General features: G+C 44.4%; 3 protein-coding genes and 1 long non-coding RNA gene across 4 annotated transcripts; 3 read left to right on the top strand and 1 right to left on the bottom strand.

Annotated features, from left to right (window-relative positions):
- The first annotated feature begins 67,816 nt into the window (after nt 1-67,816).
- LOC308256081 (urea transporter 2-like) lies at nt 67,817-215,472 on the top strand. The gene is made up of 11 exons (XM_080684078.1): nt 67,817-67,922; nt 74,529-74,620; nt 197,181-197,365; nt 200,073-200,253; nt 201,241-201,430; nt 203,854-203,982; nt 207,864-208,056; nt 210,756-210,903; nt 212,229-212,363; nt 213,983-214,032; nt 214,931-215,472. Exons 3-11 carry the CDS (start codon nt 197,192-197,194, stop codon nt 215,111-215,113), a joined length of 1,383 nt encoding a protein of 460 aa, XP_080540204.1. The 5' UTR covers nt 67,817-67,922; nt 74,529-74,620; nt 197,181-197,191; the 3' UTR covers nt 215,114-215,472.
- Nucleotides 215,473-221,305: 5,833 nt separating this feature from the next.
- On the bottom strand, nt 221,306-253,659 carry LOC308256084. Its single transcript, XR_013961406.1, has 3 exons — nt 253,554-253,659; nt 231,509-231,636; nt 221,306-221,549 (listed from the first exon to the last, which is right to left on the bottom strand). It is a non-coding gene; the product is annotated as an uncharacterized lncRNA (long non-coding RNA).
- LOC308256082 (urea transporter 2) lies at nt 231,935-243,474 on the top strand. Its single transcript, XM_080684079.1, has 9 exons — nt 231,935-232,011; nt 233,098-233,257; nt 234,325-234,514; nt 234,827-234,955; nt 235,882-236,074; nt 237,960-238,107; nt 238,751-238,885; nt 240,368-240,417; nt 242,408-243,474. Exons 2-9 carry the CDS (start codon nt 233,110-233,112, stop codon nt 242,606-242,608), a joined length of 1,194 nt encoding a protein of 397 aa, XP_080540205.1. The 5' UTR covers nt 231,935-232,011; nt 233,098-233,109; the 3' UTR covers nt 242,609-243,474.
- Nucleotides 253,660-258,718: 5,059 nt separating the features above from the next.
- SLC14A1 (solute carrier family 14 member 1 (Kidd blood group)) lies at nt 258,719-285,414 on the top strand. The gene is made up of 10 exons (XM_080684080.1): nt 258,719-258,786; nt 259,385-259,448; nt 265,326-265,482; nt 266,686-266,875; nt 270,865-270,993; nt 273,009-273,201; nt 275,169-275,316; nt 275,489-275,623; nt 280,930-280,979; nt 282,888-285,414. Exons 3-10 carry the CDS (start codon nt 265,347-265,349, stop codon nt 283,059-283,061), a joined length of 1,155 nt encoding a protein of 384 aa, XP_080540206.1. The 5' UTR covers nt 258,719-258,786; nt 259,385-259,448; nt 265,326-265,346; the 3' UTR covers nt 283,062-285,414.
- The last annotated feature ends 2,944 nt before the right edge of the window (nt 285,415-288,358 follow it).

Raw genomic sequence — 288,358 nt, 5'->3', positions numbered from 1 at the left:
CAGTCTATCCAGCCTCATGGCAGGAATGGTGCTCCATTGTGCTCTGTCCACATCCTTATAGGCCAATTTATTCATTCCTCATGGGCCAATTCATTCATTCCTCATGTGCCAATTCATTCATTCCTCATGGGCCAATTCATCATTAAACAAAAGTTCCCTGAATACCTAATAAATGCCAGGGACTTTCCTAGTAATGAACAAAGAGATAAAAATCTTATTCTAATGGAGCTTGCATTGTATTATCTGACAGAGATAAGAAAAGGGGTGCACAAATAGAATGGGCTGTATATAGAATGTTGAGGAAAGGGGTTAGGAGGAGAGTGTGTATGAGGGCCATGATTTTAGTTGGGGTGATCAGGTAAGTAATGTCAATTGCTACCTGTCATGAATGGCCACTGGGGCCAGGCATTGTGCTGAGCACCTTTGAACTTTCACAATAACCCCTGATGACACTCAACATTGCTAAGGTCCATTTCACAGATGAGGGAAGCAACATTCAGAGAGGTTAAATACACTATCCTAGGACACACAGAAAGGAGCAAAAGCAGGATCCAAATCTGGGAATCCGAATCACTGTGCTGCATCACCAACTGGGAATAGGCAAGGTCACACAAGGATATCTGGGCCCCTCGAGAATCTCAGGACATGCTCTTGCCAACAACCTCCCTGCCCCCAGCACACACACTTTTCACCTATCCTTGCTGGTTTTGTACTTTTTATCTAAGGGTTTAATTATATTTGATTTATGTGAATTCTTGTTACTAAATGTTTAGAAGGAGCAGAATTGAAAAAAACACAGTTGGCTGGTCCCAGGTAAAGGCTGGTGGGCCAATGAAAGTCTCGGCGCTTCACAGCACAGCATGGTATCAACGTGCCCAATGTTGACCGGAGTTCACCATAAAATGTTAGAGTGCATTGAATAGCTCTGTTTAAGGTGGACCAGAGTAGAATAACATATTTTTAAAGAATTTCATTGAAACAGTTATTGTATACAGTATTTGCTTTAATTGGCACATACCATGCTTGCATAAAGAATTCACTTACCTAAAATGCTGAAGTAGGGTATCATTTTGTGTGACTATACATGTTATATCTGAATCTTTGAACATATGTCCATGGATTTATATGCAAATATGTATGCATATAGTTTTCTATCTCATGTTGAAATAAAAATACACAGACAATTAGAAAGTTCCATTTTTATTTAAATTGAGATTAAATTTGTTTGGTTTTTTTTCAAGAGTACATTTGCTTTCTTATAATGTGCATCAACTTATTTTCTTTCTTAAGCAGTAAATTCTTAGTAAATGAAAATGGGGCATGATAGAGTTTTCTTTATTGGCTCCTTCAGCATTCTCTCTATAAAAACACTTGACTGGAAATCCTCTCCTCTCTCAGTGTCTCCCCTATACCTATGTGATGATATTGCTAAATATTAATTTGATATGTTGATAACATTTTAAAGCTATTTAATATTCATATTATCTTAACCTATATTTGAAATAACATAAAAAGGTCTAAGAAGACCCCCAAAACCTAAACATGCATTGCCCCCTTCTGTCTATCCATGCCTGAAATTTTGCCCATAGTTGATGACTTGCTTGATGGAAGCCTTGTCATCTGGCAGCATACACTTGTAAAAGGTATTCATCCCTCGAAGATATGACACATAAGTTGCTTTAATGGAAAATCAAGTGCCAGTTCATTTTTGTCCACAGAAAAAGTTGTCTCTGTGCATCATGGAAATTTAAGGTCTGGAACAAGCAACTCAGAAAACTTTGAAGGTCTGCTAGTCCTAGAGGGTGGGAGAAAACTTGATGCTCTTGAGAGCAATAATGCAAGCCCTAGGAGTAGACCCAACTCATCCACTCTCACTTGGCCTCTTCCAAGTTGTCTGAGGGAACACCCAACTTGCTCTCTTCCCCACCCTGTTTTGCATAGCTCTGTTTTGTAGGCTGGATGGACAATACCCATCATTTTTCTACCAGTTTTCCTTATCAGAGCAGCAGCCAACACTCACTGAGTTCACACTATAGGACATGCACCTTACAAGCATTATGATCCCATTGAATCCTCCCAAAGCTCTCTATGGTATCATCATTCCAACTTTAAGAAGAGAGAATGGAGACCAAGGTCTCACCTTAGCAAGTGATGGGTTGGGATCCAGATGCAGGTGTAAATGGCTCCAGGCTCTTAGCTCCTCCTCACCCTATCTTTCAGATGCTCTTAATTCATTCAAGTTTGCCTAATTAGAGCAACTCAGCAGTTTATGATTTGCCTCCTAAAAGAAGCCGTAAACATTATGCACATTACATACTATATTGTGATGCAATGATACTTTCACTAGTCCAAGATTATGGGGCCAATAAACTTAATTAAAAATGCTTTGTCTACTTCTTCTCATTGTTCTGTTGTGTACCAGGATGTCAGGAGTCATTTTGTACTGTCGTCAGTTTGCTGCTTTGGACATCCCCACTCCTCTTCATTGATTTAATATACTAGTAATATGTTAGGGTGCTGGAAATCAAAGAATCAGACTGTAAAACTGTGTTTAAATAGAAAGTAAAGACACACTGAATCAAGTCCTCTGGCTTCACTACAAGTAAAATATATATGAGATTCGTAGGATCCTTTGCAACTCACAGTGTTTGGGTTATTTTAAATTTAGAATCACAGATTGTCAAAATAGAAATTACTTTTAAGACATTATTTTTTTATAATGGTAATCCTATATATATGATATATGTCTCATTATGGTTTTGATTTGCATTTCCCTAATGACTAGTGATGTTGAGCATGTTTTCATATACCAATGGCCATTATATGTTTCTTTGGGAAAATGTCTGTTAAAGTCCTTTGCCCATTTTTGGGGTTATTTGTTTTTTGTTTGTTTTTTCTTTTGTTCTTGAGTTGTAGGAGTTCCTTATATATTTTGGGTCTAAACTCCTTACCAGTTATATGACTTTCAAATATTCTCTCCCATTCCATAGGCTGCCTTTTTACTCTATTGATCATCCTCTTCCACACAAATGCTAGTTTGTTTAGGCCCTTTTTCAAATAGTGTTCCCAGCACTGAACACATTGTTTTAGATGTGATCAAACCTATGCAATGGTCCCCATCTTCATCTGAGTACTCCACAAATTGCAGGGCCTAAGGGAACATTCGATGTTTGTCAAGCATATCCCACAACTGGAGCATGAAGTGTTTCTGGCCAAATAAATCATTCTTAATCTTTTTTCACTTAACTCCTGGCAAGTCAGTTCACCTACATTCCAATTGTGTAGTTGTTTATTTTTTTTAACCTGAGTTTAAATCTTTATATTTATCTTTACTAAAATTTGTGTTCTGTATTCTTCATCTATATCATATGCAGAGAACTTTTAATCATCTAGTAGCTCTCTTTCCCAGAACCATGTGATTTTATGACCCTTCCTTCTATCCTTTATACAAGCCATTGATAAAATAAAACAGCTGACATGTCAAGGCAGAGTCCTGAATAACTCTACTAGATAAACTTATCTCCATCTCTATGTTGGTCCATTATCCAATACCCTTGAGGTCAACTCAGTAAATACTCAGATACATATTCATGCAATACTATCATCCTTATTGCTTCCCCAATCAACTTACATCCAATGCTCCAGTGATGTCTTTTATAGAAAAGGGGACCCATCAAGGATGTTGAGTTACACCAAGTTATTTTATCTTTCTAGTTTCCCTGACCTGGAACAGTCCTTCAGTCTTTTCTTGTGTCTCATGCTCTTGAACTTTTTGAAGAATACAGGACAGTCATTTTGCAGGATGCCCTTTAACTTGGGTTGGTCGAATCCTTCCTCATGATAAGACCCAGGTTACACATTATTTGGTAAGAAATTCCAAAATCAACATTGTATACTTTTCATTGGCATTCTTTCAGGTGGTGTGCAATGTTAGCTTATCCCATTCATGTTGATGTAATGATCACTTGACTAGATAATGTTGTCCATGTTTCTCCACTATAAAGTTACTTTATCCCTTTTATACTTAATAAGTATTTCATGTGGAGAGACTTTGAGACAATGTAAAGATCTCTTTCATTAGCGCACTCTCAACCACTAGTTTTAACATCATGTTTCTTGCCTTAGTTCATTGTTACTATGATGATCACCAAATGGAAATTTACTAATTCCATCATTAATTCTACATTTATTAGTTGGAATTCTCCAGTAATGAAGAGCTTTATTTTCTCCCCATATTTTATTCACTTATTTATTTATATCATGTTGACTCATGGATTTCTATTTTATTCAATGGGTCATTCTCTGAGAAATTAATTTGAATTATACTTTCCCTGCCCAGCTCTGGAGTCAGAGATTTCTCCAAGGATGCCTAGTTATTTTTAGTGAAGAATGGGCTGAGAGCTTAGGTCTGGGTACTAGGTGTGCTCAGACTTACTGGGTTTTCTCTTCTCTGAAGACCGTCAGTAGACAGAGCTCACTCCCCACCTCCCTCAGGTCTTTACTCAAATATCATCTTCATGGGCCTTCGCCAGCCTACCCTATTGAAAATTGCAACCCCTGACCCCATTCCTAGCCACAGTTCAACACTCTCCCCTGACTTCATTTCCCCCTACCATTTTTTATCATATAATACTATGTGATTTTACATATTTACTTTATTATGCACCTCAATAAAACATTGGCTCCATGAAGGTAAGCACTAATCTAGGTAACCAAAACAGGGGAAAAAATCCTTGTTTTCATTAATAAATATGAAAGATATAGAGAAATTACCCAGGAACAAAAGTCAAGGCAGAGTATATACAATGGCCCTAAGCTCAGGAGAGCCAGCCACACCATACAGGAAATGGCAGGAGGCTTGGACTGCTAGTCAAGGAAGGAAGAATAGGATAACTTGCTGCAGAGTGGCCAGCTGAGCTACACTAGCCAGGGCTATGTGGTTCAGTAAAATAATTTGGTATATTTCCTACATGCAGCAGGAAGTCCCTGTAGGGTTTTAAATACAGGAATGTCCTAATCTACCTTATATCTTTCAAAGAGTCACCAGTTACTTATGGAGGAAGAATTACATGGGGGCAAGATTTTTAGCAGAGATACTTAGAGGGAGGTTTGTTGTAGTGGCCCAAGAGAGATGATGGTGTAGGGTGATGGAAGTAGATGTAATGGTAGAAATACAGGGAATATTTTGAAGACTGTCTCCCTAAGACTACAGGTGATTAATTAGGTGTGATGGGTAAGGAAGAAGAAAATGTCAGTAATGATCCCCAGGTTATAGTTTCAAGAAGAAGGAACTGAATCTGGACCTGCCTGGCTTCAAAGCCTGCCATCATAACTACCTTGGCATCCCCAGATGGCTAGAGACAGAGGATGAAGCTTCACAGGTGAATATCTGGATCAAGACTTGCTTTATAAAACTTGTCCTCACTTCCTTTCTTGCCAGGGAGCCAAATCCTCTTCTGGTCACAGAAATGATGATGTAGGCCCTCTACACCTATGGTAGAGGCTTTTGAGGTCTTAACACAGACCCAGGAGCTGGCAAAGGAAACCCCAGGAAAGCCCAGGAACCAGGAATCACATTCCAGCCTTCTCACTCAACACCCCTCCCTTCCTTTCCTCCCACAGAAATGTTTCTCTTTGTAATTGTCTATAAAAGATTATTGTCTGCATTTTATTTAATTATTCCGTATGAAGTAATTATGAGAGAATAATCAGCCAGTTTGCCGATAATAGATGTTTCATGAAAGAACACAAAAGACGCTAATAAAAGGCAGAGCCAGCCCTCATCGCTGTCATTATTAGTTTCTCTACATCTTTAATTTTCCTACATTTTTATTGTTTGCCTGAAATTAATTGTCCATTTCTTTTCCGAATCAGGTTTATTGCAAGTGGGCCACTTCTAGATAGCTGTGCCATTGGTGTGTTCATCTGGTGAATGTCCCAATAGGTCTTGTCAATATTGAAATATCTATGTAGAAAGCTAAAAAGAAAACAATCACAAAATCATTGTGTCATGGTAGGCTACAGGACCTTGTAAGAATTTAGCCACTCCCACCCCCTCACTCCCACCAAGCATCCTCTTTTCGTAAACAAGGAATTGGAATCGCTGAGAAAAGTTTGCACAGCTTGCTGCTGGCAGTGCTGAGCCCAAAACCCGAGTCTCTGGGTTGTCTCTAGAACAGTGAAGAGCTCTATCAGGATTTAACCAGCCTCACCTGAAAGCTCACTTTCATCCTCGGAAGCACTTCAGAGGATGGTGTGTGAGCTTCACCACCCCTGTGCACAATGTTTACAAGGTTCTTAACCCTCAATGCTGATTTCCTAAAAATAAATGTTTGTTATGAATAAGACATTTGAATATCACCTAACAGGATGTATTAGTCTGCTAGGGCTGCCATAGCAAAATACCATGGACTGGGTGTATTAAACAACAGGAATGTATTTTCTCACAGTTCTGGATGTTGGAAGTCCAAGATCAAGGTCAAGGTTTGGTTTCTGTGAGGCCTATCTCCTCAATTTAAAGATGGTCACCTTCTCTCTCTGTGTCTTCATATGACCGTTTTTCTGTGTGTGGAGAGGGAGGGTGGGAATGAGAAAGGGAGAAAGAGAGAGAGAGAGAGAGAGAGAGAGAGAGAGAGAGAGAGAGAGAGAGAGAACTGTATTATCTATTATCTCTGGTGTCTCTTCCTCTTCCTATTAAATTAGAGCCCCACCCTTATGGCCTTATTTAACTTTAGTTACCTCCTTAAAGGCCCTATCTCCAAATACAATCACTGGGATTAAGGCTTTAGGATATAAATTTGGGCTGGGTAGGAATGAAGAAAAGAGCAAACAATTCAGTCCATAACACAGGATAATAATTTAATTCTATCACAGAATCTCTCTCTCTCTCTCTCTCTCTCTCTCTCTCTCTCTCTCTCTCTCTCTTTAACTTTTAAGCTAGAAACTATAATTGCTTAGAGGTAACAATGGTGCTCTATAGCTGTAGGCCATAGACAAAAGATTTCTCAAACCCTTGAGAGGGGTTACCCCTGAGCCCTTTGCATTCCTGTTTATTCCTCGTGTTCACAGGCTGGAGGGCCTGTGTAATGTGTACAGACTAGGCATGAAGCAGGCGGGGACTCACGGGACACACCGCAGCTTAGTTCACAGCCTCAGCCTTACTCACCCCACTCTCTGGGTAGAGACCATGCTTTATCTGTTCTTCTTTGTATCCCAGTATCAAAAACGGGTTCTGGCACAGAGTAACCACTCAGTCAGAGAAGAATGAATGAATGCATGAATGAATGAATGAGGGATTCTCTCTATGAGTTGGATTTGATCACTAAACTCCTCCACTTAAAATGCTGCAGTGGCTCCCCAGCACCTGGAATGTGAAGGCCGTTGTGGACTTCCATGGCTGGACCATATGCCCCTCCAGCCTCAGCACTTCCCACTTTGGCACCGGCCCCTTTCTCCCTGTATCTCCGTAGGCTAAGCTTCCTGAAGTTTTCAGAATAGCTGAAGCTCTTCTACACATCTATGCCTTTGCTCATGCTGCCTGGAAGGATCCCTCCTTTGGCCGGCTGGCTGAGTTCGCCTTCAGGACTCCCTCACTTCTTCCCAGTTTGGGCGGTTCTCCCATTCTCTGGGTTCTCATGGCTTTCCATCTGAACCCTTACTCCGATGTTATGTGTGTCCTTTAACGTGTGTGTCTCCCTCTTTTAGGTATGAGGTAACTCTTTAATCTGTGTTTTTTTAATGTTTAGCACAATGCCTGATACACCAGAGATCAATTAGCCTAATGAATTATGATATTAAATTTTGCATTATGTAATAAGAAGACTAAGTTTCTAATTAATCAAAAACCAGTACAGTACACACTTATGTAAGAAAGTTTATGATCTCGGGAGTGCAGGGAATTTGGCTGACTCCTGATTTCCCTCCTTCCCTTCCTTCTTTCTTCCCATCAGTGGGGAGGTGTCTCCCTTATGTTGCTTCATTCCTGCTGGAAGGGGAAACTTGAATACAATAGGCTTGATGTAGTAATTCCCAAACCTGTCAGAATCTCATGGGAAACATGAATACATATCCCCAGGCCATGGTCCCCATGTCTAGTGAATTAGTCTCTGGAGGAGGAGCCCATGTGTTTCTGTGATCAGCCAAGTGGTAACCACTGGGAAATGGAAAGGAAACTGAAGTTGGAGTTTCTAACTGGTCTGGCCACTGATGAGCTGAGTCTCCTTGATAAAGTCATTCATCTCTTTAGATTTTAACCTTGCTGTCTATGCATGGAAAGAGCGAGATTGGATTAGTATTTGTCAATTTTTTTTAGCAATGGAAAAAATCTTGCACAAAACATAAGCCTGAAAATAAAGCAGGTTGTAATGATTGAAGATGAAGAGGAATTCCCACTTAGCCTCATTCTCAGTTCCTCTAACATTGTCCTGAAAAGTCCACAAGAGGCTTCCATGTGGGAATTCCAGGACACTCTAGCATATAAACTGATAAATCCTGGACCAGAAGATCTATGTCTCTGTCAATAGCAGCATTTTGTGACTCCATGGTAACAGTGTGCTTACTTGGAGATAAACCCTCAGGTCACTTTCTAGACAGTCTGGGAAGTTGCAGAACATCCCTAGGGCAGAAGAGCAGCCTGACAATGTACAGGGAACATCTCCAAGCAAGCAAACAAACAAACAAAGAAAAAGTACAGAAGGACACCTGGGACCAGCTCTGGAGCTCTGAGATGCAAAAGTACCTGGAGAAAAACATGGGTGAGCAGAACATGTCAGTGAGATCCAAAGCCAAAGGGCTGAAGTATAAGAATCCAAAGCATCCAAGAAGAATGCTTATAAATCTTAGTAAGAAATCAAGTTGTGCCTATTACTGAAACAGATGTCAATATCAGGGTTTATCCCAACTAATTCTTCTACATGGAGACACATATAATCTTAATAAGTTCTTAGGACCCATATGATTCTGTTTTAGGACAGTGTCATATTCAAAGAAATAAAATTAATGACCAAAGCCAGTTTTAAAAATCTAGTCTTATTGGTATCTTTGAAGTCCAAACCATAACACAACAATACTTTTTTAAAACCCCCTTTTCTCACCTCTCCAATTCTTTTCCATCTCCACTGTTAGAATCTTTCCTTTCTGGACGTTCCTCATTTTCTGCTCTACTGACTTCGCCCAGCACTCAGATGAAAACTTCCTTGTCTGGCAAGGATCCTGAGCAGTTTTTAAACATGTGTATCTCCACCTCATCACTCCATGCTTATGCCTAACTCAGGCTCATTCCTGAATTTCTTTCCTTTCCGTTGAACCCACCCAGTAATTTTAACCCAGTTACTCATTCAGAAGAGATGTTTTTGAATGCTGTCTCCAGCACAGACATCTTTCTTGATGCTGAGCTTCACTATTGCACTCTGCTTGGTTTGACTCTCCCCCTTCCTCCCATCTCCATCCACCCTTTCACCTTGTCTCCTGTTCTGACACTAAACAGACCCACCCACGCTGGAAGAGAATTCCTGATCAATTAGGCTTAAGAGGGGCAGACCCTGAGGAGCCAGGTGATCCCTACCTGTCACTCCACAGACTCTCCTTATAAAGACCGTCTCCACAGTGTCGCAACCACTAAGCAAAACAGTTGCCCTCATCTGGGACACTAGCAACACTTACTTGCCTGTTCTCAACATTCAAAATCCTGAGTTCTGTAGCTGGTGCAAGACATAGCCCTGACCCTGATGTTGGGTGGCACTCTCCACTGATGTCTCAAACAACACATCATGTGCATCTGCTGGCCTTCCAATAGGGCAGCTGCAGCTCTAATCCATGGGCTGCTTAGAGGAATCCTGCCACAGAGCCAGATCTCAGCATTTCAGCTCACATAATAAGCCACTGCAATTATGAACCTCCCCACGTGCTTGCCTAATTATTACCTAGGTCAGGTTGAAATACACTTGGTGGAAGTTGAGCTGCCTTTCTTTGAGCTGAGGCACAAAGGCTTCACTCTTCACTGTAATATCATTGTTAGGGAAGTCAAGCTGGCATATGTTTTCAGGAACCACCACTGAGATCATTTTTCTCTCTCTGGGGTAATTCTGGGAAAGAAAAGCATTCAAAATATTATATATGCCATCCCTTTGCACATTCATGTCATGTAGCACCTACAATTAATGAGTGGTACCTGTGATGATGTGAGTCATTACAGCAAAGCATTTAATTCTATTCTTCTCCTATGTGCTGATTTAATCCGTCCTGAGTTAAACAGGAGCTGTACTGTGCTTCCCTGAATAGAGCTCCATGCGATAACATGGTGTGTCCGAATGACAGCAATTTTGCACATGTACATAGTAGCTTCCAGGCTAGGATCTCTAAGAGTTGCTTCACACATGGTAATTGATGGCACCTCTAAGCGTTACATTAAACATTTAATTGAACAGTTAAATGTGGATTAATGAGGCCATTCAATAATATAGCAGGGAAGTCTGTAATTCTTATCTGTGGACCACAGAGAAGATTTCCCCACACCATGTATTTGAAACTCCATCACAAAAATTCAAAATTGTGAGGAAAAAAGAGTGTAATGGTGATAGAAATAGCATAAGGCCAGTAGGAAGGAGACTCAGAATTTAGAGACATGAGTTCAAGACCAAGCTCTACTGCTAAGAAGCTGTATGACTTTGTGTAAAATACTTTACCTTTCTAGGACTTGGTTTTCTTCACTGAAAAAATAAGGAATGTACAACATTGTCCCTAAGATTTCTTTCATTTAACCAATCCTGAGTCTGTGAATTTAACCAAATGGAATCTGAGAGTAGATCCACTTGCTCAGCTATTGACTCCTGTCCATCAAACATTTGGCTCAGAGCTCCAGCCCTTCCAGTTACAGCCTACGTGAGGCAGGTGGAGCAGCACTGGACTTGGAGTCCTAAATCCCACTTTCCATTCTGCTGCTCCAGGTGATGTTTCAGAAGCCAATAAATGCCCTCAGTTCTCCACTTCTCATTTTTAAAATGCAGATATAATAATCTACTACAAAGATCATGTTAAGTACTTTATATGTGAACCAAAAAGTATAATACATATGTGAGCTACTATTTTTTATTATCATCACCCACTGAGAGCTGGTTCTGGGAGTCATATCAGTGCCTATGGCTGCTCCTTCATCTCTCTACTTCCCTTCTTCTCCCCCTAACTTAATGTTCATTCTCAAGTTTCTATTTTTCTAAATATAGAGCAAACTAGCCCTAACCGGTTTGGCTCAGTGGATAGAGCGTTGGCCTGCGGACTAAAGGGTCCCAGGTTCGATTCCAGTCAAGGGCATGTACCTTGGTTGCGGGCATATCCCCAGTGGGGGAGTGTGCAGGAGGCAGCTGATCGATGTTTCTCATTGATGTTTCTAACTCTCTATCCCTCTCCCTTCCTCTCTGTAAAAAATCAATAAAATATATATTTAAAAAATAAATAAATAAATATAGAGCAAACTATCAAGCCTTTGGTAGCCATAGTTCAATAAACAATTATCAAACCCTTTATGGTAATGAAAATGAAACAGAAAGAAAATCTGAAGTTCCACATGGAGGCATTAACTCTTCCAAAGTAAACCCAGCCCACTGAGCTTCGAGGCAAGCTTTCCTTCCGTCCACCCCTTTTCCACAAGAGTGCTTTCAGGATTTTTCTTAGATGGAAATGAAATAACAAATGTATTAAGTATTGTTTGTAGGGTTTTTTCCCCCATATGAAGATCATTATACACAGTAGCTTATCTAATGTTATCTACAGAGAATGAGTGTTGGAAAGTCTTTTAGGCAATTTTGTGGAGAATTCTTATCCTTTAGTAACAAGAAACTCAACTGTTTCTTCCCCCAGAAAAGGAAGCTTCTTCTGCCAATAGGGCCTCTTGGGTGAGCTTGTAGAGTTGCACACTTGCTTGTAGAATTGTGTTGCAATATGGAAAGAAGTCACATACATGCCTGAGTTAAAATGCTTAAACAACAGCACTATTCTAGCATTCTTCAGCTTCCTTTCCTTTTTTCTTTTGTCTTATCTGGACTCAGGCCCAAGTTCCTGACTTCCAGAAAGTCATTCTTTCCTCTCCTTGCTTAAGAAAGAGTAATCAGAATTTTAAGGTAATAGCAACATTTTTGTTTTAAAATTTGAAAGCATTTACAACATGTGGCTACTTTTTCACCAATATTGTCATTTGGCAAATTGATCAGAGATTCATTATTTCTGCCAGTGCTGGCCCATAGCAGTTGATATGTGGGATCCCAGAGTGATAGTTCTGGACCCCATTAACTTCTCATAGTAGCTGTGTATCTTTGGACAAGGTGCTTAACTTGGTCCCAAGCCACAGTTGTCTAATCCTAATATATAAAAAGCCAGGGGCTGTCATGACCAAAACAACCAGACAGATGATCAAACACAGGCTGCATGGGGCAACAAGGCCAGCAAGGGGGTGGGGGCGCAGTGGTTAGTGAGGGACAACCAAACAACTGAACAGCAGGCTGCATGGGGTGACCAGGCCGGCAGGGGGGTTAGTGAGGAATGACCAAACAACTGAACAGCAGGCTGTGTGGGGCAACCAGGCTGGCAGGGGGGGCAATGAGGGGAGACCAGGATGGCAGAGGGGGAAAATTAGGGGCAATCAGGCAGGCAGGCAGGCAGGCGAGCCTTTAGGAGCCAGCAGTCCTGGATTGTGAGAGGGATCCTGGATTGAAGAGGGTGTAGGCTGGGCTGAGGGGACCCCCTTGCCCCCACGCACAAATTTCGTGCACCAAGCCTCTAGTATATAAATAAGCTAATGTTAGTGCCTATTTCTAGAATGCTTTGTGGGAGTCAAATGAGATCATACATGTAACTTTATATGAGTGAAAAACCCTACAAGTAATCTAACAGAGTGTGGAAAAAAAGATCATGTGTAGGTCTATATGTGCCTGGCACAAAGAAGTGCTCAACTAAAAAGAGTTAATACCATTATCAAATAAGGGCATGAATGCCTCTTTGCTATGGAGTATTGTGAGAATAAGGATACATCTGCATAATTTCCAAACTAAGTGCAAGTGGAGAGAGTTAGTCTAGGCAAACTCACATTTAGTATCATGTGAGTGGTGTAATGGTTTGGCCTGGCCAATGGAAAAGTGTGCACTCAAACCATTGGTTTAGGCCTAGCACTCAGCATTGCAGGACTGAGTTTAGGTACCATGCATGGAACCCAACCCCAGAACACACAGGGGGGAGTGCTCAGTTGGAAAGTGGCCATCATTAAATAATAAGCAATGAAACACTCAGAATTTTTCAAGTTATTTGGAATTCTAAGATAATGATTGGGTACTAAGTCTTCTGGGAGAACCCAACAATATAAGAGGAAGGAAATTTCTTCTTTCTTTCTCTCTTCACTCTCTTCATTCTACCTATCTATTCATATATCCAGTGGGAAATGAATTGGAACATTTGGGCACATATGCAATTAACGTTTTTAGAGGAAAGTGTGTCTTCTGCAAAATTATATAATTGCATCAAATCCTCTAGAATACAATGGGCCTTTCCATGTTCCAAGCACTGTGCTAGGCATTTAAGATATAATAATTGAAAAATATAGTCCATATCCTCAAAGATCTCATAGCCTTGGAGATAAGATTCTCTTTGCAAAGCCCCAGACTTCCCTTTTCTCTTTTAGTGTTCCTCCCATCCTAAGTGCCCCATGTGTTCACTTGCTCTCAGCAAAGAGTCTGATAAACTTCTTTGCATCAAAGTCTGCTTGGCTACACTACACTAAAGTCTACATATTCAACCTCTTCAAATCACAAGGGGGTCTGCTTTGGATAAGATGATATGTCTTAAACCAAAAAAAGTTATCTCAAATGACGGAATTTTAAGCATTCTTGGGAAGGTATGTGGAGTGAACATTTACATATTGGTATATGCTTGCTTACTCTGAAATGAGCTAGCTATTTGGCTAATGAATATAGCTTGGTCAGGATCAGCCTTGGTCTTTGCATAGGCTTAGTCAGCAAGCCACATACCTTGTAGGTACCCTATCACAGACTAGTGAAGAAACTTAAGTTTTGAGTCAGAATTGAGGCCCAGGGGCAGAGGCTGTTTTTCTCTAATTTTATACAACTGAGCACATCTAAGTGTTGCCCGGAATACCCCATATGTTTGTAAACTCTGAGACTTGACCACATATCGAATTTGCTCATCAAAGCTCTCTAATTGAGCTATCTCCAGTGTTAGATGGCATAAGTCAAATATTAGTCTTAATTTGAACTAGACCATTAACATATCAGACTTCTCTGTCATTCTAGACAACTTCAGAGCCAATTGCTCTCACATTCCAAAGTGTTAAAAAATTTCCACTTCAAAGGGTTCAACTCTTCCCCAATTTTTATTTAGAAAACTGATAATGGTTGAAATAAACCACAGGGGGTCAAAGAGCCAGGTGGCCAGGGAGCTTATACTCAGATGAGAAAAGCTTTGCTGCCTGCTGGTTTAATAGGCTGCCTTATTTCTAATGGGGCTTGAGTGAGCTGAAATCGAGGCCGAGAGAGCATATCAGAGCGATCTTAACATTGAACCACCTGACATTGGATCTGTGGGGGATATTTCATCATTGTCTGCTTGACCTTTGGCTCCTTAGACTTACAACCCATCATTTCTAGGACTAAACAAGCCATTTGTTCCCCATCAAACGTACCTGTCCTGATGTGCTGTCAACAGCTGTTTGCATTGCTATCTGTGCCAAGGGAAAACATTTGATGACGACAAACTCGAATTTCTAACCACCTCTTTTATTTTTGTCACTCCTGGTGCTAATGATGACCTATATTCTCTACCATAATGATTATCTTAAAAGTCTTTTTGGCTTTGAAGAGAGTGTTTGAGTGCTAAGTGCCCGTATTTTGAAAGAATATAATATGGAGAGGTCTATTATCTTAGAATTCATTTGCCCATTTCTTTTCTTTTTCTCTTTTTTTTTTTTCTGAAGCGGTGCTGTAAATTAAACTGCTTGAGTTGGCTTTGTAGGTCTCTTTTTTCTTTCCCCTTCTTCTTCTTTTTTTTTTTTTTTTTTTTTTTTGCATACACAGCAAGGATAACTACACCTCAGATTTATGAGCATTGTGAACAGGTTGCCATAGCAACCACTCTGGCTGCTCTACACCAAATAACCTTGTCATGTGAGCGTTTATCACAGGAACATCAAGGACTGGATTGCACTGTACGCTCTTTGGCTAAACAGCAGGATTTTTCTGAATAATAATTGGTCGTGGCCTTTTATTCCACGAGTCAGAGTTAATCATCCTCGGAATCTGAAATTAACCATAATGGATTCAAGGCATAGAGTGCAGCCATTCAAAAATTCATCTTTGGAGGAAGAAAACTTTCCAATGGTCTTTGCTCTTTGTTGTATCTAACCACTGTTGTTATTGTTGTTGTCATTATTATTATTGGGAAGGCTTAAGGAGAGGATGAGAATTTAGAAATGGCATATAGAACTCATGAGCATGATATAAGTAAAATGGGCATCTTAGCTAGCCTATTATTTATGAGAAGTAAAGATTTTTGAAATGGCCATCAGAACCAGTAGTCCTTTTTCCCTCTCAAATTAACTTTACAGGACATTTCATCATTTGAATGGATTTTACTGTTAAATTATTTTCCATAAATTCATGTTTTACTACGCACCCAGAAATTTCAATGTGCTTCTGATGTATCATATTAGGAGGAAAAATGAATGGGGTGTCAAGGATCAGCGAGCTGTCTCCATGCCTACACAGGATGTGAGTGTGTGCACACAGACACGTGGTACTTGTGTGCATGTGCACAAACCCACAGGATGAACCCCAGAAAGAAAATAATTACATCACAGAATACATCTGGCTCTCTGTCACAGGCAATTATGTTAGATCTGGGAGTGGGTAGGTTTTAAAAATGTCAGATTGTGATTATTCATCAGCAGAGAGGTTTTCTGGTCCATGAAGAGTTACCACTTAAAATTCTGCTAAGGATGGGGCCAAACTTCAGAAAATTCACCAAATTGTAGTTTCCTTGAATACTTCCTGTTTTTAGTGACCCTCTCTTCTACACCTTCTTTTTGCACTTCTCTAGTCCCAGAATCTCATATCTTACTGGTCTTCTGTCATTGTTATTGTTAATAATCTTCACACATTAAGTGTGGCCTCTCCCAAGGATAGTTACATTAAAAATTAAACATTGAATCTCAAATGGAAGAATTTTAAAAATATGTAAAGAATAGTTTTTTAAAAAGATGAATTGAAGGAGAAAAGGACATTTTTTAAAATCCCATTAAATTATACCTCCTGGGTAGTCACGAACTTCACCACCTACTACGAGAAAGATGCAGTCAGTCCAATAAAATGAAGTTAAATGATTGGATTTGGAAATGAAAAGTAGCTGCATGGGCAGTTGTTGGATAAAGCTCTTCAGGGAAATGACACTGTTCATCCTAAGTCACATCCCTACTCTTGTCTTTTTTAGGTTCTCCCTTAGAAATAAATGTATATATGAGATAGGCAGTAAGCTGAGCTTTGGAAAAGCAAGAACACAGTAGTGGGAACACAGTAATTCATTTATTCACCAACTATATATTAAGCTCCTTATGAATGCCAAGGTCAATACTAGGTACTGTGAGGAAACAGCAACAAATGAGACTCTATTCCCATTCTCTAGGCACTTACTGGCTCGGAGATGAAATAAAATACTTATAGAACCTCTATGAAAACTGCACTATTGAATGAGAAAGCAACCTCTTGTGAGTGGCATAAAAGTCTGGAGGTGGCAACAGTCACTGGATTATCATGGGTGGGGTCCTGTTGTGTGTGGTATTGGAACTGCTGTGCTCCAGTGATGCATGGAAGGCTGGTGGCTGGGAAGTGAGCATTCCAGGGCGAGAGGATGGCCAGAGTGAAAGCTAACGGCACAGAAGTGCTTGATGTGTCCTGAGAATGATCAGCATTTGTTGGGCTCCTGGTTCACATCCATGAGTTGTGAGTAGAGATAAAACTGGAAAGTACCTTGAGGCTAGATTTGAAGCAAGAGTCACTTAAGTGTCATCCTAAGATGCTTGGACATTTGTTTGGATGGCATTAAAGAATCATTTCAGATTCTTAAGCAGAAAGATATTGATCGGATTCAAGCTGCAGGGAAATTTAATGAGTCTGGGTGAGGAGTAGAAAGAAGATATTTTAGAAGTTTTTTCATCACTTGGAGAGATGTATTTACGTTAAGTCTCTGTTGAATGAAGCTTTTCTTTTATTTTATGTTTGGGGATAGAGAAGAGGTATTTCTTTTTTGATGGTGGTTTTGAGGTGCTGTTAGCTTTGGGCAGACAGCCCCCCCTCCCACTCCTGGTGAAAACATCAGATCCATGGCTTAGCAATTGGGTAGGAGAATCATTAGGAAAATGCAACTGGTCATATTTAGGCTGGTCAGGCTGAAGCACCAAAGACACAGCCAATTTGATTTCTTAAGTTTTAACGGGAGGTTTGTGAAGAGGGAAGAAGTGATCAATATTGTTGTCCAGTGCTCAGTAAGCTATGACCAATCTGCCAATGAGCATTGCTGCTCACAGCCCATGAGTGCTGGGGTTCGATACTAACAAGAAAATCACATTCACACTGCGTGGCAGAAAACCTTCACAGAATTGTGTCTGAAGCGCAGGGCTCGAGAAGCACACCTTGACCTGGGTTCCTAGTGGCTTCTTCTGACTCTTTTAGAGGGTATGATATGTGTACTAGTAGTTCAGGTTTAAAGTGTGAATAAAATGAAAAATGAGTCCCTCTGTGGTTCCCCTTTACCCTGCCTTGCTCTTGACCATGGAACGATTGAGCAGATTTGTTACGTGTTGTGGCTCTATCCTAGAAACTGTTATAAATGATTTTTTTTTCCTTTCTCCTTTATCATTTATAAGCTCCATGAGGACAAAAAACATGCTGTCCTTTGTACTCTCAGAAGAGTGGGCATTCTTCCTGCTATTAATGCTCAGCATTGGGTTCTTCCTGGTGTAAAACAGCAGCTCTGTGTGAGCAATGGTGTGTTATCTGAAGCTGCATAGCAAAGTGCTCCAAAACATAATGGCTTACAGCAATAATAATAATTTAATATCTCTCTGTTTCAGAAGGTCATAAATTCAGGAGCAGCCGTGGCTAGGCTGTTCTGGCTTGGGGTCTTTCATGAATTTTCAGTCAAATATCAGGGAGGGTTACTATCATCTGAAGATGTGACTAGGGCTAGAAGGCACACAAGCAAGGTGACTCACTCGCATGGCTGGCAAGGTGGTGTTGGCTGCTGTTGAGCGTCTTCATTTCTTCACCACAAGGGTCTCTCCACAGGACTGCTTGAGTGTCCTCACAGCATGGTGGTTGACTTCCCCCAGTGTGAGTGAGGTACTGAGCTGGAAGCTCTTATTGCCAGTCACACACCATGGCTTCTGATCTACTCTATGGATCTCGTAGAACAGCGGGATTAAACAGGGTGTTACTCCAGGAGGTAAAGATCATTAGGAGGCTTCTTGGAGGCTACCTACCACAGAAGTGCTGTATCTTGTACCTCATCAGTGGAGTGTGAGGTTCTAGTCTAGTATTCAAAAGGTAAATTGCCTTGTTTCTGCTAAAAAAAATCTGGGGAAATTTTTACTCCTGTGCTGAAGTTGAGCGGTGTTCACTAGAGCACTGCTTTAATCTGACAGTCTGGAATAATGGTTGATAGTGGACCAAATTATTATAAGCATACACATAAAAATAGTAAACTTCTTTATTTTACCTGAAACATAAATGCATGTTCATGTACCAATTCTTTCATATAGAACCAATAATTTTTCTTTGAACAAGAGTCTTCTAATTAAAACTCTACATCATCTTTCCCCAAAAACCATTCCCAGAATACATAATTCACATTATCTAGTTTTGGTTTTTTAAAGTAAAACAAGAGCCCGAAATGTATTTTTAAGCAACCTGAATGCAGAGTTCATCAAGACCTTTCTGATCTTGGCTAATTTCTTTTTTTTTTTTTTTTTTTTTTTTTTTTTTTTTTTTTTCAAATTTTTATTAAGGTATTATATGTGTACATATCTTATCATTGCCCCCGACCCCCACCCCACTCCCATATATGCCCTCACCCCCCAATGTTTTGCATCCGTTGGTTACTCTTATATACATGCATATAAGTCCTTCAGTTGATCTCTTATTTCCCCCACCTCTCCCTAACCTTACCACTGTAATTTGACAGTCTCTTTGATGCTTTACTGCCTCTGTAACTATCTTTTTGTTCATCAGTTTATAATGTTTTTCATTATCCCCAAATGAGTGGGATCATGTGGTATTTTTCTTTCATTGACTGGCTTATTTCACTTAGCATAATGTTCTCTAATTCCATCCAAGTGCCTACAAATGGTAGTAATTCCTTCTTTTTTACGGCAGCATAGTATTCCATTGTGTAGATGTACCATAGTTTTCTGATCCAGTCATCTGCTGATGGGCACCTAGGCTGTTTCCAAATCTTAGCTATTGTAAATTGTGCTGCTATGAACATAGGGGTGCATATATCCTTTCTGATTGGTGTTTCTGGTTTCTTAGGATATATTCCTAGGAGTGGGATTACTGGGTCAAATGGGAGTTCCATTTTCAGTTTTTTGAGGAAACTCCATACTGTTCTCCACAGTGGCTGTACCAGTCTGCATTCCCACCAGCAGTGCACGAGGGTTCCTTTTTCTCCGCATCCTCGCCAACACTTGTCGTTTGTTGATTTGTTGATGATAGCCATTCTGACAGGTGTGAGATGGTATCGCATTGTTGTTTTGATTTGCATCTCTCGGATAATTAGTGACTTTGAGCATGTTTTCATGTGTCTCTTGGCCTTCCTTCTGTCTTCTTTCGAAAAGCTTCTATTTAGGTCCGTTGCCCATTTTTTTATTGGATCATTTATCTTCCTTTTATTAAGTTGTATAAGCTGCCTGTAGATGTTGGAAATTAAACCTTTATCAGTGATACCATTTGCAAATATGTTCTCCCATACAGTGGGGTTTCTTGTTGTTTTGTTGATGGTTTCTTTTGCTGTGCAAAAGCTTTTTATTTTGATGTAGTCCCATTTGTTTATTTTCTGTTTGGCTTCCATTACCCTAGGGGCAGTATCACTGAAAAAGTTCTTTTGGCATATGTCTGAGATTTTGCTGCCTGTGGATTCCTCTAGTATTTTTATGGTTTCCCGTCTTATATTTAAGTCCTGTACCCATTTTGAGTTTATTTTTGTGTATGGTGTAAGTTGGTGATCTAGTTTCATTTTTTTGCATGTATCTGTCCAATTTTCCCAACACCATTTATTAAAGAGACTGTCTTGACTCCATTGTATGCTCATGCCTCCTTTGTCAAATATTAAATGCGCATATTGGTTTGGGTCGATATCTGGATTCTCTATTCTGTTCCATTGATCTATATGTCTGTTCTTGTGCCAGTACCAGGCTGTTTTGATGACAGTGGCTTTGTAATACAGCTTGAAATCTGGTATTGAGATCCCTCCTACTTTATTCTTCTTTCTCAGGATTGCTGTGGCTATTCGGGGTCTTTTTTTATTCCAGATGAATTTTTGGAGAGTTCTTTCTAGGTCTGTGAAATACGCCATTGGTATTTTAATGGGGAGTGCATTGAATCTATAGATTGCTTTGGGTAGTATGGACATTTTAATGATGTTGATTCTCCCAATCCATGAACATGGTATGTTCTTCCATCTGTTTACATCTTCCTCTATCTCTTTTTTCAGTGTCCTGTAGTTTTCCGCATATAGGTCTTTTACCTCCTTGGTTAGGTTTATTCCTAAGTATCTTAATTTTTTTGGTGCGATGGAAAATGGGATTGCTTTTTTAGTCTCTCTTTCTGTAAGTTCATTGTTGGTGTATAGAAATGCCATAGATTTCTTGGTGTTAATTTTGTATCCTGCTACATTGCCGAATTCATTTATTAAGTCTGTTAGTTTTTTGATGGAGTCTTTCGGGTTTTTTATGTACAATATCATGTCATCTGCAAATAAGGACAGCTTTACTTCTTCTTTTCCAATTTGGATGCCTTTTATTTCTTCTTCTTGTCTAATTGCAGTGGCTAATACTTCCAGTACTATGTCAAACAGGAGTGGTGAGAGTGGGCATCCCTGTCTTGTTCCTGTTCTTAGGGGAAATGGTTTTAGTTTTTGCCCATTGAGTATGATGTTAGCTGTGGGTTTATCATATATAGCTTTTATGATGTTGAGGTATGATCCTTCTATTCCCACCTTGTTGAGAGTTTTTATCAAGAAAGGGTGTTGGATTTTGTCAAATGCTTTTTCTGCATCAATTGATATGACTATGTGATTTTTATCTCTCAATTTGTTTATGTGATGTATCACATTTATTGATTTGCGGATATTGAACCATCCTTGCATTCCTGGGATAAATCCTACTTGGTCATGGTGTATGATCTTTCTGATGTACTGCTGGATCCTATTTGCTAGAATTTTATTGAGGATTTTGGCATCTACATTCATGAGGGATATTGGCCTGTAATTCTCCTTCATTGTGTTGTCTTTATCTGGTTTTTGTATTAGGGTGATGCTGGCTTCATAGAAGGAGCTGGGAAGTGTTCCTTCCTCTTGAATTTTTTGGAATAGTCTGAGGAGGATAGGTTTTAGTTCTTCCTTGAATGTTTGGTAGAACTCTCCTGTGAAGCCGTCTGGCCCCGGGCTTTTGTTTGTGATCTTGGCTAATTTCTTAGAGTTGTCTCACCCACACTCAATTCATCACCAGTTCTTTTTTTCAACTTCTCATATTGACTTGTTCCAAAGCAATCAACTTGGTTTTTATCAAAACAACAACTCTCTTTGCATTCATATCTAACAGTTTTGCATAATATTTAAATAAATTACATAATTTTAACTAAAACTAGCATTAAAGGGTTTAGGAACACACACAATTGATTCTTAGGAAGCATACAGCATAACAAGTAGGAGTGGAGTGCACTGGGCTCCTAGAGAGGAGTGTAGCCCTGAAGGTTCATCAGGATGACTTGAACATAGAGTGAACAGCATCAATTAAGTGGTCATGGACTAAGACAATGTTTGTAGTTAATATTTTAATTTACTTGAATTTCCTTAAAAGTATGCTTTGGAATGACTGATCTTTGTGCTCCTTCCTCAAAAATCAAATCTGTGCAAATAATTGAACTTCCCATGCAGCTGATCATAGTCATAGATGTCAATTAACCCTCAATGCTCTCCTCACCAAGCATGTAGGAGAGACCTGATGAAAAAAAAAAGAATAGGAAGATTAATGCTTAAAAATTAATTATGTTTGACCCCAAACTTTAAGGTGACAAAGCAGATCAGCTTTTAATTCAGTGATAAATGGCAATACCTAGGCAATAAGTGCATCAACACCAGGCTCAATAGTTGGGGCAGGAAAGAGTGAGGAAAGAGTCTTGACTTTGTCCTTAAATAGGATATGAAACATCCACTCAGATAAGAGATTATACCAAAGGAGTGAGAATGAGTGGGGACAATAAGAGTACTCATGGAAACAGCAAGGAGAACATGAAGAGAACCTGAAAATGTGATCTCTCAGGGAAGATAGGGCCATAGAGACCTAGGAGTTTTGATTCACTGTTGGAAATAGAGAGTCATGGCAAGTTTCTGAGCAAGGGAATAAATAGCATGACTAATGGAGTAGTTGAGGACTAGCAGACTGGCAAGAAGACATTGGGTAGATTCAAGTGGGAAGAAGCTGGAACCAGGGCCAGTTTGCAGGGGCTGTTAGAGTGAATTAGGAATAATGTGTAGGAAGGTCCTAACAACTGTAGTTTTGGGGTACAGAGATTTCACTAGGAAAAAAAAAAACACTGAATTTGTGAGCCCTACAAACTGGGAGATAAGTAGAAGAAATGGAAGTTTGAGTCTAGGGAGATATGAGAAATCATTGGTGCTAGTTGGTACCATTGATAATAGAATGAAAGTTTGGGAAGGGGAGCCAGTGTGAGTAAGGAAATGATGAATGAAGATTTAGGCTGAATAGGAAGTGACAGTTGCAGTGGGAAGAGGGATGGAGGGAGGTGGAAGACACAGGAGGTCTGGACCCAGGGAGGAGAAACAGAAACCAAGGGGTAGATTCAGGAATTATCTACAGAGAAGCCTGTCAGAGACCCCAAAAATGGGCAGGTCAAACCTCCAGGGAGGGTCCTGCAGGGAGAGGGAAAACTAATGTCAGAACTGATCTTTAGCCAAAATCCCTGCTCCATCCACTGAGCCAGAGCTTTTTATGACAGAAGTGGGGGCTAGAGGTGCTGCTCTCTATGATCTCACAGCCTAAGCTTCCTGCTTTTCATTCTTCATTGTATCCCTTTGGGAGTTTTGTCCTCTGTCTTTCCTTTCTGGGTCTCCATTTAGACAATAGGCAGTTAGACTCTGTAAAAGCATGTGCATAGGTTCAATCCAATTTTATTTACTGTTATGTGTAGACTGATTTTGGTTTTCCCCTCCCCGCCCCCCCACCCTCCCCGCCAACAGCCTCTCATTTCTGCCCTTTCTTTCCTCTCCCCTCCTAACTTTTCTACTGATTCTATTACCTTAAATTTCTCCCTTGTTAAGGATGGGAAGCCCTTCATTAGGACCCACACTCCATTATGTCACACATCATTTAAATTTCTTTATCATTTTCCCACTGGGAAAAGCAGTAATTGATGGTATTTCCATTTGTCTTCACTTTCTATGCTCCATCTGGGGAAAAGATGAGGGTTTTAAATAGCTCATTATTTATTTTTCACCAGGCTCAAGTTGAATTCCAGCACCATCCTTATAGGGACCCAGACTTCCCACTATCCCATAATGTTTTATGAGCAGTTTTACAATCCAGACACTGTATTATCATGTCCTTCTGAAAGATGGTTATGTGAATTGTCAGCAAACAGGAGCTGAAAGACAGGGTAATCTGCCCCTGCTTGACAGTTTCTTCACAGTCCGCCCTGGTGAGAGCCCTTTGCTCTGGAGTGCTGTGTGGAGGGGCCTCTGCAGTGGGGCAGGGTGACCACTCTTGTCTAAAATGCTTTCAACCCAGGCTGGTTTGGCTCCGTGGTTAGAGCATAGGCTCGCAGACTGAAGGGTCCTGGGTTCGATTCCTGATCAAGGGCATGTACCTTGGTTGCAGGCTCAATCCCTGGCCCTGGTTGGGCATGTGAAGGAGGCAATAAATTAATGTGTCTCTCTCATATCAATGTCTCTCTCTCTCTCTCTCTCTCCTCTGTCCCTCCCTTCCACTCTCTCTAAAAATCAATAGAAAAAAATATCCTCAGGTGATGATTTAAAAATAAATAAATAAATAAAAGGCTCTCAAGTTCAATGACAGTATGCATATGCTGAGATGCTGCCTTGGAACATTCTCACTGCAGAATTCCTTAGTGAGCATCTAGGCTTTCCCATCTATTTCATGGATGAAGAAACTGGAAACTGGGGAACTAGGATCATGACACACATACAATGACAAGCTCAGGACTGGAAACCAAGCTCTGACAATAAAAAAAAAATCTTATTAAACAAATTGTTTTGCTAAATACATCACAAATATAATATTCAGCAGGTTTATTCAACTGTCCTCAGTAGAAACAAAAACCCACACGTGAGGACATGCAGTAATTTGAATTCGCTGTTTTATGTTGAGAAAACAAAGTGAGCCGAGGCCTAGCAATTGGCCTGCTTTGTCTCATCCCCAGAGTTGGGGCTCAAGTGATACATTTTTTATTTACCTTGTCAGACGGCATCATTTCACTCGAGATTTATGGAGTTGAGGTGGAGTTTTTTGTATTCCTTATTCAACTCCCTTTTGCTTTTCTACAAGAGAGAGAAATAACTGGAGCTGAGTGGGATAGTTTATCCCCATTATTTTGGGAACGTGCTAATCAAGGCCATTCTTGGGGCTGGCTTTCAGAGATATGCCTGAGATGGGTAGAGGGAGTGAGGGCACAGACTTACAGATTTACAGATTTCACAGGACAGCATCAATTAGGAGTCCAAGCTGCACCCTGGGAAGATGGGATTTCCTGTAATAAAATGGGGTTGGGAAGTACAATGTTTAAAAGGCCTGAGATGACATGCAATAACAAGAATACTAGACTTGCACACAGGTTCTGGTTCTGACTTTGCAACCAAACAGCTTCATCACCTTTCTGCGTCTCCGTATTCTCACGTATATGATAAGGGAGATGGTTTTGTAGATGCAGAGAGCCCGTCCAGCTCTAACATTCCAGGATTCTATGGAGACTTTGCATCCGGGCGATGGTGAGCAGTGATTGCAAGGAGCATGGGCCGGAAGGGGAATGCAAAGCAAAGACTAATAGAAAACACATGGTGTGGATGACTAGAGGCAGGAAGCTATGGGGTAGGATCAGCAGGCCCAGGGGCTCCCATAAAGGCTTTACTTCTCCAGGGGAAGACTGTTTCCAAACTCACAGCTGAGCATAGGCATGACGAGTTGAACACCCATAATTTACTTTTTCATTGCTCATCAGAGAAGAGCAATTCATAATCATCTCTGTTGACTTTCAAAACACCGCTTTGAAGCAAACAGATTCTATTATCCTGAGTTTACATATGAGATAACTGAGACTCCAGGAAGGTAGGACACTGCTCAAGATTTATTGTTTATGGGCTGACTTGGATAAGACCCAAAGTTTTCTAGGTCCTACTCACTTTCCTTTTCCAACTCAGTTTGTTATAGCAACCACTTGTATTTTTGTAGAATCTCTTACTTTTAAAGTGTGTTAAAAAAAAAAAACACACGATTACCTCACTTTTATCCTACCATCAGCCTGTCAATTGGAAGTCCTAGGGGCTATTTTTCTTGTTTTAGAGATGAGAAAAACAGACCCAGAGAAATTAAGTGATTTTTCCTGTGTTCCCCTTTTTTCTTCTTATTGATTTATTTATTTGTTATTATTATTTTTTAGAGGGAGAAGAAGAAAGAGGGATAGAGAGATAGAAATATTGATAAAAAGGAGCATCATCTATCAGCTGCCTCCTGCACGCCCCCCCTATTGGAGATCAAGCCCACAACCCGGATATGTGCCCCAACTGGGAGTCAAACTAGTGACCTCTTGGATCCTGGGTTGAAGCTCGATGCCTGGGCTTGATTTGTTGAAATAGTCAAAGCATGTACCAATGCTTTCCAACTTCTCAATGCTGTCTTTTCTCTACCTTCTCAACACCACGATACCATTGTTTCCTCCATCCTAGATCTGTATCCTTGGTTCAGTCCTGTCTAATCCCCACTGTTGGATTGCCAGTGCATCAATGGAATAAGCTATAGAAGAACAGAGGCTAGATGGCCAACCTGTAGAGATGGCTGGAGAATAGATATCTGCCCGGGGAGAGGGCACTGAGATTCTCTCCATCTTTAAGGACATACAAAATGTACTCACTGGAAGGTATTACAATTACCTTCTAATTATGTGGCTTCTCCTTGAATATGGCTCTTCAGTCAGACCCTCAAATATATTAAGTTGTTCAGAACTTTCCAGTTGACAAGCATTAACTTTCAACCAATCCTCAAAGCAGTTTCCACATTTTCCTTCAAGTCTTTTCTGTAGGTAGGTAACACAGCCATGGTGTATTTTTTTTAATTGGGAAAGGAAGATTTTATTAGTCTGAAAAACTGTGTGCTACTCCTGTACTTTATAAATGGTGCTTCTTGTCTATTATCAGGATGCACTTTGAGCCTCTCGAAGTGGAGTCAAGTTCATCCTGAGGCACTCACACTCCCTTGCATACAAGATTTGTGATTACAAGAGGGCACATCCCTGGGAACATAAGAGCAGTCTGTGTCTAGTAAAGTGAGCCAAGTAAACTCTCCTTCTTCCTCCTCCTTCACCTCTCTTCATGCCCTTGGCACCACCGCCCTGATGACCCTTTCTATCCCACAGCAATCCAGCACTCAAGACCTAGCTCAAGTCCCACCCCTCCTCTGATCCTTTGTGGACCATCCCATTCCTCTTGGACCTCTCCCTTTCCTGTGCTACCACAGCCAATCTTCCTATCCTTCACTGAGAGCCACTCATCATAATTATCCTCGAATTGCTCACTGACTTGTAAGCATGACTTTTCAACTGGAGTTTAGGCTCCCTGAAGGCAGATGACATACTTTTAACCTCTACACTAGCTAGTCACATGGAATATGTTAGTTGATTTAAAAATGACTTCCAACTGGAACACACATTAATTTAGCCCTGGCAACACAGACCAGAGCTGACTGAATGAGCATATATATATATACTCAGTTGAATAACAGCCCTTGAACAAGATTGAACATTTTCTAAGGAAAGCATTGTGCTGTCCCAGAGTCCTGGCTCGGTCATAGGGAACTAGCATTGGTCACACATGCCTGTGTGAGGAAGCCCTTTCTTTGCTGATTCTGGACCACCCATCACAACAGCAGGAAATCTATCCATCTGCTATCCTCCCTCAGGGAATGACTGCATTGCAACCATCTCCTTCACCTAGTAAGATGCCAAATGTATTCATTATTCAACACAGAGTTGAAGAAATATTAGTATTGGCTGAGTTGAGATTGTGGGTCATTTTACCCAGCTGAGAGTGACCGAGTTATTCCAAAATACCTACTATTTTGAGGGACATAAGTAGCATGGAAATGGATACCCGACCCCTGTCACTGGAAGAGTGTGAGAGGGATTCTTTACATTTGTCATGGGGAAAACCAAACCCCTGAGCTGACATTCACTTCATTTTTCTTCATGGTAAAAGCTATTGACTTCTCCTATTAGTGGGATTAGAAAAAGAAGCACTGGCCTGGAAATCAGGAGGCCTGACTTCTCACCCTGGCTCATGCCCAACACCTCCTTCCCCTGATTCTTTCCATGAGACCACACCACTTGCACACCTGCCTGTCACTGAGTACCAAGTGATGGGTTCATTTGGGTGGCATGTTTCCTTGAAGACCACCCAGAAGTTCCTGCTGACATGCATGCTTTCTACTTAACATTATTGGCAGCAGGGAGACCAACCTCCGAGGTACACAGTGTGTGTGTGTGCAGGAAGGTGTCAAAGTTCCATCTAGAGAGCCTGGGAACCAAGTTCTCTCCCACCTCAGCCACTAATCCATGTGTGACCAGGAAAACTTCTTAAGTCTCTGGGCTTATTTCTCTGTCTGTAGGTTGAAAATAATAATAATGATAACCCCTACCCAAGGTTTCCTCTGGGACTCTTGTGAGAATTAAATGGGATTAGAAATATGACCATATTTTAGAAGCAAAATGATGTGGAGAACCAGATGTTTGTCAGAGAATCATGTGTGTAGTCAAGAGGACAGTCCAAGCAGGAGAAGAAGCATCTGGTTCTAGCTTGGCCAAGAACTAGGTGACCTTAGGCAAACCATAAGATCTATCTGGGCCTTATTTTTCTCATCTGTCAAATGGGGATGAAGCTAACTGCCCTATCTTTCGAACAAGGGTGCAGTGAAGATCTGAAATAATGTGTATGAAAGAGCATTGACAAGTATATAACAGTGTTTTCAATTAAGAAAGAGTGCATTGTTTTTAGCAAGTCTATCTGGATTAAAGTCCATTCATTCAGTGTAAGAAACCCATCCTCCTAAGAGGGAGTCCCAGAGGTAGAGATATGTAAATTACCCCGTTACTATACTTGCATTACTTCTGGAAGATGTGTCATTCAATAGAAGCTCCAGCCTGGGAATTAAAGATACAAGATAGACATTTATAAGGAAAACTCACAACACAGCCAGTCCCTTGGGATAGCATATATCTTAGCAGTATTATATCCAACTCAAATAAAACAACACCTTTCAAGGGCACAGTGTAACTTCTTCGGATTGTTGGATAGAAATGATCCATGTTTAAGAAGCTATAAAATGGCAACCACAGACCATAACTTTAACATAAAAAACCTGCTTTGTAGAACTGTAACTGCAGAAATTGTACACAATATTGGATGTGTGGATGAGAGATGGTGCTAACATGAATATAAAGCAGAAAACAGCACTGTGTGGGTGCCACAGAATCACGGGAGAGGGAGATTCCTGAGGGCTGGGCAGGTAACCATCCCTATGAGCTGAAGGTCATGGGAGCCCCCAGGGCACATGGTACCTAAGTTGGTCCTGAAACATGGGTTATAATGGGAAAAGCCGAGGGGAAGGGAAAGATGTCGAGGTGACATGGAGGGGGTGGGTGGCGTTTAGGTAGAAAGGTAAGCAGAAGAGAATAGCAGGTTTAATGGCAGAGTGGGCCAATCCCTCAGACTGCACTTACCAAAGACCCTGCCCTCCCTCACCACCCCAAGTCAAAAGAAGAAAAACTAAAGAAAACTTCCATTGGGTTCTGTTTAATAAATACAAGACACATAGAAGTTCAGCTTCTCTGAAGTCATTTAGGATGATGACTGGTGGTGCTTGATGAATAGGGTTCATCTTTGGCAATGAACTGGTGATGACCAGTTCCTTGCCTCCCAACTTGTCCCCTCCTGTTAGTTCTAGATTTCTGAGATGAGATGGGCATCTGCTGCTCTCATGGGAGGAATCCACATCCTTTTCCTGCAAGCACAGACACTATTCCCTCACAGAACCTGATGGATAAAAGGACTGAGTAGCAGGTGCTTACTGAACAGAGATAAGAGAATCTAGGAGCCAAAGGCAAAATTTACTCTTTTATACATTTGGAGAAACAATTGTCCTGACCATGAATGCAGTTATTTAATGGAGGACAAGGACAAAGATATTAGAGTTCTGAACTTATTGTCATGAAGAGATGTTCTACATGTATCATTAAATTTAAAATCCCTTATAAAATAATATATACAGTATGTTTTATTTTTTAGAAGAAAAAATACACTTATTAGATGAATAAGCACAAAATTTTAAAGGCTAAATCCATCAAGCCAGGAGTCTGGGGAGCTCATGTTTCTAGCAAGACCCTGCCTGTGACAGAAGGAGCGCCATGCCTAATCTTAGACTAGAATTAACTCATGTATTTCAGCCTCACAAATAGAACCTAGTCTGAAAAAAGGCCAGAGGTAAAGGAAGACAGAGTGCTGGAGTTTGATCCTCCAAGTCAAGCTACCTCCTGGGGCAACTGGAAGTCTCCTTCTGTGGCTCCCCTGGAGTCACTGAGTTCTGGTTTCCCTGGTGAGAGGACCTGCCATTTTAACCAGGTCTAATTAAGGTCTGAGCTTGAGGACCAGATCCTCTTCCCTCCAGAAGATTTTTTAGTCCCTTTCTAAAGAATCAGAGGTGCTCACTGAAAGAAGACCAAGTTGATTGGGCCCAGTGATTTTTAAGCCTCTAGGAAACTCAGTAATCCACCTTAATTAACTGGCCATGCTTTCTCCCACTCCTTCATTCGTGTATTTCTCACCCATTTTCAGAATACTTGTACATTAAGTGATTTGAGTTTAGGGTGAGCCTTTCTTTGCAACTTTCTCTCTCTGCAAATGTTTAATCAGTTCACAAAAGTAGAGTTGCAACTTTGCAGAGTCAAACACCATCATTTTTGCAGGTGGAGAAAACAGTCTTTGAGAGTTAAATAACTTTCCCCAAATCATAATAGCTGGTTAATAGCAGAACTGGAACAAAAGACAGGTTTCCAAATTACTAATTCAATATTATTTCTACTGTTTTATTTTAACAGTTGTATTTATTGGGCACTTGCTACAGGGGGTAAGAGAAAAGTGTACGATATGGCCTCTACCCTCAAGGCTATAAATCAAATTGAATAGACAAAAACTACATGAGAGAGGTACTTGAATAATTATGTAACACTGACGAAAGGATTTCAGAGAAGAGCAGTGTGGATGGGAGTCACTGGACTGGCTCCCCCTGTGGAAGGCAACTAGAGCATCAGGAAGACAATGAATAGGGAAGCTTCAGGAGGCTGATTGGAAAGTAACTTAACCTGGACACAGAGGACTTGCCCAGGCGGGTGGGCTTCAGATGGTAGTAAGAAGGGATCCACTCACTGCCCACCAAGACAGCAAGATTCATGGATCCACTCACTGCCCACCAAGACAGCAAGATTCATGGATCAATGGAGCTGACAGGTGGAATGGGCACTCAGAGAGAGTTGTGAGCTTTTGCCCAGTGAGAAACCTATTCTACCACTGGGTATGGATGACTTTTCAGAAGGTGGAGGAAACAAGGAGGGAGTTTAGGACCTAGGCGTGGGATATGAAGGATTTGGAGAAGGATAAAATGAAGGTAGAGCTCTTACATAATCTACTTTAGATCTTTTACCTTGTATTTGGGTTGATAAATGGACAAGGCTTAATATGGACTAGGCACAGGGAATAGCTTTCTATACGGTATTATTTGTGCTAAAGCCTGACAATGACCAGTAGATGCTCTTCTTATGGGATTTCTGGAGACAGTATATTTTAAAAGAATTAAGAATATACATGCCTAGCAAGTGAATGAGTGTATACTGTGTGTGTGTGTGTGTGTGTGTGCCATGTCTGATTAGTGAATGAACCCTGGCTCATCCCTAACTAGTTCAGTTACCTTGGATAATTTAGTAGACCTCCATGTGCCTTAGTTTCTTTACATAGTTTATTTTATCTTTATAAAGATAATAACGTACCTTGCAGGATTATGAAAAGAAGTAAATAAGATAAAAACAGCTCACATAGTGCCTACCATATAGTATGCACCCAAATAATAGTTCTCTTTTTCCACTTTCCTGGCTATAATAACCTGGCAAAGAGTAACACTTGAGGGGAATTGGGCTTGGGAGCCAGAAGGCTGGAGGGTAGGATGCTTCGTTGGCACAGTTAGAAACTATTAGAAACTGGAAGTCATTGACAAACAAGGGAGGAATAATGTGTGTGCCATGTGCTTTAGGGAGAAAAAAAGAACAGTACCCATGGATCAGTGACTATGAATTAGAGCTGATGACCTGCCTTCGTCAGTCAATCTTCAGTGCCCAGGACTGGGCTTTGCAAGGGGCCCAGGTAATCAGGTGAGGTGTAGAGTCCTTCAACAAGAGGAAGGAAAGTAGGACGCTAGGGAGAGGAAGAAACACACTGCCCTGGGTGGGACCCTGAGCCCTTGGAGGGTTCTTGTCATTCTAACAGAGTCTCTTTTGTTAGGTTGCTTGACAATGGAAGACAGTACATCTAATAAATGAGTCCACACAACCCCTGATTAATGCAAAGAGGGAGATAAAAACTGAGCACAAAGCTTCGCTGTAGAATATCATTCCCCCAGCAAGACAATGCCTCATTTGATTATTTATTCCTAGTCACTATTTGTTTTTATTCTGAGCAGCCATTAACCTCCTACTATGTCTCCATCTTTTATAATAAAAATAGCAATGTTAGAAAAGATAACAACACTCCCAGCATGACACCCTCCCCATGCAGTGTTCTGCGTGGCAACGGGAAGAATGAAAATGACAGGCACTCCTGTGCCAAACGGTGAGACCACAGAGGCCAGCAAGACCCAGGCGACTATTTGAATGAAGCTTCTAGTGTTGCTTTTAGGAAGTTACCATTGCAAAACCTTCCTCCAAGGAAAGTAGCTAGAAGAATAAAGGGGTGATTAACTAATAAGTGACCCAGAATATTCAGTCACTGATCAGACCCTCACTCAAAATACATAGATTTTTGTAACCCAGGAGTTAGCAGGGCACATGCATCCTAACCCAGGGGGCTGATTTCCATGCTGGAAAATAGCCAACATGATCCAAGAGAAGTCACCAACTCCTGTTTCTGTGCTGCACCCTAACACCCTGGTCCTGACCTTCAATCCTGAATTTGGCTGAGTTGGCTGTGATGTGTTCATGACTCTTACACTGCTCTTTGCAATGGATTGCATCTACCCAGCATTTTAATCTCCACAGACCAGGGTCTTTTAGGTCCTCAGTACAGCCTGTGGAGGTGTATAATGCTAAAATGGGATTTGATGACATAGCCTCAATAACCAAGTGTCTGCTGGGTTGACCTTGACCCATCAAGTCCTGCCTTAGGCATAAGAGTTTGCCTAGGATTTTGATTCCCTTATATTAGCAAATCAATCTTTTCTGCACATTTCTCAAAGACCCTCTTTTATCACCACAGTGGATTTTCTAAACAATCTCTCTTCTTCCTCTTCTCCTAACCCCTCCTCATCCTCCTTTCTCTCTCTCTGGGATGTGCTCCATCAACTTTTCTCTTTTACCTCCTAAGAATAAAGATTTACCTCCCATGTATTGTATCTTTCTCAATATAGCTGAGATAAACATGGGCCTGAGTCCTGACTTCAACATTTATCAGCCAAAGGACCACAAGCAGGATCATTAACCTAATCAAGCCTCAGTTTCCCCAGCATACACTGAGTGGCTAGATTATTATGATCTCTGAACGCATAATAATCTGGCCACTCAGTGTGTGTGTATGTATATATATATATTATTATATTATATAATATATATAATATATAATATATATAATATATATAATATAATAATATATATGATATATATGATATATATGATATATATGATATATATGATATATATGATATATATGATATATATGATATATATATTAGAGGCCCGGTGCATGAATTCATGCATGGGTGGGGTCCGGCCAGCCTGGCCAGGAGGAGGGAACATGGGCGGTTGGCCGGCCTGCCTGCTAGTCAAACTCCTGGTCTAGGGGACAATTTGCATATTAGCCTTTTATTATATAGGATATACACTGAGTGGCCAGATTATTATGCATTCAGAGATCATAATAATCTGGCCACTCAGTGTATATTCCCCTCTAAGTGCTGATGTGAGGGTTAAATAAAATAATGCCTTCAAAGTGAATATGTGGGGTCCAGAACAGAGAGCATGTCATAGATATCTATATATATAAAAGCCTAAGTGACTATCCGACCATTCAACCATTTGACCGGTAGCTATGACACGCACTGATCACCAGGGGGAAGACACTCAATGCACAGGCATGGAAACATGGAACAGACTGATGAATCTCAGGGGGAAGGGGGGGGGGAGAGATTAACCAAAGATCTTATATGCATATTAGAGGCCCAGTACACGTGTTCATGCACTGGTGAGGTCCCTCAGCCTGGCCTGTGGGGATCGGGCCAAAACCAGCAGTCCAACATCCCCCAAGGGATCTCGGATTGCAAGAGGGTGCAGGCCAGGCTGAGGGACCCCACCAGTGCACAAATCCATGCACCAGGCCTCTAATTCTTTTATAATTAATAAAACTAGAGCCCCGGTGCATGAAATTTGTGCACTGGGGGGGGGGGGGGGGTGTGTCCCTCAGCACAACCTGCACCCTCTCCAATCTGGGACCCCTCGGGGGATGTCCGACTGCCCGATACCACAGGGATCGGGCCTAAACAGGCAGTCAGACATCCCTTTCACAATCCGGGACTGCTGGCTCCCAACTGCTCGCCTGCCTGTCTGATTGCCCCTAACCGCTTCTGCCTCCCAGCCTGATCATCCCCTAACCACTCCACTGCCAGCCTGATCGATGTCTAACTGCTCCCCTGCTAGCCCAATCATCCCCAACTGCCTTCCCCTGACAACCCAGTCACCCCCAAATGCCCTCTCCTGCATATTCCCTCTTTATTAGATAGGGTTTTTTCTTTAACATATTAGACAGCCCTAACTGGTTTGGCTCAGTGGATAGAGTGTCGCCCTGCAGACTCAAGGGTCCCAGGTTCTATTCCGGTCAAGGGCATGTACCTTGGTTGGGGGCACATACCCAATGGGGAGTGTGCAGGAGGCAGCTGATCAATGTTTCTCTCTCATAGATGTTTCTAGCTCTCTATCCCTTTCCCTTCCTCTCTGTAAAAAATCAATAAAATATATTTTTTTAAAAATAAAGAAACATTTAAGATTCCTCGATATCTGCCTGGCTGGTGTGATTCAGTGGTTGAGACCCCAGGCTGCCGCCGCTGGGAGGGGTATCACGCTGTGGGGGTGTGCACCCCTCCCAGGCTGAGACCCCAGCCCAGGCTGCCGCCGCTGGGAGGGGATCATGCCATGGGGAGTGAATTTCTTTTTGTTTTTTATAAAGGGTCAGGAGGGCCTCTGGGCAGCATTCCGCCAGGCCACTTACTCTGCCGGCTCTCATCGGTAGCCCTCCCTAAGACTGGGGGACTCCGGTGGGGCTGAGAGGACTGGGCTTCACCATCTTGTGGCTATGGGCGCTGCCATTTTGTCATGGAGTGATGGTTAATTTGCATATTACTCTTTTATTAGATAGGATTATATTGCCAATATAGTTAGCCAAACAGAAACATTTGCTTTTCCTTGAATGTAATCTCAGCCTGCCTATGTTCATGCCTTTGTCTTCACTATTCCCTTATCTTCCTAGATATTCTTCTATGATGAATACAAAAGCCTCAGTCATTTTTAAAAGTTATCTGAAATGCATATAACTTCCTCTGATTCTCTAAATGGACATGCTCATTTTGTCTCTGCACTTTATAGCATTCTTGTGGCACGTACCTTATTCTATCACTTTTCCCTATCTTGAACCTGCCACTAGGTTAAAAGGATCTGGAAGGCTAGGAATAATATACAATGGCCAGCCCCTGATATGAGATCAATAAATATTTGTTGAGCTGCATTATCTTAAAGTATCCTGATATCTGTATCTGAGGATGTACATGCTATTCAAGGTCACAGGACATTCAAATTCTGAGGAATAATGAGAGCAAGGATATGGAATGAACATGAGTGGGCATCAGTAACCATATTTTTTTAAAAAAAGTGTGGCTTTTCCTCCTCTGGTAGGGGAATGGTGGAGGGGACAGGAGTCAGTCTGGCCAACTTCTCACTGCCTTTGGTTCACTCCATGCTCATAATACTTATTCCTCAACACCAGATGGTCCTCTCCACCTCACAGATCTTCATCTCCATCTCTGAGGGGCTTTCCTGGGTTTTGGTGACCACTCTTTATGCACTTATTTCTTCCATCTCTGAATCACAGGTGATTCCATAGTCTGAACCTCCCCCCTTAGCTTTATAGATTGTTTCATACTGTTTTCTCTCTAAAGCATGAGCCCTCAGGGGCAGACACCATGCCTTCACTGCCTTTACTTGATCCATAGCCAGCCAGTGTGGGTCCTTAAGACCACTGGACTGACAGCCCTGCTTAGAAATGGAGGTTGTCTGTCCTCCATGGTGTGGAGAGGCTTTTTAGTCTGCCAAGACTCTGAGATGTTAAGTGTTACCAAGTAAAGGAAAATGTTGTAAGACCTATTTTTTATTTCATGACCTAAAAAGGCTGAAAGTGTAATTCAGTTTAATCAGAAAAGTGTTATTGTTGTTGTTTGTACGAGTTTAAATAAGTTTAGTCCATTAACTGATGGAAATCTGGGTTTTCTTGGACAGAATCAAGAGCAGGGAAAAGCCACGAGCCAGGGCAGTCCTCAGAATCACTGCATTGTGAGTGGGTTTGCTAACTGGCAGCCGGGAAGCAATCTATTTTATTAAGAGATTGAAAAATAGTTTAAAAAAAACCAGCATGTGAAGATTTCCATCAGAAATAGATGGGCACTTTTTAGACTGCAATTGGTTTCTAAAGAATGGGCAAGATAAGAATTGATAGAGGTGAATAGCTATCAAAACGTGGGATGAAAAAAAGAAGCAAATTGCTACCTACTTGAAGTGAATAGCTCTTGTAATGTGATGGCTTTTAAACTTTAAAATTGTTTTGTATTATGACAAATGTAACAGTGGAAATCTGGGTTGAGAGTGTGTATTGGTGTGTTTTTTTTCCAATGGAAGATTGCCTGTTTGGTATTTGAATAATAATCTCCATATAAAAATATGGTAATGTAATTATGCTAACTAGTATTTTCTATAATTTGAGACTCTGTTTATAATAATGTATCATATTTTGCAGACAGATAAGAATCTATTTCTCCCCTCCACCTGGGCCTGGGGATAGGAAGAGGAACTTTAATATATAGTTTTCTCCAACCTGGTCCTCTCTAGAGTTAGCATTTCCTGAAGGTGATACAATAAATCTTACCAGGAATACCTTCACTTAACACATGCTGCCAAGGGGAGATGAAGCTGATTCTTCAAAATTTTGCAGATAAACTTATATTGACCAAACTCACAGAGGTAAACATGCTAGTGTGACAATATTATTCAAACTCAGAAGCAAAGGAAATAAGAAAGTGTTTAAAATTACTTTGGAGAAAATAGAATGGGTTAATTACATGTGTTATTCACGGTGTGTTATCATTGAGAAATTTGTATATGAAAAATACTCCATCAGCTAGTATAACCATATCATCCACATCAGAAAACGCAAATTGCAAAGTTGTAGATGGTTTTGCACTTGGTTGAGTCCTCTTTTAATTTGGCATCGTACTAAGACAATTTGCACAGGGTTAGGTGGTTGTTCTCATATTTATACTGAAAATATTAACAGTGGTGGAGCCACTAGAACTTCCCAGAAAGGAGTTTGCCTTTGACTGGGAAAACTAATTCTGAAAATACTGAATAATGAAGTAAGAGCAACCCATTGGATAGGGTCTGGTGGCTTGTCCCAGGGTCCTGCATCAACCCTGCTCAGGTTTATAGCCTCCTTAACTAGGATGAGCCTACAGAAAGCTACAGTTTTAAGTAAAAGTGGTAAATATATTGGGAGGTATATAGCAATGTAAATTGGTCTCCATGGCTAATAAGATGGGCCAAATTTAACCTGTTAAAATTTACAAGACTAAATATAAATTCCTACCTGTAGGTTTCTTAAAAAGTCACAACTAATGAATCACATTATAAGGAAAAGGTAGCTAAGCAGCAGCATATTACATGCCAAAAAATGCTTTAAAAGCATTTGGGCTCCATTAATAGTAATAGCATGCCCAGAAAGAGGGAGGTGATTACTCCTCACTAAACATGGCACACTTGGAATTTTGTGTTAAATTTGAGGGTTTTACCTCTTAAAAAATAAGTTAATAAATAGGAGTAAATGCCCAGATTGGTGAATAAGGAATGGTTGAAAAAAATAAGGCCTTTAATGTTGAAAAAAGCAGTCTGCTTTCAAATATGTTTTGGGCAATCAGGTGAATGTGAAAATGGACTTATTCCAAGTGACTGCAGAAAGCAGATGTGGTTCCTGAAACAGCTGGATCTACAGACCACCTTCTTCTCATGATTACGCCCAAGCCCCTTGTTATTGTTTTTCAGGTTTATTCGTGTATAATTGACAAAAATTTACCCTCAAGCACTTTGTATATCTATGCATCCTCAGAGCATCTCTATAGAAGAAATAGCCAGGGCAGCAATGATGATGCTCCCTCTGCAGACAGGAGAGAGCTGGGAAGGAAGTACACGAGCAATGATGATGCTTCCTCTACAGACAGGAGAGAGCTGGGAAGGAGGCACATGTAGGGAAAGATTAGGCAAACGTTGCAAGTCAATCTTTATAGGAACAGAGACAAGCCCTTCCAAAGAGTCTTCATTCCATTCCCTCCATCACTCTTTTTCTCTTCTTCCCTTCCCCCAGAGCTTACCCCTACAATCTTTTTCTTCACATGTGGGAACCTCAAACATAATGACCTGACCAGGAGAAGTGTGTTGATTCAAACCTCTTGCAACATCCTGATTACCTTTCTATGTTTGGTCAATTGTAGTGACAGGTGATTTGAGTTGATGATAGATCTATGCATTTAAAGCCTTGACTGCCTGGATAAATAGGTTGGATGGCTTCCATAATTGGATAATTAAAGCAAAACGGAGATGCCAGGAGGCCAGGCACTGAGAAAACCAGGGTGGATGGAGATTTTCTTTAGGAAAAGTTAGAACCCATAACTGGAGTAGTAGACCAGGTAAAACCAGAAGGTGCATATTCACAGCAAAAATGGCCTCAGGGAAGGAGGGGGCTTGATTGAATTGAACTGAAATAAAAATGGAAAGGAAAGACACACTTGAACTTTTTTGCATGTTTTCTACCTAAGCATGTTGATCCCCTTCTCAGGATTCCAGGTTGGGCCAGGGAGGAGACAGCAGGGGGTGGAGTCCTCCTCCCAGTAAGTGCTTTCCACTATCAGACCCTCTCTCCCTAGCCATGTTCAGGGCGCAAGCATACGCACACACACACATTCCTCTGCTTTGCCCTTTCTTTTCATCTTCTTCCCATTCTCATTGCCCTTTAGCATGCTCCATGAGAACCATAGTCCAAATCCAAAAATCTGTAAGAAGTCGCCAGAGAGGGCATCTACTAAGACACAGCTGATGCCATCCAACCCCAAGGCAGCAGAAAGGAGAGCAGAGCCATAGGGCTGGTACCTCTTTGTTTCCAGGTGGTAAAAACCCATCTCAAGGAGATAGAGCCATTTATCCAGGACCCCATTGCCAAACAAGGAAGTTATTTTCTTCCCCTGCTGATAGTCCAATGTTCTCCTCTCCAGGAGCCAGACATGCCCACCATCACTGGGACACCTCAAGGGCCCCACCTCAGTCAAGCCTCTCCTCTGGGAGCTGGCATATCTACTTTGGCTCCTAGCCACTCCCGTCTCACATGGCCCTGTCTGATTTTTTCCCCATGCATACCACCCTGCACTGTAGGTCATTAATGCTCACCGTGCAGATAGAGTTTAACCACCGTCCCCCCAACTCCACCAGCAGCAGCACAGGAGTTATACTTATATGTTGAGCACTCATATGTAAGACACTGTGCTAAGCACATCATCAATAGCTCAGCCCCAGAAATCACCCCATCATTTCCCATTTTGTTGATGAGGAGATTGAGATTTGAAAAGGATAATTCACTTCTTAGCAGATATAACTCACAGAAGGGGAATTCACATTCATACTTGAGAACAAAACCCATACATATGTGAACCACGTTCCGAGGGCCTGAAAATCTTAAGTTATAAATACTCTTACACTCCTGACTTCCTATTGCCCTTCTGTCTTCAGTCATACACCCAACAACACATTTATTGGGCAGATACTATATAGAAGAGTCTGTGCTAGGCACTGAAACTATAGAAGTGAACAGCAGCATGGCACCTTCAAGGACACAGAGAGACAAAAATAAAGACTTCCAGTAAGCATATGACATAGTAACTTCCTTGCCTATGCTAGGCACTTAATGTATATCCTATATAATAAAACTTTAATATGCAAATCGACTGAACAGTGGGATGACCAGTCACTATGACACACACTGACCACCAGGGGGCAGATGCTCAATGCAGGACTGCCCCCTGGTGGTCAGTACGTTCCCACAGTGGGAGCGCTGCTCAGCCAGAAGCCAGGCTCACGGCTGGCGAGCACAACAGCGGTGGAGGGAGCTCTCCTGCCTCCGCTGCAGCACTAAGAACCCCTCAGGGGGATGTCCGACTGCCAGCTTAGGCCCGCTTCCTATGGTGAATGGGCCTAAGCCAGCAGGCAGGCATCCCCTGAGGGGTCCCAGACTGCAAGAGGGCACAGGCTGGGCTGAGGGTTCCCCCCGCCCCAAGTGCACAAATGTCATGCACTGGACCTCTAGTTTGATTAAATAAAATCACTTGAATTAAACCTCCCAAATTCACTTCTCTGAAAGTAAGAAGCAAATCAGCATTTCTCTGCTTGACTGACTGAGGAGAGTGGGGGGTCTATTACTACTGAAATCATATGGCTGCCTGAAAAACACAAAGAAATATGTATGACCCCACAGCTAAGAGAACTCACTTCCTGTTATCTGTAGCTACAAATACGAACTGGTTTGACAGAGTTCAGGTACAAGTTTAAAGAAAGGCTCTGTGTGTGAGCACATGTGTGTATTCATGCATGTGTGTGTGTGAGAAAGAGAGTTTTGGTATAAGACTCTGATTATCTAAGTTGATTTATAATAGCCAAGGCAACTCTTTAAAGCAAACCATCCTGCTGGAAGCTAAACCATACCATTTCTGTTCAAACTAGTTATGCATAGCATCCCTCAGATTGGAAACCAAGAGTAAAAATATCTTAATGATCTAGCAATAAAGGTAAAGGTTTATGTCTGTCCTATGGTAGGAAAATGGCCCGGAAGACCAGCTTCTGATGCCTGGAAGGTAATCCAATGACAACCAAGTTACCTGACTAAGAATTCAGCATGAAGCTATGAGAGACATACCTGTAGTTCATTATTGCCCATACCAGACACTGGGTACTTTCTGTACAATGTCTTCTTTAATCTTTCCTTGGTGACCCTGTATAACCCAATTTTATCTAGGACCTCTAGCATTTCAAGATTGGGTAAAGGTGCCTGGTTTCCTTGTCGGATTCCAGCATGTCATTAAGTTGAGTTAGAATAAGGGATTTGGTATTCATCAAAATGTTCAGTAAACAAACCAAAGAGCCCTGGCTGGATAGCTCAGTTGGTTAGAACAATGGTCGGCAAACTCATTAGTCAACAGAGCCAAATATCAATAGTACAACGATTGAAATTTCTTTAGAGAGCCAAATTTTTAAAACTTATACTTCTTCTAATGCCACTTCTTCAAAATAGACTCGCCCAGGCCATGGTATTTTGTGGAAGAGCCACACTCAAGGGGCCAAAGAGCTGCATGTGGCTTGCGAGCTGTGGTTTGCCAACCACTGGGTTAGAACATCCTCCCAATACACCAAGGCTGCAGGTTTGATCCCCAGCCAGGACACATAAAAGAATCAACCAATAAATGCATAAATAAGTGAACAACAAATCAATGTTTCTTTCTCTGTCTTTTTCAAATTAATAAATAAATTTTTAAAATTTTTAAAAACTGAAGTAAAGAAACTACTGATTCTCATGCTGTCTGTATTTTCTGGGATATTTTCCCTTGTTTTTCTCTTTGAAAATTGTCAATGAGCAGCTATTCCTGGAGCATCTACAACATGCTTGGTCCTGTGGTCAGTTCTGGGATGCAGGGATGAACAGGGTCAACCTGGTTCTTGTTCTTATGATTCTTGGAGTCTAACAATGAAGAGATGCCAAGGACTTGTAAAATTACCTCAGACATGTAATTAGCAAAATCATTACAGACTGATCTCTGCTCTACCGTGCTAAGGAAAAACACAGACAAGAGCTGTCTAGTTTTAAAGAAGATGGCACCATGTCCACACTAGTGAGTGTTGGGTTCATGGGAAGCTAGAGAGAGACCTTTGTAAGTTGATCAGATCATAGGAATCACAGTGTGGGGGAACCCAGAAGAGAAGAGACCACTCCGGGGACAGAAGTGGTGCCAGCTCACCCTTCCTACCCGAAGAGTCTCCCCCCCAGACTCTGCCCTGCATATTTCATTCCTAGGAAACTCTGTGCTTTGTTCTCATAGGCAAGGCCACTCCCTTACAAGGCAGCAATTCAATTTTGGAAAGCTGGTTTCAGTGCTCAGCAACTAGTTTAACTGAGTGTTTTTCTTCTCAATGAATTGCTGTTGGCATTATTTAAGCTCAGTCATAATATTGTGGTTCACAGGAAGCTAAAGAGTGACCTTTGTACGTTGATCAAATCATAAAACTAATGAAAATGGATGGCTGGGGCTTCCAGGGGCATGAATATAGGCCTCCTCTAGGCAGCTTAGCCCAAGCTCCTCCATGGAAGCACAGCTCTAAAGAATTTTTTTTTCAAAGCCTTTCTTTTCTTTCTCTGAGCCATTAATTTATGCCAGCCTGAACTAAATCCAGAAGTGTTTCTCTATAGCTTTTGCTGACACATACATACACTGCTTGTATGGCTGTCCTCTGACACTCTATCCACCCCAGCCAGGTCTGTCAACAGGCACTCGTTCCAAGACCATAACAGCAGAGTTGAGTAGCCTGAGATTCCATCATCCAATCTGAACCTGGTTTCCTCTCACTCCTCACCAGAAGAACTATTCCAGATTCTTGAAAATGAAAATGGTTTGCTGGATGCCAAACCACATGGTCACATCAGCAGTTAAGTGGGCAGTGAGCCTCATAATCCTAGTAAGTGGGAGGTGAGTCTACAAGAGGACAGGATCTGAGACCACAGCCTAGAACTAGAAAGTGCTTTCCCTATGTGGCGGGCAGAATTCTAAGAGAGAGACATGCCTAAATGGAGTCCAGGCACTATCACTTACGAGTTGTGGAATATTTGGCTGATTTGACTGTGGAATCCTCTGCTTTGGCATCTATAAATGAGAAGAGTAATGGAAACTGCATCGAAGATAAAGCCCTTGGCTCAGCCCAGGACACAGAGACATTGTGCAATTAAAACAAAAACAAACAAACAAAAATCCAGCAGCTGTTGTTATTGTTACTTTGAGTCCTAGATGAGAATCTGCCTCGAGTGGAGAACTATAGACACCTTGAGTCCTTGGGCCCCCTGCTGGCTTTGCCTGGGTCGCCTCTCTCTGGGAGAAGAAACAGCTTCCTGTGTGAGGAGTACCAAGGCTGTTTTGTTGGTGCTGCATTGTTTTCGTCTGGTATCTACCTACTTCCCTTCTTTTGGTCTCTTGCTTGGCCTGGCCTCAAGGTTGGACTCTTGGTTTGCAACTGTCTGTCCTACTTTTGCTGCTCCTGGGCTGTCTCTGATAGACAGTGGTGCCTTCTCCTCTTCCATGTTGGCTGTCTCTGTCTGCATCCTAGTCAGGCCAATGTTCCAGCCCAATGGATTGGAAAAATAACAGCATCCTCTTTCCTAACATAGTTTTGCATAGTTTCTCAGCTTGGGACATGCTGAGCAGAGGCCCTTTCTTGCAGAGATTCCAAGGATAAGTCTGCAAGTACCCTCCTGCTGAGGAGTACTAAATTCCAGGGATTTGGAAATGGAATCAAATCCAAGCAAGCAGCCATTGTGCTGCCCTGGGCTCTCCTTTTCTCCACCCAGTTAAATCCCTGATACAGGGGTTCCCATCACTGCGAAGGCTGGACCACCATGGATTTTGGCTTCAGGACAGGTGGTGGGAGAAGGCTTCTAAGGGTGGGACCACTAGTGCTTAGTGCTGGATGGACAGTAAGATGAGGAGGCCCCAGAGGAATCTGGTCTGTTTGGCCTCAGTAAAAGAGCCAAGTTAACTTTTAGGTAGGTATGTGTATTTGAAGGCTGCATGGATGGATACCAGGCAATGAGAGGGCCCTCTGACCACAGAGACCAGGAATAAGGGAGCATTTTGTTTTAAATGTACCTTTCCTTCTTACTCCTGGTAAATTTAGGAATTAACTCTCTCAGAGACTGTATAAAAGTATATACTGTATTTGTGGGTCTCCAATACATTCCCATGGATAAATAAATACAATAAAATGAAATAAAATGAGAAGACTGAAGTGAGAAAGTTTACTTTCTAATGCTAGCTCTAGGCATTTGATTTGGGGTCCTGTTAATTTCTTAAAAAAGGGATGTGGGGGAAAAGGGTACATCTCAGGGTTATGAGTTAGTGATGGGGGTGTAGAATAGGAGATCTGGCTGCCCTGTCCCAGGCTGAGAGAGAAGGTATGTCACAGCTGGCTTATAATAGAGGAAAATTGGTCTTTTCTATATTCCACCTGCACAGACCCTCAAATAAAAGCAGCAGAGCATGCAGAACTAGGTTTAAATCCTGTCTCTGCCCCTTTCCAGCTGTGTAGCATTAGGTGAGTTGTTTAATCTCTCTGAGCCCCTGCTTCTTTGTAAAATGAGGAACAGTGCTCAACATCTTTGTATTGGCTTGCTAGGGCTGTGTAACAAAGTACTACAGATTTAGCAATTTAAACAGATATTTATTTTCTTATAGTCTGGAGGCTAGAAATCTGACATCAAAGGGTTAGCAGGTTTGGTTCCTTTGAGTCTGTAAAGAAACATCTGTCTCATGCCTCTCCCTAGAGTCTGTGGTCTGCTGGTAATCTTAGGAAGGCCTTTGCATGTAGATGCATAGCCCAGATCTCTACCTCAACTTCACATGGTGTTCTCCATGTGTGTGTGTCTGTGTGCCCAAGTTTCCCCTTTTTATAAGGATGACAGTCATATTGGACTAGGGGTTCACCCTATTCCAGTATGACCTCATCTTAACTAGTTACATTGGCAGCAACACATTCTGAGATAGTAAAGGTTAGGACTTCAGCATGTGAATTTTTTCCAGGAGGGAGAGGGGACACGCAATTCAACCCATAAGAGGATTATTGAAAAAAAGTGTGGCATGTACATAAAGTTCTTTATAGAGACCCCATTACAAAGGGTTCAGTAAAGGGCGCTATTGCTATTGTTCTTTTTTTGTTTTGTTTTTGTTTTGCTAAACCTTCATTTACTAGAGATTTATCTTTAGTTGAGCCAGATGACTAGGAAAAAAATCACCTCCACTATGCATGAACTGTGTCATCTCAGTTTACCCAGGCCACGTGGTGCAGGGGAAGTGTGGTGCTAGACTGTAGAAACTTTGAGGCTATGCCTACACAATGTCAATATATGGGCCAGGCATACTGGCAGATGTCTGGTTATGGATGTGTGTATTTTGAAAATTTTACTAAAGGGAAAATCTCTTTGCTTCAAAATCTAAACCCCTGAAATGCAACCATGAGATTCATCCTGGCTTAGTTGCCACTCACAGACCTCATTTTGAAAGATGGTAGATGGCATTCCTCCTCTTTGCTTGAAATGTAGGACTGGGGAAGGAGGAAGACAAGGTCATCCCAAAGCCTAAGCTCGGTGGAGACAAAACAGGTTTGGTTAACCATGGGAAATTCCTGGGAGCATGCCTGGGAGGGGGTTCCCCTGCAAAGTCAAAGGGATCCACAGGAGGAACTGAAAGCACAACAGAGTGACCGTCATCAAGTCTGCAAATTTGCTTCTATTATAAACAAAGAGAGTTTGGCTCCTCTGTGAAGCTGTCAGCCATTTACCTGAAGGCAGACTTCTGTGCATGGGCTGGGTGACCCCAACCCCTATTCCAGTGTTTTCTGTGGTGATGAGACAAATTGAGAACAGTATCTGGGAATCCGGAGGCTGAGGAGCCACAGCTTGCTCTGTAGCATCCTTACTGCGTGACCTTGGACAAGATTCTTTTCCTCTCCAGGCCTCGGTGGCCTCATCTGTAAAATGAGTGGTTGGACCACCTTCTCTCCACACACCCTGCTACATTCTTTGATATTCTGATCCTGGCTCCGGCCCAGCCCCAAAGTCACTTAGGAAGAAATTCTGCGACACCTGAGTGTGAGGGATAAAGCTGTTCTCAGCTTCGGTTTCTTTCTGGCTGGACTGCTGCTGTGCTTTGGCTGTGCCCCTGGAGCAGGCTTTCGGAAGGGAGAGAAAAGAAGGAAAAATCACCTGCCTGTGTTAAAAAAGGAGAGAGAGCAAAGTGCCATGTGATGGGAAGCGTGGATCAGGCTTGCTCATTCCCACCTCTGAAGCTTGAAAAGGCACTTTCCCTGAATAGTGTGAGTGAATATGATGAATGAGGCTATTTGACTAAGCAGAATGAAACTGGCGAGCCAGCGTTCTCTGTATTTTATTTTACCTAATGGCTGTAATCAGAAATCACACCATCATCTTTGAAAAGTGGGAGCCAGTGGTGTGGCGACGCTCACAGGTAATTGTGTGTCTGCAGCTCTTTTGAAGACCCCACGTCTCCCCTGGAGCCTCCAAGAGATTGAGAACATGGAGGGGGGTCTCCAAGAAAGTCCCAGCCAACAGCAAAATAACCGGATCCCTTTGTCAATGCAGTTACAGGGTCTTGCTTCAACTTCCTTTTGTAGATTTAGATGAGATTGTCAGTACCTAGTGCAGTGGCTGGCACCAGGCGGTAGGCTTCAAACATATTTATTAAATGAACTAATCAATGAGGGAATAGAGCCATAAGGAGATGAAACTGTGGATAATAGATGGGAACCTCATAGGTGAGGAGGTAAAACATGCACAGATGACTTTTTAGCTCTTTGTGTTGAATTGACACAGGCTATGACAGCACACAAGAGACGTGTGTGATTTATTCCTTCATGATAAAAACAAAGATGCCTACTTTTGAGCCGTAAGTGTCTCCTTCACTTACTGGGTAAAGCTTAGCAAAGCTGTTCAACCTACCCATGCTTCAGTTTTCTATTCTCTAAAATGAGGGTAATGACAATACCAACCTAGCTCATAGGCATGGTGGGAGGACAGAATGAAATAATATGTGTGAACACTATTGTGGCCCAACACGCTACACATTAGGTTATATGAGCATGGAGTCAGCCCAATGGAGGCACTACAGATGCACAAGGCAGTTGCTTTTATAAAGGCATGATTTCAAAAGGCTGATGAGGCTCTTCTCTTCTGAATATCATTCCACTGACCTGTGCTGTGCCTAACATTCCTACTCTTAGAATTCTCTATAGGCTAAAGAAATGCCCAGAGAAGTCCCATTAGTGACATAAGTTATGTGAGAAGGTGAAGACATTCAGCTATTAACCACTTGTTGTTTCCCAAACTTTAATCTACCTTCAAAGACAGGGCAGTATGCATAGGCATCAAAGCCTGGGCTTTAGAGTCACTCGGATTAAATCTGAGCTATGCAGTTTACTAGCTGTGTGACCTTAGGCAAATCACTTAACTTCTCTGAATCCTAGTGTTCTTGATTGCAAATGGCTAATGATATGTACTTGTTGGTGTTACTGTGGAGATAATATGAGATAATGTACATAAAACTCTGCATACATCACTCATGCTCAATTAAAGGGAATGATTATCATTCATACAAATTTTCTCTCATTGAAAATGTTCATAAAAACATTGTTATGGACTGAATGTTTCCTCTCCCCAAAATGTATATATTGTCCCCCTAAAGTTGTATGTTGAAGCACTAATCCCCAATGGGGTGGTATGAGGAGGCAGGGCCACTGGGAGGTAATCGGGTATAGATGAGATCACAATGGTGAAAAGTCTTTATAAAAAGAGGAAGAAACCAGAGCACGCTCTCTCTTCATCATGTATGGACATATTGAGAAGATGGTCATTTACAAGCCAGGAAGACACCCCTCACCAAGAACCCATCCATGCTGGCACCCAGATCTCAGGTTTTGATCTCCCAGAACTATGGGAAATAAATGTCTGTTATTAACACCACCCAGACGACAATATTTTGTTATAGCAGCCCAAGCTAATACAATGAAAGGCAGTTCTCAAAGATTTTCAACAATATTTAGAGCCATAGCAGCATTATTGAAACAAGTTTCAGCTCCCAAAGTGACCACTTTGAAGGATACCCTCATCTTGACGCAACCCCTTCTCACGTTATACAATCAGTGTACCACGGACCAGTCCATCCTAAAAGCAAACACTGCTGGAATGCACAGAGGACTAGGGAAGGTCAAGTGAAAGAGGTAGTGCCTGACCGGGTGGCTCAGTTGGTTGGAATATCTGTACATAAAAAAGGGTTGCAGTTTCGATTCCCAGTCAGAGCACATACCTAGGTTATGGGTTCGATCCCCAGTTGGGGCGCATACAAAAGGCAACCACTTGATGTTTCTCTCTCACATAGATGTTTCTTTCTCTCTTTCTCCCTTCCTCTCTCTCTAAAATCAATAAACATCCTCGGGTGAGGATTTTTAAAAAAATAGGTAGTCTCTAAAAAGAGTTTACCATTTGCAACAGCATGGATGGAACTGGAGAGCATTATGCTAAGTGAAATAAGCCAGTCAGAGAAAGATGAATATCACATGAGCTCACTCATATGTAGGATATAATGGTCAACATAATTTGATGAACAAGGATAGATCCAGAGACAAAGGGTGGGGAGGGGGGGTTAGAGAGCAACCAAAGGACTTGTATGCATGCATATTAGCATAACCAATGAACCCAGACACTGAGGCAGTGGGGGCTTGCCCCGGGTGGGAATGGCTGGGGTGCAGGGGTCAGTTGGGGGAAAAGGAGACATATGTAAAACTTTAGACAATAAAATAAAATAAAAGAGTTTAGAACGCTGGGAAATGGAGAGAGAGATCATTCTTGCTTCCTGAAATTGTCACTATTTTCATGAGCCCCTGGCTTCCTGATTCCCCCTTTTCTGGCTCCCCTCCTTGCTCCCATTCCCCACCCTCATCTTGTGCCAAAGCGAGCCAAGGAGAGAGATTTCTCCCCCTCCTTCCGAAACCTCTGTTTTCAGTTTATTCCTTTTCCCCCAGCATTTTGTAGCTCACAAAGCTGGGAGGTTGCTTTACATGTCTTGTTCACCAGCTGTCACACCCAGGGTCAGTCACTCCCCATTCTCTTTTGACTGGAACCTTGCCTTGCCTCTTTGCCACAAGATAGAATTGAAGATTCCACAAGGTCTGCATATCCCACTATTCCACCTTCAGTCTTCCAGGGGGAAGTGGGGGTCAGAGAGGAGCAGGGAAGGAAACATACAAAACAACTCAAGGTAGTACCATAGTTGGGTTGCAGCAAAGAAAAGGGTTAAACAGAGATTTCCTCCTCTTATCTTATTGAGATCATTTTATGGCTCTGATCTCAAGGGAAAATGAGCAGTTTGCACATTTACCGTTTCCTATCAGTCGACCATCTGTAGGCACCACCTTTCACAAAGAGCTTATACATTAACTGGTCACTTTATCTTCGTAATATATTTGGAAAATCAAAAACCAGCTGTTAGAAAGCTATAAACTGGAGACTTTATTGCATATTCTTTATCATTACTTTAGTATTTGGGGCTTCGTAATGCATGGACTTGGATATCTATCTGTATTGCCAAGGAGGCCAAAGTTTATTTCCCTAATAATATGCAAATGGGGCCTTTATACCAGATAATGAATAATCACTTTAGATTAAAGGCTGAATTTTCTTTTACTGATACTGGCAGTGCAGCCTTTTGCATGCAGTTAATAATTAATTTAAAGAATTACCACTTCAGTGAGCTCTGCTTACATTATTTATTAAGTGTAATTAAAGTATTTATTAGTCAAGTAATAAATGAGGGACAATCCCCAGCACCTTAACAGTGTTGTAAAATAATCAGACCATGTTTATCTGCAAAGCAAGACTGAGTGTGGCTCAAGTGTGTTAATAGATTATTCATGATCAACTGAGTGTTAGCAGCTACCTCGACAATGGGCGTGGTTTTGAGGTGCCCAGCTGCTCCACTGCTTGGTTCATTCTACAGAACATGAGTGCCTTGGCTTTTCTCATTGTTGATTTGCATTGTGTTTGTTGATTTGGAAGCAATAAAAGGGGGATTTATTGGTTCAAGCTAACACCCCCTGTCTGCCCTGTTGCTTGTGGCTCAATATGGCTGGTCCAATATTGCCATCTTGGCATTTCTTGAAGGGCTGCTGAAAGTATTACCTATAATCATGATGTAATTCACTGTCCAAACCAGGAGACAATGTTGAAAACAAAAGAGGATGTTATTAATAATAATATGTAAATTGAGAGGGTTCTAGCCAAAGTAGGACAGAACCTCTGAAAATTAACAAGGGTTGTATCCACCTAACTGGGTTGCTTTTATCTGGCTGTGAATATGAGAATCAGCTTCTACTCCTGACTGCCACTCACCACATAAGATTTCAGGTAAAACCCTGGCCCTCTGCCTTCCCTCAATTTCAGGCAACGTTGGGCTGTCCATAGTTTTCCTCAGGAAAGCTTGCCTGGTTCCTCCAATCACAAATGGTCACACCCTCCTCTAACTCCTACCACACCACTTATACCTCTGTTGGAACATATCTCATTGGCTTGCAGCATCTTCGTTTATGTACTTATTTTTAAATCCACTCCATGAAGAGACTGCAAACTCTGAGGAAAGAGAGAGACTGTACTTACAGATTTTTAGTTCTCCCAAAATTCCTACTTTGGCACCTCACTAATAGTAGGCACGTAATTAACATTTACTAAATAGATTTTATAATTGGGGAGCCCCATTGCTTGTCTTTATAATCAGAGAGGGTAAATTTTTAGTCCAGGATCACTGACCATAACTGACCAGATGGGCCTGTGGAGTGACCATAAGCAGAGGAAAAATGGTCAGCAAGTGATTATCCCAAGGGACATTCAGGTCTACCATGGAAATCACTTGAGAGTAGAATTACTCACAAACCAATGAACTAAGTCTCAAGGTCCACTCTAGTTAGAGCAGGGCTTTATTGGCCCTTTAGTATCATGCCCAGCCTTTGTCCTCTAAGTTCTTAATCTGCAATGTTCTCCATCCTATGCTTTCTGTACAACAAGGATAAAACCTAACGAAGTGTATACAGGTTAAGAGACAACTAAGGTTGCCCAGGTGACTGGAGGGTCTCTGTGAATCCTGTGTTTTCATCTATATGAATCCCACCTACCTCACATTCTACCTCTTCTCTGAAGACTTCCTCCGACCACCTCTCTAACCATTTGAAAATCCACGTTGTCCATACCACTCATTTTAACCTTTACATCCTTGGGTTGCACTGCTTCATACACATTAACCTCTGGCTCTCCAGGAAGGGGTGTTGCAGTCTCCTTTTCCTACATTACCCCACAGTGCTGGGCACACCAGAAGTGCTCGGCCAGTGGAGAAAGGAGAACCAGATCTCACCCAGTTTTCCCTAAACACTTCCCTCTCCTATCTGTCTGCCTGCACCCTCACTCACTTCCCAGAATCCCACCGGAAGGGCATTGTCACTTATCAAAGAATATGACCATATTAAAAAGGAAAGGAGGTGATGTGAAGTCAAAGGTAAAGGGGTTGAGTGGCATTTGAGAAAGCAAACCCAATGAATCAAATTTCATGTTTAATAATAGCCAACATAACAGGGCCCAAACTTGTGGGCTTATAAATTGATTTGTCTTCAAACCCCTTTACAAAGCTGTTTCTAGGCGACCGACAGGTTGGCCGTATATCATGTGTGCTCCGGCCTCGTGCTGTGGCAGCCTGCTCCTGACCTCTTAATCAAGCAGAGTGCTGGGGCACAGAGAGGATATACGCGATCACTTATGGAAACACCCAGCTGGCGTCATTCCCACAAACCATCTGCCTGTCTCACTATGGTCAGACTGACTGTCTGCTAATGCCCCCTTCTCTGATGAGCCATTTATGTATTTCCCCAGCCTTTTTTTTTTTTTTTTTTTTTTTTTAGTGGAAAACAAATAGTATTATTGGATGTGCTCTGCTTGGCTGCAGCTGTGAATCACAATGTTGGAAATCACTCCAAGACAGAGTCAGACAGCACATGCTCTGCTTGGTTGGGGAAGAGGTCCAAACTGCTGATGTAGCCTCATGTGATCTTTGATGTTTTATTTATCTATAAACTTGACATGGCCCTGTTAGGAAACATCTTACTGTTGTGCATTTTCCCATCCTTTTTGCGTTTTCAAATGGAAGGGGCCTCTGCTTTAGTCGTAACCCAGGGTCAACACCTTCGCTTGTCCTTGTCAAGAGGTAATCAGTGTGAAGATAATACAACTTGGGGATTATATGCAGCTGGTAGCAGCAGGGATGGCAGAGGGATAATAGATATCTGACATAATTCTGCTTATCTCTTCACTACCTACCAAAGTCAATAATGGATCAGAAATACAGAGAAGTGAACATCATCAGGTGAACCAAAGGTGGAATCCTTGCCCATCATTATTGTTCCATTCAACCAGGATTGATTAGTACCACTGGGAGGAAGGCATCATGCCCTCTAATAGAAAATACACAATCCCTATGTCATAAGGCAACACTCTGACAGTCAGTTAGTCATCCAATCAACAAGTCAATGTTGACTGTATCCTCTGTGGCATCTTAGTGCTTGGGTCTAGCTGAGACTTTAGACTCAGAGAAACCTGATTTGAATCCCAGGCCTGTCATTTTACCAACTTTGTGACTTTGGGCAATTTGACCCTTGTAGGCCTCAGTTGGTTTATCTCTGAGTTGCAGGTAATATCATCTACTGCTAGAGTTGTTGTCGGGATAAAGTTAAAAGGGACAGTGCCTGTAAAGTATGTAGCCCAGGGTCCTGACACACTAACAATCCACCGTATAATGATGATGAAAATGAAATGCATTAAAAAAAAAATACATCAAGTGCATTTTTGCTGTCATCAAAGAGTCAATACTCTTCTTCTAGTTTCAGCACTTCCTTGTCATTTGATTTTACATACTACATACTAAAACTATTGTATTAGTTCACACCAAGTGTGAGTGAGATGGGAATTTGGTATTTCTGTCCAGGTACCTTGCATTTTAATCCATACATACATTTTAAGTTAGAACAAAACAATGTGACAGAAAATGGATCAAAGTTTAGGTTAATAATATAGAAAAAAGGTTTTTTTAATTGACATAAATGTCATGTATTGATCATTTTTCTTATCATTTACATTTTTCTCTTCAACACCATAAACTAGAAAAACACCATGCTTCCTTATGAGGGTTGTTCCTGGGACAGCTGCTCTGTGGTACTAGCAGCCAGGTCACAAGTCAAGACCATGAGGGACTGACTCTGGCAAGACAAGGGCAAGGTCAGACATGTGAAAAATGGCTATAGGGCAAGAGGTAAGAACTATGAAGCTAGCTAAGGTCCAAAATGGGTCTGAAGCATTCTTCCAGCAGCATTAGACATCATCAGAGACCAGGTCTCGAATGAAGGGCAGCATCTCTCTCCTTTGTAGTGGTCAAGAGAAGCCTTCGCAGCAATTGCTTGGAGGGCTACCTGACCATGTACTCATAGCCAATCTGGATAGTTCAAAGAGCAAGTAGAGGAATTATTATTATTTTCTCCTGTTTATTGAGTTTATTGGGGTGACACTGGTTAACAAAGTTACACAGGTTTCAGGTGTACAATTCCACAACACATCATCTGTACCAGACATGCCCCTTGCTCTGTAGGTCCCCCATTTCAGGCTGCACCTCTGGTGAGGAGAGTGAGGCATCGCCTCAAGCCCAGCATTAAAGGAGGTGACTAAAAGTTCAGAAAGCAAGACAAATCATATTTCAATACGTTTTTAAAAATCAAAATTCATACCAAAAAATCAACATGAGCAAAATACTTAAACTGTAAATGAAGACTGTGCAGTGCTGTGCTGAGCTCTACTGAAGCCTGAAGTACAGGAAAACCAGTAGCAGTGATCGCATCTTTAGTCAAGATCCTGATGTTTCACTCATTATGGGTTTTTGCCTTAATCTTTATTTTTTAAAAAATATTGCATTAAAATGCTATTTATCTTGATGACTGAGGTTTTGGGCACCTCCTTCAATTTTGTGCCTAAGGCTAGTACCTCATTTGCCTCACCCTAATCCTGGCCCTGACTCTACATAAATAACAAAAGCTACCACTTACTGGGTAGTTGGTGGGAACATGGCCTTGGACTAAGTGTTTTCTTGTTTAATGCATACACTATCCACAGTAAGTAAACACTCCATCCTAGACACTCTGCCTTCACCATGCTCCCTCACTTAAGCCTCCTGTTAGTCATTCACAATTCCCAAGCTTCACTTTCTTATAGACTAAAAAAAGCCTAAAACTAAAAAGACCCATGGAAACATTCTAATCCTCAGATTTCTTTTTTTTTATGTAAGAACTAGAGGCCCAGTGCACGAATTTGTGCATGGGTGAAGTCCTGCCAGCCTGGCCCCAATTGGCAGATCAGGGCCAGGCCTGTCAGGAGGAGGAGACAGTGGGAGGTTGGCCAGCCTGCCCACCCCGATCAGGCCTGATCAGGGCAGGGTCGGCCATGGGGAGGGGCTGCGGTTGATTGGGCCAACCGGCCCCACCCCTAAATGGGGTTGGGGTGCTGATCAGGGGCAGAGCTCACTGGGTGGGAGGGGCCACAGGCCGATCAGGATGGTGGGGGCTGATATGGGGTAGGGCCGACTGTGGGGAAAGGCTGTGGGCAGTGGGCTGGCTGCCCCGCCCCTGAATAGGGTGGGGGGGCAATTAGGGTCCAGCGACCTAGGGGAGGGGCAATGGGTGGTTGGCCTGCCAGCCCTGCCCCTGATCAGAGTGGGGGGGCCGATCAGGGGCAGAGCTGGCTAGTGGGAGGGGCTGTGGGCCGATCGGGGTGGTTGGGGCCCATTGCGGGCAGGGCCAACTCGGGGATGGGGCTGCAGGAGGTTGGCCAGCCAGCCCCACTCCCTGATCAGGCTGGTTTGCTGGCCACAGTGGGTGTCATAGCGACCGGTCATTCTGGTTGCTGGCTTTTTATATAGATAGATCCTAATGCATATTAGTGTGGTCAAGTTATACAGCTGGTACAGGGTTACACAGCTGCTTGGGACTAGCATCTATTCATCAACTCACTAAATGTTTATTGAGCATCTACTTTTGCCTCTGTTGTACACATTGGGACTAGAGTAGGGAACAAAAGAGACAATATTCCTGCTGTCATCGAGCTTACATTCTAGTGGGGGAAGGCAATTAATAAACAAACGCAGATACACACGTACATATATAGATAAGAATAAGAGCTATGAAAAAGAAAGGAATCACGGTGATGGGAAAAAGAATGGTTGGGTGAGATATGGGGCTTTTATTGTATCTAAGACAGGCATGTAAGGGATTTCTGATAAGGTGGCTCTGAGCAAACATCTAATAAATGAAGGAAAGAGGAAGCTATGTGGAGGAGACACGGGTGATGGGAGCTAGTCCTAAGCAGGGTTTCCCCACTTTGGAACTATTGACATTTGGTACTGGAAAATTCTTTATTTTGGGCGGGGGATTGGTGTGGGATGGGGGGTTAACCTGCACATTGTAAGATGTTTAGCAGCATCCTTGGTCTCTACTTACTTGATACCAGCAGTACCCCTTCTAAGTTGTAACAACCAAAAACATCCCAGAATTACCAATTATCCCATGGCAGATAAAATTGTCCCCAGTTAGGACCTTGGCTCTAGGCACAGTCAGAGGCAGGTGCCAAGGCTGTGAGTAAGTCAGACTTCCCACAGCTCAGAGCAGTGCCATCTCCAGCCCATCAGCTCCAGCCAGCCCTGAGCACACATCACCTGCAGAGTCAGCATCCTTAGACACACTGCTTGTTTCTGATTCATTTCACCCTGGCCATTGGCTTCCTTTCACCCACAAAAATCAAAAGCTCCCTGAGAGCAAGTGTCCAGCCTTCACTCCTCTGTATCCCACAAAGGCCTGGGTTCTGTGCTTGGTGGCTGTGTGTGCACACTCCATCTGCTCCTCCCTGCTGGGGACGCTGTCCACGCACACTGTCCCTGAGCTGCAGTCAGCCCATTCTCCCGTGAGTTGCCCTCTCCACATATTTAAAGGTGTGCAGCTTTCACAAAGGGACAGCATGTGATGAAAGTTCACCTTCCACTCAATTAACCTTGAGAGAGAAGCGTTGTTGTTGTTTTTTTTCTTTTCTTCCCCAAGAGACTTTTTTTTTATGACCTTTTGAAGCATCTTATTTTCTGGGCATAAAGCCAAATGATACACTCTCTTCCCAGCTGCAGGGCTGTTGCAGATTTTCAAAGCTGAGGTAAAGACAGACTTGGAATAAATGCAAGGTGGGCAGTGGGGTTGGGGGATGTGAGGAAATGCCTTATTATTTCAGCCAAGATGTGCCTGAAGGGATGGAGCCTTTGTGGAGCATGAGCCTGCAGGGCCAATGAGATGCAGGGACTAGAGACAGGGCTGCCAGGCGCTCCCCCCAATTAGAGAACGCACATGAATACACATTTTAAAAAATCAATTCTACTTTGGGTGAAAGTTGAATATTAATAAGTCATAACAAAACACATCTTGCACAGTACTTTGCAATAACCAGAGAGGTCTCTCCCCCCACATATGTAATCATTTCAAATCTCAGATTCAACTATCAAATAAGATTGGATGTTGTTTAAACCTGGATCAGTAGAGTACAATAAAGAGCAATAGTCTCTTTTCAATGGATTTGTTGGACAGTGGTACCCAAACGCCTCCCTGCGCCATCAGAGAGGTGCAGCTTCCCTGATGGTGGGTTTAGAGGGGAACAGCCCATGCCTCCTCCATCCCTACCCTATGTCAACTGCATATATGTGCAGAGTGGAAAAGAAGAGAAAGCACCCCAGCCAGCCAGCTCTATTTCTTCCTGGGACTTCAACATTGGCCGCTCTGGTAGCAAATGGAGTATAATGAAACTGGCCTTGTTTGCTTCCCATCTCCCTTTTGGGAAACTTCTAGAATCCTTGGAGTATTATGTAAAAGCAGCAGGCTGGAGAGAGTCCCTGGGTAGTGGTTTGCTGCTGGGGACCAGGAGATTGTGATTGGGAGAAGAGCCACATGGTCAAGAGCACAGTCCGAGGAGCTGGACCACCTGGGTTCCGACTCTGGCTTTGACACTTACTGTCTGCATGCCATTGGCCAAGTCATTGTACTTCACCGTGCCTCCATTTCCCCATCTGCTACATGGAGATGATGAAAGTAGCTACCCTCTAGAGGTGGGAGGAGACAGAGTGTTCTCCAATGGGGAACTGAGTACTAAGAATTGGAAGTCGCCAAGAGAGGTGGCAGGGAAGTGAGGACGTGCATGTACAAGCTCTCCTGAGAAAGGAGTATGGAGAGAAGGGCCAAAGAGCTGATATGATATTGGGGGTTTGCTCTGGATGTGAGAGAGCTAGAAAGAGTCTACTCTAGGGACTTAGGGTTTCAGCCATGAAGGGAGAGAGATATGGAAGAAATTCCTGCTGCCAATCATCTGCCCTCCTGCAGCCTCCAAGTGAGGCCCTTGGACCAGAAACTGAGTCCCCCAAAGGAGCTTTCTGGAACAAATATTCAGCCATGGGCACCAATGCAAAGGCATCTCTTAAGTCCCTGTTTCTATTATTCATCTCCATTTGCTGTCATAGGATGAAGGACCAGTGATTTCTGTTCCATAAAATGTCCTTCCCAGAACATTAGGAAAGGGGAATTGGCATCCTAGCAAAACCCAGAGTGTCCCTGCAGCTTCTGGGCAGGCAATCACACTCCAGGGGTGACACAGGAAGCGCTATGGGAGCCCCACACCCCCAAATGTCTTCATCCCCCTCCCCAGCAAAATAATCCTCTTTTCTTCTTGACATTGTGTTTGAAATGACCTACTGGCCATGCATTGAATTCAACAACACCTGCTGGCCCTTCACTGGTCCCACATTGGTTAAAACTAGAAATAAGCTTAGAATATTTCTAGTCCAGCCTCCTTTTTATTCAGAATAACAAGCTTTGACTCAGAGGGATGTTTGACTTGCTCAAGAGCATATTTACTTACCTTGGGACAGTCTCTGAGCCCGGGTCCTCATAGGCTTGTGGAGCTGTGATGGCAGAATGAGGGTAAAGTAGTGTCACCTGATGCATGGGTGGTGTGTGAAGTGACACTGTCTCATGACCTTTCATGAATCTGGTAAAGTTAGAAAACCTACAAAATGTTCAGTGCAAGTGAATAAACTAATGTACAGAATACTCTACTTTAGGCTACATATGACTGTAAAATAGAAGGATTATAACGAGGTGTTCTCTATACAGTGGGGGAATCCGAGATGGGAGGATCGTGTGTGGACACTGGTTCTGGGCAGGGATTGGCTTTTAGAGATCCCTCACTTTGTCAGTGCAGCATGTCAGCTAAGTGATTCTATAGAAGTAATTGTCAAATCCAAACTCTGTCCAGCAATGAAAAGAGCCCCATCTCAGGTAGGAAAAGCTAGCCTGCCATTCACCTCCCCAGGGTGCCCCTCTCTCAAGCTCCAAGCAAATGAGTGTCTTTGGGTGGGGACTGAGAGGGCCATGTTGTCAGCTCTGGAGATGCCACTTGTGACCGGCATTCTCTGAGCTCCATCTACACGTTCACAAGACTTCAGTGTATTTGACCTCCAGGTGCTCTAAAGAGGGATAAATACTGTCCTCCTGGTGTCCTCACCTTCCTTCTTCAGAGAAATTTTGTTTCCCTTTTGGAGAGCTTCCCACTTGGCCATACTGGGGGCTGTCTTGTGATACCCACTGTGTCTTCTCCAACTCAAAAAAGCAGTGTGACATTGAGTGTGTCACCTCCCAGCTGGGCCTCATGTCCCTCAACTGTGAAAAAAGCTAAACTGAAAGCACATGGAAGGCCAGGACTGCAACTTGAAACCTTCTATTCCCTGGACTCACCCAGTACCTGGTACATGATGCTGCTCAGAAACATTCAAGAATCCAGGGAATATACAGCCCCTTCCATTTCTGACACCTGGGGGCTAGATTTGGAAGCTAGAAGCTCTCATGCAAGGACCTCTCTCATTTCGGTGGGTGGCTTTGATCCTAGCTTTGAAGGAAGAGCTTCCCATTAGAGCCTATAAACATGTGGTGAAGGCCTCCCCTGACCCAGCCATTAGGTAACTGAACTTGAAGAATTCATCAGAGACCTGGAGATGGTTGCATTCATCCCCTGGCATCTTCAGCCTCCCCTTCACTGCATCTCCTTCCTCACATCCTTAGCTGTTTCCCACCTGCACTCAGGGCCCATATATGTTCCCACCCAAGTCTACCCTATTTGGTCAATAATTCAGGATTCCATATTCTATATTCTTCCAATTTCTTTAATACTCAAAACTGCTCTCTTAGAGCCATTGGGTTCTGCAAAATTGGGAGGCCATTTTCATGAAGATGTCAGTGATCTATTACCTTCTCAAGCATCTTCTCATTGGACAGGAAATAATGCTACCTTAAACCAATGATGATCCCACCTAGTGCATTTCAAGCAGCCACCAAAGTCAAGTATAGAATAGAAGGCGAAGGCTGAAAATCCTCATTGAGGGCTCTCCACAAATCACACACTGACTTTTCTCCTGCTTTCTGACCACCACCTCCATGCTATACCCTCCTACTGAAGTCTCCCTATTGGGATGCTGTCCCCACCTGTACACACCAGGGTTGCCCACTCCACCTTGGGGTAGGGCCAGCACAGAATTTGTGATTCAGGAGACCTTCCTGACTCTTCCTGAAACCCCTCCATGATAGGAGAATAAGGGGAAATAGAATTGGAAAGTCCCAGGGGTGGGCAAACTTTTTGACTCGAGGGCCACAATGGGTTCTTAAACTGGACCGGAGGGCCGGAACAAAAGCATGGATGGAGTGTTTGTGTGAACTAATATAAATTCAAAGTAAAAGAGCGGAGGGGAGAACAAGAGAACTGGATAGAACAGCCGGATCCTGCCTGCGGGCCGTAGTTTGCCCACGGCTGGCTAGGCTATAGAAAAGCTAAGACAGCCCTAAGGAAGTTGACTCAAGCTAACAACCAAGACTATGCACTGAATAAAGAAAATATTAATAGCACTTCACGTATCTTAAATTAGTAATAGTGGTTACTAATGAGTTCTGTGCTATTAATTCCATTTACCATCCTTCCCTCCCTAGAAACTTTCCACAGTCTCCCTCCCCTGCAGCTTTAATGAGGTACTTGTAAATTCATGTTGCTTTGTTACAGAATATACTCATCCTAAGAAGCATTTGGAATGTGTGGGCTTGATCCTTGGGTGTCTTTAAGATTTTATTGGCTCCTGCCTCCTGGGTCTTGCTGTGTGATTTGGAAACTGGAGAGAGGAAAGACTTCAACTCGCTTTTATGGAATTTATTTGGAAGCCAGATGAATATTTTTCAAACCCTTTCCCAATACCTAGTGTTATAGGCCCTGGGCACCTGTTGCAATCCTTCCTACTAGATTTCACCTCCCACTTTCCTCACAAAGGCCATATGAGGCCAACATTATTTTCCCCAACTCATCTTTCCTGCCCCCAAAAGCTCACCCCTCTCTTCCACCCACTTTGCCCTTATTTTCTATTTTCTACTCCACCCTTCCCAAGTTCTTGTGTTTCTTATTATTCCTGACACTGACAACCTGCTGGTCCCAGTGGCTCTTGGTTGCAGAGCAGACATGCAGAGGTAAATCATAGTTTGTTAGAAGTTTTTATTAAATTGGGGAACTTTCACGGGGGAGGGGATTACTGCGGTCACTTCTCAGAGATGCTTCTTTGCATTAATTAAGGGACATTGGAGAATGTGAGAGTGAATCTGAGTAATAGGGTCATCTCCAGGAGCCACCTAGCTTGGGTGTAATGGAGCAATTTATAATGAGAATTGCCTTTCTCTTTCCTCCTCCCCTGCTAGGAGCAGCATCTCAGCCATCCTTCTGTAGCACCAGAGTAATCTTTTTCTTTTTCTTTTTAGAACTTAGTCTAATGTATTTTTGACCCTGGGACCTCTCCTTCAACTTTGCTAGGAAGCCTTACAGAGATATTTGAGATCAAAGGCTCCCAAATAATGTTGGCTCTGTAAAGAGGTAATTATGAAGCAAAACCCACGTTTGTAGTCAGAGCCAGCCTTGTGTTTAGGCAGAGCCTACCAATGCCTGTGTTACAACATGAAGGGCAACTGAAAGACCTTCGAATTCTACCCAAACTCACTTACATGTGCCTAAAATTACATTACTTGAGAGTAAGGATATACTTGGTCAGGTAGCAATCAGTCATCTTTAGCATTTTATAAAAGACAAAAATCCAAAATGAATTGTGATCCACCAACTTTCTATAATGGGTATGAATGAATGCTAGATAGCTCCCCTCCCTGGGACAGTCTGCAGGGGCATGGAACACTGGGATCACTGAAGGTGAGAATTAAAAAGGGACCATGGGGTGTGAGGGGTGCAGAGTGGGAAGGAGAAAGTGGGAGAAATAAACTTTCCAATTTCCCCAGGCACCAGGCTTACCTGTAAGACTTGTGGCCCTCTCAAAGCACTAGAAAACATCAAGTTATCGTTAAAAGAGTGACAAACCCCAAGCAAAACAAATCAATGTTTCTGTTTTCATAAATCTGTAGAAAACAACATTTCCTTTTCCCTCTTCAGCAGTTTCAAACACAGGGCAAATATTTTCACACTACTCTATAAATCTGGAGTCTGTTGAACTGTAGGGAATTTCCTCTTCAACTGTCCCTCATAATGACATCAAGAGGGAAAATAAAACCTCAGTACCAAAGGCATAGGCTTTTAGAGCCCACAGACTCGCTGGAATAGGTCCTGGTTTCCATGGAGTCCTCGGCAGGTCGTGGCCTGCATCCTGAGCAGTCGAGGGTTTGCAGGCTGTCTAGTGGGGCAGTAAATCCCCCAGTTTTAGGGCCCCCTTGTGAAGCTCCAGGCAGGAGGTGTGTATCATCTACTAGAACCTGAGTGTTGGAGGTAGAGGATTTGAAACAGAGCCAAGGTAGAGGATAGTCAGGGCAGTGGTTCTGCCTCTGTGGCTATTCCAGGCACTTGAAATGTATCCCTTTAAGGACTGGGAGCATTCTGAAGTTTTAATTATTTAGGCGGAAAGCTTTGGAAATGGTAGTGTGTACTTTCTTGAGAGCAATGTGGTGGAGAAGCTTTAGAGGCTAGTGGCTTAACATTTGAATCCCAGTCCTACACTTAAAATGTGAATAAGCCTGAATGCAACACCTGCCTCCTCACCCGGCAGCCGTGTGGCCTCCCTGAGCCTCAGTCAGGGAAACAGGAGGCAATGATGGTCCTAACTGCGGTATCAGAGGACTAAAGGGGACAAGGCACGCAAAGACTCCAACAGTGTCTGGTGCAGGGTAGGTGCTCAACAAATGACAGCTTTTATTATTTTTAAACATATTTTTTATTGATTTCAGAGAGGAAGAGAGAGGGAAAGAGAGATAGAAACATCAATGATGAGAGAGACCATTGATTGGCTGCCTCCTGCATGCCCTCTACTGGGGATTGAGCCCATAATCTGTGCATCTGCCCTTAAACAGAATCAAACCCAGAACCCTCCAGTCCACAGGCTGATGTGCTCTATCAACTGAGCCAAACCAGCTAGGGCACAGCTTTTATTATAGGGGCATTTTATTATTAAAGACCATAGGAAACAACCAAGGCCATTCAATCTGCAACTTTACACTTGACCCAATGGTGAGGCATGATTTGGTCATAGCCAGGTTTCTAGGGAGTCTTTCCTTTCTGCCTACTTCAGTCATCCTTTCTGCCTACTTCCATTTCCTCTGCGGTTTTCTTCATGTTGGGTGAGGTGGCCCCACAGTGCATACAGGCAAATTCCTATTATGAGGCTGGTGGCCAGCAAGTCAATAATCCCTGGGTCACGAAGGTTTCTGAGGGAGAGAATGTGGGATGTAGAAGCATGCACTCAGCAGGTAGGGGGTGCCCTGGCACATAATGGACCCATGCCACACAGGCAGCCCTCAGCCAAAGGCTGATTGAACATGAGTAAGCACATGTGACACAGTAAGAGCCTCCAAGCTCAGAACTAGCTGAAAAGTCTCAAATCGGCCCAAAGGGATTAGCCTTTCCCGCCCTTTTCTCAATTTCTCTGATTACCAGGATGCTTCAGGAGGTAATTGACTGGCTGAAGGGACATATTCTTAGATGAATGAGATTTGGGAAGACATTGGAACTCTTACAATGAATAACCGAGTGACCTGGGCAGAAAGTTGTGTCTCCTCCTGGGAGACGGGTATCCTCCCCTATTAAAGGAGAAGGACTCCACCCTGCCTGCCAGCAGGGGCTCTGCAGTGCCCCTCATCTGGGGCCTGGAAACCTGAGTCCATGTCGGGCCTTTCCTACCAACTAACTGGCTGACTTTGGGTAACTTTCTCAGCCTCTCAGGGCCTCAGATTTCCCAACTGCAAAATGATGGCCTTGGTATACTAAATAGCCTCTCAAGTCTCTTTCAGCTCTGAAACCCCATCAGCTTGAGAGAGAAAGAGAGAGGAGGGGGGAGGGGGCACTGTCAACTTGCAACAAAGTTGTGTGGATGAATTAGTTATATTTCAAATAAGGTAGATTCAAATGCTACCTTTAAAGATAATAAATTAAAAATGGTATGCAATATTAAGGTGTGTGTGTGTGTGTGTGTGTGTGTGTGTGTGTGTGTGTGTTGGGGTGCTGGTGTAGTTTACAATTTCTGTTTTCCACTGCTCCTTCTTCACTCTGTGAAATGCTAGAAAGTCTGGAGGGATGATGGCAAGTCTGCCCAATGTCAATTCCACTCACAGAGCAGTCCGTCTTCTTTGGAGTGTGTGTGACCTTTGCAGGTTGTCACATCCTGGGCACGGCACCAAGCAGTCCTCCAAGGGGGCTGGCGTGAAGGAGCAGGCCCTGAGCCATGGGGCGGTGCAAGCGGCAGTTTCCGGGCCCCGTGCCAACCTCCAGATAATTGCCAGCAGCGGGAGAGAAGTGGTCGAGGTTGGCGGAGCCTGTCACTGACAGATAGACGGCCCCTGCAGCATCATGGCCGGGAGAGGGATGCTGGGAGCCACAGTGCAGAGGGAGGAGGGGTAAAAGCAGAGGGCATGAGAGGGAAGGGAGAGTCAGAATGGGAGAGACAGACAGACACAGACAATGAAGAGATAGCTAGAGAAATGACAGGAAAGAAAGGGATGGGGATCACAGAGCTAGCTATCAGTTAAAGAGAAAGACAGATTTGTGGAATGAGACAGATGGAGGGAGAGTAAGAGACAGGGAGAAATGGGAACACAATGGGAGAGGAAGAGATGTGCTCTCTGTCTTAGAGCTTTGGCCCAGCATTAACCTCTGGAGCTATTTTGGGGTTTGGTTTGGTTCAGCAAGAGAGGCAGCCCCTCCAGATCCCACTGAATATGTGTGCAGAGGGGAAATAGAAGAAAGCCCCAAACCAGCTTCATTTCTTCATGAGCCTCATTGTTGGCTTCTCTGGTGGCAAAGGATGTTCAATGAGTGTGGCCAGGCTTTCCTCCCTCCTTGTTTTGTCCCATCTACATCAGTCCCCGGCAGGGCAGTGAGAGGGTGCTGAGTCCTTCCCTCCTCCACTGGCCCAGGAGGTGGGGCAACCGTGGTGAGGGGAGGACCACAACAGCCCCTGGGCTGGTTGGCAAGGGAGATGGCTTTACAGGGAGGACCCTTGAAGGGAGTAGATGTGTGGGAAGCCACACAAGGTATGAAATGAAGGTGATTGTCAGGTTGTAAATATCAGAAGCCTCACTGGAGGGAACCAGAAAGAACAATGTCCTCTTGGCTATCTAGGCACCTAAGATCCATCAATAACAAGCACCATGACCATTTCCTGAGCACCTACTTTTGTGCCAGGATTTGGGCCCAGCCCTTTGCATGAGCCATGTGTTTTACCAGCCACAACTCAATGAAGCCTATAGTTTATTAGCCCCACTTTGCAGGAAAGCCATGCAAGCTGATTCCATGGCTTGTCTAGTCAGGCCAGAGTTTACTGTTTGGTACCCATGTGCAGATGGAGTCACGTGTGATGATATTAGGCGGACATCCACTTTGTGTGATACTGTGCTAGCACCTGGTTAGTGGAAAGTGTGGTGGGGGTGAAGAAGAGGGAGTCAGAAGTAAAAGATGATGGACAAAGATAAAGAGAGACAGGACGCTGCATGCAAGGAGCCTGGAGTCGCCTGGGGGAGGAATGGGATGTGCCGTCAGTAGCTTTTACTAATGCAATGGCAGAAGGTGAAGGCTGAAAGTGCTCTGAGGGTCCACCAGAGCCTGAGAGTCATTCTGAATGGGAGGGCAGGCCAGCCACATGGCATGAGTTCAACATGCGCAATTGAAGCGCAGAGAGAAGGTGCCTTCCACATGGACTGAATCGCCCAAGCAAAGGCACGGAGGCTGCAGAAGTAGGCCATGGTCAGGCTAACATATCTCCTATTGCACAGTAGGAGGTTCTTTGTGCAGATAGGGAGCAGTAAGGGACGAGGTTAGATGGATAGGTTGAGGTTGGACTGAGGGGAGGGTTAAATTCAGGATGTAATGAGCAATGACTAAAGATGTCCAAGCAAAAACAGATAGGCATCTCAGCCCTCTGCATGGCGCTGTGAATGGATGAATGAATGGCCATATTCACTGATTCTTTCATTCAACAAATATTCATCATGCATCCACTATGTGCCTAGCCCTGTCCAGACAGATGGGCACAACAGTGAACAAAGCAGGCAGAGTTCCCTGCCTCATGGAGCTCTAATTCTTTCAGGGACACATGCATTTTATGCTTTGTCTACCAATGATGAGGCACTATCCATATGGGTGGAACTTTTAGCGTTCAAGAGCAAGCAGGAATCATCCCCCTGGAGATCTCCAGGGCTGCTGTGTAAAAGCATCTGGTTTGGTGCAGCCGAGGGACAAGTACAGGGGCCTCCGGGACCTGTGATGGGAGAAGTCACAGACAGAAAGGTCATATTAGAAAGGACTCTCTTAGTTGCAATTAGCAAATTAAACTGGCTGAAGCACTAAAAGGTGATTTATAGGCATATGTAGCCAAACTTTTGAAAAACGGGAATGGAACTGGCCTCAGAAATAACCAGAATTAGGGATTTTCATGCTATCCCTCCCTCAATCTTCAATGACGTTTTTTTCAGATGCTGTGTCATTTCCTCAGATGGGCTGCTGCTGAGCATTCCCCATCCACCACCATAGCTTCATATCCTGACAGTTCAATGGCCAGATGGGAGAGGTGGCCTCCCCTATCCAGCTGCTTTTGGAAACTCTTAGGAAAGACACTGGCTGGCCTAGATCATCCCACCCCTTGGGCCAATCTGACAGCCCAGGAGATGAGTTTCCAGGATGCACCCAGGCTGAGTTACCTATTTCCCTTTATGTCTAGTGGAGACAGAGAGGGACAAAACTAATAGACATCTGCAGCTAGGATTGTGACAATTTAAACTCCACTTAATGGAAAATTATGCTGAGTGGTGCCCCATCATTCCTCCAAAATACATAATAAAAGGTCACTCCTGCTCAATGATGTCTGGGGCCTAGATATTACTCTCTGCACCCCACCCCACACATTATAAAGTGATACCACTGAGCAATTTAGAGAAAGAAAACACACACTATGAATGAGCTCTCCTGGAGGCAGGTAAGTGGATTCTTTGAAAGATACAGTGTTGGCGTTGAGGAGAGCTGGGCCATTTGAAACAAAACAGGTACCATGAGTTCCAGGGCTCAGCAGAGGCAGGACTGTCACTTCCTCTCCCAGCTGCTACCCCCACCTCCCAGCAGGGCTGGAAACTTGGTCAGGAACAGTGCCTCCAGCTAGAGGCTCTTCATTAGCTGGGAAGGCCGGCCCTGCAGGAAATCCCGAGCGGAGAACAGGAACAATTTGAAAGGAGGCAGGAGGCATTCAGCCAGAATGGTTCTCCAGGGGGTGGAGGGCTAAGTGGAAGCTCAAGCGAAGAGAACCCAAGGGGGACCGAGTGGGGCCATCATTCAGGAAAGAAAAAGAATGCTGACCACCAGGGGAGAGGGCAGGATCTTCCCTGGGAATGAGAAATCAAAAGCAAAACACAGAGAAATTTTAACCAAAAAAAAAAAAAATCAATGTTTTAAAAACACACCTCTATGCTTCCAGAGAGTTCTAGAAACTTGGGGAAGAGACAGCCTGCTCTGGTGTGAAGAACATTGGGCTAGAAATGGAAGCTGCAGGTCTGGCCTCACTTATATCAGTGACACACTGACTTTATTTCCCCATTTGTAAAATGAACTGACAATCCCCACCTCGCACACAATACAGTATCAGGTGAGGGTCCACTGAGAAGATGAATAGAAACGCAGTTTTTAAAATACGAAGCCACTCTCTGGTAATTAATTAGGTTAGGTGAATAATTAGAAAATGACAGAAATTGGGTCATTATAACCCTGGGAGGGAGGATGCAGTGAAAGAGGCTGTTTAAGATTCAGGACTCAGGTGAGCTGGTGTCCTGCTAAATGACACAAATGGAAGCAAAGTAGTCTATATTTTTAAATGTTTATATGTGGCCCAGCTGGCATGGCTCAGTAGTTGAGTGTCGACCTATGAACCAGGAGGTCACAGTTCAATTCCTGGTCAGGGCACATGCAGGCTCGATCCCCAGTGTGGGGTGAGCAGGAGGCAGCTGATCAATGATTCTCTCTCCTCATTGATATTTCCATCTCTCCCTCTCCCTTCCTCTCTGAAAGGTTACATCCACCTGGTGTCAGAGGGAGTAAAGAGCATACAGAGAGAGGAAACAGCTTCAGACAAGGCAAAGGAGGTGTAGAAAGAGGTGTAGAAAAGAGAACCCCCAGTGGTGGGATGACTCTGAAGACATGTGGAATGGGAGAAGGCTGGAGGACTAGGCAGGGGCCGGATCACCCAGGAACTTGAACTTTATGCACAGGTATGCGGAGCTATAGAAGGCTTTACAGCAAGGGTGAGACACTGTCAGATTTTTTTGTAGCTGTTTGTACAATACAAGGAGTTGAAAAGTATTGATAATCCCAAAATGAAGTGTAATATGACTCTGGAAGCATTCTCTGATTACTTTAAACTGAGGAAGCTGTATTAGTCTCTTACTATTCATATGACTCTGGCTTTATTTTTATATGCACTGCCTTTCAGCTTAATAAATGTTACTGCTCTATTTTTGGTGCATAAATGCTCATCGTATTTATAGTATCATTGTAGATTTCAATTGAGTTCCCATCTTCGTGTCATTTACTGTTTTGTGCCCTGAATTCAACCTTGTCTGATATTAAAATCGGGCTTGATCTCTTGTTTTTTTTTTTGTTTGTTTGTTTGCTAGTTTTGTTTCCTGGTTCAGCCTTTGTATATCCTTTTATTTTCAATTTTCCAGTTACTTTGTTTTGTGTCTCTTGTACACAGCATATAATTTGGGGGGTTGTTTTCTTGTTTTGCTTTGTAATTTAAACTGAGATTCTATTTCTTTTGATTAATATATTTTTACTTTTATAGTTTTTGAGCTGATAGATATGCTTGGACTTAGTTTTAACATCATATGATATCTGCTTTTATTTCACTTTATGGTCTGTGCTTTCTTTTGTTTTTAAATTTGGTATATGTGGGGTTCTTTGGGAGAGTATAGAAAGTTTTAATATTTTTCATTCTTGAAGTGGTTACCTTCATAATACTAAATATAATATACTTAATCCTCTATATTCTTAGTAGCTGTTGACTGTCAACTCTGCAATGATAAATTGTATATACTTCTCCTACCTCTCATTTTCTTATTTTACTCAATTTTAATTGATGGTCCTGAAGATGATGGTGGTGATGATGATGATGATGATGGTGATAGGATGATAATACTTCTGCTAATCTTAACTTTATAATTTTTAATACACTTTTCTTTTTTTCATTTCTCTGTTCATTATCCCTAAGTGTAACTTTTGACTCTTGGCTACCTCCCACCTTCTCTCTCTCATCTTCTGAATTCTACTTGTTTCAGTGTTTTTAATGTTTTAATAGTTTATTACAATTTATATTATTTTCTCTAACCGTAATTGCAATAGGGTTTTTTTCTTAATCCTAAAATAAATGGTTAAAAACTCAGCATCTCTCTGTCTGTCATAGTTTCTATATTCTCCATAGGCTGGTTAAAATTCAGCCTCCACTTTATTCCAGACCAGATCCTGGTAACCACATTTTCTGGATTATTCAATGTTTAGTGCAGCATTAGTACATAAACAAAAGTTTAAGCACAAAATGTTTAAATGTTTTTCATTTAATTCTCAATGAGGTTTTGCAAGCATGCTTCCACTGTCTTCTGGCATAACATGTTCCTGTGGAAAACTATGAAACCAACCTAATTTTTCTCCTTAGAAAAGTAACTTTGATTTTGATTTGTATTGTTTATTTCGGTTTTTTGTTTGTTTGAATGGTAAAAGAATCTTTCTCTACCTTTTGGATTGATAGTTCTGCATCAACTTTTTCTGAGACAGTTTATGTTTTGGTTTTGCTTTGTATGTAGACTTAAATATCTTATTTCTGGAAAATGCCTTGTAATTATATTTCTCCAAATACATCTTCTATTTTTTTCATTACTCTTTGTCAAATATGGCTTGGTCTATTTGTGCATATACATATGTCTATCAAATCTATTTCATTTCCATAGCTATCATGTTCTTTTTCTAATTCTTTTAAAGTGTTAATTCCCATTTCGTTTTGTTCACTTTATCAATCGTGTTCTTAAGCCCACTTTTTTTTCATTTTGAGTAGAGTTTGTTTAACTTTTTGTTGCCTCTAATGGCCCCCTAATTTCTGTGATAACAATATGTTTCTCCCCCACTTCATTCCTGAGCTCTTTCAGTTGTCTTGACATTTCTTCCTTGAGCTCTTCTTTTATATAAGTGATCTTTATCATTAAGTTTTGTTGCTGTTATTATTTGTCTTTTCTCATTTGCTTGGCAGTTTCCTTGAGCTCTATGGGAACACAATCTGTTATGTGTTCTTTGTCTATTTGTTTTCTCTAATCATTACCCCCTTTTCTTGCAGTATCTTTGTAGAACTCTTCTGACTGTTTCTTTTTTATTCTGACTCATATTTGTGACAAGCTTGTTCTTAACCAGCTATTTTGCAGAATGTTTATGGTGCTGGGACCAGGCCATGATGCCATCCAGCAGAGAGTCTCTTTCACTTACAGGGTGCACCTTATGACACACATGCATATGTGTATATGTTGATTTAACCCTGACTTCTTCCCTGAAGAAAGAAGAGATTGGCAGTTGCAAGACTGATTGGTATTGAACCTATCTGCTCCAATCTGCCTTCCCATTAGGCTGCTTCCTGCAGAGATGGCTCTCCCCTGCTTCTAGATGGAGCCCACGAGGATCCAGGGATGCTCTCACAGTCAGTCCATTCTCCATAGACCAGTTGTTCCCCCAAAGATGGTGTTGGATCTGCCCTCTTTGATCTTCTCTGCCAGCCTTGTTTGAGGTCTTCAGCAGCATACATCTTTCAACAACTATCTGTCCCTGGTTGAAATGTCATTGCATTTAGAAGCCCTTCCTCAACAAACATAAAGTTTGCATTTCTGCTTCTCATTTTCCTTGGCATTTTGGAATGAATTCAGAAAGAAGTGGGAAGGCCTGTCTTAACACTGCCATCTTAAAGGCAGAAGTCCCTTAAAAGCCCTGTCTCCCTCCCTCTGAATCTCCTGTACCTAATACCTGGGGAAAGGAAGATACTCAATAAATACTTATTCAATGGAATGATGAGTAAAAGAATGATCAATTCTCAAATGTAATAGCTGAGACATAACTACATTTAAAGCCTCTTTTCAAAAGAGCTTCAACAACTAATCCTCCTGGTTTTGCCTTGCAACAGCACAAGGTAGATTTCCCATGGTGTTTCTCATGGTTCAAAGATCTCCTGCTCACTTTTCTCACATCTTTCATTATATTTTCTTAGAATCCTGCTGTCACTCACTATCTGAGCCGAGTCAGAGCACCTGGTACATGTGAAATAGTGAATTCTATGAGAAAACTTTATATAGAGTTTTGTTTTTCTTTCTGGTCTGGTATTTGGCTTTAGTTTTTATGGATGCATTTTGAATTTGTTTCTCCTTGGCCTCCTTCTAACATTGGAAAACTTCTGTATCTTCTTTACCATGAATCATCAGAAAGATAAAGGCAGAATGATTCCATTCTGCACCCGTTTTGATAAGGAATGTAGATAATTGTTCGCATTTCCCTCAGCAACAGGCCCCCAGGTCCCACAAGGGTCGGGGCTCTGTCCAGATGCAGCCAGGAGGAAGGAACCTTTGAGAAGGGGAACAACAAAGATATAAACACTCATTTCAGTCTTTGTGAATTCCACCAGGGTCTTCACCATGGGTGTGACCCAAGAAAAGATCAGTTTGGCTCAGTCAGAACAGCTGTAGAGTCCAGGTTTCTTTCAGAGCCTTTGACTCAGGAATGTACTCCTAAGTCCCTTCAGTGAGAACCAGCAATATGTCACAGATTATTCCTTTGCCTTCCATATGGAACATAACAGGCACTTGAGAAGTATTGTGTTAATTTCTTATTTTCCTTAGGTTAAAACAAAAAACTGTCCTACTCTCTCAAAACACTTCCGTGTCTAACCCCAGACAAGATTCCTCATTCCTTTTAGAGACCTTCAAGGATGGTTTCCTTTCTTTTTTCCCTTTGTCTTGAGTCTTTTAAACTCCTCCAACTTGTTCATGCTATGTACCCTTCTCATTGCTATGCTGCACATGTCAACAGACATGAAGTCCACAGACAAGTCAATGGCCCGTAGAGTGCCCATGCTGGCCGGCAAGATTTAGAAGGTAGGACAGTAGAAAGAGGCAAACTACAGTCCATATTAGTATTCCTAACAAAATCACAATCACTAGATCTTTCTGCCCATAGCCAGGAGTATTAATGCTCTTTCATCTGGATATTCATTGATATTACCCTACAGCCCATATCACCAAAACAGAACTCCCTTTTATGTGCCTGAAAATCTATGTTCATTCTTACTCTAGCCCTATGTGAGTTTTTCATTGGGGGCACCAAGCATCCTGGTCTGTCCAGAACAGTCCCAGTTTGTCTGGTGTCCTGTCCAGTTAAGCATTTGTCCCTGTCAAAAGTGCTTTTTGTATGATAAATTATATGCTCTCCTTAGTTTAATTTAATGCTTAATTTTCAAAAAGCAGGATGAACCAGATTGCCTATGGTTATAAGAAATGTTTTTCTTCCTACCTTTGTAGAAGAAGATTAGGACTCACCAAGACAATGAGACAGGCAGGGACCTGAAGTCCAGGCACACAAATGACCTCGGGCAGGTGGTCAGGGAAAAGTTGACACCACCAGGGTGGCCAGACAGGCTCAGAAAAGTTTTGCAAGAGTCTTGAGAGAAAAATCTATCCCAAAGATTAGGGGGGAGGGGCAGGTCTCCAGGCTCAAGGGAGATATTTTGGGGTAATACAATCCCAAGGTCAGAAAGAAGAGCATTTTTTAAGGGGGAGCATTTTGCATGGCCCTCTTTCCTCCCTCTTTGCTCCTGAACATTTGGCCAGTGATGTCTCTCTATTTCATTTATGGCAATAACTTCAGGTCTTGTGTGTGGTCATAATGGTGATCTATGTATGCCATCTACAGTGGGCATGGATAATGAATCCTATTTTATTTCTTAATTAAGAAATTGAAAGTGCCGCAAATTACTGCAATTAACATGGATTTTCTTCCTCATTTATTTACTTATTTAAATGCCTGAAATTGTACCCTTAGCTTAAACCAACCACAGGGTTCAGAGCCTATTAAAATATATAGCAATCATTAAAATATTTATTCTTCTCCAACAGTGAACTTGCAATTTGGAAATGGTGGTGATATCTTTGTATGTGAAATCCTTCCCCCAAAATATATATCTATTGAATTCAAACCATTCAGCTTGGTAATTTTAAAAGTTGAATTTATTGTCATTCTTTGTGTGACTGAAATAAGCTAAGATTTTCAAAAGGCCCTGTGTTATGTTGACCTTAACCAGTATTGTTGTTTTCCTTGTAAGTCCTTGGGGATATGAGCATCACCATGTTTTCAGAAGTTCAACATTCACTGAAAGATAATAATTACAATATGAGGGTGGTTGAAGCCATCTAACTGTTTCAAAACAATTGTATTTTAAATAAACTATTTAGCTTCAAATTATCTAGTACTTTTGAAGATTCAACCTTGGTCTTCATTCTTGGGTTTTTGTATTTGTATTTGGTTTTGTTTCTAACTGGTTTGCATGGAGACAGAGCTCAAGACACAGTGGTGGAAATTAACCAAAAATATGCTTCAGAAACACAAACCCTTTGGTGTGGGTCAGCAGCCATGGGAAGCTACACCCAGCAGGGGTGTAAATGGGTATGGTTTTACCAGAAAGCAACTGGGAAATAGCATCTCAAAAACCTTAAAAGACACAAACCCTTTGAAGTTCAGCTATTCCACTTCAAGGATTTAGAAAAAATTAAGATTGTACCAAGATTTAGCTAACAATTACATTCATGGCAGCCCTGTTTATAACAAATAAAATAGGTAAAATAAAATACCAAAATATGCAGCAATAAAAAGGATTGAGTAAATTATAGTACAACCTTACATTGGAATAATAAACAGCTATTAAAAACTAAGTGGTTTGTATTAGTTATCGATGGCAACATTACTCCAAAACTTATCAGTTTAAAACAACAAACATATATCTTCTAACAGTTTCTGTGGGTCAGAAATCTATAAGCAATGGCTGAGCTGGGTCCCATGACTCACAGCCTCTCAGAATCTATAGTCAAGGTGTTTGAATCATCTCTAGGCTTAACTTGGAGAGGATCCACTTTCAGGCTCACTCAAGTGGTTGTTGGTAGGATTCGGTTCCTCTGGCCTGTTGGTTGAAGGTCTCCCTCAGTTCCTTGCCTCGGTTTCACTGCCCTATTTTCTAGAGAGCAGCCCATGATGTAGCAGTTGGCTTCATCACAGAAATCAGACCAGAGCTGACATCCCATCACTCTTGTTATGTTCTATTGGTTGGGAATAAATCAGAAGTCCAGCTCACACTCCAGGGGAGCAGATTATACAATGTGAGGATATGAGAGGGCAGGGATCATTGGGGACATCTTAGAAATCATCTACCACAAGCTGAAGTTTATTTATGACAAAAGATTTTCATAATGTCTTATTTGATGAAAGAAAAGCAGGTCACAAAGTAGTATGTGCAGTATGGTCCCAGTTTTGTAAATTAAAAACAGTAGGAAAACATATATCAATATATATACATAAATGTTCATGAAATAATCTGTAAGGGTTTCATGGGTTAATGGTGGTTATTCCTGGGTGGTGGTATGACAGATAAGTTTTATGTCCTATTTCCTAAACTGTATTTTCTGGTGTTTTCTAAAACAAGCATGTATTGTTTACAATTTTAAAAAGATTAAATATTAAAAAACAAAGCAATTAAATACTCTAGACTTCATGTTTCTGACCTCCATTTATGTCTATCTTTACAGCACTACTTCTTGCTTACTATCTGAAGTCAACCAAATAGAAGTTCACAGGACCCTTCATAGAATCCATTGATCGCACCGTGACCAAGGACATTGTGAGTACATTCTAGAACTTATTGCTGTGTTTGTGTCTTCTAAAACAATTATTATCACCAAAAATACTACCAGGGAAAACAAATTATTTTTCCCTCTGAGGTCACTAGGACCACAACTATGATTGACATTAGAGAAGTGAGTCCTCCCCTTAAGCCAGTGTCATCCCAATTCAATTCTGGTTGCTTCCAGACCACAAGCTAGCATGACCCATGGCCACCTTCCCTGTAGAATTCCAAAAGGATAGTTTCTATTTGTGTGTCAAAAATAGATGAGCAGATCTGGCACTGCTGAACATATTTGTAAATTTGAAAAAGAAGAGGGGATGGGTGAGTGAGAAGATAAATTCATTTATAATCCCCACACTTCATTAGTTTTCTGTGCAATGCCACCAGGAGGGCCTGAGTTGGGATGCCACTGGTTCAGGGTGGGAATAACTTCTCTAGCAATGTAAATGGTATTTTAAGGTTGTTTACTTATGAAACTACTGTTTTTCCAAACATAGATTTTTGGTTGTTTGACGAGTAGACAGCTGATTTATGCCAATATAGAACACAATGAAAGCTGCTTAGGATAGGTGAGCTGGTATTAATGGGGAAGGCAATGGTTTCCAAGATGGCAGGGGATAAAAACCATGTCTGAAATACTGGTGGATCTTTTTCCATTGTGATCTATGGTACAATAGCTGGTCTGAAAGATAACACTTGGTGGTTTAATATTACCAAACCGAAAAGTGTCTGCCTACTGGACACAAGGCAGAGCCAAACACAGAACACTGAGTATTGCAGAAGTGAAATTCAAGAAATTCATTTGCAGTGCCAAGCTTGAAGGATGGTGAGCTAGTGATCAAATCTGAACTCCTCAATGGTTTGTAATCAATGGTTTTAAAAGCAGAGCTTGAGGATTAGGGCTTAGGGGTCAAGGGCAAAGCTGATTGGTTAACTCTTGTGTAAGCTTCAGTGGTTTTCTTTGGTCTGATTAATTCAGTTCCTGATGTCATCTTGTCTGATGCCTTTGTTGCTGTGGTCAGGTGATCTAACCAAGTTGAGGAACCAAGAGCCTGCAGAATATCTCATAATTGTGTGTCAGTGATGTTCTGTCTAAAGCAAAGGCAGCAACTAGACGTCTAGTGACCTTTGTTATTGTTTTAAGTTATCATTATTTTGTGTTTAACTACGGTAGCTATGTTTTTTTTTTATTATTGCAAGCAAAGTGTACATTAAAACATATTTTCTGGGACTTGTTCACAGGCAGGCCTATGACTAACATACTTTCTTAATCTTTAACTATAAGCTACATGACAACCAAAGCAATTGAAACGTTTAGTTAAAGGCTACGCCTATATCTCTGGACTCTTGATCTAATACCTAAACATACTTACTGTTAGCTGCTGATTTCACTAACAATAGAGCACATTTCCCTCATATAAGTCCCAAATGGGTGTTTGTCTAAGTGGTGATCAGCAATCCAGGTGCCTCCTATCTTGTGGCTTCACTGTCTTCTAAAGCCTCTGAGTTTTATGCCAGATCTTCTGCATCGCTTGGTTTACAAGAAAGGAGAGAGTAAAGATGCCACACCCACTTCCTATCACCCTGGTCTACAGCCAACACACATCACATTTCATTGGAGAGAGCTAGTCACGTGGGCCTCACTTTGATGAAAGAGGCCTTGGGTTAGTCATTGGCTGGCAGTAATTTCCCAACAACTCCCCTCTGTGGCAGGGGAAAATACATCATGGGCTCTGTCAGGAAATGTCATAGTGTTAAAAAGTTCTTGCTGAGAAAATTCTTAGTGGGCATTCATACATTGATCGTAGAGCAGGGATTAGTTGACTTACCAATTACTCTGACAATGAATCTTTCTGCCCCACATGAAGGAATTTCTAATACCAATCTCTCATGCCTAAGGCAACAGCCACTGATAATAGGGCTTTAAAGACTCAAGGTGGTTCTACACTGAAAGTGCCAGGTGTGCCTGCCAATGCCGAAAATCCACCACTGCCACTGGACTCTCAAGATGTCAGCCTTCAAACGTGTCTCTCTCTAAGCCTTAGTTTCTTGTTATTATACAGAATGACAAGAATAGGATCTACCTCACAGTGTTAATGTGAAGCCCCAAATAAATAATCACAGTATGCATTAGCAACACATGAGAGACTTCTCCAGTAGGTATCCTCATATGACGATTAATCTCAGAAATGCCTGCCTTACCAACACTATAACAATTGCTGGTTCTTGTAATATCATTTTTACTATAAGCTACAATTATGATGATTAGCACTACCACAAATAATAAAAATCACTTCTCTACATTGATTTATATTTAAGTATTTGACTCTCATCTCATGACACCACCATAAAGTGGAAAACAGACTCATTATTATCATACCCATTTCATAGGTTCGAGAACTGAGCATCATGGAGGATCAGTGTTAATGACCAATATCCCATTATAGCTCAGTCAGAGTTGCCATTTGACTCTTAAACCCACATCTTTTAAGTCAAGATGATACTACTACACCAAATTTAAACTGAGACCTTGTGGGGAAAATTGAATCATTGAGGAGGTGTAGTCTCAACCCCTCACTGTTCAGATGAAATGGGGATGCCTTTGAGGATTTTTCTTTTTTATACCACTGGTCTCAGGTTGTCTTGTCTCCTTTAAGATTAGTCAGTCTAATTGCACCTCAGTCAGGGGTGGGGAGGAAGGGCAAGTAGTGATGGTGTTGGTAATGTCATTTTACATAAGCCATAAAATGTACAGGGTTCATGGACATTACTCCAAGAGACATGAGTTTCTTGGGGCCCCAGAAGGAGGAAAAGTGGGCACTTTTTCTCTACTCTGGCATATTGGAGACATCACTGGTCAGCATCCCCAACCTTAGGGAGGCGAGTGATAGACTGGAATCCACATCTAGGTTTCTTAGGGTTTTGGGTTGTTTTTTTTGTCTTACATTCAACTTGTTGGCCTTTCCCTGATAACTTTAATGACAAATTCTTTAGTGACTTTATTCTTTCTATTGAGAGAAAAAACAATTTCTGGTAGCCTTGTGTTTGTAATATAAGGTCTTTGGAGACCATGTTTGACCCTGTGTTGGGTGATTCCAACTGCCAGTAGCAATGAGCTATAATGGACATGGGTCTTAATGTAGAGAGCAGCGCTCAGGCCCAGACCTGCTGCTGACTATTGTGTTATCATGAGGGTCCTTTAGATTCTATAGGCCACGGATCTGTAAAATCAGGTAGATGATGCGCACCCTAGTCACCTCCCCCACTTTCTTATGGAAATACTGGGTTCAAACAAGGAAATAGAAAGTGCTTGGAGAAGCATAACATGCTAGATAAATGCAGCAGAGAGTCATCATTATCACTGTGCTATTGCCATTATTATTTTGTGGTCAGCTCAGCTTTTCTTAACACGGAGCAGTTAAAGAAGTGGCAACTGTATTGGTTTTCCACTAGGAGGGAGAAGGGGCCAAATAAGGCTCTATTTTTATCCCATTTTAGTGTCCAGTTGTGTTTTCTTTGTCATAACAGCTATGTCTAATCTGTTTGTAAGTACTTTAATTACAGTGGAATTTCATTATACTTACCCCTAACAAAAAATAGGCTAAGTAAAAAAAAAATTTTAAATCCTAAAAATGGTAGATTTCCCTAAAGGCTGAGTTAACTTTCACCAGCAACCGGAATACTACTACCTTTGATTCCACCTCTAAACTTGGTACCTATAATTTTTAATAAATTATTTAACAAATTTAAACAATTGTAATTGTACCTGCAAGTCCACTAATAGAGAGAAAATGACAAAATCCATTAGTCATCAGGCTTTGGTTCATAAATTGTTCATCAGCTGAAATACATTTTTCCCATGGCCATGAGGAGTTATGGAAATAGGAAATTTAAAAATCAATATTGGCAGACTGGGAGAGCTATACAAAGAAATATAATATGTCACCTCTAACCCTGGAATGTGGCCATTCTGTTGCTTCCTGCAGCATCTCAATACGCTTGCCTCAGTATAATCATCAAATAGACAGGTGGACACCTCCCTCATTCAAAGGACAAGATAAATGTTGCAAAGTAGGGAAGTTGGAAGGGGTTTTGCAAACTTATATCCCAAAGTTACCATTTTACAGATAAGAAAACTAAGTCTCACACAGGCATATCCAAGGTCATACAAATGAGCATGTATTAAGATGATACCTAAGGGGTGTATATTAGTCATATATTGTTGTTGTAACAAATTACCACCATTTTAGTGGCTTAAAGCAACATAAATTTACTATCTTACAGTTCTGTGATCTGAAGCCTTATATAGGTCTCATTGGCCTAAAATTAAAGAATTGATGGTTTTGAACTCTCTTCTGGAGACTATGGAAGAATCCATTTTCTAGCCCTTTCCAGCTTTTAGAAATGCCTACATTCCTTAGCTTGTGGCCCCTTCCTCCATCTTCAAAGCTAATAATGTTGCCTCTCTCTGATCTTTTTTCTGAAGTCACATCTTTAACCACAGCCCCAACAGGGAATTGATCACCAGTAGGGGGCATTCAGGAGGCAGCCAATCAATGATTCTCTTATCATTGATGTTTCTATCTCTCTCTCCCTCTCCCTTCCTCTCTGAAATCAATTAAAAATATATATTTAAAAAACAATAAATGAAATAAATGTCATTTGGCCTAAGCCCAAATCTGATTTTGGCACAGGAACAAAAGATGTTCCAGTCATCTGAATAGCAAGGATGAAAAAGATGCCAGGCATTGTCGTATGTTCACTCCTAGGGAAGTCCTGTCACAGAACTTCAGGGCTGACCTTAATGTTCATCTTAATGGAAAGGTATCTGCAAGGAGGGTACAATGACTCATTTGTTTCCACCTTTGAACTCTCTTTCCTCCCAACCTCCCAAAGGCTCTCTCTCTTGAGTCACTGCTGAGCCCAGCCTCTGTACTAGAATAGCTCTGATTGTCCAAACAGACATCAGGGACTCCAAACCACCTTCATTTCTCCATATGTCCAGCTGCAATGTCTAAAAGAAATGGTATTTAACAAAGGGACTTCCTATATCTCGTAGAAGACTGTGTAGACACTGTATTAGGTCAGCCATAGTTGTAGAAAAAATGGGTTTGATTCTCCTGCATGCCTTGATTCAAGTGGTGAGAGTGAAGCACTTCAACACAGTAAACATCATTGCCTTCCCATAAGTCCTTTCAGCAAGAACATAATATTAACGCCTTCTGATTCTTGTAAGGCTTCACATTTTACCAAGCACTTCCATCTCTGTTATTTCTTACAAATTTCAAAATATTTCTTGGGGAGGAAATTATGTAAAGAAGAATAGAGATTCAAAGAGTGACTTACCTTAAGTCACAAAGCTAGAGTGTGAAATTGGACCCAAGTCTTTTGAACACAAGTTGTCTCTATTACATTATCCCGAAAAGTCTACCCTGATAAAAGACCTTTGTGTCCCACAACCCTGGAAGTTTGGGGACAAAAGAGAACCAGGAAGGGTAAAGAAAGCAGAAAGCTGAGTGAAAAATAATCTGAATTTCACATTTTGTCTCAGGTCAGTCCTGAGGTTACTGGTTTTTAACTCTTTCTTACTTTACCTCAGTGTTTTGAACTCTCCAAAAATACTCTCATGTCCTTATCTCATTTGGTCAGCTCAGCAACACTGTGAGATAGGCAGAGCAGATCTGACAGATGAGGAAACCAAAGAGAAGTTAGATTCTCACCCAAAAGTAGATGGCCACTGGGTGGCAGAGTTAGACCTGGAACCCAAATCTTTGGGATAGGAATGGGGCAGGAGAAAAGTACCCACTGAAAGAGGTAGGAAGGAAACATTTCATTAACAGATTAATCAAAATTCATATACATTTCACAACAGATCTAAGTTAAACGATTATGCTGTATGCCTTAAACTTATACAATGATGTATGTCAATTATATATCAATAAAACTGGTAAAAATATATTTAAAAATTCATATAAAAATAAAAAGGTATGAGAATAGCCAAAAGAATTTTGAGATAGAATACAAAGAAAAAGGACTTATACCACAGATATCAAAATACATGATAAAAGAGTATGATTGAGGCATAGGGATATAGAGACCAATGGAATATATTCAAAAGTCCAGAAAGAAATTCATGCATTTTTGGAAATTTGGTACCTGACAAGGGTGATAACAAATAAATCAGCAAAGTACAAACTATTTGTTATATAGTATTACAACAATTGTCTCTCTTTACTGGAAAATTAATATTAGAGCTGTATTTCATACACAAAGTATTGCAAATAAACTCCAAATTGATTTAAGGCTAAAAGTTCTTCTAAAATGTTTAGCCCTGGCTGATATGGCTCAGTGGTTGGAGCGTTGGCCCTTGGACCCAAGAATTGCAGGTTTGATTCCTGGTCAAGGGCACATAGCTGGGTTGTAGGTTCAATCCCCAGCCCTGGTTGGGCACATGTGTAAAGCAACCAATAGATGGGTCTCTCTCAGATTGATGTTTCTCTCCCCCACCCCTTTCTTCTCCCTTCCACTCTTTCTGAAAATCAATGGAAAAAATATCCTCAGGTGAGGATTAACCAAAAAACACCAAAAAAAACTTAAACTATTAGAAGAAAATTCAGTAAGACGTTTTTATATCTAATCAGGAAAAGATTTCTCAAGATTCGAAAAAAAGAACAAAAGAAAAAATGAATAAATTAGATTTCATTAAAACTGAAGACTTCTATATGACCAAAGACACCTTGAACAAAGCCAAAAGACAGGTGAGAGATTTGCAAGAGGAGTTTACAATGCATTTGATCAACACAGAATTCATATTTACAATATTGGGGGGTACAATAGATAAAAGCCAAACAACACAATAGAAACAAAGACAAAACATAAAAATGGACAGTCCACAGAAATGTAAATCAAAATGGTCTATAAAAATATGAAAAGATGTCCTACCTCTTTAATAATCAAGGAGCTGCCAATTAAAGCTAAGAGATGCCATGTAGCACCCACCAACTGTCAAAACCAAAATGGTTTAACAATACCAAGTTTTTTGTGGGAAATGGGCACTGTGTTCTGGAGGGGGTGCAAATTGTGTTAACCTCCTCAGAGAGCAATTTGGAAATACCTTGTAAGCGTGAAAAAAAATGTATCTCTATGACAACTAGTTTTATATCTAGATATATGCCCTAGAAAAACTCACTCCTATGTGGAACAGGACATGTAAGAGGCTGTTTGTTATTTCATTCTTTGCAAGATTGAAAATTAGGGAACAATCTCAATGCCCATCTGTAGGACAATGGAGAGGCAGTGTACATTCCAGAGCAGTGAGCCCTGGTGAGCTGGAGGATGTGTCAAGAGGATAATTCTGAAAAACCCAAGCTGAGTTTAAAGAATCAAATCGTATTAATATACCATTCACTTTCTTGTTTAAACATAGAAAGTAATATTGTCTCTCACTTATGGATTCAAACATGTATGTGGCTTCTCAGAAGAAGCAGGAAAAGAGGCTCAATGACCATTCCTAGAGGGTTGAGCTGAACCTATAATGTGTTATTTCTTTAATTACAAATAAACTAAAACAAATTTAGCAAGATGTTAACATTATAACACTCTGTGCTGTGGCCATTGTGTTGGATAGTGTAAACAATTGAGGAAAGAAAGTAATTCACCAGCCACCTCTTTGTCCTCTGATGGAAATGAGAAGGCAGTGGGGAGCATAAGTCTGCAGGACACAAGCTGACAGCTTTGATATTATTGTGGCTTTGGATTTCAGCTCATATACAAACACTGAGACAGTTCCACACACGGGAGGGGGCGGGTCAAGAAAGAAGCACTGCCAAGCATGATAGTCAAGGCACACAGGGGGCCCAGCCAGCCCTGGCTCTGCCAGGGCATCAAAAACAGCATCTTCTGGCTAGGACTAGGGCCCACGAATAACAATGGCTTAAATACAATAGGAGAGGATTTCAGAGGTAGGCAGTTCAGATTTCAGGGGCTAATATGGTGGCGGCACAATGTCCAGGACTCAGGATCTTTTCATCTTTCTGCTGTGTCATCCTTAGGTGTTTGAGTTCCATCTCCAAGGTCACGTCATTATCTGAGATGGTCACCATCCATGCATGAAGCAGGAAGGAGGGGGCGGGGTATGGCAAAATGATGAAATCAAAATGCCACGCAGTCACTTGGTGACCTACAGAACAGAGTGAGCTAAAGCCTTGAAGACAGGTCAGAGGAGCAGTGACCAAAGTCAAGGCTGAGTCTCAGCTTCAACCTTGGGCATTTCTGCTGGGATAGGGGTCACCTTGCCGTCATACTAAAGAGCCATTTCCACTTCTTCCCTGGTCTTCGCCATGACATCCAGGGAAAGACACACTCGTGAATAACTTGTCTCTGACTCTTGAGGGAATTTGATCACTTATGTATGATGATTCACAAGAGATGCCAATCAAATATCATCAGTGTGGCAGCCGAGAGTCCAGAGAAAAGAGAGAAAAGGGCATCAATGTCTCTGATGTGAGACCAAGCCTACTCTCCCAGAACCTGGGACGCTCCAGCCCACAAGTCTCACCAGCTTGCTGTGGTCTCGAAGGCCATCACAGGGACTTTAGCAGTGGATATGAGCAAAGGCTGGGTGAGATTCCTGTGGGAACACAAGTTTCCTGAAGGGCTGTACTTCATGCCCTCTAATGTGGTGATCTATTTCCAAACCAGACAGTTGAAGTGGGAAAATGATTGAGCAGGGGTTATTCCCATCCCTGAGACCAACCTAATAGTAGCACCCAATTCTTCACACTCACAATTTATTCATTGCACACAACCCTCTCTGAAAGAAGTATTACCCTTATTTTTCAAAAAGGTTGGGAACTCAAAAAAGTTAAGTGACATTCCCAAGGTCACCAAGTTGGTGTCAAAGCCAGAACATAAACCCACCCCAAATATCAACACACCCCATATCCTCTCCTACACTTTTCTTCCTTTCAAAAATCTAAAGAATTTCAGTGTATAACAGGCTTCATGGGCTAGCTCACCTTACAGGTGGTGGGAGTAAGGCACATGGAGGCTGATGACAGAGATGAAGGTGAACCTCCATTTCTTGGCTCCCAGTTCAACTCTTTCCTCACTATGACTCACTGTGTCCATGACCTGACCACCACATTCATTCAAAAATTGATTTAACAAATATGTATTGAGCTCTTACCAAGGGCCAGGCACTGGGGACACAGCAGGTTGAAAACAGAAAGCATCTCTGTTCTCATGGAGCTCACATTCAACTGAAAAGATAAATATATACAAAACAGTTCATCAGATGAGAGTAGTAAAGCAGGGTGAGAGGGGCAAAAGAAAGGATATGCTTTTTTAAAGGATGGCCAAGAATGATACCTGGCTATGAGCTTCCCCAGCAAAATCCTTTCCAAAATCTTTGTATCCACAGTGTGGTGTTGGGCCGACAATGAGCAGGTTAGACACAAAACGGTAGGCATGGGATCCCCAAAGAAGAAGGGGAATTCAAAAGGGATCCCAGCACTGCCATAGTCTGGCCAGGGGACAATCCTCACGGTAGGGTGGATGGCCACCATTTAGCATAATACCAAAGGAAATGGCCCAATGAGTTAGGATCTTAAGGAAGATACCCTCACAATCTGGTAATAGACAGCCTTCGAAAGCCTCTGAACACGCTTTATGAGAAAGGGAAATTGAAGATGAATACCTGGAGAATTTCAGTGGTAGGAAAGAAGCCTTCAGACATGCTTCAGGATCTTATTGAAAAGGTTGCCTTCATAGACTTAAGAGGTTATATCTCTAGGACAGGTCCTAAAAGTAAAATAGTAAGAAGACCCTGATTGCACCTTAGAAACAATATGGAAATTCATTCCTGTCCAAGACCCAGAGAAAAGGCTTTATGCAAAAATTGCCACACGTCATCTATTTTATACCCATAAAGTGGTATATCTGTACATTGATTGTGTAAAGCAAGTTTTCTAAAAGGCTTAGCAATCAAATCAATTAACAACAGAGAAAACCATGGCCCAAATACATGTCTGTATTTTACTATTGAAATCGCCCCCAGGAGAATTCTGTGAAGCTGGGGGTTCAAGGAGAGGCCATAAGGAACAGCTGGAGAAGCCTCAGGACAGGGTCCGTGCCAGCCTGGGAAATGGAAAGGCTCAGAGAAAGCTAGGAAGGGCAGTGCCCAGAGCTAAGGGACTGTGTGCCTGGAGGTGACAGGAACAGCCCGCCTGGATGGTGTAGCTTGCTGCCTGCTCCAAGTGCCATAAGTAATGTTGTAGATGAAGTTGGCAGGAAATGTGCAAAAAGTTAACACTTTCTCTATATTCTCACGTCTCTCTCCCCCATCACCACTGCTGCTTCAGGAAAGTCTCAAATCTATTCTAAAGTTAACTCTCCATCTCAGCTGAGGATTCACCCCTTACTGTCCCCCAATTAGGCTCCTTGATTCTCTCCTAGTCCCTCCCTTTCAATTAGTTTCTTTCTTGATAAACATGTGACCTTCCATTTTTGAGGGGAATAAAAAAAGAAAAGGAAAGAACTTTCTTTGGCCCTGCTTTCCCCACAAGTTTGCATTCCATCCCTCCACGTAATTGCCAGACTAAAGAAGTCCTTTCATACTCACTGTCTTCCCTTCCTCATGTTCTGCTTTCTGCTCCCACAATTCCACAGAAACTTCTCTAACTGCCAGATACAGCAACCTGTCCAAGCCTTTGGTCTCAGTGGCATTTGTCACTGTATAACCATTGCATGGACCCAATATCTTAAAACATTTGCCTCCTTCAGCCTACATGACCCTATTCCACTGGTCTCTCCTGAAACTTCTCACCTCTTTCCCAGTCCCAAGACCCACCCACCATCACCACCACCACTTTAGTCCTTAACTGGGGAGAAGAGACAGGAATCATCTAAATCACTAGATGGAGTCGCACACTTTTTTAGAAAATCTGATAGAAGTTTTAAAGAATCTCCCCCAAATATTGTTTATATATACGCATACATGCATATGCATATATAAATAAATATTATTTCAGAGGAAGATGACAAACTCCCTAAATTAAGAGTCTCTGTCCCAGAGAATAGCCTTTTGTATAAAATGGAATTCTGATGCCATGTGGCTGTTCCCTGCTCCTTTTAAACCACATATTCTTAGGAAGTTCTTAGTTTCCATGGGGTGCTCTAACGAAGCAAAGCCATTTATCAGAAGGCAGGAGCCCAGGGTTGTCAGCCTAGGTTTCACATCTAAAAGACTTGAACCAAAATTGATACCTCTGTAAAAATAGGTATTATAATTTCTTCCCTATCACACAGAAGATTGGGAGTTTGAAAACATTTTGGAAATTTCAGAGTACTGCAGAATTGATTACCATTAAAACCATTGATTAACATCTTTAGAGATGCACCCACCAGCAGGTGTCAACATGGGTTTGATTCCTGTCTTTGACAGCATGTTATAACTTGACATGGGTTCATTTCCCAATTTGTAAACTGGAGATGATGATAGCTATTCTAGCCACATCGTAGAGCTGGTGGGAATATCAAATGAAATAATGAATATGGAAGGACCCTACAACCCAACAAGACTCAGGTGCCTGCCATTTCCCATCCTTTCTTTGTCCCTCTCCATGTGCATTAATTGAGCTTTGTGAGCTCAATAGAATGATGATGAACTCTCAAACGTCCCATCATGCCCAACAATAGAGCATTCCTACAAAATAATTTGAGTCAAATTAGACTCCAATGAGTTAATCATGGGTAATGTAATGATAAGAAGCAGCAAATAAATTGATAATAATTGGATACTTATTCTTTTTTTTTAAAGCGGGATATAGAGAGAAAGAATATAGTGTGTGAGAAAGATTATCTTTTGTAGAAATAATCACTCCTTCTGGCCACTTGGCCCATATTTGAACCCACCCCAGGAACACTGTTGTTTCTCTGGTATTCTGGGTTTCATAAAATACTCCCTGGCCTAAAGTCCTGGCTTTACCCTGATATGTGTGTTCAGACCTCTAGTAGTATGCACAGGTTTCCAGCTCCCCAAGAAAGACCTTGGCATCTGGACTTATTATGCCTTCGTGTTTCCAGCCCTTCCTTCTGTGCTCCACTGTGCTGAGCTGACATCCAGGGTGGTAGGGGTCAGGGAATGATGCAGACAAACTGGCAAGCTTAAAGTTGATCTATCTCTTCCTTTGCACCAGGTTCTACCTAGTTTCATAAAGAGGTAGGATTTCCATGCTGCTGTACAAAGGGAGGGATTAACTACTATCTGGCGAAGACAAGCCAAGTCGCTGTCAAAATCAGATAACACAGCAAGAAGAATTTCTCAACAGTCTCTAGGACCTGGGAGGGATGAAACGGACCCTTCCTTGAAGAAGTGAGAAGGACCAAGTATCTGGGGCTCCTTGTGCAGGAGGTTGAGGAAATGGAAGGGAGGCTAACATTTATTGATCCAAGGATATTACTTACATTACTTCTTTAATCTACTCAACAATACCCCTGGCACAGATGTATTTTCCATCTTACCAACAATGAACCTTAAAATCAGGCTAAAACTTGAGAACTTCACTGAGCTGCAGGAGTGACAGGAAGTGAAGTGACCATTCCTGGTGACCTGCAGAAATGTCATAGACTGGAGAGTGGGAGGTTACCAAGGAGGCTGAGCACCCAGGGGACTCACCAGCTCCATAGCCGGATTCTGAATAGGGCAGGATGGATCATCACCAGCCAGGGACTAGTCCATATCAGGTGCTTCACAAGGAAGAGGATAATTCAGAATCATTATAGAGCAACCATCAACTTCAAACCCAGCACCATAGACCCTGCAGACTGTTCCTTCAGCATCAGCACTCGAAACTGGCTTTTCTCTTCCACCTTAGAGTAGTGTTACTGTCAAAGTGCCTATGATACAAAAGTTCGCAGGGCATATTAAACAGGCATATCCCAAGTCCCACTCCTAGAGATTCAGATTCATAAAACAGGAGTGGAGCAGAAATGTGCCTTGAGCAAACTTCCCAGTTTTTTCCAATGCAGGTGAACTTGGAAGAAAAATTGAGAAACCAACCCTCTGATAGTCTATTGTTTCATATACCATCTTGTACTGTAGACTCTTAGGTCTAACCCCCAACACTGGATTATAAGCTTCTCCGGGGCAGGAACTGTGCCTTCTCATCTTTGTACCCCAGAGTCTAACAGAGTACCTGGCACTTGTTTGGTTGGGGTCACCAGATGTGGAGGGTGAACCATAAAACACATCTCATTCCCATAGGAACAGCTTCATATAAAGGATTTGTGTTGTTGACAAGGGTCACTACACCCCAAATATCATCAGTATGGGCAACAATATTGACCCATGGATGCTAGAGTGATAGGGCTGAGAAGTACCCAAATTCATTCTGCAACATCCATAAAGCAAGGGCACCACTCTGGATCTCTGTGGTCACTCTGATCTGTTAGATTATGCTCCATGCAATGCTTTACTAGAGATTCTCTGATCAATGGAATCCAGTGTAACTTACAGTCACTTTGTAACTGAGGGAACTGAGGCCTAGAGACACATTCAAGGTTGCACCACGAATCAGTATCAGACCAGGTCTGGATTTTCTGGACGGTGCTTCCTTAAAACCACAGATTCAAAGAAGGACCCATATTTGGGTTTTGTATTTTCTTTAAAAATGATCAGCAACTTTTTTTTCTTTTTTTAATGCCTCCACTGCTTGCTACAGGGACATTTATCACAAGAAGAATGCTTCATTTTAAAGTTCCCTGTACAGCTCTTACCAGGGCCCTGGGCCATGGAAAGTCTTCTTCTGAGCTCCTCTGAATTCTAAGAGAGAAACAAAATTAGAGTTTAATTGAATGTGTGATTCCTATTGATTGTGGCAAGCATGCTTCTTACAGGTCAGATTACAATGCAGAGGCATGATAGTGTTTATGACACATACCGGTATTGTGTGTGATTTTAGGATGCTGGCCCCTTTTCTCAGCCCTGGGATTATAACCTAGAGGCAGGTTTTATAGGATTGGGGTATGGGCTGCAGGGGATTTCACAGAACAAGCTCTACAAGGGCGTCCCCACGCTCCACATGTTAACCAGTACGGAATTGTCGATGCCCTGCACTCATTGAGAGCCACATCCCTTTCCAGCCAAATGCCTAGCGAATCAAGGAACTAACTCATGGAACTAACTCAATGTCTGGTTCTAAGGTGTCCTCCTTCTCTTTCCTATTCCTTCTATTTTTGGTTGTTTGTCAATGTCACCCTCCTGTCTTAATGTTCTTATGACTCCTCAGGTATTCCTGCTACTATGTCAGAGCCCCTGTGAGGCGCATTCCTGTTGATTCTCAGGCCTGATCTTCCCTTTTTCCCCCTTACCCAAAGTCCCACACACTAAATTACAGAGGATGGCAGACCCCCATTGGTAGTAGATCCAATGAGTGAGGCTGGGCCCTTTCTTCTTTATCTACCTGTGCTAATGATCCTATCTAATAAAGAGGGAATATGCTAATTAACCATCACTCTGTCACAAAGATGGCTGCATCCACAGCTGAGGCCAAGTTCCCATAAGGAGCCTTAACAAGCAATCAGCAGGGACCTGAGGCTACACCCTCCCCCGCCCCCGTGGGGCTTGACAGGGGACCTCAGGCAGGCAGGGCTTGACAGGGGATCTCAGACCGCACCCTCCACCTGGCAGGGCTTGACAGGGGACCTCAGGCCACCTTCCACACCTGGCAGGGCTTGATAGGGGACCTCAAGATGCGCTTCCCATCCTGGTGCTGGGCTAGGGGACCTCAGGCTGCTCCCTCGGCCCCATCTCCAGGCCAGGGAACCTCAGGCCACACCCCCCACCAGGTGGGGCTTGACAGGGGACTTCAGGCTGCGTCCCCCACCCTGGCACCAGACCGGGGGACCTCAGGCCACATCCCTCGCCCCAGCACTGAGCCAGGGGACCTGAGGCTGTGCCCCCCTGCCTGGCGGCGCTTGACAGGGGACCTCAAGGTGCACCCCCAGTGCTGGGTCAGGGGAACTCAGGCTGCGCCCCCTGCCCAGGGGGGACCTGAGGCTGCACCCCCCTGCCAATGGGGCTTGATAGGGGACCTGAGGCTGTTTTCCCCTCCCAGTGCTGGGCTGGGGGACCTGAGGCTGCACCCCTCCTGCCTGGTGGGGCTTGACGGGGGACCTCAGGCCATGTCCCACACCTGGCGGGGCTTGATGGGGGGCTCAAAGCACGCCCCACCATCCTGATTTGGGCTGGGGGACCTCAGGCCATGCCCCCCATCCTGGCACTGGGCCAGGGGACCTGAGGCTACATTCCCTGCCCGGCGGGGCTTGACAAGGGTGGGACTAGCCAGGTCTGGATCTATCCCAATGAGGGGGTGGGGCAGCCGGGTCTGGGTCTCACGCGATTTTGAGGTGCATGTGGGTGGGCAGGGACTTGACTCTGGGTCCTGTGGTGTGCCCCAGACTGACAGGAGGAACATTTTCATATACATTTTACTAATTTTCTTTCATCGCTGACACTTCTATTATAGAGAAAGAGCAAATAGCAATATTAATTTATTTCCTCTAATTAATCCCCTTTTAATGTGCATGAATTTCGTGCACTGGGCCACTAGTTTGAAAATAAATTTCTCTGATACAGATCATCTGCTGATCTAATACAGCGTAATCAGCCTCATGATTTTCCGTCAAAGAACCTTCTCTTGTGATGCCCCCCACGCCACTGGGAAGTGGGTAAGAGAGAGAATTGTGTCCATTTTGCAGGGTTCTGAAGCTAAGGATCGAGAGTCAAGCTGACTTACCCAAATTAGTAAGAGAGCCCCTTCAAGAACCAATGCTTCCTACGTCCTGATCTATAAGGGTGTTTCTTTCTCCCCAATCACATTCTTGCTGTAGCTAAAATGTGCTCACAGATTGGCTGGTGTGTCCTCAGTAGGATGGAAGGGACAGAGGAGGAAATCTCTGTTTTTATGTCCTGGAATGTTCCAATGGTTCCAGCTGTGGCTACAGTTCATGACAGCGGGGACTTTTTGCTTGTTTATTTTCTTTTGAAAGATCCTATCTCAATTCCAGCAAACTTTCCAGCAAACAGTACTTTGAGGCAGCTGGGGAAGGAAGGGCTGTTTCTTCCCTGTCATATGTCCTTAAAATAACACGATGGGAGAGGCAAGCCCTCAGGGTCCCCTTGAGGTACCAAGGACAGCATAATGAACTGGCTAATCATACACCATTCACTCCCGAGTTCCAACCGATATGGTAATGAATTGCCAAGGAGCCATTCGCCAGACTGCAGCCATATGGTGAGGGAAGGGACTCTGGCACATGGTAGCCTCACCGGTGGGCTTGTCTGTGTAATTGTTCCCATCCAGGACCTTCCCATCTCTATAGCTGCTAATTAACGTCCTGTTTAAGCTGCTGTTGTCAAAACGAATCATTTGTTTGTTTGCTTTTGTGGCTAGGTATTTCCCTTATCTGGTTAGTAATAGTGACCATTAAGAAATGAAAATGGGAATTTACATAAAAATATTTGAGTTGCACATCTTGCATTACTCAGTAGGTACCCAGACCTAGCAGCACTGGCCTATGGTAGCAACTCCATCCAGTAGCTTATTAAACCCAACAAATTATCATCTTTCCATACAGAAACGCAAATAAGGACTCAGTTCATTAATTTCTCCATTGTTCTTTCTGTCTGTGGACATTACTCTAGTTGGATCTTGAGCTATAAAATGTGGATTTTATTAGAATAGTGATGATAATAAAATAATTGGAAGGAGATTTTATTTATCAGAATTATTCCTGTTGGTTCAAGGGGATGGGGAAATTTTGGGGAAAACAATGTTGGTTTTCTTTCTGCTTCTCTGCTGTTTCTTTGCCTCTTTCATTGGTTTTCTATTTCTTTAAATATATTTTTATTGATTTCAGAGAGGAAGGGAGAGGGAGAGAGATAGAAACATCAATGATGAGAGAGAATCATTTATTAACTGCCTCCTGCATGCCCCACACTTTTATACAATGTTGAATACAAAGAAATTGAGCCCACAACCCAGGCATGTGCCCTGACTGGGAATCAAACCATGACCTCATGGTTCATAGGTCGATACCCAACCACTGAGCTACGCCAGTCTAGCTGTTACACAATTGAAGCTGGAAAGAGTTTGCAGAAAAGCACAACAAAACAGAGCTACTCTGGAGGACAAGGGGATGATGACCCATTACCAGTAAACAGTGAAGCCAATTTGAAAGGAATAACTTTATTAAGGATTTGGGAGAACAGCAGAGAGGGGGAAGCTAGGACCCTGTGTTCTGCTTACATCATCCAGGGTGTGTCCAGTGTCTTAAGTCCCCTTGAATATCACCACTAAGGCACAAAGAGGGGAGTGGCCCTTTGTTCCCTAAACACACCCTTCTGACAGCCTTTTCCCTCTAAAATTTCCTGTTATTAATCTAAACTGATATCCTTTTATACAATGTTGAATACAAAGAAATGGAGGCAAAGAGGACAGAAAACTGAGGTGAGGTGCCCATGGGATGATACTACTCCCTGAGCCTTCTCCTGGGTCCCTTGCTTCCTACAAGACACAGCGGGAGCAATCTCTCTGTCTCCCCACTTCTTGATTTTTCCTGCATCCATAATCCACACCCCAGAAACAGCCAATGTTTTCATTGTGAGAGCAAGATAGTGTCTTAGGTGGCATCTGCGACGTGGTGTAATGCACACAGATTTCCATATGTGGTCCCTTCCAGTAGTCCTCAGCCCCGAGCACCCAAAGCACATGAGAACACAGAGTCTCAGGAGATGCTGACATTTTAATTGGAAGCATCTGTTGCCTTCTCTGTTATTTTTGGCCATGTTTGGTTTATTTGTATGAGCTGATGTTTGTTTACAGACCCGCCTACGTGTTTCATGGGAGGTGGCGCAAAGCCTGGCTTTGCCTCCCTCTCATCGTCCTCTCAAGGAGCCAACTGGGACATGTGATGGGGCCACTCACTTTCTCCCCAGCCTGTTCACTGCTGGGTTTCTCCCCACAGAACTGGGGGTGAGGTGGGCCACGCTGAGAACAGAAAATCACCTTCCTGGGCCCTAGCTGGTTTTGCTCAGTGGATAGAGTGTTGGCCTTCGGACTGAAGGGTCCCAGGCTGAATTCTGGTCAAGGGCACATGCCTGGTTGGGGGCTCAATCCCCAGTAGGGGGCATGCAGGAGGCAGCCGATCAATGATTCTCTCTTATCATTGATGTTTCTATCTCTCTCTCTCTCTCCCTCTCCCTTCCTCTCTGAAACCAATAAAAAAAAAATAGCTATCTATATAATAGAGGAATATACAAATTAGCTAGGACACCATAACATCACAACCAAATAACAGGGACCTGAGGCTGCATGGCGCCTGGCCGGGGCAAGGGACGTCAGGCTGCGCCCCAGCCCAGTGGGGCTTGACAGGGACCCCAGATTGCGCCCCTCGCCCCAGCACCAGGTTGCAGGACCTCAGGCCATGTCCCCCACCCGAGGGGCTTGACAGGGGACCTGAGACTGTGCCCCCCACCTGGCACCAGGCTGGGGGACCTGAGGCTGTGCCCCCCCCCCCCGCCTGGAGGGGCTTGATGGGGGTGGGGCCGGCCGGGTCTGGGTCTCACCCAATGGGGGTGGGGCCAGCCGGGTCTGGGTCTCCTGTGTTTTCAAAGCGAATGCAGGTGGTGGGCGGAGAGTTGACTCTAGGTCCCGCAGCGTGCCCCAGACTCTGACAGGAGGGAGATTTTCATATACATTTTACTAATTTCCTTTCATCTCTGACACTTCTATTATAGATAAAGGGAAAATAGCAATATTAAAATATTTCCTCTAATTAATTCCCATTTAATGTGCATGAATTTTGTGCACTGGGCCACCAGTACTTAAAAAAAAAAAAAGAAAAGAAAATCACCTTCCTGGGAAAATAGACATTTGGGAGAGAAACACTCACCTCTCCCTACTTCCAGCAAAAGAAGGTGGTAGGCCTCCCTGGAGGGCCCACACAGTGGCAGAGCCACTCTGAGACACACACACACACACACACACACACACACACACACACACACACACGAGCTAAGGCCACCGTCCTCAAGTCTCCCACAAGCCTTGTTCCCACCAGCCTCTGAGTCCTGCCCTTCACTTTCTCCTCTATCAGAAAACCCACCCTTCTCTCCATCAAAGCCCAATTGCCTCCCTATAGTCATCTGACTGGCCTGATCATATACCCATCAGTGCTCCTATCGATCAATAATCAATGTGTACTATGTCTTTGCTGTATTCTAAGCTATAGTGGGTTGAACAATGGCACAAAGATCAAGGTTTAAAAGAAGGGGAAAAGACATTTCCAGGAAAGCCGAGAAAAGATTGTGACTGCATTTCAGGTCATTGAGGCGACAGAGAAGGGGGAAGAAAACAGAATGGAAAAGTTAAGACCAGGAAGGACAGGTCGTGTTGGGTTGGCAATCGCTGCTCTAATGGCTGCGGCTCTGCATTCAGTGGGTCCTCACCCTGCCTCTTTGTTCTCAAAAGAGGTGTCGAGGCTGAAAGCCTTTAAGATAAATTCTCTTTGTAGAGCTGCTTGGAGTGGGAGCCACGTAGTTGCTTCTCCTGGAACACAGAGTATTGTGGGGTCAAGGCCTGGGTGGCTGCCGCACCAAGAAATGGATGATGCTCCTTCAGGGTCAGGACTGGAGGACGCCTTAGAGAGGACCTAATCTGTCCTCCACTTTCCAGAGAAACAGCCTGAAGCTTGAGAAGTGAGGGTGTCCAAACCTCCCCACTAGTGCAAGGCAGAGCTGAGCACAGAGCATTTCTCCCTCACCTCTTTCTGTATTTCTCTGGCACCACCGCACTCACATCTTTGATGGGTGACTTTGGTGATACCCTCTTTGAGCCTCAGGGTTCTTTTCTGTAAGACTAAGGAGGACAGAAGAGAACATTTTTGAGGGCTTCTTATAGAATATCAAGTGTTGGTTACAATTATTCTCACATCTAAACCTGACATAGTTCTGTGTTTTACAGTAGTCATTAAAATCCCTGTGTTATAGGGGAGAAAAAAGTCTCTGTGAGCTTAACTAAGCTCTTTAAGATCATAAAGCTCGTGGAGTTGGAATTTGAATCCTGATCGCAATGGTTTCTCCAGTGCCCCCAGCTGTCCTCAGAGGAAAGTGAGAGAGCATGGAACTACTGATCAAGCTCCCCACTTGCCCAGGCCCCTTCATGCTGTTCCTGCCAGTGGAGGTAGGGAGCTGGCCACTGCCCCCAGACCTTGCCACCAATGGAGGGCAGAAGCAGTTACCATGCTCACAAGAGAGCAACCTGGCCCACTCTTTCATGGAGTATCACAATGTCACATTTCCTTTTGCCTGCTGGTCATGGTGCTACCTCTAGAAAGTGACCCAGGCCAGTCCTCTAACCAGCTACAGGATAAGTAGCATTCAGCCACACTCCCCACACTCGGGTGTCTGCCCCACCTAGAGAGAGGCATCGAGATGCCCAGAGTGCCTCTCAGAACAGCCAGAGAGGATAGGTCACTAGCTGGTTCTCATCCACCTGCACAGCAGGCAGCCTGCCCCGCTGCCATTTGCAAAGTCTATTCCCACACTTTGGATTCAGAACACTTCCCCACCAACCTGTGCTCAAAGCAGCTGCACTGTCAGACATTTCTTTGGATGCTCACTCACATGCATGCACACCAAGTCCTGTTATTTTTAATAAGACTGCTTTCCCCACACTGTCCGGCGTTCTCAGTGGTTAGAAAGCCAGTCCACGCACCAAAGGGTCATGGGTTCAATATGGGTTCAATTCCTGGTCAAGGGCATGTACCTGGGTTGCAGGTTTGATCCCTGGCCCCAGTCAGGGAGTAGGAGGGAGGCAACCAATTGATGTGTCTCTCTCTCACGTCAATGTTTTCCTCTCTCTCCCCTCTCTCATCCCCTCCCTTCTACTCTCTCTCAAAATCAATGGGGGGGGGGGGTGGGGGAAGAGAAATCCTATCTAATAAAGAGGGAATATGCTAATTAACCATCACTCCATCACAAAGATGGCTGCACCCACAGCTGAGGCCAAGTTCCCATAAGGAGACTTAACAAGCAATCAGCAGGAACCTGAGGCTACACCCTCCCCCACCCCCGTGGGGCTTGACAGGGGACCTCAGGCTGCCTTCCACACCTGGCAGGGCTTGACAGGGGACCTCAAGGTGCACTTCCCGTCCTGGTGCTGGGCTAGGGGACCTCAGGCTGCTCCCCCCGCCCCAGTGCCAGGGGACCTCAGGCCACGCCCCCCACCAGGTGGGGCTTGACAGGGGACTTCAGGCCACACCCCCCACCCGGCAAGGCTTGACAGGGGACCTCAAGGTGCACTTTCCCATCCTGGTGCTGGGCTAGGGGACCTCAGGCTGCTCCCTCCACCCCAGCGCCAGGCCGGGGACCTCAGGTCACGCCCCCCACCTTGCAGGGCTTGACAGGGGACCTCAAGCCATGCCCCCCACCCAGCGAGCTTGACGGGAGACCTCAAGGTGTGCTTCCCGTCCTGGTGCTGGGCTAGGGGATCTCAGGCTGCTCCCCCGGCCCCAGCGCCAGGCCGAGGGACCTCAGGCCATGCCTCCCACCCCAGCACCGAGCCAGGGAACCTGAGGCTGCACCCCCCTGCCTGGCGGGGTTTGACAGGGGACCTGAGGCTGTTCCCCCCTCCTGGTGCCAGGCTGGGGACCTAAGGCTGTGCCACCCCTGCCTGGCGGGGCTTAACGGGGGACCTCAGGCCATGCTCCCCACCCAGCTGGGCTTGACAGGGGATCTCAGGCCATGTCCCACACCTGGCGGGGCTTATGGAGGACCTCAAGGCACATCCCCCATCCCGGTCTGGGCTGGGGGACCTCAGGCCACACCCCCCGTCCTGGTGCTGGGCCAGGGGACCTGAGGCTATGTTCCCTGCCTGGCAGGGATTGACAGGGGGGTGACTAGCCAGGTCTGGATCTATCCCAATGGGAGGGGGGCCGGCCGGGTCTGGGTCTCATGCGATTTTGAAGCGCATGTGGGTGGGCGGGGACTTGACTCTGGGTCCCGTGGTGTGCCCCAGACTCTTACAGGAGGAAGGTTTTCACATACAATTTACTAATTTTCTTTCATCTCTGACACTTCTATTATAGAGAAAGGGCAAATAGCAATATTAAATTATTTCCTCTAATTAACTCCCTTTTAATGTGCACAAATTTCGTGCACCGGGTCACTAGTATATATATATATATATATATATATATATATATATATATATATATATATATATATATAAAGACTTATTTTCCCTTCTCTCCTGGAAATTCTCTAGATCCCTCTGCAGAACAGAGGCCAAGAAGACAGCCACCCATGCCATATGATTTTACAGACAGCAGAAAGGTCCCTATTCCTAGCTCATGTGGTAACTCCCCTTTCATTGTTTACTGGGGCACTCAAGCCAACAGCCTCGCTCTTTTTCTGGCCTTCTCAGGGGGCATTACGTGGCCCAGTTTGGCACTTGACATATCCTTGGTTCTTGTTCATATCCAAAGTAGCACCTTATAATGCATAGCCTTGCATTCTTATTTAACTGTTTACTATGTGAGGAACTTTTCTCAACTGCAATGTAGCTAAGGTAGGGCAGGGACTGTATTGGGGGCAGTGGATCTCTGAAACACTACCATTTATGTAGCAACTTAAAAACTCTTTCAAACTCTCATATACCACTCATAGCCATGGGCCCTTCCAGGGTAACTCTTCCTGGAAGACCTTTGTCCACCAAATTGACACCCACCCCTCTTTTAAGGTCCACTTTAAGTATTTTCTTTGTGAGGTCCTTGGCCCCATGCCCTATTCCACGTGGCATCAGTAACCCCCTTCCTGTGTCCACTCCCTTGGCTCTTTATACACCTCTACTATTGTCTGATCACAGTGGTTCCTATTTATTTACCTGTCACATACCTGGATGTCTCTCAATCCAGAAGGTAAGAACCAGGTGGGAAGTGCCAAAACCAGAAAGAGCTTGCAGGACAAGGGGGAATCTTAGAATTATGTGCTGGGAGAGAAGGAAGTTGGAACTAAGCAGGAAAGGAAGTGGAGACTAATCCAAGTGTCCAAAATTCTCTCACGCATGTCCAGTGCTGCCCTGGAAGGATCTCTCAGAAAAAGCATGGCCTTGCAAGATAGAGAGCCCAAGGTGCGTTATGTGTCACACTGGAGTCAGACCTCTGGCTATATGTCAAAAGATCGGGTTTTAGGCAGATATCCGGGAAACACACAGTGTTTGAAGACAGCTAGGCTGTGGCATCAAGGTATTAAGTCATCAGCCTACTCATGGCAGGGTCTTCATAGGAAGAGGGATGTAGAGAAACAGGCTCTAGCTCTTGGGGGAGGAGCTTAGCAAGAACCCAGCCAAGCAGACTGAAGTTTGAAACCCTCTTTCTAGGCCAAAGAGGAATAAGGGGACTGAGCAGGTAAACCAAGGCAGGAGCCCAGATGCATGTAGGGAGCACATTTCAAGGGAAAGAGATGGTTGGAGACTATATAACAGGCCCACGGAGCATCCCAGGGTACCCCCACCAGATAATGGAGGTGAGGCTTCCATATGAGTTCTTGTCCTGGTCAGGTGTGGCTCAGGAGTTAGGGTGAACTAGGCTGGCAAGGAAAGAGTGGAGGGAAAAAAGAAGCAAAGGCAGATGGGGTGGTTCCCCAGCCAGGGGGAAGGGTCCTTTCTTATTTTACATTCCCCACATCCAGCAAACTATCTGATCCATACCAAACAGTCAAGAGAAATTTTCTGCAGTACATTTTAGGAGTGAGAGAGGTTTCCAGACACCTTTCCATCATTTTGGCAGGTAACTTTCAGCATTCCTTGCCAGGCCTTCTTACTGGAACCCTGTGTCCAGTTCCATGGAGAAAATGCAATTGCCCCTCTGCAATATTGCTCATTACCAAGAAAAATGATGGCTTGATAGTCTTCCAGCAAGAGAGGATGATCTATTTTATTTGGAAGTTTGGTAATTGATTAGGGCAATAGATTTTCTTCAGGGCAGCCTCCCTGGGAGAGTCTGGCCAGGGCATGAGATTTACATGCATCAGGCTCACTCTGCCTTCAAAATGTGTCTCAGAGGATGAGATCACAAGGCCATTACTGGAGTGGATGGTGGGCTGGAAGGGTGGGAAGGCAGAGTGGAATTCCCAGACATCATTTCTCAACAAGGAGCCCTGTGTCTAGTTCAGAATGCTTTCAAGTGCTTTTCTGTCAGTAACCTTTAGGTAAATCCATTGCCAAGGATCTGTATGCTCTGGGCTATGATCAGAGCATGTGCTTCTTTGCGGGTGTCTGCCGACCAAGCCTCATTATAGATGAGCCCTGGAAACTTACTACTGGCTGGTGTGGTGCCCAGTCATGGCTGCACAAGCCTATGGCTGCCCTACAGCCTCAGTGAAGTGATATCCTGGGAGTGCACAGTAAGTCCTCACTTAACATCATCGATAGATTCTGTGACTTTAAAGGAAATGACATTTAATGACACCAATATTGCTAATTGATATAAACAAGAATTAAGTTCCTACAGCATCTCATCAATGTTAGAACAAAATGACATTGAACAAACCAATGTTATTCAAAGACCTGCTGTAAATCATGAGGCCATAGTAGAAGTTAATGGCCCAGCTCTTAGCAAACACATGGTCTCTATCACAAACATCTGAGGCACATCCTATCATATAGCCCCCAACTTTACATCTAACTCTGTGTGTGTCTCTGGGTCAAAACCTGCTCTAGGAAAAACTTTCCGACCTGCCATTTACCCAACCACACACACACCCAATGTTCATATAAATCATTGTGTTCTCTTTCCCAGAGGAATCTTCACTTTAAGGCTTACCACTAACACTCTGGTAAGGAAATTTCTAGCACCTTGCATTGATAAGATGGAGGGGTATTGGGGCGGGGGTAGGTGGGGCATGCATACCCCAGACAAAGCACATTTTGTAATGTTTTCGTGTAATGCTACTGCCTTTCATTGAATCACAAACCATCCTCTAAATTAGTTAGGGCCTATAGGACTCAAATACAAAGTCGAATGTGATACATTAATTATAATAACAGCATTTTGAATTTAACCCCAAATGCAAAGGTTGAAGGGTAAACGTGTTTAGCTCTTGTCTACATGCATGTAAAGAATTGATGGATGACCTGAGCCTATATTACTGTGCCCCAGATGTCTGAGCATCCTCAATAAGAGTCAGGGCAGCTCAGTCAAGACTGTATCTCACAAGGGGGCCCAAAGGCACATCTCTGGGAAGGTCTAAAAGAATGAGATACTCGTCTGGTCTGTGCCATTCTCACTCTACTTACTCAAACCCATGAGGGAAGAAGTTTCTCCCTTGACCAGCTAGACCCAAGTTCCACAGGGCCCCCACAGACTAAGAGAGCATCTCCACCCCTTTTCTACCCATACACAGTGGTGTGCCTGGGATGGTGAAAACTGGCACCCTTCATGCCCCTCTTTGGGTAGGGTTCTACCCCTCTACACTGCAGCTCCTAGTTTCATGTCTATAATTAAAAAGGTGGCCCTAAATAGACTAGTAGCACCAGCAACAGATGGAGGGGAGGGGGATTTTCCTCAAGGATGACACCATGGAGGTAAACATCTACTCTGATAAAATGTAAATCTGGCCTCATAGATGAACTTGCCTTGTTAGAAAAGTGTAGATGCCTTATGGGAGAGTCCTAAGGTGGGCCTCACCTATATTACTTGCCAAGCAAATAGTGATATTGGAAAGCATACCAATCAATCAGTAAATGTCATTGCACATCTATGATGTACAAGACTAGATTCTATGAGGGATACAAAGATGAATAAAGCCCCAACCCAGGCTCTTAAGATTTAAGTGGGAACTCACCCATGAAGTAATTACTGCAAAATCCCTATTGCTTACAGGGCCCTGAGGTGGCTATTAATATATCAACTAATACCCATTAAATTGTTAATTGGTATATTAATAAATGGATTTATTCCTGCCCATTCTGGCTACCTTCTTTTCCCTATTCACCAATGTATCAAAAATAGAAATTCAAGCACCAGATTCAGTGATTCTCTTGAAACCCAATAAAAAACTATAAGAACCCCATTGAGCATCATGGTGCCTTTCTCCCAGGACAGGCTGAGGGGAACTCATTGGCCGAACTCTGTTCAGATGTGTTAAAGTACCTTGTGATGTGTGCCTGGCACCACAAGTGTCTGCCACTCAGTAACTGTCAATTAATATTTGTTCAATGAATCAATGATTGATTGAAAATGGAAGAGTTTTCAAGCACTCTTAATACAACTACCGGTTCTAGATGTTATGATTTAAAAGTAACTGCCTTGTTATACTAACTCGCATCACTGAGTTAAATCAGTTTTAAGGAGTGATTATGGAGAGTGTGGACAGAATGTAAATTTGGTATTTAAAGACCATGGGTGCTAAGCTTGATTGGTACTAACCAGCCTGGTTGGCCTTGGGAAGATACTTTAATCTTTCTGATCCTGTTTCCTGATGAAATAGACTGGGAGAGGGGGTACAAGCAGAACCCAGAGGGGGTACAGAGGAAGAGACACAGCAGAAGCATCCCACCCAACACTTGGACACCCTCCACAGCTCACCCCAATGGATGGCTGCTGACACATGGGGCTTGGAAGGTCATGGGGATTGAAAAACTGCACTTCACAGGAAACGGGATCCAGAGTAAGCAGTACGGACATTAAGACAGACTGTTCCCAGAAATGAAGCAGGGCACGTTCTGCATTCCTCTCCTTTAAGATGATCTAAGGATGCGTAGCCTGGCACATAGCCTCGCAGACCACCCTGGTGACTGAAGGAGCTCCTCATCTCAATTTCAAAGGTGATGGGCAGTGTGCAACCTTAATGTTGATAAGTCATTGAACTAATCATTGATATTCTCCCCTAAGTCCTCTTTCTAAAGATTTTCTCTACAAAACATAATATTTGGACTTTGGGGGACACATGGAATCTCCTGTACCAAGTATGGGGTCAGAGAGAACATGAAATTGAATTTTCCTTTTTTCTTCTTTATTTCCTTTCCCTCGTCTACTACTTTTCTTCCTTCTTTTCTTCCTCCCTCTTTCTTTCAGCCAAAAATCCAGCAATATAAAATGGAAGGTTACTGGGATAATACTTTGGAAATGTTGGTTCTACTCCCAAAATTGCCACTAAATAAGTGTCAATCTGGAAACGTCACTTTATTTCTCTAGCCCTGAGTATCCTCACTTCTAAATGATGGTCTGCAGAGATCAGTAATTTTCAAATGCTGCCTCAGGGAGCAGAGAAAGGGAAGAAAGATCAGAGTTAGGTTCCAGCTCTCTGTATGTTCCTCAGTGATGAGACTTTTATCTCCTTTACAGAGAGGAAGGGACTCCATCATAGTTCATTTGAAAAGAACAAAATGTGCCCTTTGCTTTTTTAAATATGTTTTTATTGATTTCAGAGAGGAATGGAGAAGGAGAAAGGGATAGAAATATCAATGATAAGAGAGAATCATTGGTTAGCTGCCTTCTGCATTCCCACACTGGGAATCAAGCCCGCAACCTTGGCATGTCCTGACTGGGAATCAAACCATGTCCTCCTGGTTCAACACTCAACCACTGAGTCATGCAGGCTGGGCTGCCCTTTGCTTTTAAACACAAAATAATATAAACCCACTGGGCTAGTTGATCTCAAAGGTCCTTTCCCACGCTAGGGTTGTAGATTTCTACTGTTTATCAAGCTTCTGTCTTATGAAATACCTTGTGCTCGATGCTCAAAGTAAAAAAAGGACAAGGGTCCTAGATGAACCATGGAGGTTAAATTAGTGTTGGGGGCACAGGGAACGTGGTGCTCTGAAAAGGAGGAGATTGGGAAGAACTGTAGTGAGTAGAGAAAGCATCACAAAGAGATGGACTGGAGTCAAGCTTTGAAAGACAGGGATGTTTAGAAGAGAAGGGAGAACATATCGCAGAAAAGGAGGCCTGTCCTCTCTATACTGTCCTCAGACATGCTATCTGAGCTGGTACAGGGACACAGAGGTAAAAGAGACAGGCAAAGTGGACACCTCACCAGAGGACACAGAGGTCTCAGGGACCAGTTCCATTTGGTGGGCTTGATGGTGACAGCAGAGCTTTTCCCACAAGTTCTTCTGACTCCAGTGAGCTTGGAGCAGGCCACCTGAGTCAGCAGGAGGGCAGACAAAATGACCTCACAAAGTAACTTCCCATGAGACACGGCCCTGGCTGATTCAGCTTGGCTGTGATTCTGAGACATTCCAATATCTGCCCAAAGGGCAGGCCCTCACCCCAGCCAAACTGGCCTCAGCCTGCCTCTCCCAGTAGATAATTACAGCTCAGGTCTCCAAAGCAGCCCCCATGTGGGTAGCCCTTGGAAGTGACATGCTGTTTTCTGATGGGAATTAAAGGAGGTGAAGTAGCCAAAAGGCTTCTCAGCTCGAGAGTTTATTATTCTTTTAACTGTGGCATTAAACCTCAGGCTAGCATTACATGGACATCCATGCTGCTGTCCAACTTGTCCAGCAATAGGCTTCATCATGGCCAGGCCCAGTCTGACCTGGAAAAGGCAGCCACCAGTTCTTGGCCAGGAGTTGTCAGTCCTAGAACTCGAGGAACTTCATGCGCTGACCTTCTCTCCCAGAGCGTTCTTGCCTTTTGAAGATGCCAGACATTCTACCTTTGGGATTTGGGGTGTTCTCCTGAAGACTTTATACTCTTCTCCCAGGAAGGGAATCTTAGGTATGTTAATAGAGTGCAAAATTAGAAGTTCCTGGTTACAGAGAACAGTTAGAGAGTAAGCAGCTTACTCAACAGGACAGCTGCTATAAGAGTTTTATGCTTTATGGTTGAACTGGAGTGTCCAAATTAGTACTGTCTTTGACATCTTCAATGAGATGTGTTAACTCTAAGCTAATAACAATAATGATAATAATAAACAACATCTAGATTCAATCTGCTTTATACTCTATCATATAGAATAAGGAATAAGATGCATAATGTATTGTCCCAATCGCAATCCCGTGCTTTAAAGAGCTGTTACCTGCCAAAGCACAGGTCACAGCTCTGGCTTATTACTGCATTTCTGAGACATCTTTGAGAGACGCCGTCTCATTTCATAGCTGATACAAATTAGATCCTGTTCACTGTGGGCTACACACTTCAGCTTTCACACTTTATCAAATACTGTAATTTTTAAAAAATAAATAATTTTTTTAAAAATTATACATCCATTCTTTGCATGTACCCAGTGTTAAACTCCAGCATAACTCCTCTATGATAGCATTGTATCTCATCATTTGGTCATTCATTCGATCTGTTTAGCAACTGTTAAGTATAATCTAACCTTCGGGATTACTGGTGGAAAGCCCACATTTACAGTCTGGAGGTGAAATAGACATTAGTCAGGAAAACAGCACTGTAACTGCTGGGATCAGAGGAAAGGATTCTAACTTCCTGGGGCCCCAGGAAAGCTTCACAGATGAGTGGTCATAGTTGATGCTGTCTGAACTCAGCCCCTGATAGCCAGGGATTAAGACATTGTGACCAGAGCCCACCTTCCTTTGTGTTTTCACAAAAGGTGGGTAGTCTAGAGCAGTGGTAGCCAACCTTTTGGACCTCACGGACCACCAGAGGTCCACAGATCACTAGTTGGCGACCGCTGGTCTAGAGGACTAGAGTTAAAATTTTTTTCTAGTCCTTTTCTTACCAAAAAAGAAAAAAAGAACAGGCAGATCTCAAAGTTTTGGACATGTCTTCAATAGAGTGCCACCTTAGTTCTTTCTCCCTAGAAAGCAAAGCCAAAGGCAGGCAAGCTGGTTTGCACAGGTGTCAGGAAAATGAGATGTGTCCACTGTGCTTCTGGCAAGCTGAGAGCCAAGAGCCCCCACTGGCTGAGGGCCAGCCCAGTGGCATGCAAGCAGCATAATACACAATCTAAATGCAAACGTTTAGGGCCTGATTGGGGAATCAATTAACAATAAGCATTTACATCCATTTACAAAATAGCAGTGTGCTACAGTATACCTACATTGTAATTGGAAACTAAAATAATACCAGGAGGAATAATTGTTAAAAACTCTTTTCTAAAAAGACAAGCATAATATTAAGAAAATAAAAAATGTTGTCCATCTGCAGAGTTACATCCTCAGGGAGGCACCACAGAACACACTAACAAGCAACTGAATCCATGTATAAATGAGCTGAAGTCCACGAAGGCGAGGAGAGGCGCGGTGGGGCACGGACTAGAATAATCTCCCTTGCAGATGAGCTGCCCCTAAACCAGACATAGTTCCATGTGATCACTTCTTATAGGAGCTGGGATGCTCAGAGGCTGGGCACGACCCTCAGGGGAAATTATCTGCTCATTCACGGAGTCCCCAGTGTTAGTTCTAAACCTGGATCCTCCTCTCCACTTGCACACGCCCCCTGCCCACACGTGAGCACGTGCGAGCACACACATTTCACTGGCTCACCCACCTAGGGGAATCCCAGACACATCACTCACTGTCAGCTCCTAGCTGAGGGACAGTCCCTGGAAGGGACTAACTGGGGTAAGGGGACAAAGAAGGTGAAAAAAGTAGTTCTTGGCATTCAGGAAGGTGCCAAGCTAAATATCTTCTGGCTAATGACTAAGAAATTAATCTGAAAGTTCAGAGAAACCCACTGTGCCCTGGATCCTGGCCCTGCGGCTCTGAGAACACTTTGATTCTACTCTAAACTTTGTTCTCTGAGTAAAGCCAGAGTCAGGTGCAGTCCTGAGTTAGGAACTAACAGGCTGCTGCTACCAGGCACTTGGCAGTGATATCAAGCTACTCGCCCAGCTCCTCTGGGTGTTAGCAGACTTTGCATACATGGATAGGAGGTGGCCACTCCTTCTACCTGCACACACTGGAAACCACACCTGTGGCATGCTCACGGATCATGGGTCTGAGGGCCAATGAGCATGCTTTGTACATACTACTTGATTTAAATTCCCAAAGGGTGGGGACTATATTTGATATGACCATGGAGACTAAAATTATGCTTTAGCCATAATCCTGGAATGAGCCATTCTACCTGCTGGACTCTGCCTAACACCACTTCCTCCATTGGTGAGTGTGGATAATCGAGACATGGTTGTTGCAGAAGCAAAGCCCATCACCAGAGAAGCATTGAGTCCCTACCAGGTGTAAAGCTCAAACTAAACTCCCTTCAGAAATATGAACATATTACCTGGCCATTGTGGCTCAGTGGTTGAGCATCAACCCAGGAACCAGAAGGTCACAGTTAGATTCCTGGTGAGGGCACATACCCTGATTACTGACTCAATCCCCAGTAGGGGGTGTGCAGGAGGCAACCAATCAATGATTCCCTCTCATCATTGATGTTCTCTCTCTCTCTCTCTCTCTCTCTCTCTCTCTCTCTCTCTCTCTCTCTCTCTCTCCCTTCCTCTGTCTGAAATCAATAAAAACATTTTTTTAAATATGAATGTACTACACATGATTGTTGACAGAGTACATGATGGAGAGCTAAGGTGACAGGTAGTGCTGGTCATGGGTCAGTGTGAATACCTTGAACTTACCCTGTGTTCCCTACAGAGCCTGGCACAGTGCTTTCACATAGCACCAAGGACAACATTAACACCTTTTGAATGACTGATTAAATGTATTTAAAATTGCATTTCTTTCTGGATTTTAATTAAAATTTATGAAATAAACTCAGCATGTAAAGGGAGTTAGTCAGATCTTTATGGAAAAGTGTTTCTCTGGGAGTTGACAACCATGGGGCTAGAAGCAATGTGGCGCCCTAAGGAGAGCGTGAAATTTCAGCATCAGGAAACCTGGTGCTGCTACCTCTAGCTGTGTGACCTGGGGCAATTTACTTAATCTCTGGGACTGCCATTTCCTCCTCCCTGAGCACAGAGGTAACAATTTGCCTAATTTGTAGGTGATTGTGCAAAGATCAGGAAAAAAGACTTAGCAATTGGCAAAGCCCTAAGCAAATATAAACTGTTATTACATTCCATTCTTTTGAATGACAAGGATGATTTTCCCCATGCTGGCAGGAATAGGGACTTTGAGTACTTCTTCCAGCAGCTGGGATGGTGTGCACACCTTCTCCCCACCTGCTCTGAGATCCTGTGGGATCTGAACTGCTGGTTCAGAAGACAGTGATGTCTAGGACCAACCAACAGGCCCACATGTGGAAGGACCCACCCTGCCCCTCCCATCACCCCAGTTCTTGATCAGGTGATCCATTAACTATCATGTTTAGTTCACCCATATATTTGAACCCACATATTTTTTTATTAATATACTAGAGGCCCGGTGCACGAAATTCATGCACAGGGGTGGTATCCCTCAACCCAGTCTGCACCCTCTCCAATCTGGGACCCCTTGAGGGATGTCCGACTGCCTGTTTAGGCCCGATCCCTAAACAGGCAGTCGGACATCCCTCTCACAATCCAGGACTGCTGGCTCCCAACTACTCACCTGCCTCTGCCTAATTGCCCCTAAGCACTTCTGCCTGCCAGCCTGATCACCCCTTAATCACTCCTCTGCCAGCCTGATAACGCCTAACTGCTTCCCGGCTGGCCCGATTGCCCCTAACTGCCCTCTGCTGCCGGCCCAGTCACCCCCAACTGCCCTCCCCTGCTAGCCTGGTCTCCCCTAACTGCCCTCCTCTGCCGACCCAGTCACCCCTAACTGCCTTCCTCTGCTGGCCCAGTCACCCCTAATTGCCCTCCCTGAAGGCCTGGTCCCCACCAACTGCCCTCCCCTGCAGGCCTGGGTCCCCCCCTCAACTGTCCTCCTCTGCTGGCCTGGTAACCCCCAACTGCTTTCCTCTGCTGGCCTGGTCACCCCTAACTGCCCTCCCCTGCAGGCCATCTTGTGGCAGCCATCTTGTGTCCACATGGGGCAGCCATCTTTGACCACATGAGGGCAGCCATCTTGTGTCTTGGAGTGACAGTCAATTTGCATATTACTCTTTTATTAGATAGGATAACATTATATTAGTTTCAGAATCATTCAATACTTGTTTGCAAAATGATCACCACAATAAGTCCAGTTAACATCCATCTGCATACAGAGTTACAAGAATTCTTTTTTTTTGTGATGAAGACTTTTAAGATGTGCTCTCTTAGCAACTTTCAAATATATAATACACTATTCACTACAGCTACCATGCTCTACATTACCTCCTCAGGACATTCATTTTATAAGTTGAGGTTTATACCTTTGACCCCTTCATGCCTGTTACCCACACCCTCCTCCTCTGGCAACCACCAATCTGTTCTCTGTATCAATGAGCTGGTTTTTGTTTGTTTGTTTAGATTCCACATATAAGAAAGCTCATATATATTTGTCTTTCTCTGTCTGACTTCACTCAGCATAGTGCACTCAAAGTTCATCCATGTTGTCACAAATGGCAAGATTTTGTTCTTTTTATGGCTAAGTAGTATTCCATTGTATACACTAGTATATTTATACATATATGCATGTGGACATATATAAAAACATCTTTATTCATCTATCAATGGACACTTGGGTTGTTTTTATTCCTTTACTCATAAATAATGTTGCAATAAACATAGAGATGCATATATCTTTTTTAATTAGTGTTTTGTTTTCTTCAAGTAAATACCCAGACATGAAATTGTTGGATCATATGGTAGTTCTAGTTTCAACCTTTGAAAGAAACTCCAAGCTGTTTTCCGTAGTGGCTGCACCAGTTCCCATTCCTACCAACAGTGTATGAGGGTTCCCTTTTCTCTGCATCCTCATCAACACTTGTTATTTCTAAGTCCCCATATTTTTGAGAGAGTTTTGAGGTTGTAGTCTGGAAGGAACTCGCTGCCTGTTTGATGATGGTCTTTGCTTCTGCATTTTCTGGATTATCCACAGTGGAAAGAGTAGTGCTAAGCAGAGTCCAATAGAGTTGAATGGCTCATTCCAAGATGATGGTTAGAACATCTTTCCCAGCTTTGTCTTATGCATTGTACCAAGGACTCTTGGGGACACAGAAGACTCACCCTTAGAAAGTGTCCAGGGTAGGGACTGAGAACCACAAAGGCAAACCCATAGTGACTACCTAGTGAGATAAGTGTGATACGACTCAGGGACCAGAAGCAGGTAAAGGGTCAGAAAAGCTTGGAAGTTTGGGAGGTGCAGGAAAGAAGAGGGGACATTTAAGACAGGAATAGCAGCCTTGGAAAAGACCACCAAGGAGGAAGTCTGTTCTTTTTTTTCCTTTTTTTTTTTTTCCTTCTTTTTGACTTACCTTTTGAGGGGAACAGATTTATTTACATGTGAGTTTATGTCTGGCTCCAGGAATCTTCAGAATTCATTGTATTCCCTGAACCATTAAGTTGCAAAGTCAAACGTGCACCAGAACCCATGGGTGTGTGTGTCAAAACTGTAGATTCCTACAGAATCAGAATCTTTGGGGTTAGACCCCAAATCTGCATTTATACCAAACAGCCTGATTCTGAAGACTCAAGTTGAGGGAGACAGGAGGGGGTGTGAGCATGCCGATGATAAGGGTTGGGGAACATCACTAGAAGGCAAGAACATTTACGCAGAGCCACGGGGAAATGGGCCTCAAGTTCACTCACTGAGCAAAAGTCTTATTTGTGAGCAACTTGTCATGGAAGAAAGAGTGCTGGGCTGGGAGTCAGGAGATACGGTTCTAATCATGCCTTGACTATTTGCCTCTGAGTAATGTTAAAATAGTCATGCACCTTTTCTGGCCCTCTGTTTGCACAGCTTATGACCAGAGTAACAATCTCCCTCACTGGGTTATTGTGGATTTCAAATGAGAGCATGAATGCTAACGCACCTTCAGAAATATAAAGTGTTATGGGCAAGCTGCACTCTGAAAAGGAAGCATTTCTTAGTGTTCACCCAAAGCAGCTAAACCATAGAAGCATGACCACTAAGAACCCATGAGGAAGCATCTAGCTTACAGTGATAAACTCGAGCAGTCTGCCCTGGCAGGCTTGCCCTTAACCTTTCAGGCCACGGGGAATTTCAACCCTGCCCTCTGAGGCCCAGCAGCTTCCCAGCTGCATCTCTCAGCCCCCATCTCTCCTTCTGCTTCAGATGGCCCCAGCTCGGGGCAGGAACAGCCCTACATAACTCACTGCCCAGAATGGAAAGGCCACCAAGCACACTTAATTCTGTGCTGACATTTCCTGGGAAACAAGCCTAGTTCTCCATCGTCCTCTGAAAGAAGCTGATGGTTTTAGTAATAGGGCTTTCTTCAGGAAATGCCATTCATGCATTCATTCATTCATTCATTCTAGACAACAAATATTTATTGATTTTTTTTTCATTGCACTTGTTGTTGCTGCTGCTGTTGTCGTTTACTGTGTGAAGATGTCGTTTGCTTGCTTTCCTCGGGCTCTCATCTGATTTCTCAGTTCTCACCAACATGTGGGCCATTGAAAAATCGTATTACCCAACAGCGACACCCCATTACCTTGGGCAATGGAAGTCAGAGGACATTTTTAAGGACACCTAGTTTAGACAATCTGGATTGCTTGGGGTTCCCATTATTTCTAAATTGCTATGCACAGCATATCACAGCTTTGTGTATGTACAGCCAGAAAAACTGGTCTATTTAGAGTTCAAGTTAAGAGCAGTCCATGTGTCTTATCAGAACCCATAGATGGTCTACAGCAGGCTGGAGTCTCACCCATCACTAGGTAATAGAAACTCAGGGGTCTCCGCTTTGAAAACTGGAAAAAGAGAAAGAGAGAGAATACTTCCTTATTATTAGATGAAATGGCATAAAGTATCCTTCCTTCTTCCCCTGCCCATCCTTTTAACTCTCCTTTACACATACCTGGGGGTTCTTTAACTGTGGTTTCTATTGATGATGAAGCAAGCAAAATAAGTTGCAGATAATCATAGAAATAAGCAAATGAGATAAGGATTGACTTTATTGGATCAGCCCTAGTATCCCATTTCCCCATCTCTCTCTCTCAGGAAGGGTCAGGTGGATTGTGCTTGCTATAAATGGTTGATTATAGTGCCACTGGTTCAGTCTACCTTGCATGTCTTAAGAAATGTCCCTTCTCCAACCAGTTCCAGGCCCCCTAGGGATATTCCTTGGCTCCATTTCCCTTTATTACTAGCCATTAACTCCTTTGACTTGCACTGAACATGTGCCAAAGCCATTGGCACGGACACAGGAATCACTTTTATTAAACACTAGTGATGAAAAGATGCTTATATCACTCATGATAATTTCAAACGCTCACAAACTTAACTGGCTGTACATTCCAATTAGTATTTTATAAATCTACTCAAGAATTATTTTCATATTTTTATAAGATTCGTAAGACCAGGAGTATATATTCTGATAGTGTCCTAGATAAACTGTGGCCCATGACCACACCCAATACACTGGCAACTCTAAATTTCCAATTATACAAACTCAAGTTGATGACAGACACGCCATTTTTGACACAGTTGGTGGCAGCCATTTGTTTGTAAGTGTTTGCTGGTGCATCTTGGGTCTCTTTAATATCACACAAGTCTCATCAGAATCAACCCACTAGTTCAAAGGATATTTGTAAAGGGGGAATAAAAAAATGATAAATGGTCAACAAAAGTTTCATTTTATTTGGTTAAATGAAGAAAAAATGCATATGGTATTGAAATGTTCTTTCCTATCTGAGAAACAGTTTCAGAGAAAATAAAACTGATATTGCACATGTAAGTATTTGGTTTATGCAGGGAGGGTCTTCGGTGTAGCAAATTTTAGCCTATACAACCATTCTTTTCCCAACAGTGACCCCTCATGGTTTATAGTCACTGGGATTTCCTATCCAGCTGAAGTGAATTTAAAAAAAAAAATTCTCTTGCCCAGCCAGCATAGCTCAGTGGTTGAGGGTCAACTCACATGAACCAGGAGGTCACAGTTTGATTCCCAGTCAGGGCACATGCCCCGGTTGCAGGCTCAATCCCCAGTAGGGGGTGTGCAGGAGGCAGCCGATGGATGATTCCCTCTCATCATTGATGTTTCTGTCTCTCTCTCCCTCTCCCTTCCTCTCTGAAATCAATAAAAATATTTTTTTTCTAACTCCTCTTTGTTGGTGTAATCTGAGGGTACCATGTGTGACAAGACTAGCAGTCATTGTCAGGATGCTTTGACATTGCAACAAAATGTCAGTTTCTAATTCTGGTGCCTAATTGGGAGGTGGGCTCTTCTAACCAATATGTTGACACTATCAGACATTCCTACCAAGGCACTGTGAGGGCATAGAGGAAAGTATCACCTGATACTGAGTCAAGTAGCTTGTAATTTGCTTGGGAAGATAAAGAAACTAACCAGAAAATCCAGTAAATGAAAAAAACTAGGGCCAAACTAGTGCTTCAGATAAGAAGCAATATTGAAGTAAACTTGAGAGGTCAACAAAGAGTCATAGGTGGATAATATTAGAGAACTGATCCATGAAGAGGAGGAGGTGGGTAGAATATCTGATTTAGCTGTAACAGAAAATTCGTGCAGAAGAAGGAGGGAAAATAAATGCATTGTGGACAGGCAGAATGGAGCGAGATTGCACAGGCCTTATAGGCCAGGTTAAAGGGGTGGGTTTTAACTTTCCCTATCTTTTATGATTATCTGGAACAGGAACTTTACAGGCAAGGAGAGAATTGCTATAAAGTTTGCCATGACCCCACACAGAACACAAATAGAGGAAATGTAATTAAAGGAGGAGGTATTGGACAGGAAGAAGATTCTTGAAATCAGAATAATAGATGCAGGGTGGATAACAATGGAAAGTTATAAACATAAAATGTCAGAGCTGCAAGATTCTGAGGGATAATCTACCAAAGCCTTCATTTTATAGATCAGGAAGGTAAGGCCCAGAGAGAGGCATGTCTTGTCCAAGCTCAGGCAGCTGGTGAATGGCAGAGCTGAGATCAGCTAGTATCTGTTCCCAAGAATCCTCCAAGAAAAGACAGCTTGCCTCTGTTCCAGGATGGCAGCTTTGCCCATGTTCTGATGGACAATAGGATCCTGAGTCCTTACATGGCACCTCTCAGTGTTGAAGAGACAACACAGGCAAATACAAGAGGAGATGATGAGGGGAAAAGTCACCTTGATGGTCTCATTTTTCATCTCTTAAAATCTTAACAGCATATCCCCTTCGATGTATTCCTTGTTATAGATGATGTTGTTGAAATAGCTTACGAGAAAAACAAGAGGACAAGTTCCCACCTAAAACTAATAGCAGCAAAAAAATTACATAAATTACCCAATTAATTTATTCAATTTTTTGCAAGAAAAAAGAGAGAAGTATATATATATGTAGAAAAATATATGTAGATCGGTGTATTTTCTACCAAGTTCCTTGAGACCTGCCCTAATATAATGTTATTCTATTGGCCCTAAAGAGTTTTTCTTTTTCATCTCACCTTACCAGGTTCATCTTTTCCTAATACTAATGGCTGTCCTACCCACTCTCAGTTCTAAGTCTCCATATCTAACCTTCTCTAAGCCTTAACAACTATCTATGATTAAACATGTTGGAATTATTTGTTGAATGAGAGTTAATAAAGTGCTGCATGAGAGCCTAAGGAGAACGGAAAGAACAGGGCTTTGCTTACAATAAATTCTGTGGGGAGCTATTTTAGTTGTTTGGAAGATTTTTGCACATGGGGTCCAAGGTCCAAGTTGCTACTAGTCTGGCCTCTGAATAAATGAGGTACTAAAATAATAATAGTAAAGAAGTGCACTCCTAAAACAATAGTATGTCGAGTCTCAAAGGAACTTTAGAGTTTATCTGGTCTGACTCTCACATTTTATAGCTACTTGTTCAGGGTCAAACAAGGGATAAGTTGGGCTTTCATGGTGGCTGTGGGACTTTTGCAAAGGGTTAAAAATGGAGCAGGAATATATAAAATAATAGATGTAGGAAACTCAGAGGTCATTACTCCTACCTTGCATTAGATGAAGGGTAACCCTGAGATTACACAGGGAAACTGACCAGTTCCTGGTCAGTTATCGGTAGAGTTGGGTCCTAAATCCTAATACCATTTTTCAGCCTAATATGCTATTCATTGCATCACAGGACATCCTGGCAGCCATTGATGGAAAGAAAAAACTACCCTTCAAATATTAGCATTTTGTAAAATCTGAGTTCACTGGGACTCTCGGGAAATAAAGCATTCTGGTTAAATGAATTAGCCAGTTAGTGAGACCCAAGGTTTGCTTCTTGTCTGTAATTCTAGTCCACTCTCCCATCTGCTATGATATCTGATTCTCACAAAGAGGCAACCAGAAAGCGCCTCCTGTTTATGATCTGTTTTTTTATTTTTTTGGAAACAGTTCCAAAATGTCAGATTTCCATTTCCTTTTTATTCTCAGTCTAGTCTAGTGAACATCACGGGGCCTTTGTTTGCTGATGAAGGATCTCGCTAGCACTGTGTAACGCTTGCTATTAATGACAAGGTTGAGATAGATTACTTTTCACACTTCTATTATTTCTGACAACTTTTCCAACTTGAGCTGAATGTGACAAATAGACAAAGATTTTGTTGAAAATATAATTTATTTCTACCTTTTTCTAGTCTGGAGTATGTGATGGGAATAAAAGTTAAGACATTAGGTTTCTTGAGATGCCACAGTACACAGGCTCAGTTCCTCAGTGACATTCTTTGAGATCTGTACTTCCATCCTTGCTTCTCAGATAAGGAATCTGAGGCTAGGGGAGGTTAAATAACTTGCCTATGATTATATAAATAGTGATGGGTCTGGGATTTTAACCTCGCTCTGAGTCTGTAGTCAGCAATGACTATGCAAGGACTGGGGATATATTCCCAACTATTTGAGTTTGAATGAAAGCCTCAGTGCTAACAATTCTATATGGAGGCAAAATAGAAATGTTTGGTAGTTCTTTATCTTTTGGGGGTCACTCTTCCTGTCTGGGCTTCAGTTTCTTCATCTATAAAATAAGAAAAGGAGTGAACCAGCCCCCTACTTACTAAACCATTCTTATCCAGCAGCACGAGTCTGTTTTCTTTAGCACAGTTGAACTTGGAGCTATAGGCATTGAAAGAAACAGACCTGCTTTTTGTCATCTGAGGAGATTTAATCAGAGAGACAATATGGCCATGAATGAGCAAGTCAAGAACAAATTAATAAAATAGACTTTCTACATTTTCTTAAGCCAATAGATTACACACTAAATGTGAGTAAAGAAGCCAGGTGTTCCAGACTTTGACCTTCAAATACAGGGCTGCTAAGACCATTGACTTCCTACTTTTTAAACTGTCCCAGAGGGCTTCTTGGAGGACATGAGATTCATTTTATTGTGTGTAAGAAGGAAAACACCTTTGAAAGAGCCAAAGATGCTGTATCCTAATAGTTTGTTAATGCTGAGAGAAGGCTCTGAGGCACAAGTGGGATGGTCTTGAATTTGAATGCACAAAATGTGTTAGTTTCCTGGGGCTGCTATAACAAAGTACCACCAACTAAGTGGCTGCAAACAATAGAAATGTATTTTTTCATAGTTTGGAAGATAAGTGCTTGAAATTAAGGTGTTGGCAGGGTTGGTTCCTCCTCAGAGCACTGAGAGAATTCAACCCGTGCCTTTCTCCTAGCTTCTGGTGATGGCTAGCAATCGTTGTCATTCCTTGACTTGTAGATGTATATCTTCAATCTTTGCCTCTGTCCTTATATATTATTTCTCTCTGTGTGTCTCTGTCTTCTTGAGAGGACAGTCTAATTGGATTAAGGGCCCACCCTTCTCCAGTATGACCTCATCTTAACTTAATTAGGTTTGCTACAATCCTATTTCCAAATAAGGTCACATTCTAAGGTACTGAGCAGTTGAGATTTCAACAGATCTTTTGGGGAGACACAATTCAGCCTATGACAAAGTGTAAAAAGCAGAGTGACTGGATGTGAATAGCAGCAAAACACACACACAACAACAACAACAACAACAACAACCCCTCATAAGTAAGATGATCCAGGTTTGCTGGATTGTGAGAACAGTGAAGCTAAGGGATTCCTGGGCGGGCAAAGTCATAGCAGCAAATGCATTCCCTGAGTCCTGGCCTTAGCAGGGCCCGTCACTGGATGCTGCATAGAAAATAGACTGCAGTAGCCACGGGAGGGGACAGAAAGCACATAGGAGGCTATAGCTGGCATCCAGGTAAGTGTTGCCACCAACTGAAATGAGAGAATGATCAGGAGTTCAGTTTGGGATGTAGGACAGAGATTGAAAGGAGGCAGTTGGATATACAATTCTGGAGTTTAACAGAGAGTTCTGAGTTAGAAATAAAAATTTGGTGTCCATCAACATATAGATGGCATTTGTTATCTATAACTGTGGAGTACATTATTCCAAAACTTAGCAACCTAAAATACTCATTTATTCACACAGTTTCAAAGGGCAGAAATCTGGGAGCAGCTCAATGAGTCTGCAGTCATTGCTAGGCTCACCTGGAGCTGGAGAATCCACTTCCAAGTCCATCACCTGATTGTCAGGCCTCAGTTTCTGGCTGGCTGTTGGCCAGAGGCTTCAGTTCCCTGACCTGTGGGCCTCCCTGCAGGGCTGCTCACACAGCATGGCAGCTTGCTTCCCCAGAGCAAATAATTCAAGATAGAAGGAGAGAGGAAAGAATGACAGAGGCTGCAGTCTTTTTTATAACCTAATCTCAAAAGTGGCATGCCGTATTTCTGCCATATGCTGTTAGTCACAAATACCAACCCTGGCACAATGTGGCAGGTACACAATATGAATACCAGGAGGTGGAGATCATTGGGGTTCATCTTGGAATTTGGTTTTTACATTATTTAAACCATGAAATAGAATGAGATCACCAAAGATCCCTTCCTTCCTTCCTTCCTTCCTTCCTTCCTCCCTCCCTCCCTCCCTCCCTCCCTCCCTCCCTTCCTTCCTTCTTTCCTTCCTTCCTTCCTTCCTTTTTTCTTACCTTTCTTTCTTCTTTCCCTTTGTCTTTTTTTGCTTGTTTGTTTCTTTTCTCTTTTTTATCATCTATCTCCTCCTTCCTGTTACATAGCTGCTGACTACCTACTATGCAACAGGCCTTTGTAAGGTCGCTGAGGTCAGAGACAACTTAAACATAGTGCTTGTCCCTGGGAAGTTCTCAGGGATGGTGAGGCAGCCAAGTAAGCAAATAACCATACCCAGCACCATCTCATGTTCCCAAACTGGACAGACCAGGTGCCCTGGGAGCCCAAAGAGGGAAGCAGTGAACTCTGGGTGGATATGGGGATTCCAGGAAACCTCATAGCAAAATATGGAGCCATTTAAAAGCTGCCATGGGGGCCTAGAACATTCAGAAACAGCTTCAGGGAGAAAGTTGGAGACCAAGAATAAGAGAACCATTGTACTGTGAAGACCCCTCCTGTCTTCCTCCTGGCTTTGGGCTCAGCTTGTGGGGTGGGCTTCTAGAAACCCTCCCTCCAGGGCATGGGTGCTCACTGCCATCAGAGATGGCACCTCAGCAGGCCAGGCTGAAGAAGCTTGTTAGGCCAAGGGCTGGGTGCGCCTCCGCAGGTGGGAAATGTAATGGTGTGGCCTCAGAGCTGAGTATCAGATCAAATCCAGACCCTGCCTCTATCCCCAGACAGCCCGCCCTGCTGGAGCCCAGCCCAGCAGCCCCATTGATCCCAGACCATGCAGGAGAGCCTTTGAAATACGGCTGCCTCTTCCTGGGCCTGCTCCCTGTGCCCCCACGGTGTCATTTCCAAATCCATTACATTCCAATGGCTTTGGGATCTTTTAATTACATGTGACGAAGCTTTGCTGTTGCTGGAATTAGACGGCCTGTGTTGACGATTTATAGGCCTCAGCTTTCACGCAAGCAGGGTAATAAATAACATGAAATGGACCCTTCAGTATTAAAAACTTCAGAGCTACCCACTAAGCCATGACAGAAAGAAAAAAAAAATGAAAGGGTAAAAAAATAAAAAGAAAACAGTAATGTCTGTGTCTCATGTATTTAAAATACTGTATGTGAAACAGGGGATGTCAAAAATACGGGGTGTTGAGCAATAGGCAACTCATAAAATTTTATCTCCGGTATGAGGATTTCCAACCATATAATGAGGACTTTCCCTTTTCTTTTTCTTTTTTAATCCTGGGTATTTCGTGTCTGATGAGGTGACTGAGGGGGCAGGTTGGCTGTTACACCCATTTTGCTTCCTCAAATTTAATAGCAGGGTAAACACTGCAGGATAAAGCAACCCCTGTGCCCCGCCCGCCCCCCCCTCCCCTGACTCCCCACCTGGGCTCTCCTCCTGTTCCCCTTGGCCAGCCCTGTATCTTTCCTCAGACTTTTGCTCACTCTGGTCTCCATAACTGGGACAACCTCCCTGCTCCTTTCCTTCCAACCAGATCCTCTGACCCACCCTTCCCCCCATAGCCCAGAGGCCTCCTTTGACCTCATACAGTGTCTGCCCCAAACAAACCACATTCAGGGTGGGTCAGAGGCTGACTTGAGGAGTTAGTAAGCCCAGTGGTACTCAGAGGCCTTATCTATCCTGCCAGAATGGAAGCTCCCTGACAGCCAGGCCAGGGCGTCTTCCTTTCTTTTCCATCTTGGCACCTGGCACAGAGCTGAGCACACAGCAGAAACTCCATGAGGCCCTTGTGGTTAAGAAGCTAAGAATCAGGAATTCAGTTGGGTTGCTGTCCAGAGAGGCAAGAAATTGAATGTGAAAGAGGGTGATGAGAGGAAGGGCTGGGGCTGGGAGAGAAGGAGAAATGTCTCATCGCAGCCTTCTGGATTGGGAGGGACATGAGCTCGGGATACCTACAGCACAGCGGGGCCTTCTCATAGGATCAGACAAATGGGAATCAAAGAGCATTGGGATCCAAGGCCATGCTGGAGGCAGGGGTGTTTTGTGCTCTTTACCCACTGACCTACATTGCTAGATCTCATAGCATCAGTGGGTACTGTCTAGTAGATCTATAAGGTACCCTACAGGTTTAGATTAAATCTCTTACTTTATAGGTGAAGTATATGAAACTAGGAGAGTTCATAATGAAATAAAAAATGTGATAGTGAGTTTAGGAGATCCAAGATGGTGGCGTAGGTAAACACCTAAACTGCTGCCTCACACAACAATTTCAAAACTACAACTAAAAGACAAAACGTCTATCACCCAGAACCACGGGAAAGCTGGCTGAGTGGAAGTTCTACAACTAGAAGGAAAGAGCAAACAGCATTGAGGGGTGCACAAGCGCTGAAAAGCTGAGGTACGGAGACGCGAGAATTGGGCTGGCGACGGGTGACTGGGAGCGCTGCTGTTTTCAACCCGAAGGGAGATAAGCTCCCAATTACTCAGAACTCATTTCTGGGGAGACGTGTGGGACCCAAACTCCTACAGGGAGAAGCTGGACTGTCTGCTGTGGGGTCGGAAAGTGAGGGAGGCTTGCTTGCAGGGCTGCGCTCAGGAACAATTGTTTATTGTGCTGGGGCCCGGGACGCGGGGACACGGTCAGAGACGCAGAGCCGCAGAGCCGGCTTACTGGCAGCCATCGCTGTTTGCCACGCCCTAGCCTAGTCACGCCCTGAGACCCCGCCCTGCACAATCTACAAACCCACCCAAGCTCCAAGCAGCGGCTTTAGCATATGAATGGCCTGCCCTATGGCAGCTTAACCTAGCAAACTTGCAGCCCGGGTCAGACAGCTCCAAAACCTCCAAACCCCAAGCAAAGAGGAGAAAACTGTAGTTCTTGCTGTAGCTCCTGTTGGGTGGCCTCAGACAGTAGCTGACCTGCACCCCATTGGAGATCCAGAAGCCAGTGTACCTAGTGGTCAGTGTGAGATACCAGATTTCAACTCCTCACATCCATAAGTGACACATTCAAGAGGCAGACTCAGTGAGCACCAAAGCCCCATTGAAACAAGTCCTGCACCATAAGCGTGTCTCCAGCGCAGCAGTTCTTCCATTATAGACACAGCGGGTCCTCACAGCCAATTGGCCTGGAGGTCAATTCCTCCCAGTGTACCAACAGCAATCAAGGCTTAACTACACCAAGACTTTGCACTCAGCCCACAAAGGGGTGTACCAAAGGCGTCCACCTCAGGTGATTGGGGAGGCTGAGCTACTGGCCCCTATAGGTCACCTACCACACAAAGCCACTCCATCAACACAAGGAAGCAGCAAAATGCGGAGACAAAGAAATATGTCACAAATGAGAGAAATGGAGGAAAGCAAACTAATGGACGACATAGAGTTCAGAACCACATTTATAAGGTTACTCAAGAATCTTCTAAAAACCACCGAGAAACTTGATGAGACCTCCGAGGAGCTTAGTGAGACCTTCAAGGACCTTAATGAGAATGCCAAAAAAATGGAAAGGACCAATCAGAAATTAAGCATACACTGTCTGAAATAAAGAATATACAGAAACTCAACTGTAGATCAACGTACCCCAAGAATCAAACCAAAGATCTGAAATATGAGGAAACAAAAAACACCCAACCAGAAAAACAAAAAGAAAAAAATCCAAAAATATGAAGATAGTGTAAGGAGCCTCTGGGACAACTTTAAACGTACCAACATCCGAATTTTTGGGGTGCCAGAAGAAAAGAAAGAGCAAAATATTGAAAATCTATTATAAGAAATAATGACAGAAAACTTTCCCTACCTGGTGAAAGAAATAGACTTACAAGTTCAGGAAGCACACAGAACCCCATACAAGAGGAATCCAAAGAGGACCACACCAAGACACATCATAATTAAAATGCCAAGGGCAAAAGACAAAGAGAGAATCTTGAAAGCAGCAAGAGAAAAACGGTTAGTTACCTACAAGGGAGCACCCATACGACTGTCAACTGATTTCTCGGCAGAAACTATGCAGGCCAGACGGGAGTGGCAAGAAATATTCAAAGTGATGAACAGCAAGAACCTACAACCATGATTACTCTACCCAGCAAAGCTATCATTCAGAGTTGAAGGTCAGATAAAGAGCTTCACAGACAAGAAAAAGCTAAAGGAGTTCATCACCACCAAACCAGGATTACATGAAATGCTGAATGGTGTTCTTTAAGAAGAGGAAGAAGAAGAAAAAGGTAAAGATAAAAATTATGAACAACAAAATGACAACAAATACATACCTACCAACAAGTGAATCTAAAAATCAAGTGAATAAAAAATCTGAAGAACAGAATGGACTGGTGAATATAATAGAATAAGGGACATAGAAAGGGAGTGGACTGACAATTCTCAGGGGGGAGGGGGTGTGAGGGGTGCGGGAAGAGACTGGACAAAAAGCTTACACCTATGGATGAAGACAGTGGCGGGGGGTAAGGGCATGGGGTGGGGTGGGGAATCAGGTGGAGGGGAGCTAGGGGGAAAAAAAGAGGAACACCTGTAATAATCTGAACAATAAAGATTTATTTAAAAAAAATGTGATAGTGAGTTTTCTACAGTGAGAAGGGGTGGACTAATAGCATCAGCCATTTGCTCACCATTTTACCCTCTGCAGCTGGATGTCACCTTGGACTCCAGGGCTATTTATTTAACATTTAATATTATTTCATATTTTTGTTTAATTTTAATTATTTTATATGTATTTATTCTTTGCTATTTGTCTTTAAATTGACCCACATTTTTTAAAAATTAGCCTTACCCTAATAATACCTATGGTGTCAGGGTTTTACAAAGATGATAGGTGGCTAGACATATAGCTAGATAGAGATACATATATACACACATATATACATAATATCTATAATATAAAATATTATATTATTATTAAGTTTCTATTATATATAAAAAATCAAAATAAATATATGAGCATTAAAATATGAAATAGTCACCCATAGATGGCCTAAAATATTCTTGCATACCAACCACTAGTTGGTGTATGCTTGCCCCTTGGAAAGTACTAGTCTAGATGATTTTCATGGAATCTTACGATTCTCTGATTCCTGAAAGAGGTTTGGTTTTGTGAGTATAGGCCACACAGGGAACACTTCCCCTTTTTCTTTCTGCATTTCTCCTCCCCCATGAAGGCTTCTGTGCAGAAACTAGGTAACATAGCAGGCCTGAGGCTGCCACCTGTAGGAAGGCCTGCTTGCAAGGCAGGTGTCTGGGAACTCAGATTTCAGGAAAGTTCCCCTGTTCCCTAACTGGTCAGCAGGGCTCCCTGTGCCTGAACTGTGTGTGCAAGCAATGTGGTTTATGCTGAGCAACTGCTTGCTTCTCTGGGCGTCTGGAATTCTGGTCCGTGCTAGGCTAGACAGAGGGTGTTTGTAGCCCCCAGTGAAAACACCGGGCATTGTGTTTCTAATGAGCTTCCCTGGTAGAGGACACTGGACGTGTGCTATCACATTCAGTGCTAGAGGAATAAAGTATGTCCTGCGTGATGCCACTGGGAGAGGACTCTTGAAGCTTGTGTCTGTTTCCTCCATACTGCTGTGTGCCTGTTCCTTTTGCTTGGTGTCCTTTCACTGTAATACATTTTAGCCATGGGTGCAGCTCTATGCTGAGTCCTGAACCACTGAACCTGCGAGTGGTCTTGGGAACCCCACATACAGCTTCCTTCCATGGCCATTCCACCCTCCAATTCTCTTGCTATTCTGAACTCCTGAAGCAAGTTTGATGTAAATACAGTCATGAAACTCTGTCCTTTATTTTTTCAACCAACACATCATTGGTAATATGTGGTGTCTCTCTCCTGTTCATTAATAAGCTTCTACAAAAGCAAGAGATTGTTTCTTATATGACTTTGATTTGCATTGGTGTTTGTGCCTAATAATGTCTTATTCATAGCAGTGGTAGTTCTGTTTCATTTTTGAGAAAAGAATATAAAACAAAACAAAAAGATGGATGCAATATATGGTTACTGTAAAAAATAACTTAGAGAAGCAAAAAATAAATAAATAAATCATCCATGATTCCCTGAATAGAAATAATGATTTTAACCACTTGGTTATATATCCTATTATTCCTCTCACTACCCAGAAATAGCTTTCATAAAAATGATATCATGATTTTTGTTAGTTACCTTTGCTTACTTCATATATAATGAACATTTTCCCATGTGATTACATATGTATCAATACTGTCATTTTAACAGTTAGTTAATAATAATAACTCATTATGTGTCCCAAACTGGTGAGTCTCAGGCAAAACACCACCTATAGACATGCTTTGTGTGTGTGCAGCATAGTATTGACATACCCAATACTTATAAATAGTATGTTGGAATTAGTTGCCAACATCTGTACATTGGGAGACTTCACATAAAAGTCTATATTTTCTGCTTTTCTTAAAAAATGTTAACGCCACATTTCTATCATGCGACATGGATAGAGCTGAGTGGAAGCTGCCCTTTTTAGATGGAACTTGAGCTCTCTATATGCCTCAGTCCCCACCATGCCCTATGGCCTCCCTGAAATGGAGGCTGAGGATCAGTTGCTACTTATCATGCTCTTGGGCTGATTTTCTTTTGTTATAATCACGAGAGAAGTGAAACATTTCTTATACTCACATGTCCATCAAAAGCTAGACCAAAAGAGACAAAGAAGGCAGTTTGTTTCAGCAAAATGGAAGAGATCATATTTCTGGAGTCCTCAAACTGTGTGCCAAGGAACCCCAGTGCACCACAGGGAACCCACAAGAGCATTGCAGGATGTTTTTAATGATCCAGGAACACACTCTGATACTCAATACTGTCAAATATTGCCCAAACTACCAGCTTGATGGAGTTCAAAGTTTCAACATTAAACCAAGACACATACGATATTGGCAAAACTGGGTTTTTATTAGTCGCTGTGTTAAAAAGAAAGTACCATGCAAAAATCAATGTGAGACAGGAAATGAGGGTGGAGGTGTCCAATTTGATTCCAAGGTTTGAGTAAGAGTACAATCCCCACCAGATACTCACATCTCATTAGTAATTAATTATGATTATTGAAGAATAAAATATAAATATTATTTTTCTTTCAATCTATGTGTAATATTTTTTCAGACAGCTACTAAATTGTTAGGACACAAATACTTTTTAGTTTATTTGGACCTATATACTTACATGAGACATTTAGTTTGGCCTAAGGGTGCTGTAAAAATACAACTGAGGCAAAGTTTGGCAACCTTTGGCATGTTCCTTGTGGAACTAAAGATACTGTACTGACTGGTTTCACTCTTGCCGGACTAGTCTCAACCCACATGGCCACTGTGTCCTTACAGCTGTCACCACCTGTATAAGACACATCCAATGCCTGTCCCTAGCCCTGAGACACTTAGATTACCTTTTACTGCTTAAAAAACAAAGAGGAGCTCTTCATAGCAAATATTCTCAGGCATTCAAGATCATGTTCTTAGAATAAGTTCCTAGAAGAATTGCTGAATCAAAGATTAACCAAACCAAACTTTTAAGATTATGAAAATTATTTCTGGATTTATTTGGCTTCACTTGGGAATCCCCATGACAGAAAGCTGCCCAACATACAATGAGTACAGAATACATGGGGACTGAGTTCAGTTGGGTTGAATCGCATTGAAGGGAATCAAATCAAACTGCATCTCTATTTTTGCCCAAACGATTTTCCTTTGTCTTATTTAGACACCATGTGTGTTTTTCATGGGTGTCTTGCTGTTAGCATTACAAATGAAAATTAATTTTGTAAAGTAAAAATTTTCTAGATGTAATTTACTTATAGGATATTTTCCTTACATGATATTACCCTACTATCCCCCCTTTTTTGATTAATGGAGGCTTTTGTAAATTTTATAATGCTGTCTTGATAACTTTAAATTTTAATCTCTAAAAGCACTAGGCGGAGCCTTTTCTTGCCTTTGCCTGACTTGCTGCTCCCTCTGATAGGCTCTGGAAGCGCAGTCAGCATTACTGGAACAGGAGAGCTCTTGCTTTGTAAAGGAACCTGGTGGGCAGCTTCCTTTACAAAGCAATCTTTTCTGAATCCTGATTGGCCAAAGAGCTGAATAGTAATGCCTGGCTTTGATGCCAGACTAATTTCAGATCTACCACTGACTAGTTACTGACTTTGGACACATTACTTAAACTTCTGTGCCTTAGTTTTCTCATCTGTATAATGGGAACAATAATAGAAACTACTTGTGATAGAGATACAAATGAGATAATTTATGTGAATTATTTGCATAGTGCCCCCAATATATTAAGCTCTCAATGATAGGCAATTTTATTTATTCTCTTGGATGTTTTTAGATGTCCTCAAAGCAAGAATTCCCATTCCTTCCTGCAGGCTGGTTGCTCTTATTACTGGTCAAAGGGACATACCAGACTATGCCCAGCCTTTCAACCCAGGAATTAATCCATTTCCTATCTTGGTCCCTGGACACTTTTGAGACAACCTGAGAAGGAGGCATTGTCTAATCTGTTCCTGATTAGGACACAGGTCAAGAGGTCCAGGGCTCCTTCTTGTCTGGAATAGAGGCAGCTACCAGAGCAACCTGTTCATAATGGTTACAAAGCCAAGAATATTGCCATCTGAGCAAAGCAAAAGCAGAAAGAAAAGTAAGATCTTTGTTGATTTTGGTTTAAGAAGCACAAAGGATTTTTTCCTGGTTTTCATCATGGTTAGAGATCCATTGCTTTGAACATTAGAGGCCTAGATCCCTACCCTTAACATGTGTGCTCTCGGACAATTTTCTCAGAGACATTTGAAGCCTGACTTTGTGTCCTTGAAATTCCAGATGCCTCATTCCCCATGCCCCTTTTCCTCTACTCTCGTCCCAGTCTGTCTCATCCCACAGAAACTCCTCCCTTTCCTCAGGTATCTTCAGAATATAGAATAAACTAAGATGCTCTGGAATAAACTAAGCCAGACAATGGGAATGCCCACAGACACCCCCTCAGATGCATGAGTTTCACAGCCCATGTTATAACTGATAGAGCTCTTAGCTTGGAACCCAGGAGCTGCATTTGACTCCCTGTTCTGCCCTCTGTCAGCTTTCTGGTGACAGCCTTGACCCTCAGTTTACTCACCTTTAAACTGGGAATGATAATGTCTATGGAATGATAAAATGAGATGACCTCATGAAAATGCTTTGTAAAATGTATATATAACTGTGAGGGGTTTTAATCAAGGAAAAAATCTTGTCTTACACTGTGTGTTGATGGGTTCCAGGAAGACTTCTTGTAGAAGAGGGACTTTGGAGAACAGAGGGATGCATACAGGTAGGTAATGAAAAAGTATAGGAGGGCCAGGAAGGTCTGAATTAGGTGCAAGAACAAAAGGGCTGTCCCAAAGCAGACAGAAGAGGCAAAGACTGAAAAATGGACAGAGTAGGTAGGATTCAAATAAGATTTTGTAGCCCAGAAATTGGAGTCTTTTTTTAACTAATCAATTATTCAAAAGATTATTAGGAAGAACCTTCTAATGGCTCAGTTTGGTGCCAACTTGATTTCAGGTGTCAGGGAACTCTCTAATCTGTTCCTGGGAGGCAGGATCACCAAAGTCAAAATGAGAAAATGAGGCAAGAGAGCAGTGAATTCAGGGGCAGGTGTCCAGTGGGAGCCTGAGAAAAGGAGGAAGCAGGCCTGACATGTGGTGTCATCTTGGGCTCAGGGCTGAGGATGGGGGTGAAAGGGTGGGCCTGAGGCTGCCTGAAGAAGCCTTTGTGCCCTCACCACCACCATATTAGCTTTCCCAACAGCATCTGATCAAGATTTCCTTCAGTGAAGGCCAAGATCCCAAGGGAAATGACCAGAGGAAAAATAATTTTCGATTAGGAGAAAAGGAAGCAGGTCAAAGAATCATAAACTTTAGAGCTAGATGGGGTCAGTTCACCCCAATTCAGAGCCCTCATTGTACCCAAGCTGAGGCATGGACGGGTGATGGCACTTAGCCTACAAATGGAAAGCAGGTCTCCAGCTCATCATTTGGTGATCGTCCCACTCCTTGATGGTGACTTAAATGGAGCCAAAGCATAGGACCCTAGACCATGGGCACAGGCCTGGAGAGCATGCTGGGCATCTGCAGTGGGTATTGTAAAGGCCCCATGTACCTACATGAAAGTGAAAAGGGACCCCAGAGAATGGAGAGAGAAGCACTCTTGATCATCTCATAATTGTGCCAAAGGTTGGCTTCTGCCCTGTTTTCTTTCCCAGGCTACCAATTACCTCTACTTCATGCCAGGATTTGGGCTATGCATTATGTCAATAATGGGGTGTGAGTCAAAGTGAAGTTACAAGGGCTGGAAATGTGACTGCAAGGGGCTTCTTCACCTTCTCTAGATTGGAGTACTTCAAGAAATGGGAGCTTGTCTTCTGGTCCATCCACATTCTGCCCTCAATCGATACCTGGAGCCAATAAACTAGGGTGGCTCCAAAGAAGGGCTAAGATGTGCTGGGCTCACAATTTATGCAAACAACAGAGATTCACATGTGCTACTAGCATGGCAGGGCCAGAGCCAGCCAAGCTGCAGGAAGCATGTGGGGAAAAGGCTGGAGCAGCTGCCTACTCCAATCCTGCACACGCCTCTGCGGGGCCTCACCTCTGCCCTCCCCAGACAGGAGACAGCTTGTTCCGGAGACACTTGTGAACAAGGAAAGGGATAGGGAGGGAGGCAGAGGGGAAAAAATCTATTCTACCTCACAGATTTCCATCTATACCCCAATGGAGCGTGGGTAATTTGTTATGCCTAATGAGCAAGAGCTGCCTCATGTGAAGGCAAAAATGCCAGTGGGATGAGAAGGCGAGTTGCTATGGGAGACCAAGGGGCCCTACTGAAGTTTGTACAGCCTGGCGAGGGAATCTTCGCGGGAGCAAGGAGCGGCTGTCTCCTTCCACCAGGGTAATCTGCCCTTGCATTTGGACTGAGCTTTCTGTGTTTACAGGCTCTGTTACATCTATTGTTATAGTTGAGCTTTACGGCCAACCAATGTAGTGGGTGGGTCTGGTGCTATTTTCCCTATTCTTCAGGTGAAAGGACTGAGGCTCAGAGGAGTTAAAGAAATTGTCCAAAGTCCTGGACGTAAGAGATGGATATATCTCCAGATTCCTAGTTTCCAAATATTTTTCCACATTTGTCTTGTTTTTTAAAGGGGACTGAGGACAATTTCGGGATATCAACGACACCAAACCCTATAATGAAAGATGGAAATGGACAATGTAAGGTGAATCGACCTAGAGGAGGACAACCCACAGACATCATTATCAAAGAGAAGCTTAGATAAATGCATGCGTTGCAATTGTAACAAATGACCCGGGAAACCTGGATGGGAGTATCCAGCTGAGCAGGGTAGGGCTCACACCCTGGTCAGCTTTCCAGGCTGACCTCTCAGCACTTGCCCATGTCTCCTATGCCTCAGCCATGCAGAACCATGGTGCTCCCTGGATCCACCAGACTGTTCCCACTTCCATGCCCCTGTGCATCCTCTTCCTGAAACTTCAAGTTCAAATCTCAAAGTTTTAAAATCCCATAATGAGTTTATCTCTCCCTCCTCTGAAATCATATTCAAATGCAGATGTGTCCCCCCATCTATCGCCTCCACTCTACTATGAACTTTTTGAAGGTAGGATCCATGATTTACTCATCACTCAATCCCCAGTGCCTGCCAAAGGGCCTGGCATTTATTAGGATCCTAGTAGATGCTAATTAATTGAATGGTTCCACCATCAAAAGCATCTTAATTTAAACCAAAACCATTCATTGAGCATCTCCTTGAGCTGGTCATCATGAAGGCAATGGGGTGTGAGCTACTACTCCCCCACTCTAGTGCTCATGGAGACCTTTGGAAAAACAGAAAGAATGTTGCACTATATTGAATCTGGACAATTTAATTGACGTTATAAGAGTTGGAGTGTGGTGAAAATCTGAGCTGTTTCAGGAAGGATATGAAGATCCATGAAAGAAGAAAATGAGTTAAATGACATTCCAAGACTTTATTGAGAACCCTAGAGGCTGGGTTCTATGGCAGCTGCAAGATGAACATGAAGCACAGTCCCAGTTATTATGAACTGAGAGGTACAAAGCCAACACAGCCAAGGCAAATAGAAGAAAATGAAGGACTATGTGCCAAGGAGGTATTCATTTCCACCATGGAGATGTCAGAAAAGTGGGGCTACAGTAATTAGAAAGGCTTTGTGGAAGAGGAGACGTGATCTGGGATTTGGATTATATTTAGATTTAGAAAGATACCCATTCCTAGAGTAAGGGACAATCATGGGTCTAGAACCAATAGCTAATCACTATGGCTTAAACCAAGCAACAAGTAGCCTTAAATGTACCCTCTACCCTAGGACAGGCTCCACCATAGGCAGAAAACACATGGAGAAATGACACCTTCAGTTGCACCAAGACACTAATTTTTTTAAAATCTGGAGAATTAAGAAAGAAGAACTCCAGATGGATTTTTCAACATAGTGAGGAATTAGGCGGTGTGATGGCAGATGGCTATTTCAGCTGCACATGGGTAAAAATAATTTCAACTCCCCAATACCCAAGACTGCTCTGAACTTGTGAAAACCTCTGAAGGAAAAGCTGCTGTGTGATGCTCAAAGCACAGAGCTGCTGCAGATGGGGCCCGAGGGCTAGGAGCTCACAACTCAGAACATATCTACCGCTGTTGGAACAACAGTGCCCAGGCCACTTGGGGGAGGCCCCTTCTCAGCAGATGCTATCAGGACTGAGTCTCAATTTTAGCCCAGCTGGGGAAAGTTCTCTGGCATTTTTTCTCCTACGTGGAGAGGCAGGGAAAGGGAGATTAGTCCATTTGAGGACTATGTGTGGGGGCTGTGAGTTGAAGACATTGGGGGAGCAGAAAATATCCAGAAGGAGATAGTGGTGTGTGTGTGTGCTCATGAGAGGAAAGGTGACCCCAAGGGGGCAGGGTGATGACTGTGAAAGTTGACACTTTTGGGGTGTCTGATGGCTGCAGATGTTGCCAGACTGGCTTTACTGTGTTAGGCTGGGTTTTCCCACATTTACTGTCATTTACACTACACGCCAGAGATGGAAGCTCACTTTTCCATCTGACTGCCACCTTGTGGAACATGGATATTTTGTCACCAGCATGAAGTGACCACAGGAGTGAGGGAGTCAACCAGGCCCCTGCAGCATGATGGATCAGGTATTCGAAAGGTCTGGTGCCAGAGAGCAGACAGAGATAAGTAGGCAAGGACTAGGAGGGACATGTGTCAACATCTGCTAGGAAATTAAATTCCAGAGGAATGATCTAGAACAGGAGTGGTTAACAAGAGCTGGTGGCTAGTTAGTCTCTGGTTCAAGGTCCAGAGGTCAAAGGTATAGGCTGGAGACACTGAGTGAACTCTGACTCTAAATGGAGGCGATGCTTTCTGCCTTATCCAATAGATCCTGGCATCTAGGGACCACATTCATTCATGATGTCACTGTGGTTTCCTGGGTAGGATGGATTTGGCTGGGCAGCATGCTGAGTATACCTTAGCTAGAGGAGGACATAAGTCACAGCAACACAGCAGAAAGGATGAAGAACACTGTGACATCAGGGGAAACTGAGTTCTTAAAGGGAATCATTTACTTGTGTCCCATCCAATTGGTCCCCCTATTTTAAGGTGGCAGGATGAAGAGGGTTTATATATCACAGTGATTCTCAGTGGCAAACACAACAGGAAGTCTCTCCAAATGAATTCAAGAGACCTCAGTGTCAGGACCAACCCCAAGGAGAAGCAAGTGACAGAATCTAGTTTAGAATCTGGCCCATGGACTGGACTGGGGCTCAGAGCCCAATTCTAGCACAAGAAAAATTAAAGTGGGACTTGATCCACATGTTAGACCATTCAGAGAAAGGCAGAGAAACATTGGTAATGGATACTTTTGATTTATTGGTTCAGAAAGAGATTCAAATGCCTCCTTGTGTTTACATGTGGTGAGAGAAAGGATGGTGGGGACCTGAAGTGAGAGTTACTACACACCAAGCCAGCTCCCATCTAGCCAGGGTCTGTGTCCACCTCATCCTATCAACCACCTCCATTCCGCTCTTCTTACCCTGCCCTCATCATGCTTGCCTGTCATGTCCAGGTGGACCTGACTCCTTCAAGAGATCTTATGACCCACTCTGTCTCTTGTCAATGACACTTCTTCATTCTGTCCCCATGGTAACTACAGACACTTTCCCAATGATGCCTTCTCTCCTTGATTTCCCCCTTTAGCCATGATCAGCCACCAACAGGAGGCAGAATCTTCTGACCCCAAATGGCAGCTAAGGGGATTATTGAGGACAGAGGAGAGTGAAATTGACCCAAGCAAATGCTCCATGCAATTCTGTTAGGTCATAAAGGCAATGGGTACCTTCTCCATGTTACAGAAGAGGTAACTGGTTCCCAGCACCCTTACCACAAAGGGGAGAAGGGAGCAGGACTGGGCTCTCCAGTCCCCATGTTCCTCCCCTTCCTGCATATGTGTGGTTTTCCCTCATCCCTCAATCTTTCTTAGTCCCCCAGTGCCCATCACACACTATGAGCTCAATACAAGTGTTCTATTCTCAAGGAGCTGATATTCTGGTGAAGAAACACAAACACAAATCAACATGAAGTCAGGTGGCATTGGGTGAGGAAAGTAAAGCTTAGAAGAGGGATCAGGAGTGCTAGGGGCAATGATGGCTGTGTTAGACGAGGTGGGAAGGGATGGCAGCTCAGATGAGGAGACGAGTGGGCAGTGATTTGGAAGGGGGAAGGAGACCAGCTATCAGAACAACTGGTACAGGTGCATTACCAGCAGAAGAGAGCAGCAAGTACAGAAGATGTGAGGGGTTAGTTTTTCCAGCATTTTGAGAAGTAGCTAGGGGCTGGGGTGAAATGAGAAAAGGGGAGAATAGTAGCAGACGAGGCCAATGCAAGAGGCCATGGCAGGAGTTGGCTCGGACTCAGAGTGAGATGGCAGCCATGAGAGGATGTAAGCTTAAGAGGACCTGACCTCCTAAGAGGACCACCATGACTGCAGTGTTGGGAGAGGGACATGAAGCAGGGAGAAGCATGCTCAGGCTAAAGGAGTAATCCAGGTTAGAGGTGATGATCAATAGACCAAGGGATCCCAAACTTCCCAGCTCAGAGACCTGGCTTGCATTAAATAACCTCCCAGTATAACAGTTACTATTTTAATCTTTTGATTGGACAAACACTTAAGATCCATATTGCTAAATAAGTCCAGTGTTCATGTTGCAACAGCATTTACATGCCTTTGAAAAACAATTGTACATGGATGCATGCTCATTGCATTATTTATGAGGTCTGCAACTGCATGTTCAATGCGGTGATTTTCAGCCCCCTTTTCCCCTGTTGTGACCCAAAAATAGACCACTGAAACTTTGCTTCTGTCACCTTTCCCATTGCATTGGCCAGCCTATGTCCTGTTTCCTCAGACCTCTCTGCTAGAAGGGTCTAATAATCTCATGTGAACTAGGGTGTCAATAGTGGTAACTGAGCAAGGACTCATAACTTGGAATTAATCCCTACTTGGGATTCAAAAGGTCCAAGAATAGCCAAAAATTGTAGGCGAAATACATGTGAGTATCTGCAGTATGAGGTCAACTTTCATTAAATTCTCAGAGGGCCCTTACTAAGAAAAAGAAGGAGAGGGATAAAGCCCAAAAGTTTAATGAGTTATTCCTCCCAGATACTATATATGTTTTAACAAGGACTTGTAATGCTTGACCCCAAACAGTAAGCACCAGATGGAGGAAGAGGGGGAGCACAGATATTTTGAATCCATCAGGATTCATTTCACCCCAAGTTGAAAGACCCATACAATTTATAGGTAAAAACATAACTTCTCTGATTCCAGAAAGACAACTTTCCTTCTCTTCTAACATTGGTCTTGGACCCTGACTCTGATGGGCTCATTAAACATTTGTAGAATGAAAAAGAAAAAGCTAAACAGGTGTTCCCATCTGAGAAACAACAGAAGGGCAAGGTCATTGCAAAGGAACACACATATTGGGAGCAATAAATAAACAAATAATCCGAAGCCTCTCTGCTACCTTTGGGTCAATCACACTTGATGCGAAGGTCAAGAGTGTTACAATGCCCCACTTCACCAAGGGGCATGAAGGCTGAGGCTTGTGGTCTGGTAGAAGAATTTGCAGGGTGTAATTATGCACCCCTTCAACATCCCACCGCCTTCCACGAGATGTGAAACAATGTGTCACAGTTCCGAACAGTCAAGGCAGTAATTTACAAGAGTCAGCAATTCCACAGGGCAGGTAGGCCATATTTCAAAATGGGAAAGGGAGCTGGGGGAATGAAGGAGGGGGGGACCAGCCGATCAATTTACAAAGATCCTGTTTCTCTGCCACTCTGTTGACCTTTCAGGCAAGACCTAATGCCAATTAGCTCAGTTATAAAGTCCATAATTCTTGTGGGGCAGGCCGTGTGTAGCACATGATCATTTTACAACATTTGCCCTAATTTGCAGCCCCCAAACATGGACTCCTGGGACTGCAAGGTGGGGGTGGGGGAGTTCGTTGGCAAGCGGTGGGAGCAGCTGGAAGGGATCACAGAGCACAATTACTGTCTGCGCATGGCCACATCTGGAAAACAGCTCTGTGCTGGCTTTAAAATGGTATTAATGAAGAATGGAACCTTGTGCTGGCAAGGACGGGGTTGGGGGAAGGGGGGTGATGGAAGGAAATAAGAGGGGGGCACCCTTCTGCCCAACTTGGTGGGGATGAAAAGACAACAAAGAAAACAGCCGGCAGGGTATAAGACCAAATCCAGGGAGAAGAGGGTGTTGACAAGAGAGAGGCGACAGAGCAATGCTGTTCCTTTAGGAGAGGTCTCTAAGCCTCCTCCCCTTTGCCATCTTCAAAGCGGGGCGCCCATACAGGACAGGCCCTCTTTGTAATGATGGAGCAGACATTTGTCTGTACTGTGGGATTTTAGTGATATCTGGAAGATTCCCAACTAAAAGAACATATTCCACCAGCACCTAAATTCTCACCATTACACATTGAGTCCTTTGGTCATGGGGTTTCTTCTCCTGAGATGGATTTAAAAATGCAGATGCACCTGCTGCCTTTAGGTTACCAGTATCTAGTAGTTGTCCCATAAGTATTTGTTGGGTAGAACTGAAGTGAAGGAGCTGAATAAGTCATTGTGTGACTATGGCCACATTAATTCCTATCTCTGATCTCTTAGCTATAAGGGTGATGCTAGACCAGTGATCTCAACTGTGAGGCCAGAGGGAGAGGGGGGCATGTCAAATTCCATGGGGAGTGGAGAGGTAGCATTCGTAGTTTGAGAAAGAATATCCAATCTATATATATAAAAGCCTAAGCAACCAGCTGACTGGCCAGTAGCTATGACATGCACTGACCACCAGGGTGCAGGCACTCAACACAGGAGCTGCGGTCTCTTGGCAGTGGCGGTTCTCAGGTAATGCACCCATAATCAGAGAGGAGGGAGCCCAATTCCAGGGTGCGTCACCCGAGAACCACTCTCTCACAATCCGGGACCCCTTAGGAGATGTCAGAGAGCAGGTTTAAGCCTGATCCCAGTGGACCAGACTGAGGAACTCTTAGTTTTACATTTGAAAAACCAAAGAGTCTGCCCCCTAATACAAAAAAAAAAAAAAAAAAAGACTTGCCTAACATGAACTACAGAAAGAAATGCTCAATGGCATCTTTCTGGCTGGTGAGGAGGTGAGGACTTATAAACTGGCCTTAGAATTCAGAATGTGCACTTCCTCTCCCACCAAAATTCAAAGCATCTCTAGATCTCTCAGGGAAGGAGGGGGCTTGTTTAATTGTGTGTCAAAAAAGGTTGAGAAGCTCCGAGCAGATTGGAGGCCTCCAGCTCATGTTCTCCATTTGGCACTTTAATGTTCCTTTATCAAGACAGCACAGCTGCTCAGGTTCCCAAGGTCTAGGTACCCTTAAAGGAACAGCAAGGACAAATTGCAAAGGAAACAGGGAGTCAGGGAGGTGTAACCAAATATCCCCTCCTTGCTCTGCGCCTGTTTCTCTGCCTGCCCAACATTGCATCTTTGGCATTGCTTAGGAGTTTGGAGGGCATGGCCAACCATGTTTTAGTGTTTACCTGAAAATTCCAAAGAACATAGACCTGCAGAGGTGGAAGGAACCTTATTCACCCCCACCCCTGAGGCAAGGCACCCTTCATCCTCTGTTTAGATACCTTCCACACATCACAGACACTAAGCCCTTCAAATAGAGCTGAGTTCAAGTCCTGCCTCAGCCATCTACCCACTAAGTGACCTTGGGCAGTTTATATAATTGTTCTATGTCTTGGTGTCCTTTTCTGCAAAATAAAGATAATAATAACCACTTCATGGGATTACTGTGAGGATTAAATAAGATAATATATGTTGCTGTAATTTCCCTGTTGCTTGGAATTCTAAATTTCTATTTATGCACACCATTTATGTATGACCCTATATGTAATCTACGTATAGCCAGATTCAGGCTGGGCTTGGCATGCATGCCAAAAATGATGTTTCTGCTGAGAGTTGAGCCCTCACATGAAGCACCCATAGAGGAGTTGTTTGAGTCACTTTCCCTCTCCTGAGAGCACATTCCTACATGTTATTGCCGACATTAAGAATAAAAAGTTTCTGCATATGAGAATTCTTTAGAATACTCTTACCAAAAGAGAGCATTTCCCACATGTTTCACTCAAAAGCTCCAAATGTCATCCATATCTGCAAACCTGCATACAGCCAGCTTTCTGCTACAATGCAATATAGCATCAGACCTTCCTGGTAAGTGCTCAGGAAAAGGTAGGCAATACTCACCTCTCCCCAGTGGAACCATGGGAGCTTGAGTACTAGGCACAGTGCAGAGAAGGTGGATATGACAAAGGAATAACTCTGAGAAAGATGGTCTCTGGGAGACCACACTGGGCTGTGAATTTGTGTCTCAGGAGCAGAAGGGAAGTGGTTAGAAATTGAGGTGTAGAGCGAAAAAGAAACCACAGAGCAGCATCTCACAGGATCGCACAGGTGCTGCCTGTTCTGTAGGGACCAGTAATGCGTGTAGCCTCACTGGGGTGGGCTGGTGGGAATATGGAGGTGGGAGCTGAAGCCAGGTTATGGTCACCTTGGAGGGCATGAGAAGGTCTAATTCCCCACAAGTGTCCATGTGGCCACAGATACTAACAGAGAAAGTATTACTTGGTCACTAAGAACTCTATCTTCCCAACTAGTCATCAAATTTAGGGGGTTTCTTATGTCTCTGGCACTGTGCTCAGTGGATTAGGGGACACAAGGAATTAGAAGTTAAATGTAATCAGTGCTGTCAGAGAGCTCACCACAAAAAAAAAAAAAAAAAAAAAAAAAAGTGAGGCACTTAAATAATCACAATGCCAAGCAGGGAATGCTAAGTCAGATGGGGGTGAGTAGTGGATAGAGGCACTGAACATTAGGATATTAGGAAGGAAAGAGTAGTGAAAAGGTCTAGTTAAAGTTTAACCCCTTGGTCCAGTGGGAAGAAGACAGGATTTGAGTGGGGCCCTGAGGATGGCACAAAGCGGGCTAGAAAGAGAAGAACAAGGTGGCACATTAAAATGGGTTGGTATGCTCAGCTCCACGCAGCAGACAGAAGGTTCGTGTGAGATCGCCAGAGTGGGAGAAAACACCAGAAAGACCACCTGGCCAGTTTGTGGAAGTCTTCAGTGTCCAAACAGGATGTTCAGATTTTATTTTCCAGGGAAGTGGGAAGTACAGTGTGTGGGATAGACAAAGCCCTCTCATATAAAACGTGGATGATCCTTACATTCTCCTCCAGCGTATTTATTTCCATCCTGGATTTGTGTTAGGGTCTTCCCTAATTACCTGTACAATTGTCTCTTCGTCTTCTAAACATGCTTTCATAGCGCTCTGTGTGCCCTTTGACCAGATTACTAACATCCAAGGGACTGCTCTGTTTCCCATGCCCTCCTTTGAGTAAATTCAATTTGAGACTCTAATTGGGGTGCTAGAACACACACGACCCTCCATTAGCTGCAAGTACCAAGTACCAAGTATCAGCCCAAGAGTTCTCCCCTGGGAAAGAAGATGCTTGACTAAGCACTCTGGCCTTCAGGGGATACGGGATCAATAACATCAAGGTCATGGAGTAGAGGCTTCTTGGGTGTGGCCCTAATTTCCTACTCAATGTCCTTTCAGAGATACAACCTCTGCCCACACCCTGGGCCTCTGGACCACCTGTGAGCACATGTCCCCTTCCCAGCTCATTCCTTAATTCTTTCACTCACTCATTCAATCACCTATTTGTACTGACTGGCCTACATTTATTTGGCATCTATTATGTTAGTTACAGTAATGGCATATATTTGTATACCACTCAAGATTTTATAAATTCTTTCACATACTTTATTCATTTAAATCTCAGTAGCCCAGCAAAGTTATACCATCCCTTTTCTAAAAATAAGAAACCTGGGTCTTAGAGAAGCTAAATGGCTCTGTCCAAAGCCAAAAGGTCCTTACCTGGCCATTGCTATACCACAGATGAGGAACCTATGATTGCCCCCAGGACTTACTCTCCATCCTGGGCACCCCCATTACCACCTCCATTCTACCCATAAACCTCAGGGTTTAGCCCAGTTAACTCTCTCCTTCCCTGTCATGTCCTCTAATTCTCCCTCCTGAGCCTTCTTCTCCTCTGGGACTGGCTGAGGAAAAGGGTGCTGATTCCTGATGTCTCCCCACCTTCTGAAACAAACAACACCCCTGCATTCTATGGGATCTTATCCAGAGAACCTACAGAAGAGCCAGAAGTGAAACAAGCAATGTTAAGAAAACCTGGCTGGAGTTAACCTTGATCTTCTCTGAAGTGAGATTGAATCTCAGCCTTGGGTTGGGAGGCCTTCTATGCAGCAGTTCCTTGTAGGGGGCCTCCATGCTATGCTCTCTTTCAGTTCTAGGAGTGCATTCCTGCTTGCCCCTACCCCTCTCCGGGAAGGTTCTCTTTTACCTCAACTCTGGAAGTTCTGAACAATGTGTTGTAAGCCCATGAGACTCACAGAGGATACCAGATAGACTGTTATTCTTGTCCTTCTGCTTATCACAGAAAAAGTCAACTTAGGTCCCTCCTGGACAGATACAAAAATAAGGCATTGTCCCCGTCACCAAGATGTAAGCCACACTGTGGGGTGAAAGCCAAAACAAGCAGTGCAGATAAAAGTTCTGAGGACTGGAGGGGGAGTAGGAAGTGAGGTGGGAGGGTGAAGAGTCATGGGGATGGTGCCTGGGCCAGGCAGAAGGTTTTACAGTAGAGTATATACTGTGAAAGCAGAGATTTAGGGGTACACTCCAGGGGGGAACAGGCAAGGAATAAGCAAAATGTGTTATGGGGACATGGGGGAGGCTGGCCAAGATGAATCAAAGGGCCAAGTGCCTGGGGATTAGAGCAGCCATCGAAGACTTCACCTTCATCCCGCAAGCATCCTGGGCTTCGCTTAGTGCTCATGCTTCCTTTTTCCTGTTCTTTATAGTCCAGCTTAGTCTGTGGATGCTCCCTGGAGAACAAATCAATGGCTGATTTGCCTACTGCTAGGGCTTCTGGCCCTAGAGCTTCTGGCCAGGCCTACAGGTCACATCTGTCACTCCTACTCACCTGCCCACATTGCTGGCCAGATTGAGGCCATGTGGCTGCACCTCACTGCTGATGAGTTTGAGAAATGGGGTCCAGGCCTGGGCCAGGAGGAGGGGCAGCAAATTAGGTGGGCATCCTGCTAGTGTCTTCCTCACAGACACCCATGTAACCACCAAGCAGAATTAGCAAACATTAACATCTTCTTATTTGCTTCAGATCTTTATTATGAGGAAATATATATATATATATATATACATTATATATATATATATATATATATACAGAAAGAATTAAGAGTCTATGCCCCACTCCCCACTCCCTATACCTTCTCTTCAGAGTCAACCCTGGCAAGAACTGCATGCATTTCTTTCTCATCCTGTGTTCACACATGGATATACTCATGTGGATCCATAAAACACTATGTAGTATTGGTTTATGTGGCACTGAACCTTCATAAATTGTATCTTAACAAACAACAGTTTGGGGATTCTATACATATTGATAATTCACCTCCATTTACTCTACTTTAACTGCTCTCGCATCTGTAATCATGTTTCATATTCTCTTTATCCAGTCTCCAGTGATGGACATGTAACTCAAGTCTTTTTTCAATTACTCATTAATTTGTTTTTTATTTCTTCTGTGTGAACCACACTGCATTGAAATCCTTGTACCTATTTCCTGCAGCCCACGTTCTCCCATTGTGGAGATAATGTTGAGAGTCTCAATTCCAGTCCAAATACACCAAGAAAGTCTCTAGCACATGTAGGACACCAAACTAAATGCAATCAATAATGCACAACAATGCATCCAGAGGAGGTCCTGCCTTGGAGGAGAGTTCCAGTCCAGAAGGAGGAAGAAGCCTGCGTGTTAAAAGCTCTAAGACAGTGCCCAGACAGCCCATGTGCACTGAGGAGATCATATATAGTTGACTCAATACAGAGGAGTTGAAGTCAGTGAGATTAAGCAGAAAATTGACACGGATATGGATCTTATCAAGAAACCTTTCTTAAGAGAACTTGATCTTGATAGGGACCTCAAAGAAAATATAAGATTGAAGTGCTTAGTGGTACATGTTCAAGGAACAGCAAAGAGGGCATTCCTGGCAGAGGGGAGCAGCAGGAGCAAGTGCCCTGGGACAGGACTAAGCATGGAATGTGAGGTCTAGTCTGGCTGGAGCGCCCTGCTGAGATGGGCTGGGAGCCATTCTTCCATTTTCAAATTCGAGCTCAGCCCCACATTCAGGATGATGTCCACGTGGCCTATCGCCCTGGGCAGACAGCCCAGTGGTATTTTTCCATTACCCTGAGCAGAGGAGAAGTTCAGTCATTTGTTGATAGCAATGTGACCATTCAAGGAGAAAACAATTAGGGATGCTGACCTCTGGCCCCTGACAGGAGGGAGAGAAGGAAAAAATTCTCCCCAGGGGGAAGGAGCCGGGTGGGAAACATCCAAGAGAGTAATTGGTAAATATTATTGTTTCGTTCCATGTTTGCCTGCTCTGCTCAGGTCCCTCTGCAAGTGGTGCATTTAAATCACACTGTCTGACTTTGGCAGGTTTAATTGAGTCGCCACTGAAAAAGAAATTATCCCTGTGCTATTAATTTTTATAGTTCCTCGGGGCTTTTAAAAAGTGTTTGGATTTTCTAGGACTTTGAAAATGAAAACATTAAATTTTATTAAAAGGAAACGCAGGGGGGCTGGCAGGGCCCAGCCAGGTCCTGACGAGACTGTTGGTGGAAAAGTTTGGGCCCTCACAGGCAGAGTGACAAAAGTTTTGCCCCTTTTGGAATTAGAGTCAGGTGGTCCCCACGGATGTGTGATGTCAGCCAGGCCCATATTCACCACTGGCACAGGGCATCCAAACCCTCTCAGGCAGCCCACAGCCAAGGGAGCTCTGTGCAGGGCTGAGGGGTACAAGGGGTTCAAGGACAGTCCCAGCTTGTGAGAGTCTCTGACTTTCACAATTTAGGGGGCCTTCTTGAAGAAAAAGAATTCTAAATACAAAATTATGTTTGAACATGAAATAAATTGCATTCAGAAAGAGAAAGGAAATCAAAGCAAATTATAAATTTTTAAAAGCTAATTCCACAGGTAAAAATGTAGAATAACTATCTGACACTCATCCATAGTATATTCTCTCTCTTTCTCTCTGGCTACCAACTCTTTGATCATTTCTTTAAATGACTCTCGTTTTTTCAATGTCATTTTTATAAAAAAGAATGCAAAGATGATTCAGTCTCCCCTCTAACAAGTTGGCCCAACTTTGTATTTCATTATTCACACTTTGAAAAGGTTTTTTTTTTAATCTTCAATTCGTCACTGGTAATGCCATGTGAATTTTCAGGATTGTTATCAACCTTGGGAAAACCTCTGTCAAGTATCTTTCATTATGAGCTATGAGATTTCAGGGCATTTCAACTTCTCCTTTACAGTGACAAATCTAAAATACTCTTTGAATTTATGAAACTTACTAACCAGATTGTCATCGACGTCCTCAATGCAGTGGCACATAATGAGTTTTACGTTATCTCTGTCAATGTCAGTATTGCCTGTCAAATCAGTGAGACACTTAAACGTGGGGATTCTGATCAATTCTCTGTCAGTAATTCCCATCAAAAAGGAAACAAAATGAATGGTGCATTTATAATTGCATTACTTTGCATGATTGAGTGTATTCCTGACAAGAGAGGGCTTTCATTTTTGATGAGGCAGTGATGAGCACAGAATCCTCTGGTTAGAATTTCACATACCTGATGATGGAGGAATTCCCCACCAGCTAGCTTCTGTGCTGTATGCCTTGTTTCTCTTCCACTCTCCTTGAACTTCCGGGCTGGGCGCCATAGGACATGTTTGCTCGGGTGTCCATACAACTTGGGGTGGACCCTCATGGCCTGACAGAGCATGCACCTGCATAGGGGGTAGCAGGCTGTTCCTGGAAGCCTTCCCACACAGTGACAGCTGGTGATAAGTGAATTACACAGAGAAGTGACTAAGCACCATGGGAATACATCCACTCAACCTAAACCAAACATACTCCCAACTCAACTTCTCCATAGCTAGTTTCCAAAGTGGCCACTCTGATGCCATCAAAATGAGAAAGTATGCAGGGGGCAAATTGGAGGTGAAAAACCAGTAATATAAGCAGCTTATAGTTAAAATATTTGGGTTCACCAACTATATGCGAACATGACTGTACTGATGAAGGGCCATGAAGCTTAAGTGTCACAGAGTATTCACTTCTGAACACTCCGGAAGATCTTAAAGAGGACCTTGAGCCTGGAGTGTCAGGTAATTAACTGAATGTGGAGACATAAAACACAGAACTACACACAACCCAAACATGACAAGAAAATGGAAGGAAGTCTTGTGTGTGACTGCCATTGAGGTTCAGACAAGCAGGCAATTGGGGTGAGATGGGAAGGCCCAGGGAGGCCAGAGGCAGAGCTTCAACTGGGTATAATTCAGATGGCTGAAGAGGAGCACACCTGTGTTCATGGGTGTGTTTGTACACACGTGTGCATGGGATTGTGGTGCACTGTGTAGGCATGTGCATACATGCATGTGCACATGTGCATGTGTGAGTGTGTGTCGGGGAGAAATAAAAGGATCAACATAAAGTCTGCAGAAGAAATGGCCTGGCATATGGTGGACATCAGGTGACAAATGAGGAGGACACTGAGGCTCAGAAAGGTGAGGCAATTTGCCAGGTTCCGCAGTTGGTCAGCAGCAGAACGCAGAACCATCCCCAGGCCTCCCAACACTACATCCAAGGTGTTGTCCAGCACCAGCACACAACCTCAGGGTCCTCTCGGGGTTGCATCACCCTGACCTGCTTCTCCGCTGGCGGAGCACCCTTGTAGACACAGGAAGGAATGCAAATGAACCTAATGCTGTCCTTCTGCCTCCTCTGACGACTAAGAATGTGAATTACATCACAGTCAAACATCAGTTCAGGTAGAAAATCAAGGGATAATAGTAATGTCGGATTTCCAGCCTTGTGTCCTGCACTCTGCCGTCTCAACTCTATAATAGCAATTTTCTGATCACGCCCATTTTACAGACAAGGAAACTGAGGTTTAGGGAAGTTAAGGAGTTTACCCAAGTCACACAGGTAAAAGTAGCAAAGCCAGAATTTAGATTCAGATAGTCTGATTTCAGGGCCTGTGTCTTAACCCCTATATACTACTGCCTTTAATGGAAGTAAGTGGGATCATTTTCCCATAAGCACAAAACCTTGACCAGATCCCCTAAATCATGGGACCATTTTAAAAACCTCTAAATAGAAATCTGATGGCAACCCTGTCTATGCTATCACCCCCAACACACACACATATCCACATAGCTGCTCTCTGACCTGGGCCAGACTTCCTTCCTATAACTGTCCCCCCACCAACAATTAAGGCTCCAGCCAGTTAGTTGCTGATTTTTGACTTCTGTTTAATCTCCACATGGACCTTCAAGACTCACAGCTTTTGCCTGTGAATATTTTAGTGTATTACAGGGATGATCTCAGGGGTGGGAGATGATATTTCCATTAACCAATAACTGCTGGCAGGGCGGTGCAACCTGGAAATGCTTCCAGGTTTGCATTCTGCCACTGACCAACTGTGGAACCTGGCAGATAAGGCAGAAAGTGTGTGTGTGTGTGTGTGTGTGTGTGTGTGTGTGTGTGTGTGTGTAAGGTATTTTCAAGTGACAACTAAAATGGCAGCCTTATGTGGTCAATGGGAGTCTGGTAATTTATTTGGGTTGAGTATTTGAGGAGATCTAAAAGAAAACAATTCTATCATCCTGTCGTTATTTAACTGAGTGTGTGCTCATAGCATGTATGTGTGAGTGTATGTGGGTGTGTGTAACTCACAAGGAGAGAAAGGACCAAAGAGTTAGCCTGACACAGGCTGAAGGGTACCAGTTCCAAGTTTTCTTCCTAGCTCTGTTTATCACTGTTCATGCCAAAAAGTAAAGGGCAACACCCCCTCCCAGACTGAAGTCATAAATCTCAGGCTCGTGGGAACAGGGCCCACCCTTCCCCAGCATAGACACACAAAGTGTGGAAATTTCCACTGGCCCGTGGTTGACCTCCCTACCTCCAAGTTCTTGCATCTTAAAGGGACCCTGGCTGGCCAAGAGAAAGCAAGCTGGCTGGACAGCCCAGATCTCTCTGCCCATTTGAGCTGTTGTCCTTGAACAGAGGGAAGCTTCAGTATGCCTTACAATTTGAAAAGGAATGAGAGTGTCCCTTAAATTCAGAAGCCTGAGGTTATTTCACTCTGCTTCTGGAAAAGCTAACCTCTCTCTCTGGGGAATAGCCCAGTGAGTGTGGCCACACAGGGATATGGGAAGGTAGGACTCCTGGTCAGCTAGTCTGCCTTGAGCAAGCCTCCCGCCTCCCTGAGCCTCCACTTTTGCTGACCACTTCATTGGTGAGCTGTTGGGATCAAAGTCACAGTCGTCAAAAAAAGGTCTGGGGAAAATAATTAAGAAAGGCAGGCAAATGCAAATAATTTCATGCATAACAGACCCATCCCAGGGTCTTCAGGAGATGACCGTGATGATGTGCAGAAGGGCAGCCAAGGTTGCTTGGAACCTGCTCCTCAATGTCACATAGGCTGACCTTTCCAATGTGATTATGCTCCATTCACTGCCAGGGAACCTTCATGGGTATTGAGCTGTCCCATCCCCTCATCCACACACTCATGGAAATGCCCAGCATTGGGGGACCAAACTGCTCACAATGTCAATATCAGTGTCCTGATCATTACCAGCAGCTTCCTTTCTGTGTCTTACTACCTGCTCCTCACTTCCCTGTGATCCCTCCCTGCCACCTCCAGCAGAGCTTTGCCTCACTCACTCCCTGGGTGGCTGTGAAACTGGACTAATCGGTGAGCTCTATGGGTGTAACCAGTACATCGCCATCTTGTATCTGGTGCCGTAACTACCCAATATGGCATCTCTTCCAAAGAAGCAGGAGGCCCTGTCTGGCCTTGCCTTCAGAGAGCATGCTGTCTGACTGGAAGAGTATGGTAGTCATTTGTACTATGGGCTAAATATTAATAGTGGTTCCCCATTCAAGGCACATGGTAGGATTACACTTCCTGCTCATTGTGGTGGGTAGTTCACAAGAATAGTTCTGGCTCATGAGTTGTGAGCAAAAGTGTCACGTCACTTCCAAGCCAGAATATCTAATGGCTGAGTCAAGATCTCACGAAGTATTTTATCTTTGGCATGAGGACCAACTGATTCAAGAAGGCAACTCCTTTGCCAGCCAGAGTCCCTGAAGGACAATGTTGATCAGAGCCCAATCCTATCCCCCACTGACCGTGACAGATAGTTAGTATAAGCAAGAAATAAACCTATGACACTGATGGTGATATTGTGAGTGGTTTTGTTCCCCAAAGCTAGGGACTTCCATGAGGTTTTAATCCACCGAGATTTAGGGGTTGTTACTCAGCATAGACAAATCTACCCTGACTGATACAAAGACACAAAGCCTTTAGGTCTTAGACAAGAGGAGAGTAATAGAGGGCTATGGACAGTCATATTCTGAATGTTATAGAACTGGTGGTAAACTCTGGCTGCAACCAAAGAGGAATGTATTGTAAGTCAGCATAGACTGAGAGCACTTCTAGGAATATGAGTAGGATTTAAATTAGATCGGTGAGAGTGGGAAGAAATGTCCACCTCTCGCACTTCTCCCTAAACATTAGGTATGTATTCCAGCCTAAATTGCATTTCCAGCATTAGTTAGGAGGGCATCAGGCTTCAGTTGCACCCCTCATGACTCCTTCCTCTCATGCCTCTCAACATACACGTTCAACCTTCTATTTATTTCTATCTTCACTCACCCTTACCTCCAGTCTGAGAAAATATGGCGCTCTCTTCCTGTCCAAATCCAATCCACTCCACCAATTCTCAGGGACTTCACTCCCTCAGTGATTCACCATCCCTCCTTCTCTCCTCTCTCTCCACTGGTTCCTTATCAGTAGCCTATAAATGCTCACAAATGCCTTCTTATTTGAAATAAAAATCATCTCTTAACCTTGAACCAACCCCTCTACTCTAGTCCAAATGATTCATTAATATATCAATTCTATACTTCCTTATCCCTTTAGCATTCACTATGAGCTTCCTCCTTACAAAATAAAATTCAAGATCTAGGGATCAGATGCTATTAAAAGGAACTTCAAGGTATATTTAATCCCAACTTCATAGCTCATCCCTGGCCAGTGTTAGCCATCACACAATATAATATCTAGGAAATCAATATTCTATGAAATAGCAATTTCAAGAGGAAAGTTCACCCTGGCTGGCTACATGTGGGCAATTAGGTGTGCTATAGTGACAATGGACCTGATTTACTATGAAATGCTCATGCCGTTATGGTAAAATAATTTGGCTCATTAAGTAATCTGCCTGCCAAGAGTGCTGGTCCATACCAATACCTACTCTCCTTGACAGTGGGAAACAGCCCTGCGATGGAAGTCAGGAGTCCTGGGTCCCTGTCCCAGCCGTCACCTAATTAGCTGTGTGACCTTGAGCCAGGCTTCAGTTTGCAGCCTACCCACCTCCACCCTTAATAGAGAGAGTTTGACTAAAGGCCCTGCAATGGCCTTTAAAACTCAAATATTATTCAATTCTCTCTCATCATTCTTTTCTGTTCTAAATTATAGTGTTGTCAAGAATGAAGAAAGAGGGGCTGTAGGAGATCAACCAAAGGACTTGTACGCATGCATATAAGCATAACCAATGGATAAAAAACACTGGGTGGGGGGGGGGGCAGGTAAAAGCATGTACTGGAGGGAAGGGGAGGCTGGGGGAAGGTCAATGGGGGGAAAAAAGGAGACATATGTACTACTATTTGTAATACTTCAAACAATTTAAAATAAAATAAAATAAAATAAAATAAAATAAAATAAAATAAAAAGAATGAAGAAAGAATTGGAACTGTATCAATTTGTTCCTGATAAGCAGGGAAAGTGTATCTTTCATCCTGAAGCAAGTGTATGCCATGGAGGGGAACCAGCTGGTGAGGGATTGCTATGGGCTTGTGTATGGTTAGCATCTCTTAACGGAGAGGAAGTAGAGAAGGAGCACAGTCCTCTGTTCTAATCCTAGCAACACTCAGTATTTAGCTGTGCGATCTTGAACTTGTCACTTAACTACTCTGGGCTACCTTTTGGTTCTAAAATTCCATGACATCTTACATGGTCTGGAAGACCCAGTGTGTGGTCTCCCCTAACCCTCACCCCATCTTGAAATGAAGCTCTTCTTGTAACATATGGTTGGCACTAGACCCAAATGGTTTTAAAGCAGAGGTCCTTTCTAACATCTCCCACAGCAGACTTCATGGGCAACATCCTACTCTAAGACCATCCATGTCTACATATACCCAAATACTGGGGTCTGAGAGCAACCTGAGAGTTAGACAGCAGTTTAGAGAATTCATCGCTTGTAGCCACTGAGTTCATCGTGTACTGTTCTGCCCCACAGTACATTAGTAACTTGGAATTATAAAATTCTGAAAACTTGTAGCCGTCCTTTATGTTTACACTAGAGGCCCAGTACACGGATTTGTGCATGGGTAGGGTCCCTTGGCCTGGCCTGCAGCCTCTAACAATCCAGGACTCCTCAGGGGATGTCAGACTGCTGGATTCAGCCCAATCCCCACAGGCCAGGCTGAGGAAACCCACCGGTGCACGAATCCGTGTACCGGGCCTCTAGTATGCACATAAGATTTTTGGTTAATCACTTTCCACCCTCCCCGCTTTCCTCTGAGATTCATCAATCTGTTCCATGTTTCCATACCTGTGCATTGAGCATCTGCCCCCTGGTGGTCCATGCACATCATAGCTACCAGTGGAACGGTGGAATGGTGGAACAGTGGAATGGTCACTTAGGCTTTTATATAGAGAGACAGTATGTTGAAAGTCTTCAAGCACTGTGACTTCTGTCACTCTTTTTGATCATAATGCTCTCATTCTCACTTCTCCCATCTGAGACCACATGCCTTGGGCAGTGAAGGGAGGCAGGCCAGGGTCCTGGACCAAGCACCTCCTCCTGGAGCACCATGTGACACCAATACTGTGAAGCACAGGCAGAGAGGGTGTTAAGGAATTTGAAGTTGTAAATAATGTTTCCTTGTTTCTATATTAAGCAAACTCCTAAGGTACGGAGTTTATTGTGTCTCCCTCCACTAAAATAGAATCAACATGAGACTAGGGTCTTTTTTATTGTTGTTGTTCCTTGTTGAGTCCTGAGTGCCTAGAGTAGTACCATGCACATAGCAGACATTCAGTAAAATTTTGATGAATGAATGAATGCACATTGTGTATGAATTGTTAAGCTAAAACTTGAGACTTTGGGAAAATGACATCATCCAAGGCATATCACTTTAAACTCTAATCCTGGACTCCTTTACGTTTATTGGTTTATTTACCTGCGCCTTTGGGGCACTTCCTGAAGATGGAAATAGGATATGATGTGCCCCACTTCATGGAGGAGGAAGCAGAACTCTAGATGAATAAAGAACACATTCAAGGATACATAGACTAGAAGTATCCAGGAGGCCAGGACTAGAATACATATCAATTTGAGAATCATTTATCTAATAAATGCTGTGAGTTGGGTGTTGAGTTAGTTGCACTTTTAAACACAATGGAGACATAAGGGACCTCTGCTTTCAACTGGCTGTCTTTTCTCTGGCCTTACCCAGGCCTGGCCTGGGCATTCCTTTCTTCCAAGACACGATGACACAGAGCCCTCCATTCTCCTTTCTGGCCCTGACAACAAGCTTGCTGTTTTTTGTGTGTGTGTTTTTCAATTGCAAAGACTTACTGATAGTTTCTATGGGGACTACAGAGAGGAGTAAAAAGAAATAAGCATGACCAGTAATAAAGTCTAAGAAATTGGACAGTGTTTTACAATTATGGTCCTGGTCTGTAGTTCCTGACTCCTTACTGGGCAGTATGTAGAAGTCTTCAGATGCCTACCCTCAGAGTCCTTTCCACTGCTCCACCACACCTTGTTTTCTTTCCTGGGTCCATATTTCTTAATATGCCAGCCAATATGACTTGTATCTTCCAGATGTCCCAGACTGCCAAGACCAAAGCAACCTGCTTCATTATTTGAAGAGCCGCCAAAAAATCATAAACAACTCATATCTGAAATAACAGAAACATTTTCTCATTGATCAAAATATGTTACACATTGTTGAGGTTGGTTGAACCTTAACTGAGACCTACAATTATATTTGCTGGACCCTCCAGGGGCAGCTGGTCACAACTGGGCTGCCCATCAGAATTACCCAGGGAGCTTTTAAAATAGCAGACAGACCCCACCCTGGACCAATTAAATCTAAGTGTCTGAGGGAGGGTCCAAATATGGATTTTTTAAAGCTCCCCAGTGATTTTAACATGCAGCCAGGATTAAGAACCACTGATACGATGAACTTGCTTCCTTAAACTTTGTGATTAGGCTAGTCTTTAAAGCTATTAGGATTTCATTAACACATACATTTTGACTGGCTTTATTGAGCCAGCCATGTTAGTTCCCAATATAGGAACTTCTGTCTTTTTTCCTGAAAACATGTGGTCAGATGACCCCAAACACATCACCAAGGAAACATCCCACTGACCCTAGGGAAATCTAAAACATGCCCTCTTCTTCTAATTTTATCACTTGGATTTTCCAGATTCCCTTGCCTACCTCAACACCTGGCCCAACATCTTTTTCATACTTTTTCTACTCTATTCGTTAACGTATACCCAACTGCTATAGTTGCTCACTGTTCCCCTCTGAACCCCATTTTAATCCTATCACTCACTTACCTGGGCTGGCCAGGAGTGCCCTTCCCCAACATCATCTCTCATAGCCTACCTTTAAGTCCCAACTCAAAACCATCTTTGATATGCTTCTGTGTTACACTCCAGCTCTCAGAATCTGCTTCCTCTTCTGAGTTTATTGAACATCACAGGTACCATGCATTTGAACACATCTAGTACACAGCGTAGGAATTCCCCAATGGGCTGTAACACCTATGGTAGAAGCCAAGATTTCTTGATTGTGTGATCCAACATAAAATAATAAGAAGCTGGGTTCCCTTGAGAATCATGCAAGCCTGTGCATGCAATTCATTATTAATCTTTAGAACCACCTTGTGAAATATCATTATTTTCACCACGTCTCCAGTTGCAAAAACTAAAAGAAGAGTCCATCTTTATCCCCCAAAATGCCAAGATAGACAGAAAAACTGGCATGAGGAAACTAAGACTCTAAAATTCAGGGTCTACACTGCCAGTCTCATGTTCTTTCAACCCCTAGAGTGATTCTCAAACTTTAGTATGCATCAGGATCACCTAGAGGAGCGGTCACCAACCGGTGGTTCGTGGACCACTGGTAGTCCATGAGATCTGAAAAGTTGGCAACCACTGATCTAGAGGACTTGTTCAGATAGTAGATCTGGGCCAGGTTCTGATAATTGCATTTCTAGGTGGTGCCGATGGTACTGGCCCAGGAACCACACTTTTGAGGACCACTGTTCCAATACAAGCTGTTTCCTAAAAGAAAAATGATAGAAACAGAGATTTAAGGCCTATTAGAAGAGATGTTAGAAAAGCAAACCAAAGTCATATGGAAATAATAAATGACTAAACTTATTTATTTCAACAAATGCCTGTCTATAAGAGTAATTTGTTATAAATTACAAATAAAAACTCAAATATGTAATAAAGAAATCATTCTTGTTAAGACTTCAAGCCAAAATATCAATATGTACAAAGCAATTGAAATAAAGTCAGGCATGATAGATGCATAATGGATCAGAAATAATCCAGTGGAATGATAAAAAATGGCAAGAAGATCATGGAAGCTAGACCACCGAGCTCTTTTCACATTGCTTTATGCAGGAGAGGGGTTGGTAGCAAATCAATTGATCCCTCCATCCATCTGCCTAGTACTTAATCAATGGGCCTTTGCTGCATGTCAACTTTATACCATATAACTCTGCTGGCCAATGAGTGAGATATAAAATGGCCCAACTGCCTAGTTTCAGATACAAAATCTACAACTAAGAAAATTTGGAGAGCAATGTTGTAATTTTGTTAAAATTTAGTGGTAATGACGTTATATGAAGTAGAAGTTAGGAAAATCAAGATCAGTGTGAGTGGGAGTAGTAAAAAATATATATGCCTTCATGGCTGTAACCCAGAAATTGGTACATGTGGGCCTCCATATGTACTAAAGTACTCTTGGTACATGCCAGGGTTTCACTGATGAGTCATTGAATGAATGAACCAATGAACAAAAAGTTTAAGGAGTTCAACTTGAACTAGATATTTTAAAGTTAGTAGGATTTTGATGGATGAAGAGGAGGAGGACTGGTGTTTGAGATACATAAGTGTCATGAGTAAATTGTGTGTGTGTGTGTGTGTGTGTGTGTGTGTGTGTGTGTGTGTGCAAGTAGGGATGAGCAGTGATGAGGTTTATGCTCACTCACAAAGGTTCATGAGGCGGAGAGGATAATGGAGAGAGGTGGGTTTGGGACAGTAGATTGGGTCCAGAATGTCCCATTGGTCCTCAGGCTCTTCCTGTAAATGAAAGCAACCATTGCTGACTCTTGAGCTGAAAAGGTCTGTGAGACATGTTAAAGTTGAAAACAATATCATCCCACAAATACCACCCCACCCTCAGGGGAGAAGGCTAGAGAAAAGCTGAGCTCCCTGCAGCTGACACAGCAGACCAAAGGCACACTCTGCCCCTGCCCTGTGCACAGACCCACTCCTAACACTTGCAGGCCTGGGGCAAGAGTACTCTAGTACATATGGAGGCCCACATGTGCCATGTGTGTACCTATGCAAGAGTTACAAATCAAGATAACAAATTTCAAATACAATATGTTCCCTCCTCTTGCATTGACAGAAATACCTTTATGTCAACCTGGAAAACCAAATTTGAATTTAGAACACTCAGAATTCTCAGCTTTCTGTACCGAAGCTGAGGCCTGAGACATGTAGGTTTCAGCCTCTGGCCTATACCTCTTTTCCCTACCCATCCTTGGCCCCACCTCACATTTAAGGGCCTTGTGCATGTGTATGTGAACATCACAGCCTATGTGCCCTAGCTTCTCCACAGCCTCCTATAAAAGATGGCCACCCCTCAAGTTTTGAGATATGCACAGCACCCGGGTGATCTATCCTCAAAAAGATGAACCAAGAGGGAGGCTCATGCAGCCCTTGGAAGTGGGCTTGGAGGCATTTGGTCAGGGAATTACAGCTCCCAGGTACCTAGGGTGAAGTCCAGAAGAGGACAGTGCATTCCAAGTGAGCACATCTTCTTGGTCCCATGGGTCACTTGCCAGTGTGGGAGGCATGGCTAGAGCAGAATCAGAGTAGGGCACCTGGATCTGGGGCTCCCCTCTCCTGAACCACTGTGAGTCTGGAGTCTACTAGCACAACCCACTGCCAGCCAGTCTCTCCCTCCACACTCCTGTCATCTCCCCATGTCAGAAGTTTCTCCCTTCCAGCTGGTGATGGAAGGGTCACTAAATCAAAATGCCAGCCTGGGCTCAGATCCACCCTTTGATGGAGAGCTCAGTCCATGGGGAGCCAAGCCAAGCAAAGCATCCTGCAGGGGGTCTCACCCACAGAGTGTGACCCATCCTTCACAGCCCGCCTCCCCCGCTGCACCGCCAGGCAGCTGCGATCCAGGGCTTCAGAAGCACATCTCATCACTTCCTTTTTAATCTCCACGTTAGCACTTGTGCCCTCCTTCAAGTGCTCCAAGGTAATTTTAGAGAATACCTCATTTTGCTTTCATTTTGCTCTGGCCTGGCCTTCCCATAAATCAGGGCCCAGGCAGAACTTGAGAGGACTGGGCTAATCACAACTTCAATCTCGAGAAATGTTTAAATATAAATCAAAATAGTTGAAGGCTCTCCAGATCTTCAATTTTCTTCGAAAGCCTAGTTTGTCTTGTTTTCTTTTCTCCCTCTCCATTTTTTTCTGATTGGCCATGCTGAGCTCTGAGTTTTATCCTGTGCCCCTAGGAATATTTCTAAGTAGTTTTAGATGTTTTCTTTGAGGCATTGCACCAAGTGATATAAGAGATATTACTGGTGTGCTAGGGTATGGGGTAGGGGCAGTCTGCAGCATTTTGCTAGAACTGGAAGAATCTCAAATTTTGGAAATTACATGATCCCCAAAAGACATAAAAAGTGATTTGGCAGTCAAAGGGAGTAGAAATGAAATCAGCAGAAATATAACTTTGATCATCCCTCCTGGTTCTGATACCTATGACTCTGTAACAAAACATCCAAGCTTATTGTTACAAAACAATAGTCATTTTATATGATTATCTCTCATGGTCTCTGGGGCTGACTAGCAGTTCTTACTTGGGCTCTTCCATGAGCTTGCAGTCAGAGGGTGGCTGGAGCAGAGGTCTTCTGCAAGGTTTGCTCTCATATCTGGATCCTGGGCTGCAAAGGTTGCAACATCTGGGGCTGCAATAGCCAGAGCTCCTTGGGTATCTGCCTCCCTCACTATGTCATCTCTCCATGGGGTGCCTCCAGCAGAATGACATGATGACTTCAGGGTACCCAAACTTCTTACATGGTGATTTAAATGTAGGGTTTATTATTGTGTGAGTATAGTGAGGCCAATGGATCAGGAGGCAATTTTCATTGAAAGGATGGTTTGTTAAACTCACAGATTCCAAGAGGAGGAGATACACCATGCCATGGGGAGCCACATGAGGAAGCACCAGGGTTAGTCACGGGGAGGGGAGGGGTGGAATGTACACAAGAGCATTCATTGTATTGCTTTGGGAAGGAACCTGTGAAGCTAAGTATGCAGCCTTAGGACTGACTAGTTTGAACAATTTCAGCAGATTCTGGGACATAAGGGCTGTCCCTAGGGATCTGGTACCTGGCCCTGGGGAGATTAAAACAGGTGGACAGTGGCCCAGAATGTGAGAGCCCAATAAAGGAGGCAGTTGAGGATATGGGCTCTGTATTTTTTAAGTTAAAGATGCACTCCCAGACAAATTGTTTGCTGTCTCTAGGAATTAGCTATCCCTGGGAGGGGCAATCCCTCCAGGGTCAACAAGCCCTCAGATATCAAAATCTCAAAATACAGAAAATAAAAAAAAAACATGGTTGATACACAGGTGACTCAGGCACGTGTCCACAGCTACAGAGCCAGGCAGAAGCTATTATTGCCTTTTATGAGCTAGTTTCAGAAGTTATGCAATATCACTTGTCATTTTTTATCTGTGAGAAGCAAGTCCCTAAACCCAGCCCATAATCAAAAGGAATGAACTTGGACTCAGCCTTTTGTTGGAAGGAGTGGCAAAGAATTTATAAACATATTTTAAAACCAGCACACTTCCCATAATAGAATCTCCACACCTGGTCATTAATGACTAATGGCCCACTTTCCCCATCCTTTACAATCCAGAAGCCTTAAACTCCAAAGATGCTAAATCCAATTGCTTCTCTATGAGCACCATGTTTGCCCAGCCAAAATCCTAGACACGCAGGCAGGGTTAGAATTATCCCCCGCCTCAGTGAGGTTCGGCATTTGGTCAGTGTGCACATGTCAGACTGTCCCAGGAGATGTCCAGCTCCAAGGAGGACATAAAGAAAGAAGGAAACCAGCTCTGCCCTCCAGGAATGTGCACTCTGGTGGGAGAGAAAAGTCATGAGACACTTAATGTGAGGCATGGAGTTCAGAGAAATGATGAACTAGTCTTGGGTGGGGAATAGGGACAGCTTCATGAAGGACATGGACCTTAAAAGACTCCTCTGACAATGTCCCACGTGGAGGCAGCTTGTGTCCATTTTCATGGTTAACTCACTTTCTCCCAAAGCCTGAATTCTCTTTAGCTGTATTGGCTAAACCTCCTGATCTATCACACACACACAGAGAGAAAATGTTCCTCCCTTCCCCTGGGCCATATCATTCTCTTCCTAGAAGACTGTTTTCTTCCTCCTTCACCCATTAACATCTTGCCCTGCTTTTCTCTCCAGTTTCTCCATGACTTTTTTGACTGCTCCCAATCACCAACTCCATTTCTACCACACCTTTAGGACTAGAACTTCTACCACATAGCTCCTCACTCACATGTTGCCATTTTCATGTTGCTTGTTTTATGTTATTTCAGGCTGGTTGATCTGTTTTTCCCCAACTAGACTGAGGTTATTACAGACCAATCCCACTCACTCTGCTTGTCCTGAATGCTGCCAACCATCTTAAAGCCAAGTCTAAGCATACAGTAGCTACTCTGTGTATATTTTGGGAGTGGCTGAGTTAGTTAGTGATGGTGTAAGTGTAGTGTTTGTCAAGATGTTTTCCTCTAGGGGTCACCCCCCCCCCCCCCCCGCAGGAGCTACCATGCAGAAAAGAAACGGGTGGGGCTCAATGACCCCACATCAACTTCTTTTGACTGTTTTTCCATATTGAGATTCCATACAATTTTGCTTGAAGAAAAGACTCTGTGACCAACCCATTATTGAAAACCACTATTGTTATGGATACAGCCCATAAATTAGGAACCAAAGATTTGGTTTGTCAAGCCTCTGATTCCTCAGTTAAAAAATGGGAATAACTTCCATTTCTGTCCTACTTTTCTCCCAGAGTGTATCAGTTAGCTAGTGCTGCATAATAAACCACCAAATTTAGAAGCCTAAGAAACAATTTATCTCATGAACTGAACATTGGCTGGGGGCTGGCTTGTCTAGAATGGCCTGGTTCCTGTGTCTTCTGGCATCTTAAAAGTCAACTATGTTTGGCTTTGCTTAACTTGCTCACATATCAGAGGTCTTGGCTGGGATGAATCAGCTGACTGAGCTGTACACCATATGGTCTCTCATCCTCCAGTATACAAATATACATGGAGTAGCTATTATATGCTTAGACTTACTCACAAGTAGTCACAAGGGTCCAGCAAAGAGAGCAGAAGCTGCAAGGTCTTTGGTGGCTCAGACTATAACTAACACAATGTCTCATGTTCCACTGGTCAAAGCAGGTCATGAGGCAGCCCAGATCCAAGGAAAACAGAGTCCATCTCTTGGTGGAAACAGTGCAAAGGCTCTTTGTAAAGGTCATGGAAGAACAGAGAGCTGGAAAATCAAGGCCATTTTTGCAAGGCCATACTGCTCCAGGGAGGTCATGAAGATCAAATTAAATCATATACGTAGAGGTCATTGAAAAAAACATATAATGTAATGCAAGGAATGTCTATTATCACAGGAGCTTTCCTTTTTTCATCAATAAGATTGGGATGGTAGTGATGCTCTAAGACACATTCAAGTGTCCACATTAATAGGGCTATATAGAGAACAGGTAACTTATTCCCTCCTCCTCAATGGTTTTGTAAGTTATAGCTATTCTCAAATGTTTTTAGATTATGTTTCCTTCTAAAAGAAAGGGAAGAGATCTGTTTTCATGGTTTGGTGCCTATCACTATTAGGTATGTGGCATTGCCATGCCTTAAGCTTCCATGTCAGCAGTATGGGATCAGATAGTCTACTCATTCATTTACTAGGGATGGGCCAGGCACTAGCTCTACACCAGGCCTGCAACAGTCACTAGGGATGCAATGACAAATAAGACCCACCCCTGCCTTCAAGATGCTCATGGATCCGTGGGGGAAACACAGTGCAAAGTACTGGAGGTATTAACTGAAATCTGTAGGAAACATGAAAAGGAGCATCTGGTTTTACTTGGGGAAATCAGAAAAGTCTTCACAGCAAAAGTAAACTGAGTACCAGAGAAAGAGAGAGAGAGTGGACCATGCAGAAAGCCAAGAGAAAGGTATACCAGGTGGAGGAAACAGCAGGTGCAAAAGCATGGAGTTGTGGAAACAGCAGGAGCAAAAGCATGGAGTTGTGGAAGTGAATGGGGGGTAAGGTGTGCCTTGAAACTGTAGTAGGTGATGAGTAAGAGGGAGTGTTAGAATCTTGCTGTTGGAGGAATAGATTGGGTCAGATTATGTAAAGAGCCCACAATATTTTAAGTCTTGGGCAGAGCAATGAGATCAGACCTGGAAGATGTCTGCTGCATCAGGGAGGCTTGCAATTATGCAAGAAGCAAGACAACATGAGCCGACACCATAGCAGGGCCAGCGGGGATGCAAAGAAAGGACCGTGTGCAGGAGACAGCTACTGGGGGGATGGAATAAATATGGTGGCTCAAATGTGTAGAGAATCTGTCCAATTTCTATTCAGAGAGACAGAATAGCTAGAAAGCCACCATTTGCTGAGGTTGGGAGAACAAGAGGACACAAGTTCCATTTGGGGTTTGTTGATATAAAGCATGTCGTGGAGATGTCCAGTAGGCAGTCTAGATCTCTCAGGGCTTTCTCCAGGGAGGTAACAACTAAGTCCACGGGGCTAGGAGTACAAAGAAGGTCACCATGACAACATACTGGCAACAGCCTGGATGGCCCACAAGGAACTGGTTGACTAGATCATGGTAAAGAATATAATGGAACACTGTGCAGCTTTTAAGATGATGACAGAGATTTGCATGTATTGTTATAAGTACCTATAAACATATATATATATATTACATCTATAATGATAAAAGTGTAATATGCTAATTAGACCAGACGAAGCCAGGGCTGCAAGGGCTGAGCCCCTTGCACAAATTTCGTGCATTGGGCCTCCAGTATCATATAAACACACAGAGAGAGAAGACTAAGAGGAACTTACCAGAAGTATAAATAGTTGGTGTCTCTTGGTGGTGGGGTTATGAATGATTCACATTTATTTTTCTCTTTTCTTATCTATACTATGCAATTTTTTATAATGAACATGAATTGCTTGTGTAATAAAAGTGCCAGAATTTGAAAAAAAGAAATATGGGCATTATCAGCAGATCTATCTCAATTAGTCACAAGAGTAGATGAGCTCACTGAGGAAGTATATGCAGCAACAGAAGTGAGGAAGGCTGAGAGACCAGCCTCTAAGGAGGGTCTGGGAAGGTGGCCAGGATTGCAGAGAAGCCTAGAAGGCTCTGCCCCAGGGGACAGGGAAGCCTGGAAGAAAATGATGTCTAGGCACCCCAAGAGCAAACAGTCTGAGGGAGCAGGAAGGGGGTCATTACAGCTAATTCTCATGAGCCAGCCCCATTCTATTTGTTTTACATGTATCAACTCCTTTAATTCTCCCAACAGCCTTATATTATGAACCTCATTTATAGATGAGACAACTGAGGATCAGGAGGTTGTCTATCTAGCTCAAGGTCACAAAACTAGTAAGAGGCAAAGCCATGATTCAGATTGAGTCTTTCAAGAGAGGCCATGCTCTCTACACTGCTGTGTGACCTCCTATAATGAAGAGGGACATGACCAGGTACACATTTTAAACACTCACTGCTCTTGGACATGACCCCAGTGAGGACTGGAGTTGACCATAGGCCTGTGGCCAGGCCATGCATGGACAGAGCAATCTGGGACCACACAGAGGCAGAGGTCTGAGGGTGAAGCCTTGGGACTGAGGAAACCGAGACCAAGAGAGCAGAGGCCTCTTTCAAAAGTAGTAGTGGTAAGAGAAACAGAAAGACTAATTTCAGGAGAATAATAGGCAATTTTAGGATGAGAGAAGCAGGACCAATGGAAGTCAAGAAAAACTTACTGCTAGAGAAGAATTAGAGGCAGATAAGGGGATACTTGGGCAAGGCCAGGCCAGGCTGGGAAGGAGGCAGGAGGCCGGTCTGTTTTGCAGGGCAGATGGAAAGAGGGGAGGCCTTGGACAAAGACATGGCAGAGAGGCAGGGAGGCCATGGAGACAGACAGCTCATGTCTTGGGAAGGAGCAGGAATGGGAGAGAGTGGAGGTGGGGTTGGGATGGGTGGGGGGGATAGAAAGAGCAGTGAGTGTTTAAAATGTGTACCTTGGAAATAAAAAGGGAGCGGAGAACAGAGGGCAGGAGGGCTACAGCCCAGGAGGGTGGGCACCAGATGAGCATGGGCTATCAGTCTCCCCCCACGGAACTCAGAACCCCAGGGCTGGGCAGCAGAGCCAAAGGGTAGGCTTGAATGACATAGGAGCACAGGGGTCCAAGATCCAGGCTCTGAATCCAAGCTAAGGAGAGAGGCCATAGGGACGAGAGAGTCCAGAGCAGTGTGGGGACAAGAGAGAGAGAACTGAGAAGTAGATTCTTAAAGAGCAGGCCTCCTTAGAGGAACGGAGAGCCAGAGGTCAAAGGGGAAGAGAGCATCACCAAGCACAATGGGTAGTGGCCAAAGCAGCACCAACATCAAGGCCTCTGAGTCAGAGACTGGGTTTGAATATTGTGGCTGCCGGGATGGGGCAGCGCAGATCTGGAATCAGCGTCAGAGCCTCACAGAGACAGTGATGTGGCCATCCTACCATTTTTAAGAATTTGTCAATGATGACGATTTTTAAAATAGTGTTGCCTTTTTATAAGTTGGGGCACAAAATAGTGCTTGTCCCCTGGGCTAGATTAATTGAAGAAGCAGCCAGATCTGTTGTACCTTACCTAGACTCCATGCCTCCTCCCACCCATATGCCTGCTCCATCAGACCTGACCACTTATTAATCACCACACATTCTTTCCCACTCTCAGTAAGTCAGATTAAAAGCAGCTAATGCACACCAGCTACACTTCTCCCTCTACCCACATCCCAATTTAGCCTCAGAAATCGCCCTCTTCCCCAGGCTACTCTTGCCATCACGTGCCTGCTGGAGAGTGTGTGGGAACACAGATAAGGAGGCATGATTTTGCAGAAGTTGGATGTGAAAGAGAGGTGCTCAGAAATGCACCTGTTATTAGCCAAAAGCAGCAGACCTTAGTGGGAGATGCATGGACTGGAAACAGGAAAACCTGGGATTTTTTCTGGCTGTGTCAGAAATAGGCTATGGACAAGTCATTTAACTTCTCTGGGCCTTTTCCTCATCACTGGAATGAAAGGACCCCTCTAGGTGACCAGTGTAAATTAGACCATGCCTTCCTCTATTAATACCCTCCCATGGTTTCCCATCTGCCCTGAAGTTGAACTCCCTGCCCCACTCCCTGACACCATCTCCTTTTCCCTTTCCACTTGCTCTAGACTTCAACCATTCAGACCTTCTTGCAGTTCCCTTGACCCTCACTTCTCACTCAGCTGACACCTTTCCCTGAGGTGCTCCCTGACCACCCTACTTAACCTGTAACCCCACCTCTCTTTTACTTTCTTCATAGTAATTCCCATCTCCCGCCATAATATAGATGGTAGGCATCTCCTAGAAGGACCTGGGGCCAGGCTAGAAGTCAACCAGTCAGGGGGACTATTGGGGAACCCCGGCTCTTCGGGCAGTGGACTGGATGACCTCTGAAGTGCATTCTAAGCTTGATGTTCACAATTTTAGGCAGGGAAAACTTGGCATTGGGTTCCCTCCCTTTGAAAGCAGAGTTTCTCCCACCTACTTGTCTGGAGGCATTCTATGCGGGGTAACATCTAAAAGTCTTCCATCCCCCAAAGATGGAATCAGGAGAAATGGCCTTAAATCATGGGACTCCATGGGACCCATGAAAGACTTCCTAAAATGTGAGCTTGGAGGTGGGGTTCAGTTGCCAGAAGACACTCTGGTAACCTCTCTCTGGGTGATCTCTGAGGAGAAGGTGGATGCCCTGGACCTCTGCACTGCAGATAAAGGAGTGTGGGTGTGGGGATGGACTGTATGACCCCTCCAATTCCCACCAGCTGGTTCCACCTCTAATCCTAATATATAAAAACCCAGGGTCTGTAATGACCGAAGGCTCGACCGAACACCAGGCTGCAAGCTCAGCAGGCTCTGGTGGGCAGGGACTGGCAAGCGGGCTGAACTGCTGACCTCTCAGGGGGAGAGAGAGAGGTGGGGCTGATCAGCGGCTACCACAGCTGCTGACGAGGCCCCAAGAGAGAGAAAGAAGCAGGGTCTGATCTTGAGGCTGCAGATCAGACCCTGCTTCTTTCTCTCTCTCTCGGGGCCTAGCCAGCAGTCGCGCCTCTTTCTCTCCAAGAGATCAGCAGTTCAGCCCCCTCCGCCTGCAGCCTGGGGTGGCTGTTGATCAGCCCCGCCTCTCTGATCAGGCCTGGAGATAGGCCCAGAGACACTGACTGGCATAGAAACTGACCAGTCAGAACCAAATCTGGGTGAACTGCGAGGAACCAATGGCTGCGTAGGGGGCGGAGCTTCTGATGCTGACTGGCATAGAAACCAACCAATCAGAACCTAATCTGGGTGAACTGCGAAGGCAGAACCTAAGGTGGGGGCTGAGGAGGGGTTTTAAGGGCAACAGCTATTTGGTTTAAGGTGTAAGAAAGCAGTTCAATTTTTTAATGACTGGTTTGGCAGTATAGTGCATATGGCTGGCTATCAGTCCAGATATAGGGATTATGTATTTTGTCTGCCAAGAGCATCTCCTCCTGCTGAAAAGGCTCCCCCCACCACGCATTTTAAGCAATCCTATCCTATATAATCTATCTATACTAATAAAAGAGTAATATGCTAATTAGACTAGGTCAACCGGCCATCTTCCAGATGTCTGACTTCCTTCCAGATAAAGCCATGGTGGTGGGGGCTGAGGCAGAGGCAGTTAGGGGCAATCAGGCAGGCAGAGTCAGTTAGGGGTGAGACCAGGCTGGCAGGGGAGGGCAGTTGGGGGCAAGATCAGGCTGGCAGGGGAGGGCAGTTAGGGGCAATCAGGCAGCCAGGCAGGTGAGCAGTTAGGAGCCAGTGGTCCCAGATTGTGAGAGGGGATTTCCAACTGCCGGCAGGGATCGGGCCTAAACCAGCAGTCGGTCATCCCCCAAGAGGTCCCCGATTGGAGAGGGTGCAGGCTGGGCTGAGAGAACTCCCCCCCACCCACACCACGTGCATGAATTTTGTGCACCGGGCCACTAGTTCTATGATAAAACCATGAGAAGGCCCAGAGGTGATTTAGCCTCATTTCTCCCTTTCTGATGATTGAACACATTCTTTTAAATCCTATAAACCTTAAACCATAATTCTTTTACAGCAGTGGGAAAGACGAGACAGTCATGCACGGGTTGGAGTGAGGGAGTTGAGGGGAGAGGTTAAAGGGAGAGGCAGGTTTGTTCAGATTGGGGTCAATGGGGAGGATGTTAAATGTGAAGTTTGATGACTGAACAAAAGCAGAGCAAAGGAGAAAAGAGAATGTGAAAGAACTCAAACCTGCAGCTTTCTGATACACAGAAGGGAAACCCAAACTCTGCTCATTACGGTGCATATTTATGGCTGATCATAACATGAAATTACAACTCCACAGCCTCGGCCAGGACTGTGGCGTTCTTCCCATGTGCTTCCAATTAAGTGCGTTTGAAGTCGCCCGGGATATTTATTTGTGGGGATTTACTGCGCAGAACGATTAAAGATCGCTGTGTTAGGAGTTTGGGGCTAGTCTTGGGGAAGGGAGATGGAAAGGGGGAGAGTTAGCTAGAGAGAGAAAGGGGGGCTGCCAGGGTACCCTGCATGAATACCTGTGTATGTTTTAAAGTGCACACAAACACGCACACAAGGGCCCTTTGTTCGCAATGTGGTGAGGGTCCAACATCTCCGACTGTGACTTTGTTTATAGGAAATCCTTTATAATGCACGTTTAGTGTTTCCATATGGAAATCTCATAGGACGTTTCTCCCGCACCGCCCTCCTCCCCCCCCCCCCCCCCCCGCCCCTCTTTTTATTTGGATAAGGCAAGAGAAAAGGGACTGTACATTCCAAAGATTCATAGTCATTCCGGATCAAATTCAATGGATTTTGGCAAGAGTTGAAAAACCCAGATGCAGGCTTCAGCCTCCTGCTGAGCCGCCTCCAGCTGCGAGTGTCTGGTGGAGGCACTTTGTAAAATCATGAAAACCCTATTAAATTCGTGAAATATGATATACTGTCGTTTCGGACTAACTTTCCATTGAACTGTCCATGAAGAGAGAATTTGGTTAGCTCGCCGGAGAAGGGAAGTGGCATGGCGGGGGCAGGGAGGGAGGCGGGGGCGCTGCAGAGGAGAGAAGTGCTGGGAATTCATAAGAGGCTGTAAATGTCTTTGTCTGGGTATGAGGGCTCCAGCAGACCCCAGCCTCTCCAGGCTTCCAAAAGCTTGACCCTTCTTAGAAAAGGAGGTGACCACCACGATTCTGCTCCCTGTCAATCACTGAGGATTCAAGGGTGACCAGTTAGCTACTTACTGGGAGATGCATTTCAGAGACCCCAGAATCTTGAAGGATATACAGGGTCCACCCCTTGTTCTATTACAGCAGTGGGGCCAAGGGCAGAGGGAGAGAGAGAAGTGCTAGCACAAAGGCCAGCATATTGAAAACACAGAGCTCCTGAATCCCAATTCAGTTCATTCCACCAAAGCACGCCACATCTCTGGATCCCCGAGGCCCAGCCTTCATGGGGCCCTGTGTTCACCCTGCCTGGGATCAGAGCTGCTGACAACATTGTTTTCTGCACGAACTCATAGCCCCAGATGCCCCCCGGCTATGAAATGGCCCATCCTGAAGAAGCTGGACACTCTGAGTTCATTTCCTCTTGGACTATAATTCTCATCATAAAATGATTGCATGTTTATTTTCAAACAGAACAGGGTGAGGGCTCCCTGGAGGTGACTTGGTTTTGTTCTCTGGAAGCAGCCATGGGACCTGGGCAATTGCAGGTGTGTGTGCAGAGTTTACCTCAGAAAGCCAAGTAGGGCCCTCCTTCCCCATATGTCCTGGTACCCTAGAGATCCAAAGTCCAGACTCCTGGACCAGAAGGGCGCACAGAACATAGCGACCACCTGCCACCCATGCAGTGGTCCCTGAAATGGGAATGGCACACTCTAAAAGCAGCAACACCTCGGGCCCAGCTGCCAGGGGCAGCTCTGAGTGTGGAAAATTATCGTAATCACAGCTGCCTTTGATTTAGTGCTTCCAGTGCCCTATGGCACTGTTCTAAGGCTTTGGCATGAATTAAATCATTTCATCCTAACAACCCTATGATGTAATGAAACTATTATCCCCTTTTTCAGATGAGAAAACTGAGGCAAGTTGTTCAAGGTCTTATAACCAACTAAGAACCCATAACTGACATAAGTGACTGAGCCAGTATTCGAACCTCTGCAGTCAGGCTGAAGAGCCTGAGCTCTCAAAATTCCCGCCACCCTGTTCACCTCCCTGCCCACCTTCACCCCAACATCACACCCAGACCTAAATACCAGGGCAGACACTGAGATTTAACTCTCCCCCTCACTCTCCCCCTTCTTGGAGGTGTAATGTTTGAATTGAACTTTTCACACTGGCTCCTCACCCTTTTAATATGCAAATCCCCCTGAGTGTGGTAATATATTAAGTCACTAATACTCTAAGCCAGGGTTTCTGGAGCTGTAATTGGCATACAAATTCCCCAGCAATCTAGTTGGAATTCGAGTTCATATAGTTGGACTGGAGGAGCCTGAGACCCTGCATTTCCAATGAGCTGTAGATAGTGCTGGGCTATAGAGCACACCTTGGGTAGCAAGGCTCTCGGCTCTTGACCTGATTGTTATCCTTCATCAAAGAAGCACCCGCAGGAAGGTACCTATACAAGAAGGCAGCTGGGAGGGCCCAAGACATATTATCAGTTTCACAGCAGTGGCCCTGCCACCCATCAGTAGAGCCACTAGTGTCCATGCCCAAGACTCAGGCACTGGGAGAGCTGGGGGAGGTGTGAGTCTGTGAGGCCACGAGAAGCCCTCTCATTGAAATCTTTGCAGCCACTGGCAACAGCCAGGCACCTTGGGAGCAGAGTGTGCAGGCCTCTGCTTCCGTGGCAGAGACAGTAACGAGGGTTCGGTAATCGTTGGGTCTGGGTCCGGAACAGTCAGCACCGATCCTCTCTCCCATCCTGGCGGGAAGGCTGCTGACCAAGAAGAACTGGCCTGGGTGGCAGTTTCCACCTCTTGGTGGCAAGTTGGGGCAGACATTGAACCTTTCTGGTTCCGTTTATTTGGCCTGTAAAATGAGAGGATTGCACTAGATAATCTTTCAGTCCCTCTCTCCTTCCCATCCCAATTAAGGGTCTATAAATGCCTGTACAGTACATGAAAATTCAGCCCATTGTCTGCATGTCTAAATAGTCAGATGTCCTATTGCCAACACCACACATCAGGATGTGAGATAGAAGCAGTTTCCTATCCAGCTGGAGGCTGAGGCCATAAACAGCTCTCACCTGAACCTGGGTGCCCCCCCCACCCCCCACCCCGTTCCCCGTCTGCATCTTGGGAAGCAGACGCAGGAGGTGGATTCCCTGCCATCACCAAGCACGCTGCCCAAGAGCCGAAACTGGAAGGTGGGAGCCTCGTCCCCAGGCCTCTGTTGCTCTGTTCACAGCCAAAACACACCATCGTGTTCCTCCCAGCTCCGAAGGCCTGGTACAGCCAAGAGAAACAGGTATTTGCAAGCAGGAAGGGGCAACACTTGACCCCTGGCCTCTTCCGTCTGGCTCTCTCTGGCAGGGGAGGCAGATCATTGTGCCAGGGATGCCCAATAGACAGCTGGTCTAACAGATTTGGGCTTGAAACCTAGCTCCCCCAGATCTTGGCTACAGACTCTCAACCTCTGTGGTCTTTAACATTACTGTGAGCATCATTCCTTGGAAGGGCGAGGTGCAGAGCAGGTGGGCAATAGGGTGAACTGCTCCTCTCCATGACTGTTAGTATTAATCAGACACGCCCCAGACCTGTTCCCCAATCTGACAGAGTCCAAGGGGACCCTTGGAACCTGCGTTGCCAAACAACTAAAGATCCAGGGTTCTAGACCAGCACTGTCCAATAGAAATAAAATGCAAGGCATCGTGTGTCACGTGTGATTCTTTTAGCAAACAACATTTTTAAATTTTTAAGTATATTAATTTTAAAAATTAAAAGTCACAGACACATCTATAATAATAATCTATAATAATAAAAGCGTAATATGCTAATTAGACTGGACAGCTGAATGACCTTCTGGACATCCTTCCAGATAAAGCTGTGGTTGTGGGGCCAAGGCAGAGGTCATTAGGGGCGATCAGGCAGGCAGGCAGAGGCAGTTAGGGGAGATCAGGCAGGCAGACAGAGTGGTTTGGGGTGATCAGGCAGGCAGGCAAGTGGTTAGAGGTGATCAGGCAGGCAGGCAGGCCAGTGGTTAGGAGCCAGTGGTCCCAGATTGCGAGAGGGTGCAGGCCAGGCTGAGGGACACCTCCTCCCCACCCCCGTGCACGAATTTCATGCACCAGGCCTCTAGTTAATTACAATCCTTTATTTAATTGATTCTAATATATCCAAAATAGTTTCATTTCAACGTAAAATCAACATTAAAAATTATTAATGATATATTTTGCATTCTTTTTTGTACTCCGTCTTTGAAAACCAGTGTTATTTGACATGTGGAGCACATCGCAGTTTGGACCAGTCCTATTTCAAGTGCTCCAACAGCCACATGTGGCTAGTGACTACTGTACCAAAATGTGCAGAGAACAGAAGACAGCGGTGGGCATCATGCCAGCAGAAGCAACAAAAGCTGGCTGGCAGTGGGGAAGGTTTAGTCTCTGTGTCATCACCAACACCAACACCCCAGCCATCCCAAGTAATAATAATATTAATAACAATAAAATTCTAAGAATAATGTTCTTAGATGTGGTGACTAGGCATTTCCTCAATCTTGTATAAAGAGTGAACAAAAGGATTTTTAGGAAACTTTGCTATTTTTGCTGACCTTTAGTATAAAAGCTAAGTAAAAATGATGGCCTTGCTATGTACATGCAACTTTAAGACATTAAGACCACTCTCTTCCAGCCAGATTGTTGCCCCTAAGCTCCTTTGATGAAAAAAAATGGTTTTTTAAATATATTTTTACTAGAGGTCCAGTGCACAAAAATTTGTGCACTGTAGCAGCAGGGGGGGTGGGTACCTCAGCCTGGCCTGCACCCTCTCACAGTCCGGAACCCCTCAGGTGATGTCCACCTGCCAGCTTAGGCCTGCTCCCCAGGGGATCGGACCTAAGCTGGCAGTCAGACATCCCTCTGGCAGCCCAGGAGCCCTTGGGGGATGTCTGACTGCAGCTTAGGAGCGGTTGGACATTCATACCGCTGCTGTGCTCACAGCTGTCATCCCAGCTTGTGGCTGAGTGGAGCTTCCCCCTGTGGGAGGGCACTGACCACCAGGGGGTAACTCTTGCATTGAGCATCTGCCCCTGGTGGTCAGCGCGCATCATAGTGACTGGTTGTTCCCGGTTGTTCCACCATTAGGGTCAATTTGCATATTACCCTTTTATTATATAGGATTGATTTCAGAGAGGAAGGGAGAAGGGGAGAGAGAGAGAGAAACATCAATGATGAGAGAGAATCATTGATCAGCTACCTCTCGTATGCCTCACTCTGGGGATCGAGCCCTCAACGTGGGCATGTGCCCCGACCAGAAATCGAACCATGACCTCCTGGCTCATAGGTCAGTGTTCAACCGTTGAGCAATGCCAACCATTGAGGGCTGATGAAAAAATGTTTTAACTGTCACTGACCAGTGGAGCAGGCATTGGGCAGCACAAAACCACCTGCGGAGGAGTCCCTGAACAAGTGAAGTATTCAGTGCTGTCTACTCTACAAGTGATTTAAATGAGGGCCCTGACTACCAGAGCACAGGGTGCTGGGAGAATAGACTGTGTGGGCGTGGGGGTCTAGAACATCAAATTGGGGAGTTAGGGGCAGACGAAGGGTTAATGTACATAGTGTGGAATATTTGCTGGTAAAGGAGAGGTATGAGAAGGGCTGTGGTATAAACAATGCAGATGAGTCAGCACAGGGCACAGGGGAGAGGATGCAAGAATGCAGGACATTTGGAGCCGCACTATGGCAATGGGGGAGTTCAGTGTAGAACTTGTCCTAGAATATGGGACATCAGATACAAGGTTCAAGGGAAGCAGGACATGGGGTGAAGGGAAAGCAGTGTTTGAACAATTCACCCCTCCTCCAGAGAATGGCTTTGCAGGGTTTTGCCACTAGCTTCATGACTTGCCTTATTTATGTTTAGAATTGCAAGGTCCTGCTTGTTCCCCCTTCCTCCCTGACACCTTCTTCCACCCCACTCCTGGACTGATTACTGCCTCTATTAACAGAAGGCATTGGGACACAGGGACAGGCCAAGGGAGAGTGGCGTACGTGATAGCAGGCCCATCACAACTCTTGGCACCTTACAAGTCTCTTCCTTGTAAAAAATGGATAATATTTACTAGCCTGATAGACTGGGGGCTGAACCAGATGTTTTCTAGCTCTCAATTCTGCAATTCTAGGAAACTAGCCAAGAACTCTACAGACTAAGTCTCGCTACCAAGTAAGACTACCACTCGTGGACTTCATGGTTCGCCACCACCCTGATCTACTGCCTTCAGCAGCAGCCACACCCATCAGAGCAGGCTCCTTCCAGGCAACTGACCATCTTCTCTCCCTACACCAGACACACAGGCACACACAGATACACACATGGACATTACACAGACACATGCAAACATGCATAGGCACAGACACACACATAGATGTACACAGTCATACATACAGATATAGACACACATGGAGACATACATAAATGTACACACAGCACACACACATAAATACACACAAAAACTTTCTCCCACCTCTATGAGACTTCAAACCCGCACCCCCCCCCCCCAAGAATGAATGCTTCTTTTTCCAAAACACAGCCCTTACCTCTTTCCAAACCCTGCCCAGACTTAATCTTCTGTGAAATCTTTCTGCATTAATCACCCCCAAAGCTGACCACCTCATTTATTCAAACTATCTCCTCAACAGTTTTACCTACTTGAGCAATCACCTTTTAAAAAGTATTTCCTTGACCTGGCTACGGTGGCTCAGTGGTTGAGTGTCAACCTATGAACCAGGAGGTCCCAGTTCAATTCCTGGTCAGGGCATATACCTGGGTTGCAGGCTCGATCCCCAGTAGGGGGCGTGCAGGAGGCAGCTATCAATGATTCTCTCACATCATTTATGTTTCTCTCTCTCTCTCTCCCTCTCCCTTCCTCTCTGGAATCAATAAAAAATATTAAATAAAAATTATTTCCTGGCATTACAAAAATAATAATTATATGCTTCACACCCTTTCAATGTGTTTGCATAGCTGGTACAGTGCAACCACAATGTTATGCAGAAAGCAAAGCTCGTTCATTTAAAAATGAGCTGAAGAAATGATCCTCATGATATCTCTATGCGGAATTCTAATAGTTAACATTTATTGAGCACTTACCAATGTGGCAGTCTGATTTCAAATCCTTCACTTTGCTACTGCATTGAACTATCTTTCTGTTTAACCATTAACTGAACTGAGGCACTGGCACATTAAGTGAGTCTCCCAAGGTCTCATGGTTGGGCCAGAAACCAGGTTCTCTCCACAGAGCCTCATTGCCTCTTTCAAGCATTGCCATTGGATTCTGCCTTCTCCATAAGGGACATGACATATACAAGGGATGGCCAAGACTTTACAGCCAGGCAGAGCCTCGATTTCTTCTTCTGCAAAAAGAGAATAGTAATAATTACCTAGCAGGGTTGCTGTGGGATAAGGAGGACCAAGAGAGACTCACGAAGGTCAGGGGCAACCTCCAGCCCTTCCCTTCCCTTCCTCCCAGCCTCCCTCAGCCCACACTCTGCAGTCTTGCAGGCAGCATCCTTGTTCAGGTCACCTGACTCAGTCCTTGGGAGCTAGTGTCAGGCTGAACAGGGTATGCATGAAGGAGGACTTGGTTCTCCAACAGTCATGAGGACAGTGCGGATCTCATCTCGGGCCTGTGCTGCTCCTGTTCATGGAGGCCTCCCGCTGAGCGGTGCAGAGCTCATTCAAGAAAAGAAAGCGACCCATTGTGGATGGAGGAAAGCATCTGCTCTGGGAGGACTCCCCCCTTGTTCACCAGGACCCTCTCCCCTCCAGCACCCCTTTTCACTCTCCCTGTGTACCCCCATCGCACTCTCTGTCTCACCATAATGGCAGGAGGCTAAATTAATGAATAGGTAAACCATGTGGAAATGTCTGGCTTGCCAAATGCCCCTGATAAGTTTGAAAATACTATTGGAAGCGGTGGAAATTGGCACGGCTACCTGGACCAAAACTGATCTCACCCCCAGACTCCTGGGATTGATTTTGGTTAATGGAAGCAAATGCAGATAGAGCGGGATCTTCATTAAAAACACAGCGATGTATTTCAAACCCTGAATGGGGAGCCGGGAGATATTAGAACTAAAAGGGGAAAAAAGATGCCAGGAAGGGCATTCTACTGTGATGTGCTAAACCCCAAGGGAATTGCCCTGGAGTTGGATAAGGGAAAGGGTAACTTATAAAGGGAGGCGCATTGGGTAGATTGGTTTGGGTCTCTCTGAGAGGCAGGAATCAGTCCTACCATTGCAGGCATATGTATTTATTCACAAAGGTGCTTCCCTTCCCCAGACAGACTCGTCTTTGCTGCCTGTTATTCCACAGGAGTCCTGATAAAGGAGGCAGATGAAAGGCACCTTCACCTGGGGAGGCCTGCCTCAGGTGAGGGGCTAGATTTGGCTACTTTCCTAGCTGGTATATCAGGCAGGGGTCAACCAGAAAAGATAGATGATAGATAGATAGATAGATAGATAGATAGATAGATAGATAGATAGATAATGATAGATAGATATAGATATAGATATAGATATAGATATAGATATAGATATAGATATAGATATAGATATAGATACAGATATAGAAATAGAGATGGATTTAATGCAAGGAACTGGCTTACAATTGTGGGACTGGGTGGCAAGTTCAAAATCTGTATGGAACTCTTGAGTATGGGCTGAAGCTACTGTCCACAGGTAGAATTTTGTTTATTTATTTGTTTGTTTGTTTGTTTGTTTTCTTTGTTCAGGAAAGCTTCACTTCTGTTTGTAAAAGGTCTTTCAACTTATTGAATCAGGCCCACCCTAGAACATCTAGGATAATCTTCCTTTCTTAAAGTCAACTGATCATGGACTTTAATCACATCTACAAAGTGCCTTCACCCCAGACCTAGATAAGTGCTGGCTTGGATAACTGGGGGCTGTAGTCCAGCCAGTCCATGCATTAAACTGATCATCACAGCTGCTCTGCCCTTCCCGCCACTCTGCCACCACCTCCTTTACTCTCAGACCATCTACCCCCTCCTGAAGTCTTCCTTCTCTAGTGTCCCTGTCCCCAGGAGTGGCCTTTGAGCTATCTTCCAACCATAACCCTCTAGCACAAGCATGTCAAACTCGTGGCCTTGCTTGCAGCAGGTCCCCAGGACAGGTTGGCTACACACCTTCTCACTATCATCACTTCTCAAGTGAGTTCCTGCAATGGCCTCCTGGATGCTCTGCCTGCCTCCAAGTCTATACTGCCAAGGGGGTGTATTTCCAAGATCTGCCCCTGGACTCCTCATCTGCCCATCTTACCCTCTCACCTGTCACCTTATCCTCTTAGCAGCAAAATCCTAGAACTGGCCACACGGGCTCAATCCTGGGCATCAAGGCCCACCCTCTGCTCTCCTCTGGCCTTCCTGCATCCTACCCCCACCCCTCCTATTCTCCATTGAAGGCTAGCTCAGAGCCCACTGCTCTCCAGACATGGGGAGCCCCCTCTCTGGGCTCCCTCAGCACCCCTGCTTCCTTCCATTGGACACTCATCACTCTGGACCTAACTACCTGCCTCCTGTCTGCCCCACCACAAACTGATATACATGGCACCTCTGCACCCCTCCTGCCAGCACCCGTCCCCACATCCATCTGGCTCCCAATATGCGTTCTGCAGATGCTGGCTGAATTAATGGACAAAATGTTTGCCAAGAACATTATCCCGGCCCCTCTGCTGCATCTCTGGCTCCTTCTGCTGTGCTCCTCGCTTTCTTCCTCTACCCATGGTTCCACCTGAAATTTATTGAGGTGAGAAGTGATTTTTTTTCCTTTCTGCCTCTCCCTTCCCTGTCAATTTGAGGACTGTTTTAAGCAATAATAGTGTCAAGATAATTTATGGTACACAGAAGTTATGGCCTGAGGCAGTGGGACAGTTTCAGGAACTGACAAAGCACAGACCCTGCAGCCACGAGGGCAAGGCAGGCAGGTGAGAAGGGAGGCTGGACGCTGGGCTGAGCAGCATCATCCTCCCTGACTGCCGCAGGAAGCCTCTGCGGGTCCTCAGCAGGGAGGGGCAGGTTCAAGTTATACCTTAGAAATACTCTCCATTAGCAAGATGAGGTTAGCAAGATGAGGACAGGCAGGGGGACCAGCTCCTTCCTGGGCTATTTCCGGAAAGCAGTTTGAAAAGAGATGAGGGATGGAACTAGGCAAGGACCCCCGTGAGAAGAGGAAGGATCAACAGGATTTGAGGATCCAAATCTGGGATAAAAATAAAACCTGCCCATACAGGCAGATGTTCTGACATTTTTAGAGAATAAATTACTTATAGCCCCAGCCTTTTATCCATTTATGCAACAAATACCATTTGAGCATGTGATTTGTGAGAAGCTTAGGGACGTGACAGTAAGTAAGATGTGGTCCCTGTCCTGAGAGAGGTAGGTGTTCATCCCCAGTGGAGGGATGGGCAGACAGCAAATGGGGTATGTTAGTGTCAGGTGTAGGAAATAGGCCCCTGTGATCCATCTTCAGCATGGTCAACTTTTAGAGAAAACTAACAGCAGGTGGCCAGGCGGTTACTGAATTTTTCCCAGGGCAAACAGGATGTAGGGCGGAGGGGAGAGGGTATAAGAACAAAGAACTGTGTACGTGAACCAGCATCATGGTGGAAACCCCAGAGGCGCCCAGGACGAAACACCTCACACCCGCCTCACCTGGACAGGGAGAGGTGGAGACAACTAGAAAAGGCCTCAGCCCATTTTCTTAAATGGCCCAGTGGGAGACAATAAGACCCAGACCAGTGGTCAGCAAACTGCGGCTCTGTTGACTGAGTTTGCCGACCACTGACCTAGTCTCTCGATTCCAATAATTACAGGCTGCTGTTGTTCCTTGTGATTAAGCCCCTACCACTGGTCAGCAAACTCATTAGTCAACAGAGCGGCAAACCGTGGCTCGCAAGCCGCATGTGGCTTGCGAGCCGCAGTTTACCGACCACTGATGGACGACTTATGCTAACTCCATAGTACTCAGCCAATGAGTAACCGGAGGAGGGACTCTTGTGCCCTAGGGATAAATAGCCTATGACTGCTGCTCTGAGTGTGACTGTTCAACCAGACACCCACTCTTGCAAGACCGCGTTAAAGGTCTCATTTTCGCCATACTTCATGTCTCCGAGTCCGTTGTTTGAATTCAGACAGGTGACCATTTCTCACAAGGTGGTAGTGATTTCATTGAGAAAAGGTAAGATGGAGAATGCCTTTCGGAGAAGGAGCCCTGACTAACCAGGGCAGGGTGTTCTCAGCAGAGGGAATGACACGTGCAAAGATCGTGGAGCAGGTATGCGTTGGGCATGCTCAAGGCAGGGGAGGAATCCTGGGCGAGGAGACTGCATCAGAGAAGTAGCCAGAGTCCAGATTATGGAGGCCAATGGGGTGGCAGGATGTGGCTTGTGTCTGAGTGTGGTGGGCAGTCACTGGAGGGTCCAGAGCACAGGAAGGCCCACTATTCAAAGGACCACTCAGCCTCCTCAGGCTGAACTGAAGGCAGGCACAGCAGGAAGGAGAGCCTGGTCTCACTCACATAACCCAGGAGAAGCAGTGGTGCCTTCGGCTCGGTCACGTAGCAGTGAAGGCAATGAGAAAAGCAGCTCCAGATGTAATTTAGAGGACAGGCAGGGGGAGCTAACAGGAATCGCTGCTGCATTGTGAGTGAGAGGGGCCTGTGCATGGGGTGAATGTCCTGGTCTGTTCAACATGCTGTAACAAAATACCATTGACTGAGTGGCTTTCAAGCAACAAACATTTATGTCTCACAGTTTTGGAGACTAGAAGTCCAAGGTCAAGGTACCATCAGATTCAGTGTCTGGTGAGAGTCCACCTCCTGATTCATAGGCAGCCATCCTCATGCTGTGTCCTCACAGGGCGGAAGGGCAAATGGAGCTTTCTGGGTTCTCTTTTATAAAAACACTAACCCCAGCATGAAGGCTCCAAGCTCATGGCCTGCTCACTTCCCACAGTCTCCACCTCCAGAGAGCATCCCTCTGAGGTTAGGATTTCAGCATATGAATTTGGAGGGTGGGGACACAAACCTTCAGCAGTGACAGTCCCTTTACTGACATTGGAGAGCCTCACAGGCTAGTCAGGTTGGGGGAGGCACAGGCCAAGCAATACACACCCAACCCCAGGTACCCAACATCTTTCATTTTACTGAATGGAACATTCTGTGAATGGGACATCCATCCATTTACACAGCAGCTCTGACTTACACACACCATGGAGACCTTGACGCCTGAAACATCCTCAAGTGCCTTCTGATCAAAATGAGTCTGCAGGGGTTTACTTCAGTGTGGGTTCCCTGTCACTCCTTACCCATCATGATGAATTGCTCAGAACCTCCTCTTCCCTGTTTTGAAATGATCTCTCTGCAGAGATAGACAAAAAGACATCTGAGATGTTGGAGCTTAAAAGGGGATGGGGGTGGGGAGAGAGTGGAGCCTCAGCATCATTGTGGAATAGGGGTGACTCAGGGGGATGCCCCCCCACATTTCTCCCATAGCTCTCTCGGGTGGTCTGTATTGGCAGGGCCACATTATGACTTGTGGGGGCCCTGGCACTTGGCTTTCATAGGTCCCTTCCTCCATAAAAAAATATTAAAAATTATATTTTATGACTGCATTGGTATCAAGATGAATATAATGCAGGCTGGATTATATGCAATTTTTCCTTCTTATTTTAAAATAAATTAAAGCATTTTTGTGGGCCCTTAAAAGTCACTCTGTATATATAGGAAGGAAAAGAAGGGTCCGGAGTAGCAATGGCCATTAGGAGAGTGGGACCTTGACCTGCCTTTCCAACAATAAGCTATGAGACCTATGGCCAGTCCCTCCACCGTTCAAGGCCTCTGCCCCCTCCTCTTTCCGGGCCATGTCTCACTGCCTTCTCGCAATAACTCCCCAAGATTCTAAGTAACGCATACAGACCTCAAGCTTCATTTTTAACTTTCTTACCCCAAGGGAAGTCTCTTCCCCCAACTACAATATTAAACTTTTCTGGATCTCCTTCACTCATCAAATCATGTGCTGGTGTATGCAGCCACTGATTTCCAAAAAGCGGCCATAAAACCATAATGAGTATAGAGACACCCACGTGAAAATGACAGAGAGAAAGCCATAAACACTCAAATAAATATATAAATATAAACAAGTCTATAAACCAAACCCTGGAGGTATTTTAAATGCATAATGTAGCATTTATATCTCTTACTTTGCACAGCAGAACTTGCAAAGGAAATTCATTAAATACTATTGCTCATACCCCTAACCCCCATCCAGGAGCACTTGCTAATAACCAGCACAATTACTGCCTCCCTCCTGATCGAGAGTTCATTTCAGAAGCTCATTCTTGACTTCATTATCATGCTGGAAATGAGCTGAATCGCAGTGGCATGACCACATGGCATCCCCCTGCTCCCGGGCCACAGCCCTGGTCCTGACCTGCTCTGACTATTGCAAAATGAGTTACCACCCAGTACCTGGCCCAAAGTAAAGAAGCATGTCAGGAGTTAGGAAGGGAGCAGATGATTCTCTGTTTTGTTATGGGCTCGAGGGGCTGAGGGAAGCCCCTCATGGAGCATGACTGTGGCCTACCCTCTCCAAAGGGACAAAGCCCAAATGCACAGGAGTACTGAGCACTGCTTAACACCAGCCCTGCTCTGAGCGCTTTCAGAATTAGATGGTTACTCACCTGATCCCCACAACAGTCCTGAAGAGTCAGGGCCAACTACAGAGTTTGTAGGACCCAGTGTAAAATGGAAATTGGGGCCCTTGTTCAAAAAGCAGTTAAAAGTACTAAAATTATAAGAGTTTTTCATTCTTCCTTGGGTGGTTTTTCCTCTCTCTCTCTCTCTCTCTCTCTCTCTCTCTCTCTCTCTCTCTCTCTCTTCCTCTTTCTCTCTTTGTCATGTGTTTTTATCTGCTATTTAATGTTTCACTTCCTGGGGCACCAGGCTACCTGCTAGGTGAGTGTATACTCTCACAGGCACCCAGGGGCCCTACCCTACAACTCAGTGAACCCACAAAAGCGTACTGGCTGCCAGGTTCCTCTCCCACCAGCCATCAAAATGATACTCCAAATAGAGTGGAGGAGTTGAGCTAGGAATCTCCCCTTCTCACAGGCTCTCTGCCCCAACCCGCCAAGAGTGGGCAACCCCCAAGGGATTGCAACCTCTGAGCCAGGATGTGCTTAGTACCAGAATGGACCAAGATGCTGCAGGTGCATAGGCCAACTCAGACCCTCCCCATAACTGTGCAGAGGCACTGGGCACATCTGTGCACAGAAGATAGCAGCAGTGCCCAGGTGAGAGCTAGGAGAGACAGAGGGAGTAGGTGGTCAAGAACAGGGAGAGGCAGGAGGAGGCAGAGGTGAGTGTGAACCAAAGATCCAAGACTGCCCCACTTCCCTGAATAATTAAAGACATTTGAATTATTAAGAATTTCAAGATGGCAATTGTAGAGCATCAAACCCCAGGCCTGGGGCCCTTTTAAACATGGGCCATATGCAATTACACTAGCCAATTGCCCATGAAGCTGATCCTGGACAGATATTACCACCTTCCTCATTTTGTAGATGGGAGGACATAGTCCCTATAATTTGCCCAAGGTCATGATGCTGGGGGTGGGGGGCACTAGGACTCAAACTCAGTCACCTGGACACAGAGCCTACTTTTTTATCACTTCCCTGTGCATTCCTTATTCCACCAAACCTGACTCCTCCCCTCTGACGGAGGGACCAGCACGATGCCACGTGGTCTGGTGGAGAAGACAGAAGGGAGTGGCACCCAAACCTGCCCCATCCTGCTGTCTTGGCTACCAGCTGGTATAGAGGACAAGTGGAAGTGCCATCTTCTCCTTCCCCAGGCTTTCCCCATTCCTCCCTAGGCAACTGATCTTGGCCCCAAGAGTCCATGGGGGACAGTGTTCATGCTCTGTAAATAACTACTCTGTGGCTGCACAGTACGAGAGAGACAAGGTGGTCTTTCCTTGAGAAGCTCAGGTCCCTGCAAAAGATCAGAAGACACAAAAATTACTCAGGTTCTTCCAAATCCTCCTTTTGGATCAGCTTTTTGTTTCTTGAGGCCAAGCACCTTGTACTTCCCTATTGTAAAATGCAGACACTTGAGTGCTTTCTCCAGAGTAAAAATGGGTTGACATTCCCCACTGAAGGATTCAAACATTTTGACTGAACTCGTTGATGTTCCCGTCAGTTTAGTCAATTGATGTCACATCAAGTATCTGTCAGCACCACCAGCCACATCGTTTAGACACCTGGTCTCTTTAGTTAGCTAAACTTGTTATTTCCAGAAATAAAAATAAAAAATCAAGATAAAAATAACCTATCAATTTAGTTAGAAACTGACAAATACCCTCCGTCAAAAAAGTTCATCTGTGTCAAATGACTTTCATTTTTTTTCATTGAATCTACTAAATCAATCAGTTATGTGGGGAAGGGGAGGAGGTTGTTGAACAGATGTATCAGCTTGCTGAACAAGCAGAGGTGACTAGCAGAAATAATATCATCAAAATGATTTCATCAGAATGGCCACTGTTCAATCATCCACAATAACAATGAGAAATGGAATCTTGCAAAATGTATGACAGGTAATCCCTAATCTCAACAATTTTGTGTATTGAAGAACAATTTTTTTTCCAGAAATTCACCTTCCTATCTCTTGTTTGTCCATAACTGATAAGAAAATGGGTGTGATTGCCCAGAGTGCTGTGATTTGTATCCCGGATCGCCCATCAACAATCAAAAAGCCAATGGCAGGGTCACTGAAAACTGAGGGTTGACTATACTTATTGAGGTCCCTCGAATGTTGTGTTATACCGGATTAATTCTGAAAGATGTGATTTCTACCTAAGTCCAGAAGATCTTGATAAATTCAGTGGTTGACAAAGTCTATTTTTGACCTGAACTAAAGGGTTCCAATCAAGTTCTCTCTTTGTTAAAACTAAAACCATTAAAGTTGGCCACTAGCACTCTCCTTCTTCACCTTTATTCTTTCCCCAAGTCCCTCCTGTTGCACCCCATCCTAGGATGCCCAGAGCCCTAATACTGTCCCAGAGCTCTCCCATGGGTTGGAACCACTTAATAATCCAAGTCACACTAAAGGGTCTTTGAGTTGAAGTTCTAACTCTTTCTAGGGGTGCTTGTTTTTCAAAAAATAGTACATGAAGAGGCCTGTGTTTAGCTCCAAGGAGTGAATCAGCAATGGTATGATTTCAGATGCCAGGTAACTAGAGAGTGTCCAATAGTCAGCATATATGGTTTTAACAAAACCAGGTATTGTGAAGAGCCACTGTGATTAGAGAATCAGAATATATTCACTCTTAAATGTATTCACACAGAATTAAGTGGCCTACTTTTATCTGATTCAGATTTTCCACTGGTCATATTTTCTCCTGGTCACAGACATTTCTGCAATAGGAATAAGCTGATTATTTATTGCTAGTCACTCACCACCTACAATTCACTTTTCCAATTTCCCTCTGTTGCCTCTACAGTGCCACTTTGTCAATCCCTGCCATTTATTGACTGTGTTCTGATGGCTGGAGTAAACAAATAACTTTGGGAATGACTGCAGTGCACAAAGGGCATTGCTTACTGGGTTCTAAATGATGGAACTGCTGTGTGTGATCCAATTGGTTCTAATGTCAGGAGACAATTCACCATCATGGGGGTGCAGGTCACCATAACCCATCCTATCAGTGACATCATTTTGTATGGTATGTAATATTTCCCTTTTTTCTTTCATTCTGGGTAAATATTGGAGGACAATATCCAAATCAAATGATTTTGCAGATCAAATACTCTAAATTTTAAAGACTACTTCTTTAAAGCCCACTGAAAGTATACTGCAGAGTAATGACTCTTCTTTTAAATGCATTGGAAGTATCAATGACCAACGAGTAAACCTTCTTGCATTAGGCCAAAGAACCATGCTGGTTCTAGGGCAAGTTCCTTCACAGTTTAAACCCAAGACCTAGCTCAGTGGTCTCCAAATTTCTTTATTGTACAATTCTTCCAGGAAAATGTTTGTGAGCAGTTACCCCCAAGATGTTTGTTTAATTATAAGTTATGTACATGTACTTACAACAGTCAATATGTCAAAGCACAATACACAGCAGGTGTGGGTCATCTTTAATGACAGTGAATATAAATCCTTTTTAAAGTAGACTTCATAATTTTGACTTTGTTTTTTTGGCCTAATTCTCATCATGGTCAATTAGGTTGTCATTGCCTTTACTTCCTAATGTGGTAGCAGTGAGTTCATAATCAAAACTGAGCAAGCAATAGCTCCATCACATTCTTGGGGTTCATTTGGGCTTATGTTAGTCAATTGTTCTTTATCAGCTGAAGCCTCTTTGCAGGAATCTTATTAATCCACTTGTCAATTTTGTGCAACTCCTTTTGCACCATGGGAGCACCACTCTTTGTCAGAATGATAATAGTAAAAATAATAAATAATAATAACAATAATAATCACCAATTAAAAAGCACTTACCCAGGAAGTCTGGCTCCAGAGCCTACATAGGCAGTCACCAACTTCTTAACCTTGAGCTGCTGACCTTTAATACATGGCACACAGGTCCATCTGTGACATGTGACAACTTGAAAGACAATCTGAGCCAGGACACCTGATGTTAGATGGTGGTAAAGCTTAATCTCCTGAATTTTTAAGAAAAATGTACACAAAAGTTCTAATATTTTCAACCCACACCCCAGTGGACTGTCTTATGTACCCCTCAGATTGAATGCCCCACTTTTGGAACCAGTGCTACTAGTTCAACTTAAAAAATAGCTTTTTCTGGAGAAGAGGGTATCGAGGCCCACTGACACCAAAATCAATGTCTTGCCCCAAAGTTTTGACATCCTGGGGCCACTGGGAAGCATTAAAGAAGAGGCAACATTGCGCTCTTACACGATTACTCTGGATGCCCCAGGAAGAATGGACTCTGGGGCATGCACAGGGAGCATGAGTTGTAACAGGAGAAATTATCATGGTTGGAGTTAAGGTAGCAGCCTTTATAATGGACGGAAGTGGGCAGATTCACAAGATAGTCAAGATTGGGTTATTAATTAAACTTGTCCAAGGTTAAACAGCTGGTAGGCAGCTGAGCTAAATTTAGATCCCAGGTCTCCTTACTTCCAATCTAGTAATTTTTCTTCTGATTTGCCATGTCAGAGAACACCTGGTCCCTCTGTTTTATGCTCCCCTGGGGAGATAGGTGATCAGGAGCTGAGCCCAGACAGCAGCCTGCAGTTGCCAGCTGGGTGATGAAGGGAGGCCATGGGAAAGGAAAAGCACTGCCCTCTCCAGATGTATTTATCTTTGCAGGATCCGTGAGGGACTCCATGACAATCTATTTTCTGGGTATTGAATCCCATCTTGAAATAACACACTTCCTAGTGACAACAAACAGACACTCCAAGTAACTATTCATTCCAGTCCAGGCCTTAATAAAAACCATAATCTACCCAGCTGAAGTGTGGACGTTGATAGGGAGGTACCAACCTAGGGAAAGAGAAGCAAGCTTTTGTAATTACTCCCACACGGAGCCCTCATCTCTCCTTCTGGACTGTTTGAAATCCTTCTTTCCTTCTGCTAAAAAGTTACCTCCTCCATAAACTCCTTTCTAATTGCTCCTTCCCTCTCATCCCCTGCTTTTATCTCCTAAGACTGGGTTCCTTTCTTTTTTCTTTTTTCTTATTTATTGATTTCAGAGAAGAAGAGAAAGGGAGATAAATCAATGGTGAGAGAGAATCATTTATCAGCTGCCTCCTGCATGCCCCCTACTAGGGATCAAGCCTGCAACCTGGGCAGGTGCCCTTGGCTGGAATGGAACCTGGGACCCTTTAGTCCACAGGTCAATGCTCTATCCACTGAGCCAAACCAGCTAGGGCGACTGGGTTCCTTTCTTATGGCATCTAGTGCAGAAAACAGAAACTACTACAGGCATTAAGCAGAAGGGAATTTAATACAGGGATTTAAGGATTTATAAACTTTGGGGCAGAGTTGTAGGAGGGAGCTCTCTAAGTTAGGGCAGAAATGACTCCTGGAACCCTACAAAACTGATCTGCCACAGGAGCTATTGCCTCTGAGGCCACCACTGAAACTCTTGAGTTCAAGAACCCACCACTGTATTCAGAAGCCAGAATCAGGAAATCACTGAAGCTCCTGCCTCTCAAAACCCACAAAGCTAGTGGCTAAGCACTGAGTGACAGAAAACATCATGTGTTCATGACCTCACTTTCATGAGAAAACAGCTTAAAGAACAAGACATCTGCTTCACTTCCACCTTCTAATTTTTGCCTAAATGCCTCTAATTGGCAAAGTCTGATTTTCTCCTCAAATCATAGCTGCAAGGGATGCTGAGAAAATTCCCTTTTAACTTTTCAGACTCTTGGGTATAATAAGGTACCCTAGAAGGAGGACTGAGCAAGCCAAACTAATGGTTCAAAACTATGGGAATTTTCCAAATTATCTATCCGACATTGTTTTTATGTGGAGAACAGGGGTCATATATGTCACGTCCATCAGGCTACAACCATAGCAAATGAGAGGGCCTTGCTAAGGACAGTCAAATAATTGAATGCTGGAACACTTTAACTTTCAGTGATTTCTTACTTTGCTCTCTAATTCTCTTGCTGCATTTAAGTGTTCTCTCTGCATTAAACCCACTTGAAGGTGATGTTGGTTAGTATTTCTCAGGTATGTCTCCACAGAGTGAGCCAAAGGACTAGGTACATACATTCCTCAATTAGTGGATTGTATTTCAAAACTGATTCTCAGTCCAAGTTTATATCCCAAGAGACATTTCTGCCCCATGAAGCTCAATCAACAGGAAATTCATTTCCTGAAAAAGTGTAAGGACAACAGATCTTTCTTATATGCCCTGTCGTCCCATTTTGGCAGGAGACTACCTCCAAATTGGTAAGCAAGCACTCTCTACACTATTCTACATAGCTCTATGAGAATTAAATAAGATAGCATAAATAACAGTACCTACCACATAGTAGGTGTTCAATAAATATTGGTTTCTTTTTTCAAAAAAAAAAGCAACAAAAAACCCACTTCATATATATATATGCATGCACCTTTCTGGGTCCCTGCTAGGAGACTGACTAATCAGATCTTTGAAGATGCATTAATGGCAGCATAAAATAACAATAAACATTTATTATTCTCACAATGTCTTTGGCCAAAAATTCAGGAGCGGCATAGCTGGGTTGTTCTGGCTCAGGGTCTCTGAGAAAGCAGTCAGGATGCCAGCTGAGACTGCTGTCATCTGAAGGCTTGACTGTGGCTGCAGGATTCACTCTCAAGGCTGCTCACTCACACAGCTGGGAGTTGATGCTGGTTATTGGCAAGAAGGGTCAATTCCTCTCCATGAGGACCTCCTAAGGTGGCTTGAGTGTCACCATGTTTTCCCCAGAGCAAGTGCCAGGTTAAAGTGGCAATGTCTTTGATAACCTAGCCTCAGGAGCCCCCAACCATCATTTGTACAATGCCTTAATGGTTACACATGTCAGTTCTGTGGGTCCCAGGAGGCAAGGATTATTGAGCACTGCCTCAGAGGCTGGCTGCCACACCTATTAACAGCCTAATGTATTAGCTCTACCAGAGACTGTAACTGGGATTTGGGAGAGGTTTTAAAAGTATCCTTATAGGAGAAAAAACTAAGATGGCGGCATAGGTAAACACCTAATCTGCTGCCTCGCACAACAATTTCAAAACTACAACTAAAAGACAAAACGTCTATCACCCAGAACCATGGGAAAGCTGGCTGAGTGGAGGTTCTACAACTAGAAGGAAAGAGAAAGGAGCATTGAGACATGCACAAGTGCTGAAAAGCTGAGGTACGGAGGCGCGTGAATCTGGCTGGCGGCAGGCGACTGGGTGCGCTGCTTTTTTCAACCTGAAGGGAGACAAGCTCCCGATTACTCTGAGCTCCAGTTTCTGGGGAGACGCTGGGGACCCAAACTCCTACGGGGAGAAGCTGGACTGTCTGCCATCGGGTCGGAAAGTGAGGGTGGCTTTCTTGCAGAGGTGCGCGCAGCAATCATTGTTTACTGCGCTGGGGTGCGGGATGCGGGGACTTGGAAACGTGGAGACACAGAGACGGCTGACTGGCAGTCATCGCTGTTTGCCACGCCCTAGCCTAGTGACTCCCTGAGACCCCGCCCTGCACAATCTACAAACCCACCCAAGCTCTATGCAGCGGCTTTTGCATATAAATGGTCTGCCCTATCGCAGCTTAACCTAACAAACTGCAGCTCTGGTCAGACAGCTCCAAAACTTCCAAACCCCAAGCAAAGAGGAGAAAACTGTAGTTCTCGCTGTAACTCCTGCTGGTTGGCCTCAGACAGTAGCTGACCTGCACCCCATTGGAGATCCAGAAGCCAGTGTATCTAGTGGTCAGTGTGAGATGACACCAGATTTCAACTACTCACATCCATAAGTGACACATTCAAGAGGCAGACTCAGTAAGCACCAAAGCCCCACTGAAGCAAGTCCTGCCCCATAAGCGTGTCTCCAGCACAGCAGTACTTCCATTATAGACACAGCGGGTCCTCACAGCCAATTGGCCTAGAGGTCAATTCCTCCCAGTGTACCAACAGAAATCAAGGCTTAACTACACCAAGACTTTGCACTGAGCCCACAAAGGGGTGCACCAAGAGTTTCCACCTCAGGTGATAGGGGAGGCTAAACCACTGGGCCCTATAGCTCACCTACCACAGAAAACCACTCCATCAACACAGGGAAGCAGCAAAATGAGGAGACAAAGAAACATGTCACTAATGAAAGAAATGGAGGAAAGCAAACTACTGGACATAGAGTTCAAAAACACATTTATAAGGTTACTCAAGAATCTTCTAAAAACTGCCAAGAAACTTGATGAGACCTCTGAGGAGCTTAGTGAGACCTTCAAGGACCTTAATGAGAATGCCAAAAAAAATGGAAAAGGACCAGTCAGAAATTAAGCATACACTGTCTGAAATAAAGAATATACAGAAATTCAACTGTAGATCAAAGGACCCCAAGAATCAAACCAAAGATCTGAAATATGAAGAAACAAAAAACACCCAACCAGAAAAACAAAAAGAAAAAAGAATCCAAAACATATGAAGATAGTGTAAGAAGCCTCTGGGACAACTTTAAGCATACCAACATCCAAATTATTGGGGTGCCAGAAGGAGAGAGAGAGCAAAATATTGAAAACCTATTAGAAGAAATAATGACAGAAAACTTTCCCTACCTGGTGAAAGAAATAGACTTACAGGTCCAGGAAGCGCAGAGAACCCCAAACAAGAGAAATCCAAAGAGGACCACACCAAGACACATCATAATTAAAATGCCAAGGGCAAAAGACAAAGAGATAATCTTGAAAGCAGCAAGAGAAAAACAGTTAGTTACCTACAAGGGAGTACCCATATGACTGTCAGCTGATTTCTCAACAGAAACTATGCAGGCCAGAAGGGAGTGGCAAGAAATATTCAAAGTGATGAATAGCAAGAACCTACAACCAAAATTACTCTACCCAGCAAAGCTATCATTCAGAATTGAAGGTCAGATAAAGAGCTTCACAGACAAGAAAAAGCTAAAGGAGTTCATCACCACGAAACCAGGATTATATGAAATGCTGAAGGGTATTCTTTAAGAAGAGGAAGAAGAAGAAAAAGGTAAAGATAAAAATTATGAACAACAAAATGACAACAAATACATACCTACCAACAAGTGAATCTAAAAATCAAGTGAATAAAAAATCTGATGAACAGAATGGACTGATGAATATAATAGAATCAGGAACATAGAAAAGGAGTGGACTGACAATTCGCAGTGGGGAGGGGGTGTGAGGGGTGTGGGAAGAGATTGGACAAAAATCTTACACCTATGGATGAAGACAGTGGTAGAGGGTAAGGGCATGGGTTGGGGTGGGGAATCAGGTGGAGGGGACCTATGGGGGGAAAAAAGGAACACTTGTAATAATCTGAACAATAAAGATTTTTTTTAAAAGTGTGATATCCTTATAGATGACTTAGTCTTTGTCTACATTTTAGCTCTGGAGTACATTTATTAGACACTCAGGAAATACATGAAGAATGAACTAATTTGTCCTTTAAACAATATGTAGGCATTCCCAAACAGAGAGCAACTCAAGGGATAGTGCATCTATGGACCCTTTCTTTTAAACATACATGTACATGAATTATGTGTTCATGTGTGTGATAAAATGTCATCCACAAAATGAAATACAATAAAAAACTTAGGAATATGTAAACTATAATAAAAAAGTAGTGATGATCATTGAATTCCTATATACAAAAAAAAAAAAATATATATATATATATATATATATACACACACACATATATATATCATACAAATATATAATACATTTTCTACATATAAGTATTCTTTCTTCTCTCAATGGAGATAAAAATATATGACAACTGTGAATTACAATGAAATAATAGAATGAAATTATATAAACCTTAACAGAGCAAAATTAATAATAGTAATATAATTATTAAAATTGATAAAAGTATAAGAAAAACAATTTTTTTATTTTTCTTAGTGAGAAGGCAATCAATACTGTCTAAATATGAAACCTGGAATTTTTTTCCAAATAGTTTTTCTGTTATCTTAACCTTAAAGGATTATAAAAACTAAAAATACTTTCCATGATGAATAAACATTTAGCTGAAATGTAGCAGTTTCTTTAGTTTCACTTTAATTCATTTTTCTGTTGTTAAAGTCACATAAAATGAAATATAATACTTTTAATTTTAGAGAAGAGCTCATAAGGCAAAATCCTGTTTCTCCTGCTGCTTATGAATGTGAACAGAGACACTTATGGAAGGATAGTACCCAATGTTTATGGGGGCCATTTCTGATTTGGAAATGGCAATAAATTTCTGCTCTCTTCTGTACTCTTTAGTAGCTGAAGTTTTCACAATGAATATGTACAGATTTATGAATATGATAATGAGGGACTTCAAAAGAATATTATTTGGTGGAATGTATGGTCATCTCATTTTAATGCTCAACCCCCAAAATGTTGAAAACTCAGAAGCCCTTGAAGATGTTGTAGATGGGCCATCAGTTTGTAGAGGTGCAAATTTACCTGCTTCTTGTCAGTGTAGACTTACTGCAGCCAAAGACAATGGGTTCAGATCCCCAAATAAACCATTTGTCTTCTCCCAAATCTGTGGCCCCATCTACACTCCTAACCAGGGTTGAACCTCTTGGAGAGGCAAGTTCCTGATAAGGATTCACTCCTGGAATTCTGATCAAATCCCACTCCTTAGTTCACAGTCGGAGCATCAGTCTTGTGCATGAAGAAATTAGGAACACAGCCCCCCAAAAAGCAGCACAATTGCTATGTGGAAGGAAAGGCCCCAGGAGAAGAGGGATGCACTGCAAAATCTGAAAAACAGAAAGAAACAGGACATGGGACCCCTTAACACCCAAGTCAAAGATCTCTTATAAGTTGATCTTAAAAATCTTTCTATCAAGAGGGAAGTTTTTGGTTTTCATCCTTGGTCTCTCAAGGTTTCTCACTGAGCATTTTGAGTGGACAACCCCTTGTCTTAAAGGCTTTCCTAGCCTCCCTGGCCTTCACCCAATAAATACTAGTGGTGCCCTTCAGTCATCAGATACTCCCCTCATTTCTACCTCCATTCCACAAACCCCTTCTCACAGTGGGGACCAGGGAAGTTCCATCCCTCAGCACTTATAGTTCACCTGTTTTCCATTAGAACATAAAGCTTTTTCTTGCTCCTTGTTGAATCTCCGGTGATTGGCACATAGTAGGTACTCAACAAACACTTTTGAGTGAATGAACAATACCCAATATAGGATTTGCTATGGAGACGCAGATGTTGGTGTTTTAGGCAGATTACAATTTTTAAAAATTTACATCATAAAAATTCACTCTCATTAAATCCCTGGTAGTTGGAGCCTTTGGAGCTTATGAACAACCCCAGAAAAGACAGGAGAATGGAGGCAGAAACTAACACTTGTTGACACCTACTGCATGCCCAACAAAGCACTAGGCCCTCTGCATGTGGCTTTAGGAGGTAGTGATCACATCTGTGCCTGATATGGCACCGTGGTAAATGGCAGAGCTGGGATCTGGCTAGATTCCACAGTCCAGGCTTTTTTGTTCCACCCCTGGGACCCTCTCAGTGGGGTTTGCTCATCGACACTCACCCTCCTTTCAGATGCTCTCGAGAAAACACATCTTCAGAGATTTTGCAACAGCTTGATTTATTTTCCAGGATGTCCAGACAAATTCCATCTCTTCAGAGTCTTGGTTGTATAAATAGAGCCAACTTGTCTCTCCCATTACCTCAGTCCAGCCGCAGGGGTCAGAGGACAAGCATCTTGGCAAATGCCTTCAGCCACTTCTAAAGTGAATACATTCCTTAATCCTTGCCTGATGCAACCCCAAGTGGCCTCTTGGGGACCTGAAGAAAGCTCATTTTGTCAATCTGGCTTTGCGTGAAGGAGGGGAAAGGGTGGAGTAGAGCTGGAATTGTTACGTTCCCGTCTCCACGTCACATTGGCTCCAGTCTTCCCTCTCACGTGGCTGGTCCAGGACCTATTTCTAAGTGCAGATGATATGCAGGAGCCACAGGGCGATGAAAAAGAAGCAACACAGGTCCTCTTCTCAGGGGAGAGTGTTGCTCCCTCCTTCACAGGATCCCTGGAGTTTGGGAGGAGAATGGGAAGCTACCAGGAGTCTGACAGCTGGAAGCCCCATTGGCCCCTTCAGGACAGGGGCATGTGTAGGAGCGTCTCTCTGCCTCTCAGGCCCCATCTCCCCTTCGGCGGGTGTTGCTCCCCACTCAGCACAGCCTCACCACCAGCACTGCCTCTTCTCCTGCTGGGACTCTCCTTTTTCCCTTCTCTTCTTTTACTTTTCTTCCTTCTTCTCTTCTTTCTTCTTCCCTGTGTCTAGCTATGATTCCCTAACTTTCCACTTTGTACTTCCTTTCTGCCAATCCCAACTAGATTTCTCTTCTCACCGCTCCACAAAATGCCCCTTTCTACTCCTGGTGGGGCCTTCCCTGCTCTCTCCTCTGATATCACACAGACTTACCATTTGGTCACCAGTGGGTTTTACTAGTGCTCTCCATCCTGCATCGCTCCTGCCCAGCACTTCCTACGGAAGTTCATAGCCAAGCTGCCAGAGGGCCCACCACCAAAGCTCCCTGGCTTTAATTACCCTAACATGCGTCCTGCATCTATCCTTATCGATGGCCCCTCTGTCTCCTCTTTATGGTCTTGTATGAGCATACAAGGCAAAAGTGAACAGTCAGTTCAGATTTCAGCAATTAAAATGAGCCTCTATTTCCATAGATGGTACATATTTTTTTTCTGCAATTGTGCACACCCTACAACCAGCTTCCTTTGGAGCATGCATTGCTACGACCCTGAACAGGGTGTGTGGGAAGCAGGGATTTCATTTCCACAGGCCGAGACACGTGCTGGAAAAGGCTAGGGTGTTTGCCACCTCCTTTCATCTGGAGATAGAGGATGTAAAAGTATGTCATTAAAGCCATAAACCTAGCTTTTGTTGCGTTTTGGGTTTGCTGTTCCTAGCTCTAGTCTGGTCTTGCTTGTTTACTGAATGCTTTGACCACGAAGCAAAAGTTTTGAAATGAATACAGATTGTTTCCAGGCCTGCTCCCAGCATGCCCCTCCCTTCCTCTGGCTCTGTGTGCCCACTGCCCACCTCTCGCAACAGCCCTGCCCAGTGAAACCCCTCCCTGGGCCTCTTAGGCCTGAGTGAGCAGAGGGACCACTCGGGGTCTTGTCCAAATGCACGTCTGTGCCTAGGGGTGGGGCTGGGATCCTGCACTGAGAAATGCAGCTGGTCCTCAGCCCTCACCTCGAGTTGCAAGGGGACAAAATGGGCCCAGAGGAATGAATGCCAAGGTCTAGGCCAGTGCTTCCCAGCCTGGGCCCCATGGTGGCCTCACCTGGGATGCTTTTAACAATTTCGTGCCCAGGGTGCACCCCAGACCACTTCCGTCAGGATCTTTGGAGAAGGAGCCCAGGCTGCAGCAATTTTTAAAGCTCCCCAGATACCGATGACCATAAGCTGTCAAGGTCGTGGATTTCAACTCTTGAGTTTAAAGGACAGAGCATCCACATCTGCTGGAGGGGAAAGAGGATGTGCTCTGAAAGCAGCCTTGCCCACCAGCATGCTCCAACAGACCAGGTAGGGGTCCTCCACCAGGCCAGGAAGGGGTCCCCCACCGGGCCAGGAAGGGGTGGCTGGATTAGTCATGTGCAGAACGGGGTTATGTGAGGCCAGTTTGAAGACCAGGGACTGGGGGAAAGCCAGTGTCTGTGTTGACCTCTGAGCATGTGACAGCAGGTGGAGGATCCCTGCTGTAGCATGGAGGAGGCAACATGTGGAGGCTGCTGAGGAGCCCCCAGCCGCTGTGTCCTCAGGCTGGTGTCCGTGGGATAGGGTCCTCAAGAGAGACCTGAGACTTAACACCAGCCCATTAACCACCTCCCCTGATCCACCCCTCATCCTCTTTAAACGCCCCACTCTGTCTACGGAGGACTTTAACAGGGCTGTACCTGAATGAAGGCTCTAGGGATAGTGCCTGATGGAATGTGTCCCAATTTCCACAGCCTCCCAGGGACAGCCAGCCTCCCCACTCTAATCAGTGTGGTTTAGAACATCAACATCTGTGCAAGGAAAAATGTTACCAGGGTTTTGTTGAAAAAAATGAAGGTAGCTCAAGAGCCTAAAGGGCATGCCACACCAAGTTCTTGCAGAGGTCAAGTGCGGAAGAACTACACCCCTGCCAAGGAGGGATGGTGGCCCCGCCACCCCAGGTGGCACACAGCAATTCCCCATCTTGCACCATGGTCTGGTTTCTGAAAGGAGGCACATGTTTGTACCCATCAAACCCAAAGACCAAAAACCTAAGCTATGTCAAGCCAGGCCACAAGGAGAATCAAACACCACTAGCCCCTGGTCCCTGCAGAGGAGGGACACCCTCAGGGAAGAGCCCAGGGCCTACCCTGCTGGGGAAGAGCCCTGGTCTAAGAGTTAGGAGGCAGCCTTCTGGGCTGCTTAACTTCTCCCCCAAGTGCCCTCCCTCCTGCAGATACTGGCCACGTCACCCCCAGCTAGCTGCTCCAGGGGTGTCCCCACACTAGCTGGGGGTGACGTGGCCAGTCTCCTCATGTTTCAACATGTCTTCCCAGAAATGTCTGCTTTCAAAACAGAAAGGCTTGCATTCTACTCTTTTATAAGCCCTGTACCCTGAATTGGTCCCCATCAGGTACAATTAGAATTCCAGAACACTGGGCGTCACCCCTCTCTGGGCCTGGGCCACGTCCAAGGGGAACGTGCCCAGTCCCAGCAGCAAGCCACTCAGACGTGGCACCTCGGAAGCTTTCTGACCATGGCACAACCTAGGGGTGTTTTAGGATCATCCGTCCATCAGCAGTGAGGAGAGAGGGACTGGGCAGCGGACCTGGACAGGATGGGGCTGGCCCAGAGGAAGAAAACAGACTGATGATCAGAGGTTCTGGAGGAAGGTCCGGCAGCCTAGGGTTGCTGCTGCTGGGAGAGGGTGAAGCCGGGGTTGCTGTTGCTGAGAGCAGGTGAGACAGGGGCTAATATATAGGCACAAAAGGCTCATCCCACTTTCAAAGCATCAGCTGAGAAGGGAGAGCCACACCCCTCCTAATGTCCCTGCAAACACAATCTAATGTCTTAAAAGGAGACCAAAGGAGGTCGGCCTCTAACCCCATCCCATTCCCTAGTCTAGGCCCCTGAGCCGGTCACTGAGGGCCAGAGCTCCCCTGCCAAGCCTGCTTGGACTCGCAGCTGACCCTGCCGGGGACCTCAGGAAGGTCCAGCCCCAGCGCTGGCCATCAGCCAGCTCTGACCCGACAGTCTGCAGATGGCCCAGGGGAGGTCATGCTGGCTCCTGATTCCGGTCCCACCCGACCTGACCCTCTGGCCCCAGTGAGTCAGGCTCCTCTCAGCCCACATCAGACTCATTGCCAAGAAAGCTCTGAGCCACCCCTAATAAGAGGCAGCGCTTGGCCAACCTCTTGCACAATCCAGCACCTCTCACCTTCGCCCAACTGCCGCCCAGCCCCTCTCCTCTGTTCCCTTGCCCTCTCTGTCTAGTCACCAGGCCTCTCCTGGCTTCGTCCCTTCCCTGGCCCCTAGGGGGTGAGGCACCAGCCCAGGAGCCTCTTCTGTTCCCCCTCCAACAGCCACTCAGCCCTGCTCAGTTGATCTCTCCCTTTCCGCCGCTGTCCACCAGGCTCGGGACCGCAGAGCCCCTGATCCAGGGACCCAGCCTGACTCAGCAAGGTCCTGGCGGACTGATATCTCTACCTCTGATCCCGTGGCAAGATGGAAGAGGGTCTAGGGGTTTTGTCTGGTGAGCCAAACAGAAGGAAAATGCAGAAGTCTGCTCTGGAGAGAAAAAGCAGGCTTAGGATTAATCTCTAAAGTGCTCTCAGGTGCAGAAGGGAGACCATGTGTCCTGGGCTCTGATGTACACAACTGGGACCGGCCGGCTGGTGAAAGTCCCCGGGAGTTGATGTCGGCTCTGTAGGTCCATGGCCTCCTTGTCAATCAGAGCAGCCAGCCCCATGGGGTCACGGGACCCCAGGCAACAGTCAGGGGCACTAAACAATGGATTCCTTCATTATTTGAGAAAGACAAAGAATGTCCCCTTTGGTCCTTAGGTTGCAGACGTTTTTGGAAACTCTTGGCATCAATTGGGCAAAGTCCTGGGCAAAGTAAATTAATTCAAAAGATATTTTGGAGAACTTCCTGATCGCTTCTCCTTCCCTAGAGCTGCCATGGCCTCGGTAACAGGTTGACTGGAAGATGATGGCCATGAGGCAATGTTAGATGACACGTATGCTGGCCAACTTAAGCCCATGAGGTCACAGGAAAGGCAAGAGCTTCGAATCGGCACTAACTCATAGCAGCCACTCAGGAAACCCTTCCAGGCACGGCCCCTTCCCACCCAGGACAGCAAGAACATGCTAGAAAGACCACAGCCTGTCCCCACGGGCATGTTTTTGCCTTGCTACCAGGAATGGATAGTCTTTTAGAGAAAGAGCCAGGAGAAGGGTTCTAAGTTAGTACAATAGATCCAGCCCTGTTTTCTAAACACTGGACGAAGAATTGGGGTCCAAACATAGGAACCAGGAACTCTCACCGTCTGACCTCTGATACCCTGGTTTCACCTTTTATTGCCTGCGGATGCCCCTGCCCACACTCTGGCAGCATCCACATTGGGATTTTTCTGGCACAGACCTTGTGCTTTCCCAGGCGTTTCCGTGGCCTGAGCGTGCCCCCATCCCCAACATGAAAGCCTGGCACCATCTCTCCAGGGCAGGGAGGTGAGGAGGCTGTGCTCTGGTCAGGAGCTGCCCTGTCCTCTCCTTGGCCACTGTGCATCTCTTCCGTTCTGTCCACTCACTTCTCCAGCCACTCCGCAGGCAGGGCCTGGGCCCCTCACTTCTGCTCCTGGGGTAGCCCAAGAGCACACAGTAGGTACTCAACAAGAGTGCTCTTACAAGAAGAGTGGGGGAGCCTCTGCTTCTGGAGCCTCTTTGAGACCATTTGAAGCCTGGCTTTTTGGAGAGAAGTGAGGCTGAGCCAAACAGCCCTTTCTGTCCACATTTCTGAGGGAGAAGAGGTGCGGGCAGCCAAGGGGAGTGTGAGCACGCCAGGCAGATAATTATGTGTTCTTGGAAGCAGGTTTAGTGGACTGGCTCTGAGCTGAGCTGGGAACGGACTCTGAGGCCTGTGCCTTCAGACGGGACGTGGCTGGGGCAGGGATTTTGCCGTCCAGTTCTAACAAGTGGCCAACGCCTTATTGAAACTTGTGAAAATCGTTCTGTGTGGGACCAGCCAGCTTGTACTTCACTGGGTTGCCCCAGCCATCTTCCCCTTCAATCTGGGAGCACAAGAGGGGAAGCTAAACACCATGCACGCAGCCCATGTGCCAAGAACCAAGTCAGCAATTTCACTGCCCTAAGAACCTTCCATTGTCCTATAAAAAGGGAGAAGCAGAGGCCCACACAGTCCCTGGTGGCAGGGAAAGGGTGAAGCTGGGCATCAGAGCTGCAGCCTGGGCTCTTTCCAGACACAGAGACCTTCTCTTTACAAGGTCATTTTTGCTGCGCGTCTCACTCCAACCCCAAAGCCAAAAATTCCCCCGTTTGAGCAGGATAAACATTCCCATGGCAAAGGAACGCTGTGTTCCCCAGAGGAGATGCAATCACGTTGCTCCTGCCGAGGCTGTGCAGGCTTATGAAACGGAACACGGGGCTGAGGGCCTGGACCTGGGCCCGGGGCGGCCACCCCTCCCTCAGCCCCCAGCTGTACCCTGCCCGGGAGAGTCACTCCTCCCTGACTCCCAGCTGTACCCCACAAGACAGTTGGAGAAACAGGAGGAGCGCAGGGAGGGGAACTGGGTCTAATCTTGACTCCAGAGCAAGCTGCCAGTGTTTCTGGGCCTCTGCTTGCTGTGTTCATTCCGAGGCGGAGAGCTGGCTTCAGAAAGTGTGCAGGCTTACATCCATGTGAGAAACAACACCTGCTTTGCTTTCTTGCACCTTGATTTCTCCGTTTGTAATTGGGAATATTGTTTGCATAAAGGAGAGACTCCGAGGAGGAAAAGGAAGTGCCTTTTTAGAGATGACTCTGGATAGCACACCCCTGTGCCATCATTCATTCTTTCCATCCCTCATTGAACATATATGGAAGGCTTGTTATGGGTCAGGCTGGCTCCCCGGTCCTGCGAATACAGAAATCCTCAAAGAGAATAGGCCCTCTTCTTAAAGGACTCTTAATGTGTATACACATTTCCATCAAAAGACACATAAAAATGTTTGCAGTCTCGTGGTTAGAAAAGGTTATCTAAGCTACCCATTCTCAACTCCTACCTGTGTACTGGAGCCCCATCCCTTTAAAAAAAAAAAAATTCTTCCTTGATTAGATGATAGACATTGCTTTTATATTTTAACATTTCTGGAATCAAAATGCATCTTACAATTTTGATTGGCAGAATTTTCTTCGTCCTTGGGGACACACAAAATAAAGACACATCTTACAATTGATAACAACTTAGATTCAATGAAATACATTTGGGGAAAAAAAAGTTATTTTTCAACTGGACATTTAGTGGATTTCACAGCCACTGAATTTAACACAAGGTCTTTCCAAAATATTTCTATTTCACCCAGATGTGTGGTGTCACGGAAATCATGTATCTAGATATCTAGTTAGTTGCTCCTCGCTTTTTATCTGGATGGCTTGGAAGGAATCCTGCAAAGGAGCCCGGATGCTTTATCACGTCGTGGCCACCAGAGGGAGAAAGAGCGTTGGAGAGGGACAGGTTGTCAGGTTTGTTTGCTTTTGCTCTCAAACCTTCCCCGCATGCTCCCCCCAGAGCAATCTGAAACTCTGGGATACTCACCTCCAGTGTCAGCTAGAGGAAAAGACCCCCTTCCAGGCAGGTGGCAGCATCAAGAAGGGGAGTGGGTTGGATCTGAATGATATTGGCAGATCTTCGCTCAAAATCAGATATTGTTTAAATGAGTTTTTCCTGGGAATGAGGACAGGTGCTAGACATGTCAGAGTTCTGGCTCGGAATTGCAGCTCTGGTGGGTGGCCCTATACCCTACTTAAGCCATTCAGGTCTCATAAGACCCACATGATTTGTAAAGCTCTCCAAGGAAATGTTCCCTCTCTAGTATCACCTGTAGCTTTCTGTCCTTCCTCCCCTCATTTAACTATTTATTTATTGAGCACCTACTATGTGTCAGGCACTGTGCTGGGAGCTGGGGTTACAGCAGCAAAGAGAACAGAGAAGGTCACTGTCCACATGCATCTTAAGTGCCAGTAGAGAAGCAGATGCAGATACTATGCAAATAAATATACAAATAAATCTATCATTGAGTGGTGCAAAGAAATGCTATAAGAAAAAATTCTGGGTCCCCTGACAGCATGTGACAGGAGAACACAGTCAGGGGTGGATCAGGAAAGGCTTCTCTGACAAGTGCTCATTGAGATAAAGCCTGAAAGACGAGTAGGAGTTACCCAGGTAAAGAGCAAGGTAGAGACCTAGGCAGATGGATCAGCATTTGAGGTAAAAATGAACTTACTTAACACCTTCTAGGGGCACTAAAATGAGGCCAGTGTGGAGCCCACAGACAAAGAGCAAGAGAAGCACCGGATGGGCTAACACCTAACGGAAACTCAGTGATACAGAGCCTTGCATGCCATGTGAAAGGCATCTTTTTCCATCTGTAGCCATTGAAAGGTTTTAAGCAAGGAACTGACATACATGGATTTAAGTATTAATAAGACAGCTCTGATTACCCTGAGGAGCATGGCTTGGAGGAGAAATCTGAAAAGTGGGGAGTCCATTTGGGACTTACCAGAGAACTGGCAAGGGGTGATGACAGTCAAATAGTAACATCGGACATGAAGGTGTATTGAGAGATAGAAATACTGGATTTGGAGACTGGAGGAGCAGGGAATATTGAGTTTGACTCCTGAGATTTCTGAAGGAGCAGTTTGGAAGGGAAAGAGGACTTGTCCTTGGATAAGCACCTTTGAGGGAGAGGACAGGACTTAGGAAGAAAATGTTATGAGTTGTTTCAGTATATTAATTTTAAGCTACTTCTGGAATATGCACAGGTGTAAACTAGACAATTAATTCAATGAATCCAATGCTCAAAACTGGGCTGGGAATGCTAGATTTTGGAGTCATGGCAAGATTAAGCCATGGCAAGAGCTGAGTTCAACTGGGCAGGAGCATCACTAAAGAGAAGATGGCCCAGAACAAGCTCATATTTACAGGAGGAGCTAGCCAAGGAAAGTGTGAAGGAGCAGCCAGAGAAAGGGTCAAGTATGAAAGCTAAAGAGAGAAGAGTGTGTCAGGAGGGATGGTCAAGTCCATGGAATACCACTGAGGGGTCTAGTGAGATGAGGACTGAAACATGTTTGGATTTGCCAGTATGGAGGTCTTACAGCAAGGGCAGTAGCAGTGGAAACCAGGCTAGGGTGGCTAAAGAGAAAGAAAAATGCCAAGAGCCCAATTGAGGATGGCAAGCATAAATTAAAAATGAAAGTCGCCTACCCAGTTATGCAATTTCTCTCTAGCAATGTTCATTGCTTGATAAGAGCATGGACAAGATGGAGGGTTGGGTTAACCTGATTGGGATTTCACCGCACAATAATGAGAGAGGGAGAGAAGGAGGAGCAAGGGGGTTGAAAAGGGGAAAATGATGGGCCATGAAATTTAACTTGGTTAAGGAAGAAAGAGGAGATGGGGGGGGAGGGGGGCTGGGAGAGGTAAGTGGTTGGGATGAAAGAACTGTATCAGAGGGTGCACTTGAGCAGGTAAGCTGGAAGTCCAGGAGGTAGTGACCAGAGGAGAGAATCAAGATTTTGAGATTTCAGAGTTTGGATGATATCAAGGCCATGTGTGGTTATGGAAATCAGTGGCTGAAAGGAAAAGTTAGTGTGAGTCACCAGAGATGAGAAAGACAAGGATCTGCAAAGTCAGAAAATAAATGATGAGTTAATGTCAGTGAGGTCAGTATCAATGCCTGAACATTGAAGTTGCTGAAAATTATTGGAGTAGAGATAACTATTGGGAAACCCTAAAGTCTTCATTGAATGAGAGAGTGAGCAGTTAGAGGGGTAGTATAGGCCTCAAAGAAGAGAGGATTCTACACAAGCAAGGTATATAGTGGTCTGGAAGCAACAGTGAAGAACAATAATTCCTCCCATTGGGAGTAGAAGAAGGGAAATGGTACTAATGCAGGTATAGAAAGGGGGACTTTAGCCCCTTTGAAAATGTCTGCAATCCTTTAGGAATGTCTGCAATGGTAAATGTAAGGAATGCTAGCACCCATCCTAGGGATCTGCAATCACTGTCCTGAGATACACTGCCCTGCAACTCAGAGGAGGCAGCATGAAGCAATAGAGAAAATCTAAATCATATTGAAGAGGCTATGTGCAGGTCCAAAGCCAACTCTCAAAGAAACAATAAAGTAAATGAAGACATAACTGAACTGAAGGAGGCAGAGAAGAATGGTTAAGATTACTGAATGGGAAGGGGAGAAGTGTAGCACTACCTGGGACACCAGAATAGATTGAGAAACTGAGAACCTCTGGCAGATGTTGTTCCCAAAAGCATGTCATGGCATAAACCCTGGCCCTAGTGGTCCCACACAGAGGGGGAAAGATGCCCAGCCTGGTGCACACAGCTTCAAACAGATTATACCAGAGTTTCTTACTGTTTCTAGGGAAGGAAAAGGGGGAAGGAGATGGAAAGAGCACTGAGGGCAGAGGGGAAAGAAGGGAGACTGGAGGTCAACTATAAGCAATGCAGGCTCCCTAGCAATTAAGAAAACAAGTTTCTTTTAGATCGCCACTAAGTTGGAAGAGCCAGATCTATTTGTGTATGTGTTAAGGGAAAATATATGTACAGATAGTACAATGACCAATATAAAAGGTAGGGAAAAATAGTTCAGAAATCAGAAAAAAAGAGGAGACACCTATTCTGGGTGTCAGAGAAATCTTCCCAATGGAATAGACTTTCTTCTGGACTTGGAAGAATGGGGGGATTTTGAAACTTCACATGGATGGAGGAATGGCTCTAGGCCACTCTGGCAGCACAAACTTCTGAAACAGCAGGTCCCATGTGTGTCAGGGAAGACTATATGCTTTCTGAGGCCTCCTTCAGCCTCAGCCAAGTCCATGTAAGCTCGATCCTGACCGACCTGTACTGTCTCTTTTTTTTTTTCCACCAGTTGCATGACCAATGAGTGGCCGCCCCCTGAAGGAGATGTCTGAAACTCACAGCAGTCCTCTTCTGGCAGAGCCTCTTTCCAGCAGATACAAACTCTATGAGTCAGAGTTAGCCAGCCCTACCTGGCCCTCCAGCCCTCAGGATACACACCCAGCCCTGCCCCTCCTGGAAATGCCTGAAGAAAAGGTGAGGAAAGTTTCTCCTAGGATGTTTCTCAGGTGGGCTTGGGGTAGGGTTTGGGGAAGGGTAGTGAAAGATGCTATTTTCCCAACTACCCAATGCCTGTATTATATAATGCCACAGAGGAGCCAATTTTTCAGGGAGATTCTATCCCAAGTCAATACATGGTCACTCCCATGATTAGTCCTACTTGGCCTAAGATGAAAATGTAGCTTTTGTGCAACATGATTTTAAGGACAAGAAATGTACACACTCATACACCAGTCTTCCAACCAGTCTCCAAAATCTTGCCCTTTAGACTTGCCCCCTTGAATTACCTATTGTCTCCAAAAAGAAAGCCTTCATTCAAATGCCAGTCTTTATTTTTTATGTATTTTTATTGATTTCATAGAGGAAGGGAGAGGAAGAGGGAGATAGAAACATCAATGATGAGAGAGAATCATTGATCAGCTGCCTTCTGCACACCCCTTACTGGGGATCGAGCCCGCAATTCAGGCATGTGCCCTGACTGGGAATCGAACCATGACCTCCTGGTTCGTAGGTCAATGCTCAACCACTGAGCCACACTCGTCAGGCAAATGTCAGCTTTTAGCACTCCTTGAACACAGTATCACAGAAGTAGCCTGGCTATAGCTACTAATACAGTGGAGAGGGATACAAGCCAGCAATAACAAACCCTGGGGAGAGAGAAGAATCTGATTTCCAGAGTTGCCACACTATATTATTTAAAACATCCAGTTTTCAACAAACAATAATGAGACATGCCAAGAAATAAGAAAGTATGGAACAAGGGAAATAAAGCAGTCAATAGAAACTGTCTTTAAGGAAGCCCAGACTTTAGACTTACTAGAAAAAGACTTTAAATCACCTTAAATACAATTAAGGAACAACAACAACAACAAAACATGTCTAAAGAGTTAAAGGAAAGTATGAGAAGTATGACCATAATATCTCACCAAATAAAGACTATCAATAAAGAGGGAATTATTAAAAAAGAAACAAGTAAAAATTCTGAGGTTGAAAAGTATAATAGAAGTGAAAATTTGCTAGAGAAGCTCAATATCAGATTGGAGCAGTCAGAGGAAAGAACCAGAAAATTTAAAGACAAGTCAATTGCTGGCATGTCTGTCTAATGGCTTTTCTGAACTAATTCTGGATAGTCTATATTTTTTATCATTTCTAACCACTGATGTCTTTGCTCAATTAGCCTACTGGTCAGCCAATGATTCGACAGACATATTCTAATGGATCTATGTGCATTTGGGGGGATATCTCCAACACTCATCCAGGCAGTTTTCAATTCTACCTCAGCCTGCACTCTCTAAACTCAGCCAGGTGAGAACTTAGGGACCTCTCAGTTCTCCTTTGAGCTTGCACACTGTCCTGGTCATGTGCCAGCCCTACACATACATGAGGCCTTCTAGATTCACAGAAATATCCCCAAGCTTTTCAAAACCCCCTTTGGACATCTCATTCCCCAGTTTATCTGTTTAAGCTTTTGACTAGCTCGTCACTCTCCCCAATTGTTATCCACCATCTCGGGCACAATTTTTTCCATTGCTCTCATTGTCTTAATGGAGGAGAGAACTTTAGGTGTACAATTAAAATATAATGCAAGCCACATGTGTAAGTTTAATTTCTATTAACATGTTTTTAAAAAGTAGAAAGAAGCAAGTGAAATGAATTTCAATCATATATTTTACTTATTCTGATATATATGAATATATATGTCATTTCAATATATAATCAATATAAAGTATCACAGATATTTTACACATTCTTTTTATACTAAGTATTTAAAATTCACTTAGAGCACATCTCAATTTAGACTCGTCACATTTCAGGTGCTCAATAGCCACATGTCCTGTTAGCTACTATATGGGACAGCACAACTTTAGAGCAAGGAGTCCTGACCAAGAGGTCCACAAATAGAATTGAGGGGAAGGACCTTGGGAGGGGGGTTAAGTAAGTCACCTTTATTTTTATTAACTTCCAACAAACTTTCACATTTACTTCAATTAGGAATATAGGAAATGAACAACAGTCATATTAGCACATGTGAGATTTTTGTCCTTGTCACAGATTGGGTTTCCCTAGGAAGCTGACTTGGAGATTTGCATATAAGAAGTTTACAGGGGTATGCCACTGGGGTCAGTACTTGCAGAGAAGTAAGGCAGCAGGATTAGAGAAAAAGCTGGGCTATGATGCAGTCACAGTAGAGGCCTCGCTGCTCCTAGGGTGAGTGCTGGAGCTGGGATGGCCCTGCAGCGATCCTGAGTTAGAGTGGAGAGGCCCCAGGTATTCACTCCTCTCTACCCTGAAATCATAGTAGGTATTGGATCTGCCACGCCTATATGTGTATCACAGTCTTTTCTAATATTGTGATCACTGCACTTCAGTGTCATTGGTTTTCTTTGTAATGCTACTTACTTTATTCATTTCCAAACATTTACGTTCTGAAAGGAACTCCACAGGCTTGCCAGGTTGCCAAAAGGGATCCCTGGCACAAAGGGTTAAGAAACTGTGAAGAAAGTGTAGAGATCCTGGGAAGAGCTGGTCTGTGTGGGCAGTCGGGGCACCGTGAGACAGTGCATATTTGTCTTATGATCCTTTATATCAAAAAGAAAAAATCTGACAACCTTCTTTATCCCCAAATGCTCCTGCTCTCAAAAAGCTAAATTATCTGATATTTTGTCATGGCTTCTCCTGAAAGGATCTCCGCTCATCCAACGAAGAGAGCCACATTGTGAAAATTGAAAAACCCACTGAAAGGAGTAAAAGGAGAGAAAGTGGGGCAGCCCCCCGGGGCTCGGCAGGCCGAGGAGGCATCAGCCTCTTCCAAGCAGTGAGCTACCTGACAGGCGAGATGAAGGAGTGCAGGAGCTGGCTGAAAGGTAAGTCAATGCCCAGGGAAGAAGCAGCCGGGCCAGACCAGTGGGACAGCCCTGCCTCTGGCTTGGAGAGAGGAAGCTGCTCCTTCACTCAACCATGGTGAGGGCTCCCACCTACGGGGTGCACCAGCCCTGAGTTGACTCGGGAGGCATAACATACCCTAATAACTTGGAATTCCCAAGGTTTTGGAATTAAATGCATTTCACTCATTTTAGTTGTTTGAAAATTCTTCACTCCTTCAGGGAATAATGGAATAGCTATAAGACAACCACTTAGCATATAAGCCATTTCCCAAACAAGCTGATTGGTCATTCTTTCACTTTTGCTGGCTGTGTATTATGTGCCAAGTATTGGCATCACCCCACCAGTATTCCAGAGTTTTTTCTTTTTAATGTCTTCCTTCTCATCATTTCTCTAAACTAAATGCTTCAACAAACACGCCTCACCTCCCTGCCCCCACCTGTATGGGCTATACTGGAAACCAACCCAGAGAATGAGATCAAATGTATGCTCCCTCTTCTGGACCTGGCTTCCTCCACATCCCGACTCAATACTATTGTCACAACTGTACTAAAATCATTTCTTTCCCAGCTTCCTTTCTCCAGACTACTGTCTCTGCTGCTCAGATACCAGCCCTCAACTGAGTCATACAGCACTGTATAAAAAGAGCTTCCTTCCCTCTCCACCCCTTCCCTTGGATCAATAAATTTCTCTTGGAATGCTCCTGGGGCTTCCTTGCCAACCAAGCCAATGGCTGGAACAGCGTTAAATTGGTCTCAGCACGGTGCCTCGGTGTGTAATGCAAAACTAGCACCCATGCGGACTGATTGCCTGGCCACTCAGAGATGGGCTGGGTGCCAGGCTGAATGAGGGGAAGTGTCTTGGTTCATGTATCCCTGTCTGCCTTGGTTGCCACGCCAACCAGTGGTCCAGCAGGGAAGCACAGGCTGGACCCTGCTGATGGCTCTGGTTCTGCCCATCTCTTTCAGATAAGCCGCTGGCCCTGCAGTTCACAGACTGGGTTCTAAGGGGGACTGGTCAGGTGATGTTCGTCAACAACCCTCTCAGCGGGTTCATCATCTTCATAGGGCTCCTGATCCAGAATCCCTGGTGGACAATTGCTGGGGGTCTGGGAACAGTGGTCTCAACCTTAACTGCCCTTGCCTTGAGCCAAGACAGGTGGGTCCCTTTCCATGTTGATCTTGGGTATTGAGGCAGACAGGTGGAGAGGTGATTACTTGTGGTCAGCCTACTTTATCCTCTCAGTCAGGCCGAGGTCTCCTGAGTCTCAGCTTTGAACAGGTCATTGGAGATCCTCACAGAATTAAACCACTCACAGCAAATGACAGAGCCAGGCTCCATTTGACTGTAGAGCCTTCTGGAAACACTTCCTCTGGGGCAGGTGCAGAACATTGAGGCAGTTCTTCCCTCATGGAGCCTGCAATCTAGTTGAGGGGGACAAGACTAACAGGCAAGAAATGTTTTCTAAATAATACAAGACAGTATGTAACGCAGAGTTTGGAAAAGGCAAATTTAAGCCAAATATGCATCAGAATAAAATCCAATCCCTCAACTTGGCTTCCAAAGCCTCTCTAATACACCCACCCTACCTACCACTCAACGTCACACTTGTTCCCAATTGAGCACTGTTGCTTCTGGGTATCTAATCCTACCATTCCCTCAATCTCTCCTCCTCCAGGAAGACACCCTGCTTGCCCAGTGTATTATGACCCTTCCTTTCTCTCTGAACAACCACAGAACATACCCCATTAATATATTAGACTAGAGGCCCAGTGCACAAAATTCATGCATGGGGGGTGAGGGGTGGTGTCTTTCAGCCCGTCCTGCACTCTCTACAATCTGGGACCCCTTTGGGGAAGGTCCGATAGCCGGTTTAGGCCTGACCCCTGTAGGATCGTGCCTAAGCCAGCTGTCGGACATCCCTCTCACAATTTGGGACTGCAGGCTCCTAACCACTCGCCTGCCTGCCTGATTGCCCCTAACCACTTCTGCCTGCCAGCCTGATCACCCCCTAACTGCTCCCCTGCCATCCTGATTGATGCCTAACTGCTCCCCTGCTGGCCTGATGGCCCCCAACTGCCCTCCCCTGCAGGCCTGGTTGCCCCCAACTGCCCTCCCCTGCCGGCCTATTCACTCCCAACTGCCCTTCCCTGCCAGCCTATTTGCCCCCAACTCCCCTCCCCTGCCGGCCTGATCTCCCACAATTGCCCTCCCCTGCCAGCCATCTTGTGGTGGCCATCTTGTGAGGATGTCACGTGAGGGCGTGACGCCACCTGGGATTTTATTATATAGGATGGTTCTCTAATTGCTTTCTGAGTCTTCTCTCCATGGCTATGTTCTAAGCATGTCCAAGATGAGAAGTCCAGTCCAAATGTTCCATATTCCACTCCAGTGCCTAGGAAAGATTTGAGCTTCATTACTGATAGGTCAGTACCATGTCCTACACCACAGGTGCAAAACTCCAGACACCTTACACATTCTTCTAAAGAGCCATGACTTCACCACGATCCACAATGAGCCACTGACACAGCCACATATCCAGGTCAGAACCTCCACCACTGCCCTCCACCACCACCCCTAGTATCCCACCCCCATCACCACAGCCCACTAGTCCTGAGACTGTACTTTACAGATAGTAACCCAAAGTCAGCAACACTGATGCTGCCATGTTGTCATGAAACATGATCCTAATGAAGATTCTTTGGCATTGGGGTTGAACCTAGTTTTATAGTTTTGATGGTCAGAGCAGGGGTGTAAGGTAATGGGTTTCCTCCTGACAACCAAATCCAGAAGCCATCAGACTTTTGGCAGAGAAAAGTTCTTGGGGGGGGGGGGGCACTCTCCATAGGGAAGGGCAGCTGTGGAGGCAACCCCTAAGGTTCCCCCAATTTTGTCTCCCCAAAGCTTCCTCATTTTATTTCCACTGCCCCTGCTATACCCAGCCACTGGGGCTGTGGGACTTCAAAGTATGGGCCAGCTGTCTTTGCTCAGTTTGCCTGAGGCAGCTAGAATATAAAACAAAAAAAGTACTAAATTCTAACACCAAACACAAATGAGAAAATATAGAAAAAATGCAAGCACAATGAAAAATAATTATTTTCCCAAAACATGGGTTTCTGCTTCTCAGATAGTTACTCTAGTCCTGAGGAGATTCTGAACGCCCCCTTCTCTTCCAGTCCCCCATCTACAGCTGCCCCTGGCCTCCATTCCCAACACATACACACACACACACACACACACACACACACACACACACACACACACAACTTTCCAGTGTCACACCTCAGGTTTCTTTCAGATTTCCCTCTATATGTAGCAATCTGAGACTCCCCTGAGAAGGAAAGTTTAGACACAGAGAAGACAGAAGTGCATAATTTAATTCTAGATCAGCAAAGGTAATCAAGGCGCACACACACACACACACACACACGTGTGTGTGTGTGTGTGTGTGTGTGTGTGTGTGTGGAAGGTGCTGGCAGCTATGTGATTGCCCAACATCCATTGAATAAACTGACTCCTCTGTGAGCAGCAGGAGAGAGAGACAATGAGGTCAAACGCAGAGTAACTCTGCTTCACCCCAGGTCCGCGATCGCCTCCGGACTCCATGGGTACAATGGGATGCTCGTTGGACTGCTGATGGCTGTGTTCTCCAAGAAGTTGGACTATTACTGGTGGCTTCTGTTTCCTGTGACCTTCACTGCTATGGCCTGGTGAGACGCCTCATTGTTTCTGCTCCCAGACCCACAGAGCCCCAAGATGACTGTGTCTTAGACCAGACAAGGACGTATACCGTCATGAGGCCCCGCATCTTCACAGTCAGGCTTGTCTGTCCTGAAAGACTTTGTGGAAGTCCATGAGTTCAGTCGCACCCAAGAGGATCATGCTTGAATCTGGAGTGACAGGGACCCTTTAAAGCAACAAAGCACCACACGTTTGGTCTTGTGCTGATATTCCTCCTTGCATGACAGGCTTCATGAAAAAGGCTGACATTCATTTCCTACATGCACAGTGCTAAGCAGTGTAGGGCTATTGCTGTCCCCATGTACAGAAGGAAAGACCAAGGTACACAGAGATTACATAGCTTGTCCCAAGGTCACACTTGGTAAAAAGTGATCACTGTTAGCCTTCTGAACCCAGAGCCTGCACTACTAAACCCCAGGCCCTATGGTAATCATCTATCCTGCAGCCGAACCAAGATCCAAAAGCTGAAAACTCACTGGTGATAGATGCATAGAGCTTTCCTGGACCAGTGCATCTGTATTCAGAGCATAGAGTCTTTGATGAGAAACATCAGTTGAGATCTTACTGTGAAATCACCTCATTTTGCAGAAGGAAGGTAAAGTAAGATGGAAGGGTATTAAGAACTATCCACTGGGCACAGTGTGTGCGGGGCTTTTCACTCGTGGGGGCCTTAGTTCACTTGCATCCACAGCAGGCCTGCAGGGTTCAAGGGCACCTGCTGAACGCAGAGGCAGGAGGCCCGAAGCAAACGTGTAGCCTCCAGCCTTGGGCTCACCTCCTCTCAGACATGCTGACTGATTTTTAACATCTCTAAGAAGTAAATGTCTTTCTTTGGTTTCAAAGTCTAAGCAGTTAGTTTAATGTAGTTTAAGTACTGTTCCATTACTTTTTAGTAGTGCTTGCAAATAAATTACTACATTGAGCATTCCAGGCAATTTATGTTTTTTCTTAGGGCTTCTTTCTTAATCTATCAGGACAAGCAGCTAAAACAGTCAATTCTGTTGGGGATTTCCTTAATGTCTCCCATGGGCCCCCATGTAAGGAGTAGGAGGACTTGTCCTTATTTGCATACATTTGGTTTATAATTGCATAGATTAAGCCCTTTGGCACAGTTCCTCAGCCACTTCACACTGGGTGGCAATTTGGCTGAGCTGTGTGCTACTACTGTAGTTGTTCACTTATCTCATGGAGTCCTTAAAAGCCAATCCACAGCATAGGTATTAGCAGTGTCACTTTCCAGGTTTATCCAACAAATGTTTGCTGGGTGTCTGCTATATGCATGGACTATTCTAGGTGTTGGGGACCACTGTGAACAAGAGAAGGTCTCCATCCTCTTAGACCTTACATTTTTCTTGGCAAAGATAGAAATAAACATATGAACCAGTGAATTAAAAAGATCATTTCAATGTGTGATAAGTACTTGAGGAAAAAAAGATGGGCCAAATGAAACAGAGAATGATTCCAGATGTGGATGTCAGGACGCCACTTTGCAGAGGGGCGTTTGACCTAAATGACAAGAAGGTGCCTACCATCTGCAGATTTGGGTGAAAGATGCTGCAGGCAGAAGCAGCACATGGACAAAGACCCCAACTAGAGACGTGTGATGTGTTCCAGAAACAAGACCAGTAGGGCTGAAACCCAGAATGGAGGGGGGCAGAAGGTGAGGCAGAAGTAGATGAGGGCCAGACCCCATATGCTTCATAGATCAGTAGGCCTTTGGATTTTCATTACAACTGTGATGGGAAGCAGTCAAAGGGTTTAAGCAGAGGAGTGATGCAATATGGTTTAAATTTAAGCAAATGACTCTTCTTGCAGTGTGGAGGATGGATTTCAACTGGACAAGAGTAAATACTGAAGGCGTAGTGAGTTTTTTGCTACAATAACCCACAAGGGATGAGGACAGTCTAGAATAGTGTGGTATCCGGGAGGTGGTGAGAAGTGGTTGGGCTTGGGTATATTTTAAGGAAAGTAGAAGCAATAGGACTTCCTGAGAGGCTGTGGAGTATGGGGTTTGTGGGGGATGACTCAGATACTCCTATAACTTGCCTGAGCACCTGGTTTGATGGAGAAGACGAAGAAAAACAGGGTGGTGTTTGGAGACAGGATACAAACTGAGGGTTCTGTTTAGACATGAAACTTTAAACTTCCAAGTAGAGGTGTTGAGTAGGTCACTGGATATGCAAATCTGGAACTTAGTGATATAGTCAAGATTTAGAACTCAGAGGCAGATAGAAGATATTTTTTGTCCATGGGACTAAAGATATTACCCAGAAAGAGAATATTAGAAAGAGAGAGAGGATCTTCTAATATTTAGAAATTGGCAAAAGAGAGGAAGAACAACTGACAGAGAGTTGTGAAGGAACTGCTGGAGAAGCAAGAAGAAAACGGAGGGTGTACAGTGTCATGGCAACCCAGACAGAGAATGTTGCAATCTAGTCAGAGGGTCCAGCAATCAAATGCAGGGAGCAGGGGATGATTATGGATTTGACAAGATAGACGTCATTGGTGAACTGGATGAGAGTCATCTTCATGGGGAGAACTCTGATTAGAGTGGGTTTAGGAAAGCATTGGAGGAGAATGATTGGGGTAGCAAAGATAGATAATATTTCTGAGGTGTATTGCTATAAAAGGAAAGAGAAATGGGGCAATAACTGAGCAGACATTAGATTAAAGGGGGAGGGCTTTTAAAGGTAGAAGATACTAGAATATGTTTGTGTACTTATGAGGATAATCCAGAGAAAAAGTAGAAAATCACAGGAGGGAAATCTTTGAGATAGATTGGTTCCCTAGGTACAAGGAAAAGAATTTGCCTGATAAAGGAACAGGAACACATCCATCATATGAAAAAGGCAGTGAGGAGAGCATGTGGACACAGGGCAGTTGAATGTGGATCTTTCGGTGGGGAAATTAAGCATTTCTCATCTTGTCATTTCTATTTTCTTAATGAAGTAAAGCAAGGTGGTTAGCTGAAACTAAAGGAAAGCAGACGTGAAAGTTGAGGAGAAAAGAGGAGATGTGAAATACTTGTCTCAGCAAGTTGGAGAATTAATTGGCTAGGGATGTGAACAGGGTTTTCAGGCAGTCTTAAATGCCCATTTGGGCTTCACAGTCATCAATTAAAAGTAGACCACGCAGCCGGATCCTATTTCATGTTTTGTCCTGAGGTCGCTGAGAGTGTAAGACATCGGGTGTTAGGAATCCAGGGTATCTGGTCCCTTCAGAGGAAACTAAAGCTAAAGAAGATTAATTGCTTAATGTTGCTCACTCAGCCTATAGTTAGCATTTGCACTCAGCTCTTTCTTTCTCCAAAATCTGTGTTCTTTCCAAGGAAAAGGCCAAGAGGAGAGGAAACACAAACAACTCAAGGTGTCATTTTCACATGGCGGTTCCCAGAGTAGCTCAAAGTATTTTAACTGAATCCAATCCTGTGTGCTATCTATGTGCATGGCAGCCTCCTCCCAGAGGCCAGACTCCTAAAACATTATCACAGCTCAGCATAGTAGCCATTGCACATCTTGATGAGCCAAAGACAATACATGACATTTTGTAAGAATTATATTTTGTTTCACTTTCTTGGTTTAACTAACAAAGAAATATTTAAATTATGCTATAAAGCTTTCTATTCAAGACAGGTTTATATTACTTTTAAATTGTGTTTCTCAAAGGTGGTGCCTTAAATTGAATACCCTGTTCCCAAACACAGGTCAATGGACTGCTTGAGTATCAAGAGAGCCAGGAAGGAACGTATCAGGGAGAGGGGACAGGAAACGGCACAGTGGCCAGAGCTGAGGAGATGGTGTATCACTAAGAATGACTACAGTGATTAACCCTTTGCGTCTTCCATCTTCAGCCCAGTTCTTTCTAGTGCCTTGAACTCCATCTTCAGCAAGTGGGACCTCCCAGTTTTTACACTGCCCTTCAACATCGCGGTGACCCTATACCTGGCAGCCACAGGCCACTACAACCTGTTCTTCCCCACGACACTAGTGGAGCCCGTGTCTTCGGTGCCCAACATCACCTGGACAGAGATCGAAGTGCCCTTGGTAAGTTACCCTGTGGCAGATGAATTTGGACCCCCTGATTCCACTGCAGACCTTCTCTCTAACTGGTTCAGGCATTCCCCAGGCTCTCCGCTTCTCTACATGCACCTCCCTCACATGTCGGGTCTGGTGGAGAAAAGGACAGGAAAGGGTCACTTCCACTTTCACATGGTCTTTCAACAAACCTTTATTGAAGCCCTAGCTGGTTTGGCTCAGTAGATAGTCAGCCCACAGACTGAAGGTTCCCAGGTTCAATTACGGTCAAGGACATGTACCTCAGTTGCAGGCTTGATCCCCAGCCCTGGTCAGGACACATACAGGAAGCAACCAATCTCTCTCTCTTCTCTCTCTCTCTCTCTCTCTCTCTCTCTCTCTCTCTCTCTCTCTCGTTGTTTCTTCTTCTTCTTCTTCTTCTTCTTCTTCTTCTTCTTCTTCTTCTTCTTCTTCTTCTTCTTCTTCTTCTTCCCTTCCATTCTCTCTAAAAATCAATGGAAAATCCTCAGGTGAGGATTAACAGACCACAAAAAAAAAACTTTATTGAAGACCTAATCCGTGCCCTATCCATGAAGCATGGTCCAAGTGACAGCTGCAGTGACATGTGGCATTGCCATAGAGAAAGGCCCCACCCACCCTGTATTGTGTGACTGTACAGTCCAGCACTGAGGGGGCCAGATTGGAAAGGGCCACAGAGAAGAGATGGCTCTTGTTCACCATCAAAATAAAAAGTTAGAAAGTGGTAGAACCCAAATCCACATACCCTGAAACCCAAGCACACTCTCTGAGCTCCCCACCCAACCACGACTCTGACAACAGGCTTCTCTTCTACACCATCCAGAGCTGATTTGAAGACTCAATGCCATTTCCCTCTTTCTCTTTAAAACAATGAGGGGAGTGACTTCCTTTCTGTTGGACAGGCATGTTGTTGTTACATGAGGATTATCTAGAGTATGAGGAGCCTGGCGTTCAGTAAATTTCCACCACACACCTGACTTTCCCTCACACCAGGGTGTCAGCTGTGGCCTGAAAAGCAGCGAGGAGGGGAGGGCAGGCCTCCTGGGGCCATAGTTCACCAGGTCCCTATAGAGGCTACTTTCCAAGTTAGCTTGTTTCCTCATTCCTCTCATTCTTGGCCGCTTGGGCTTAAAATCTGTGTTCCCAGATGGAAGGTGGGAGCCCAATTCCCCTCAGCATTCCTCAGACTTCAGGAAGTAGTGGAATATTTATTGAGTAGCTTTCCAGCCTGTTCCCCCACTTAAGCTGAGTTCCCTGGACTGGCACAAAGTGTTTCAGGTTCCTTGAAATAACACAGGGCCCCTACCCTGTCATTCATAGCACAAGTCTGTAGGGTCTAGCCCAGACAGTGCTTGGTTATTAAAAGGCCACCTCCTCAGAGACAAGGGTGGACAACTCCTAAAAGTTCTCGGAGACTCCTCAAGCAAAAAAAAAAAAAATCAGACTAACTTCAGAATCCAATAAAATTGTGAAAAAAAGTATAAAATTTCACCAGTGGAAGAAAGACAATGAACTCCCAACATCTACAATAGATTGTCAATAACTAACCCACTGGTCCTCAAACTCTCGTGCACATCCAAACCCCCTGAGGCCCGGTCATGCTCCATACCAGTTAAATCAGAAAGTCTGGGAGGAGCCAGGCATCAACATTGTTTGTAAAGATATTTAGGTGGTTCCTGTGTACATGAAGTTTAAAAACCACTGAGCTATTCAATACATAGTTATTAAGCACCTATTAAGTACCCTGCCACAAGGGAGCCCTGTCCTCAAAAAGGTCATATGACCTGGTAGTGGAAAAAAGAGTTTGCAGGATTTTAAAGCTGGAATATCATCTGCTAGGCCAGCCTCTTCATTAGAGAGGAGGACACCAGAGCCTAGAACGAGGAGGTCACATGCCCATGGTCACACAACCTTGTACAGAGCCCCCCTGAAAGCTGGAGCCCTCGAGCCCCAGGCCAGGGCTCTCCCTACCCTGCCGATCTCCTTCCCTTCCTTTTCACCCTCAAAGGACAGCCAGAACGTGGGTGATTCAGCTTGAGTGGAAAAAGACCGTCTGACGTCACTGCCAGTTAATCATCTTCAATTCCAACATCACCAAATGACGCTCAGCTCAGGGACGGTTGGGCTTTCTGCTGTTCTCCAGATGTTCTTCACATTACTTTCTTCAATGCTGAGTGCTCCTCCTTCCCAGGGCCTTCTAGTCCCCAGGCTAACACTGAATGTGCAGCAGCCACCAAGAGACTAGGGGTCAAGTTCAGAGATTGTAGCTTGGGCTTGGCCACCAATGTGCTGAGTGACCTTTGGACCAATCATCCATCAAAATGGCCTTGAATGGTCCCAATATTCCTGGAGTATTTCTAGGATTTCCCGTAGTTCACTGAAATCCCCAATGGTAGTCTAGAGAGGAGGTTCTCTAAAAGTAGAAGCCATGTGTACCTCAGAAACACCCTGCCCAGCCCCTGCTTGGCTTTGCATGAGCAATGCTCAGATGCCTGCAAGGTGGTGGAGTGAGGAGCTATTTGTTCCAGGTCACACCCTCCCATCTTCTCTCACACACTGGAGGGTACAGCCATACTCCCGTTCAGCCCCATTACCCACCCACCCCCCGGAATGGCTCAGTCCTGGCCCCTAGTCTGGTCTTTGCATGAGCAACCCACACTCCAGCAACCTGGATTCTATTTACTTTGCAGCTGCTACAAGCCATCCCTGTCGGGGTCGGCCAGGTGTACGGCTGCGACAATCCCTGGACAGGTGGTGTGTTCCTGGTGGCTCTGTTCATCTGCTCACCACTCATCTGCCTGCATGCAGCCATTGGCTCCATCGTAGGGATGCTAGCAGGTAAGACAGCACCCCTCTCTGCAGGGATCATTTTCCCACGGTCATTCTCTCACACACATAACAAATATTCTAGACTTGCTATCTTCACTGGAGTTTGTAAACACTATCGGGTTACTTCTCCATTTCTTGACTCTCCAAAGGGAGCAGATTGCAGTAGCAGGACACATGAAGAGATACAAGGGGAATGAAGACCAGTAAGCTTGCAGACTGAGCCCCTAGGAGCTAAGGGGTAGAAGCAGAAGATGATAGGCAGGGGCATAAGTTAGCCAACACTTTGAAATTTTGAGTAAGCTAAAAGGAAAATTATTCTCAAAAATGTATTGCCACTTGAAAATGTAATTTAATATGTCTACATATATGTATGTGTGTACACACACCTATACACTGGGTGGCCAGATTATTATGATCTCTGACCACATAATAATCTGGCCACTCAGTGTATATCCTATATAATAAAAGGCTAATATGCAAATTGTCCCCTCAACCAGGAGGTCGACCAGCAGGCAGGCTGGCCAACCGCCCATGTCCCCTCTCCCTGGCCAGGCTGGCCGGACCCCACCCATGCACGAATTCATGCACCGGGCCTCTAAAATACATATATATACACACACACACACACACACACACACACACACACACACACACATACTGAGTGGCCAGATTATTATGTTTTCAGAGATCATGATAATCTGGCCACTCAGTATATATGTGTATGTGGACAACAGAGTCAGAAATTAGAGTTCGGGGCATTGGGAATAGGAATCTATTGACTCATTCCAATATTTTGCAAAAATGTCTTAGAAGCAGAAATTTTTTAAATGTTATCTGGAAAAAAATTCAAACTTATCAAAAATAAAAGTAGCACAAGAGACACCCATAATCCTTTACCCAGATTCACCGATTGTTCACATCTCACCCATTTTGCTGTATCACTTCTCCATCTCCATATGTCTATGTGCACATTCATGATTTTTCTCAACTATTTGAAGCAGAATGTTTTCAATTGAAATCTTTCTTGCTAAAAATGTAGCTTCTTTGGCCAAAGAGAGAGCTAGAGTCCTATGGCCTTGCCCTCCCCCGCAACCCTGGAAGTAGCCATATATCTGTGTGAAATCTTTGAAAAACAGCTTGGAAACTACTGCTCTCTTCCCATTGCTGGTTTCCAGAGACCAGACACAATCTGTTGAGGCTCCTTTGATGGGTAGCTATATCGGGCATCAGGGGGAACGGCTGGAATGAGGCCACCCTGGGTCCCAGCACCAGCCACAAGATGCCTTTGTGCTGTGACCCAGAACCAGCCAGAAACACCACACCTTGTCCCACAGCCCTGACAGTGGCCACGCCCTTCGAGATGATCTACATGGGCCTCTGGAGTTACAACTGTGTCCTTGCCTGCATCGCCATCGGGGGCATGTTCTACGCCCTCACCTGGCAGACCCACCTCCTGGCCCTTGTCTGCGGTGAGTATTTGGGAAAGCTGACAACCAAGTCACTCTACTATTCCTCCCTCCCCCAAACCCACCTTTGGTGATGAAACCCATGGTGACCACTAATCAGAAGTGAGCAGCAGTGATAGAAGGACCAGTGGCTTTGGTCTTTCACAGCTGGGCGACTTGAGATGCCTCCTCCATCACATAGTGCATTCCTACTCTCAATAACTCTTCATTCAACAGTGATTTGCAGGGCACCACTAAGTGCCAGGCCCCAGGCAAGGCATGGAAGACACAGTAGTTTCATGAGGACATGGTCTAGCAAAAGAGGAGCCATTGCACAGTTACTAAGGTTGTGATGTCTAAAAAGATTGTTGGGAAGATCTAATGAGATGGTGTACTTGGGAGCATCAAGACCTAAGAAAAATGTAATATAGCTCTATGGAAGCTTGAATGTGTAAGAGTAAAGACAGAATGCTGTGTCCAAGGAGAAACTGAGCACAATCATTATATCTGCACCCAGCACCATACTCTGTGCCATATAAACATATGAACCCTCTTAATCCTCCCAAGATCACTACCAGGCATAGATTGTGAACCCATTTTACAGATGAAGAAATGAGACTCAGAGGGATTAATGAACCTAGAACTCATCTATTAATGGCAGAAGCAGGATTCAAACCCCAGTCCCATCTTTCCATCAGCCTTTCTGCCCTGGTTTGCTTACATTCTCTGGAAACAGCAGGCTTTTAATAAGCAAAACTAGAGACAGAGCAGAATAGCATCCAGGGGAGTTTTTCTTTTGTTTTCTCCCACTTCAGTGTGGAAATGCTAAATGACTTCCATGTCCCTTGTATTCCCCTCAGCATAGCACAAGGATGGGCATAGAGACAGTGATCTCAGTAAATATTTGTTAAGTCAAAAGCACCAGGTATTTTGAAGGTCACATTGGAACTGCCTTTGGCATTCAAAAAAGTAGCAGGTTCCTGTGGCTAGAACCTTCTGGGGAGGCTTCAGAGGGAGGCTGAGGTTCATCTCAACACTTTCAGGGTGGGATCTGGACAGGCAGAGAGGGGAGAAGGTGTTCTGGACAGAGAAACAGAGAGATCAAAGGGGTAGGGGAAGAAGGAGCTTGTCTAGAGGCACCAGGGGTATGGCAGATCTCCCTTAACTATCCTGGGGGCCCACATCCTGTGGTTGAACCCAGATGCCTGGCTCCTAGGGATGAGCTCAGAGACCCAATAAGGTCCAACTCTGATGGGACTTGGTGAGGATCCAATGGCATCATAGTTGCTCAGAATCTTGGACAGGAGGGGCCTTATCTGGAGCTCATATAGTCTGACCACTCGCCCCACAGACAAGTAATCATTCAGGCCTGTGCTCGACCATCTCAAAGTCAGTGTGGACAAGCAAAAGATGTTTAGTGACCTCTGACTCTATGCAAGGCCACCATGGAAATGGGAGGGGATAAAAGGATATGTAAGCCTTACCCTCTGCCCTCAGATAATGCACAGTCTGGTGGGAGATGGGCCATATGTCAAGATGTGGTGTAGACACTAGGCTGCTGGAGACAGGCTGAGATCCCTGCTCTTGGAGAGGGTTAGGGGTGGGCCCTGGGAGCTGACTAGATGATCCTTGTTCCTCTGCAGCTCTGTTCTGTGCATACATGGGAGCAGCCCTCTCCAACATAATGGCAGTGGTAAGTTCGGACTCTCCAGAACACTGTGCCTTTCCCTAGCCAGTGCTTCAGGATGTTTGGAGTCTTGAGGAAGAATCCTGAGTGAGTTATAGTAGCCAATACTCTGCACAATGCCTTTGTCAAGGTTTATCTAGGGCAGTGGTTCTCAACCTTTCTAATGCCGCGACCCTTTAATACAGTTCCTCATGCTGTGGTGACCACCAACCATAAAATTATTTTCGTTGCTACTTCATAACTGTAATTTTGCTACTGTTATGAATCGTAATGTAAATATCTGTGTTTTCCAATAGTCTTAGGAGACCCTGCAACCTGTTGCGACCCACAGGTTGAGAACCGCTGCTGTAGAGCCTAAGACCATCAGAAAACACAGATATTTACATTACAGTTTGTTAACAGTAGCAAAATTACAGTTATGAAGTAGCAACGAAAATAATTTTATGGTTGGGGGTCACCACAACATGAGGAACTGTATTAAAGGGTCGCGGCATTAGAAAGATTGAGAACCACTGATCTAGGGTTTGTCCTGAGAAGCACTGGCAACTGAGTACAGTTGCCTCTGAAGTGTGCATGGTGTGTGTGTGTGTGTGTGTGTGTGTGTGTGTGTGTGTGTGTGTGTGTGATGCAACCAACAGTGGAGAAAAAGGATGCACAGATAGTACTTGTGTTTGGCTGGATGTTGGAGGCCATCATTTCTAGGCCAGTTTTCAGCTCCATCATTAAAAGATTCTGGTTGTGTCCAAAGGTGACAACACCTCAAATTCATAGACCAACTCTTCTGTCCTTATGACTCCAGAAACCAATGCTGTCACTAGGGAAGGTGTCCCAATCTCAACCCCTACCACATCCTTCTGCCCCAGGATCTAGGAACATTTTCAGACACCAGTGCTTTTGCTTCCAGGTTGGTGTACCACCAGGCACCTGGGCCTTCTGCCTCTCCACCCTCATCTTCATGCTCCTGACAACCAACAACCCTGCCATCTACAAGCTGCCCCTCAGCAAGGTCACCTACCCAGAGGCCAACCGCATCTATTATCTGACCTTGAAAAGCACTGAAGAAGAGAAGTCCCCCAGCGGTGACTAGCCAAGTTCCAGGCAGAAATGCTCTTTGCCTGAACCTTGTTCTGCTCCCTGTGGTCTTGATTCTGGGTCAATCAGCTATAGCACCTGCTTCCTTTGCCTCTCCTTGCACCTGTGCGGAACCAAACACAACAATAATTCTCTTTCCTGATGCTGGTTTTCTCTCTCTGACCAAATTGCCACAGCTATCCATCATGTGACATTAGAGGAAGTTGGTAACAAGCTTACTAGAGTTAGAAGCAAGGCATGTGTTTTCAAAGTCATCGACTTAAAACAACAACATTATTTGTTTGTATTTAGTATTTGGGGAATGTGATTAAGAGATAATCTTGTTGGCATGTTTAACTAAATAATAGATGCTGTAAAATTGATCTTAATGAGTGGTTCCTAGGCAGACACAGAGTGAATGAAAATTCAGGGGACACATGCAAAGAATTGAAGGCACCATTGTACACAGAGCTAGTGGCTGATGGGCACATACAGCTTTACATAAAACCTTACACTGATAACATTTTAAAATCGAAATAGGGACAATGAGGGCACTGGAAGTGTCTAAACATGGAGTCTCAAACATTTAGTGGTTAGAGTAAAGGGCAAGGTGATATTCCATAGGAAGGAATTAATTAATTAGAATCCTACATGTGACTTTTTTATGAAGGATAAGCATTTCTCGGTGTAACTCAAACCAGCAACTTCGGGCAGAAATTTCAGTTGAGAAAAATACCTGAGCTCATTTGTGAATAGCTGGGAAAGTTTATTCCATTTTTTTTATTTGCTTATGGGTATTGGAGGCTCTTTAAGATCTGATATTTCAATGGTTAACCTTGACTTTAGATAAACTATTATTTATGAATTTTATAATTTGGCTCCCCAATTAATACAGTAACTAGCTTGCATTTAGTCTTTAGTTGTATATAGATCAGGAGTTGACAAACTTTTCCTGGGGTCAAATAGTAAATATTTTTGGCTCTGGAGGCCATAGTCTCTTTTGCAAATACTCAACTGTATCATTGTAGTGAAAAGTAGCCTGGGATGGTATATAAATGAATGGGTGTGGTTGAGTTCAAATAAGACTTTATCAAACAGACAGCAAGCTAGATGTGGCCTCCAAACAGTAGTATGTCAGTGCCTGCTACACATAGCCAACATAACAATGGTCAGGCATGGATGGGCAATCAGCAGGCCAAAAGGACACCACCAGGTTCTATATCACAGACATGTACCTGCTGGGTGATAGTGTGAAAATTCTTGGGAAGTGGAGGGGATAAAAGTGGTGGGAGATGGGCCATAGAACGTGAGATTAGTATGACCAGACTCAGGAAGATGCACCCTGAGGCCCTCAGAGAATGAGACCCAGTGATGTGTACCAACGGGTACAGGTTTAACTGTCCCTCCTTGCACACAGATGTCTGGGAACCACTCCTAAGGTTCACCGTCCTCCACTTCCCCCTCTGCCAGCAGGCTCCCCACTGTGCAAGGAAGAAAAAACCATGACCCTTCAGAAGCCCAGGAGCTTCCAGCAGCAAGAGCAGGGAGGCTCATAGAAGCTCAGGGTTGGAAGGGAGTGTGAAGGCCCTGTAGTCCCTCATCTTGTGATGCAGATGCTTCTATAGGAAGCTCGGGGGCTTCAGTTCCCAGCCAGGCTTCCAGCCAGGGCACAATTACCCAAAATGGAAGGGAGACCCCAAGGTATTCTAACAAGAGATAACAGAATCAGAGATACCCCGCTAATTGCCCTAGGAAATCGCCTCTTCTCTCCATTAAGCCCTTGAGAAGCTCCGCCCAAGAACTGAACCATCTTTTATTGGATTTCTAGGAGAGGAAAACTAGTTGGATATGAAAATTCTTTCAGCTCACTTGAGTAACTTTATCTCCTCCCCTCTCTTCTCTTCCCTCCCCACTTCATAGTTTGTCCTTTATGAGGTACCACTTTGATCACAGGGATCTAGGTTTTGTGGGGTTTTTTTCCTCCCAAATTTCCACTTTATCAACCCCCAACTCTTCCCCCCGCTCCCAGGAATGAAGAGTTTAACTATATTACAAGATGCCAAACTCATTTGAAGACAAATGGATAAAAGCTAAGTTAGTCAGAAAAAATGGAAAAAATATGCCCAGCAAGTCAGGAAAAACCACAGGGCCCCAGAAAGTCTATAATACACTGTGACCAAAATGGCAAGATATTTATGTAGAAATAGAAAAACAAATTATCTGTTAGTTTGAGCAGAAGTAAAAATCCCCAGGCCTCTGAGAAGTCTGCCCCGTGCAGGTCACACTGTCTACAGGCCACGGACAGATGCCCAGACGTCCTCTGAAGTAGCCCAAATAGTCTCATGGGACAGGAGAGATCCCTGGAATGACCCTGCCCCACCTTCACCAGCATTTCCCCATCTCACTGACGCCTTGAATGAGTAGAGGCAGGAGCCCTAAACTTATAGATTCTCACCACCAGCATGAGGTTGCAAGGGGGCAGGCCACTGATATTGTCTACTATCACCCCAAATACCAGCAGAAGCTTTTGGAAAACTGAACATAAGTATTTGTGGCTGAACATTAATAAGCAGTCATTAGAGAGAGAAGGAATATAAGTGTGGGACTGGGGAGAAGGGGACTTTAAAGGAAACACTGTCTTAAAATCTCTTTTTCTATCACGTACACCCCTTCCCCCTGTCCTTTCCCCAAATACTATCATCTCCTCTCTCTCTGGCCTCACCATCTCCCCCTCCCATTTTCATCTTCTCTGCTACGTGGTAGAGTTCTAGTGTCATCGTGGAACAGCATTGTCCTGCTGTATTTGTAAATCGTTTGATCTCGAATCATCTTTCCAATCACTTTTATGATAATTGACATAGTCAAGTTTTCTACTTCTTCTTGGTCAAACTTGAGAGTTTGTTTGCTGGGAAATAATCTATTTTCTTTAGTTTTAAATTTTTGACACCATAGAGTTACTCATAATGTTTTCACAATAATTCAATCTCTTGTGTATCTGTGGCTTTGTCTCCTTTGTAATTTCTAATCTTATGTGATTTTGCTCTCTCTTTTCCTTAATCAGGTTTGTGAGAGATTCACCCATTTTATTGGCTTTGACAAGGAAGCAGTTTGGAATTAATTTGTTATTTCTACTTGTTGTGTTTTGTTCTTTAGTTTATTGATTTTTTTCTGTTTTCTGGTGTTTTGTTTAAATGTTCTTTTTTTTCAAATGTTTTAAAATTGATGTAAAGTTTCTTCATTTTAGATTTTTTTCCTTTAATGACAAAGGCATTTAAGGCTATTGATTTTCCCCTGAGTGCACCTTTAGCCATGTACTGTAGGTTTTGAAATAAAATATTCTACTTTTATCAGTTTTTAAATAGTTTGTAATTTTAGTTTTGATTTCCCTTTGATCCAAGGATTATTTAAGAATGTGTTTCTTAATTTCCAGTAATTAGGATCTTTTTGATACTTTTAAACTTTCTATAACTAGTTTTATTGGATTAAAGACAGAGAACATGGCCTGTAAAATCACTATTTTAAAATTTTATGAATTTTTCTTTGTAGCCAATTACTTGATTGATTTTGGACACATAAAATGCAAATTTTTATTTGAAAGAAAGACATATTAAATTGATTTATTAATTGCATCATTCAATTATTCTATGTGCTTATTTATTTTTTGTCCATGGGATCTTAATTATGAAATGGGTTTATTAAAATTCAACTACGGTATAATTGTATAGCTTACTAAACTCTTTTGTATTTGTAAAACCTTTGCCTCATATATGTAGCAGCTATGTTTTTTGATGCCTATTGACTATCATTTATTCTTCATAGATTTTTATCTTTTACTATTACAACTGCTCATTTTTATGCTCATTAGTGCTTTTAACCTCATATCAGCTTATTAATGTTGCTACACCTACTTTCTGATATTTTCTTATACCTTTGTTTTAACCATTATCATTCTCTTTTAACTATACATCTTAAAAAATAACATAGAGCAATGTTTTGTATTTAACCTAATCTAAGTGTTTCTGTAATTTAGGAGGATAATTCAACCCCTTCATATTTATTGTAACAATCAATATGCTTCTTTTATTTATTCCACTTTGTTTTTACTATTTACTTTTTGTTACTGCTTCTGTTTTCCTAACTTTTCTCCTTTTGCACATTCAATTATGTTACTTACTATCTTTTTCTTTCTTTCCTTTGTTTATTTGGAAGCTCTGCTATATTTCTTCCATTCCACTAGTGGTCACTGCTTCTTTCCCAATACTCATAAGCAAAACTATATTTCTCTGTTGTTATATAAAAGCAAGACACCAAATAGTTTACCCACACAAGCTACCCCATTTTGCCAATGCTCCTTGCTCACCCTGTGGAATGAAAACCTTTATACTACTTTCACTCCTCCCCAAGGTCCCCATCCCTAACACACTTACTTCTCCAATATTTTCCACCTCTAGATTTTGCTGGGATCATTTTTTATTTTTCCCCTTGCAATATTTATCTTTAAAAAAAAAAGAATTGTATCATTGTCCCTTTGCAGTTTACTATTTATATTGGGCATGTTACCTTTTATCACTGTTTTCTCTACTCATCACCTTCCCCTGTTTTGTAATCTTGGTTCTTATTCATTAATTACCTGTCTAGGAGTCCTTCTTTTTTTATTTTCTTCAAATAATATATGACAGAATACAAGTGTCACGTTCTCTGACTGTTTGCATGTCCACAGTTTCTTTCTCCTGCTAAGTGAATGGCATTTCAGCTGGGGGTGGGGTGTCTGGGCTAAGCCTTTCCCCTCAGTTGTCTGGAGGTGTTGTGTCTTCATTTTCTGGCTGCCAAGTGTTACAAATATGAAATCTAATGTCAATATCATCCTTTCATTTTATAAACAACCTGTTCTTTCTTTCTAGAAGGTTGTAAGATTTTCTCCTTATCTTTGGAGTTCAGGGGTTTTATGAAGTTAAGCCTAAGTCTTTTTCCATCAATACTGCTTTTCACGCTGCAAACTCAAGAAAGCTTCAGCTAACGTTTGTCTGGTTAGTGCTTTTCCTCCCTCTCTTCCCTTTTCTATTTCTGGAATGCTTATTATCCATTTTTCAGTTCTCCTTGGACTCTGCTCCAAGTTGCTCATCTCCTTCGCAATGTTTACCATTTGTATTTTTACTCTGCTTTGAGATATTTCTTCCACCTGATCTTCTAGACCACTGACTCAGATCCCAACAGTAGCCTGTCTTTTCTTCAATTCAACAAATAAGTTGAATATTTTAGTTCAAAAATCATGTTTTTCATTTCACAGTATGTTTGGGATGGGAGTCACAATTGAATCTCCACATGTGTTTCTATTATTCTTTTGTTGTTGTCTATCTCCTCTTGCTCTGTAAATTAGATACAGCTTCTGGTAACTCGTGGCCCCAAATGTTTGCCATTCCCCTTATTCCCTGACTAATGGGCCCCTGTATTGGTAACTCAAGAACACTTGCCAACTTGCATGAGACCAGGCCCTAGAAACTCTGACTTGTGGCCTGACCTCATTCACTCATTCACCCAGGTGACATTGTATGAGGAACTATTAATATGTTACTCAGGCCCCCACTTGACAACAAACCAGGAAAGACTCAGACCAGTTCCTGCCTTCAAGGAATTCATTTTATGAGGATTTGCCTGGCCAGGTGAGTAGTCTCACCTGAGGTGAAGATGTAGATCACACCAAAGATTGCCTGAGCCACATAAGTTAACAGCACCAGTTTCATTATTTTGAGTGAATTTATCTGTTGGGTTGGTATTCTGCTCAGAAAAAATATCAAGGAGGATTTTTAGGGTCCCGGAAATTTTCTGTGCCTATCCTCCTCTTGTCTTCTATCTTGCCATTACCTGTGCCCAAACATTCCCAGCCATCCTTTATATTTGAACCTGTTAAAATATAAACAGTTCTGGGAAGATAACACAATAAGCATGATCAGTCATTTGCATCTTAGATTAAAGGAATGATTTCTGAGAATAGGTTGAATGAAAAAGGAGGGGAGAGTACAAAGGAAAAAATGGGTAGCACATTTTAAGAAAGTCTTTGGCAAGGAAGGATCTGCTGAGTGACTAAGGTCTGAAGCCCCCTTGGCTCATCAGGAATGCTAGTGAAGGTGCTGTATTTGGTTTCAAGAAAAGAAAATATGACTGGGTCTACAGTATGAGGTAACACATGTGGAAGAATAAGTCAACTTACTCAAAGTTACTTTGGAACATGGAACAAGGAGGGAGTGATAAGCAGGCAGACTTTGAATCAGTGGAGAGGGGTGCTTTTTAACACTGGAAGTTGTCCTGTGAAACCCTGAGTTCCTCGCTCTGGCAGTGCAGGCCAGGAACCAGAGGCCTGTTGGGGATGCTTGCTTTGGTGGGGGTAGACCAGATAACCACTGTAGACTTTCTCTTCCAACTCCAAGTTTCAGTGATTCCATGGCCCTGGGTTCCTACAGAGGAATGAGGAGGAGATATTACTGAGGTGGCAAAAAGTTAAGAACATAGAGATGGAATGTACCCAAAATATGCCATTGTTGCCTTTACAGCTTGTCCCAGGGCTTAACTGGCTAGCCATGGGGTCAGTTTACCAAAATGCTCACCATGGTCTTTTGTGTGGATGCAAGGTGAGGCACCAACTTCACTCAGCTATGCCTTGTCCTTCACCTTCTCCTCCTTATCTCTCTCCTCTCTCAGGTGGTTCTTCTGGTCAACCCTCTAAGATCTGCCCATCAAGATACTCAATCTTCCTGGCCTGTATCTATGGCTACATCAAACCCATGTGCTTTCTTTTTTTGTGCTTCCTGTAAGAGTCTTTGCTTTCTTGCGTCATAAGGTTGCAAGGGCCTGGGGACAGCTATAACATAAAACCAGTTAGGGGTTGGTAGTTTCAGGGTGACTATGATTTCTACTCAATAAACCTCAGTCTCATTTGGCAATTTTAAAGGCCTTTGTGTGTGTTTTTTAAAATATATTTTTAGTAATTTCTAAAGGGAAGGTAGAGGGAGAGCGAGATAGACACAACAATGCTAGGGTCGAGCCCGCAACCTGGGCATGTGTCCTGACCAGGAATCAAACCCTGACCTCCTGGTTCATAGGTCAACGCTCAACCACTGAGTCATACCAGCTGGGCAAGGCCTTCATTTTTTTATGTGAGATTATTTTTAACTTGCCTGCCTTTACCTGCCTCTTGCCATTCTGAGAAGATAGACAAACCCATAGGGAATCCTTCTGTCCTTCCAATGTCCCAAAGAGGGAAGTGAGGAGATTACCAGAAAAGTCCTCTTAAAGTATGTGAATCAATAATTAGGAGCCCCTAGCCCCTCCTACGGCTGCACAGGCTGCTGGAAAAGATGAAGTAAAGGAAGTAGCTCTTTAGAGAACATTTAGCTCAGCTTGCATTTATTCCTCATAAACTCTGGCCTCTTCCTCTGGAAGAATCCGACTTCTCCAAGTTTAGCCTCTGGTGGTCAATGCAGCCTCCTCCCTCTGAGATGTGGAAATGTAGAGTTGAAGAGAGCCATGAGCATTGGAAACTTAGTTCTGAAGTGAATTCTGATTAACTGAGCCTCAAAGGAATAATCTGTAGGTACAGGCAGATATCTTGGGGAGTTGTTGGTTAATTTTTCTTAATTATGAATTATTTCATATCCCAGAAGGAGGAACAAAGTTGCCAAAACGAAACCCGAAAGCCCACCTGTGTATCATTACATTTGTGACACTCAATAAAAGGCCAAGGAAAGTTCTGGGCCATTGTACACCAGTCTTTGATAGGACCTGTCAGAAACAAGATTCCATCTTGGTCTTCTGCTTTCTAGGAGGGCAGTTGGTTGCCCCACCCTGTGTCTAATGTGTGTGAGTGATACTCACTACACTTCCATTTGGCTCATGGAGTGGTGTGTGAACTCCCTGGACAGTTCTTCAGGAACAGACATTTCCTGTCTTTTCAAACTGGTTACATGTTATGCATGGGTAACATCCCCCTGTTGCTTCTGATGCAGATGCCTAGGGGGCTGGAGTGAGGGAACCACAAGAATTTCAGGAGATGCCAGTGAAAGAGGGCAAGGGATGGGCATCCAAGGCTGAACCAAGAGACCAGTAATCGGGGGAATAAGAAAAAGTGTCGTCAGCAGGCAGCCATGGGCCCTGAACTTGCAACACCAAGGGAGGGCCCTCTGTGCAGGAAACAGGTCTGCAGTCAGCTCCCACCTGTCCCTGGACTTTGGGGCCTGCCATGTTCCTCTCCCCCACCCCACCCCCACCTTTGTTTGCTTTCCTTCTTTTGAAGGCCCTCCGTGATCAGATCAAGACCCCTCTTTGGCAGTTCCAAAACACCTGGCACAGTGGTTAGGGGGGTTTGACGTCAGTGGGGAGTTTGTCTACTCAGGTGTAGCTAATTTCTGCAGTGTGAGGTTCTGTTCCTGAGCTTGGGTAGGCCACCTCACACCCTGTCACAGAGTCGGGGAAGGGGGAGAGGAGAAGGATACACAAGCCCAAGGGAGGGGAGGGTAATGCTTGACCTATCACACCACAAAGCCAAACAAAACATGTTTTGATTGGGCCAGCTCCCCAAACCCTAGCCTTCTAGATCCCACAGCCTCATGGGACTTGGGAGGGCTGGCTTCCCTAATATATAGAGCTCGGTGTCCTTTCTGGAGGCGGGGGTTAGGTCATTCCCTTCTTGCTCTGAGAGGGTCCCATGGTGACTCCCTAGGACACCAGTCAGTAGAAGTCAGAAGGAGGAAAGGTCTGAAATTTTCCACAGAACCAGAAAGTTAGCGTTCAGTGTTGGGCTGTACAGAAATTTCCATCAAGATGCTGATGGCACACTGTTCCCCAGCCTGTGGCCTGGCTGTATGGGGAATTGAGAGAGTTTACTGAGGTTAGAAAGCAAATTGGCCCCCTGAGGAGACAACTCTTAGATGATTGCTTTAAAGGCAAATACTGGAGCAAGAATTCTAATGAGAGGAGTAACTGATGGTAACGCCTGAAGGAGGACATGAAAGCTACTTCTAGAGCGTCCCCGGTTCTGCCCCTTTAAAGGAAACCTGCCTGATCAAACCAGGTCAGGGAACCATGGTAGCAGGAGCTGGGATTCCCTGGGGAGTTTAGGAAGTAATCCTTTGTTAGGAAGGCCAGAGAGAGCTTTTGTCTTTCCTCTCCCTCGTCCTCCATGGTACCCTTCCTCAACTGGAAGGCATGTGCCAGGCATAGGGTTAGGAAATGCAAAGAGAATTTACAGAAAGTCAGCAAGAGGATGGGCTGGAGGGCTCCAGGAATTAAAGGGGTTTGGGTTTAGGGAGAAGTCCAACGCCTGGTGAGGACCAGAGACGCCGCACAATCAGAAAGAAGCTTCTTCCCAAACCTCAGTGGTCTAGATTCCTCCAGCCTGTGCAGGACATCAAAAGGAGCCCAGGTAAGAGGTCCTGGGGGAGAGAAATGGACCAGGGAGACCCCATAGGCAACAGGACATCTGACTTTTCAGAGGCAGAGAAAAAAGAAAGGCTGATCTTTTTCTGTTCCTTTCTTCTGTTAGGCTCTGGTGCCTGGGGGGAGGCCAGTCTTGAGAAAGGAATCTTTACTAAGAATGCTAAAGTGAATTTAGATTCCGGAAGCTTCAAACTGGAAGAGCTCTTTTAAAAATAATAATAATAATAATAATAATAATAATAATAATAATAATAATAATTCAAACCCCTCACTTTATAGATGAGGAAACCACAGCTTGTCCAGGGAACTGTCCAGATCATAAAAGAGCCTGGACACAGGTCCAGCTGTCCTAACTCACAACCCTGAGCTCTTCTTGCTCACCTGTTGGTGGAACTAAGTGAATCCATCAGCCCTTGAATCCCCTTACCACTACACCTGCCCACTGGGTGAGCCTCGTATTATTTGTCATCCTTTCCACAACTCTGTAACTCATGGCTCTGACAGGATGGTCCCTGGGGAAGCACCATGTTGAGCTGAGCTGTGGGGTATTAATGGGGTGGATTTGAAAACCTCCCTCCTAGGAGCTGTTACCTGCTGCTTCCAGGGCAATGGCACCTGGTCCAGGCATCTAAGCCGCTCTCCTCAGGTCCTGACGCCTTCCACAGGCATGCCTATAGAACAAGACCATCTCTGTATCCACAAATATCTTAATGTCCCAGTTTAACAACCTGTTTTCTTGGTGGCTCTCTCTTACATAGCCATCTTAGGTTACTGTAGACATACTCTGAGTAGCTACAGAGAGTGGATATTTCTGGAAGACAGATAGCAGTGCCTTAAGAAATGACATTCCAGGAAATTGAAGCTCTCAAATTAGAGAATGGACAACTTGTCAGGTATGTGATCTCCTCTAAAACTGGCACCAAAGGATATGAGCCTCAGTGAACTTGCTGAGTGAAGACTGTCCTGTGAGGCTTGGAAGTGCCCATAGCCAGGCCTCTGCCTGCTGTCAACCCCCAGCATACCCCTCCTCTCAAACTTGTGCAGCATCCACATCTTTCTTAAGGTTAGAGGGGGGAAATAAGTTTACTATAAAGTGCCAATGCTGACTAATTGGTTGATTGTCTGTGTTGAGAAGAATTCTGAGGCTGTACTGAAACAGATAAAGAAAGTGCTTATGATCAAATAGCTGTGTTTGCCATAGATAATGGGGAACAGGGGTGGTAGAGAAGAGGATGTGTGGAGAGGGATGATGGAAATGTTGCCCCAAGGGAAAAAGCCAGGGTACAATGGCCCAGAACTTTCCCTGGATTTTCATTGGGTGTCACAAATGTAATGATACACAGGTTGGCTTTTGTGTTTTGTTTTGGGTGGTATTTTTTATTTGTTTCTCCTTCTGGGATATGAAATAATTCACATTTTTAATTAAAAATGTTGCAAGTCCATTGATATCATTTGGGAAGGCTCCAGCCATCTGAAAAAACACCTGCAGTACAGGAGTAAAGCATCAACGCCAGGTCAAAACCTAGCTCCACTGCTGTCTGACATGTGGCCTCAGGGGGGCCACTTCTCTGTGGGCCTCAGTTTCCTTCTATCAGTGCCCAGACTCACAGGTCACTTGCTCAAGGATTGATAATTCCAAGTAGTTAATTGGATTGGAAAGGATTTATTAACTTTTTGTGTGCATGGTAACTATCAATATAAACCTTCACTGTGGTCCTAGCTTCAAAGAATGTAGTCTAGAGTCTTCTGCAAATGCAGTGGGAATCCAAAGAATGGAATGATCCACATGGCCAAGTCAGTCAAGGATGGCATCATGGAGGAAGTAGAGCATAAACCAGACCTTGAAGGGTCGATATAAATTAGGCAAGAAGAGGAAGGAAATGTACAGGGCCCACGATAAGGCCAGAGGACCAAGGCAGGGTGTGTGGGGGGAAGGAAATGGAAGAGCTGGATGATGAAGTTAGTCATATTGTGGAGTATCTGGAACGCCAGACGGAGGTGCGTGAGTGTCATACTCTTGGCAAAAGGGAGCTATGTAGATTATTGAGTAAGAGAATTACAATGACATGGTCCAGTAGTTGAAGCAGAGAATGGATTGAAATGAAAGAGATCAAAGTCAGGGAGACTGACAGTTCTGAGTGTGGGCTGGGTTGGGAACAAGGGGAAGAGAGTTCACACTCATTCTGGAGGAAGATCAGGTGTTACCCCAATCACAGATAGCCTTCTCTGACTGTTGCACTCTTTAACCTCATTTATGAAATCATCATAAGGTATCTTGAGGTCAAAGGTGGTACCAACTCATTTATGCTTATTAATGTCTTCTCCATGACATGAGCCAAAAACAAAGCAAAAGCAAACAAAGGCTAGGCAAGTCCATTGACCAACTAGTGAGCTGTGTTGGGAGGAAGAGAAAGAGCCTAAAGCATTTACTTTGAGGATGAGGTCTTGCTTATCTCAGGATTACAGTGACTCATACCCTCCTTAAAAAATGGCCAATTAAAATGTTGGGACTTCCAAATAATTTACCTCCAAGTGTTCCTGTGGACCTGACCTCCACCTATACTCTGTCCATGTCCCTCACAATCCCCTTCCCAGTACAGATTTGGTAGGAATGCACAGGAAGATTTGTGGGGTTTTCTTGAATTCCCCAAAAGCAGGGTTGAACTGATAGACCAAAAAGAAATCCCTCAGAGGAAGGAAGGCCTAGGGAAATAAGCCTTGGACTGGAAGGTGAGACAATAGCTGTGTGGACTCCAGCAAGTCACTCAGCTTCTCTAGGCTTCAGTTTCCCCATCTGTAAAATGGGAGGGCTGGAATGGATCATCTCAAAACCTTTCCAGTTCTAGCAACCAAGGCCTCTGCTAGCTTATAGAATGACCTTTGAAAATGTCAACTTCACAGAAAACACAACTTCACAGAAAAAAGATATCATCCCATTTACCACCCACAGGCATCCATCTCTCTCTCTCTCTCTCTCTCTCTCTCTCTCTCTCTCACACACACACACACACACACACACACACACACACACACACACACATACTGGCCCTGCAATGCTCAATTTCCACATAGGGAAACATGCCCAACTTGTGGCCAAAGTATAACCACGTAGAATTGGATGTAGAAAAAAATCAAATCATATAAATGTGTCACTTCAAAAAGAGTCATGCCGGCATAGTAAGGAAATCACCTTTTGATGTATGAGTGTGTTCGCAAACAGTAGGCTGGAGGAATAGCAGACCCAGGGAGCTGGGAAGGGATGACAAATGGGTCTTTATGGTAGGTTCCAGATGCTCCATATGTGGAACATTGTAGGTAATATAAGGACAGCAGCGATCCACCTGAGAAAGACAACTTGTGGACAGTGGATGGGCATGAACCTGTTTGAGTAAAAGGTTGACCTTCAGTAGGATCAACTACTCATTTCTTCTTCCTCTGAAAGATGTCATAGATGCTGTGAGATTGTTTGGTCCTCTCAAAGACATTGCATTGAGCTTCCACGTTGTATTTGACAGTTCCTTTTACCCCTCAGTCCCTTTTACCCCTGCTACTTGAACGGCTGGCACTTTCTGTACCGTAGAAGTCAGCAGGGGTGTGAGTCCTATTGGGCAGGACTCCAGAAAAAGTGCTTCCAAACAGATTATTGTGGCTCATCACTGTTCTTTCCCTCTCAGAGTCAATGGGCAGAAAGCACCGTTGGACTCTTGCCTATTCAAACATGGGTGGCAGAAATCCTCGAGGGCAGGGACCATGCCCCTGAAATGGTCCTGAACGGCCCCAGTGTGAAGCTACATGCCCTGGGACACTTAAAAGGCTTGTTAGAGTGGAGAGAGCAGTAATTCTAACACCAGGCGGCATGCCGAGGAGCCACTCAGCTGCTAAGGTCATCAAGGACAGAGCTTCCCAAACCATGTGCCACGGCGCCCTCATAGCTGGCCCCGGAGAGCAACCCCTGGCCCTCTAGTCAACCAGGTGGGACATGGTGTGGCCACAGTCCCTGGGCCCAGCTGTGTGGTCCCAAAAGGAGCAGTACTAGTAAGTTGCTATCACCTTGGCCTTAAGTTTTTTCACAGCCTCAGGAAATTTGTTACTTTATCTCCCACCTCCTTCATGGCGTCTGTTTCCACCTTTCATTCTCAACTCTTGGCTGGTCCATCTTGTGGGGTCACTGCCCTCCAGGGTGGTCTGTAGCCCAGCAGTCCAGTATCACCCCCTGAGACCCAGAACCAGCACCATGTCAGACCATACTTGGGGCCACCTCCCAACTCATCCCAAACAAGGATAAGAATTGTTTTTAAAGAAAAGAGAGATGCCATTGGTTTTTGTCTTTTATGACTAGGACATCAGTTCTGGGAACTCATAGTAATATGGGCACCACAGAGTCCGGGCATGAAAGCTGAGCCTGGCCTTCTGCAGTCTCTATGGAGTAGTGGATGTCAGGAGACCTGGGTGCAGTTCCTGGCTGTGCCACGGTGAACCAGTGACCTGGGCAAGTTGATTTCTCGGGATCTAGGAGGTAGTATCTTGAAGCTCCAAGCTGAGTCTGTGATGCTGCAGAGTCAAGATATTTTTCTGCCCAGGGTGTGTCTGGGGTAGCTGACACTTAGCAGGTGAGGACCAAGGAGCAATGGCCTGGGGTCAGGACCAGGCATTTTTAAAGCACCCACATTATTCTGATGTATAGCCAGCACTGAGGGGCACCCCAGATAGACTCCCCACCTCAGATGGCAGCCAGGGCACTGGCTGAAGGGTGGAAATAGGCAGTCAGCTAGGGCCCACCCCCAGGTCAGCCCAAGGTCCCTTTAAGTGAGTCATGGAGGATTCCTTGTTGGGAACTGAGAGACTGGCTCATGGTCTTGGGACACTGGTAGGGGTCTGGGGTCTGGTTCCTGTGGGGAAAGGAGTGGAAGTTTTCATGGGAGAAGTAGAGAAGCTGGATGTTTCACAGACATGATGCAATGGCAGCTTCCGAGCACACCCACACCGCTCATTCTTTCCCTGCTTCTGCCTGTGATTTCCCCACGCTCTCTGCTTGGCTCTCACTGGGTGCTGGCCAGGGTGGGATGCTGACCTGTCTCGTTTTGCCCCTGGCTAGGCAGCAGCGGGGAGCAGCCAGTCATCACGAGCCCCAAGGCCGATGAGGGCTCTGAGGCCGTGCTCCCTAAGCCCAGGAGTGTGTTCCACATCGAGTGGTCATCCATTCGGAGGAGGAGCAAAGGTGTGCGCTTCCTCCCCTCATTCCTGGGCCTTGATTGACCCATCTGTAAAATGAGGACGATGTCAGGACCTACTCACAGAGGGGTGGGGAGAACCGTGAGGGTTAGGCCTGTCCTTAACACAGCCAACCTCTGACCACAGCCATGGGTCCCAGTGCCCACTCTCTCCCTGGGTGGGACACTAAACAGGCAGCGGGTTCTGTAGATCAAGGCCAGGAGGTCTCAAGCTTGGCTGCACATTGGAGTCACCTGCATCTCATCCTGGAAAACTCCAGTTTAATTCTGCTGGGAGCCACCTGGGTGGGCTGAAGGACCTTTAAAAGCTCTCTATGAGATTCTGTTTGCTGCCACGTACCAAACCACTGGTCCAGGAGGCAGGGATGAACTGGCCTCAGCACTGCAGGGGTGGAGATGCCAGGGCCCAGGGAACAGGTAGAGCAGCAGGGAGGGAGGGGCTCCCACAGGCCAAGACCAAGACGGGGTCCAGGTGGCAGCCAGAGCTGAGCCAGGGGTGGAGCCAGAAATGTGGCTTTAGAAGCTGAGAACATGTTGCGGCAAACAGGAAGGAGCTGGGGAGTAGGTGGAGGGTCTCCCCAGCCTGCTGGGAGGTTGGAGCAGCCTCATGAAGAGCCAGGGCAGGAAAACAATCTAATTCTGCCCGCAAACCTCAGACAGGAGAGCGGACTTGCCCTGAGTACCCAGCCGGAGAGAGGCACTGCACGGGATAAAACTCATTCCCAGATTACTGTCCTGTTTACAACCTCACACACTTCCCAGAAGTGCCTTTTTTGCCCCAGGTCCTCTGAGCCTCATCCCTTCACACCTAAAGTAGCCAACCCCGAGACACGGGCCTGGGGTGTTTCGGAAAAACACCGCACAGGGAGTAGAGGGCATCAAGATACCCCAAGGGCCCTCTAGCCCAGGAGTTTGTGTGTGTCAGGGGCCCTGGGCATGTGTGGAAGAGAGCATGGCTTGTTTCAAAAAGTTAATACTCTCCCTCCAAACATCCTCCTATGATGTGTTTCAGGGCTGGGGTGGGGGAGGGCCCAGCAGAAAGCTGTTGCAAAGGAGCCTGGGAGGTGCAGCGTGTTCGCAATTGCTGAAGAGCCAGCAGGCAGCGGGGAGCTTCAGACAGAAGCCGCGGGTCCTTCAGGATATCACACACACTGGCCTCAAAGTCTAGGAATCCTCTTTGCTTCCCACTCTTCCCTTCTAAGCTTCCAAACATTAACTTGTTTCTCCTGCATCGTGCAACTTCCCAGCCACAGCGGTATCTGCAGACCCTGCTCCTTCAAGAGCGGGCACACAGTGCTTTCTGTGCATTCTTTCTAGTGGTTAGCACTCTGAGGACTCGTGAAAGCATCTTGACTGGGACCGGCCTGTTCAGTGTGAAAATGCCAGGCGTTCAGAGCCCAGCCTGCCATTCTCACACTTGACCACAAGAGGGAACCAGAGCACCAACACTGAAACTTCCAAAGGCCATAACTTCTTTTAGGATGTATAAAACCTTATCGACATGGGTCATCTTTAAAAGTAAATGATCGAGTAATAATGAAAAATACGTTTAGAGCCACTTTGCGAGAGTTTTCTAGAATTACAAGGACATGCCAAAGTCAATTCAAGTAATGACATGGATATCACTTGTCTCATTTCAACCAGCAGTTGCTGCTAAAACACCTAAAATTCTGAGACATACAACCAAAAAAGAGACCCACACAGCCCAAGGTCATCCAGTGGGGAAGAGTCACAGGCAAATGCACACAGACCTTGTGTGGCTCAGGCGGCTTAATGCTGTATGAGCAATAGCATCCGAGTTCCTTTCTTTGCACGCGTACGTGTTTTCCATGTGGTAGAGGAGAAAGAACCCTGGATTCGGGGATCATGGGCAAGTCATCTGAAAAATATAAGGGGTGAGCTAAATCAGAGCTTATTAACTAAAGGCCGGTTGAATCGCCTGACTCCTAATTCCTGTGAAATGTTTACATGAGGACGTTCATTTTTCCCCAAATGGGTTCATAGCCAGTAAAATAAAAAGAATGGGGCTTCCAGCTGCAAGATGCCAAAAGTCTGGGCTTCCTCTGGTGGAATGGGGAAGACATATTCCAATGCGAGGCCTCCGCAGAATTTACTGCTCAGTGCCAGGGTAGAGGTGTCCTAATTGATGATGTTTTTCCTTCCAACTGCAGTGTTTGGGAAAGGTGAACACCAGGAGAGACAAACCAAAGACCCTTTCCCCTATCAGTACCGGAAGGCCACGCTCGAGTTGCTGGTAAGTAATGAGCGGCGGGAATGAGGGGCAGCGCCCCACAGTCACAGGGCCTGTGCAGATTAGGGAGCCAAGGTCTGGGAAAGGCATCTCTGGTTTGGGCAAACTTTTCTTAAATTCATATTTCCAGAAACATAATTACCTGGGATTAAAGTGTCCATTTTTCACCGTTTACTTTATAAAGTTTCATATTCCTTTTATTTGAATTCTTTTTTAAATTTATCTTTATTGTTGAACGTATTTTGGATGTCCCCTTTTTTTCCCATTGCCCCCCTCCACCCCGCACCCACTCCCCTCCCCCAGGCCTTCACCACACTATGGTCTATTCATGGGTTATGCATGCAAGTTCTTTGGTTAATCTCTCCCCACCCACACCCACCCCCATCTTCCTCTCCAGTGGTCGGCAAACTGCGGCTCGCGAGCCACATGCGGCTCTTTGGCCCCTTGAGTGTGGCTCTTCCACAAAATACCACCACCTGGGCGAGTCTATTTTGAAGAAGTGGCGTTAGAAGAAGTTTATATTTAAAAAATTTGGCTCTCAAAAGAAATTTCAATCGTACTGTTGGTAGTTGGCTCTGTTCACTAATGAGTTTGCTGACCACTACTCTAAACCCAGCATTTAAGCATTTCAGAAACAAGCTAGACCCATTTTCAAAAACATGATCTCTGCATGTTTAATTTTATGAGCAGTTGCATTTTAATGCTAAGTGGGGGAATAGATTTTTTTCTGGAAAGCATGTGGCATAGTAGAAGTAACTATTTTTTAAAGAATATAAAGATCTGTGGTTAAATCCCAATTCTACTGTTTGACCTTGATGTCTGCAAATAAGAAGACCTCTCCATGCCTGAGCCCTCATCCACAGAATGAGAATAAAGATATTGTCTTGTTGGATTCCAAGGTTGTTGCTTATATTAACTGAGGTGACATAATGAACAAAAGATATTCTAGGCTACAGAAACATGGAGATGATTAAACAGCAATCTCACTGAATGCTAAATGAAACTCTTAGCCTGGGCCCCAGCGAGCACAATGCCACTTCTTGGTGTGAGAAGTGCAGATGTGGGAGCCTGTCTCTCGTCCCCGGGCAGGACCTGGACACCATGGAGGAGAGCGCCGAGATAAAGGTGGACACGAGCATCTCCAGGACTTCCCGGATGCAGAGTTACCTGGCTGCCAGCAGGAAAAGGATCAGTAGCGCCCTCAGTTACATCACCGGAGAGATGAAAGAGTGCGGAGAGGGGCTCAAAGGTAAAGCTTCTGTGACAGTGACCGCTGACCCTGCCTTTCAAAGGTCCCCTCCAGTCATCCCCCAGAAAACACTTGGCTGTGGTTCTCTGTAGACTAAACTATGTTTGTCTTTCAAAGGTAGGCATTTCGCTGTTAGAACAGACACAGTCTCTTGGGATGTGAATGCAATACCTGTAGGTGTGCGGGCTTTCATTGCTGAACACACAGCGTTGCCTCTCAAATAGCCCGTCCCTGCGTGCACCCAGGCATGTTAGCCCTGGGAGTCGAGGGCCTGCCTGCCCATGGACGGCTCACTGGAAAGCTGCATCTACTGTTCCAAGAGGTTCTCATTAGCAGTCTCCCCAGGGCTCAGGCCTTGGGTTTGATGACCCCTGTGCAGCAGGAGTTTTCTTTCTAGATCCATCTTCTTGAAAGGAAGGGTCATTGTGAGGCCAGAAGCCACTCCTTGCAGGGACTGTTGCCACCTTCCCAGCTCATGCCATTCCCACGGGGCACAGAAAGCTCAGGTACCCACTCCTTGAAAAACAACCTAAAGACCACCACTGTTGCCTGGCCGGCATGACTCAGTGGTTGAGCATCGACCTAGGAACCAGGAGGTCACGGTTCGATTCCCAGTCAGGGCACATGCCTGGGTTGTGGGCTCGATCCCCAGTGTGGGGCATGCGGGAGGCAGCCCATCAATGATTCTTCTCATCATTGATGTTTCTATCTCTCTCTTGCTCTCCCTTCCTCTCTGAAATCAATAAAAATATTTTTTTATTTTATTTTTGTTTTTTGAGCAATATTTTCTTTTTTTAATTTCTTTATTGATTAAGGTGTTACACATGTGTCCTTATATTTTTTAAAATACCACCACTGATCGCAGTGGGTCTGAAGCATTCTCTGGGCAGTCAAATGCCCTCTCGGTTTCTTGGTTTCCTCTCTTCTGTGGCAGGTGATAGCGGGGGGCTGGCTCCCTACAAACCCACCTCAGATGTGGTGCGCCCCTCACACCCTCTGCTCACTGTGGGCCTGGCCCGGGCCATCCTCCCGAGCATTGACCAACTCCCTGCCTACTTCCATTCCAGACAAATCTCCCGTCTTCCAGTTCCTGGACTGGGTGCTCCGGGGCACGTCCCAGGTGATGTTCGTGAACAACCCCCTCAGCGGCATGCTCATCATCCTCGGCCTTTTCGTGCAGAACCCCTGGTGGGCCATCTCGGGCTGCCTGGGCACCGTGATGTCCACCCTGACCGCCCTCATCCTCAGCCAGGACAAGTAAGTTCCCGGAGCCCCAGGGTCAGCGTGAGGCCAGAGGCCAATCCTGCAGGGACCGTTGCCACCTTCCTGTCCCCTCACTGTGGAAACCCCTCAAAATAAGGACACTGGTAACCAGGAACCACCATCCCCTGATGACTTTGTAACTGCTGCACGCCGTCTAGGGGAGTGGGAGCGGGGGCATCTGTTCGAAGGTGTGTGCTGTCGATCCCAGTTGAGGAAAATCTGAGTGAGAAGGAAGTTGGAGAAGGCAGCACCCCTACACTGGGCCTTGGGGAGCTCCCACGTCACCAGCCCTCCCTTCTCCCCCAGGTCAGCCATCGCAGCAGGACTGCAAGGCTACAACGGGGTGCTGGTGGGGCTGCTGATGGCCGTGTTCTCGGACAGAGGCGACTATTATTGGTGGCTCCTGCTCCCGGTCACCATCATGTCCATGGCTTGGTGAGTTGGCTTCCGAGGCTGTGGGTGCCTACCAGGGACTGCCAATCTCTATGCCAACGCCACGACCGTGTCTACGCTCGCTTTGAAGGTGGCATCGCCTTAGCTCGCACATCAGAAACGTCCACTGGGAATAATTACTAACGCCATACGGTGCCAGCACTGTGCTAGGTGGCCTCCAGACAGCATCTCCTACCTACCATCCCTTCCTCTTCTTCTTTTAAGACCTAAAGGGTTTCTGGTCCTGCCCTACCAGAGCCCGGGGAAATTAAATGAAGGCAGCATAAGTTAAGAGCCACACCACGGGGTCCCATCAGTTTCTGCAAATCTTCTCATTCCTCCTGCTGCCACCCACCCCCTCCCAAGCTTTCCCCTGTCGTTGGGACCCCAACCAAACTGGGACCACCTCCCAGTGTAGGATGAAGGCCAGGCCTACCCCCTCAGTGGCCTACACCGTCTGCTGAGCTCTTGGCCTGGCCCAGGGCCGGCCCTGAGTGCACCAGGCCCAGCTCCTCCTCCACCTCTAGAAACCACAGACACTCTGCCCAGGAGGCTCATTCTCTCAGCTGCTCAACAAGCATTTGTTGAAGGAAGGAATGCTATTCCCTATTCCCTACCCCATCACTCCCCCAACCTGCCCTCTCTCCTCCTGCCTGGACACGGAGCTGTGTGACTTTTCACGGAAGTTCTATGACTCCCTGCCTCCAGACTTCCCCCAGAAAGCCCCCCTTCTCAAGTTTAGTCTGGGCATCACCCTGCCGCTGTGCCAGGGACAGGGAGGAAGAGGCCAGGAAATTGCAGCTCAGGGCCAGTCAGGCGCAGAGAGGGTGCTTTTCCCCAGGAAGGCCCCGGGGAGCACCCACTCCCGCTCGGTCCAGTGTCAGGGCCAGGAGCTTCTTGAACAGCATCTCCTGTGCTTCTGCCGCCAGCCCCATCCTCTCCAGTGCCCTGGGCTCCATCTTCAGCAAGTGGGACCTCCCGGTGTTCACGCTGCCCTTCAACATCATGGTGACCCTGTACCTGGCGGCCACGGGCCCCTACAACCTCTTCTTCCCCACGACCCTGCTGCAGCCTGCCTCCTCGGTGCCCAACATCACCTGGTCGGAGGTCCAAGTGCCTTTGGTAGGTACCGTGGAAGGTGGAAGACAGCAAACTCAGTGTTAAAGTGGCATTTACTTATTTTGCACATCAGAAAGGTCCACGCGTCGTAACTCTATTCTATAGCACGAGGCACTCTACATACAGTTTGTCATGAGCCACCGTCCTGTGCTTTTCTTTTTCTAAGTAAGAGCCAGAAAGGCCACTGCTGGTTCCTCAGAGGAAGAGACTGAGGCCAGGTGGAGGCACTGCTGAAGGTCAAGGTCACACAGCAAATTAGTGAAGGGCAAAGGCAAGACTAGAAGTGTGGCCTCCTGTCTGCAGGACCTGGGCTCTTTCCTTCTTCCTGTCTGTAGAGTCTCTTTGAGGTTGTATCCCAGTTTCCATCCTGCTCATGTGCATTTTTCCATCCAGTCTCATTGCATCATTAAAGACGTCCACATCACACCGCCATCTACTGGCCCAGGCAGGTCTGCCCCAGCCGCCACACGTAATTGCTCTCCGAGGCCAAGGTGCGCTCATACTTGAAAGCACAGGTGTTCCTCCATTAAGACATGCACTCAGAACAGCGCTTTTCACATCTTTGACAAGTATTCTGTGTATAACGCTGGCCTCTGGAAGCCTGCCAAGATCATTAATAAGAGGCTACACCAAAAGCATTAAATCAGCCTGGAGAAATGAGCACATCAGCCTCCTTATCTAAGTGGACACGTTTTCTCTGAGCTTCCCCTCCCTCCACCACCACCATACCCCCTCGACCACCAGTTTCTGTTACACTGATCAGCTCCCACCACCACCACCACCACCACCCGCCACCCAGACTAGGCTCACTCAGGAACTCTGTTACTGGCAATTCATCATCTAACCACAAAGCCACTTGCCCTTGTTGAAAGAACTTACAGAACTAATGTTGCCAAGTTTCTCTTAGCGTTCCATAGTCTGCAACAGCAGTGTTATTATTTAGGAAGAGAAATGTTTGTGTTAGCCCCGTCCTTGTTGATGTGTATGTGTGCATGCATGTGTGTATGCATGTGCATGTGCGTGTGTGCACCTTCATGAGCCACAGGTGAGTATAGGTGCCACGTTGGCAATCACTCCTGTGGCTTTCCTTTCACGGTATTTACCCCACCAATGTCTTTGGATGGCAAAATTACTCTAATTGGTGTGCTACATGGAGATGATATTATAAAAGGTTAATTTAAGATATTTTGCATTCTCCATGCCACATTTTCCATGGAAAAGCTATGTAGGAATTTTGGAGAAATGAAGAAAAAAAATTAGAGCCGAAACCGGTTTGGCTCAGTGGATAGAGCGTCGGCCTGCGGACTGAAAGGTCCCGGGTTTGATTCCGGTCAAGGGCATGTACGTTGGTTGCGGGCACATCCTCAGTGGGAGGTGTGCAGGAGGCAGCTGATCGATGTTTCTAACTCTCTATCCCTCTCCCTTCCTCTCTGTAAAAAATCAATAAAATATATTTAAAAAAAAAAAGAAAAAAAATTAGGAAATTCTATACAAATACATTAAAACCCCCAAAGTTCCAGGAAAGAAAAATTCAACTTGGGGTGGTTATTCTTTAGAAATAACTTCCTGGACAATTGAATGGATTATGGTCATGATGAATATGTTTTGGTGGGGTTTTTTTTACCATCTCATTAGAGCCTTGAGTTTTGGGGAAACAGATGGTCAATGTCAGAGGGAGGATTTAAAACTCCCAACAGGAGTCTTTACATCCTAACCCCTAATGTTCTGAGAATGCAAGATTAAAACAATAAAGCTCGTGTTCCTTCTAGAGTTAAGCTATTTGACTAAAAATACCTCAGAAACCTGTTGCAAAATGTTAGTGTGGAGGGTTTGGCGCCAAATCTTTTCCAGCCAAGGTTAAAGCTGTCTCTGCCTGTGGTGCCCACAGCTTTTGAGAGCCATCCCTGTTGGAATCGGCCAAGTGTACGGCTGCGATAATCCCTGGACTGGAGGCATTTTCCTCATAGCCTTGTTCATATCGTCACCTCTTATTTGCTTGCACGCTGCCATTGGATCCACCATGGGGATGTTAGCAGGTCAGTGTCAGCACTTCTCCCTTATTCGGGAGCCATAAAGATGTTGGAACCTGAGACAAACTCCAAAGAAAATGGGGACACATGTCTTCAATGCTTCCACCTGCTTGTTTCTGTAAACTTTCCCTCCTTTTATTATATCATTTTTTTTTCTTTCTATTTTGGTGCCAGTGCCCTATGGTACTGTGAGCAAAAGCTGCCCTCAAGAAAGGCTTGGCTGTTAGCCCTTTACACCTTAGTATAAATTTAAAGTTTGGGATGGATTTCTTCCAGGAGTGTTTATATTTTAAGTCTTCTATTTAATGAAGATAAGAAGGATGTATTCTCCATTAGAGAACATTAAGATATCAGTGAAGAAGGAGACATCCTCCTCTTTGTGACCAGGGAAGGACCATCTCTGGACTTCAGATTTCAGAGTTCTTACTCAAAGGGTCTCTTCTACCCATAACAGCTTCACTGATGTTCACGTGGCTCTCTGGTCACTTGTTTCCTTTAGGTGTTTTTTCGCTGAATAAAATCCTAAGTTTTTTCTTATAAATGCCACAGAGGATAAGTAGGCTGGGTTTCGAGGACAATGGTGGGTTCGGGGCTGGCAGGTAAGCCTCAGGAGAGCCCACGCCCACACGGTGCCTGCCTTCTCTCGCAGCTCTCACTATTGCAACGCCCTTTGACTCCATCTACTTCGGCCTGTGTGGCTTCAACAGCACGCTCGCCTGCATCGCCATAGGGGGCATGTTCTACGTCATCACCTGGCAGACGCACCTCCTCGCCATCGCCTGTGGTAGGTACTGCCCGTGAACCCCCTTTCCACCAAAAAAAGGTGGCTGGGCCTATCCCCGCCAGGAAAACCACCCTGGGAAAATTCTGCCGATCCTTCACAGACAAATGGGATGATCGTTTGCTTTATGAAAGGTTTTTATTTAAAATTGTTGTTGAATGATTGTTTAGTGATGAATACATTAAAATTTCTTTCTGATGAACACAGTGTTCAGCCACTTGAAAAGGGATTTTTGTAGATGGTGCGTTTTTGGTTGTTGTTCATGTCTGTCTCCTGTGAGTGTTACTTTCCTGGCCAGTGATTGGACCTAATCGACAGAGCAGCGCTTGGGCAAATGTATCTTTATACTTGGAACTAGAGGCCGTTGCAGGAAGATTCCTACAAGAACAGGGCTCCCTGCGGCCTGAGCGAAGCCCGCCCAGGCGGGGCTTCCCTCCCGCAGCTGCCACCACCACCACCCCCCCCCCATTGCTTTTCCTTCCCTCCCACCGCCACTGCCCCCCCGACACACACACTTTCCCTTCCTCAGCTGCTGCCGCCACTGCTGCTGCCCTGTACTTTCCCTCCGGCTGCCTCCACAGCCCCGCTTTCCGCTTTCCCTCCTTCTTCCTTCTTTGCTGTCTTCAGTCTTCACTCCGCATCTGCGTATGCAAATTAACCGCCAACTTTGTTGGGTTAATTTGCATACTCACTCTGATTGGCTGATGGGTGTAGCAGAGTGATAGTTAATTTGCATGTTTCTCTTTTATTAGTGTAGATTGAGCGATTTATATCTGATACAGTGATTAACCTTAAGCACCCAAACACTGACCCTAGGACCTTCAAATAGTGCTCATGTTGTAGGATGTGGTCAGGATTATGACCAACTGGGCGCTCAGTAACTCTGTAGTTAACATCCTAGGAACTACTGGGATGCATTTAGTTGAGAAATTAAAGGTCCAAAGCAAAGCCCAATGACATGGGCCCACTTTTACAGAATCTCACCCGTGGCCAGTGGGCTCCGCCCAGTGGCCAGCCTGCTGCGCCCTCCCCAGGCAGGGCCTAGGCGATGAGGCAGTCGGCGTAGTTGCTCTTCCTTAAGTTTACAGAATGCTGCTCCTCCCTGGAAACCCATGTTATGTTCATAACTCGTGATGAAATACGCCCGCAGGGAGTTCTGGGATTCACTCGCCTTGGCTGTATAGTAAAATTTCCCTTTATGGTTTATGCTGCTAAATGTTCCTTTGCTGGAATGCAAGGTGGTGGGGCCCGAGAGAACTGTAACAGCTCAAGGCTGGACCTTTTTAACGAAGTTCACCTGCTGCCTTGGGGTGCCAGCATTTGCGTGGAATTTAACACTTTTCTAAGCTGCCAGGCAATGGAAACAGAATTCGATTTTTGTCATGTGCAAGACAGCATTTGTGGCATGCACTGCATGGGGAGAGAATATGTAGATGGAGCTTGAGGCACTGTTCGTCACTTACCTATTTCTTGGTTCTTTTCCAGCACTGTTTGCAGCCTACCTGGGTGCTGCCCTGGCCAACATGTTGTCTGTGGTGAGTCCATGTGAGCTGAGAATGTGCCACATACCCTTCCCGGTCTTCTCTCATCTCCCCCAAGTCACACAAAACCCCTCCTGCAGGAGGCCTTCCCTAATTCATTCCTCTTGTCTCAAATCACACTACACACCTCAGTACCTGCTGGACTGAAGGACCTGGGCCTCACAAGCTTAAATGTCAAGTGTCGGCCAGTCTGACCCTATCATCAGTGGGCCAGCTGAGCTCCTTATAGAAGGACAATTTCAGGAGCATTGTCTTATAAAGCAAACTCCTTTCTGATAGAACTCTGGTTCTATTGTCCTCTAGAACTAGTTTTAAATGTTTATTATTTAATTTTTGTATGTTTATAAATCATCTGCCTGACTAGCTAATAGGCCAATTGTTTGTTCATAGTAACTAGCACGGTGTTGTAGTCCTGAGGGGGGGGGTTCAGGGAAGACAGGAGCCGAGCCCCGGTCAAGCCTGAGAGAAGCTAGAGCTGGTGGCTGTGGGCACATGCAGCAGCCTGAGAACCCCTTCTCTGAGCCCCAATGCAGGGTGGTATGTGAGGTCGGGGGGCACCACATGGCCAGCGCTAGATCCCCTCATACACAGGGAGAGTCCCGGGCCCCAGTCAGAGTGCTCAGGGCTCAGCCAGCAGCCAATGCCTCCCCCTCTTGAATAAGGGTTCAAGGGCACATCCCACACAGGCAGCCAGAAAGTCCTGTTGGTCCTGCAGGTAAAGATGGGGGTGGGTGTTCTATTCACACCTGTCTACATCCCTCTTTAGTGAACTTGGGCAGTTTGGACTTAGTATGGAAAAGAATTTTCTAAGCATAGAATTAGTCTTCCCTGATACCATCCTGTGTCCCCCAATGGGCTAAGTCCCTCCTCTGAGCCCCGTCAAAGTGTGTGCATACATCTGCTACATGTGACATTCAGCACTGTGATGACAAAAAAACTTCAGTCCTGTTCCACCTTAAGCTTGTGTGCTCCTTCAGAACAGAACCCAGTCACATTCTCCTCTTTCTCTCTAGTACCTATTACAGTGCCCAGCACATAGTAGGTGCTCAAGAATGCTGAATGAATGAAACCCTAAGGTAGTGCAACAGTGCCATCTTGAACACACATATGATAGTACTGTTACCCCCATAGTATTACCTGAGGTCTTTATTCCTTATAATAAAATGATATTTGGGAGTGAGGGAGGCATGCTTTGATTTCCCTCCTAGCTGAATTTGCAGGCTTTATGTTAGCAAGCTATCCATTCAAGTTATCTCAAACAGAGTGGAGAGGGGTATTTAAAAGCTTCAGGGAATCTTAAGGGATAAAACACAGGTCAACATCATGCAAAAGGAAGCTGGGCATGGGTAAGCCTTGAGAAGAGAGGTAGCTGCCCTCCAACACCAGCCCTTGGGACTAAGATGTCACATCCCTACTCTCTACCGTCTGCTCCGTTTCCCTGTGTCTCTCTGGGATGGGCTTCTGCTGCTGCACGCAGCCCCCAAATGGCCACCCAGACCAGAGCCTCTGAACACAGTCTCTGTGCCTCTTAGTTCAAATTCTCAGGAAAGGGGTTCTATTCCCAGGACATCTGCCTATGGCAAGCTGCACTTAAGTCAGCTGTGGCTAACGAAAGAAGGCTTTGAACTACAAAATAACTGCCAAAGCCATTCCTTCAGCAGGGGCTGTGGGAGAAGGCAGGAATGGCCACAACTCCTTGGGATATAGGCTGGCCCGATAACCCAAAACAAAACATGCCTCCTACGTAAAGGCATATTATAATAGGGTTCCAGTGGCTGCATTTCAAAGCATGTTTGCTCACCCGTTACACTGCAGACTGCCACCACTGCATGATTTTATTTATAGTGGTCATAAATTAAGTATTATTCCTTTCAACGACATGAAGCATCGCCTCCTCTACCTGAGGGTGTTCAGTAAGGGCTGATGAAACAGGCACAAGCATCTGATGTCACCAAGGCTTCTCTCGTGTTCTCCTTCCCCCCAGTTTGGATTACCGCCCTGCACCTGGCCCTTCTGCCTCTCGGCGCTAACCTTCCTGCTCCTGACAACCAACAACCCCGCCATCTACAAGCTTCCACTCAGCAAAGTCACCTACCCAGAGGCCAACCGCATCTATTACCTGTCCCAGGAGAAAAACAGAAGACCATCAACCATAACAAAGTACCAGGCCTATGATGTCTCCTAAGTTGCCCTTTCCAAAACAGTCACTGTAAATTCAGACTTCAGCAGGCTGTGCAGGTCCCCAGGCTGAAGGCCACTTCACCTCCCCTGCTGTCCGTCTGTGATTCTCCCCCAGCAAGCCTAACCATACTTATTCCCAAGCACAGGGAAATATTGTGTAGTCACCATTCAGGAACCTCTCTGTTCTAAGAAGCACGATGCTTATCTAAGACATGATTAGTTTAGACTTGCTCAACTCACTCCAGAAGAGCTTCCTTTGAGGGGAGTTTTCCCTTTTCTGCAAAATAAGCCACATCCCTAAAGAGAACTCACCAAGAAGGGGACAGTGGTTGGTGACATGTCATCCAACTTGTTATCTAATGCAGCGATGCACAGTGTAAGGAAATATGCATTAGCCTAGAAGGCAAAAGGGCTGGTTCTGCCCCAGCTTTGACACTAATGCACTCCTACCACCCTGGGTGAGTCCACCCCCTCTCTCAGCCCCAATTTCTTATTATTTTCATGACAGGGAGGGACTCTATGGTCCCTTCCACCTGAGAAGTGTTGATTCAGCTCTCTCTCCTGTAAACTGACGAAATCAGCATGACCAACAAGTAATTACTTTGAGTTAAGTAAGAGATGGAGGGTTACCTGGAGAAGAGGTAGAACAATTTCAAAGATCTGTGGAGATTTGTTCTTGAGTCATGAGAGGTTCTCCAGACATGGGGTTAGGAATGCCAACGTGCCTTTCTTTACAAAACAGAAATGTTTCTGGAAATGTCATAAGATGAAAACTGATCTTTTCAACATTCAAATCATATTTTAAACAAATGTGTTTCTTTTTGTAATAGACATAAACATACTCTCATTAAACTGTTAAGTTAGCAAATTAAGATCAGAGTTTTCTTAAAATGCACTCACCTACATGTTCACACATTGAGGGGGTTGCCATAGTCAAGCATGTGTCTAAAATGAGATGAAAAACGAGTGAAAAATTCTCAGGGGAGGGTTTGATTTGCTTGCAAAGGGGGTCACAAAAACGACAGTGGTCATTTTTTCTTCTTGAGTTAAAATAAAGGTTGTTAACCCAGCTTACTCTTTAGGGCATAGTTTTTTAGTCTTGCAACCCAAAAATTACAAATGTGAACCCTTGTGTTATTTCATTGCTCTGGTCATAACATTGAGCACCTAAAGCACAGGCCCCCTTGAGGAAGTCAGGTGCTCAGCCTTCTCACTGCTCCCCCAGAGGAAGGTGGATGAGCCTCTCATAGCCCTCCAGTGGGACCTCCTCACTGCACACACTTCCAGTTTAGCATGACGGGATGATGACATTAGATGAGGGTGTAGAAAAGAGGCAGGGGGAGGGGAAAGACCCTCTAGAAATGCAGCTTTAAGGAAAAAATTACATTTGACTAAAATCCATCATATAGGAAAAGCTGATGTCCACATTTCTCTCTTCCCTTCCCTTCCCTTCCCTTCCCTTCCCTTCCCTTCCCTTCCCTTCTCTTCTCTTCTTTTCCCTTCCCTTCCCTTCCCTTCCCTTCCCTTCCCTTCCCTTCCCTTCCCTTCCCTTCCCTTCTCTTCTTTGCTTGCCCTGAGATCCCAGCCATGGTCTGCCAGCCCAACAGCCCTGGGCTGCCTATTTGTCTTCCAGATCCTATCTAGCCAGTGATGACTTGCCAGGAAAATGGAACACTTCTCGCTGGAAATAAATCTCCCACCTAAGAAAGAGGAGAGAGTCAGACTCCAGAGTCTACTTCTGAGTCTGTGGTCACACCTTGAGGCCAAGAAGGTCTCAGGCTGAATTTTAATGATGATGGAGTTGTGGCTCCCTGAGGATTAAGCATCCAGGAATTTCTCCAAAAGGCTGTTTATGCTCCCAGCTCACTCAGCTGCCCCAGAACCTCTAAGTGATGACATAGAACTATTAAAATACCCCCTTTCCTGCATTTTCCACCAAAGTGTTATAATCTGGTTTTATTAAGAGCAGGAAACCTCCACGTGCATGCCTTTCTGATTATTGACCACTAACAAATCCCCTTAGCTCTTCTAAGTAATTCAATAGCCTCACCTATAAAGCAAATTGAATTGGCCAAGGATAACAAGCAGGGTGGAAACAGACAAAAGAATTCACTTATGAAAATGTACTATGACCACAGGAGTCTATTCCAGCACTTCAATTAGGCGTCAACAGAGGAGAGAGGGAGCCAGTTGGCGCCAGCTCCTGAGAGCTGATGGTGCACATGAGTGCATCTCTCCCAAGGTTGTGATTAGTGACATCACATGGGTAGCTTGAAATCAGGCATGGTAGGAGTCTTTACACCACAGTAATTGGCAAACTACAGATCTGGGCTCTTTCCCCCAGATAGCCAGCTTACCAGCACAACACTGACTAGCCAATTTGGTGGGAAGAAAAGAGGACAATTGCAGGGCTCCTAACCAGAGTTTCAGAGGCCAGAGCCAGAAGATTCAATCTAACAATCCTACACGGATGCCATTGCACATACAAAAGGCATTTAAGAGTATAACAAAATGTCCCCCAACATAGAAGGACCTCCAGAGATTTACCCACAGAGCCCTACACTGACAACACTACAAATAGAAGAAAAACATATCTAGAAAATGCCACAAGAGACACAAGAATACTATAGGGTGATCAAATACCTTGGTAATGCCACCAAAGGAGGTAAATAGAAGAAATATACTTGTAACAATCTAGAACCGGAATATTACATGATGGCAGGAAGGGAGGCAAAAGAGGCAGGAGGGCGGGTTAGAGGACTTAGTTTGTACAAAGTTGATAAGTTTAGAAAGCCCACAGGGAGGAATAAGGGCAACCACCATGAGAACAAAATTAGAAATATAAGTTTTGAACTAGAAGAAAATTTTCTTTCTAATGGAAAGCAAAAAAAGGAGAAGAGCATTCTAGAAAGTCACCTGAAAAAAGACAGTAAGTACAAAATATAAACAGAAGACAGAACTTAGTCATAATATGACAGTAATTGACAAAATATGTTAACAGAGATAAATTTACCCCTGGAAGACAGAAATGCAAGGGTTGTACTTTTATTTAAAAAGAGCTGACAATTTGCTTTTCACAGAAAGACACAAAATGTCTAAATACAAAGATGCAATAAGACATACTAAATATGTATGGACTAAAAGAAAGCTAGGGTATCAACCATAATAGCTTGAAAAGTGAAATTTAAGGCAAAAAAGCTAAAGTACAAAGAATGATATAAACAAGTAATAGGGCAAGAGTGCATCATAATTATAAACACATATGTACTAAACAACCAGCCTCAAAATACATCAGGCAACAATTGACGGAAGTGCAGAGAGTAGTAAACAATTTCATCATTGTAGCTAAGATTTTACCAAAACCTTAGAAAATGGTACATCAAGAGAACAAAAAATGAACAGAGATATCAGGGAGCTAAACAATAGAATTAATAAGAGTGAGCTAGCCCAGCTGACATGGCTGAGTGGTTGAGCATCGACCTATGAACCAGTAGATCATGGTTCGATTCTGGTCAGGGCACATGCCCAGGCTGCAGTTTCAATCCCCAGTGCGGGGCGTGCGGAAGGCAGTTGATGGATTGATGATTCTCTCTCATCATTTATGTTTTTATCTCTCTCTCTCCCTCTCCTTTCCTTTCTGAAATCAATAAAAATATATATTTTTTATAAAAAAGATTGAGCTACTATATACATTTAGGTTTCTGAACCCTCCCACTCCACATCTCACCACCCCCAAAAGAACAAATAGAGAACACCTTCTTTTTAAGCACCCACAGAACACTTATAAACTAGGCCATGTATTATGCTAGTGGGAAGTTGATCGGTGCAGCCATTGGAGAACAGGTCCTCGGGATCAGTGTAAACACCCTTTGTGACCTAGAAATCCCCCTGCAGAGTACATGCAGTTCCCAGGGAAAGCATCCCGTGTCCACAGTGGGCCACCAGGAAGGCTGGTCACCACAGCACCTGTTGTGACGCAGAGACAAAGTGGGTGGGACACACCGAGGAGTCCTACCCCGCAGGTAGACCCTCAGTACTATACACAAAGCAATGAAACAGACCTTAAAAACCTAGTGCTGGGATAAAAATAAGAAAATGGTGTTTATAATCAACACCATTTGCATCAATTAAAAATGCATGCACACAAAACAACAATATCTATTTTGCAAGCACACAAACAAGAAAGGTACATGGACATGCTGAGAAGGAAAGAGAGTAGAGTATAAAAATGAAAAGACAGACACACCTTCACACATTCAAGAGAGGAGTCTTGCAGAGACCAGTGAAGATACCATGCAGGGTTGAAGCCACATGATTAACTCAACTCTTGATTAAAACGTTTTTGATGGCCAGACCATAGTGTGTGCTGTGTTCCGCCCCATGGGAGCCTCTGATTGTCAGTGTCAGAGTGACCCCTGAATTGGGGCAGAGACCACCTTCAAAGCCCCTTAGCACCCCGTTCTGTCTCCACTAGCATTTGGAAGCATTCTGACCACATTTCAAAGTGTTTTATATGCTAAAAAGTGCACGGGTAGGGTTCCTAGTGGCTCTGCACTCACCTCCAAACCAAATGAACATTTTATTCCCTAGAGTAACAATGGGAATGAACATATGTATTTATTTGTGCTTTTAGAATGTTTGAAAATCTCTGGTGAAATGTAGAAATGAGGGGGAAATTTTTAGTTGTTGAGATTACAGAAAGGTGGGAAAGACAGTCTTGAACATAAAATATGTAGGCTATAGACTGAGTTCAGAAAGAGCACGGAGCTATGATAAAAGCAACAAATTCACACAGCCTGCTGCAGTCATCAGACCTAACTGCCAGTGAAACGGGTGGTGTGGAAAGGCCCAGGCTTTGAAACCAGAGGACCTGGGTGGCATCCAGCCCTTCTCCGTTACCACTAGCGGGGAAGCTGATCTCTCGCAGCCGGAGCTGCTCGTCTACAAAATGAGGAGCATACCCGGGTGCCTAGGAGCAGTGTTGCTGTGAAGGCTAACTGGGAACCCAGGTAACGTAACCTGCCCATGCCGTGGGGCCCGTGGGCACTGGAGGGATGGAGGAGCCCACGCTCTTACCCACAATTCCCAGGCAGTCCCAGTGACCAGAAATACCCAGCACAGCCTGGCCATCATCTCATGGGTTTTCTTTAAAATGTGAGTGTCCAGGACCAGAGGGGCCAGATCAGACCCATTTTAGCTTTAAGATGCTAAGGAAAGAACTGGCTGGCTATCCAAGTAGGGGTACACTAAGGCTGCCCCTCATTTCAGCATTTGAACCACCCCCTTCCTTCTTCCTCCTACCTCATCAGAGCAGAGCCCTGGTTGTTTTAGGAAAATTTCCTCAAAACAAACTCGCCAGAGGCCCCTGAAAGTCATTAGCATGGAATTCCACACGATTGTTCTGTGTCCAATATGTGGGTCTTTTCTCTCCAATGAGCTCACAAGTCCTGTGAGGATAGTGGTTGTAATATACACACATGCACAAACACGCATGCACCCCCATGCACATGCATACATACATATATACATAGGTATATACATACATGCATATGCATATACACATGCTTTATGCATTCACATATACATAGATACCCATATTCAGGATAAGGGAAAGGTAGGTTTACAGTTGTTTGTATGGAAAGTAATACAGTCTATATTAATAAAACTGTAATATGCTAATTAGACCGGACAGCTGAATGATCTTCCGAACATCATTCCAGATGAAGCCATGGTAGCGGGGGTCAAGGCAGAGGCAGTTAGGGGCAATCAGGCAGGCAGGCAAGTGGTTAGGGGTGATCAGGCAGGCAGGCAGAGGGGTTAGGGGCTATCAGGCAGGCAGGCAGAGGGGTTAGGGACTATCAGGCAGGCAGGCAGGCTAGCAGTTAGGAGCCAGTGATCCTGGATTGCAAGAGGGATGTCTGACTTCCAGTTTAGGCCTGATCCCCCTCTAGTCTATATATATAAAAGCCTAATATGCAAAGTGTCCCCTCAGGAGTTCCGATCAGGAGTTTAATCACTCTATATGATATGCACTGACCACCAGGGGCGGCGCGAAACGAAGGGAGGCCCCAGCCGGCAGCAGTCAGCCGTTAGGGACCCTACCCATGCACTAATTTTGTGCACTGGGCCTTAGTAATTAATAAGTAATAATACAAGAATAAACCCTGTGTTTCCTGTACTCACAATTCTAAGACCTACTTTTGCCCCACCTTGTATATGTGTATATCTACACACATGCGCACGCGCGCGCGCACACACACACACACACACACACACACACATAGAGTTGTTATTTTTGTCTTTTTCCTTCATAGAACTAGCCCACTGGTGGACACATAGTAGCCCAAGAAATAACTGATTGAGTAATTGACTGAACACCCTCCCATCTCCATTCTCTCTCCCTCTACAGAGCCCATTCACTCATTCTGACTCAAATTTGAGATCTGTTTCACAGACCCAACCACACACAAAATAGACCTAGGATCAGAGGCAGGCCAGCTGACTGAGTCTTACTTCCCAAACTTCCTGCCTGTAGCCTCCTCCCAACACACATTCCCTGAATCGTGTTCAGGGAAAGGACTCCAGAGTGGACACACCATCCAACCCTAAACATTTCATTGTTTTATAGACAGTAACTTCCCGCCTCTCCAAATGTCCTTTGCCACCATCCTTTTCTCACACAGTCAGGACCCAAATCATGTCAATGGTCTCAGATGAGGCAGATAAATGTGCTCAAATTTGAACCGGCATCAGAATCACCTGTTAAACAGATTGCTGGGCCCCATCCCAGAGTTTCTGATTGAGTGGGTCTGGGGAAGGACCTGAGAACTTGCATTTCTAACAAGTTCCCAGGTGAGGCTGATGCTGTTAGTCCAGGGACCGCACTTGGAAAACCACTGGAGTAGACTTAGAAATAGGATGCTGCCTCTCGTCATCCCTTCTGCCTTCATTGCATGTAGGAATGCACTGGTCTGCCAACTCGTGTGCAGGTAAGAATTGTCAACAGTGCTTATTAAATTAAAACACAGACCTCTGGGCCTCAAACTACAACTTGACTTGGTAGCTCTGGGTGGAACAAAGAATCTGAGCTTCTAACAAACTCTTGGATTGTGTACATGATGCTGGATCAAGGTCCAGACTTCATTGGACCTTGATCATTGTGAAGTGACACTTAGTCCTGGCTGGGTTAGAACCACTGATTCTGATGCCCAGGCCCTATCCCAGGCCCATTAAGTCAGCAGTGTGCCTGAGAACAAGTATTTTTAAAGCTCCAGTGTGATTCCATTGTGCAGCCCCGATTGAAAACAACGATGGTGTCTTGTTCTTGGGCCTCAACCTGCCTCCAATCAGAGTTACTCCAACCAACTGTTTTGCCCTCACCACCCTCAGTCCCCAGGTGGATTTAATAAGGAGCAGTGGGTCTGACATGTGCAGTGAGAAGCTCTGGGCACCTGGAAGCAGGAGGGAAATGCAAGGGAGGCACAGAGAATCGTCAAAGGTGAAGTGTGCCTCTTTCTCAGCGTTGTTGGGCCCCTGTCCTGCACCCCAAAGGAGACTATACAAAGGAAAATGAAACCACTAACAGGAAACATCTGGCCCAGTAGGCCGAGCAGACAGGCAAGGTCCCGGAAGTGGCTGCGTGTGGGCGGCCTTGACCTAGAAAGGAAGAGTAAAGCAAGTAAGGTTGTCAGCAGTATCTCTGCCTAAGCCGCTCTCAATCTGGAGTCCATCTCCCCGACCCCATGGGCAGTGCTAGCCTGGAGGAGAGTCATGGCTACAGGTAAGAAGCTGTAGGTGTGCTGTGAGCAGGTATGGGATGGGCTGCCCCGGGGTGGTGACAGAAAGTGAAAGGGATGAGGAAGCGGTGACAGCAGGTGGACAAATAGACAGGGAGCTCCATCAAGACCTGCGATGAATGAGGGTTCCCTTTATTCCACAACCTCTCCAACACTTATTCTTGCTTGTCTTATTGATAATGGCCACTCTAACAGGTGTAAGGTGGTATCTCATTGTAGTTTTGATTTGCATTTCCCTAATTGCCAGTGAGGTTGAGCATCTTTTCATATATCTATTGGTTGTTCATTTGTCTTCTTGGGAGAGGTGTATTTTCAGGTCCTTTGCCATATTTTTGATTAGGTTGTTTGTTTGGTGTGGAGTTTTATGAGTTCTTTATATATTTTGGAAATTAAACATTTGTCAGAGCTACTGTTTACAAATACCATCTCCTATCTGGCTGGCTACCTCTCTGTGTTATGGTCAGTTTCTTTAGCTGTGCAGAAGCTTTTTAAAAAATACATTTTTTAAATTGATTTTGGAGAGGAAGGGAGAGATAGAAACATCAATGATGAGAGAGAATAATTGATCATCTGTCTGCTGCACGCCCACACTGGGAATTGAGCCCACAACCCAGGTATGTGCCCTGACCAGGAACTGAACTGTGACCTCCTGGTTCATAGGTCAATGCTTAACCACTGAGCAACACCAGCTGGGCTGTGCAGAAGCTTTTTAGTTTGATATAGAACCATTCATTTATTTTTGCCTTTACTTCCCTTTGGGGTCAAGTTCATAAAATGTTCTTTATGACCAAGGTCCATATGTTTGGTACCCATATTTTCTTCCATGTAACTTATTGTTTTGGGTCTTATTTTTAGGTCTTTGATCCATTTTTAATTAATTTTTGTACATGGGAGAAAGCTGTAATCCAGTTTCATTCATTTGCATGTGGCTTACCAGGTTTCCCAGCACCATTTATTGAAGAGACTATCTTTACTCCATTGTGTGTTTTTGTGCACACCCATTTGAGAATGGCTGCTCATCCTTGGATTAAGGGAGAGAGCCAAGTTGTCTATAAAGAGATGAGTGGCAGAGGCTGACAGATACCAAGCTGGCTCTCCTTTACCTTCTTCCCTTCCCTTCCCACCTTCACTGCCCACTTCTGTGCCCTTCTGCACATTGACACATCCTATGGGAATGATCAGAGAATTCAGGCACACTGAGCACGTTTTGATGGTTGTTTTATGATACTTACACATTGCCACGAGAGGGCGCCACAGTACCTGCAAAACCCATGCAGGTCCCCTCTGCTCTCCGTTTCCACTGCAGACTCTCCACTCCGGTCTGGTCTTCCAGTCTCAGATCTGTTCCCCACCTCATGATTCTCAAAATGACACGGGATCCCATGAGAGTGCATAGCTACTAAGAAAAGCACTTACTAGTTGTAAGGACTGGGGAATATGTCAAATGCCTCTAAGCCCAAGTCTCTTATCCTAAAATGGGAATTATACAAACCTGTTCTTGTAGTTCTTTTAACAGTTAAGTGAGATAATAGCAGTAAAGCTCCTCCAACAGCTCCTAGCTACTATTTAGTCTACCGTAAGGCGGAGATTTGCATTGTTGGGAAAGCAGAAATCTTTACTCTGCTTCATATTGTCATTTCATAGTTTTTACTAAAGTGCAATGGACTTACACTAAAGTGCACGTATAAGTGTATAGCTTGGTAAATTTTCACAAACACTCAACCCAGGAAATCAGAACCCAGGTCAAGACACAGAACATTATCGTCACTCCAGAAGTCCCCTGGTGGCCCCTCCCAATGGTGATGATCATCCTGAATTCTCAGTTTAGCCTGTTTTTGAACTTTGTATAAATCATACCTTCTGTACTCTTCCATGACTGTTCTTTCGCTTAACATTGTGAGTTGCATCTATTCCGTATTGTCCATATTTAGAGCTTAAAGTATAATTTTGCTATTTTAAATGGCCATAGAGGTTCATAAGGACATCTTTTTTATATATATAATGCAGTATTTTTCTTACCTATACTTTTTTAAAAATACATTTTTATTGATTTCATTGAGGGAGGGAGAGAGAGATAGAAACATCAATGATGAAAGAGAGTCATTGATCAACTATCCCCTGCATGCCCTATACTGGGGATCAAGAATCAAACTTGACTAGAATCGAACCCAGGATCCTTCAGGCTGATGCTCTATCCACTGAGCCAAACCAGCTAGGGCACCTATACTTTTTTGATGCTGAGTATTTAGTAGGGGCTCAATGTCTGGTTAGTGTATCATATTACAAGGAAGCAATAGCAGAGGCTGTCCATTCAGGTGCCTTATGCGAACATGAAGGGGCATTTTGGGCCGTCACTCCTAGCACACCCCCTCCAGTGCCATCAGGGAGCTGTGCACAGCCTACAAATATGCCACGCTTCCCTCAACTGACACTTGAGTTTCTTCCTCAAAGGCCATTGCTTCTTTTCCTGCCTTCACTCGGTGCCACTCAAATGTTAAGGGCCTTATGTTCCCTCTGCCTACTCAAGACACCAACTCAAGAGAGCCTTAAAATATGGCGGTTCTTGATGAAACTTGACAGGCATCCCGCCCCTCCCTGGAAGACTACACAGCCGGCTCCCTGGTAGGCCCATGATTTACAAATCCCTCTGTGCTGAAACCCATCGCAAGCCCATTGATCACATACAGCCTTGACCCTGACACTAATGTTCCCTGTGTCTTGCTTCACACCATCGCCTAGAGTCCTGAGAACGCACCCTGATACACAGTGGGATGGGAAATCAGGGGTGAGCAAAGGCGCAGGGTAGGGGGAGCTCAGAACATGGGGTGTTTTGCCTTTGGGGCAAGGAGTTGAGTACTAGAGTGGGGTGGTGGGTCATTGCAGGGGTCCTGGGTAAAAAGAACAAGGAATCTAAGTTGGAGAACCAAGGGGTGGAAGCCAACCAGGAAAATGCTTAAAAACAATCCCCAAGACCCTGGGTGCAGGGGTCAGTCCTGCAGTGCAGGGTGTATCAGTCCTGTGCCCTCTGAAAGGACCATAGGGGCCCCGCCAGCCTCCCGGGGCAGTAAGTGGCCCGCCCCTGTGCGTGTAAGCATTACCCTCTCGTGACCAGAAATAATCTCTCCCAGTGACTGAGGGAGGGAAAGCACTCACCGAGCCTATGTGAAGCAATTCGCACAGGAGAGGGTGGAACCCGACAGAATGGCTTGATGGAGTCTAATGGGATGATGAGGTTGCGACTAGAGCTCTGCCCTGGCCAGCAGGGCCCAGCATGTGACAGCGTGCTCCCTGCTGCCAGCTGGGATGTAACCATGACTCACTTGGACTCACCATGGTGTCTCCAACCAAGACGCTGGAATCTGTAAGCTGTCACCACTCCAGCAGCTTGAATGCATCCCTTTTCTCTAAGTTGCAAGGACAGGGATGCTTGAGAGCAGTTCTGTCCAAGCTTTAAAGTGCACGCAGACCCCCTGGGGATCTGGTTAAAATGCACATTCTGATTCTGAAGGTCCCGGTGAGACGGAAAGTCCTCCTGTCTGAGCAACTCCCCAGGGATGTCAGTGCTTCTGGTCTGTGGGTCACACTGGGAAGACAGGAATGTGAGCGGGAGCGAATGAAAGAAACCTTCCCCTCTCCTTCATGGGCGAGGATGGTCAGATCTGCCACCCATTACTCACTCATCAAACATGTGTTGAGCCTAAGAACTGGGATAATGATGGCACCATTGGCAGAAATAAAGAAGTAGGAGGTAGGAACTGCTTTTAGGAGGGAATAATAATAAAGGTTATCTTTGCTTGAATGCCTATGATGTGGCCTGATCTTGTTTAATCCTTATATTTGGTAAAGTAGGTCTTATTAACCTCCATTAATTTCTTGATTGAATTAAGGCTCAGAAAGCTGAAGTAATTTTCCCCGGGGGTGTCAGGGCTGGCTGGAACTTGAACCTGGTCTGTCAAACTCCCTAATCCATCTGATGCCACTATGACACACACACTTCCTTGTTTTGGAGAGGGAGGGATTAGGATTAGATTTGGCCCAGTGGTTCTCAACCTGGCCTGCATGTTGGAATGACCAAGAGGATGTTTAAAGCTCTCACATCCCAAACCAATTATATCAGACTTTCTAGGAAAAGGACCCACTATCGGCATTTTTTAAAAGTCTCCTCTCCCCCAGGTAATTCCAATGTGCAGACAAGACTGAGAATTAGTCCAACTCCTCTAATCAGTGAGGCAAGTGAGGAGCTGGTGGGTGAAGTGCCAATCTTGTCAGAAATAGCACCTCTCAATTCCCAACACAGGAAAAGAGCAGCGGGGAGGGGGGCCGCAGGAGACAGAGTCCCTCTCTAGCTCTTGGCTGTCAATTGGTGGAAGGCAGCAGCGGGGCGGCGGTGGGGGAGGGGGGGGGGGCCCATGATAGGGAACACTTCTGATAACCACAAAGGGTCCTTTAAATCAGCTGAGCTGACAAAACGGCAGCCAGCAGTAACTAAGCCTCCCGTTGGGACAGCCGTGAGGAGCTGGAGCCAGGTGCCACTCCTCAGCTCCACACAGCAGCCTTGCTTTATGCACCACATCCATCCCTTGCGGCTTCTTGGAGGCACTAATGCCTCCCCCTCCATGATGCTCCTGGTGAGGGCCTGGCTGGGAGGGGCCTCAACCCATCCCACTCAACCTCTGGTGGCTGATGTCTTTGCCAGGAGCCTGTCACACTTGGCCAGCCCCCTGGTCTAGAAAGCCCCATTTGCAGTGATGGTACCATCCCACCTTCTCTTCACAGCCTAATTATAAACTAAAGCTCGACTGCCTAAGCTTGGGACCAATATCACAGTGTCTTTCATGATGAGGAAACAATCTAACAAGTTGTAAATTACCCTGAAGGGAGGGTCAAGGAAACTGGGCCATGTCAGCCCCATCCCTCATTTTTTTCCCAACACTTCACTCCTTTCCTCAACCTAGTCTAAAGGGACTGAAATGATTCTCCTCCTACCCCTTTCCCTGTTATTCCTCACTGGGAAAAGATGTTTAAATGCCAGCAGGACACTGCTAGCCAAACGGCCCCTTGGTGCTGCAAAGGCACCCTAGGACCCTCGTTCTCAAGACCCTTTAGCACCACCTGCAGGAGTTTTGTAGTAAATGCATACGGGTACATGCCTAGGATGTTAATGGTGCCCCTTAGACATAGTGCATTTGTCTGGTGCACAACCAGCACACCCTTAGGCACTGGCTGTAGACGCCAGAATCCTACGTGATGGGCTTTACACTGGCCTGAATTTAATTTAAAAGCCGGGGATAAAAGTCATCGGTAGGGATGGACATTCCCTCGCCCTTCTGCCGTGTGCAGGAGGAACCCCAGCTATTAAATAGAGCTGAATAATAGCACTTAACAGCTGAATAATGACATTTAAGAGCTAAAAATGGAGGCATCTCGGCAGCCCCTAGCATCCCCCGCCTCCCTGCTGCTGTGGCAAGGGCAGGCAGCGGGGGTACGGTGTGCCTGCTTGCCTCCTGGCTCCTCTTGGCCAGAGAGTGCCAACACAAGGGTAACCCCCTAGTGACATTCTGGGAGTTCAGGCTTTCATCTGGTGCCTTTTTGTGTGACTGTTTACCTACTGAACGTCGTGGGCTCAGAGCACACTGCTGAGGACCGTCCTGTCCCAGGCATGCTGCCTTCGCGTCTCTCTTCATGGGGGTGAGGCTAGAAAGGGCAGGGGGAGAGTGCTCTTTCTTTAGCACATTCTCTTCCACTTAGAAAGGGCCTGCGCACGATGCAGGATGCAGAAGAGCCCTCTGCAGCCGTCCCATCTTGCAGAATTCCATCACAACCTCATGAAGGAGGTAAACTCACCCGCTTTACAGTGAGGACCCTAAGGTTCGGAGAGGGTGAGTAACATACCCTAAGTCAGCTCAGGTAAGGGACACAGCTCGTAAGGGACAAAGCCAGAATTCAAACTCAGGTCTGGCTGACTCCGAACCCCACATGCTTTGCACTACCTGTGAATAGCGTGTAGCAAGGCTGCCTTTTGTGAGCAGCACATCACAGGGTAAGGTATGGCTTCGCAGGGCCCAGGGAGAGGCCGAGAGGAGTGATAGAAGAGGAGGTGGTTCTGCCAAGAAGACTTGAGACTCAGCCCCTGACGGGGCCACTGAAGCAGCAGGCTGCCTGGGTCCGCGTGGGGGCGGCTTTAGGACAAGGTCTATAAATGCGTGTCGATGGTGGTTTATGCTGGCTTCAGCCTATCGATAACCAGTGTCGTGGCTAGAACCTGTAGTTCTAGTGAAAATGTCAAGACATCCTTCAGCCATGACCATTAGGAAACTTGGTAATGGCTTATTACTCATAGGACCTGGAAATTAGTTGCACAGCACACCTGGGGTCACACAGTGAGGTCGTGAGGGGAGAGAGAGAGAGATCAGTTCCCACAGGCCTGAGTTTCTACTTACTTTTATTGGGGTTGAGGGTGGGGACCAAGGATTACTCAGGCTTTCTCTTCATGACTTAAGAAGGAATGTACCTGTCAAAAGGACTTCTTGTGGTTATGGGCCCAAATTTATAATCAGAGTCTAGCAGCCATTTTTTTACAGGGGGCCTCTCCCACAGGCTGTATTTCAGGGAAAAGCCATACACTGGGCTGCCAAGACTCCTGCACTGTGTTCCTGCGGGCTGAGCCAACCCCTATAAAAGAGGTCCTGGAATCATATTACAACCAATGGTCTGAGATCTGCCCCGTCCAATCAGAGCTGTACAGCTATATCTTCATTTGCATCATAACCAATCAGACTGCAATTCTGAACAATCGGGGGCAGTGCTATGTGGACCAATCAGACCATGCAAAGTTGGATTTCTCATTTACATAGAGTGAAGGCTTAACTATTTGTGCAATTTGTATCATTATCATTACTATCATCATTATTATTGGGGAGTGTAGGTCACTGGCATAAGGAACACTAGTGCGGTTCCTTTCATTCCTGTACCAATCCCTCAGACTGTTTATTCTCTTATGATTCATTTTCCCCTTTCAGGGTAACCCTAGGAGTTTCCTTTCTCCTTATTTTACCAGAAAGAAAAAATATTGACGGGAAATATGCCAGACCCTCAAAACTCTAATCATGAACCTGGAACTATGGTCTCCCGTCCAGGCGCCAGACACAAATACCCTCAGTTATATGAGGCAACTGGAGGGAGGGAGTCCCCAAGAGGACTGGGAGCCCTGTGGTTTGGCGGGTGTCCAGGGGGTGGAGCCAGAGAGTTGCCGCTGCTTTGCTGACCACTGACAAGGGCTATCAGCTCCTCCAGGCGGGCGGGAAGCCCAGAGAAAGACTGATGACATGGGCACAGCTTTCTGTGCTCGTGAAGTACACCTGACGTACATTCCTGCCATACAGAACATGCCACAAAACTGACATTTCAGAAGAATGAGGAAGAAATGGATTTTTTTTTCTACTTCAATTTTAGATTCCTCTGCTATGGAATGTTTGCCTCTGGACTGTTTTAAAATTTACTGTTATTTAAGTATAGTTTGTATACAATCTTGTATTGGTAGTAGTAGTTCCACGTGTACAATAGAGTGATACAACAGTTTCGGACCTTACAATGTGTTCACCCCACTGATTCTGGTAATCATCTGTCACCGTGTGCATTTATCACGATGTTGTGACCATGTAGCCTCTGGACTTTTAAAGGGCAGTGGGATTTGTCTTGGGATTCTCACCTACTGGTAGATAGAGAGACGGTCCAGGGAAACATTTGTATTTCTTTCTCCTCGCTGGGAAAAGGGCAGCTTGATTTCAAAAAAAAAAAAAAAAAAAAACAAATTGTCTACCCCTTGTACCCCGCACCCTCGCACCACGTCCCTCGGACCTTGCTGGGTTCTTACATCTGTGCAGAAGCTGTGTCCAGTCTAAGAGAAAACTCCCCCTCCCCCCAGGTGCAGTCACTTCTCTCCAGAGTCCATTGCATAGCAACCTGCCCCCTTGGCTTTTAAAGTGATACTCCTTTTATCCTTTTCAGTTACAAACTTTCCCAAACATATTTCAGGGTGAGGGTAGGAGCTACTGGAAACAGCATGGAGATGGAAAAGATGAATTTGAGTAGGATTATGGCTGACCAAAGACCTTGGAATGTCATAGAAAGGATGGCAAAGACAGAGAGAGAGAGAGAGAGAGAGAGAGAGAGAGAGAGAGAGAGAGCGAGCAGGTACAGGACAGGGGACCAGTCTCTCAGCAATGCTTTGGCACTGGTGCCTGAAGTGGGAGGAGAGAGCTGAGTGGGGTTCTGACTATAAAACTGTTGGGTGCCTCCCTCCCAGCACTGCCTGCCTCCCTCCCTTCAGCAGAGCCCGGCCGGGCTTTATCTGCCGGTGCCTTCTGCCCGGGAAGCCAGCTGGAGTGTGAGTACCCTCCTTACTTCTATTCACTTCTGTTGGGTGCTCGGTCCGCTTTAAAATGTGCTCCTTTTCCCTTCTCTTTGTTTGAATGGAGAAATGTTTCAGAGAGTCTGGAACTGGGTAGAAACAGGAAAGTCAGAGTTTTGCTAGATTAGAAAGCCGCTTCCCAAAGCCCCAGGCCTCTTCCTGGAAGCTTGGAAGCCATGCCTTTGCTTATGGTCTCTGAAGCAGAGTGGGGGCACAGCACCTGAGTTCCACGTGGAAGAGGGTCTGCAGCAAGGTGTCTCCAGGACATGCTGAGTGACTGAGTCCATCACGGCTGTACGGGCGTTTCGGGCTGTGTTCTGGAAATAATGAAGTAAAGTTGGAGGCATAACTGACTCCAAAAAAAAAGTGGGCCACTGGCGATGGCCCTTTCTAATCTGGTTTTATGGATCTTCCGGCATGTGCTGTCCTGCTACAGGGGGAGTGCCTTGCAGCTGCACTTTCTACTGTGGAATTCAGACCTCCAGGCTGCTAGGAGTAGCATGTTCCCAAGAGAAAGGCCTTTTAATCAGGAGGCAGGAATAACTGACAGCGTTCTCTTTGTTTCTGCTTACAGCTTTAAGGACAACTGAGCACCTCCCACCACTTAATATCAAAAACTACCTAAAATAAAGAGTGTTGTAAGTACCAACTAAATGTCAATGTTGAACGTGTCTTTAATATGGAAGAGCCTGAATATTTAAATTCTTTCTTCTGTATCCATATCCAGAACTTTGTACTATTTTTTTAAAGTGATACCGGCATACCTCGTTTTACTGCACTTCGCTTTATTGTGCTTTGTGTAAACTGGGGGGCGAGGGGGTGGGTGGTTAACAAATTGAAGGTAAGACTCTCCACTAGAAAATAGATTATGACTCACCGAAGGTTCAGATCAGGATTAGCAATTTTTTAGCAATAAATTGTTCTTAATTAGGGTTTGTACATTGCGTTTTTAGACATAACGCTATTGCACACTTAATAGACTGCAGTGTGGTATAAGCATAACTTCTATGTGCACTGGGAAACCAAAAAAAAAAAAAAAAAATTGTGCAACTTGCTTTGTTGAGCTATTCACTTTATTGCGGTGGTTTGGAACCAAACCTGCAATATCTCCAAGTTATGCCTGTACTTGAGACAGAAATTTGAAGACTTTTGGATCTCTAATTGAACGAATTTCTAATATATGCTGACAATAGAACGAGTTTTATTTTGTATAATAAAACAGGGAGTGTTGGTTGGATTGAAATTCTGATATTGCCTGCATTAGAATGATGAGCACTGTTTTGTTTCACTAGTGATCTAGGCTTTCTGACTCCTGCCAGAAAGCAGTTTCCAGAACATTCTCAGGCCGTTAAGCTCAGCACACACAGGCCTCGGTATGGATGTGTCCGTGATGCAGGAGAATGAGGCTTACTTTGAGGCACGGGGAGATGTTTATTTGTCGGAACAGTCACTGGTTCTGGCCAGGGCACAGGGTAAAACTGGGGGTGGCCGAGCCTTCTGTCACTGTTCAACCCCCAAATCTCTGAGTTATTTCAAGGCAGCCCTGGAGACAAGCTGAGGCTACTACCCCACAGAGCCCCAGCGCCTGCTGCAGGCTGCTCCCAGAAGCTGTTCTCCGGTTGTTGACTTGAGTAGAATCTTGGGTGGTGTTAATGCGCTCCAGACTGAAAGACAAAGAACCACCAAGGCTTTCCTGTTCCGTAAGACTGACTCTGCTGCGTGAACTTGGATGGTCCCCACTCTGAACCTCAGTTTTCTCTTCTGTAAAACGAAGGCTTGAACTATGCACTCTCTAAAACCCCACCTCGCTCTTAAATTGTGCCATCTCTTGGCTCTGAGAAAATATTGATGTTGAGCTCAAAGGATGTGATGCTCCAAGATGTGTCTGATTTTGGTAGTGGGGGGAAGGCAGGAACCCTACAGGGGCAGGAGGGCTAAGCGTCTACTCTGATGAAATGTGACGGTTTCTGTTATCTCTCTCTTTCCTTTTTTCTTCTTTATCTTTTTAACCGTGTATGAGATGAGTCTTACCATTGCTCTTTCTCAAATGAAAATATGTATAATGTAACCCATAGACACATCAATTTGGTACTTAACGAACCAGATGGTTTAACCACAGATAAACACACATGCGCACAGTTATTTTCTAAGCCCTGAAAGGGATACATCCCACAACTAGAGATTGTTCTGAATGACTCCAGTAGAGTATAAGTTCTCGAGTTTCATACTGAGGCAGGAGAAGAAAGTAAAAATTAAATAAGAGGGAGAGAGAAAAAGAAATGCCACACATACAACTTTTCTGGAACTACTGAAGGAAGAATTATCTCCTTGGATGCAACGGAAGTTTAAAAAAATAAATACAAAGCTGCCACACTTGTAGAATTCAACTAAGAACTGTTTATTATTAACAAGATGATGTCCCATATTTAACAATTGTTATTCAGGTACAAGAAAAAAAATCCCGCCATGTAGCATTCTCTTAGACTGGGCTTTCTCTGTGCAGTTAAGTGTAGCCAGTATCTTATTACAGAAAATCAGAGTCCACACCACGCCTTCTTCTCACATTTGTAAAGAACAAGACCGAGGAAATAGTTGCCTGGGCCTCTGTCTCCAGGATGGAGTCCTAACTGTATGCCCTGAAGCATTTCAGAGCGGGAAGCACCCCCCCACCACCACCACCACCGCCTCCCACTGGAGCAGGCTTCAGGTCTGCCAGCCTCCAGGGAGTGGAAAAGCGCAGCAGAACAAGATCTCTGTGTCCCTGTCTTTGCAGAACGGTTTGCCACCATTTTTGGTTTGTTTTTGTTTGTTTCATTCTAAGCAATGTAACATGAACATTCGATGTCTGTGGTCAGCTCATTGTCTCTCTTTGCTGATGGAGCGCTTGGTTGATGGAGAAGTCGGCCCTCTCCGTTAGAGGTCTCAGTCGGGGGCCACATCTCCACCCAGGAACACACCTGGCCCGCTCCTGCCTCCCTCCAGCTCACAGTTCACCCGCGCGTCCTGCTGATTCTTGTCTTTTTTGCCCTTTGTCATGTATGGAGAGTGTGGAGAGGAAGGAGGATGAATGGACGGTCTTTGATTGGCGGCGCTGGTGACGCCTCTCCTGTTCCTCTTTGGAGGAACCCTTTTGGAAATAAAGCTGGTGAGGCAACGCGCGGAGGCTTCTCCCGGCTAAAGCTGGCCTTGGCCCGAGGGCCGCCGGAACAGGTATGCTTCCTCCTGCAGCCTCTGCCTCCGGGAGCCTTGGCACCTGCGCTCCGGCGTCTCTCCTGAGTGGAACCTGGGAAGTGGGGTCCTCACGCTCTGCTGAGAGCACGGCTTGGGCTGCCTGGATGTGCACGGGGCACTTCTCATGGTTCAGAGGCTGGATGGGTGAGCTGCTGGGTTTGGATAACGATGGAAAAGCTAGGAAAAACTAGTCTGGGGTTTTCATCCTGCTTCTATTTTATTAGGGTTTCTTACTTGCATTTTCTCGTCCTGCTTTTTGCTAAAGGTTAATGGCCTACTTAGTTAGATTTGAGAAGTTTGAGCATCAGTGGATGATCCTTGCTCCATTGCCTTCCATTGCCTTTCCAGGTACTAGTAGGCTTTGTGGATTCTTCAAGTTCCCTAAATAGATGCAAAGAGTCGCAGCCGTGGGCAAACTACAGCCCGCGGGCCGGATCCGGCTGTTCTAGCCGGTTCTCTTGCTCTCCCCTCCGCTCCTTTACTTTGAATTTATATTAGTTCACACAAACACTCCATCCATGCTTTTGTTCCGGCCCTCCGGTCCAGTTTAAGAACCCATTGTGGCCCTCGAGTCAAAAAGTTTGCCCACCCCTGGGACTCTAGGGTGATAAAATTGCAGGATGAACTGCAGCCTTTAAGCTACTGGCTTCTCATAACCAGTGCTCATGCCTGAGTTCCAGAGCAAGTAGTCAGGGCTCCCAGGGTCTCCAGAAACTTCTCCTAGTCCAGAACAAATGGCTCCTTTGGCTCCGAATCAGCAGCAGCTATCTGCTCAACTCAGGAGAAGACTCCTGTGTCCAAGACATGGAGGCCCTACCACGCATGCCAGGCGTGGACCCTGGAGAGACAAGTGGCGATAAGCCTTCTTGATGGCGGGCTGTGGATTGAGATGAAAATTCAGTCTTTATTTACCTTTGGGTGGTTCCGCAGGCAACTCAGGCCATTCAGGTTCCCGATCACGTCTGGCCAGTTATGCTATCAAGTTTCGTATCTGTATCTCCGAAATCTCAGAGGCGATGGTGTATTTAAAGCCTTCTAAAATAAATAAATGTAGGCTGGAAATTTTGAGAACATGAATTTGTTCACCCCAGAATAACCCATATATAGCCACTCGTTTCTGTACTCGATGGAAAATGGCCCTCTAATGTTTTCCTTCCATGCTGATCTGAGAAACTCGGGGCAGCTGTATCTGAGCCTTTTGTGGCTGCCCGGTCAGAAGCCTGATGCCTCCAATAAGTTGGCCTGCTTTTGAAACAAGTCACTGTAGCTGAGGAAGGGCTAACCAAGTAATATTTTCAGTAATGAGATTTAAAGAGAGAGGTATCTGAAAATAAGTGGTAGCCATCACTTAGATTATGAAATAAAAGACAATTTTTTATAATTGCTTACTAATTCAGTTTTACATGTTTAACTATGAGGCCAGTGAGCTCCATATAGACTTTATTTTGGCTCCTAACCTCCAGCAGTTTTCAACTGAAGACATTCTTAATGCAAAGGTTCGTTGGAAGTCTCACATATGCAAGAATCTAACCCTATTTTGCCAAAACAAAATAAGCTTGATCTGGAATGTGTTCCATAAATACCTTCTACTTTGTGTTACGATTAATGGTTCACCATTGTTTGAAAGCAGGATGGTTAGTTAAACAGTGAAATAACACAATGAAAGTACAATTGTTACTTAATAAAAGGTCAGTTACACACATTGATTTCCATGTTAGGGATAACAGAAGGCAAAACTAGAGTTGGATTGAAGAAAAGCAAAGCATAACTTTTCTATCTGTTAACAGCTCTTCGTTGGCCATGGTAAATGGAACAATGAAGGGGCCAAAAATAGCCAAGAGAACCCCTGATTCACAGCCTGGCCACAGGTAGAAGGTTTATCTCCATGGGCTTTGGTATTTCTGTGGTCGAGTCTTATGTGCCTGTGGCTTCAACATTCCCCAGTTACGCCTTCTGGTTTTGGTGTTCACCTACTTCACACTAACCTGGTTGTGCTCTTGGCCTTTCTTGCATGCTCCAGGTGGTTGTGCCATTGCCTTCTCCCTTTGCTTACCTCTGAGATGGCATCCTTGGTATTCTTTTGTGTCTACCATGAAACCAGTTCTGTCTGCAGAGTACCATATTCTGGTGATGTCGGTGCTTTCTCATTCACATTAATCATGGGAAGGGAAGAATCTCATAGTGAACACAAGTCATGGCAATGTTGTTGTTGTTTTTCTGAAACATGTTTACTATAATTACACCCGGGTCATCCTTCTATTGTACAATTCTTGGGTTACAACTCTTTGGTTTTCAACAGTGTGGTCCACTTTACCTATTTCCTATACCTTTGTGTAATGTTATTCTTGCCTGTTTTAAAGCATTTAAATAACAAATTCCAAATATGAGCAATCTCTGAAGTGGTTGCCTGATGTGAGGACATTATATATAATTTCAGAGAGGAAGGGAGAGGGAGAGAGAGATAGAAACATCAATGATGAGAGAGAATCATTGATTGGCTGCCTCCTGCACACCCTCCACTGGGGACCCAGCCTGCAACCCAGGCATGTGCCTTGACCAGTAGTCGAACCTGACCTCCTGGTTCATAGGCCGATGCTCAACCACTGAGCCACTCCAGCTGGGCATATTCAAGTAATCTTTGAATTTGAAGAATGTGTGTGACGGGGTTTCCTAGGCAGTGTTAACACACACAAACTGCTTTTAAAATTTTCCTTATCTTCAAACTTTTAAACATACATAAAGCCTTTTTCCATAAAATTAAGTTTTAATTTTAAAAGGCTGTTGATCTTAAAAAGCTGCTGATTGGTCTGCATCAGTGAGCACCATTTTTTAATCTGATAACTGGCTCCTTTAATTGACAGCATGAAGCTTAAGCATGTGATGTTAGCTCTTTCTACATTACTATTTGCCTCCTTATGTTGAAATTAACTGTTTTTCAGCCTTTTCCACTAGGCTGAAAGACATCTTTGAGTGCAGGATATAGGCACTCAATAAATGTTTGTTGATTTAAAAGCTGAACCTTATGAAAATAAAGACCAGAACCTTCTCATGGTAGCATCAAAGACAGTAATCACAAAAGTAGGATGGAATTTGGGTTTGGGCAATCATCTCCGTGATGATATTTCAAGAGGAAAATGGTGCTTTCTTAGTATCATGAGATGTCATGGTCCAGATGAATTAATGTGTTTAAACTCATCCTCTGTGGCTACTGTGACCAGGCCCTATGCTGACCAGCCTGGAGAAGCCTGCACGCAGGTGTTAATGATTTCTGTTCTTTCCTCAAGGGGCCAGGGAAAGAGATAGCCATGGAGGACAGTCCCACTATGGTTAAGGTGGACCGGGGTCAAAACCTGACCTCACCGTCTCGAGGGAGAAGGCGCCTTCCCAAGGCTCTTGGCTATGTCACCGGTGACATGAAAGAATTTGCCAACTGGCTTAAAGGTATTTTTGCTTCCATCCCTTGAAGAGATGTGAGAAGTGGCTTTGGAAGAAATTGCTGGTTCTTCTACTCATATCTTTAGTTATACAGTCAAACCTCGGTTCTCAAATCTCAATCTCGACCAAGTTGTTCAGGGGGAAAATGTCTTGGTTGTCGTAGAACCAAGCTTCGGTTTTGGACCTGACAACCCTTTCATGCTGATATTTCAACGTCTCTTAGGCAACAAACAAAGGAGAGAATGCTTTTGTTGCTGGTGAAAATCAATCATTAGCACAGTTTTAAAACATAAAGAGGCCATCAAGAGTGCTAATGTTGCTGAGGGTGTGAAAGAAACAATGATCACAGGCAATTGAAGAGGCAGAAAAACTGTTGTTGATTTGGATAAATGACAAGCACTTAGCCAGGACAGCATTTCAGAGGCAGTGATATGTGAACAAGCAAAGACCTGCACCCCTGAAAGACACCACCAGGAGCTGGAAGTGCTGAAAGTGATTCCTTTCAGGCTAGAGGGGATGGTTTGATACATTTAAGAAATGTTTGTTTACAGATTAAACAGTACATTAGACATGTACTATATATTAGAAAAGTTAAAATAGTAAATCATTTGGGAGTCTGGAATGGATTAATTCAATTTACATTATTTCGAATGGGAAAAAATGATTCCATTTTCAAACAAATCACTTCTTGAATAACCTTCCAGAATGAATTAAGTTCTAGAACCAAGGTTTGACTGTATTCACCTACTTTCTATCTCTTTACTCCCCATTTTAAAACTTTTTATCTTTTAACCTGCAAGCCTCTTCAAACTTCTTTTTTTTTTTTTAATGGAGATAGTGGTCAGGGCCAGGATCTTGCTCCTATCAGAGGAAGACAACTGGCTCCTTTTAATTGTTTCAGTACCTAAAATCTAGAATTTTGCTATTGGTAATTCAGTCCTTTGGCTTAAAAATCTCTACCTCTACACATGGTGAATAAGTGCATTTGACACTTTCTGGAGCTGAGATTCTACTAGGGGAAGCATGGGTTGAGCATAAAGAAATTGGCTGCTTAGAGATCTGGTGCCACTAAAGAGAAATTGTTCAAAGAATATAAAAAAATATAAGTTTCACCTTCATCAGAGGGGGTTTTGATGATTTTGCTCAAGAGGGCCCTAAACTTGGGGCTCCTCACTGCTTTCCTAGCTCTGCCCTTGTCATCTTTTGCAGACAAACCCCAAGTGCTCCAGTTCTTCGACTGGATTCTTCGGGGCATATCCCAGGTGGTGTTTGTCAACAACTCCATCAGTGGAATCCTGATTCTGGTGGGACTCCTGGTCCAGAATCCCTGGTGGGCTCTCAATGGCTTTATAGGAACCGTCATCTCCACCCTGACAGCCCTGATGCTCAGTCAGGACAGGTAGGTGCATCCATCCAAGCCACTCTTCTCACTTCTGAGGACACAGGAGTAGCTCTAATAAAGCCCCACTCCTCCCAGGAGAAATAACCTTTATTCCATAGAACTCTTTATATTTGCTTTTATTGAAAAGTCGTAGTATCATTTATTCATGGCACCTGAATAAGTAGCCAGTCTGAACAATGCCAAATTCTCATAGCAGTACATGGTAACCAGAACTAAGCTACAAGTAAATCCCAGGAGAGATTCTAAAGGGATCTTCTTTAATAATTGATCAATTATTTATCATCAACATTTTTTTTGGTTTGGGCAAAAATGCATGAAAAGCTTATTAGCTTAATAATCCCCTTTATATCTTTAGTCCATGATTCATTGAGTAAATTCATTCTGCTCAGATTCTAGAGAGATGAATTACCACAAATTCCAAGTCAGCAAGTTCTGACTGTAGTGTTAGGATATCTTCTGAACTATGTGCTAGGTTAGAAATAGCATCCACTTTATAAAATGCTCTGTCAAGTGGTTAAAATGTTTTATGGCATTTTTAAAAGTAATAAACATAAGGAAATCGTCCTATTTGAAAATACATTGATATGTAGTCACACTTCTCTGATGAACAGTCTTAGTATCATTTTACAGTAAAACTACTAAATTAAATGTGATTAAAATGTTGAAGGAGGAGGAGGAGAAGAAGGAGGAGGAGGAGGAGGAGGAGGAGGAGGAGGAGGAGAGATGAGCTGACACCCATCAGGGATGTAGAGCACTCCTGACTAACCCTTTCCTCCAGTGAGGCTGCAGGTCTTCCTGGTGTTCAGGGTCAATGCATAATCCCCCGTGGGTTGTCATTACACAACTAAGCTCTTATAGCTCTTACTGTGCCTTGCCTAAGAAGATTCTTGGGGAGAGAGTCAGCAAATGCTCCACTTTTGCATCAGCTCCAAGGAGCCTGATTTGTTATCTGTAGAAGGTGATTTGGTATCTTAGGTTAAACCCTTTCCGAGTGCATGTCAAGAAATGGTCTTTCCACTTTGGAGGTGTGGTCTCGGACTGTGCGTAGCAAAGGTTCCTTCATTGCTTGGCTCTAGTGAAAGTTGACCCATTTTCCTTGTCAGGTGTATTTTAGAAGACCAGGCATATTCACACGTGCTAGTTCACAAATCTCTTTTCTTCACCCCAGTCCTCAAAGGACAGCATTAAAACAGCAACCCTCTGTTTTAAGTGAATATACATTTTCTTTTTTCTTTTTTTTTTTCTTTTTTTATTAATTTATTTATTTTTTTAATTGTTTACAGTATTACAAATAGTTGTACATATGTCTCTTTTTTTTTCCCCATTGACCTCCCCCCGGCCTCCCCTTCCCCCCAGTACATGCCTTTACCTGCCCCCCCGCAGTGTCTTTTATCCATTGGTTATGTTTATATATATGCGTACAAGTCCTTCAGTTGATCTCTTACAGCCCCCCCACCCCAAAACCTCCTCTGCCTTTCCGCTGTAGTTTGACAGTCTGTTCAATGCTTCTTTGCCTCTGTATCTATTTTCTTCCCCTTTTCTTTCCTTTAAAAAACCTTGCTTCTGCAGACTAGAAATAAACGTGAATATACATTTTCTTGTTGGTTTAACCAGCGTGTTCCACAACTTGTAGGCATTGCCATTAAATTTGTTGACCAAACTAAAGCATTCATTCTAAAAGTCAGTTGTTGAAAGGATACGTTCTCCAGTGGCATCATGTTTAGTCCCAATTGCGAAGGGCGTTATCACTTCCTGGGTTAAATCAATACAAAGTGCATCACCTCCCACACGGCCTGGGGTATTATTAAAGGTAAACAAAGGACTTTTGAATGGGGAGTCCTTCTTCTAATGCTCTCACTCAGCGTGACATCATCTGGCTGATCATAGGTGCCTCCTGCTCCAGTTACCAACAAGCCAAGGAGCTCTCATGCGATCCCTCTGCCACCCAGGAGTGTGGCTCACTGGCTGTGTCACCTCCCCCTCAGGCCCCGCATTTGATCTCACCCACTCACTCCATAATCTTCACACCTGTGGCTCATTCGACCTTGAGACCTTGAATGCCGGGCCCTTCATGGTGCCAGGTGCTGCCAATGGCTTCGAGTTCCCAGTTATAACATGGGTACCATTTTGACCAGGAGTAGAAGTGAGGTTACCAAGTGCCCATCAGTAGATGAGTGGATAAGAAAGCTGTGGTGCATTTACACCATGGAACGCTGCTTTACTATGGACGGGAAGGAAATCTGGCCTTTTACAGATGCACAAATAGACCTGGAGAGCATTGTGCTGGGTGGGGTGGGTCAGTCAGAGGGGAACAGGTGCCGTGTAATTTTGCTTATTTGTGGAATCTAATGACAGAACAAACTAAGTAACAAAACAGAAACAGACTATCCAAAGGGAGAAGGTGGGGGGGCTAAGTAAAAAAAAGTGAAGGGATTAAGAAAAAAACAACAGCTCATAGACAAGAGTATGGTCATTACCAGAGGAAAATGAGGGTGAGGGGAGGCAGGAGAAGGTAAAGGGGGGTAAATGGTGGTGAATGCACAATATGCAGATGATGTATTATAGAACTGTACACCTTAAACCTATATAATTTTATTAACCAATGTAACACCAATAAATTCAAATTTAAAAGAACCTATTCCCTTAGAATCCCCTAAATCTCATGACATGCAGGGCCAACAGTCAATGTAAGAAATGTCCAAACCTGTAAGATACAAACTGACCACAGTTGCCAGGAAACACAATCTCAAGGGATTGAGAAAAATGCTCCAGAAAATGGCAATTTTACCACTTATTTTACACATTAGAATCAAAGGGGAAGACCTAAGGGGGTTACATGAAATCCATTGGTCATAGATTAGGGAGGGGGAAATCTCTGGGATTGGATAGAAAGTAAAAGGAATATATCTTATTTTTAAAGATACATACTTCTTATATTTAGGTGGGTATAGGATAACATGATAATAACAATGAGGGGATTTGAGGTCTCTGCTTTGGTGCAGTGTTTGTGCCCTGAAGGGTCTGGGAAAAGGATTACCCTGACATTCCAGGGGTATGTTCCTGCAGATGCAAAAGACAATAGACAGGCTCAGTTAAGGTCCAGATTGACCTTTGTTAGAGAAGAATACCGCCCTAGGGCATGACCACCTGCCTTGGGACTGCTTTTAGTTAGAAAGTTTTCATTTCAGACCACCTCTGAGGTTACTTTAGGTCTCTGAGTTTGTAGGCATCCCTCCCTCCCCTAGACAGGCCTCCCCTAAGCTTGTCAGGTTTAGTATGTGGCCCCTTTTTCGTCTACAGGACAATATCACCACAGGTCTCTACATGGCCATTTCCGCGAGAGGTAATAATAGTAAGGGGGAAATACAATACGGGGTCTGGAATGGAAGAATAAAAAGGAAGTGAGGTTAAATGCACAGAAGCAAAAAGGGCCCCAAGAAAGGATTAGGTGCTAAATATGCACCAAATTAAACGGAGTGCTTTGCCAAGTAAAGGAAAAGTAATTGTCTTTCTTTGCACTAACTTAGAAATGTGTGTTTGGAGACAACAAAATGGAAGTACGGGAAGATAAAATATATGTTAAAAGGTAAAATCAAGGACACTATGAAAGTGAATTTACATTTCAAGAATCTTACGCCTGACCAAGCAAATCAGATTTCAAAAACAGTTCATCTAAAAGCTTTATTCAAGTCAGAGGCCCTTAATGATTTCAAAGAAATAATAACTTCCCGAAGGAAAGGCTAAAGGAAACAGAACCGGGTTGGCGCATCGTTAGCTCTGATGCCTCTGTAGGGGGCTGTTCTAAGTGTACATTTGTATTTTTTCACATTGTTAGTAGTATTCGGCTTCTATAGACTTGGGAATATATTTCTAAATATAATCTCATTTTCTCATGTGAATTTGACCTGGAATTTGCAAGTGTCACCCTGTGCAAGCCCAGCCAGCGTCCACCTGGAAAAATGTTCACGCTGTGCTCTTGCCCGCAGGTCAGCAATCGCAGCCGGCCTGCACGGCTACAATGCCACCCTCGTGGGGATACTCATGGCCGTCTTCTCAAACAAGGGAGACTATTTCTGGTGGCTGCTATTCCCTGTCTCAGTGATGTCCATGACTTGGTAAGTTGTAACTGGTCTTCTAAATGCTTTTATAAAAATTATGGGGGGGCGGGGTGGGAATGGGGAGTTACTGCTAATGGGTACAGCGCTTCTGTTTTGCAAGAAGAAAAATGTTCTGAGAATGGATGGTGGTGCTGGTTGTACAATAATGTGAGTGTACTTAGGGCTCCATAAGGGCACACTTGGAAATGGTTATGTGGTAAATTTCATGTTATGTATATAATGTAACTTCTAGAGAAATCATTTTTAAAAATTTAGATTTGGGTTACGTCTATTGGAAAAAGGAAACATTAAAACACACTGATACATATGGCCCTTCATACCACCTCTCCCCTCTCCCCAATATTCTGATGTAATCAGTCTTGATTGGGAGTGTTGCCTGGGCACTGGGAGTTTTAAAAGCCCCAAAAGTTTCTAAAGTACAACTAACGTTGAGAGCCTCTGGCTGCATCAGTGGTCCTCAATCTGCACATGATTGGAATCCCCTGCAGGGCCTGTTGAAACACAGATTGCTGCTCCTGTCCCCAGTGGTCCTGAATCGGTTCACCTTGGATGGGGCCTGAGAATTCGCATTCTTTTTTTTTTTTTTAATATGGTTTTACTGATTTCAGAGAGGAAGGGGGGGGAGAGAGAGAGAGAGAGAAACATCAATGCTGAGAGAGGATTATTGATCGGCTGCCTTCTGCACCCCCCTACTGGGGGTCAAGCCCGAAACCCCAGCACGTGCCCTGATCAGGAATCGAATCTTGACCTCCTGGTTCATGGATCAATGCTCAACTGGGCAGGCAGAGAATTTGGATTTCTAACAAGTTCCTGGATAATGCTGATATGGCCAATCCAGGGATCCTACTTTGAGAACCACTGTGCCTCTGTGAACTCCCTTTACCCACTGCCCCACTCCCTTCAAAAAAAAATTTTATTGAGAAGTGGCATCAGCATCATGGTGGAATGAGGAAAAAATTCTTTACTGAATTCAGCTCCTTTTTTAAAAAATAAATTAAAAAAAAACCTGAATTCTTCAAATTAGTTTCTATGCTGACAATGTCTTAAATCCTTTTTATTTTTTTCGGAAGCAAACATTTCCTTCTTACTGTAGCATATTTAGAATATAAAATACTAATATCTACACAAATGAGAAGTAAAGCCCACTATGGACAGTGTCTGCAGGAGAGCCAGCCACCCAGGCTGCACTGCAGGTGTATGGAGGAGAACCTGCCAGCAAAGCCCACCTGCCCAGGAGGTAACTCCCAGACTGCTCTGAAGAACAGGTTCAAGGGCAAGAGTCATTGCCTGTGGGTGCTTACCACACCCCCTCCCACAACCCATGAAATCTGAAGTTCTGATCTTAAAGGGATGGCCCTTTGAATAAGTCAACAAGTGAGTGTGCAAAAGAGTCCCAGAGACCAACTAATTCAACCCCCTTATAGTCAAGGACCCTGAGGAGCAAGCAGTGCCTTGCCCAAGGTCACACAGTTCAACTGCTCAAGGACCTAAAACTCTGTCCCCCTGAGTTTAAAACCTTCTTCATCCAGCCCACATCACCTGCATTCTCCCTTAGATAATTGGTTATCTTTTTAAAAAATACATACACTAAAGACTTGTGGAGATATAGATAAGTTCAAGATCATGGTCACCTCTGAGAGGGAGGGAAGGGCATGTGAGCAAGTAGGTCACACATGCGGCTTTGACCTGTGTAAATAATATTTTATTTCCTATGTCTTAAATAATAGAAAAATATTTTTGAAACCTAGAGGTTTATAGCTCACTGTAAGCAACCCCAGATGTAATTTTTCAAAAGCCAAAGAAACTATGGGTTGATTTTTTTTTACCTTATGTACGAATTATTCTGTCTACTACAGGATTTATCACAAGTGTGTTTAGATTTTTTGTTTGTTTTTCCTGTGAAAGGTTTTCCAAGGCAGCACTTTAGGGGCCATCTGTAGTAGAGAGATTCAGTTTGTCAACATTGGCTGCCACACGCATATTCTTCCATTCTGTTCTGTTGTTGTTTTTAGTCCACTTTTCTCAAGTGGGTTGAACTCCGTGTTCGGCAAATGGGACCTCCCTGTCTTCACCCTGCCCTTCAACATGGCATTGACCATGTACCTTTCGGCCACAGGACATTACAATCTGTTCTTCCCAGGCAGATTGTTCACACCCATAACCTCGGTTCCTAATGTCACCTGGTCTGAACTCAGTGGCCTGCAGGTAAGATACACGATCTCTTCACATTCCCCCTGGCTCTGGAAGACAGCCGGTGTCCTCCTGGTTACTTGTCCATGGGCATCAGAGCCTTATAGAGACTCAGTTGGGGTGGGGGAGGCTTCCTGTCTTCATTTTGCTAGCTAAAGCATTTGTTCTTCTCCAAAGCTTTGGTTCTAAGGGTGTTGTTGTTGTTGTTTTTTAATGACTATTTGGTCAAAGCTAACTTTCCCTAAGATCTGCAGTGCTAATTCCAGAACATAGCTCCATTGGAAATCACACACTCTATTGCAAACTTGGCTCTTGTTTGGATGGGTGAGATGTGGGCTAGCCACGTATTCAGGCACCTCCACCTGGGGCTAAGCCCTCCATGACCTGCCAAAAAAAACTGGCTGCTTACTGTTTTACACCACAGAACCTCTCTGTTCTGCCTTTTCTTATGTTCGATCTCACAGAATAAGTACAATAATTCTGGGTCCTCAAGCTTCAGTAGACATCAGAATCATTGTTTTTTTTACCAATATAAGCACCATATCAGACTTCCTAAATAATAATATCTGGGGGTGAGGCCTGGGAACCTGTATAGCAAGCCCCCAAATATTTGTGCTGTGGGCCAGAGTTTGAGAACCACCCTGAATGCTGTATACTCTGTACCTCTTTACAGATGTGCATAGAGAGAACACCATTTTTAAACACCTGGTTAACCCAAATAAAGTTCCAGTCTTCCTATTGGTGTTTATTTAATAAATATCTTTGTTTTCATGATTATTTAAAGCAAGAGAACACTTGAAAACCAAAGAAACCCTACTTTTTCTCATGTGCAAAAAACTGGCTTTCCCACTGTGAGGTTATAAAACACCTTTTGCTGTCCGCTGTGCTGGGCGATCAAAACATGTGAGAAGCTTACATAGCCTTTTCTTTAGTTTCTTGCTCAGAAAATGAATGGGAGCATTTGGAAATAACTCAAAAGGGAAATTTAAAAGTGTATTATAACTCCCCATTAAAAATGATATTATAATATTCATTGATTGATCTATAATCGCACTGTCTAACACAGTAGCTGTTAGCCCCATTTACTTAATTAGCTTAAATGTAAAATTAATTAAAATGTAAGATTACAGTTGTGCTCCTTTGCCTCACTAGCCACATTTCAGGTGCTCGATAGACACATGTATTGGACAAGAGAGATACAGAATATTCCAAGATCATGCAAAGCTCTGTCGTACAGTGCTGGTCGCAGGAAGTGGGGTCTTGTCCTTCCCCTGCCTCTGAACTGCCACCTCAGCATCAGCGCTTATTTCCCACCTCACCCAACTCTCCACGCCCCTGGCTACCTGAGGGGTAGTTCTGCTGCATGTGCCTGTGTCAAGTTCTCCGGTCTAGAAGAAACAGGAAATGATTTTGTGTAGACATGAAAATCCAGCATGGGTGGGAAGAATTTAGGGTCCAGCTTAGGGTAGAATCAAACTCGACAGTATAGACCTGCTTCTGAATTGTGGATAAGATCAACTGACTTCATTAACTGCCAGATTGCATGAGAACAATAATATTTCTATGGACTGTAGAGATGCATGGATGGACTGGCCCCAGCATGGATGGACAGTTGAAAGCAGTAGATGTTTAAGTGGTGGTCCCTGCCATCCTCATGGGGAGGCATGGGAGATCCTCACAGTGGGACAGTGGCACCACAGTTACCAAGGCCACGTGTCTGTGCAGGCAGGAGAGCAGGGAGTGGAGAGGGGTGCTGAGAAGGCTTTGAGTACACCAGGGAAGGGCTGGTGTATCTCTGGGAATAAAGCAGAAATAGGACAGATTTTTCTGTAAAGAGAGAGGGAGAATTTTTTAAACTAATGACACTTATCTCAAAAGATTAGATACACTAAATCTAAAATTACTTCATATCTGCTTGTGGATGTCCTATGGGTTTCTGTCCAGTTATTTTAATGACTTTATTTCCTAAATTATTTTTACAGTTACTGAAATCCCTGCCTGTGGGTGTTGGTCAGATATACGGCTGTGACAATCTGTGGACAGGGCTCATTTTCCTGTGCGCCATCCTACTTTCCTCCCCACTCATGTTCCTGCACGCTGCAATCGGGTCATCGGTAGGGATAGCAGCAGGTGAGCAGGCATGGAGAGCACCTCCTCCACCCCTGGTGTTGTTCAGGCACCTTCTGTACTCCAGACCTTTCTCTCCTTCCAGTAGTTGTCAGTTGCTGCCCCCACCCTCCGCCCCTTCCAGAGCACCCTGCCTTGCGTCTGCTGCTCTGACTGCTCCTGTCTTATCTAACAGCGCTCAGCCTCTCGGCTCCATTTGAGAATATCTACTTTGGACTCTGGGGGTTCAACAGCTCTCTGGCCTGCATTGCAATTGGAGGGATGTTCATGGCGCTCACCTGGCAAACCCACCTCCTGGCTCTCGCCTGTGGTGAGTATCCTGTGCATCTGGGGGGAGGGGTGCTGGTAACCATGGGATCAAAATCCAGGACAAACAGTACAAAAGGACTGCACGAGACACTAGAGCTGGGGCTCTTGTTTGGGACCCGTGCTATCTAAGTGTGTGACCAGGGCGAGTAACATCTGCTTTCCGGGAGCATTCCAGTCGGCTCTGCCCAGCCAGGTGGTTACTGAGACAGGAGAGCCTGTTGAAAGGTACTATCCATTTTATCATATGTGTATATTGGGGCATAGCACTCAACTTGTCCTGTGTTCTTCATACTAATCATTTGACCCAAGAAACGAAAAGGAAATAACTCAAGCTAAATATGGAGCCATTTCCCCTGGTGACTCAGGTAGAATTTTATGTGGCCCTTGGAGGATCACCTTAATCCAGCTCTTCTCAAGCTTGAGTGTGCATCAGAACTACCTGGGAGGCTTGTTAAAATGCAGACCTCTGGGCCCACCCGCAGACCCTAGCTCATTGTTAGAGGTGGAGGAAGGAGTTTGCATTTCTAAACAAGTGTAAGTTGGAACTGGTGCTGGTGCTCTGGGGACCACACTGTGAGAACTGCTGTATTAACCCTTTCTGATCCCTGCATTCTAGCCAGACTCAGCCCACAGAGCTAGAAGGGGCTCTGGAGAGCTCCACTCCTTCCTTCTCATTTTATTGTTGGGGAACCAAGACCAAAGGACATCCAGTCAATGGGGACGGGAGGAGGCAGTGTAAATGCAAACCCAGAATCCACATTGGCTAACAACCTGAAGCTTTAAGCCCAGGCCTTAGGTAAAAACAGACTCCAGTGATTTAGATTTGAAAAGCTAATGAACTTCTCAGGCCATTGGGAGGGATGCTTATTTTCCCATAGCATCTGATATTCCTAATTCAATACAAGTAAAAGCACTTAAGATAATGTGCTAGAACCAGCGATTTTCAATCTTTTTCATCTCATGGCACACAAAGTAATTACTAAAATTCTGTGTCACGCCAAAAAATATATATATTTTGCTGACCTGACAAAAATAGGTATGGCTTTGATTCCTTCACACCAGATGTGTTGGCTGTTGTCATTTTTTTATTTAACAATCTAAGGGAAAAGAGGTCAGTGTCCCTGACTAAATAGTCAGGTGTTGCATGTTTTAAACATTCTTACAGCACACCAGTGTGCCACGGCAGAGCAGTTGAAAATCGCTGTGCTAGACTGAAGGGAATGACACTCCCTGGGGGACAAAGGGGTGCAGGGATAGTGGAATGCGCAGAAATTACTTCAAATCTAATGGGAATATTTGTCTAGAGCCAGTTTATCACCAGATTAAGCAACCCAAGGTGTCGAAGTCATTACTAAAATGGCAGACCTCATGTTAGGCAGGATTTAGAATGAATTTCTGCATGGGCAAGGGGTGGGATGGGACTAAGGTTTTCCAAGGCCTCATGCAATTTTGATTTCCTGGTGCTGCAGCAAGGATAACAAAACTCAAATGGCCACTTATATGTCATTTTGTAGTAACACAGCTATTTCCCCTAATAACCCTTTCAAAACTTTTTGCTCATTCTCCCATACTTGTTCATAAGTTTAGGCCAAAAGAGAAGGCTCTAACACAGGCGAGCCTAAGACCATCGGAAAACACAGATATTTACATTACGATTCATTAACAGTAGCAAAATTACAGTTATGAAGTAGCAACGAAAATAATTTTATGGTTGGGGTCACCACAACATGAGGAACTGTATTAAAGGGCCGTGGCATTAGAAAGGTTGAGAACCACTGTGTTAGAGCCTTCTCTTTTGGCCTAAACTTATGAACAAGTATGGGAGAATGAGCAAAAAGTTTTGAAACCGCTGCTGTAGAGCCTAAGACCATCGGAAACCACAGATATTTACATTATGTTTCATAACAGTAGCAAAATTACAGTTATGAAGTAGCAACGAAAATAATTTTATGGTTGGGGGTCACCACAACATGAGGAACTGTATTAAAGGGTCGCAGCATTAGAAAGGTTGAGAACCACTGCTCTAACAGATTATATGGCCACCTGAGTTTAGCAGGATTAGAGTCTTTCTTCCGAGATTAGTTTGAGTTTTCAAACCTTTACTTGGAGTGCATACCTTTATTTTTCTGTGTTGGCAGCAAATACATATCAAAGACTCATAATGCAGTCCCAACAGTACTTATAATACCTGGGGATTTAGAAGCTTTAGATCCCAGGTAGTTCTTGCTCACAGAGAGTTACAGTTAAGGGCAGAAGCCAAATGAGTAAGAGAGAGAGCCCACAGGAGCCCATAAGACATTTACAGTAGAATAAGGAGACATCTACAGTGTAAGATTCTTAGGGGAACACTACAGTTTAGAATCATTGAGACACACCTCCTAGAGAAGCTGGCTTTTCCCTAAGTCCTAAGAACTGGGAGGAGAAATTCCTGTTGGTGGAGAGAGTGGTCAGGACCAACACGGGGGCAACCTGAGCCCATCCTCAAAGGTCAAGCAGAAACTGTTTTGGTCACGAGAGTTGTGGATGAGGTCTTGACAGACTATGGAAAGAGGTGAAACCAAAGATATTTGAGGATGTGTTTCCCCAAAGCAGGAATATCTTCATTATTTTCTTTATTATAGAAGTAACACTGGCTAATTGAACAAAACAAAACTACAAAAGTTCTATCAATACAGAGGAGTATAAAGCAGACAGTGATCATTCATCATCCTACTCCCTGGATAGAACTTTTTTGCCTCCCTCTTACTAGGACCCTGTGATTACATTGGGTCCATTTGGATGACCCTGGATAATCTCCCTATATCAAGATTTCTTAGTCACAGCTGCAAAGTCCCTTTGCCATGTAAGGTAACATACTCACAGGTTCTGGGGATTAGGACAGAGGCATCTTTGGGGATCTTGCCTACCATGCCTACCTTCCTTTGAGTAAATCAGATTTTCTTTATTAGTTTAGTATAATGGTTAAGGTAGTATATTAAATCAGTTAAGAGCCCACACCCTGGTGCCAAAATTCCAGCTCTGCCGATTTTAATTTTAATAGATGCCAAATTCATCCCACAAAAGCCATATCAATTTCCTCTGCCACCAACAGTGTGTAGAGGTGTCTGTTTCATCACACTGGGTACTCTCAGTGTTTTTCATTTTAGACATCCAGTTTTGAGACAGACCTCCAGCCCCTCTTGTAAAGCAAATATCACATGTAAAATGCCACTGCAAGTTTCAGCTTGCCCACATCACCCTGATGCTATCAAACAAAACTCAACCTTGTCAACCAAGGTAAATAAATAACAGGTATTTATGACAGAGGTCCCTACTATATGGCTTTTTCAGGAAAGAAGACTTGGCAAATTCTGATAGAGCCTGTCAATGCTGCCTTACCTGCCTCTAAACCAGGGAATCCCGTAATTTTGTTATTTTATCAATACAAACTGTAAACACATTTTGTACCTCTTTTGCGTGGCCGGGATATGATGATAAGACTCACACATGGTGGTCTGTTGGGAAGGACACTGTCTATGAAGAGTGGAAAGCTAGTCTTCCCTTCAGCACTCAAGGGCCTTTTCTCTCCCTTGACTATCCAGAACACTGCCAGGGTCATCAGCTACAAACTGGGATGTGCAGAACTTACCTCTAATGAAGGCTTTCCCAGCCCAACTCAGCAAGTCTTAGTTGATGGGCAGCTGCTATTAGATAATCTGACACTTACTATGGACAGAAAAGCAACTTAGAATTGGACATCACTTTGAACACCAAGTTCAATATGAGACTTGAACACCAAGATTGTGCCTTAGAAGTGCAATAGGTATTAAAAGGAGAGAAATGGCAATAATGTCTCATGTGCTCAGGAAATGTGTCATAGAAGAGCTGGTACTCAAGAGAGCAAGGATAGAGTGTCCTTAGTGTTTAACTGAGGGACAGTGAATATTTGTTGAATGAGTGAATGAATGAATGAATGAAATGGGGGGGGAAAAGAATAAAATTATGGAAACCAAGCACAGAAACCCTTTCAACCCGCACTGTTGCACCCTTCTGCTCAGAGCAATATCTCAATCCCGTGATGACAGGGGTGAGTTTACAGCTGCTGTTGTGGAAATACATGATTTCATTTGAGATTCACCAACTCCTCGTAAAATACACCTCTAAGTTACCTCATTACAAACTACGAAACTAGATTCTGAGAAGTTGGGTGATTTGTTGTACAACAAATAAAATAGCAGAGCTTGGATTTGAGTCCAAACTGGTTGCAAAGACGAACCTTTCCCACTAGCATGAGACAATTCAGATGTGAAAGAATTAGGTATACTGTTGAACAAAAATACTTAAAAAGACAAAATATTGATAAAAGGATGGAATTGAGGATCACAGAGTTCCTCCCATCATTTCCTGTCCCGCCCCCTAAGATAGCTGATGTGATTTCTCACCAGACAGGAAGACTAGGTGGTGAGTATATCTCAGTGTGCGCTGATGGCCCAAGGGTGTGTGCAAATCATTCTTCAGGCTGCTTCCCTGAGCCCCCTCTTCAGCCAAAACTGAAGAATTAATGATTTGCTAGTTGAGATCTTTGTTTTTGCTGTTTTACATTGAAAGTCACACATACACTCAGATTACCTACTCTAAGATTCATGCTTTACTCAAAGTAAATTTAAAAATAGCATTCATGCTTTACTCAAAGTAAATTTAAAAATAGCATATTTATTTATTGGCTTGAATGCCAGCCTTAATGGTATTTGGAAAAAATGTTATTCTGGGGAGGAATCCCACATTTGCACTCAGTTTCTGCTGATCTCTGAGTTACTACCTTCTTCTTTTTTTAATACCATGATTTTTTTTTGGTAACTGACTTAATTTGAGAATCCCAGATGCAGTCAGATGCAGTATAGAAACCATACTACCTCAAGAAACATTCATAAGTTTCATTTTAATTCAACTCTGCCTGGATAAAATAACAGGAAAGGTTATTTGCTATGGAAGGATTTTTCCTTAAGTATCAGCAAAGCAGCAACAAGATAGTAACCACAGGAAAGATACCTATATTGAGTACTTACTGTGTGCTAAGCCCAAGCATTACCTCCTTTCATGCTGGCACCAGCCCTGTGAGAGAAATGTTCCTATAACCTCCATTGTACTTATGGTCGAGTCTGGATTCAAACCCAGAGCTGCTGACTCCAAACACATACTTGCAACCAGGGTTCTGGGCTCGCTGGCAAAATGTGGATGTTTACCTTCCAGGGGATTTATACCAGAAGGCAGCCTTTCCCACGATGAAATGAAGCCTACCAAGCATTGTTCTCTCTTCTTTTTCTGTAGCCCTGTTCACCGCCTACCTGGGAATCAGCATGTCACACCTGATGGCTGTGGTGAGTTTGCTTTATCATCAGCATGACTGGTCAGCTTTCAGTGATATGGAAACCCTCCTGAAGCCCACGTGGGTGGTGTCCTAGGGCAGAATCCATGACTGTGTCAGCCACCACTTTCCCTTCCCTTGCACCTGTCTGTCCGCACCTTCCAGCATCACCGTAAATTTTGGTCCAAATTAAAGTCACCAGGCTTGTTAAGAATATCAGATTGCTTATTTTAAGGAAGTGAAATTGAGGTTGTATAACATATTACCAAGTTTAGACTCTAACTGTGAGTATCAGGAAATTGCCTTTAGAATATATTTTACTGAAACAGAAAGCCAGAACTATGTAATAGTTGAGAAAGCAGGAAAGGGAGGAAAATACAATCAGCTAAAGACTCAATCTTTTTAATCAAGCCAATCATTTTTCATATCCCTTATCTTATTTTAAGTCCCCAGTCAGTCATCAATAGGATTTATTTAGACCCATGTCCTGGATGAATTAATTAATAGGCAAAATCATTGCCCATTAAGGGTCCCCTGCCACTCTCTCCCCTTTCTTTTCAGCACTATCTGGCCCTTTGATTTTCTTTTTCCCCTTCCCTGAGGAATCCAGTATGACTGTTCCAGGACCCTCATCCCCACCACCTCCCAGTGCCCTGGACTTTCTCTCTTCACCCCCCTTGCAGGTGATGCAGAGCCAGTTTCTGATAGCTCAGTCCATGTGGATGTGGTCATGGCTGCTAATGGGTCAAGACAGTAACTAGTCCTCTCAACCGCAGCACAAAGAATTTATCTGGGAGGGTTGTCTGGAGACACAATATCTTTCTGGTAGAATGTCAAAGTGCCATTACAGGCATGACGGGCAGGGCATTAGAGCATTGTGGGGCCCTTCCCATCCGAACAAAGTCCACAGACATCAGTCCACAGACCAGAATTGGACAGGATGTACATCAGAGTCAGCAAGGGAAAGGAGATTTTAAAAAACACAGACCCTTAGGCCCAGTTCCTTGGCATTCCTGATAAAGTGGATCTGACCTGGTGCTTAGACATCTGTGTTTTTAACCCTCTTCCCAAATTATTCTTTTTTTTTTTTTTTTAAAGGAATCCACTTTTTTATTTTTATTGACTTTTTACAGAGAGAAAGGGAGCGGGATAGAGTTAGAAACATCAATGAGAGAGAAACATCGACCAGCTGCCTCCTGCACACCCCCCACTGGGGATGCGCCCGCAACCAAGGCACACGCCCTTGACCAGAATCGAACCCGGGACCTCCAGTCCACAAGCCGACGCTCTATCCACTGAGCCAAACTGGTCTCGGCTTCCCAAATTATTCTGATGTGCAGCCAGGTTTAGGTACCATCACACCCATGGGGTCCTTGCATAGGGCATGTGGTGTATGCTCAGAATCTCATGAGTCTCCATGGATAGCACAGGAGAGAGACTTACCCTCAAGGAGCTTAGAGTCTATTTGGGTGACAGAGTAAAAAAGAAGGACAGCAGGTAGAGTCTAAGACCTAGTCTGGGTGGAAGTCAATGGGTAGAGAGGTCACTCTGGGCCTTGTGGATGTGATGAATGGTCAGGAGCCATTGGGGATTTTCCAGGTGTCATCTCTGTGCCAAGTATCATCTTTTCACACCTGGTGTTAGAAGTCTAAATGTCTGAGAACAAGGGAAAGATATACAAGATGGAAATATAGCTGACCCCCTGAAAGAATGGATGATGACATTTCAACTGCTAAAGGCCCTGAGCTCAGACTCAGTCTCCATGGGCATAAGCAGAGTCCAGAGCAATGCCCCCCCATCCCCCCTCCCCACCCTCTGGCCCATCCCCAGCAGAATGAGGATGGAGTGAGAGGTGGTGCTGTGTGTAGATTAGCTTTCCGACAGGATCTCAGAGGAACTTGTGCTTGTATCTTCTCCTCAGGTGGGACTGCCATCTTGCACCTGGCCCTTCTGTTTGGCCACACTACTGTTCCTCTTGCTGTCCACGAAAAACCCCAACTTCTACAGGATGCCCCTCAGTAAGGTCACTTACCCTGAAGAAAACCGTATCTTCTACCTACAAGCCAAGAAAATGTTGGTGGAAAGCCCTCTGTGAGAGCAGCCTTCATCCACAGCCATGGTCACGGTCATTTCTGACTAACTGTCCCAGTTGGCTTCCAGTCTCAGCAATTCGTTGTTTTTCACTAGTAACCACTTTCCTGCTAACCCACCGGCTATCTGTTCTTAAGCTCATTTTGCAGTTTTCTCTTAGACTTCAGGGACATCCCTAAACATGTGAGAGACACATCGGGACCACATGCTCTGACTATGGAATGTTAAACCCTCACATTGGCACAAAGACTGGAATATATTTATAAAGCCAAAATGCTCCAGCAGAAGGAGGAACTGAGACTGGAGCTAATTATTGATATTTATTGATATTTTTTTATGTTTGGTTGGCGAGATGGTGTTAACAGTATTAAAAATTAAGCTCTGTAAACCAACTAAAGCCTTAAGGAAATGGAATTCGTGATCATAAAATCGAAGTCAACCCCGGAATCTCAGATAAGCTGTTTGACTTGTGAAAAAATCAATGCAAGTTACACATTATAAGCTGTGGACAGCATTGCGGGGTGGCTGATTGCTGAGGTTGCTCCCGGCTCCTTAGCAGGACGGCATCCGTGTTGTCAATGTGTGGATTTCACTTGCAGAAGATGTTTGTTTCTTTTCAGGCTATCAGAGCTGCATTAGAGAGAAAGAATTTCTGTCAGTCAACATTATTCTGTATTGTTACTTTTCTTGGAGATTGCAAGGGATTTTTTAGGTGGAGTTTATTATCATTTTCTTGTGAGAATGGATTTGTCTTCAATGAGATAAGAGAAGTCCTTGGCTTAACCAGTTCCTAAATAGTATAGAAAGTTACATTTTTAAAAAGATTTCTTAAAAATTTATTTCAGAGAGAGGAAGAGAGAGGGAGAGAGAGATAGGAACATCTATGATGAGAGAGAATCATTGATTGGCTGCCTCCTACACGCCCCCTACGGGATGAGAACACACAAACCAGGCATGTGCCCTGACCAGGAATTGAACATGGCAACCCTCAATTGAACACAATGCCCAACCAACTGAGCCACAACAGCCAGGGCTAGAAATGTTACAGTTTAATAAAATATTCAGCATAGCTATTTTTACTTTAATCCTTAAATTAATCTTGTAAATGTCATGAATGTGTACAATTAAGTCATCAACAACTGAGGGCCCTTTAAAATTATATTTTCAATTCCTTTGAGATTATCTTCCATGTTACAAAGACTGAACGTTACAGTGAGATTACTTCTGGGTGTTTAGAAGTTGTTGAATTTTGACTTTAAAAAATTTATTATTTTCTGAATACTCAAAATATTCTCTCTCGAAATCCATGATATTTGAGCCACCAAAAAGACATCCAGTTAAAGGATTCTCCCATTTTTCTTTTAAAAGTTATCGGTTCTATAAAGATTTTATAGCCAAATGGGCTGGAGATGGCGGTAGAACGTTCTGCCAGTCCCCTTCTCCTTCAATTTGTATCGTTTCAATATGGAGAATGCAGAAAGAGGAACTGTGGAATCTTACAGGATTTTCCCTCTTTGGGTTTACAGTGCTCAGTGCAAAATATACATACAGCTGGTGTGGCTCAGTGTTTGAGGGTCGACCTATGAACTAGGAGGTCATGGTTCGATTCCTGTTCACGGCACATGCCCGGGTTTCCGGCTCAATTCCCAGTGGGGGGGCATGCCAAAGGCAGCTGATCAATGATTCTCTCTCATCATTGATGTTTCTATCTCTCACTTCCTCTCTGAAATCAATAAAAATATATTTTTAAAAATATTTATATATACAGTTTTGATGAATCAATAAACATGCATAAAAAGGGAAGTAAACCTACAAATACTTTAGGGAGAGTTCACTTCTTCCTTTTCTCAGGAAAACAAACATTGTTCCAATTTAAAAACCCTGTGACCAAAGCCTTTTGCAACTGTCATAGTGTCATGTATATTCCTGTGGAAAAACTAAATTTTCAGTGTTTGAGCTGAAATCTCTCTGGTTAGGGAATCTGTGAATTAAAACTTGGGGGAGGGGGTGCAGGACTAAAGACCAGCATGACCAAGGTTGACCAGGAGGAAAGAGCCTGGACGGTGTGAGTGAACCAGAGGCCTCTGAAATGTCTCCAAGCCGATCTTCAGAATGGGCTCTCCCCAGTGTGCTAATTACGGACCTTTTCCCATGAGCTCACACAGACTTGTAAATAGGAACATTTTAAAGCCTTGTACACTGTCTAATTTAAAAGGTATTGATTTTCTCAAGCAATTGTTGTTACTAAGTATTAGCCTGATCTTAGTATTGTTTGCGTTTTCTTAGGGAGTACTTGTATTTTTTCCTATTGTCTGTATAACAAATTTCTTTGTAAGAATATGAATAAATTATGCTCACAGCTCAGTTTCGTGTAAATCTTGTTTAAAAGTCACATGCCTTTTATAGCTATCGTGTATATTAACAATCACATGGGCAAGTATGTGTTGCTTGTATCTCAAGGGGCTAGAATCCTATTCATTTCTTATACTTGGTAGTAGCATCAGAGGTGTATTTGAGCAAAGCCTGTTCAACTCATATTTATGGGCCCAACCCCTAGGGCAGTGGTCGGCAAACTCATTAGTCAACAGAGCCAAATATCAACAGTACAACGATTGAAATTTCTTTTGAGAGCCAAATATTTTAAACTTAAACTTCTTCTAATGCCACTTCTTCAAAATAGACTCGTCCAGGCCGTGGTATTTTGTGGAAGAGCCACACTCAAGGGGCCAAAGAGCCGCATGTGGCTCCTACAGTTTGCCGACCACGGCACTAGAGTATCCTCTCAACTATCATTGTCTTCCTCACACAGGGATGAGAATGGATACTCAGGGCAGTTACAGATGTTCAGGGGATGCTCCTAACACTAGAGATGAAAATGCTGAGAGCAGCTTCCATGCATTCCCAGACAGGCCCTGGGCACCCATCAGGGCTGACGCTGCGCCATGGTACGCCTCAGGAGTCAGCTCTCTCGGACAAGCCCTCCAGCCTCAGCTTGTCTCTACCACCCGAAGCACTTCTCTTCCACCTCCCTTCATCCATGGTTAGCATACTTGAAAGAAAGCATGGTAAGAATGGAAATTTACTCCAAGTTCAAAAGCAGCCCCAACAGGAAACAAAAGGAGGCCACAATGTGTTGGCCCATTGCAGTGCCCTTGTTCAAAACAAAACCTCCCCTGCCTATTGTTTCAAGATAATAAATTTAGGAGAGTGATCTGGTCATTAAATGTCCCCTTTGGTCTGAGGTAGAAAATGGAGAAAAGGTCTTGAGATTCTTCTGCTAAAGATTCCAGACATCAAATACCTCACCTGTGGGAGTTCCAGGTCCAGATTTGTGTGTTTCCCTCACACTTGATTAGCATAGAATACATTGAGCTGGAAGGTTAAGTTTCACGGAAGATGAGTATTTTTCAAGGGGCTTATTACAGACAACCTTGCAAGAATATTTTTTTTAGTTGTTAAGTACAGAACACAGTTTAATGCCTATGCATGTTTTCAGCCTTCCCCCTTACCTAACACTACCTTCCAAAAGGCTTTAATCTTTAGAGTTAAATCTCCCCCTTAAACTGGCATTGACAACCCCACAGACCATTGTTTGCTAAAACGATTAGCAATGCAGATCCTGAAGGAATCTAAACAAATAGAGTAACAGACTTTTTGAAGAAGTGAAGAAATGTGCTATAAGAGTCTGCTTTCACAGTTCTTAAAATCCTATATAATAAAGAGGTAATATGCAAATTGACCATCACGCCTTCGCACAAGATGGCCAGCAGGGGAGGGCAGTTGTGGGTGATCAGGCCAGTGGGGGAAGGCAGTTATGGGCAACCAGGTCAGCAGGGGAGGGCAGTTGGGGGGGACCAGGCTGGCAAGGGAGGGTAGTTGGGGGCAACCAGGCCTGCAGGGGAGGGCAGTTGGGGGCAACCAGGCCCGCAGGGGAGGGCTGTTGGGGGCAACCAGGCTGGCAGGGGAGGGCAGTTCAGGGGGACCAGGCCTGCAGGGGAGGGCAGTTGGGGGACCAGGCCTACAGGGGAGGGCTGTTGGGGGTGACCAGGCCTGCAGGGGAGGGCTGTTGGGGGTGACCAAGCCACCAGAGGAGGGCCTAAACTGGCAGCCAGACATCCTCCAAAGGGTCCCAGATTGGAGAGAGTGCAGGCTGCATTGAGGGACACCCTTCCCCCGTGCACGAATTTCGTGCACCAGGCCTCTAGTTTAACTATAAAATAGATACAATAGATCAGAACCAATATAGGAAAAGTCATCTAAAAGAAAAGATTACTCCCAGGTCTGACCTTAACCCTATTAAGTATTAACCAAGTAGATGTTAACATGTTTAAAGCAACTTAAGTCTGATGGGATAGCCTATTAACCAGGACCTTAGGCACTGGAAGCAAGAATTGGCAGGGGTCTTCAGCACTGAGGTGGTGGGCCATGAGCAGGAGTCAGGGAGACCTCTGTGTGGGAATGGGTGTGCTGGGGTATCGTAGTTTAGCAAATTTAATCATTTAAGTTGTGCAACTATTGCCCCTTGTCTGCTTGTGTACTCACAAGCTATTTGACTTTCTGTGCAGACTTGCCTTCTAGGAGGGAGGAAATGTACTTGTCCATACTCATGACCATTTATTACATAATGGGATCTGGGACTGCAGTAGCAAACCAAACAGTCAAAAGTTCTGCCCTCACCAAAAAACTTTGTAAGGTGAACTAACAAGTAAATGAGTAAATGGAGTAACGTGGTGATAAGGCTGAGGAAGAGGTAGCCAGGTGACAAAGTCCAGTGGCTTCTTCCTCCTAAAAAACAGAACATGAGAACTTATTAATTACCAGGCAGTCATACTAAATAGGATGCTTTGGGCAGTAAGTAACAGAATACCTGTCTAAAAGTGCTCTGTACAACAGGAGTTTTATTCCTGAAAGTAGGAAGTTCCTTTCCAGGTTTGGTGCAGCTACTCAACAGTTATTATCAAGGATGTAATCTATTCCCATCCTCCTCACCATTCTCAGCATCCTCAGAAGACTCCACTTTCATCCTTTGGCTGTTGCCTCATGGTCCCAAAATAGCTGCCTTGGTTACCGACATCACATCAGGAAGAAGGAGGCAACAAGAATTGTAAGAGAGTCATTCTCTCATGTCTCTCTTTTTATCAGAGAGGAAAATCTTTCCCAAAATACTTCCATTTATGTCTTTTTGGCAGAACAGCGTCACATGGCCATTACTGGCTACAGAGGAGTCTGGGAAAACATGCATTGTCAACCTCTACTGTAGCAGGTGAGCTCTGCCATATTGCAACCAAAGCAGGATGAATG

This window comes from Plecotus auritus (genome assembly GCF_963455305.1).
Source record: "Plecotus auritus genome assembly, chromosome: 8".
NCBI lineage: Eukaryota > Metazoa > Chordata > Mammalia > Chiroptera > Vespertilionidae > Plecotus > Plecotus auritus.
The sequence above is the reverse complement of the archived record's forward strand: the minus strand, read 5'-3'. Positions and strand labels throughout refer to the sequence as shown.

Bases quoted from the DNA above. Each gene is read 5' to 3' on its own strand.
- LOC308256081 (XM_080684078.1), top strand. From the start codon at position 197,192: ATGAGTGGCCGCCCCCTGAAGGAGATGTCTGAAACTCACAGCAGTCCT. The intron at 200,254-201,240 runs GTAAGTCAATGC...CATCTCTTTCAG, and splicing joins GTGCAGGAGCTGGCTGAAAG to ATAAGCCGCTGGCCCTGCAG. The intron at 203,983-207,863 runs GTGAGACGCCTC...TTCCATCTTCAG, and splicing joins ACCTTCACTGCTATGGCCTG to CCCAGTTCTTTCTAGTGCCT.
- LOC308256082 (XM_080684079.1), top strand. From the start codon at position 233,110: ATGGAGGAGAGCGCCGAGATAAAGGTGGACACGAGCATCTCCAGGACT. The intron at 234,956-235,881 runs GTGAGTTGGCTT...TTCTGCCGCCAG, and splicing joins ACCATCATGTCCATGGCTTG to CCCCATCCTCTCCAGTGCCC. The intron at 238,108-238,750 runs GTCAGTGTCAGC...CTTCTCTCGCAG, and splicing joins CACCATGGGGATGTTAGCAG to CTCTCACTATTGCAACGCCC.
- SLC14A1 (XM_080684080.1), top strand. From the start codon at position 265,347: ATGGAGGACAGTCCCACTATGGTTAAGGTGGACCGGGGTCAAAACCTG. The intron at 275,624-280,929 runs GTGAGTATCCTG...CTTTTTCTGTAG, and splicing joins CCTCCTGGCTCTCGCCTGTG to CCCTGTTCACCGCCTACCTG. The intron at 280,980-282,887 runs GTGAGTTTGCTT...TCTTCTCCTCAG, and splicing joins TGTCACACCTGATGGCTGTG to GTGGGACTGCCATCTTGCAC.